General features: G+C 30.7%; 1 protein-coding gene across 1 annotated transcript; it reads right to left on the bottom strand.

Annotated features, from left to right (window-relative positions):
- Positions 1–51246: 51246 nt before the first annotated feature.
- Positions 51247–241895, bottom strand: Fili (Fish-lips). The gene is made up of 3 exons (XM_088224685.1): positions 241543–241895; positions 116591–116676; positions 51247–53332 (listed from the first exon to the last, which is right to left on the bottom strand). Exon 3 carries the CDS (start codon positions 53304–53306, stop codon positions 51576–51578), a length of 1731 nt encoding a protein of 576 aa, XP_088080811.1. The 5' UTR covers positions 53307–53332; positions 116591–116676; positions 241543–241895; the 3' UTR covers positions 51247–51575.
- Positions 241896–288358: the final 46463 nt, after the last annotated feature.

Below are 288358 nucleotides of genomic sequence, written 5' to 3'. Positions count from 1 at the left end.
TAAATAATTTATTGTAAAATAACAATCGAATTGTAGTAAAGTGGGGTTCGAGCCTCGGACCTTTAATCCATGAGGCCGCAACACTAGCCACGGGACCCCGACCCAATTTTTTTTGTGTCTAATAGAACTAAAAAACTTGAGTGGTGTTTTTGTCTCAATGGGTACCTTCAAATGCAAAAAACCCGAATTGAGTGAAGATAAGTCTCTATATGCCTAACGTACAGGCAATTCATTTCGGTAGGGTTGATGTTAAATATTCATTTACAATTTTGTTTTCCCTGCAATATTTTATCTTCCCTAACCTAGCAACTGAAGCGCAATACTAACCATCTTGCCTTCACGTGTATAACAAATGATAGCTGATGGGCTACAACAGGGAAATACCACTTTTTTTATTTTACATTTTAAAAGTAATAAAGGTCTACAATGAAAGCATCCACCCCTTTCCCGAAACTGTTCATAAAGACTTGAGTCTTTCTTCAGTTTCGCATATCAATATCAATTTTTTTTTTTTTAAACTAATTAAGCGAAAATTTAATATTTCTTTACAATCAAACCGCGAAAATAACAAAACAAATAAACTTTAAAAACTTTCATTGTACCCCTCACTGCAGTTTTGTCAGTTTGTGATCAATCAAATACACATGGTCAGCACAATCACCCTTTTCTAATTTCCCAGTATTACAGTGGAGGAATACAGTGTTAGTTCTAAATTGAGACCGCGGCCGTACGCTCCAGATCCCGCATCGGAAAGGAAGAAGAACGTAGTAATACAAACAAATCAATCAAACGACACGAAACCCAAATACATATAGGAAACATTAGAATAATTTGCCCTATACAACATGCACTCAATCAACAGATCTATAACAAATCACAGTGGAAAATCAAATCATCAAGACACTACCGGCAAAATCCTAAAGATCCTAACACGATCCCTATCGAACTCAGGCGAAATTACTTTTCTTCATAGTACTGAATTCCTCGCAAAAACCATTTTCCTAATACCAACAGTAGAAACAATCCTATGCAAAGACCTTAATCGTCCTAACAATCTCACAGATCTTAAAGCAGACGAAACGGGTCCTAGAGCATGGTCGGCGCGTGGTTCTCTTGAGTTAGTCTACTATTTAGATTTGTAATTTACCATTTCCCTTCTATGGGACAAAAACAACACAGACGGACAAGAGTTCAGTTCAGACAACCAATGCTAGTACCCAAGTATGCATCCTTTTATCTTAAACTGATTTAGTACTCATGGTAGGCCTTTACCCAGTTCCTCCCATTTTTCTACCCATTCGCTGACAAAATGAAAAAATGCTTTGACGTTAGTTGGATTAGCCAATAAGCTTGGATTCCACATCGGCCTCGTCACCTCTGTCAAGCCGTTTAGCATGTTTTCCCTTTCAGTATCTAAAATCGGGCAATGCCATAGGATATGTTCAGCCGTCTGACGGGGCTCCCCGCAAGTACATTCAGGATCTCTTACTAGTGCGAGGTCATAAAGTTTTGACCTAAACTCACCATGTCCAGACAACATCTGGACAACACAGTGATCCAAGTTAATTTTTTTAAGGCTTAGTCTGTTTCGTATGTCCGGAAAAAATGTATGCGTCCAGCGCCCCGTCAGAGATGCATCCCACCTAATTTGCCACTCGTCAATAGTTTTTTCTGTTATTCTTTTTGTCAATGGTTTTAATCTACTACCCTCTCGGTGTTGAACACTGATGTCAAAATATGTAACCAACTCACCTTTTTTTAGTAGTTTCACCGCAACAGATTCCATTACCTCTAAGTCTGCCGGAAGTTCCCCGGCCAGGACAGGTAAAGCGGCTGTGGACACAGTTCTATAAGCACCCGTGAGTGCAATAAGAGGGGCTCTTTGGCCACTCAGGAGGGTCCTGTAGACGCCACCAGAGGATGCACGATGAGCCCAAACTTTAGCAGCATATGTTAATTGTGCGACATAAGTTCCTCGGTATATTAGTCGGACCCCATTACTTTTTATTCCCCACGTTGCTCGGCTCACCCTTCGTACTTTCATAAAAAGCGAAGACGCCTTTGAGGATATCATTTTGGCATGAGCCAAAAACGATCCTTGGGTATCCAAAAGGACACCCAAGTACCTTACATCTTGGAAAAATCGTATTCCCCGCCCACCCATCCTGATTGTGGGTTTTCTTCCTCTGTCAGAGATACCCTTCACCATGAGTCCCATAGTCTTTTGCGGTGAGAATGTTAGTCTGTTCCTATTTCCCCATTCTAAAATTAGTTTAAGTGCCTCACACCCCCTAATTTCCAACTCCCTTCTACTGTCTCCTGACAAGAGAAGAAGAGCGTCGTCTGCGTAAGCCACCATATCGCTGCCTGCCGGAAAAGGTAAACGCAGCAAGTCATCAAATAGTATGTTCCATAGTGATGGCCCCAGGATAGAACCCTGTGGACAACCCATGGTCGTCGTTCTACACACGGTTATGGATCCGTGGACTACAGAGATGGATCTATCACTAAGGTAGCTCCGGATGATCCCAAAAAGTTCCTTCGGACAACCTCTGGATTTTAATTTTGTCAATACCATCGGCCACCAGGCGTTGTCAAATGCACCGGAGATATCGAGGAATATCCCACAGGCAAATCTCGCCCGGCAATCATCTCTCCATTTGCTGGCACGAAGTATGGCATCCTCCGTAGACCGGACTCTAGTAAAACCGTACTGCTTTGGAGAGGGAGCAGAGAGCCAGCCTTCCAACCTATTTCTAATGAGATTTTCAAGAATTTTACCGAGAGCTGGGAGGAGCGTTATTGGCCTGTAAGCCTTGGGATCAGATTCCTTTTTATCCGTACCCTTTGGGATGATCCGCAGCAATCCTACTTTCCAAACTTTTGGGAATATCCCTGCTTTAAGACATAAACTCATCAGAGTTGTGAATTCACGCCTGGCAAAGTACCATACGTTTCTCACAATTTCTCCGTTAACTCCGTTAATAAAGGTCTATGAAATACTGTCCAGTAAAAAAAATAATATTTTTGCTAACTATTAGTGGCATAAAGATATTTTTTAATTTGTAATTTGAATTCGGCCACGCTCCTAATACGACACGATTCGTGTTTATTTGTTCCTTGCGATTGAATTTTGATTCGAACATTGTCAAGAATCTTGACGTTGCAACAACCAAGGCCAAACACATCGCGTTTTTATACGAACGTATTTTTATTGTTTTTTTACATATATATATGAAAACATTTTTTTTTTGTTCAGCTAACAAAAATAAGTATACTATATTACTACTTTTAAAATGTGATTTTTCTCAAGCCTGGGTGCTCTGTGATGTAATTCACCACTGTAATTAGGCCTCCTGACCTGTTGTGGTGCAAAAAAAAAAAAAAATGTAAAAAAAAAAAAAAAAAATGTACTAAATATTTTTTTTATATTAATCAAATATTTATAATTCTCCACAATATCCATATTGAATTTGAAAATACAATTAATTATTCTAAATACATTTCATATATTTTTATCGGTATTTGTAGTATGTGATATTTCCCCATTGGAAATTAAACAATGTTCTATATAAGTGAGAATAAAGGCACAATTACAATAGAAAATTGAAGTCAATTTTTTTGGAAGTCAAACATACCCCGTTATGAATACCTTTGTTTATATTTTTTTTAATGACTTCGCAACATTTTTAACAAATTTAAAACAATGTCGATTGTGCTATTGTAAATAGTCATAAGTTAGGGAGGATGCAATATTTTTTTAATTGTTAATAAATATATTGCTCAAATAAGTATAAAAAACCTTAAACCAATCCATCTTAAGTAGGTACTTTATGTACCAAAATTAAAAAATATATTTTTTAAATCTCAATACTAAAGTAAAAATCATTAATAGGTACAAAATGTTCTAGAATTCTAATATAATTTTATTTAACCTAGGTGTAAATAAATTGCGGCTCAAAACTTTTTTCTTTTTCTCTAAAAGTAAAATTATGTTAAAATTCTGGAACATTCTTTACCTATTAATGATTTTTCTTGTAGAATTTGATTTTTTAACAAAAACGCTCTTTCAACGCTCTCACAGAAAATTTTAAGTCCTATAAAAATAGATCTTTTTAAAGGAAACCTGAAAATGCATATTATTTGACATTTTGAATCCTTTTTCGTTCAGATCAAATAATACGCAATTAATGTATGTAGGTTGGTATTTATTTTTACTTAGCCTATGTTTGAAAATGTGATAAAAGAAAATAAATGTGAATCCCACTCTTTGTTTAAATACGACCAGTTAGCTCACTTCAATAGGTAGTAATATGTAAAACCATGTAAGAACTTATCTGTTGTTATCTATAATTATATTTATTTTTCAATATAACTGGTAGAGAGCAGAATGATATCGGTTAAAATGCAACATATTTCCCATAAATGTATAACAGTGATACAAATGATGAAAAATTAGAGTGCATATCCGAGACAGGCACAATTGATTAAGAACGGGACGCTCAGATGGTTTGTCTATTATGCTTGAGATATTTATCTGATAGATCTATCTTTTACATATTAAATGCTTGAGATTCGAAGTACAAATGCAGTGCGCTGTGGACTACTGGGTGCCGATAGGAATATCATGTTGATGATGTTGATGGTACAACCCTTCAGAAACAAGAATATTAATAACCATTCAAAGACGTTATTGTAATTTCAATTTCCCGCTTGAATAATTTTATAAAATGAGATTTTATGCTTCATGTTGCATCGTGTCCAACGTTGCGTGCTTTTTGACGCCAAAACTCCCTTGCATAATTTAGTACCGGGGCCTGAGGGCGCGTGGAGGTACTATAGATTAGGGAGGCAAAACCCTTTATTGTTTTAACAGCCCTCACCAATTAACTATCTGTTTACTCAATGACGGAACGAAGAATTCCGATTACGTGCTGTGATTAATTTGAGGTGCATTGAAATAATCGGCATGGAACAAATTCTGTCCTGACCCTGATCAGCCTCTCTATAGTAATGGATAGAGAATTGAGAAAGTTGGCAGCTTTAAATACTTGAAAGTCCACATAAATGAGGATGAAAGTATGCAAAAAGAGCTCGCAACCCGCCTTAAAATTGCTGGAGCAACTTTTGCAACGAAATGCCAATTTTTCAATTTTTGTATAATGCCAGTACTTTTATATGTGTGCGAATTTTTACGATCCTTCGACTTTATTCGATAGAACTAAGGGGCGCTGAATTGACGCGGGAGAAGACGAAAATGCTGAAGGGCAATAGGGTCTCCAGGAGATAACTGGTGATGTCAACATACTCCACTTAAAAGTGGAAGTGGAAAAAAAGAAGAAGAAACAATCGGCACTTACAAGTGATATAATTTAGTAAAATTTTAACGGAACCAAAAATAGCTTAAAGTATCTGCTTTATAAATTTGGTGATTATTGATACAAATATTTAATACCTCAAAGCAGTTGTAATATACAGAGGACATCAATCATTTCTAGAGTAATAATATATATATATATATAATATGAACATTAGATATTTACATGTTTTTTTTATATTTCTTGTTCTTTATTTTTTTTCCTTCTCATATTTTTATTTTTGCTTTAAGTAAAAACTTTGAATTTTCAATGATTCCAAATTTTACTCATATAATTATTACTTTTTTATTTCTTTCACTTCACATTTTGTAATTTACGTTTTTGATTTATGTATGTAAAACATGTAAAAGCCTATAGGAGGTTTCAATAAATAAATAAAAATAGGTCTACAAAATATCATGACTCTTTTTTAGGGCTTTCATTTCACACGTCGCGTCTGTTCCTTAAAATTAAATGACTTAATTTAGCTTGCAATGTGTGGAAACCAACAATTTTTATTGACACTTAAAGCGTTATAAGGCACCTTATTTAAGTTGAACAGCTTTAAGTATTCTGACATATATATTTAATTTGGTTGCCCAACCGATAAGTACCAAAGAATTACTTTCTATGTGACTTTACGAGTCTTTTAATGATCTCTTCCGCAATTTCCAAATGACTGCATCTTCACAGAGTAATCAAATCAAGTGCTCATAAATGGGAAAATATATAAAACTCGTTATGTATCTACTCGTGTGTACTTAACATTTACTGATTTCTTTATTTTTTTTATTTAATGTTATTATTGTGAATGGAAATAATTTAACATTTGCACTGCTAACAACTTAATTAACTAAAAAATGTTATTTAATATGTATTTTAATTAATTTATTGACAACGTTGCAATAAAAATATTAAAATATGTTTATAATACCGTATTCAATCAAGATGTTTACAGCAAGTCTAGATATACAGATGCTGTAAATGTATTTTTGTGTATCCTATAGAACGTAATTTTCAATTAAGAGACCAATCAAGGAACCCCCAGAAAATTAAATATTGTGATTGTGAGCCACTCTTTTTATATAACGAGTCAACAAAGCAAACAACAATTTACATAAAGTCATAAAGTTGATTTACCGGCAGGACATAACGGGATTTAAAATATTTACTTTTGCACATTTGTTTTGCGTCATAGATTACTCTATTCGGAACAATCTCTTTAACGGAATACCTAAGCCGAATATCGTACATTTGACATTTTACGAACATATTTATTATCGCCGTTGAAAATTTTAATTGAGTACCTATCCAAAAGCATTGTCAAAAAAAGTTTTATAAAAACATTTTTTTTAAAATAAAAAAATCCAGAATATTTCCTACTCACGTATCATTAATTACCCAACTTGTTGTGTAGTGGTCAGCACGTTTGCCTACCATGCAAGAGGTCTCGAGTTTAATTTCCAACATGGTTGATATAAACTATTTATTTAAAAAGAGCATTTCGTAGTTCCTGGACGTAAAATTTATCATCTTACCCTACCTTACCAAAAATATCAAGATGCGCAGCGATTGGTGTATCAATTAAGTGCCCTATGCACCATTAGGTGCGGAAAGGGAATGACGATGAAGTATTAATAAAACCAAAATAGGGTTTATTTTTATTATTTTTCTTCTCTTAAAGAACGTCGTTTTTGCTCCTTACAGCATTATAAATTTTAAAACATATATAAAATTTTCAGATATTTTCACTTAGCAGAATGAATAGTCAAAAAGTAAAAAATCGTTTCCAGTCAAAATGTATCAAATACATGTATTTGATACATTTTGAACTAGTAACTTGCGAAATGGTTTTAGGTAAAGAATTTTCCAGCCACATCTCTAAAATTTTCACGGTAAATTAATTTTATAAACGCGAACAAAGTTATTCGTGTTATAATACGTATTATGTGGCAGGGACTAACGTTAAATTAGTATTGAGGCACTCAGGGAAACATGGGGACAAAAGGAACCCTCGAGTTGCGTGCAATGTCATCAAGAGTCATCGTTAAGCCTTTTAGTGTGACATTTAACACACATCCATCAGGTACCGTTGCATCATACCAACCCCTCGCATACAATTTTCCAGCACGAACAAAAAGAGACATCGTAAATAACTGCATAATTTCATTCCTACTACTACTACTACTACTACTACCATCACGCCATTTCCCCGTAGGGGTAGGCAGAGAGAATGGACCGCCACACACGTCTATCCTGGCATACACTCCTAGCCTCTTCCACATTCATACATCTTGTCATACATGCCTTTCGGTTCTGTCTGCTTTTGACATGACCAGACTTAAGATTTTGGTTTATCTGATCATGCCACGTCTTCCTTGGTCGTCCTCGTCTAACGTTGCCGTTCATTTTTGCCATATATACTTGTTTTACCATTCTCTCGTCGTCCATTCGTTCTACGTGACCAAACCATCTCAGAGACCCTTTCTTAATCTTATCAATTATACTTGTCTCAGATTTACACTCTCGCCTGATTTCATCATTCGTAACCCTGTCATACATTGATTTCCCACACATTCGTCTAAGAGATCGCATTTCAACCGCGTTCACTCGGCTTTTCATTCCTAATATTTAGAATGAAATTTTTTGTTTTCATAGTTTGGTTATTGGTACTGTAAATACATAAAGTACAAGTAGTTTAAGTGCCATTTTATATGGAACATAACATGTCAAAAGGATACTACATAATTCATTCATTAAATCATTCAATCAAATGCAATTTTCCACTCTTACTTTCCTTCAATCATCCTTTACCACTCCTTATCAATTTCCTTATTTTCCTTTCCACTATCTCCTTGTTTTGTTCATGTTTATCTTATTTTAATAAATGGGATATTTATTATTTATATCGCTTAAACTTTAAGCCGTCGTCGCTTTATTACAGTATTATTTGGTGAATACATATAATTGGATGGCAGGCCCTACTTTGTATACATTTTATATAGTTTTTTTTTAAATAAATTAATTAAACCTGTACATCTGTTTGTATTCGAAATAAATAAAATAAAATAAAATAAAAATAAAATAATATTCATGTTGAAATGCACTTGTGTTCTGTAGGTTGCCTGGAAATAAACAAACGAACAAACCATCATGCCGTTTCCTCGTAAGGGTAGGCAAAGAGGATACAACGCCACATCGCTATATCTGTGCATACAGACCTCTTTATTCATACATCTTCTCATGCACGCGCGCCAATTATTTCTACTTTTGAGATGTTAATCTTCAAATATTTGTTCGATTTGGTCAAGCCATGTCTTTCTCGGTCTTCCTTTGTTTCTGAATCCATCAACATTTGCATTATAAATATTTTTAGGCGTTCTTCAAATGTCTATTTGTTATTTATGCCTAAACCAACGCAGAGCTCTTTTCTTGATTTTGTCGATAGTACTTATCTCAGCCTTACGTAATTTCGGATCTCAACATCTGTGCATCTATAGTACATACTTTTGCCTCACATCCGCTTGAGAGATTTCGACAGCATTCGGCCTACTTTCATCCCTGTTTTTCCAAGTCCATACTTTGCTCCCATTCATAAGTCAGGACTAAGACTCCATTGCAGACTGCTAATTTTGCCCTCTGCGATCAACATGTATTTGCCAAGGTTGATTTAAGTGTACCGTTCACTCTGTTCCTGGCTATCACCCTCCTTTCAATATATTTATCAGTCATTTTATCCGTAGTAAACATACTTTCCAAATACACAAATTCTTTTACCTATTTTAGTATTCACAGTGATTTTACATTTAGTTATACAAGGTGGCGCCAAAGTCATCACCCTATCGGAAGATGGTGCCATGATTTTGGCGAATTGCGGCAAATGTCAGTCTGCTTTAATATTTGTGAAGTAAACAGATACAAAATATACTTCAATAAGACATAAAACGCCTTACTTCTCAAGAACGAGGAAAACTGGTTTCGATTTTTACATAAACTTCAAAAATGATTTCAGAAAAATCTTATATCAAACCGGAGGTTGTATTTTTAGTACAATCATTATCATGAAGCTCTAAATATTTCGGATAACACAGTATAACAAATATCCTTCCAGTAGATCAAGTACCTATAATATCCGCCAATAAAGTCCATATCACGTGCCGCTACACTTTAGCGGTAAATTGACCGCCTGGCCGTTAATTTCCGGCCCAAACAGGATTCTCAGTCTGCATTGCCACGAGGACACTTTAACTCCTATTTCCCCGTGTTCTTTTGTGTGCATACTCAATATACTCATTCACCCCCCATCCTGCCAACATTCCGCCACTCGATTTAGATCTCTCCATATCAATTTATTAGCGAGTGTATTGGGGGTAAATTACGTGGATTTAGTACAGTTATATTTTATGCCCAATTTGATCTACTTATTTCATCATTTTGCTTGCGCTGGGGAAAGAATTTTATTTATTTCATTATATTTACTTATTATTTGACAAAACACATTGTAGTATCTAACCAAACGTGGTTATTTATAAATTTGAATGCTATGAATGTGCCCTCACTTTTCCGAAAGTAGACTAGTGTATTTCTTCAATTTCAAACATTCCTTTACTTCTTACAAACTTTTTAATTTAGCGAATGGTTATATAAACAACGGTCAAAGATACTAAAAAGCTTTGATTGTACCACTCATGGCAATACTGTAAAGTTAACTTGTGATTTCGTACGACAAAAAAAATAGTGAAAGAAAATAATTTATTTAGTATATTAATTAACCTATTTCAGTGGTCAGCAAACTCATAAGTCAAAAGAGCCAAAGATCAGCATTACGACGATTAAGATTTCTTTTAAGAGGAATTTTTTTTTTTCTAAAACTTTTTCCTATTCAAAGCCAATGAACCTTATTATGCAGTGAGGATTTTCATTTTTAATCTCTGTTATTGAGTAAACATCCTTTAAATTAGCGATGTAAAGGAGATTTAACGACAACTTTGTTGACAATCTTGATCTCCAAATCCATAAAATTTGCCTCTTGATGAATAATGCAATGGTAAAAAAGGATCTCGTGTTTTAATTTTTTTTCGAAAATAGACAAAAAACCCTTTTTTTTCACTTCGGTTATAATTTTAGCTCCACATGTTGAAATTAAAAGAATTTCACCAAGTTTAATATGATGCGTCCTAGAAGTTCTTCTATAGAGCCCGTAGACTAAATAATTTGAACAAAATCGAGTGGCTAAAAAACCGCATGCTGCTAGTGAGCCACGGTTTGCCGACCACTGACCTGATTCATAAATGTGATCTCATTTGTGGTGCCGCTGATCGTGGCGTCAATCACTCCGGTTTTTATTGTCGTTCAAAAGTTTGGCTAGAGAATCTGAAAGAGATAGGCACTAACCTGTTCCTGGCTTCTTTCTTCTTCCTGCAGAATTTTCCTTTAGTTTGGATCCTGTCACTTCACACTTTATAAAGGCGCGGCAGTCACGATGGCTGCATAACACGGGTGGCCTTCGGCAGCGATCTTAAAGACACGACATTAGCGATTAGATGAACACGTATAGGTACGGTTTTGGTTTTACATTCACCGGTGGTTGTCAAATGGCTAGATTCAGCGGCGATTGTCAAAGGACTAATGTGGAATTAGAGGCAAGTAGGTGGGATATGTTTTTTTTGTAAATTTGTGACAATAATTATATTTATATATTCATGCATTTCATAATATATACAGTTTTTATTCACTTTTTCCAGCTGTATGAATCAGTACTAATGATTTTTTTGTTATATTACTTTTAAATATTTTATTTTTTAATTTTGTTTCTTACATTTATTCTTGAATTGCTAAAACTTTCTACTGAACATGCTGTAAGATTTTTATGTATTTTTTTTAATTATAAATCTTGTGTTATTTTAAGGTTTGATTATATTTTTTAATCTAGATATAAGGAAATTTATGTTTTTAAAAAAAATACATTAAGCCAAATATGTTGTATTATTAATTTTTGTAAAAGGCAGATTTGCCGTTTAGGTTAATAAAATTTTAAAAAAACCGACATCAAACGCGCGGCGATTATTTATATCATTATAATATGTACACGTAACAAGAAGTCACCTTTCTCTGTAATTTTATTTTATTTTACTAACATAAACGGCAAATCTGCCTTTAACAAACATTTATAATACGACATATTTGGCTTAATTTATTAAATATATATTTTTTTAAAACATAAATTTCTTTATACCCAAGATTTATAAAAAAACAAATTAAACCTAAAAATATAAAAGATTTTTTTTTTAAATTAATCTAAAAATTATACAGAATATTCAGTAGAAAAATCAAATTATAAAACATTCTACAGTAAAACAACAAGAAAATCATAAGTACTGTTTCATAAGTTGTTTTATAAAATCATAAGTGCTGGGCAAAGTGAACAAAAAACTGTGAATATTTTGAAATGCATGAATAAATAAATATAATTACCATTCACCATCTTTGGAAAAGTTCAAAAGGTTTGTTCTATAGGAACAAAACCCTACATTAAATATATTAGATACGTGGGAATAACTATTGCCGAGTTCATGAAGTCTATTTAATACGGAATTACAAGCATACACTGTCCGTGAATTGTTGCTACAAAACGGTGGCACCTGTCTAGTCATTCTTCTAAACACCCTGAAGTTGATGAGCGATAATAGTTCAGGGCAACCCCATATTGAATTTACAATTTTGAATAAATTTAAAAGGTCCAAAATGTTTCTTAACATATTACAACAGAGATGAAGAACATTGAAGAGAAGGTAATATGGAAGTCTAGGCATCTACAGGGCTTATGACCTGTCAATGGCTGGTTTAAGTGGCCACTTTACACACTGTGTAACATTCACCATTCTACCTATATTTTAACATCTCTATTCCTTCAATTCTTTCATCTGTTGATGTTTGTGAAGTTAAAGAGCTGTAACCTTTATTTATGCGGGTGGGATTCATCTAATTGAACTATTTCACCCACATACTAGGCAACGCCTGAAAATATTATTTTTTCAATTTCTATACTACTATTCTCGCATATATTACCTTCTCTTAAATTTTCTTCATCTCTGTTGTAATATGTTAATATAAACAGCTCCCCAGGGAGTTGAATCCAGTCCTTGTCTACAAAAATTTGGACAAACTCAAAATATTGTTTATAATTTTTCTTCCATTGTAATGTGCTCAATTTTGTATTGACATTGTCAATATATTTAATAATGTTATTGTGTGCGTGTTTTTTGTGTTTATTTAAATTAAATTGCGTTTCAAAACGCAAATCATTACACGGAGGCTTAATCTTTTTATGTTTTTATGGTAACGTTAATTCAATAATCTAATGCATGCATCCATTATACCGGAAACTTGAGTAAGTCGTGAACAAATACATACATAGTTATAACGAGATATCTGGGATATTCCTCTTAGTTGGATTGTATGTAAATATCGTCACTGCGTTAACTTCTCAGACGTAAGGGGAGAGCCTTTAACATCACGGTAAGGCAGGTTTTAAAAAACCTTAATCATTAAAATTGTAAATTCTGTTTCCAGGTGAATGAAAAATACAGTTTTGTATGTAAAACATGACCAGAACTCAGGACGAGTGTTTTTGACTCGACGGCAACTCTCTGGTATAAATCCTGAAAATAGAAATCGAGTTGAGAAATGTCCGCCAGTGTAGTGGTTGACGCGTTTGCTTATCGTACTTGAGGTCCCCGTTTTGATTCCTGGCAAGGTTGAAATAAAATATTTTTTATTGAACGTGGTTTTAAACTGAAGTGTTTCATTTTCCCAGGACTAGCACCTGAAACGTATGACTGATCACTTACCTTTCTGTAATTTCAGGATTCATAAAAAAAAAAGAGAAGTGAGCCTAAGTACGTGAACTGGTCAAATGCCTCAAGGGCCACAAAATATTTTTAAAAAAAGAGGAAAACATTTTTTTTATATTTTGATTACACATTTTTGCGATATATGATAATATTGTCATGTTGGTACTTTAAAGGAACGATTTATTTTATAAACGATTGTACTTTTCATTTATTTTATGCAAACATTTAAAACATTGCGGAAAGAAAACCCAATTCATTCCTAATACAATAATCGATCACAAATTATAGTAGATAGTTATGTTATTAAAAATATATAACAAAATGTAAAAAGAAAAATTAAAAGTTAGAAAGTGCTTTCCTAAGGGGAGGCCCACTGTCGTAAAATATGTCGACATCCGAGGTGATGCGATTAAGTAGCAAGATTGTTCTACCAACCTGCATAACCATTGGTGGGTTGGTTCTGCATCGCGGTAGGAAAAACAATCGATACTGTCTTTGTTGAAGATAGTTATCAGGTAGGAACAGACCTATATCCATCAAAAGTTATGTAGGCAACGTCAAATGAACGTCCATCTTCCTCCATAATGACTGATAGCCTAGCATCCCCAGTAAATTTTTGGTTGGGAAGAGCCAAGGATAATATCCACAATCTTTTAGGGGTACCTATCTGTAGATAGCGCAGAAATTTCTTTTGTACTCTCTCCACCGTCAAAGAGTATCAAGCCTCGTGTGGCGACCAAATAATGGAACTTAACTCCAAACGACTTCTTACTAAGGAATTACACAGTATTCTCATAATCTGAGAATTTTTAAGAACCACTTACGTATTTTGTCATGTTTCAAGTAAACTGAGATGCAAACCAATCATTAAATCTTCATAAAGGTATGGAATCAATTAAAGTAAGCTGTAAAATATAATTTTCCCATTCCATAATAATTTTATGCATGGACTCTTATCATTCGATCTGTGGCTTAGCTGTTATACCTAATTGTCGGGTTCACCGTGCAGAGATGTCGGAAGATAATGCTTATCTAGAAACGGGTCGGGAGTCGATCCCCCCAGCACTCTACAATATAATCACCACCCCCACAATCAATTATACAATATTGGATTTTAATTAATTGCTATGGGGATGGCCTCTTATCTTCCATTTCTGTTCCGTCTGCGGCGAAAGTAAGGTTTTGCCGCCACACTTAGCATGCCGGTGAAAATGAATATTTTATATACGTGTACGTAAACATTTGCTCACGCTAAAAGTTTCTAGACTTTAGCTGCATTATTCTTACAGTGTATTCAAAATGTTTAGTACATATTCAAATATCAAGTTTATCATCATAACAAAAAAGAATATTAATAATTGAATTAAAATTATATTAAAATCTGCTGTTTTTAAAAGTCTGCTTTAATTATGTTTGATTCTGAAAATTAAAAATCTTTCTGCTAGTCACCGGTTGCAAAAAAAAATATGAAAATACTAAAATCATATAATAGTATTCTTATATCCAGTTTCGACAAAAAGTTTAAATATTTATAAAATTAAATCTTATTTCGGTTAATGGCCGGTTGCGCCAAAAAAAATTGAAAATACTACCATTTTTATTTTATTTTATTTTATTTATTTTCAGTTCACAAACAGTAAGAGATATAACAATATCAATACAATTTATAAAATAAAAAATAATAACACTTAACATCTTTCACCAATTATATGTGAACACCAATAATCACAAAATAAAAATTAAAAATTATAAATAGCCCAAAATGTAGTTTTCATTATATGTTACTAAACCGTTATTAGAATTTATATTAGATTAATTTAAATAAAATTTAATTTAAAATAGGAGCAATTTACAGAATCGAATATAATTTTACTAGATTATTAATAAACTCTCGTAGTAGTAATAAGTTTTTTTAAATGTATGTCAATAAATTAAAGTAATAATAGTCACAATAAAATAACATCAATAAAAAACAATGCGTACTCTTATTTAGTGTATCCGTTTTATTATTGTTGTACATGTTAGTTAGGGTGAGTATATATATTTAGAGTGTGTGAGGGTGTGTGTATTTAATAAGCTTTTCTTCTAGGTGCCTGAAAATTTTTAAACTTATTTTGTAATTGAAAATATAATTTCTGTTCATGGCCGGTTGCACCAATAAAATTTAAGAAATTAAAAAAAATGAAACAAATTTTTTAATTGTCACTTACCCGAAAAAAAGGTTCTGAAATACTAAAATTAAATAATATTTCACTTAGTGTGCTTAAAAACATAAATAATATGAACTAATCTTTTTTCTAATAGCCAGATGCACCAAAAAGTTGAAATGATTGTCAAATGAAATTGGCCTTCTTTTAATGGCCAGTTGCATCATAAAAGTAAAAAAAATACTAAAATGAAAATATTTTTCTGTCCAAGTGAAAAAAAATAATTAAATACTGAAAGTAAATCATATTTCCATAGTACCAAATAATTTGGTAATGGCAAAATTAAACTGGTTTGAGAAATGCCTGAACGTTACAAATGCAAGTGTAACCAGTACTCATCTACAAATTTTTGGGGTAAAAAGTTTTTCGTATACTCCGCCATAAACCTTAAAAATGCATTTTAATCTTAGCATTCCCCAGAAGTAATATAAAGTGATGTATGGCTTACACTCGGTGCTTTTACTCCTAACTTCTAAAAGAAGATTCCCTACTACACGTAGCTGAATTTTACTCACCTAGACAATTTCTAGTTTTCATATCAACGAGTCTGTATTGAAAATTATTTTAATCAATCCCAACCTCAACACGCCTTCTGAAACGTTCAAATAAGCAAATTTTTAGTATGTTCAATGCTTGTAGACATAGCCAAATTAAATCATCGAAAGAATTATTAATATTGACCTTCATTTATTACAACAGAGAGGGAAAACTTTTTTGCGAAGGGAAAATGGAAGTCTATACAATTACGTAGTAATATTAATTGTAAATAATCAAACTGGGTGTTCAAGCATAAGAACATTGGAGTACGTTACACAGTCTGTAAAACGATTACAAACTAGCCAAAAGCAAGTCACAAGCCCCATTAATGCCAAGACTTTAATTTTTTCTCCTCAAAAATGTTTTCGTCCATGTGAAAAAAAACTTTTTTATAACATTTTTTGGTTCGTGTACCTGCACACAAATCTGGATTTTCTCCCAAGACGGGAGTAGGTAAATATTTTTATTTATTTTTTTGTAGTACCTACATAAAGTGGCCACTTAACCCAGCCAATGACAGGTCATAAGCCCTATAAACGCTCGAATATCCATAATCCTGAACCTTGAATTTGAAAAAAAATCTACCTCATCTCTGTAGGGATATAAATAAAAAAGAAAAAAAACTTAATGTCAAAAAAAAAAAATACAAAAAATAATATCGGGTACACCCCGTAGTGTAAAGGTGGGTACATGTTACTATGCTTGAGGCTTTGAGTTCGACTCCTGATAAGGTCAACACGAAATATTAGTTCAAAAGATTGGTTACACTTTTTCATATTTCATTTTTTTTCTTTATAAATACATATTTTGGTTTTTATAATTAACGCAATTATGTTCATTTTCAAGGGTATTTTCAACGATTTATGGATAACTTAATATTATAAAATTGGAATTTCGTTGTGGAAGAGCAGGCTTCGACCCTCGGACCTTTAGTACGTAAGTCCGCGACATTAGCCATGGGGCCATTACCAGATTCAAGTCTTATGAAGTGTGAAATTATCTTAGCAAAATGAGAAAGTTTTCCAACCGATGTAAAAAAACGGCGATTTTCCAACCGATGTAAAAAAACGGCGATTTTCCAACCGATGTAAAAAAACATTTTACGGCGATTTTTCTAGAAAATGTACGAAAAAGTTATTAAAAAAATGTTTCAATAAAAATTATTTACCTTCAACTTCGTCACAGGATCTTGTGAATAAACAAGTCAATTACTGCGTTGTTAGTACTCCAATTATCCGAATCCCGACTATCCGAATCACCGATTATCATTTCACCGGTTAATCAAGCAATGACTATTATTTATAGTACGGTACGTACATACTGTAATAATGTACAGCACTTGTAACCACGCTTAACATGTGGAAGTGTTGCCTTTTTATTTAATTATCGAAAGCTATTTTTCTTTAAAAATATATTTTTTCCCCATAATCAACATACAAGTACATACCGTAATTAAAAATAGACCATTTTTTCGGAGAATTTCAAAATTTCCGAACTTTTGGTTATGCGAATGGGGGCTGGTCCCAATTGATTAGGATAATTGGAGATCTACTGTAACAGGCAGTTAAGGCAATAAGTAAATTATATTTGTTTGGCGCCACGCTGTACTTTTGTCAGCAAGATGGCGATCGTCTTGGCATTAATGGCGATTCTTACTTCTCCTTTACAAGACACCCCGCCAAACCAATGAAGAAATGAATTCTAGTACTATCTTTGACTTGCAAATGAGAAGAAAAGTGAGTGTCTCCACGCGACTTTTCAGTCGTTAATAACGGAGTCGCTCCCAGAATTTATGAAGGGAGTGATTGTACCGAACGTAGAAAAACACTATGAAGCGAATTATAATGCGTAAAGAGAAAATTATAAATCTCTCTGAAATTCCAAATCGCGGTGGAGAGATTAATGACCGTTCTTATAACTTGCCGAAGAAAATAATGATCTTCCGAAATGATATATTCCCGCGGGATTGAAACAATAAGTCACGTGAAAAATAATTTGGCGGAATAACTTCCCGAACAGTAATTTAGAATAAGTTCAGAATACTTGACCTGGAAAGAACTGACCTTTCGAAATTTAATAATATTCTCGGGTTTCAAAGTTATATTAAAAATTCGGGAAACTGCGGCGGTAGTCAAATGTTAATTCACTTTTCCAGTAACTTTGTAGAATGAATTATCATTTGTTACTACATTGCTGTGGTGAAATATAATATCTGGTTATTTTAAATATATTACTTCGTTTTTGAACCAACTTGATGATGTGTGTTACGATGAAACCCAGTCACTGGTGAAAATTACAAATAACTATAGAGAATACTAAACATAGTATTTTTACAGTAAACTTAAGCTTTTTTATCAAGGTATAGTAGCTTTGAAACCGATCGGTAAAATATTTCATTTATAGAACACCCTTAATAGAAGGTTTGGAAGAATGTCTAGTCTTGAGTTTAGATGAAGATTCCAATTTAAACATAAAATATAAGTGGACAGGTAAATACAATTTTACTCTTTCCACTTTAATATAATGCATTGTTATTTTTAACACATATTTGAATTTTAGTGATATCATAATATTTTTTGTAAAGCTCAGAAAGTGTCTCAAATATTTTTAAATACAAAAACCTTTTTATCCCAGTTTTTGTTTTTTGTTACTAATTATGTTATACTTTTAACCCATTCAATCCAACCCGATAGTATTGATTAAAATAAATGCATTAATGAAACAACAAAAATGAATATAAGCTCTTATAATCATGGTCAATATTACAGTTCTTGTGTCTTATAAGATCACAATACAAATACCTAGTACTTATAAAGCCAAATCTATGGACCAATTTAAATGTAATATTACTAGCTATATATTGAGAGATGTTTGCAAATAATAAGAATGAAAGTTACCAAAATTTTGTGATAAAACTTGTGTACGTGTTTTATAAAATAGTGTTTTTAATTGTGTCAATAATTAAATAGAGTCAATGTATATAACAGAATGAAAAACTTTAACCCAAATCAGGACATGATTATAAAAATAAATAAATATACTCGTACATTGCGAATTTCATAATTAATGTCTTACATTCAGTATTATAAAAAATTTCATATACAACATGAACAAAATATTAAAATATATTACTTGTTAAATTGAGTATTTTTTTCATTTTTAATGTAATATTTAAATTCGTATTATAGAAATAGCACACACGTTCTGCAAAAAAATATTCAGTTAACGCTTCGCTCCAAACAAAAGTATTTTTCCCCTCACTACAAACTACTATAGAATGCTCCAATTACAAGGCATACTTGTAGATTGCGAATCCAGAATAATGTTCGTAGATATATTCAGTTGTCTTGTGATAGCTAAGTTCACAGTTCCTCTCTGTTTAATCGCGACCAACCCTCAATGGAGGGAGTTAGTTAGGAATAATTAGAATAAGACATGTAGATATTCCTCCATTATAAGGAGAATTTACTGCCGCTACTGTCGCTGTCGACTGTGTTAACCAATTAATTAAGAATGCAAATTATCGTCTGGTTACACAGTATTTTTCTCTTCTCTGTTATTTAGTCTGAAAGTAATGACAAGACCGCAAAAAATAATTAGGTGTCAGCGAAAACAGTGTTATTTTGTAATTCGGAAAAATTATCGGTTTGAATAGTCATCTAGTCCCTGCAATTTATTGAACTTTTATTAAGATACTAGTAAAAATTATTTTCAAAAATGTTTATGAGTAATTTATGCATTATACGAAATGCTATTTTTTTTAAATTTCGGTCATTTATTTTTAAAATATGTTATGTTTTTATTCTCTTTACTATCACAATTATTATCCTATTTGCACCCAATGGGCAATATCATAGATGGCCAAATGTTTAATTATTACGGGGGACTTGATTCTAAAATATTTGGTGGCGTGGCGTTCTATTTACACTGAATGTAATAATTTAAAATAAAAATAACCATTGATAATACTAATTGAGTATCACAATATTCCAATAACAGCAATTCATGATGACTTCACACAAACTTAAAAATAGTGTGTATATAAAATAAGGTGTAAAATTAATTTAGTCTTATAAATGCATGTTAAATATTTATTATTAGCTTAAGAATTCGTAAACATTACATTTGCTATGTCAGAGGGTGCGCTGAAATTATAATATTACATATTTTCAGCAAGTATAGGTATCATAATTTAGTTCACAGCTACTTATAGCTATTTGTAAGCATGCTGCACAAATGGTCGTCTGTTAAAGAAGAAACATGTTTTATTTTGATTGTATTAGTTAAAGAAAATGTAGATTCGCAAAGGAAAGTGGATAAAAAAAGTTGTCAAATATACCGAACGCGCGGGTCTCGCCAGAGGCTCGATAGCGATTTCGTATTTCAAGCAATCTCTTTATGGGGATGGACAAAACTGTTATGACGAATAAAAAAGAAACACTTTCGTAAAATGACGGTGGAAAAAAAATTACAGTGTCTTACAACTGTACAGCCAAACACATTGATTCTTGTTTCGACGCGCAGGAGATCAGACAGGCAGGCGACTAGGAATGGATACGCGGTCAACCGGTCGACTGCGGTCTACGCTTTGGCCACTCGTGGTCCATAGAAAACTGGATCGGTGTTCCAGTTATCTGAAATCATTTCTTATCTGGGTCTGCAACTCTTCCACCTGCTGTATTTCGCACAGTGTGTAAAGTGTTAAACCAGGCAATGACAGGTCATTAGCTCTGTAAATGTCTAGACTTCCATATTCCCTTCTCAAAAATGTTTGCCTCTCTGTTGCAACAAATTGAGATATTGACAATTCCCCAGGGAGAAAATTCGGCCAGTCTGCAAACATTTGGACATACTAAAAACACTGTCGAATGTTTTTTTTTAGCTTTGCATGAACAAGGATATAAAAAATTCCCTAGATTTATTTTTAAATATTTTCCATTAAATATCCCAGAAGAATGAAAATAAGCATTTCTTTAATGAAACTCCGTCAGGCGTATCAATCAGGTGCAGTGAATCGTAAAGAGGTTTTGACCAATTAAAAAATGAACATCATCAAAGTCCCGTAGAAACAATGAAACATTTCTAATTTGTCTTTTCATTAGGCAATATTTTGTGTGAAGTCGATTGAAAGCGTGGTTCAAATTGAATTTCTATTTTCAAATACAAATTTGCAATTAAAACAGAAAACATAATTGACTTTTGATTTGAATGGACTAATGAAGAAATTTGATTTGAATGTTTTTATTTTGTGGTATGTATGTATTAATTTATTACTATCTACTTGTAACCGGGATACTAGTTAGCAGAATCTTCACTCAAGTTTTGAGTTTCTTAGCATGTAGAATTGAAAAGTGATAAAATTATAGTTTATTTTAATAGAATGAACACAGCAACTGCTTCAAAATATGAAATAAACGATAAATTTGCAACAATGTTTTAAGTATGTCCAAATGCTTGCAGACTGACTGGATTTTCTCCCTAGGGACCAGTTCATATTTAAGTCTCTGTTGCAACAAAGATAAATTTGCAGTTTTTATAATGTTACGATGCATGCACATGGCGTGGCTTAGCATTAATTTAACTTTTTAGCTAATTTTTACGTTAAAAAATATTATTCCAACTCTGGAGCTTACTTTTTTTTATAATCACTGTAAAAATACAATAACAGGCAGAGCTTTTAAAACACGCATAAAAATGAACATGCATTATTCTCTAGTTCAATGAAAAGGCTAATTTAAATCAATTTAATAATTTAGTATCTATAACAAAAACATTCCTCTGATTTAAGAAATAAAGTAAAAATAATGCGTTTTGCTCTGTAAGGCCATAAATGAGTTTTTTTTTAAATAATTGAAATCAATAGATTATACTCGTACAATAGACTCAGTATAGAATTACCTAATGGATACCTAAAACGTTTTTTCCTCTTATTGTTGTTATGGTAAAACTATTTATTGTTTCTAATGTTTTCCTTTTCAGATGTATTAATTGTTGGGCACTTAATTCATCGGAATAAGATAGTCAAGAACTTGATAGAAATAGAGTCACATAATATAATAATAAGATTTATTTACATACATAAGGTTATTGTACATTATTTGAGACAATAAGTCCCAACTCCATGGGACTTATTGTCTCAAATAGTCCAAGTCCTGTGTTGAGATAAGACGAGCAATTATATGACACAGACACATGAGTATATCACCACAAATACAGTATCAGAAACATAAAAAATAATTATAAAAATATTTTTAAAAACATATATATGGCACATCAATATGGTAAACAGCATTTGGAAAATCATCAAGAAGTTTCCTGCTCAAACCCCTCCCACTAAAGAAAATCTAGTCCTTAACTCTTTTCTTAAAAATATTTTTCGTCCTTGAGAGCTTAATACGTTCTTTCAAAATATTGAACACTCTCGTTGCGATGAATGAGAGATATCTCTGAGTGAAACTTGTTCGGGTTTTGGTTATGACATAATTCACGCTTTGGGAAAACCTCGTACGGACATTCTGCTGAGAACTCTTCTTATTGTTTGACCAGAAGTGTGTAAGTGCTTCTTTTAGGTATAGTTGTCTCATATCCAGCACCTTCATGTATTGGAACAGTTGTTCTGACGGGTATGTTGGAGGGAGCCGGATATGTTTTTACCCGATAAAAAAACATTGCATAAACTCTTGTAATAACCCAATAATACTTTATAAAATGGTTCTTCAGACAAAAATATTTCAATTAAATTTGTATTATATAATGTGTTATTCTTATTTTGATTCCAATTGATTCTTATATTTTGAAATAAGTTGTCGTTTTTTAACACAAATGTATAGTCATCCATTCGTATACTCATATTATAAATTCGAATAAATTCACGTCTCAACAGAGCAACCGATTCAGATTGTTTTTTACATAGAGATATCTAAAGAGATGAGATTTATTTATTAATTTGTTAATTAAGTTATTTATTTATTCAAAATTACAAACGTTTAAATATTCATAAACTTATTAAGGCTTTCAAGGCTGTGTACGTGTCAAGCCATAATAATAAAATAAAAAAAATACAAAGTACAATTAATTACATTAAATGATAATGCCATGTGATGCAATAGAATAATAATCCAGAAAAACAAGGTAAAAATTAAAAATAATAAAATTTTAAAGAATTCAATGTAAAAAAGATAATCAGATATAAATAATAAAATACAAATTATTTGAATCTAGATTCATACATAATCAAATATATAAAATAAAAGTTTCATTGAAATCGACAAAGAAATAGTAAAATATAGTTGTTTTGAAAATGAAATGTACAGTAAGATACTTATTATTTATTGAACTAAATAAATATATATTAAAAAATATATAATACATCAATTATGAGCATAATTATGAGAACATGAAAAGGCGGGAAGGTGGGATGCCAAAAATAATCAATTTGAAATCAATTGTTTCAATTTGAAAAATTAACTTGATTTATATGTTGTCTGTATACTTTGTATACTTATATACTACATACATGCATAGTTACGAGTTGAATCTTAAATGAAAGCATTTAGAATTCAAAGAAGAGCGTATAACCATTATCTTTTCTGTTAGTTTTATATATTGTTGCAAACCTCTTGCAGTAATTATTTTCACAGTGCAAGCAACCTGATTTAATTTATTTTCGGTATGAAAGAGCAACCGAGGTACGTTTTGCAATGTCAAAGTTCTAAACTTCGTATGTGAAATTTCATTATACATCATCTGACGCGGGAGTGACGCCAACACGGGTATGAAAATGAATTATGTTTATGTTTTACTAGCTACATAGTTTCTAACTTAGGACCGACTTGTGAAGTTCAGAAGTTGCCCATGCCCATATGTCAGCTTAGCTTGCTAATAACTTAAAGCATATTCACTCGCGTATAATACCGATACATCTTATGTGAACCGACATTCAACGGAATGACCAATTTGGGACATTTATTTAAACTAATATAAACCATCAAAAACACAGTTTTTATTTTGTCTGTATCGACGATATTTAAATCGATAAAAATAAAGTATTATCCGTCGATTATTTTTATGAAAAAATGCCTAAGAAAAAAAAACAATTTAAAATGTATTTTTTTCTAATTTTTACTACCAGTGCTTCATAGTTCTATCTCTCAAATGTTCTTCATCTCTCTCGCAATAATATGTAAAATTTGATAACTTCTTGCAACATAAAATCAATTTCTTGCTGCAAACATCCGCAACTCTAAATATTTATTTATTTATTTTATTTCTTATTTTCTTTTATTTCGGAAACATACAGTACAGTTACGAAATTTAATATTTTACACAGTTAGTCTTAATTCTAATGGACCAGTGAAGTTTCCATATTAGAGAGCAATCATATGTTAGGTTATTAACGAAAATTAAAAAAAAAGAAGGAAAAAAAAACATAAATGGAAGTTGTTTAAAAATTAAAATTTAATTTAAAAAATATATATTTTGTTTGTAGTTTGTGGTGAGTATTTAAAATTGAAAATAATATTAAAAATGAAAAAAAATTGTAAGAGTAATTAAAAGTTAAGAATTAAAATAAAGAATGAAAAACATGATCAGATGTAAAAATAAAATGAAATAGTAATAACATTAAAAAAAAAAAAGAAAAACATAAGTATACACATATTTTTGATTATTCCAACTCGTCTAGAAACTTCATATATTTTTTTTGTTGTACTATGTTAATATTATTATACGTACGGGTCTCATCCGAAGACCAATGCTCACTGTTACTTGACCTACTGTCATCCTCAGAATAGTGCAGAAGATGTATCATGCATTGTATGTAAACAATAAAATATCAAAACATCCCAAACACTGATTACCTAGCACGGATGTCGAATGGCTTACGGTCAAAGAAATAACAGATAAATTCAATTCCCCACTCAAACGAAGAGAGAACAACAAATTCAGCAACTATAAAAGCCATGCAGCCTTTACTTCTATCAGTTAGTCAGTCAGTATCAGCGCTCTATGACTGATTTTGTATATTATTTAAATTGTAATAAATACGAATTGAAGTGTAACGTCGTTTTCATTATTTCATCTCCAACTAGGATAGAAGATTCCTGTTTTCATCAAGTATAAATTCTACTTGGTGACCCCGACGTGGCGGCCTCCGTAGTGTAGTGGTCAAGACGCTTGACTCACGCACGGAAGGTTCCGGGTTCGATTCCCGGTGAGAACACAAAAATTTAAAAATGTGATTTTTCTCAAGGCTGGTTGTTCTGTAATGTAATTTACCACTGTAATTGGGCCTCCTGGCCTGTTGTGGTGCAAAAAAATGAAATGTTAAAAAATTAAAAAAATGAAATGTCTTACCATCAAAAACACAAAATTACACATGCGTTTCCTAGTACGTGTCACCAAATCAATTCAAACAAACATTGATATGAATATAAGATAAGTATGTGTAAAGCACCCGTTTTTACAAGCTATATTTACTATATTATCAAAATTAAAAATAAATGCTTTAAAGCACGTTAAAAATATTATAAAAACGGTAAAATAATAAATTTAGGTAACAGCGTTTTTTAAAATGAAATATTCAGATAATCTCTTTGCATTAAATACAACCCTAAGAGACCTCTGCAGACTTTATATTCCAGAGAGTTGTGTTATTTATCACTTGTCCCGAGCGATGTCAGCACCGGAGTTGAATGGCGAAATAATTATTCAATTTTACGTTTATTTCCCCGACTTAGCGCGGGAAAAATAAGGCGAGCAAAAAAACACAACAATGTATATAGACGCATTAAACCGGCGCTCTATTCCGGAAAGTTAAGAGGAAAGATAAATTGAAAGCAATTACATGAAATAAATGGGACGCCCTTGGAATAGGGCGTAGTATGGGGGTTTCAGGATCATTTACATTCGGAATAAGATCACCCTGTAGATAGTGGATAGAACGCGTGCGGTGCCGGTGCGTTTGGCCGCATTTGTCTAACGTCGGCGTCGGTACAACTACAGTGCGGCGTCGCGACGTTGACGTGAAATACAAATATCTTGTTAAGGCTAGTAAACAGACCGAAAACTAATTAAGCCTGTAGAACAAAAATGCTCATTTAAGTAAGCTAGAGACTATTTTTCAGACGTGAATAATGTTCGTTTCACTGAAATTATGCTGTTTTAACATGTCCTTATAATATTTTGAAAATTCTTGTTTTTTCTGTGTATTTTCCATTCAAACTATGTATTTTTTTCAAAAAACTACAGTTTTAATAGTTGTAAATACGCTTCAAGCCATAATTAAAATAAATTTATATATTTCAATTGAAAGGGAGAACTTGAGAAACGAATATGTAAGCAAAGGGCTTGTGACCTTTCATTGAATGGTTTAAGTGGCTAACTTTTACACCACTTGATATTTTCCTTTATATAAACATCGATTTTTTAAAAATTCTTTGGTCCATTAATAAGCTAAAACCTCCGTTGATGTGAGTGAGATAAACTTAAGCAAACAAAAATATTTTTTAATTTTTACACATCTTGAACCAGTTGAATTTATCAATTTAAATTTGTCCAAATTTTTTTGTTGCAACTTCCTCATCGAGTCATCGAGTTAATTTGCTCCTCCTAAAAAAGAACCACATCCTAATGTGGTTCTTTTTTAAACACAGAACAGCATTCTTCATCCGCCTGGTCCTTTTTTACACACCGACCAAAACTGATTCTTTGTACGAACTTTGAGACTTCAGTAATAAATTCACCAATAATTAATCCTCATCACATCGGGCAAAAATAAAAAAAATAATAAAGTTCAGAAAAGGACAGTTTTAAACGTTAACTATGTCTAAGCTTATTTTGAGAATAATAACGTGGATACAATTTTTCTCGAGTCTTCGTGTTTTTTAGAAATTGAGTTATTTGGACTGTCGGTGAGTTTTGGTGTAACAACACAATAAAAAATACATTGGATTTAATTCTTTTTAGTTTACTTAGAACTATTTTTAAAACATTTTGGTTTAAAATTAATGTGATAAAGGAATTTACAGGTAGAGTTAAATTGTTAAAGATAATTATTTCCTTCATCATTGTTTAGCAAAAAAAAATACCTAATAACTTTTTAAGGGCTCCCGTAACGGTGCATCGGAACGGCTCCTGTCAGCAAAAGGAGTTCTTTGTTGCTCAAGGAAAATGGTCGTTAAAAGTTGTGCTGAGTGTGGAACATCGATCCAAAGGATGCGAAGTGGATTATCGCCATTAAACTGGAAAACTGAACAAATTTATAGAAAGTTTAATATTTGTTACTTTTCATACTTTGAAATATTTTGCCACTTCAATAAAGAAAACGTTGACACAAAAAAATTCACCAAACTGAGTATTTAAATTATTTTGCATTATTTGGATAATCAAATAAATTGTAATAATAGCTGTGTTTTTCTGTTATATTCTGATTAAAGATGTGATGTGAGATTAAAGACAGAAAAAAAATCTGCGTTATATAATGCCGGGCTACCAATCATTGTTGGGAGAAGGGATATTCATTTGGGTGTTCACGTTTTTCAACTCATTGCTGGTCGCATTCATAATTCCGATATTCTGAATGAATAAGGTCTATTTGTCGCTGATAATTATCTTCAACACAGGCAACACAGGTTGTTTTACATACCACGATGCAGAACCAACCTGCCAATAGTAATGTCGGTGGGTAGAGCAATCGAGTAATTCAATCGTATCGCCTCAAATGCCGATATATTTCATGACAGTGGGATTACTCTTACGAGGGCAATTTCCGAATTGTAATATGTAATATGTATGTCAATTTTACATAACTTTTTTTTCTCTTTTCTGCTTGATAAATCTGATATGTGTATTTTGTAATGTGTTGACAATTAATTGGATACTATGTATTATTCTCAATGTAACTAAAATTTAAAAAAAATAAATTGAAAATGAAATAAATGAAACTGCGCTGTTGAATAAAAGTAAAAAGCTAATATTATTCATCAACAAGGCTGGATATTCATCAATAATTTAATATGAGAGAGACGAGGTAGTCTCGTGGTATTGTAATGTACTCACAAATTAGAGGGTTGAGGTTCAAACCCCTATTGGTAGAGAAGTTTGAACCTAGAACAACAACCAATCCCCATATTCTCCAAGTAATGTATTTACATTTGTCTATATTTGCCGTGTTCAATCGGATGCAGAAAATAGTTATGTAAGTGAAATCGTACCAAAACCCTGGACTCAGATAAAAAACCGAAAAAGAAATTTGATCAGAGTCCAGTCCATCTCGTACTGAAGTGATTGGCGCGTTTGCCTATAATAAAATATTTCTGTGAATCATAAGAATGCAAAAAATGTTTTTAATTTAAAAAAAAACATTTTAATACAAATGTATTAAGCGTTTTTTTTAAATAAAAGGTGGTCAGTCACATGATTCAGAAACAATACAATATTACAGTGTAGGACCCCCTTTGAAACTAATATTTCACGTCCACCCTGCCACAAATTGATACCAAGACCTCAAGAATGATAGGCTCGTAAGTCATTTTATTAGAGGCTATTTATAACATGATGTTTATAAAGTAACGAAGTTTCTTCAGCAAGAACACACAACTTTGTGTTATATTTTTAAAAAAATCGTTATGAGCCTGACACACACTTGACGAGTGACATGAGAAGTAGCGAGGAAAGGAGGCAGATACGTAGGGTGGCAACATTACTCGTCATGCCGTACGTCATGCTCCTCGTCGTGCCCAACGCTCCCTATTTTGTCGGTTTTTGAGCGCAAGTCAAAGGACCGGCAATATGAGCGCGAGTGGCTGGCCACACAATCACGCGATCGCAGTACGCATCGAACGCTCACACAAGTCACACGCGTCATTTTTGAAAGATGTATATTTCTTTGTAGGACATTGATAATATAATAAGCTCTACTAAAAATGCATGACGCGCACGCTGCCACAGTTTCATCGTCCATTGTATAGAATGACAAATGACAAATGCGGAGCGTCGCGATTAATTGCGCGAGTAGAGCAGTGTGTGGGTTGAGAGGGCAACATCGGGCGAGAGGGTGTTAAGAGCAGCGCAAGAAGTATAGTGTGGCGAGGCTATTAAACATACTGGTTGTTTATTAAAGCGTAATATAACTTTTAATAAAAATTAAATAAGAAAACATATGTTCTCCTTGGTTTATTTTTATTGTAGAACAATTCTTCGATTTTAAGTCTAAATGTTTGCAGACGTGCTGGATTTCCTCTCTTGATGGGAAAAAATGTAATTATAACACAAATGTAAGGCAAAAAAAAAGTAATCTGTTAATTCCTCGAAAATTTTATTGTGCACGCGGAAATATTGATTGACACAACATAGTAGGTAAGTAAAGGGTCATTAAATAAGAGTAATTGAATTAATGAATTTTAAACTTAAAATAAAAAACAAAATTTTTTTCACATAAAACGGATATTTTTATATCATGTTACATAATATTTGATGTTTAAAAGATAATGTCGGTCTAATGTCTACGATAGAGTTGTTTAATCCGAGATCTAATTTTCATTAGTTCTCTCATTAGATGAGCAAAGTAGGGTAAAAAAAATTTACTACCCTGGCAACATTAACGATATATTCATTTTGTATCTTCGACAATCTGACAGATGGAAAAATAATGCAATTTTTAAGTAATGCATTTGTTACATACACATTCATTTACCAATTACACATGAAATGTGATTGCATTCTGTTTTTTTAATATCTTAGCAATAATTCTACATTTTAAAAGAACACAACACAGAATATTTGAATTTAAATCAGAAGTTGCATACTGAGCGACGTCTAGAAAGAAATTAATAGGTCAAAACGTAAACCTACTCATTTATGAGTAGCTTAGTCGCCTTTTCTTTGATGTGCGTATGCGGTTTCCTGACTATTCTTAATTCTATGGATTTCAGTATTGTTATAAAACACAATTATGTTAAAAATAGAATACTGTGATTATTAATTTGAAAAAAAAACAGAATTATCATCAGTCTATCTTTTACTATAAAAAATCACCCCTCATATAAATTAAGAGTTTTAAATATATTTTTTAGGGGGATGAAACGATAGTGTCAAGCTGACATTATGCAAGTTACAATCGCCCGACCGTCCAGACACTATAATAAAGCATGATTTGCGAGACTAAACCTAGTATTTATTCTGTCTAGCACCTGGTTCAAACCGATTACGGCACAATTTACGTAAGTTCATTTTCTAAACAGCAGAAGTGCACAAAGGGGCTAAAGGTCGCCGTAAATCTGGCGCTCAATTTTCCGTTTTTCCTTCCGTGACTCGGGCCAGTGCCCTTACTATGGGACAACCATCTAACAAACGAACGTTTTGCTGTCACGAACGATCGTTTTTGTTGCTTACATGCAATTATCATTTTCGTTTTCGCTTTTGCTTAATTTTCAATTTTTTTTCTATGCTTTAACAAATATTTGCCAGCAACTTATGATACAAAGCAGTAAAATGAAATATTCAACTAGAACTCACGCTTTTCTCGTACAAAAACCATAAGTATGAGATCAAATTGGTTGTAATTTTATTACCAACCAAAGGGCTGAAATATATTGTGTTAACATACGTTATGTCCGTTTTTTTTTAAATTTAAAAATGAGCACCAAAGGTAAAACAAAAAGTCTGAAAACGCCCATTAGAGGGTGAAAGCGCTAATTGGTCAAACAAATAAGTGAAAGTGTTTAAATTATTTTTAGTTAATAACTTATATTATGCAAATATAAGTTATTACATCATTAAAATTCTAAAGATTATCGATCGTTCAAAACAAAATAGTGTTCAACAAGATATTATTTTTGTTTTTCCAGAACATATATAATATTATTTGATTACAAGCCTTCAAAGTGGAATTTCCAGTGGACAAAATTAAGCATTTTCGATACCTCTTTCTGTTCATGTTCAATCTAGGAAATAAAAGTGAAAATAAATAATGAATCTGAAGTTAATGATACGTAGAATAAAATGATATTTTTTTGATTAATTTGTTGAAAAATTATAAAGGAGAATAAACGAATCGTCCGTATTAAATAAGATCGCCTTTCGCAAAAACCTCCGTAAAAGTTTCATCATAAAATTTTTACCTTAAGAATGGGTGTAAATACAAGTTTTGTCGGTTTTTTCTAAATGAAGAGAACAAGAGGAAAAATTAGAACAAATTAGTGAATAATGTATTGCCTATTCCCTCAATTGAACGCGAACAGATGAAAATGTCAAAAATGCTCACTTTCGTCTACTTGACATTCCGTTTTGAGGGCTTGTTATCAAATAAAATAATATGTGTAATGTTAAATCAAATTAGTTTTTTTGTAGAACAGAAAACATTCTTTCAAATGATATTTAATTTTTACGATTTTGTTTTACTTTTGGTGTTCAATTTCAAATTTAAAAAAAACGAACACAACTTATTAGAGGAGTTATAAGCTCCTAATTTATAAAAAACAACACCACATTCCACACTTTTCTATTCACTTATCACACTCTACACACCACACTCACAAAATAATAACAACACCTACATAAATAATAATTATGAGTACTTATTCTCCTTTCTCATTGTTAGGTTAGGTGTATTGTATATTACGGTGTACGTAATTGGTGCAATATTAGGTTAGTTTGTTATATTTTTTTATATTTTATACCAATATAGCACTGTGTGCAGAACAATAACTAAAAACAAATTTGTCTATTTACAATAATAACAGGATGCGGATGGCGTTTATAGAGAAGACAGCCTCATTTTAGTGCATACACTGTTTCAATAATATTACAACGTTTAACTAGTAGTTTGTTTAAAAACCGATAATTTATATTATTTTATTTTAACATTTAACTGAAAAACATGAGTATTAACTAATAAATATCCGAGTTATTAGAGTTTACTTCATCCATATGACAAACACAATAACGCTTCAGAAATAGTCTTAAATTATGTTATGCATTGATAGTGTATGAAGACATGATACAAATTTAACGTAAGTATTCGCGTTCGTCTTCGGTTCAATTCAAATTATTTTCGATTGAAAATTCGTATGTTAAGTCAGCTGTACTAGACGCATCGACGAGAAAATGTCCCGGTCGCTATATTACAAACATAGCTGGGTGGCCTGTGCTTGTAGCCCATGGTGGGGGTAGTTATTGGGGCTAAACACTCACTCGAGCGCCCTTATCGCTGGACTAACCGACCGATTAATCAAACAATACGAACATGGCCGGTCAGTTCGTTCCCAGCTCGATACACCACCGATATCGCCAGATTACTTCAAATACTTCAACCGTGTACTCGTATAAATTGAACAATATTAAATCATGTTGAACTTTTGTTTGATTACGACTCGTTATGAACACTAAAATACAAAAAGATTTTTATTTTTACCTTACCAAATTTTAAAAGGGATGAAACTACAGTAGACGGAGGTTAAGTACCAGTAAAAGGGTAAATTATGCTTTAAAATCAACCATGGAAAAGAAAAAAATATTGAGACTAAATTAGCAGTTCTCAGTGGAGCCTTGGTGCCAGCTCTTATGTTTGAATGTGAAGTATGTAACTGAAAAAACAAGCTAAATGCTATCAGGCATTTCGAGTCCTCCTTTGGTTTATTTTACCAATGTCCTGCACTAACTTGACCATGTAAGATACTAGCTTTCGTGTAAGTAACCAACATCTTAGCTAGAGGCTGACCAGATGGGCGGTTGCTAAAGGCGCAACCTTCAAGGTGACGAACTTTGGAGGCCCATAACCGAATTTCCTCTTTCTTTTTCTAGAAAATAGGTTTTTCGGGGCGCAAAATTCAAATTTTGGCAGGGGTGTTCATGACAGTTCTTAATTGTATTTTATTTATTATTTTTTTGTAAATCAATTCTGATTCCATTGAAGACTCAACAAAATAATTATGTAGCTGTTGAATCAATATGAGGTGTAGCTTTGGAATATTTTAATATTGAATCGCTGCATTTTGTACACCCAAATGGCCAATAAACTTTAATACCTTCGCGATAAAGGGGACATTATCGCCGCCATACCTCGATAAGAATTCTTTTCTATAGGAATAACGTAATACGGTGCAAGGAAAACGCATTATTATACTGGCTAACGACTGGGCTATTTTCTATAATACGTTACTTTCAGCTAATATACATTCTCTCACGGACAAGAAATTACTTTAATAAGTTAATAATTCGCCATCGTCATTTGTTTATCCGTACTTAATAATGTATAAAATACTGAATCGTAAAGTGAAATATAGCATATTTTGATCCGCCAACAAAAAGTAAGACAATTTAACGATGTAATGAGTTCGTTTAAATCTTTCTAGAAAAGTAGTGTTTTTCAATATAGTCAACAAGTTAACAAATTGATAAAATGTAGACGTACAAACATATGCAGGTTGCTGAAGTGTGTGTTAGTCCCGTAAATGTCAATTTACCAACATATCCTTCTCATTTTTTTATCTTTTTACTCTTCAAATTTTAAAATTGGAATATTTTACAGACCACGTAACTTAGTTAATTTTTTTCCTCTTTTCCTTTACCAAAATATGTTTGTACGTATTCAAACTAAGTTAGAATGATTAATAATACTCAATCTTAAAATATTATCAAAACGTTACATATTATTCAAACTCATTGATTCATAAAATTAAAGATAAAATTTATTTTGTCCTAAAATTGTTCCTTTATTGAATCGTAAATATCCTTATTCATTTTTTTAAACAAAATTTAATGTATTGTTATGAAAATAAAACTTTGTTATTAGCGTTACACAGTTTTTATTATTTTACAAGAACACTTTTACAAATTTTACATCACCCTTTGATGGGAGAAGTGCTCTCCCGAAACTGTATTGGTGTTCTTGTAAAATAATAAAAATTGTGTAACACTAATAACAAAGTTTTATTGTAATGATAATTTATAATGAAGTGTCACAAAGTGAATGTCGATTCAATTAAAAATATAATAGTATGTTTTGTTTTAAAATAAAGTATTGTAAAAACAGTTATTTCATTTATCTATTGATTACTTAAATTATTACCATATCTTAATTCTTTATGAAAAAATTGTATATGCCTCATTTACTGTTTATTTTATAGTGATGTTTTATATTTTATATGTATGTACGATTATGTTTGAAAAATTGAATAATTTTGATTTTGTATTTTTTTATTTTTCAAACAATTATTTAAATTTTATATAAATAGGCTCTTTTGTTTCTGGGTTACATATATAACGTTATTTCTATGGATTATTATTATCAACAATATTATTGTACGGCATATAAGGATTTATTTTAATTACATTGCTTTTAATTACAAGTTCGTGAGCATGTAAACTATTAAATAATTTAAAATAAATCAAAGTCTTACGTAATTAAACTAAGAAAAGATAAAAATACACCATAATCCAGGTAAAGGTCTAGAACTTCATATTATTTTTTCAAATGGGTTCTTAATTTTTGTTCAAATGCCAATCAATTTTACAACGTTTGAGTATGTCCAAATGCTTGCAGACTGGCTGGATTTCTTCACAAAAGTCAACAGATGGAAGAGCTTAGAAAATGTGGATGTTCAAACATGGGCAGAATGGTGAATGTTACACAGTGTGTAAATTGGCCACTTAAACCAGCCAACGACAGGTCATAAGCCCTGTAAATGCCTAGACTTTCGTATTCACTTCTCAATAATGTTTTTCCTCTCTGTTAAAATAAATTAAAATACCAATAGATTTTATTAAACCTTAGTAGGTTATTCTCTGTATTTGTCCATAGTTAGACAAGTTTATTTAAAATTATTATCACCATCATCATTCCCTTTCCGCACCTAATGATGCACAGGGCGCTGCATTAGTACACCAATCGCAGCGTATATTGATCATTTTTGTTACACGAAGGTAAGATAATCAGTCTTACGCTTCAGATACCAGTCCAGGGACTATGAAATATTAGTGTGAAAACACCCTTTTGAATAAATATTTCATACAAACCGAGTCGGGAATCGAACCTGAGACCTCTTGCATGGTAGGCAACCGCGCTGACCATTTTATCAGAAGGCCAATATTAAAAATATTTTAAAAAAAACCAATATTAATTGAACTATGTAAACTCTTCTTCGGGAAAGTTTACTGTAAGGATTTAAAAATCTTTAAATGCGTATCTTCGTGGGTGAAATTTTTAATTTTAATTTAATTCTTATAATCGCCCGGGGGGCTTTTACAAATATAGAACATAGATAAAATATATAAAGTATTTAATAAAATCCAGCATTTGGTTCATTCAAAGAGATATTCCTTCATATAAGTAGTAAAAATAACACATTTCAAAAGACAAACATATTTATTTAAAGATATGGTTATAATAATAATTTGATAAACATACATAAAAATAGATTTCACAAAATAAAAACCCTAGGTGTTGCTTTAATACACAGTTTTAAGCGGAAAGAAAAGAATATTATAAACATGATTTAAAATGCCTAAAAGTATACATCTATATCTATATCTGTATCTATTGTTAATATTTGAAATAATTAACAATTGATTTATAAATTCTAACATGAAACATTAACAAATAATAGCAAAAGATAAAACTATTGCATATAAACAAAAATGCGTATTACATAAATAAGAATCCGTTTCACGTAAAATAAGGTTGAAGCAAAGACTTGGTGGTTAATTAAATAGTATAAAGCATTTGTTGAGATGCACAAATGTTGAGATCCGTATATTATGTAAGGCTGAGACAAGCATTATCGACAAAATCAAGAAAGGAGCTCTGCGCTGGTTTGGACATGTAGAACGAATGGACAGCGAGAGAACGGTTAAGAATATTTACAATGCGAATGTTGATGGATGCAGAAATAGAGGAAGACCGAGAAAGACATGGCATGACCAAATCCAACAAATACTTAAAGATGGACATGTCAAAAGTCGGAATAATCGGCGCGCGTGCATGAGAAGATGTATGAATGTAGAGGAAGCGAGATCTGTATGCAAAGATAGAGTGTTGTGGCGTTCTATCCTCTCTGCCTACCCTTACGGGGAAACGGCGTGATGGTTTGTTTGTTGTTTGTTTGTTTAACTTTTGGAATTTAATAATACTGTCAACTATTTTCATCTAAATTTATTCAACAGAGACGGAAACATTTTTGGAGAAGGAAATATGGAAGTCTATACATTTACGTGACATTTACTTAGCATTGGATGGTTTAAGATAACTCTTCCATATATTGATTTTTGTGAGATTTAAAAAAAGTGCTGAAACCTTTATTGATTTCTGTGAGATTCCTACGGCTAAATCATTTCATTATTTGAGTTTTTTCGGTTAGCTAAAATCTTGTAAATGCCTAGACTTCCACATTCTCTTCTCAAAAGCATTTTTCCTCTCTGTTGCAATAAATTTAGACTTAAGTAACTTCCCAGCAAGTGAAATCTAGCCTGCCTACCAACATTCGGTTAACTCTTTATCAAATTCATCGCATGCTTCTGATACAAATGTGATTGCATGTCTATAGGAAAGGTGAAAAATCAATTGTTTAGTGGCGTAAGGTAATAAATATTTAACACTGCCTGTCATGAAATAATTTTTGTATGAAGTTATTATGCAGTATATGGGACTGGTTTTTCGCGCTATGCCATTATAATATGTTGCATATCACGCTATCAAATTGTGTTATAATAAATTAATTCGTGAATATTCGACGAATGAATTCTTAAATCAGATAATGCCAAACCAAACACTACATATTTTGTAATCTTTACGGTTTACCCGAAATGTTCTTAAGATATGTTTTGATTGAGTGTATTTATAAATATTTTTGAGTTTTTCAAATGCATAATTTAATTTTACAAAAGATTTTTAACCGCCCATATTTATTTCCATGAAAATATAATTTAAGAAGAAAATAAAAACACTTATAAACATCCTTAGAAAATATTTTGTTTTAAATAAATTACGAAAAAAAAACGTCATGGGCGGGTTTTTAATTTAATTCATGAAATCTTTTGGCTTCTATATTGTTTATTGTTCACGTTTTAAAGCAGTTCAATATCTCAGTTAAATCGTCTTAAAACTAGTTATCATTTTACACCAAGCCACTTTTTGTGGCCTATTTATGGAGATTTTAATTAATATTCACATAATAATAAAAATGTAACTTACATTTTAAAATTTTTTTTTTTTTTAATAAACTTCATAAAAGGTACATGCTTTTAAAAAATTCTATACATATCTACTTTTACTCTCCAAAAAAAAACTCACTCTTGTGCTTGGAGAGTGACATACACTGTTGTAATTGTTTATTTATAAGAGTTTATACAATTTTAAATGCGAGTACATCAGAAAAAAATAAAAACATATGATATTTAAAGAAAAAAACACAAAACAATAATACATTCATACTAATTAAAATTTAATGTAGTTTTTACACGTGTTTAGACAATTTCTTTAGATTTACTTTAAATTTATTTATTGATACATTCTTTTTAATAGATTTAGTTCCTTGGGAAGACTATTATAATTGTTTACACCTTTGAAGACAAAACTATTTTGACCATGACTTGTGTGGAATTTAGAGATTTTAATGTTATGTTGGTATCTGAGTGACTTATTCATCTCAAATTCTTTTGGTTTTTCTTCTTTATAATTGTGTGTAATAGATAATAAAATAAATAAAACAACTTTGTTTTTAATAACTAATTTTTATTTTTCATCGACCGGTTTCAAAGCAAACAAGCTTCTTTGTCAAGGTTTACGTAACTAATGAATTGATTCCTTTTTATTTTATTTCTATCATGTTCACTAAATACTACACGTGGACCCAATAAATCAAGTGTTTTTTTTTTCTCTTACACGGGTGGTAATCTGGTATCATTATTTTCGTAGTAAGACAGGAGAGGACTAAAAGAAATATTGTTTATTTGGTTATTAATTATTGTTTTCTTATTATGAATCGCTTTTTTAATTTCTAAGATTTCTAAGTTGTCTTATTTTAATATTTTATTTTCAACATAAAGTACTTTTAATCCAATGTCTTTATTGAAGTTATAATTATTTTATATCAGATGATTTGCAAATTTAGAAAAAATATTATTATTCAAGCATATTAAGTGTTCTTTTACTTATATATTAAAGTTTCTTTTAGTTTTTCCAATGTTTATTGAATCGCAATCATTACAATTTAATTGGTATATTCCAGATTTATTATAATTATGTACTTTGTCTTTGTGATTTTTTAACAATTTTCCCATATTATTAGTTGTGTAGAAAGCCGGTTTAATGTTTGATGGTAAGGAATTTGATAATTGTTTTGAAAAAATGTCATTTATAAAAAGAATCCGCCTCCATTGTTGACGTGGGTTTGCTTTATTTACTGTGGGAGTCGAATATAAATATTTGTTTATAATAATCTTAGAAATTAAAAAAGCTATTCATAATAAGAAAACAATAATTAATAACCAAATAAACAGTATTTTTTTTAGTCCTCGCCTGTCTTTCTTCGAAAATAATGATATCAGATTACCACCTGTGTAAGAGAAAAAAAAGAGAAAAAAAAACACTTGATTTATTGGATCCACGTGTAGTATTTAGTGAACAAGATAGAAATAAAATAAAAAGGAATCAATTCATTAGTTACTTAAACCTTGACAAAGAAGCTTGTTTGCTTTGAAACCGGTCGGTGAAAAATAAAAATCAGTGGTTAAAAACAAAGTTGTTTTATTGATTTTATTATAATGAATAACCACAAAGTTAGTGCTTCAAATATAAACTTGATATTGTGTAATAGAATTTATTTTATAAAAAGTGTCTACTGTATGAACCTTAAATATTTTATATAGACTTTCCGTATTGAATGTTGAGGGTTTCTTTACGATTACTTTAATAATTAATCTTTGTACTATTGAAAGAGGCTTTAATATATTGGCATATGCACCACCCCATCCTACAATACCATATTGTAACATAGATTGTACAATTGAGTAATACGCTATTTTTAAATTATTGATTTTTAAAATATTCCTTACTTGAACAACATGATGTATATTTGCTAACATAACGGTCGGATAAATTAGTCGTCTGTTGCACTGACCGACGCATTTGGAAAGTTTTTCAACTTTTGTGTTTTTCTCTTGTTATATGAAGTGCTAAGTTCAAGTTTTAAAAATAAAAATTTCGTTACATACGTCCAAAGGTTTCATTTTTAAAAAAATGATCATTTATCTAGATTCTCGATCTCAGCTAAAACTCTGAAAAAATATACCATGTGAATATTGGTTCACCCCGTGATCTGGTTAGCAAATTTGTCTACCATACTAAGCCATGCCAAGTCCCAGCATATATTTCTGGGTGATTTTCTACTACAATCTAAAAACTGATCATTATGCCTTCAGGTACATATCGAATTATTGAAAAATACTGCATTTGAAGTAGCAATCCAGTGCGTTTTACATCATAGGATGTGAAAGCGATATCAAAATTTGATTACCCAAAACGATAATAAATTTATAATTTTTAGCAAAAAATTTTGTGATTAATATTATGAAATGCTTGTGATTAGAATTTATAATGTAAAAGTTTATTTTATTTATTATATTATTTTGAAATACTTTAAATCACATGATTTTTTTTTTTAGTTTGGCTTTGAAATTGCTAAATTGTTTGTTTAGTACCGCACTTTCTAGTATATATACACTAGAAACAGCATTTTACATGCTGGTTATAAATTTTACGTCTCTACAATTTATTATTAAAAAAACGGAATGAAAATTTGAAGAATGTCAAAAAAAATAACTCTAAAAAAGCATCGTTGATCTAGAAATTGCATTTAGAGTGACACATGACATGTCCAAATTTTATGTTGCTAGAACTTACCGTTTCGGAGGTGTGATGGGTAAACAATGCTGCTAGAACTTACCATTTCGGAAGTATGATGGGTAAACAATGCTGCTAGAACTTACCATTTCGGAAGTATGATGGGTAAACAATGCTGCTAGAATTTACCGTTTCAGAGGTGTGATGGGTAAACAAACACCCACATTTATTTTCAGTTTTAAAATAAAGCTGTTGTATAAAGAATTATTAACAGTATTTTTTTTTATATCGTCATTTTTTTTTTTAAATAGAAATAAATTCTACGAAGGGGTTAAGAACTCGGTTTTTATCTTCATTTCTTAACTGAAATTCTGTTCGTCTATATAACTTCATTTTTGGCAAATATCCAAAACGACGTCATAAACATTGTACTGTATTCCGAAAATCACTTACCAAATTAGATGTTCTTCACTCAACCAAATACTGAAGTGTAGACTTTTTTAAGATAAATCCATATTGTGGCGGAACGTAAGCCGCCATAAAAGTAGGAAAGAAAATTTGAGTGTTCTAAAAGCATTTCGTAGAATAATTATTTGAATACAAGAAAACATACATTTTAAAACATTGAAATATAAAGTTGGAAAATCTAACATTTTTACCCATTTGCTTATTTCATGGACATTGATATTCTGAATTAAAAAACTTTTTTTTTGTTTTAACTTTTAAGGGTTGTTTTTTTAAATAAGTATTTTCGAAAATTTTATGCAACTCTAAAATTCTTTCATCATCAATATTCTGTTCCTATTTTTATTTAGTTGAAACTGTATTTTTATTTATAATCTAAAATTGAATAAGATATTTAAATTTAATTTACAATATTAGAAATAATGATAAAGAGTTTGAAGTTCATATTTTCAATGTGCAATTCAATAATTAAAATCAACCAAGTGTTTGATAAAATACCAATCATTTTTCAAATAATCTTTAAAAAATCTACATATGCTTTTCTTCAAGTAGAAACATCCATCAAAACGATAAAAAATACTTAATAAAAGTATTTTCAACGTACATTTGACTTTATAACACTTTTTTGTAATTCTTTCATTTTTTCTATGAGTAAACATTATCTTTATATATATAATTCTTCTGTACGTGTGATTTCACTGAACTCCTCTTAAACGGCTTAACCGATGTATGTGCGGTTTTCAGAGAAATGTAGATCTTTGCGCTGCGCGTGTTTATAGATTTTCTCGTCTTCAAAGAAGTCTTCAATCTAATATGTAAAAAAAAGTTGGGAGCACAAATGTTTTATTCATCGATCTACCAGGGTTGTGTTCGAGGAAAATGCATTTACAAAAAAATGGAAGCATTTTATTTTTTTGTGTATAAAAAAAGTTGGTTGTTGAATGTTTACAAACAACATTCGTTTTTTGAAGATCTCAATCAGATTCTAAATTGAAATTTCTTGTTATTACTACCCATTTTTTTTCTTTTTACTGAATTTTCAGTTATACCAAAATATTATTTAATGACATTCAATACATTTTTAAAAATCGTATTCCAACATAAGTGCACCCCTGTGAGAAGAGCGGAGTTTGACATTTACAAAAAGAATTCCAGAGTTAAAAAATATTTATTTTAAGTTTTTTTTAATTCAACCATACAAATTTTGCTTTGGGTAACAGAAAATTACTCAATGACGAAACGAAAAGATTTAAATTCTGAACTCAATGTCAAATATATGTACAGTTTTTTCGAAAATTCGAATATCAAAAATACGTTGGGTGAACCAGCTAATAGCAAGCAAGCAGGGCAGGACAATTTCTATCATGTCCGTTTGTATTATATAATTTACGGACTGTAGCAATACACAGTTTAAAGTCATAAATGTTCACCGTGTATACGTATACTCGTGTCTCACTTCGAGGAAAATATTTAAATATTATAGGTACTAAAACAATCTTCAGAAGAGATTTTCGTTAAAAACTAGTTTAATAAATTTAGTAGGTAATAATTAATATTGTTTATACAGAGCCTTACAAAATTTTAAAATATCAGAAGCAAGACATAAATTTATCGAACTCGTTCACATTGCCAATTTTCTGGAAAAATCTCGATTTTATTTCGTTCCATTAAACACAGAGTTGATTTGATTGAAAAAGTCTCGCTCGTTTGTACAGAGATTTGAATAGCGCTGATTTAATTTGCGAATAGAACATTTCCCCTCCCCTTAGGGCACAAGATGCCAGTCGAACTACAACAGCCTTCGCAATAAAAGTAAATCTGCTTATATCAATCTTTACTGGACCCCCCGCCCACTACAGTTCATTGCAGGGCTTGGGAAAGGCTGTCTTTAACAATTTAATTTATTAACCGCTTTTAGATAATTGACTGAATTGCTGAAACTTTTTGATAAAATGTCCCTTTTAAGTTAACTTTTCTATTTAAATGTTTCTCTCTTTTGCGTCTTTGATCTTATTTAGGAGAAACTCGTTTGAATCAACAATCAATCCATAATTAAAAATACATGGAAACTAATTACTTAGTATTTTCATAATGTTTTCTATTTTTCCAAATAATTTTAAAGATTTAGTTAAGCCAAATGCGGTGGTATAAATAAATCATTAGTATTTATAGTCAAATTAATGAAAATAATTTTTATTAAAACGGAAAATCATCACTTACCACTTTGGCGGTGAAATGTAAAATCACTTCTTGAGAGGCACTTATAGTGGTTTAACTACAATGAAATAAATTAAACTAACTATTTGGAAACACTCCATACATAATATACACATCTCTTTTAAAAGCGTGATTTAATTTCAGTTCAAAACTAACTTTAGATATAGGAATGATGACTATTGTCCATGCAATGATATTTCTTCACAGAGTATCGAACATCTGTCATTTCAGTGCCTATTTTTCAGTTTACAACGCCATAATCTTGAAGCAGAATGCAGGAAAGATGGAATATCCCTTACAAATATCCACACTGAAGTTAAAAGTAGTTATCACGCGCCATTGTTTTTGAACTTTGCAACAAAGGTGATTGGACTCATAAAGGCAATAAACCAAAATCAGTGATCAAACATTCCATTTCCAAGACAAACAAAAACGATTTTATTCCGAGTACCTTAGCCTTGTACATGACATGTAAGGCTACTAAATACAGGGGTCCAAATATATTTGGATATATATATATATATAAAAAATAAAAATAACTTTAGATGATTAGTAAGTAAAAAAGAATTTGGTCCTCGGCAGAAAAGCAAACACCTATCATACCACAAATTCAAGCATGATACGCATTGAATCCAGTCATCTATTATAGTATTTTTGTAGAATTCTATTTTGGTGGTAAGTTTGGTTTTTTAAACGATTTAGTACAAATCTTAGGCTTGTTTATTTTTTTCTATCTTTTTACTTTTTTTTAAAGTTGCTTTGTTGGCAAAATCGATATTACTTGTGATTTAATTTTTCTTTTGGTGAGTCTATGTTTTTTCGAGCGTGGTAAAAGCGACATGGTCTTAAAAAAAAAGAAGTTTGAGGTTAAGGCATCTGGTGTTTTTTGTAGTAATATAAGAAGTAATAATATATGCAAATATACCTACCCAAAGAAGTCACAAAGTTAATTCTTTTAAGTCAAAGGACAAAGGAAAGGAAAAGTCCAAAGGGAAAGATTTGTTTCAAGCATACTTAATTTAGTCGATAGACTTTTTTTTTCCTTTTGGTTGTTTATGGACTTTCTCCATGGTAACTGTGCTGCAGTTTATCAAATCACTTACTTTTTTTACTTCTGGCTATTCAAAAATATTATATTGAAATCAGAAAACAATTTTTAAACAAAAACATTTGCATACAACCCTATTTTATCAGAAATTATATAAGTATTGCTATTTGTTTTAAGATTGTAAAATATGCTTTCGAAAGCAGTCACATACTTTACATTGATATTTCAATAAATCAATCAAAAATAATTTAAATGGTGAATGTTACACTGTGTGTAAAGTGGCCACTTAAACCAGCCAATGACAGGTCATAAGCCCCGTAGATGCCTAGACTTCCATATTCCTTTATTTTAAATATTCTCCATCCCTGTTGTAATTTGTTAATTAAAACCGTAATTAAGTGAAATTCCAAGCTTTAAAAAATACAAAAAAAAATCATTACATTACATGCAAACATGTAATGTAAAATAACAAAAAAAATATATAAACATAACTTTGTAAGTAACTACAATGCACAAATAAACATACAAACGTATGTTCGGATCGGAAAATGTACCGCAATACATTATATTGTTTGCTGAACTCACCCTCAAATGAAAACGGGGTTATTTTAGTTCGTTCCTCTTCAGCCCTTACTTTTTTAAGAGAGACTGATTATATTACTGCGAAACACCATTTATTAGCCTGAATATAGCAAAAATTGGCAATGGTTAGAATTGGCAACAGAACCAGTCCGTTTTACGACTTATTTTTATTTCTTTGTTTTATTCTATATGATTTGTTTTATTTCTATCGGGTAGTAGCGATAGCGAGTAAATTTTCTTAAACCACCGATTTTCATATATTTAGTCAGGGCCCACTTTTCAATTGTTTTGTTTCCTTTGCATGGTTTTCTTGTATAACTAAAACATTTTAGTAAAATATGTTCATTTAACAAAAATCAACCGATTAAACAACTAAAAGTTTATTTCTTTAAATGTACAATACAGCACTCTTACTTGAATTTGTACTTAAATTTTATAACTGTCTAAGATTTCTGTCCAAATTAGATTGATCTTACCGCCAGTGTGCCACAAGGGGGGTACTTTCTGCATTTTTATTTTCCTTTTTTATCAATCCAACAACAAAAAACCTCCCCTGTTCGTACCATTTATATGCCGATGATTTGCAATTGTACATTCATTTCGAACCCGTCGACATTGTTGAAACACATAGAGTAATGTCACTTGCACTCGAGCATATCTCTTCATGGACAAAAAACATGGACTTCTCATAAATCCAACAAAAACCCAAATTTACTTGTTGATAGTAAACAAATATATTCAAAAGTGAATTTTTCCACACTTTCTCTTTTCAAAATAGATGGTACAGAAATTTCATTCATAACTTCAGCCAAAAACTTTGGTATCATCATTCATAAGCATTTAGGGTGGCACGATCAGGTTAACGAAGTTAGTCGTAAACTTTATAGCAGTTTGCACTCACTTAAAATATTACAGAATTTCTTGCCAATTAATGTTGAACAAACATTAATTCAGAACTTACTTCTTCCACTCCTTGATTATGTGGATGTATGTTCTCCAGATGCTAACTCTGAATTACTTGATAAATTAGAATGATTGCAGAATATTTGTATTCGTTATACCTTTGTTCTTTGCAAATTTGACGCAATTACACTGACTCAGTATCAGTCATAGAAGAATCATTCACATTATATCACTTCTTCACTATATTTTAAATAATCCCACTTCGCCTGTTTATCTGAGAGAGCTCATCCAACCTCTTTCACAACACGGACCATCTCTTCGTTCTAGTAACGGAGAACCCCTTTAATACCCTGTCATCACTCTAATTTTCTTGCCTCCTCTTTCATAGTATTAACCGCTCGATTGTGGAATAATCTACCCACCAACGTTAGAGATGCCCCTTCTTTATTTACATTTAAGTCAAGATTAAAATGTCACTATCTAAATATTTCAATTGTTCCTTTATCCTTCTTCTTTCCTTCCCATCCCCTTTCCTGTCTTCATAGTATGGTGTTAATTTTATTTTATTTTTTTTTATTTTGTTAATCTTTGTTTTTATTTTTTGTATAAAATTGTAAGATTCAATATGTCTATGTATTTATAATTTTCTCAAACTGAACGGTTTGAGTAGGTAGGAAGAAATTGCCTTAAGACAATATGCCCGCCCTTATATGTATATATATATATATTGTATTTGTATATAAAGTGTTAAATAAATAAACAAAACAATACTTTTTTTTAAAAAAAAACGTGAAAAAAAAGCACAATGGATTATTAAGGTCCATACAAACAATAGTAAACAAAGATGAAAAGTCATTAATACACATTATGAAATATGGGTAGTTAGAGAGGAAGAGTGTAAAACTGGTAATCCCAGCATTGAAAAGATCCACCTCTCTCGGTAGGCTGTTCAATAGACTAATCATTCTCCCCACAGGCATCAACAACAGCAAATTCGTCCTGCATTCTAGAAGAATAAATAGTATGTATTGCCCAGCTGTTAAAAAGTTGCTCGCTACATATAATTTTATGCGCTCCAAAATGTTGGGATTGTAAACTAACCCGTTCAGAAGTTCATAAACCTCTTACCTTTGCTGATTCAATTGAAATGTAAAATTGTGCAAAGGGATTATTTAAACCGCTTAATGACTGACAATAATTTGGATTTATAAAATTTTTTGGGGATTTAGATAAATTATGGGAGTATAAAAAATATTTTAAAAATTCAGGAGTTGCGTAGCATGTAGGTAATATATTTCCGTTTTATAAACCTCACCTGCAAGTTTCAACAAATAGAAGAATTTAAAAAATGTGGATGTTGAAACATAGGCAGAATGTGCAAAGTGGTCACTTGAACTTCAAGCTTATCTAGGTAAAATTTATGATATTCAAATTAAACTGTTGCAAGGATTGTGTTGAATTTTTTTGTGTTCTCACCGGGAATCGAACCCGAAACTTCCGTGTGTGAGTCAAGCATCTTGACCGCTACACTACGGAGGCCGCCACTAGCGTTATCCGCGAGGCGAAACATATGGGCAATATTATAAGTTGTTTATGATCAGTTATTTTAGGTTATGTATAATTTTTATGTGACAACATTTACAATAACAATATTATTATGTGGAAGCCTCTAATTGAACTTTACGGTATGTATTTAAAATATAATTGTGTCTAATAAATGTATAAATAACTGTTGGCTTTTCAATGAAATACAACTAAATGAATATACAAGCAACATTAAAAGAATAAAATAAATATATATATATATTGGATATACATATAAGCGCGGGCATATTGACTGATGCAATTTCTTCCTACCTACCCAAATTGTTCAGTTTGAGAAAACAAATAGCAGGTATATAAACACATCCCAGGTATATTAACATGCTAACACTTTTTTTTTAGAAACGAAAATTGACTAAAAATCTACACAATACCATGAAGAGGGAAATGGGAAGAAACAAAGAAGGAGAAAGAAGAAATTCAAAAGTCCAGATAGTGATATTTAAATCTTGATTAAAATGTGCGTATCTGACGCAAATATATATTTTAATATATTATATGTAGGTTTGTATTTTCAAATACGTTTTATGCATAAACTATTTACACATAAACATGTCAGTGAGCAAAGGGTAGCTACAAAAAGGAGTTATGATTGTCTAGCACAATAAAGATATATTAAAATTCTGTATTTCACTGTATACGAATTTCACTTCTATCAAATGTTGACCAACGTAGCGATAGTTTTATATTTATATTTTTTATTTTTTTGCACCACAACAGGCCAGGAGGCCCAATTACAGTGGTGAACTACATCACAGAACACCCAGGCTTGAGAAAAATCACATTGCTTTTTTTTGTTCTCACTAGAAATCGAACCCGGAACCTTCCGTGTGTGAGTCAAGCGCCTTGACCACTACACCACGGAGGCCGCCGTTGTCTTCTAGTGTGTGATACAAAGGCGGGTATATTGCCTTTTTTAACGTAATTATTGTTTAAATATCTGCCAAAAAACAAATGAATCTATGCTTTAGTAAATAATAACTTATGTTTATTTATTTATTATTTTGCAATTTTTGTATCAAATAAATATTATAATTGGTTGTTTTCGCGGCCCTAAACTATGCATTGTAATGTTCATGGCTTTGATCTATAAGGGCTAGTAGAAAAATTTCAGGTAACTAATTATTGAGCCATTCTGTAGTGTTATAATGAACTGTTTGACGTCTTTGATAACAATTATAAAGTGTGCACCTGCATTTGTGTATTAGATAGATTTATTTTTTTTTAAATTTACATTACCCTTTACAAATGGTGGCAAATAAAATATGAAATCCAACATTTTATTTTTTTTCTCATGTACTCGTATATTAAAAATTATATAAACTCTTATAAATAAACAACTACAACAGTTTAAGTCACTTTCCAAGCACAATAATTAGTCTCTTTTTTTGGAGAGTTACAGTGATACCGTTTACTAGATGTATAAAGTAGATCTGTTTAGAATTTTTATAACACATGTATCTTTTATGAAATTTATAATTTAATTTTTTTTTTTTTTTAAACAAAGTAATTGGGACACGCCCATGGTAAATAGTGAGTAAAAAAATCATGAAGAAAAGGCAGACTGCGTTTCCTTTTAAGAAAACATGACGAGTTTTTTTATTACCCAAAAATATAAGGCCATTCCACCAAATACACAATAGGTTTTAATTTTTTTTTCCATTTTTGAAATACTCGAAGTTTATTTTTGAAATTAACTGATACATATTCAAACTACACAATCGCTAAAAATTAGTCACATATCAATATGTTTTGCGTCCCCGATGTGATGATGTAAAACTCAATATTCCATATTTTGGAATATCCACTTTGAAAAAAAATCCTACAATGAGGAAGTTCAGGGCTACGAAAAATATAAAATAAAATATGTTTTTCTACACACGGTAAAAATAAGAGCATTTAATTGTATGGCGCAGTTTTCTCTAAAATATATGAAAAAAATAATAAAAATGAACTACTTTGAACGACATCATAAGTTCTCCTAAATCAACCAAGGATAGTTAAGTGATATATTTTCGGTTTTCGGGAAGTCAATTCACTTATCACTGAGGAAATATGTGAAGTTACGCGCGGAGTAATAAAAAAAATAGAAAACTTTAAATATACGTAGCGGTGATAATATATTTTTGAAAATATTTTTATTTTTACATAAAATATTTTTTAAATTTTAAATACCTTTTTTTGCTTAGTTTCATAGTTTATTGTCAAGTAAATAATTTCCAAAATAAGCCACTGAACTTTCTCATTATGACTACGATTATTGGGTATTAAATAAGATGCATGTAATTAATAATTGGTATTTATTTATTGGTGTGTAAATTCACAATTAATATTCAATGCATAAAATGTATTATATTATTTTCTGCCTCGCTTTCATGTTTTCATACATAATATTTATGCAATTTTCTAACAAAAATTCCAAACATAATTTTGTACGTCTCTTCGCGTATAATCAACTTTTATAAACTATCAGAAGAAAATTCATAACTTAATTATGTATATAATGCAAAAAATTGTTCATTTACAAAAATTATATAAATATTTTAAATTTAACATAAATGCAAACCAACTAGTTAATTAAATTTTACAAAATAAGTACGTACATCTAAGTATGTAGTTTTTTTTTCGTTCAACGTAAATAATATTTGGTGAAGAGCTTAGAATATAAACTTAAATTAAGATGTTTTGTATCAAAGATGGCCAGTTGATTTTAAAAATATGAATGATTTTCAAAGAAAATAATTTAAAACCTTGTTACGAATTCTTTAAGACATTTTTTTTTAAATTTGGCGTTCGTAATGTAGTAAACTTCGTTTAACTAAAAATACCGAAAAATTCATATAATTGCGTTGATGAGTACCGGAGATGAATTGGTATTTTTTTTATAAATTAAGATAATGTTTCCAATTTTAAACATGAATACTAAAAAATCATATGGATAACCATAATTTTTTAAATTTTGTTTGAAAGTCATAATTTATATTTTATTTCTGGACATTTTCTTACTGCGTCAGTTTTATCAAGGTAAAAAATATTTTTGCTTAACAAAAACGACACGTTTACCGTTTCCCCAATTCAATATAATGTTAACTAAGAAAGTTCTGTGGTCAAAAGTACCACGTTTTATGTAAAGCGTTTTATTGTAAATTTTGCAACGACTTACTTTTCACTAAAGTTTGAAAAACGAAGAATATGAGAATGTTTTATTTTTGTATATTTTATAATATTTATCATAGATTTATGAACAAATCAAAATGATCGTTTTTGAGTCCTCATTTTTTTATGAATCCATCGAATAATTGAAAAACCATTAATTAAAAGTAAAGATAATTTATCTTTACTCAATTTGAGTGGAGCAATAAAAAAAAGAAGGACATAGGTTAAATGTCTTTTTGGTGCTTTGTAAAGGGGTTTTCTTTTCAGTTGACTCATTATATGGACGTCAAAACTAAAATGAAATCATGTTTATTTTTTTTTCTTGATTACCACAAATATGATGAATAAAATAAACTTGCTTTAAAACAATATAAAAAACACAATAAAATTTATTGACATACAGGCTGTTTTTAATAAAAAAATATTTAAATGAACAAGAAGTGTTTGTTAATCAATGAAACAGAATTGTTATAATAATATAATTAAACATTCCGATAAACGTTTTAATGCATTTTATTTTCAGTTTATTACATTAATAAGTATTTAATAACAATACATTATTTGTAACATTATTTTGTATGTGGTTATTATATCTAATGAAAGTCAATATAATAAATGATCTAAGCTTATTTTATGTTATAATTAATATTGCATGAATGTAGCAAAATACAATGTTTGTATTTATTATGCTTGTAACATTTGGAGAACTTTTAATATACAAATGTTTTAAGGGTTTTTTGTGTATTACAAAAAAGAAAAAAAAATGGCTAGAAAAAATATTTGAAAAATCTGTGATACTTGATATTAACTTATATATAAGCATGTTAACTGCACTGTCACAATTTAAAGTTGGGTTAATTTAAATAACAATTCATGAAAAACGGAATATTCCATTAGTAAAATAAAATTGATTCATTTTTGCGTCAGTCAAATTGATTTTTCAAAATTTTATCCAATAAAGTAAATAATTAAGAGTACAGTATTTAGATATAAAATAAAACGAGGAAAATTAGGATATCTGTTTTAAATATAATATATAAATATCGATAGAAAATAATTTGTAAGTTTAACTTATTTTATCAAAATTCCTTTATATTCTTACAAGTGTAAAATGCCAGTTCGTGGATTATAACGAATTAACCATTTCGTTACATTGAGATCGGTTTTATAGTTTAATAACTATTTTGAAAGATTTGGACGTTGTTATACTTCATTAGACTATCTTTGCCAGTGTAAAATAATTTGAAATCATAACTTTATTGCTTTACAAAGAATTCTTAATTTATGCAGTATCATTCTTTAGTATAATGGTATATTCGAACCACCATTTATATTTTCACCACAGTTTACAATATTTTTTTAAAGGTTTTCTACACTGTCATATTTTTTTAGATAGAAAATAATACACAAATTATTTCTTTAATCCCTTAGGCAGCGGTGGGCCGAGTCAATCTAATTATTTCTAGGAAGACCTTATATTCTGTTTTTTTTATTCTAAAGACGACACAACTTTTTTATTCTTTATACATAATAATATTTTTACGCCTTCAAATGTAACATTTATGACATGGCGACAATTTTTATTCATTCTTAATCTACTTTAAAATATTTAATGTAGGTACCCGAAAAAAATGTACGCCTAATACTTTACACAAAATATAAAAATACTTCAAAGTTGATTTATATATAGAGATAATATACAAAAAGGGACTGAAGATTACAGCGAATACAATATCGCGCATTCATACAAAACTTTACATTTTTTATAATATTGTATACACATTTGATGTTGGCTACATTTTTATAGAATATTTACACGTAAACTATATGCGGTCTGTCCATAGTTTTATGGTGCGGGATAGACTCGTACCCAAACTGCTGATACATGTTCTCCAGAGAGTCTCCACTCATCGGCGTCTTATTCTTGGCGTGCCACGGTGGCGTACTGTGGTAGTTATCTGGAATAGGAGGCGCTATCATCAAGTAACGGTTTATCTCCATCTTGTCATCAGAAGGCCTTTGGTGGTTAGTACTGTACATTAGGCCATTTCCTAGTTTGGGCAAATCGCTGGTCAAATCCGTTCCGCCTAAGCCGTGTTTTGATTTTCTCTTTGAACATCGCTTGAGAGCTCCCAAGTAATATAGTATGCTCCCAACAACACTGATTAAAATACTCAATGTCAAAACGATCGTGAGTATTGTAATCCAGCCGATCGAGCATCGGATCGCAGACTCCGGAACGTCTAGAAGTAACGATTTGTGGAGATGTTCGGGAGTATCGCAATAAATATCTGGAAAATCTACTATCAGACTCGTAGATTCTGACGCGTTAGATACTGGGTACGTTTGTTTTAGCTGATCTTGTCCTAATTTCCATAACCACAATACGGAACAATTGCAATGCAATGGGTTACCAGACAGTTGGAGCGATGTCAACTGATCTAATGGGAAATGAGACGCGTGTAATGTAAATATATTGTTGTTTTTAATGGAAATTTGCGTAAGTCTCGGATTTCCGTGGAAAGTCTTCGTCGGAATAACTGTAACGAGAATGTTATCATTCATCCATATCCTCTCCAGATTGATGTTATCTACGAAAGCTCTCGCGTCTACTCTAAACAGTCTCGCTAGTCCGCTCAAGTGAAGGTGACGCAAATGGAAAAGACTCTGAAAAGACACGGGCGGAATCGTTTCGAAGAAATTTCCGTTCAGAGAGAGATGCGTCAAGTTAGATAACTTGGATAGAGCGGCGGTCGGTATTGCAGTCAAGTTGTTGTTGTCAAGGTCGAGGAACTGCAGGGCCACGAGCCCGTCCAGGGCGGCGGGGTGGATGACCGATATGATATTGCCGGCTAATTCTAGTCTCTTGGCGCGTCTGAGAGCTGGCGCCGAAGATTCAGAAATATTTTCTATTAAATTACCAGATAATGACAACAACTCCAAATTCACCGTGTACGCTAAGTTTTCAGTCGGAATATCGAGAAGTTGATTATTCTCTAATTGAAGAACCCTCAGGTTTACCAAAGGGCGAAACACTCCATCGTCAAAACTTATAATTTTATTGTTCGAAAGGTATAGTTCTTCTAGCAATTCGAGGTTTTTGAAAGCGTAAACACTGACCTCGGTGATTTTATTTTGGTTCAAGTTTAAAGACCTCAAGGCTTTAAGTCCCGTAAACGTGTATTTGTCCAAATGTTGTACACTGTTATCACTGATATCCAGGTGAACCAAGTTGAGGTTGAACTCGAAGTTTCTGGAGCCGAGGTCCGTAATGGCGTTGTGGGAGATGTCGAGGGTGACAACGTCTGTGTAGAAGGCGAAGGTGTAGTGCACGCTGTGGATGCGGTTGGCCGTGAGGTTGATGAGCTTGGCCTCGGGGTTGAGTTGGATGGGCACGACGTCCAGGCCGGCGGCCACGCAAGACGCTGCGCGCAGCCCGTCGTCGCACGTGCAGCGGGACGGGCACAGCCCCAGCGCCCCCGCGCGTCCCCACACCAGCGCCACTAGCCACGCCCCCAGCCACCAGCACCCCGCTCCACCCATACCATCTCACGAACACAGACACGACTCTAGAACAAAGAAAAACAGAAAATGTTAATAACCTTGTCTAATCAATAAATGAAGAATAAATGGAAAAATTACAAATTTATTCATTTTCCTAGATAAAATACGTATTTTAAAACCGTAAGGTAGACATGAACAGTCAATGAACTTGATTTTAGTAAAAATTCTAGATTCAGTATGAAAACATCTACGTTTTTACACTTTTGTGTAATGAGCTTTCTAGAATATGTATCGTAAGTATCCAGATAATGTATATATGTTGATGTTACCGATCAACATACAAACACCTTTTACATAAACAAATACAAACAAAATACACAATTTTCAGTTATAAAATATCTCAGGAACGACAATTATAGCAAAATAAAGTATGTTTAGTTATGAATTAACTCATTGATGATCGTAACAAAATAAATAATGTTTAGTGCTAAAAAATCTCATTAACGATGATTATAAACAGGTTATAATGGAACATCGCAAAAACGTGAAAAGGGTATTTTTATTTTATTTAACGTTTATCCTGTGTTTATAAATTCAAAACGTCTAAAAAATATTTTTTCACAAATTATATTTAACATTACATAGAAACGGACATAATTAACAAAACAAGAAAATTAAATGGACTCAGATTCATCCTAATAAAGGGAAATATCACGTACTACGAATACCGATAAAAATATATGAAACGGATTTAGGGTAATTATTTGTATTTTCAGAATCAATATGAATATTGTGGAGAAATATTTTCATAAATAACTTGAAAAAATAAAATATGAAAAATATGTCACTAGAAAAACGCTACATGTTTGGCATTGATAGTTGTGACGTCAAGATTCGTGACGATGTTCTAAAAAAATTTGAATGATTTGGAACAAAGTTGAAAATTAACATGAATCGCGATATGTCGGGGGCGTCTCAAATACAATGACCGTTTTTGCGGGAATCAAAAATTACAAATTTAAAAGAAAATATACTGCTACTAATAAGTAGCGAAATTTAATTTTTCCACTGGACTGTATTAAAAGACCCTTTTTACTTTAAAAATGAAAAAAAAAGTCATATTTTCTTATTCACTTATAACGCATCATTGTTTTACAAATTATTTTTAATCAATATTACGTATCAACCATGTCGAGAATCTAACTCGAGACGTCTTGAATGGTAGTCAAATGCGCTGAACATTAGAACACAAGTTAGATTAGAGAAGTTGCTTATAAAATAAGGCAATATACTATTTAAATATAAGTTTGAATCGGGTTGTGGCCCCGTGGTTAGTGTTGCGGACTCACGGATCAGAGGTTCGAACCTAACTTTATCTGAACCTGGTTTACATTTTCTTATAGTGAGTTATTACAACTCTTTGAAAATTGCCACCAAAATTAAAACGTTTTTCGTTAATTACAAAAACGACAATATTTATTTTCATTTTAAAAAATCGATATATTCATTTTAGTAGGTTTGAGTATTTGAGTAGGTTATATAAATAAAAAAATGAGTTGATCATTATGATTCCTTCTTCACACCCGATAGTACATATGACACGGAATTGGTACATTATATGCAGTTTAATTGATCAGTGTTACGCTTTAGGTAACAGTAAAATATTGCATTGTAAAACCATAAAAAGCAACATCAAAAATTGAAAAATACAACATAAAATATCCATATTATAGATGTAAAAAGAAATATTGGAATACATGCCTGGTTTCAAAGTTCGTTAAAGCTGTTTTAAAGTTCATTGGCAATTAAACATTGTCCTAAAGAATCTACCATAGAATTCAGAATAGTCTAGAAGGAACGTAGAATCATATTTGAATACATCGGACTGTATCCAATAATTCCCCTACTATGCCCTACTTTTGCCGCGCGCATTCATGGTGTCGCCGCGTAATGTTGCTTTAGGGGAAAAAAATAATCATAACACAGATGTAAGGTTAAAAAAAAAACAATTTGTTTATTTCTCTAAATTTTTTTTATGCACGCGGAAATATTGATTGACACAACAGAGTAGATAAGTAAAAGGTCATTTAATAAGAGTTATTGAATCAATGAACTTTTAACTTAATATTTAAAACAAATTTAATTTAACATAGGGTAAAAAAATTTACTACCCTTACAAAACTAACGAAATTTCCATTATGTTTCTTATCGAAGAGTTATCGAATCTGACAGATATACAAATAATTCAATTTTTAAGTAATGAATTTGCTACTTAAACATTCGTTTGCTAATTAAACATGAAATGTGATACCATCCTGTTCTTTTAAGATCCTAGCAGTATTTCTACACTTTAAAAGGACACAACACGGCATGGTTGAATTCAAATCAGGTGCTGCGTACTGAGCGACGTCTACAAATACATTAATGGGTCAAATCATAAACCTAATCATTTATGAGTAGTTAAGTCGCCTTCTGTTTGATGTGCGTATGCGGTTTCTGTACTCTTCTTAATTCTATGGAACCTACGTATTTGTAGTTTGAAACCGTTAAGTCCCTTGCTATACTAAGCTAATGAGCGAAAACGGTCCGCTTTGCAGACTTGAACTGTCTTGTGAGCAAAAGCGTAATGCAATTATAAAGAAAATCCTGAATGCATTTAGTACTAACTTGCATAACAATAAGCAAAAGTATTAAAGCTGGCTTAGTGAGGAATTAATGCAATAATGGGTTTCTGCAGTTATGAGGCGTGTTGAAATGTGCCTTTCTGAGAAAAAATGCAAATATACTCTAACATATTCTTATGTGGACAATAATACTTATTCTTTTTTCGCATTTAAATCAATACGAGAAAGGTAAATATTGTGATGTCAATTATATTTTTTCTGTGTCCAGAAACCTTGGATGCATTTTAGTCGAAATCCTTAAAAAGGGAAATCGTGTGGCAAATAAGTCCGCATTGTCCGTATAGTGGTTGGCGATTTGTCTACCATGCGTGAGATATTTATTCATGTGACAGGGTAGATTTTAAATTTGGTGATTGAAAAAAATTAAAGAGGATTTTACAATAAAATACTTTTTAATTTTTAATGTAAAAACAATAATATGTCCCAGTGTTAAACAATTTTTAAAATCCATGTTTAACGCAGTTATCTAAATTGATGTTGTTATATGTATAATAATCACTTTTATGGTCATGAAATTTTGTAACTAGACTATACAAGTAATTTTAACAGTTTCTGCCACTGTTCGTTTACTTGCAATTTAGTCATGAGGAAGAATGAAAATAATTGATTTCAGCCCTCCATATAATTTTCCAAACTCACAGTTAAAGGAGCATTGAAAATATTTTAGTAAAATTCAATTACAATCGTGGTTTATGAAATTGAGATAAAAAATATTCAAATCTGGATTTTTTTTTTTAAAATATTTTATATTTTTTTATGCAGTTTTTTCGATAGAAAGATCCTTGCTCTTTTAAACGATTTTCAGGTATGTGAAGGAAGAATTTTCTCTGCAATATTAAAAAAAAAAAAAAAGTTTTAATTTTAAGGATCAATTCTTATCAGATATTGAGATTTTAAGATAGTGGCAATGAGTAAACTATGGATACTAGAAAGTTCAGATAAAAAATAATTCCAAATTTTGTATAAGATAAAATCAAAGGGAACGTATTTAAAAAATAATAATTATAAAATAACATTAGCATAAAGTCCAAAAAGTAAAGTAAGTAGTTTTTAAGTTAATTTTGAATACATTTTGTAGCTCCGTGCATGTCGGCGTCGCGTCGGTTTAAACTGTATAACGAGATTTAATAAGGTCCTCGCTTTTTCAAATAGTAATTTAACAGTGTTCGTATTTCAGAACCAAATGCATGCAACACAAATGCTGTCGCAATTAACTGCTTTGCAAATACTGTATTATTAATAGAGAAATGTCTGTCTGGTATCTGCTTGCATTTATCACATGTTAGTCGCATCGAAAAACAAACAAGGCTAAATTCAGAATCCAGACAATGTAATAAACAAAAAGGGTTATCGTATCAGACACCACATGTTGTACTATTGTCAAGCTAATTAAACTATTTTTAACTCCTCAGGGGTTGAAATCCAGCCCTTGTCTGCAAAGAAACAAACTGGAAATATTGTTAATTAGAATGTTACATATAAAACCACAAAATCTTATTATATAAATATTTAATACATTTACTTTGTGATTAACGTTAAAAAGTATTTGTTTATAACCGCTTACTGATTTTTCTATGTTTACTGGTTTCAAAAATAAAACAATATTATTATTTCTATAATTTATCATCATCACCCTATCCCCTATCCACATATTGTGGTGCATAGAGTACTTCATCGACTCTCCAAAAATATATTAATTGTTTAATATACTATGACGGCAAGGTATAGTCTTGCACTTTAGTAATATAAAATATAATAAATGGAAGTAGACAATAATTTGCCTGAATTTAAAATGTTTCTCGTGATAATTTATTCGGACACAAAAATATCTCTTCCTTCGTTTATAAATTTATCAATATCAAAAAAACACTATTTTAAAAATATGGAAACATTTATATCTAACAGTAAATACACGTCTTAGCTATTAAAACCTTTTTCAGAATGTATCTTTTTACCAAGTAAAAAAACAATTTAAAAATAGACTTAAATTTTGTGAAATAACGAGTCTAGATTAAAAGAAAACGAAATGGCATAGTTAAATCATGCCTCGTAAAACAGTTCTTATCCTGTGCAATTATTTTTCCTTGAAGTCATCTTAACTCCCCTACGTATTTCACGATTCTCTTTTGGTAGGAATAAAAAATGAATGCTTTGGTTGGTTTTAAGTAAATTAATAAAACACGGCTTTGAATATCATATCAAAATCAAATCATAGAATGAACCTGTTAATAATTACATATATATATTTACAAAATTTAATTTTCTTTTCAAATTGCATATTAACTGAGAGTCTTGTGTTTTTCAAGCCTTTTTGTTGGTTTGTAGTAATATAATGGATTTTAAAATTATTTTTAAAGGTATATTAAAATGCTAAATTTGAAACGTAAAAAAAAATAAGACCTATGCGTGGGTTTACACATTCCGATGTTTTTTATTTTGTTCATAAATGATATTGTCAATATTTTTGAAAATGTCGAGATTCTTAGTATTATTATTTTTAAAAATAACTTATTAAGCGCCATTTTTGTAATATTATACCTCAAAGGCGCTTCACATAGTGATTTTATAGATAAATAATCTTAATTGAAGCTTTTAAATTTGTAATTTAATTAAAACAATTTGTTTTGTTATCACATGCTACGGATTTATTCGAATGTTTGTCAATGACCTTATTTTATTAATGAATCCATTATGTCGCAGATAGCGTTGTTTTTTTTTAAACATGGATTGTCTCTCCTTTGGTTTAAAGAAATCAACCTTTTTATAAATATTAGTAAGTGGAAAATAATTAGATTAAATCTTTCAAATAGGACACACACTTATTCTTATTTACTCGACAGTGTTACCTAAGCATCGGTAAAAGAAATTAAAGATCTCGGTCTCGCATTTGATGAAACATTTTCTTTTAAAAGTCATATTGATTAAATTTTTAAAAGAGGTATGCAAATGATTGGAGTTGTATTGAGAGCAAAAGATTACAAATCAATATTATGAATAAAAAAATATATTGTTCATCGGTTAGGAGTCTTTCACCTATGAAAAAAGTTAATGTTACATATGAAACAAATATAAATATTTTTCTACAAAAAAGAAAGGTAAATTAAAGAACATAATAAAAAAATTGAAAAAAAAGTGCTTTAAAAGAAAATTTTAAAAGTTTACTTCATGGTTTATATAAATTTTAAATCTAAACAATTATAAATTTTTAAAAATATCATTCACACAAGAGTAAAAAGTTTAAACAAACGTGAAGAACTAATCATTATTTGAATTTTTAATTGTTTATTCTTTTTCAAAATACCGGACTTGATCATCAGCGGCGCGGTACAAGATAAATGGAAATTATCACTTCATTGATTTGCAAGTCGCTGCATGCGAATAATTGGTGAATTCAATGAATAATTAGTACCATGATGATGACTGTAAAACAAAAAATTGAGTCTTGTTGGTCTATTCGGAATACGAAAGCTTATTGAAGTTTACGTTTTTGGGCAATCTATTTTATTATTTTATAATTAATAAATAAACAAGAGGTAATTTATTTTAACTTAACATGTTAAAAGTTGTATTTTTCATTGGTTGTATTCTTCGTAAGTTTTTTACTTTAATTTTATTCCAATATCAAAGATTCTTCTCCCACACATAAACTGTTTTGCAAAACTGGATTGATTATAAAAGGATGTCAATCTCTAAATAAAAATACTAAGCTGTTGTTCTTATCTCCCTAAAACATGTATGAAAATAGTGAATATATAAGTTTTAAGTTTTGTTAACAATTTATCAGTCCTAAAGATTATTACCTGGTCAAAAGCGTTTGTTTGTCAGTAAACAAAATTACAAAACTCAATCAAGGTATTTTATTGATATTTATAAAAAAATATATTTTAAAAATACAAAAATAAAAGATGAACACTAGAGTGGGCCGATGATGTATGAATTTATTTTTTACTTTTTTAGAAATCAAATTGAAAGGCATTTAAAAAGCTGCATTTTGGATCACAATCAACGTAAAAATTATTTGCAAAAATATTTTATACTACTTTTGCCCTCAACCAAAGTTTGAAGTTTATAACTGTTTGAATATTTTGATAATTATCTATATTCATAAAATTATTTTTTTAATTTTTAACTAAACAACAAATTTAAACACGTTTTAAAAGTACCAAAATGCAAAAAGTTTACACTCCGCGGAACGGATTCCGTTGAGCGCCTGGCTAATATTGGCGAAAACAATGGTTCATTAAAACAATGCTACCCATTTATTATAAAAAAAGTGCAACTTTTAATTAAATACAAAATGAAAGCCGGTTTAGCGCAAACAATTGACTTTTTCGAAAACTTCAAGCTCTGGTTGTGGGCCAAAAGTAGTATCAAATAATTTAAAAAATATTTTTTGCATTGTAAATAATCCAAAGAGCAAATTCTTAGACCCCTTTCATTTCAAAATTCGGAAAAAAAATATCGGCCCACCCTAATGAACACCGAGAGTTCTGAATTGGAGACTGACAAAAAAAAACAAAAAAACAAAAAAAATAGTTAGGTGAGTCCAGAAAAAATAAGTAGGTGATGTGATCTCAGCCATAGGAAGAAATTAATCGAGAAAAATACACGATAGAAAAGAATGGAAAATTCCAAAAGAGACCTATATCCAGCAGTGAAGATATGGCTAAGAAAAGTAAAGATATAAAAATCATGAGCTATGGAGTTTTATAAAGAAACATCTATAAAAACCTTTTTTTCGATTTTTATTATTCCTCTTTCATTTATTTTGTTAACTTGGTTATAAAATAAATAAAATTATTTTTTCGTGTTTTAGAGGTTACGGTTCAGAGTAGTTTGTTCAACTATTAAAATATTTCCCTCACCAATTAAATGTCAAGAAACCCGTAAAAGTTAGAGGTTTCACCATTATTTTAGAATCAAACAATTCCTTATAATTTTTGACCTGACTTTGATTATTCTATATTAATTTACGAAATTTGTCAAAACCGCAGCTGAAAGGAGCTTTTCTTTTATAAACTGTCTCAAATTTAGGGCGGCTCGTTATTCATTACTTCATTCTTTAACTCGGTTAGATCTTTTAATTTATTTAAAATCTCAGCCCTGAAAAAGAATATAGGGGAGGTTTAAAAAAACAAGTTTATGAAAAGGGAGATTGTTAACTGGGGGATGGTTAGGGGGGTCAAAGTTGAAATTATTCATTCAGGGGGACAACACCTGATAAGAATCGTAGACACGGAAAGAAGCACTCTACTATGAAAATTACCCCTGGCGTACTAAATCTCGTATGTAGATTCAAATGGTCAAAGTCTGTTATTAATGTCTTAATAAAGGTGAGTTATATAAATCGCCCAGATAGAAAGGCAATTTTCTTTTACATTGTTCATTTTAATTCTTATAGCTTGTTTTATAATTTGCGTTGACTTGATTCATGCATATTCAAGAACTCTTAATGGTTTCCTTTAGATTTTAAATGCGTATTGACTTGTGTTAACTAAAATCCACATTGCTTAAGTAGAAACATCAGCAAACCGTAGACAAACTTAAAGTACCTTTGTAGTTCCACTAAATATATTTGTAAATTCGCGTTTTTTGGAATAATTGAGTCTTTGTTTCTCCTTTAATAAATTAACCTAAAGATTACCTTCTAAAAGAGAAAACTCAAAGCAGATAAGTACTTAATTATGCAGTGGTTGGCGCGTTTGTCTACCTTTTTTGAGGGACTGTGTTCGATTTCTGGTAGGGTGGATATGAACTATTGGTTTTCAAGATGGTTCTAAAATATAATATTTTAATGTACCTAAACTGGAACTTAAAGCGTAATACTAATCTTCTCACCTTCCCATAGGTGCATGCATCACTCGATGCGGATAAGGAAATGATGATAATTATTACCTAGAATTTGGCAACTGATACAAAAACTTTAAAACAATAAACCTAAACATACAAGAAAATAGGTTAAAATTGTTTTTAAGGCAATTTGACAGATATTATTTATTGATCGGAGACTGAATTGATATTTTTGAGAATTAAATTGTAGCATCAAGACACTAGAAACAAACTTATAATACATAAAAAATACATGTCTTACAGGGGTTGGTTGAGCCAATAATTTGTTTCGATGTATTTTGGTCAGAAAAATCGCATGCAAGTAGGTACTGGCTAATTTTGGCAACACTTCTTATTCTCCCGCTCTCTCTTTGCTTTTTCAACGAGTTATGTTCGCACGGTTTTCGAATTGTTGAAAAATATAAGTATAATTTTCACTATTTTGCATTGAAAGTTAATATAACTAATCGCTTAAACTCGCACAATACCGCAACCATTTTATCATGCATCGCCATGCATCACCATCCGCAGCGCCACCTCCAGACAATTGTGTGCCTGCAGTTTTCCTGACCAGCAATTTCCTTGATAGCGTAAGCTGATCGCCGACAAGGAAGAAGACTCAACACCAGGTTAGTCAGTGTTAGTACATATTGATTTTCTTTGGTTCGAGTACTTCCGTATATATTGTTGCCTGCATAATCTCAATTTGCTCACATTGTCAGTTTTGGAGAAAACAATTTGATTATTCGCCATCACAAAGTTAGTTAAATCGCAAAGGGTGAATTCTATTTGCACGGATTCACCGAAGTTTTTCTTTTATTTCTCCCTATTTTATATAGTTCGACATTAAAACATAGTAAAATAAATAACGATCCAATTCTAACATATCACTAAGTACTCAAAGAGTTGGAATCATAAAATCTTATAGGAGAGGAATGATTATCCATCACCAAATGTTATCAAAACTAAGATTGGTGGTACTTTATGACTCGGGGTACGATGTAAAGTAAACACTACTTGACTCCTGACATAAGGAGAAGCTCTTGGTAAGTAAAATAGGGCGGAGAAAGTCTTAGTTGCCGCCTCATCAAATATTAATTAGCATTTAATGAAGCCTCCCCGCCTTGTGGTTTACAAGTCAGTGCGGACGGTTTCCTTACGAATTACGGCACAGAATAATCCTGATCGTGAAAATTTACATAAAAATATCTTTAGCAGCCGTTTTTATTTCAGTTCGGTGAAAATACTTTAGTATTCAGCAACTGAAAATTGATTAAGTATTTGAATCTGCATTTCAGAATTTTATTTTATGATCATTTTTGGTGAAATTGGGTATACTATTCCGTTTTCAAGGTTTTAAAAACACTCAATAAATATATTTAAAAAAATAAAATTATAGAGTACTTATTCAGTAAAATACACACAATATTAAAATGTAAATACATTTTAAAAAGAAAACAAAGTATTAATACATAAATTGTCCTGATAAACTATAAAATAATAGTTTGTCATCGGGTGCTCAGACATTAGTTTTAATTTAAAAATCAAACAAAGAGTAAAAACATCATACTCTGTACATATAAAATAATGAAAATATATTATTTCAATTTTTCAATGCTTAATGCATTGAAAATTTGAAAATATTATTAAGAAGATAAAAAAGAATAAACTTATAAAACAACCAGGAAAATAGAAAAAAATAATACAAAAGAATTGCCATTAACTTAAATATTATTTTAACATAGGAAAAAATATGTAAACATATGTAATAGTGTGTGCTTATAAATGTTATCAAAACAAGATAAAAAATAAATTGAAGTACATAAAAAAATGTCAATTAATATCTCCACAAAAAATAAAAATTAATAAAAAAAAAAGTATCTACTTAAATTAAGATAAAAAAATGTAAATAAAATAAAAAAGAAATAAGAGAAAAGGTCAACCTAAAAAAAGAACATAATGTATTCCATTGAATCTCTCATTAGAGATACAAATATTGAGTTAAAGAATGTTTTACAAAAATAATAAATCAGTATAGGAACGGTATCAACTAACTACTTTAGTAATATTTTTTTTTTTCCGTTTAAAAGTGTTTATTTTATTTTTGAAAAGTTCTTAAAACGTCATTTAGAAATTTCTTGAGCGAATTTGAAAGTTGGTAAAAGCATTTATTAGTTTTAGTTTATTATCACATTGCTTTAACTAAATAGTTGCATATGCATATGCAAAATGTATAAAAAGGTCATCTGAGATGGCGTACATAAATTTAATAAAATTGAAACAATTAATAATTGCTTTGTGAAATACTATAACAGAGCCAAAGAAAAAAAGTACTTTTAAACACTAAATTAACAAAAACCCTTTAACCCTTAAAAAACCATCTCACCCAACCCACGTAGATGGGACGGCGTACACATTTTATTTTGGTAAAGGAATGCAATTATAAGGAACATTATACCTGTTATGCAATTATTAAGATCTTTGGTGTACCAACTGTAGGTCGCTGTGGTCAACTTCGCAAACAACATGTTTTGATAATTTTAGTACGCCAATACTTTCTGCATGACACCAATGATACTAGAACTGGCTACAAAGCCATTTTTTCAAATATTAAATGACTTAAAAGCTCCAAACGATAAATGTATCTCACGATCTTCATTTTTGTGTCAATTTGACTATTTTCTTTGCTAGAGGTGATGACAATTCAATTAGTTTTTTGAATTGTTATGGAGTTTTTTTAAAGTGGCAGCTTCATTTTTGCTAACAATTAACTTAATTTTAATTTTTATTCAACTTTTCGTACATAATGTTATTTGTAAATTGGCGGGCTTATTGCCAAATGGCAATTTTTTCCAACCAACTTATAAAATAATAGTTTTATTTTTATAATTCAAGTAACAAAACATATTTAATTGAAAGTAAATATTAAATACCTTGAGATATATAAAAATATAAATAAATGTATTTGTTTTCAAATTACCTTAAATCAAAACTATTACTCAATGGGAAAAGGGAAAAAAGAGGAAAGAAGAAATAAGAGATTAAAGAAGAGAAAAGAGATGTTTCTTCAAATGTGATTTAGTTTGGCTATGTCGGGTAAAGTATTTCAAATTATCCCTTCTTACGGATCGACCGTTTTATAACCAAAGCATTAAACAACAGGAAAATTAATATCGGCTTTATTAGTTTGGCATGGTTTGGAGTTATTGGACGTTGAATGCCGCCTACGCGTAAATTATTTTAAACAACTTATATAATTTCTTTCATTTGTAAATATTAAATATTGAAAATACATTTTTAACAAAACTTATGTTCTAGGCTAGGTAAACAAAAAATAGAGTTTTTTTATATCTTACTATGATTGTCTACTAGAAGGATTAAAACTTTTAAGTTACACAATTTTGAAAGTACTAGTTTTAATCAAGTAGCCTTAGTTTTATTACCAAAAACGCCCTTGTTGTTTTACAATTGTGTAGTATTAAATTTCAATTATTAAATTATTCTTACAAAAATCACGTAATCAAAAAAAAAGTAAATATATAAGGATGAGTAATAGAACATTAATTTTGCTCTCCAATCTCTTTTAAAAGGAAGTAAACATTCAATATTCGCGCGCGAAAAATTTAAGTGGCTACGCGGTTGATTTGTCACTCGGTATTTCTCCTTCCCCCCGCCTTCCCCGCGCTTGACCTACGTACAAAGATGCTTAAAGATCTGCGACGTGTTTCCTTCTCGCTTACTCACCTTCCTTTTTTTTCAGTCATGCCAAAATTCCCGGAGTTGTTGGACGAACTTACCCTATAAGAATGCCATATCATCTTGTTTACAGTGTGACTCACCTACCCTGTTTTTTGTCGCGGAATTTCACTGATTATTATTAGGTTGTGACGTCGTTTATAAAGTGAGAATATAATAACTCTTAAAAATGTACGATTTCAAGTGCAAAGGACTAAATTTATTTTTCCTTACTTGCCTCGAAATCTAACTGCACAGTTCTGATAAACGGCAGTTACCATTGAATAAGTGAGTGCAAACTAAGTGCAAACTAAGTGCGCACTATCAGCAACGTGCATAATTTGAACCTAATTCTGTTCATTTCGACTGAGTATGTCGTTGACTCTACCTTACGTAATCGTATTTAGACATAAAAGTACATTTGTGGCGTTATTCCAACGGACTATATTGTTAGTCAGTAATGTTATTCTTCAAACTTTGTGGCTACAGACATATTGTATAATTAAGTGACTTTAAGATCTCTTGTGTGATAGCCCGTTATTGTAATACTGGTAGTCAGGCCCGATTATGGTGAAAAATATGTGTATTGACACTCTCCTGACAAATTCACCTTGCAATGGTTAAACGACAACCTTGTGTATCAATTCCGCTGTGAACATTTGAACTGCTATCGGAGTCGGTGGTAATACGAGCTTCTCCGTCTTTGATTTAGTTTGCCGTACAAATCTTTCCCGAAATATCTGTGAAGGCGTTGTTACTTTGAACACTTCAAACTACGAACGAGTCGGTAGTGTAACGTTTTTTACTATAAAATTGAGCCAATTCACCTAGTAACAATTCGTGCGAGCGGGAATATGTATACTAACATTGCATCCTTTTGTGACGTCACCGAGATATTCAAGTGACCGTTTTTCTGTTTTGTTGAGTTGAAATTACATATTTTTTATTTTTCTTGTTTGCTTAATTTGACAATAAACCCAGTTTTGTGGATTTCTCAAACAAAAGGTTAAGTGATTTTACTTTGTCATAAGAATGATTCATAGTATCCTTAAGTATTAAAAAATATTTAAAAAAACTTACTTAGATTATTTATCAAACCTTCCTTAGAATCATAAAATATATTTCCGAGTCAGAAGTTAGTCCAGAGTATCGATCTCAATTTTTTACTTATTATAAATATATGAATCTCTCCGGAGAATTTTCATAGAGTATAATTACCATTAATAATTATTGTCAGTATATCTAAATAAAGTATTAAAAATGCTTGTTAAATATGGTATCTCCTTATAAGAATTTTGCATACGAGTATCAAACCTCACTCCGATGATAGAACTTTCCAAGCTTACTATTGGTTATTTGTATATTAATAATAACGACTTTGGGTGTGTATCTTTATTGTTATTATCTGTGACTAAATTATCGGTTATCACCGTTTTCCATATACTTAGAATCTTAATTGTCTGTGTCACATATATTTATTGGTTATGACTGTGGCCTGCTATATTTTATCATAATTCTCTGTGACGTATATATTTATCTTAATTAAAAAGACTATTTGGCATTTTTTATTCGCTGACGAAAGAAGTCTGGTGATCTATAATAACCTTTTAAATTAAGTTTTATAAATTAACGGAGTTATAAAGAGTATTAGATATTAGATATTAGAGTCCACCCAACACACTGAGACTAAAAAACCCTTACTCGTCACGCTGAGCTAGCTGACAACATTGAGGTACTGTGCAGAAATAGAGATGGGTGTGGATTTACCTCCTCACCTATAAGTTAATTTAGTGGTCCCGCACTAGTGTTCTCACCTGGATGACCCAATGACTTTTAGGATAGAGGTTAGCGATGGCAACGTATATAGAAAAACCCCCTGATACAAAATTTTAATATTTTTAAAAAGAATATAACATTTTTCATCAAAGAATTTTTAAATTCAAATTATGTAATTTCCTTTTTTTTTTAACAGAATGTGATAATTCACAAAATATTCAAAACACAATTGTTGTTTCATTATAATTGTAGCAATTGAAAGGTACTTATGAAAAACGGGCTCATTAACAAATAACGAATTTTAGAGGAGACCAAAAAGAAACATGAAAACTTTATTCGGGTGACTTTGGATTCGTGTATTAAATAAATTTGTTTTAAATAAATGTGAAAATTTTTTTCACTTACAATAACAGAAAAGAACACACAAAAACGTCTTCATTTAAAAATATATTTTTTACAACTACTTTTTTGGATTGTCAAAAAAGAGCTTGTTTACCGGAATCTTCGCATTTTGACTGGCAGGGAGCCACGTTTTGTTAGTTTTTAATATTTAATTTTATTGAACTCATTCAGGTTAAAAAATGGTATTAATTTGTCAGAACTGTTTAAAATATAATGAGCCTGTTTTAACCGTGTACTTTTCGAATATTTTATTTGTTTTAGTTTTAATAAATAAAACATTTTAAAATTTGACTAGAATATTACTTGTCTACACATTTTTCAAAGATGCTGAATAGTAATTAAACCTTTGGGATAATTATTATATGAAACAGTGCTTTATGATTTTCTTGTCATGTAAATCCTTTAAAATCGTAAAATCGTAAAATCGTAAAATCGTAAAATCGTTTTTTTAAGCTTCTTCTGAATGTATAATTTTTAGGTTCAATTTTAAACTTAAATCTTGGGTAAAAAGTAATATATACATTTAAAAAAAAAATATTTTCACCAAATATGTTCACATTATTAGTTTTGTAAAAGGAAATTAGTCGCAAATTTTAGTTAGATAATAAATTATCGGCCTAGCTTAAAAACTGATTTACGAATATTTGAAATTATAGTTGAAAACGAACAGATTTTTTCCTGGAGGACGCTAACGCGACGTTGGAATGAGTAAAACTATTTCTGTTCATTATAACAGGACCCAGCGCAAATTTTCCCTCCGATTTTGTCGTGAGGGAGGCAACAGCAGAGTTATTCACGCCATTTTGCATACATTACATTGTTATGTCTGTATTTCCCGCAAATACATCTGAACGAGGCCATATAAGGTAATGTCAGTGTATTCAGAGGATACTGTTACTCCCGACTCGTAAATTTTGTGGTAATTCATACTACGAAGGTTGTACTTGAATAAATAAGCGGTGTATAAAGTTTACTTTTATTAATATCTGACACTGATTTTAATATTTATGTTTATAAAATGTAGAGCATATTGCAACGAAATGAAATCTTAGTACAGCCTATGTACTTTATGTAGGAGTAAAGAAAGTCATTTATAATTAAATAAACAAAACAACTTTGTTTTTAAAGACTAATTTTTTATTATTTTTTTTTCCATCGACCGGTTTCAAAGCAAACAAGCTTCTTCGTCAAGGTTTACGTAAGTAATCAATTTATTCCTGTTGTATTTTTATCATGATCACTAAATACTACACGTGGACCCAATAAATCAAATAATTTTTTTCTTACAAGGGTGGTAATTGGATATCAATATTTTCGAAGCTAGACAGGAGAGGACTAAAAGAAATATTGTTTATTTGGTTATTAATGATTTTTTTCTTAATCGCATTTTTAATTTTTAAGATTTCTAAGTTGTCTAATTTTAATATTTTATTTTCAACATGAAGTACTTTTAATCAAGTGTCTTTATTGAAGTTACGATTATTTTCGATTAGATGATTTGTGAATTCAGAAAAATTATTATTATGTAAGCATCTTAAGTGCTCTAATATTAAAGTTTCTTTTAGTTTTTCCAATGTAGATTGAATCGCAGTCATCACAATTTAAATGGTATATCTAAAATTTATTTTATTTATGGACTTTGTCCTTGTGATTTTTTAACAATGTTTCTATACTATAACTTGTGTAGAAATCCGGTTTAATGTTTGATGATAGGGAATAAGATAATTGTTTTGAAAAAATCTCATTTTTAAAAAGAATCCGCCTCCGTTGTTTTAGTGGATTTGCTTTATTTACTGTGGGAGTAAAATTTAAATATAAATTTATAAGTTTGCGTTTTTGATTTAATATTTTGTCAATTAGGTCGTTCATTATATCCATTATTATAAGCAATCTGTTTTATTGTATTTAGTTATTTTTAAAAATTAGTATCATCTTGTGGAACATTAATTAACCTTTGTATCATTAAATGGAATGCGGAATGAATTGGAAGAAGCTTGTTTGCTTTGAAACCGGTGAGTAAAAAAAAAATATTTTTTCAAAAATTAGTTGTTTAAAATAATATTGTTTTAATTAGTTTATTATAATCAATAACCAAAAAGTAAGTGCTTCAAATATAAACATTATATTGTAGTAGCATTTTATTTTTATCAAACAAAGAAAACATAGATAAACTAACTGTATTACAAAATAAAGCCTTTAGAATCATTTTGAAAAAAAACAGATATACGAGGGTAAAGTCGATGGTAAATGAAATGAAATTATTATCATTTAAACAAAGAATATTTTACAATACAATGATATTTGTTCATAAAATTATAAACTCTAATAAAAAACAGAATTTTGGAAAAAAATTGATCGGAACCAGCATGAACACGATCACAATACTAGAGAAAAGAACAAAATTAGACTTCCATTTAGGAAAAAGGCAATATCACAAAATTCAATTTTATTTAAAGCAATTAAAAAGTATTACGAAATGGAAAAAAATATTTATGAAGAAAAAAACATATCAAAATTTGAAATAATGGTCATGACATATATGATAAACAATTTATAAATTAAATATATTTGCAATGTTATTATTAGAACACACATAACAATATGTATGATATGTGTGCCCTACTTTAAGATTTAAAATAAAAAAATAAAAATATAAAGTAAAATATGTTTTTTCCAAATAAATTATTTGGATATAGTCAATTATATTTTCATATTGAAACGTTTTCTTGTTATTTGGTCTGCAGCTGAAGTATTTAATATTTGTTGTAGTTAAAGGTTTCGTTTTAAGATGTCTTGTATTAATATTTCAATAAGTAATTTTGAATGGTAAAAAATTGCGAGAAGACAATATTTTTAGAAGCTGGAAATATCAACATGATTTTCTGTTCACTGTCTAATTAAGGTCTAACCCTCAATCACAATGCGGTGGTTAAAAAATCCATGTTAAATGATTCAATTATTATATTCACTTAGACAACAACTTACATTTGATGATGCAATAACTTATATTTACAAATAAGTTATTAATTTAAAAATACTTGGTACACTTCCACCTATTTATTTGACCAATTAGCGCGTTTACCCTCTAATGGGCATCTTCAGACTGTCTGAATAATATTTAAGTGCAAAAAAAATCACAAGGTAAAGAATACATGTGTTGCAGAAATAAATAAAAGTGCACTTAGAATTTTTAATTTATAACCTTTTTTTAAATTTACGGTATTATATAATTATAATAGAATTCTATAAAAAAATATATAAAAAATAACGAAAATCGAATACTATTTATTCGTTCGTCGTTAATCCTGAATTGCAAAACTACGAGTACGTATGCATTTTTAAAAAAATAACATTTAAAATTAAAATGAATTGATAATAATGCCCATGTTATTTACTAAAGTCATTGTTGCAAAAATAAACGTAAAAAAAATAACAATGTTTGATTATGTCCAAATGCTTGCAGACTGGCTGAATTTCCTCCCTAGGGAGTTGTTCATAGTCAACAGATGGAAGATTTGAGGAAATGTGGATGTTTAAACATGGGCAGAATAGTGAATGTTACACAGTGTGTAAAGTGGTTACTAAACCAGTCAATGACAGGTCATAAGCCCTGCAAATGCCTAGACTTCCATATCCCCTTCTCAAAAATTTTCCCTCTCTGTTGAAATAAATTTAAAGTTAAAAAAATACTTTGAGTTAAAGGTTTTGGTAAAAAAAGTAATAAAAAAAATCTTCATTTAAAGTTTTACGAAGTACTATCTGATATTAAACGCAATAAAAGTAAATTATAATTTCAAATATTTAACTTTTCAAAACAGAAAATATTGAATTCGTAAGATAATTTACAAAAGTAACATTTGTCAAAATAATAAATTTGACTAGACTGGTGTAAGAACGCGGAGAGAATAAATTACTCTAAAAACTTTAAATCCAATCCGTCGCAAGCCGAACGTAAAACTCCGCATTTACTGGTCAACTTGCGTATCTATGTTAAGTGAAAAGTTGATTTACCAGAGGCCGCTTCTGAATCCAAACAGCTCCGAACAGGAAGAGATGAAGTGAAATGTTCACCCCTTTTGGAATTCTCTTGGGAACTGTGAGGAGATATTATAACTTATCGCTATAATGTTTCCTTGTTACGTGGGGTGAGTGCAAGTACGAGAAGGGCTGAGTTGTTATGCTTACTTTAGTTCTGTATGCATAAGGCCACTTTACGACCGAAGCCGCATTTATTTTTACCTGAGTTGTAATTTACAGTTAAGATACCCAGAGAATGATAAACAGAGTCGCTTTATCAGATTTCATGCTGTTCACTAGAGACACTTTATGCAAATGCATCGAAAACGAAGAAAAATTAGTTGACTTTATCCGATTCTTCGTCAGGGAACGGTTTTTATGCCTTCGCACAAACAAAAATGTATTTAATTTCTCTTGAAAATACAAACTGATTCTATCCCACAATTTGCGAGTTTTCACCTTTTCTCCCACTCGATAAAACGAAGATGATCAAGATACGCTTCAATTGGAGTAATGATAGGAAATTAAAGTATTTTTTTTAGATATTTAATATTTACTGACTTAATAGCTGCTATAAAAAAAATTGAGTTAAGGAATCAAGCGGTGAGCCCGCCTCATTTTGTAGTGGTTGACGCGTTCTCTTTTAATTTAATCATGTCCCGGGTTCGATTGCTTGTAGGGTAGATGTAAAATACAGATTTGAATGGTTTTTCTAACTGCAATATTTTATTGCTTCTTAAGCATAACACTGATAACCTTCTTGTAACAGATGATCAAACTATGCTGCATTTAGTTTATCAATACAGTACCCTATGCACTAGTGCGAAAAGAGGTGATGTTTGTGATAATGATATAATCCGTTGCAGTTAACTCTTAAATATATAATAATTGAATATTTTAATATGAAAACAACATTTTTTCTAAAGAAACATGAATTTATGTATACATTTAACGCCCCATAATGTTTAAGTATGCCTTTATAATAATACGTGTATACAAACAAACAACAAACAACAAGCTTTCTTAACGATTTTTTTAAGATGGCTGACGAGCTTTGGCAATTATTAAGGTCGGTTCTGTAGTACGAAACATAGGAGTACAGGAAGGCTTCTAGTTCCTTCTGAAAAGGCTACAGTAACACTTTTCACCCCTTGAAGCATCCCTCTCAAGTCCCTTTCATCTTTTAATTTCCTGTTCCGCCCTGCTTAGTGCACCATAGCATTAAACGTAGCGGCCTGTTTCAGATCTCAACCCCTAGATTAGGTTCTAAAACGTTGTATTTTATATTCAATATTATAATCTTAAAAAAAATTAACTGAGTATTAAAATCATTTAGTCATTTTTTAAAAAGATAGATATCATCTTGTTTTCAAACACAAAAGATCGAAGATACGCTTAGATTAAAGAACCAATGCTGTGTCCTGGCACATTGGGAGCAGAAAGAGTTTTGTCTATAAAATTTCTCAGTAGAAACCGAAAGTAAAACCGTCTCGTGCAAACGTAATTTTGAATATGTGTTGTATATACCATACCTGTTAAAACGATTTCATGTCAGAAATAACTGTAACCAGGTGTAACTCTCGATCTTGTTATTGGATTTGATAAATGCTTGAAAATAACTGAATCATTAGACAATCTTGTGTTAGTTGATAAACATCATCCCCCATTGATATTTATCTTAACTAAATTGCTGAAAACCATGATTCTACGATAGAATAACGTAATTTTAAGAAAAAATATTAAATTGTAAAAATGTATGAATGCTAGAAAACATTTGCTAATAAGGTTTGAAATTTAAACAAGTTTTATTGCATTCACTCATAAACTTCAAATAGATTTTTAATGAAGTCAATTATTATGGACATTCTGATGACATTAAAAAAAAAAATAGAAAAACAATAAAATTGTATTGTTTTCGAAGAGATTGCCTCATAATATACGAGACGTTAGCGCGTTTGCTTACCGTAATTGAGGTTTGATACCTGCCAAAGGGATTTGAGTTATGGATTTAACAGTTTTCGACTGAAATATTTTTTATTCCATGAGCTTGTTCCCAGACGTATCATCTTACTTTCATGTAAAGTATGAACAAAATGCGTCACATTAAATGTACAAATACAGTTTTTTTTGCACCATCAGGTGCGGAAAAAGAATCAACGATGATGACTAAGTTAATCCATCGAAACAAAGTCAAGTCAAATTTAAACGGAATCGTTTTTAATTTCATTTAAATTTTGGGAAACGTCGCTTCGTGAAAGAATTAATAGAATTGTCAGAAACCGTGCTTATATATTATTCACTAGCAATATTTGAAAGTAATGAATATATTTCTTGATATTATGTTGAATTTCGGTCTTTTCCCTAAATGCTTAAATCGGGAAGCCATGAAAATTATAAGCTGAAATAAGGGGAACTTATCTTTCTGCCGATTCATCCCTCGTTGCATATTTAATATGGTTTTTCATAATTTATTGCGAAAACGTCGCCAAAATTATATATAATCATTTTCATTATTCCATGTCCGCTTCCTAGTTGGAGCATATGATGTCCACAAAGATCCTTCACATTTCCCGGTCAGTCGCCTCCACCAAATTAATATCAGACGTTATTTCAATATACCTTTCTTTTATAAAAATATGTGTTTGATTTCTACAAACACAATTTAAAATTTAATGTACAACATAAAAAGTTCATTCCAAAAATAATATTTTCTTTCTGTGAAATGATTAAGTTGAACGTCTGTTTTCATCGATTCTATTTTTTAAAAATGATTTCCTAGTAAAATAAAAACGGCACATAGACTAATTAAATAAATTATTAAGTTTCATCTTGTTAATATACGAGTAAAAAGTTTTACTTGACTTTTTAAATAAATTTAATCATTCATGAAATTATTTTTGTAATGACTAAATTTAAGATATAACACAATTGTGTTATTCAAATTAATTGCCGAAAAATAAAGCAAATTACTCAAGTTTTATATTGTTAACTTGAATTGTAATCTTCAATAATAGTTTTTTTTAGTTTCTCTTCCACGATTGTCATAGGCAGTCTATTATATTTACATTCTACGTTGTTCTGAAAGCATTGTCCCTTTAGCGTTAGCTTAATATGAAAAGTTTCTAAATTCTTGACATAATTCTGTACTTGAGATATAACTTGTAAATAGTTCTTCACCCTTACTTGCCACATTAAAATCGTTAGTTTCTGGGTGCCTAATGTATTCAAATGTGCTTGGAAGTTAAAAGGTTTTGGCAGTTATAGAGATTTATTTATTTTTAAATATCTGATCAAATTGGTTTCTTAATGTTGTACAAATTAACTGATAATCTATTTCGATTCTAACGTATGTTATGAACAGACACATAGAAAGCAGATAAAAGCTTTCAGAAAAGTTGAAAACAAATAATATAATGTCTTTCTAACAGTTATGTGGGTATTAAATATGTTTGAATATTGACCATCTCATTAATATTTTATAATGGTCTAATTTTTTCAACAAATATATAAAATTAATGTATGTAAAAAATGATTTTTTAAATTTATTCCACAATATAAACAATTCACACCTTCAAAGTAATCACCATCCGAAATACAAAATAACCTTATGCCCGAGTTCTTTCTAATTCTCAAAACAATTCTGGAATGAACTTTTTGGTATGGCTTTCGGTTCCGTCAGTAATTTGGTCTCTATCTCCCATATGGTCGCACAACATCGTCTTTTTATATTCCTCTCCATAATTAGGAACAAGAAAAAGTCACAAGAAGCCAAGTTTAGTAAATACGGTGCCAGGACATCAATACCCTCTGATTTGAAACTGGCGAACAAGCTGCGAGGCGTGAACGAACGTCTGTCATTTGCAATTATTTTTTTTTTTTAAATATTACATTTGATTAAACATTGCATTTCATTCCATACGATATTGTAATGTTTATTATAGTTATTTTAAACATTAATTTGAATACTTGTAATTCAAGAAGACATTAATTTGTACTTGATTCAAGTTTCCAATGATTTAATCAACTTTACATATATTATATTATTTTTCAACATGGACGGAAAATACCTTTAAGATAGAAATTATACATTTTTATAACATTAAAAGTGTTATTAAATGAACATTCTAAATTATCTTCCATGTTTTACATTTTCACTGCAAAATTTCTATCGGTTTGTCAAAAACATTGGTTGCAGCGTACATAATTTTTTTACACTTAGTTCAATGGAACTCGCTAAAATTTTCACAATCATTTGAAATATTATGTTTAAAATCATGTTTTTTATATAATGCATAAATATTAAAGCCAAAATTTTTTTTGATTGCGTGAAGATTGATATTTTGTGCATATTTGTAGTTTACTTTCTGTGTGTTTGTTTGCTTAATCTTACGTTTCTTAAGTATCTGTTATGCTTATATTATAAATTTACACTCGCGTTTGAGTATAAAAACATTTAAAAAAATCCAAACGTCACCTTTTTAATATTAGAGGTGCTAAGTTTTTATACCTCTAGAGTTTTTTTTAAGCCAGAATATTTGGTTGAGTTTTACATATAATGTATAAATAATACAAACGATTATAAGTCATGCGCATTAAATGAGTTAATTATAAACTTAAACGATATGTGATAAACACTTGGCGCATACCCTGTTTATAGCAGTTTCTGTAGCCGAAAATGAATTTTGGCTCCGCGTTCAATTTGACTGTTTTTCATCGTAACTTTCTCCATACAAATTCATTTAATTTCTGAATTCGCGGCGAGGTGTTGACGGGGCGTAAGGTAATTAAAACGGTTATATGTAAAGTGATGTGAATTAGAAGTCTCTTTATTACCGAGTTTAGTATAAGTTGCGAGTTATTTACATAAGTATCCGAGTAAATCTACGTGCTTCAATATTCGTACGTTGAGAAAATTCATAAACGTGTTTGAAGCGGCTACCGGCTATTTTTTAGTCTGATAAAATTAGACTTAACTTAATAGAAATTGAATATAATAAAACAATATAAAAAGCAGGTGGTTAAAAAAATTATATTTACGAATTTCAAAATAAAAGAACAGGGGATGTCAAATATGTTTTGAGTGTGTCCAAATTTTTGCAGACCGGCTGAATTTCTTCCCGGTGGAGTGATCTAAATTGGTTGCAATAGAGAGAGAAAGCATTTAAAAAAATATAATATGGAAGTCTTAAGTCAACAGACGGAAGAATTGAAAAAATATGGGTGCTAAAACATAGGCAGAATGATAAATGTTACACAGTGAGTAAAGTGGTTAATCAAATAGGCCAATGACAGGTCATAAGCCCTGAAAATGTCTGGACTTCTATATTACCTTCTATTAAATATTTCTCATCTCTGTTGTAATATTTAAATAATCTGTAAAGGTTAATAAATTTCAAACAAAAAAAAAAATTGCCAACTACCATTTTTCCTAGAATGGAACCAGAAATAAATGCATAAATTGCCTTTATGTAACGTATGTATGAAGATCAAAATACGCTGCATTTGGTTTGCTAATGCAGTGCCCTAAGTGGCACTTGGTGCGGGAAAAATTAATAAAGATGGATTGGAAAATAATATAAATCCATTTTGAGAAATACAAACAATCAGTTTTATATTATATGATATTTCTGTGTTTTCTTGTAAAAAAAAAAATGTGTCAGTATATTAAGAAGCCGTCGTTCCTTGTGTTTCAAGAAAATATCGTAGAAAACGTTCATGATTTTAAAAATAAGTGTAAACAGCGATATTATACGTGAAGAAATGAACATAAATTCCCGAAGAAGATGGCATATTGCCTGATTTTTCTCAAAACAATGAAGTTTTCCATTAGCAGTTTCATTTTATGAACCCACCGTCGGTCCTAAGATTACGCAGAATATATAGAGGAAGCTAAAGGGTAAAGTTACGGTTAATATTAAATGTAAATGTATCATAATCGCAAGACAGCACAAGGGTAGAAATTTTACCTTCCTAGGGCTTCTTCTCGGGTAGAAACATAATGTAGGTAAAAAGTTCAGATTCCCTTACGTAAACCATAAAAAAACTTAAACGAATTGGATGATATGCAATAAGAATCAATCAACGATAAAAAAATTGAACCGAGATAAATTCCAAAAAATATGGCGTTTAAAATTGAAGATAATAAAAATATTAACTTTCCGTACATATTGAGACAAGTGATCATTTCATTTGCACTCATAAATAGCCTTTGTTTATGTTTGTGTAACAGAAAGTTTTCAAAGAAAATTCGTGTGATTGGTATTTACAAACAAACATTGTTTGTATACCTGGTTGACCGGCAGTCACGAAATAAAACTCGATAAAACACATTCAACCGCACTGTAAATACTTAGTTCACTATCATTATCCGTGGACAATTAAAATACCTATTTTACTATCATTATCCGTAAACGATGAAATTAATTAAAATCATCGGATTTGGTTTATTAATATCGAACGAAGAATATGCATCATAAAATTTGTAAACCGCAGGGTAAAATATACGGAAATTATAACACACTAAAGGTCAACTGTAATATTGAAGAGAAGTTCTCATTAATAAATAAAAGGAAGAACTTTGTATACTACAGAAGCATGTTGTGGTCAGGACCACAACACGGGTGTTTAGGATGCAGATTCACATCATCATCATTCCCTTTCCGCATCTAATGGTGCATAGGGCGATATGCATTAGTACACCAATTGCAGCGTGTCTTGATAATTTTTGTTAGATGAAGGTTACTTTTATAAAACTTTTTTTTACAATTTTCTTAATATGATTTGAAAACATAAATTATACGTACTTTTTTTTCGCTCCTTATATTTAAGTTAGTGGTAATTATTATTATTCAACTATGTAGTGTTATCATATGTTTTAATGTATAGGATCTTTACCGACAAGCCATATTAATTAGCTTGGTGAGTCCTGTAAAAAAAAATGTTTTCAAAAATAATAAAAATGTAATATTATATGTAAATAATATATTTATAAAAAAAATTAAAAAATGAGATGATCAGTCTTACACTTCAGGTACCAGTCTAGGGACTTCGAAATATTCTAGTGTGAAAACACCCTTTTAAATAAATACTTCATGTCAATAATGTCGGGAACTGAACCCGAGACCTCTTGCATGGCAAGCTAACGCCCTGACCATTTCACCACGAAACCGATAATTTAAAAAAATATATTTTCCATCGCATTCCCTGTTAACTATATCCACATCTCATTTTTTTTAAACTTTAATCCTGTTATCAAAAATACCGATTCTTGAAAAAGTTGAAATTGACTGACCAATACACCACGAGACCGACAAATGCAGACTCACAGATCTGTGCAATGTGGTCGGATGTCCAAACCCCACTCCATCATAACTTATTTCCAAATTTATAATTCCTGCATGACTGTTATTTACAACAAACTTAATAGTTTCGGTTCCATTTATATGGAACCGAATTTGAAATATGTTGGTAAAATATAAGGAAAGAAACACTCAAATGATTACACAGCCCGATGGACTTTTTGGTACCAGAGATTTTTTAACTGTTCAGCAGCTTTAGTTTTTGAGAAATAATGATAACTTCACTTACAAAAAAAAATCTATTGTGAACTAACTGGGTACCAAAGTAGACACAACTTCCTACGGACAGGGTGGCAGTTATGGTTGAGGTTTACGTAGAAATATACAAGTCAGGATTAACAGACAATGGCTAGTTAGTAAATTGAAATGGCAAATTACATTTCAATTTTAGGTTAAAAAAATATATTTTAGCTTTTAAAGATATCTAAGTTTTCTAATTTTCGCCTTTTATCAAAACCTTAACCAATTATGTCATAAAAACTAGAGCTGCTATAAACAACTTAGGTATTTTATGGAATCGGCACATTTAAAATAACCAAAATCAGTTCTAACTTTTATGGCACGATTATTTTTGAAAATTTGTCTGGCTGTGTTATAAATTTTAATTGACGGTAAACAATATTCTGATTTTGTCCAATTTTTTTGTAAAAGAGGACTGGATTTAACCTCACAAGGAGTAATTAATGTATAAGGATTAAAATTAAAGTTTTAGCTCCACAAAAATCAACATTTGGATTAATTAAAAAAATATAATGGTAGGCAAAATGGTAAATTTTTCACAATGTGTCAAGTGGCTACTTAAACTAGCCAACGAATGGTCATTAGCCCTGTAAATGCCTAAATGTCCTATTCTCATTTGTGAAATGTTCTTCATCTCTATTAAAATATGTCAAGTAAAACATTTTTCAATTTTAAGTAGCCTCGCATGAGCTAACACGCATGAATATTGAAAGTTTCCAACAAAATCCTCATTGCACGACGTTCATAAAATAAACATATTATATTATAAGAGAAATTTTTATGTCAACGTTATAATATGAAATATTATATACTTTACTTTTTCAAATTCGCGTTTAGATAAAGATAAAAATCTGTTTGGGGTATTTATCCTACATCGCTCTAAAAGTTATATTTAAACTTATTGCAACAGAGAGAAAACCTTTTTGTGAAGGGAATATGGAAGTCTAGACATTTACAGGGCTTATGACATGTCACTGGCTGGTTTAAGTGGCCACTTTACACACTGTGTAACATTCACCATTCTGCCCATATTTGAACATCCAAATTTCTTTAATTCTTTCATCTGTTGATGTTTGTGACGTAAAATAGCTGAAACCCTTATTTATGCGGGTGAGATTCATCTAACTGAATTATTTCAAATAGATTAATTTTCAGGCGTTGCCTAGTATGTAGGTGATTTAATTCAATCATATGAATCTCACCCGCATAAATAAAGGTTTCAGCTCTTTAATTTCACAAACATCAACAAATGAAAGAACTTAAGGAATATAGATGTTTAAATATAGGAAAAATGGTGAGTGTTACACAGTGTGTGAAGTGGCCACTTCAACCAGTCAATGACAGCTCATGAGCCCTGTAGACGCCTTTACTTTTGTATTACCTTATTTTAAATGTTCTTTATCTCTGTTGTAATATGTTAATGTTAACAGCTCCCCAGAGAGTTGAATCCAGTCTTTGTCTACAAAAATTTGAACAAACTCAAAATATTGTTGATTTATTTAATTTCCCATAGCACTGAACTTTCTCATTGAGTTGTTTGCGTAAGAGTGACAATATTTTTTTTTGTTGTGTCCTATCAAAAAAAGGCATAAACAATCATTGCTTTATTTCAAATGGAAATGTTTTGTAAGTTGTGGATTTGGAATCCCGGGAATGTGGGATTGGTAAAGTTGTTCTATAAACAAAATGGTTACAATTTGCTTAATGGAAAACTGCGTCTCGGGATCCACGTTGCATTCAGCCCTATCACACAGGCAGCCGAAGGGTTAACAATACCACTGCGGGGAAACCGCACTCTGATGTTTTTGAAACAATGTTGCCACGTTGTAGACAATAGAGAAAGTGTTGGTATTGAAACAAAAACAAAAACTTTGGTTTATTGATCACTAATGCATGTGTAGTTTTAATTTGTAGAAACGATTAGTTTACCGTGGCGCAGTTAGTTAGACGACCAACTCTGAAACTGGAGTCGCAGGTTCGGTTCGAGTTGCCACAAAAAATCAAAGAAAGATTTTAGGGAAATATCACATACTACGATTACCGATAAAAATATATAAAAAGGATAAGGAATAATTAATTGTATTTTCAAAATCAATATGGATATCGCAGAAAAAAGGTTTTCATACATAAATGTAAAAAAAAATCAGTATAAATATGTTGGCAGAAAAACGCGACGTGTTTGGCCTTGGTTGTTATAACGGCAAGATTGATGAAATTGTTCTAAACAAATTTCAATAGCAGGAACAAATAAAAATGAATCGTGACGTATTAGACCAATGGAACGACCTTTTTTGCGGAAATTCGAAATTACAAATTTAAAAGTATTTTTTATCCTACTAATAATTAGCAAATAATATATATAATAATAACAATAAATTATTTTATTACTGGACAGTATTTTATTGACCTTCATTACTTGTAGAATGTAAAAAAAAACGTGATATTTCCCTATTGGGGTGTTGTGATGTACTTTTTACAAATGCTTTCCATATCCCCTCTTTACCACCTGCTGACAAGCCTCAAATATAGAATTTTACCGGGTAGTTCCTTTTTTTTTAATGCACAAGTAAATTTTACCGAAAATAAGATTATGAAAAGCGGTATTGAGTATACAGTAAAACTCAGTTTATCCAAACAAACTTCAGTCATACAAATTGCCAAATATCCGAATCGTCATCAGGAAATAAAAAAAATAATTAGATGTTTTAATATCAAAAATGAAACTATTAACTTTGCTAGAGATGTTTAAGTAAGTTTTTAATGTGATTCCAATTCACTGTTTTCATAAAAATTCAAAATCAATCAAATAGTGATATTAGATCAAATATTGAGTTTTCTTTTAAGACATTGATCTTTCAAATATCCGGATTTTTTAATATCCGGATAACATCTGGCATTTTTTGATCCCAATAATTGGAATTTTACTGTATCATTATGTTGTAAATGTTTTTTCACATTGGGGTGAAAGTTTTTTAATATTAGTAAGTTGAATAATGAGTTTATAAGAAGACATGAGTCACAAATCATATTTTTAGAAAATAAAAAATAAATGAATTCATCATATTCAGTTTTTTTACTATTTGGATATCTTTTGTAAATTTGATTCTACACCAATTAGCCACCAACTTAGTAATTTATATTTAATACGTTATTAAATGTTATTAAATTGTTGTATTTAACAACTTACAGACTTTTCTATGTATACCCGTATAATACCGTCGGGTTTCAGGCACAAGTTAATAACTACATTTTAGTAGTAGCGAGATATTGTTATTTTAATGTTAAAAGTTCAACTCAAATCAACAATTGAACGTAGTTATGCAGAATGCAGCCAGTCCACAATTTTGAAGAAATGAAATATTGATATTATCGGGTACAGTAATATCAATTATATGTTATGCAAGAGGCTCGGTTGTTTTTAAACAACCAAGCCACTTGCATACAAAAAAAATAAAAATAATCACCTTCTGAAAATAGTGTTGATCACTTTAACGGCATTTCTCAATTTACAGAAAACATCCACAGCACTAGAAAAATTATACGGTATGGTGGGAAGATTATTGCCCCCAGAAATATAGATCTCTTAAATAAATCATTTTGGATAAATACCTACATAAGTATTTCAATTTGATGAAATCATTAATTTCAAAATATCTAAAATAAAAAAAATGTGTTTTAATACAGAATGTCACGTCATATATTTTAAGTTTGGATGAAGTATCGTTTAATATAAGATCGGGCTCTTTTCCGCAAAATGCATATTTGAGGTTGTGTAGATCAACCAGACATGAAAAAATCACCAAAATACCCGTAACTAATGATTTAAGTGTTCAAAAAATCATAATAACAAATTCAGTCATTATTTTTTTACAATTAAGTACTCTCATATAAATATAAAACAAAATCTTCAATACATAATGACACAACATACGTCAGAGTTTTACTAGGGCTGGCTGTTTTCTGCAAAATTCATATCTTGGGTTATGTTGTCAGCCGAACTTTAAAACACATTAAAACTGGTCAAATACATAGTAAAAAAAAAATTGTAGGATAAAAAAAATACTAAGTAAAAAACGTTCCGACTGTTGTGTAGATTTGATCTTTCACCCTTTTTACAGAGGTGCTATTATCATAGTTATATTTTTTAGTGGCTGGCTGCTTCCTGCATATTTACGTTCAATTGAAATAAAACTTCAAGGTAAATATTTAAAAAAAATGTTTTTATAGAAAACCGAATATTTTTATTTACTTTTTAAATAATAAATACTTGATCCAAATTATGAAGACGTCTCATTTTTCAAAAAATTTGTAGCCAAAAACTTGTGCCGGAAACCCGACTATACGTTGAAATAATTTCAACAATATATTATTAATAATAAAATAATAATATATTGTTGAAATTGTCGTAGTATGTATCTAAATAAATAAATGCATATAAAAAGTACTGGCTTTTGAAGATATTCTAAACATTTGCAAATATTTGTATTCTCTATATGGATAAAAAGAAATATATATTAAACGATAATTGTCCCCATGAAGAATGAACGAATATCTTGTCATCTTTATAAATGACTGAAGCAATCCGGGATTTTTTAGGAAATGACAAAACAATTATTTGCAAGTCCAGAATGTAGATACTTTTTCAGTAGGTAATATTATAAAATGTGAATATTTACTGTTTTGCCTACAAAAAAGTTAAGACTGAATTTAAGTTACATTGGAAATAACAAAATGTTTCTGATCCTAACTATAAACTTTTAATGAAATTTGTTCAGTCCTCGTACAATTACACGCTATATTAAAATTGTTGGACTTATTAAGTTATAAAGGTACATAGAGGGGGGTGTATTAGGCTTATCCGATTCATGACACAATTCAACGAAAAGTTCAGCTTCAAAGGCTCCAAAACTTTATTAAATTGGATTTATACTTTTTTCTTCACGGTAAACAATTGTGCAATACTCTGTAACTATACAACAGTTACAAGTGTCCTGACATGCATGGTAGTGTAATTAGTGTATTTAGTAGTGTAATTAGTGTATGTCAATTTATATTTATAATAATATATAAAATGAAATAACATACTACAAAAATATGATTCTGTGTAAATGTAATGTTTTTTTATAAATAATACACAAATCGGTTATTTACTCGAAAAAAAAATTTTTTTCAATTTATTCAAACAAAAAATACTTATTACTATGTAAACAACATTTTTAATCAATAAGACTACGGAAATATTTTGTATTTAAAATGACTGCTCGCTCCGAAAAAGGAATGTTTTAAAGTGTTCTTATGATTCACCCAAATATTTCAATTTAAGGGACTATTTTCAAGGAGTTGTATATAACGCACTACTATAACATGGGAATTAAGTTGTTGTAGAGCGGGGTTTGAACCTCCAACCTCTGATTTGTGAGTCCGCGACTTTAGCCACGAAACCCGGTTCGATTTAAAAAGTATGTTTAAATATATTTTTATATTTGTATAACAAATTCTTATTTAAATGTTGTACATTAAAATGCAACTAAAATAATCATGATGAAAATCAAAATCAAATTAAGGTGTGCATATGACGATGACATTTATATATTTTTATATTAATTCTGACCTTGGTCATTCATTTAAAGAAACCAAAGTAAAAGAAAAAATAAGCTTTTATATGTGGGTGAAAATTCCAACTTGATACTAAATATATTGTCCAGCACAAAGTATAATGTCCAAGATAGCCGCTAGTTGAGCTGACTAAACCATTTTCTCCGAACAGTTGAGGCTAGAACGGAGTGCCTCTGCGAAGCTTCCCCTGTAAGATGTTATCCTGATCACCAGATAAGCGAGCATTTAAGGAAAGAGTTAACCAACCAGACGAGCCTGAAAATTCTTTAGATTAAATCTCACACATTTAATGTGATTTTATCGACAGCCGATCGGGAAAATAAAAAAGAAAGGAATCTTATAAGACCTTATTTTTTTTATAAAAAATCCGTATTTTTTGTCATAATATCGACTGTTTTCAGAACAAAGGCTTAAAACCTCAATTATTATGGAAAAAGCGGTTTGATTATTTTTAATGTGTTTTTAACCAACGACATAGGTCTTAAATAATATATTCTAGCAAGAACAATTTAAACCGCAGACATCTATTGCAGAAATATTTGCCAGAATGTGTATAAGACCCACGTAATTAGTTAAAAAACACATTAAAACTAATCAAAGAACTTTGGCTCACATTGTGGTTTAAAACTTTGGTCTCAAACGCAGTCAAAATGCATTTTTTTCCCATTTTAAAAATTTGCAATTAAATTTACAAAATATTTTCATTTTTGTATAGTCGTAAACCCCTGAACTCTAAGCATATGACGGTATTTACTTTGGGTCATTTAATATCAGGTCGTTGTAACTATGCAAATAAACTGATAAATCATTATTGACATTTCAAACTCTTTTGTTTTATGTAGGTGTAAATAGTGTTGTTATATTATTTTTTTCATATTGTATTTTTTTAATGGAAAGCATGACTATGATGTCTTAGAAACAAATGCAAATGAAAATGCTAAACGGATACAAATCATTACATCATTTTGACTTTTACGTTGAAATGAACAAAACGGATTGCCTTTTACATGCTTACGATGCATTCTGCTAATTCTAAGAAAATTACTAAAATTACATTACTAACATTATTTTTGTTTGAACTCGTTTTCGAATTTTTTTACAAGCAAGCCTTAAACGAGTATTTTTTAATTTAAGTGTATTTCAATATTTTTCAGCCACAAAATTTTATAGTAACCGATATCGTAAAACTAGTTAAATATTTTTTTTTTGTATTTTTTCGTTTTTAAAATTCTGAACATCCAAATACGAATAAAGACACTTAACATATCATTTTTTAAAACTAAATCCCACCGATCTACTGGTAGTTTGTCGGTGGAAATTTTCATTGATAATAGGATAACAGCTTATTATTATGAGACCTTAATTGAAAAACTTTGAGTTTACAAATATTACAAACAGCCGAAATGACCAGTAACATACTTATGCTATTAAAAATTGGAATAACAACCCTAAAAACATTCATTTGTACATTTTACAGTACGTTCAAATGTTTGTCATATTAATTGGCTAGTGCCTGCCGGTGAACTAAAAATGCTTTTCTTCTTAGAAATGACGATAGATTAATTTAATTGATTCCTAAGAAAAGGTGACCATTAGAACAATCTATATATTACTAAACAAAGGAATAATGCCTTCTTAATATGTACAAAACAAATAACAAAACTCATCAATATATAAAGGTACAAAGTAATGTAAAAACCTAGGTCCCTAAATAATATTTTCCAACTAGGTAGTTGTTTTTACATGTACTAAAATACTGCATTATTTTACGCACGACACATCTAATAATGTACTTTTTAACATAAAAAACCTTTACCAAAAAACATAAAAGTTATTCAAAGGGGTAAAAAACACATTGCATACGTAATGCCGTCTTTATAAGAAATCTGATGTCCGAAGACATTTCTATAGCCTTTTCCCACAAGGGATGATGTATATACTACTCGTATACACACAGCCCTTTTTCATCACCAAGATGATGAAAAAAGGTGTTACATCAGCACATGTGATTATCTTTCCTTCTATACGGGGTAGTTTATCACTGAACATAGAGGGTACACGCCGGGGGTGAGGAAAAGGAATTTCTCCATTTAAGAAATGACAGGAGGACATTCAGAGGAAATCGAAGGCAATTATTGTGAACCCAATGGAAAACGAGATTTCAACCGATCACATTATTTATTGGGGATAATTTGAGATATTCAGCATTTTTTACGACTATTTTCAAAATAATTCGCAATTTACCAATCGATTAAATCGGCGTGAAATTGTTTTTTATTACCGGTTTTGGCTCTGTAACTAAATAACAAACTAAGCAACTAAACATATAGAGAAACTCAAAATATCGTTGATTTAACCAACTGGTCTAAGAGGACGACTAAAAATATTTTCAGACGTTGCTCATTATTTTGGTTAAATAATTGAGTCAGGTGATTCTCAACCGCATCAGTTGAGGTTTCAGATTATTTAGTTTACGAAAATTAACAGTTGGAAAAAAAGTTTAAATCTAAATTCATGGAATCATATTGTGAAGCGCCCTCGACAAAGAGGTTCATAATAATAATAATAGTACAAAATAAGTTACTTTATTATATATTTTATTCAAATAAACGGCACATGGAGCCTTTTATATATAAGTTTAAAAATACATTAATATACGTACAGGTTAGTAGAGTAAAGTCATAACGTAAAAGGTAAAATATAGCATTTAAAAATAAACGAATACTTATGGTTATAAATATTAAGAATATTAAAAAGTTCGAAAAGGTGAAAAATATATATATAAAAAATATGTAAAATGTTGAAGAACATAAATAATTTGAACCCATAAATACAACCGAGAAAAAAAATGTTATTAATGTAACTAAAACAATTTAGAATAATGCTAAACGATAAAATATATATTTTATCTGGCACTACTAAGCACAAGTCCCCCCCCCCTCTGATGAAATACCAGAGATGGACCGCCGATAATAATAAACTATTTGAAAATTTAAAAAAAACAGTGTTTTGTTTCTTTTTGTTATTTTTACAATTACAAAAAAGGGCAATAGTTTAAATAATACTCGAATTATCGAATTAAAATCGGTCTATGGGGGATCCGAATCCCCCCCTTCGGTCCGGCTAGGTTAATATTTCATATTGAATAAGGAATAAAAATTCGATAAAATATTGTCAAGTAGTTTAAACTACCCTTTTTCCTCTACATCGGCAGCAAAGAAAGTAATATCCCCCTTTTTTATCTTCCGTATCGGATCCTGGCGTCCTGGCGTATCAGTGCTGGTTCGTCCTTACAAAAGTTTTATCTGTACCCGTAATGAGTTTCGTCGCGGACGCTTTAAACTTGCGATGATAAATATTGTCTTTTAATTGAATTCTTTTTCCTTTCATAAAAGTTTGTTGCTCTACGCGACTAGCCTGTAAATCTTGATTCGTTGAAAGCCAAATCGAATTCACTGTAAAAATATTTGTTGAGACGAAATTAACTGTTTGCTTTCTTTCGTATCTATTTGAATACATAATTCTTCAAAGGGTTTGTACTTTATAATTCAAATATTAATTCACTAATTTTCTTTGATTAACCAGTAAAACAGTTATTGTAATTCGCAGAGAATTGGAACGTATATTTAGTTAACAATCTTTTTTCAAAGATAAATTTAATAAGGAATATTACTAAGCTTTTTTTCACACTGACTTTGCCATGGCATTTATGTTATTTTTGGCAAATACGTTCATTTTTTATGAGAAACACACACATTTAAATAAATTTTTAAAAAAACGCTTTGAATACAATAGTCATTTTTAACTTTAAGTTAATAAACATATATAATTATCACCGAGCACGGAAAGGTTTGTGTTTTAAATACCATTTGTTTAGTAAAAAGCTCGCTCAACAAACGTTCATAACTGAATCGTTTAAAATTGAGATAGATTATAATATATCGATAGATAAATGTCAAAATTTTGTACGATGGTGTCCATAATTCATGTTAATTTCAGATTTATTTAGTGCTCAAATAAACTACAAGATTCCTAAATAAATAACATATTTTTGACTAATTCAATTTATAAAAAAAAAAAAAAAACTGTAAATTATTATTTTATATTCTGTTGCCAAAAAAGTTATCGTAAAAATATATTTTAATTTCGATTTTCTCAGTTCGACACATTTAGACTCGTGACGCTCTTGAGCAGGTTCTACAAAAACGAATCCTCTAACTTTCTTTCAAATTTTATAATAAAAACGGTATACACCATGCTCCCCGATGTACATAATTACATTACTGTCGTTATTCAAGGTAAGAACGTTTTGAGGAAATTACAGCCCTTTATCCACCGCGCTACCTTTATTTCTCCTGTAGATACGTAATACATATTGTGTGAATGTGGAAAACTGTACGCGTGTGGGAAGTTGATAGATGAGGTGCCTGGGGACGGGAAGAGATGAGAGATCGCTCACTTAGAATGCTTTTGGTGCTTTATCAAGGATGGATTAAAATATTTATGCCAATATTTGTAACCAATAAAACTATGCGTATCATGGAATGGAGGTTTGAAAAAAGGATTTTCATGTTTATTTTATAAAACTCTTAAAAAACACCTTCATATAGGTAGTAGCTGGATGTACGTATCGTGTGGTTAAAATGATAAACTTTTTTTTTTTATTAAAAAAAAATATTTGCGTTCTTATAATTAACGCAAATATTTCATTTTGAGGGTCATTTTGGAGTTGTAAATAACTCACTATTAAAAAATGGGAATCAAGTTGGGGTGAAGTGGGATTCGAACCACGGACCTTTGATCCGTGAGTCCTAGACACTAGCCACGGGACCAAAACCCGACTTGAATATGTACACTACGTGATACATGTGTATGTTAAGGTTTGTGCACGTGAGTATGTAAACGGCTTAGTGTTATTATTTGATATTTTCACGGTGTATTCTTAATAATTTCATATATTATTTTCTCCCCTCTGTTAAAAATTTTGCCACATTTGATTTTTTTTTTCGTAAATTATAAAAAAAACAATAGTTTTTTTTTAACTCTAAAAATACTTTACTAAAGAATCCTTCTGTAAACGGTTCTTTAACTGAGTTACTTTTTGAAATTTATGAAAAAGTTTTTAGATTTATTATTATTGTAACTCTTTAAAGACGTTGATACAAAATCACTCTACAAACGGTTCTGTAACCTTGTGTTGTTACATTTTCGTTATTGTTGAAATATTTTTAGCTATTTTCTCATTTTTACTCTTAATATACAGTGCAAAAGAATTCTTCTTAATACTGTGCTGTAACGTTGCGTTACATTTTTAGCAAAATACGATTAATCGTCTCTTATGTTTTCATGATATGTAGTTAATTTTGATATAACTTAAAATCAAAATTATATTTGATTTTAACACGTATATCTTTTGATATATTTTAAGTATTTTTAGTAAAAAAAAATTGTCTGTTTTTGTTTGGCTGGAAGATGTTGCTTTTAGCAATAAGTCCACTACAGTACTTATTCTTTGTACAAGTAAAGTTTAAAATAAATTAAATAAACTGCCAGGTAGGCAATGCTTAATAGTAAAATCAACAATAATTTGAGTTTGTCAAGGTAAGGACTACACTTCTCGACATACGGAGATATACGGATATTACATACGCATATTTGAACATACACAGAATAGTGAATGTTGCACACCATGAAAAATGGAAACATAAACCAATTAATGGGTATTAGGCCTAAAAATACCTTCTCTACCATATTCCCCGCTCAATAATGCACTTCGTCAAACGATATTTTATTCGGATTACACTGAAATATACAATAAAACTTTCGGAAAAAGCAATGTCTATCTGAGAATATTTTTAATGTTCCTTTAACATAATAAGTATATTTAATAAAATTAAAATTTTCGGAACATATCGTTATACATGAAGTTTAACATCTTTATTTATATAACTCTTCTGTATGTGTGATGTCACTGAACTCCTCCTAAATGGCTTAACTGATTTAAGTGCGGTTTTTAGCAAAATGTAGATCTTTGCGCTGCGCGTGTTCGTAAATTTAAATCGAATCTGTAAAAAGTTAGATACATAAATCTTTTTTTCATCGACCTACCAGGGTTGCACTCGACGAAAATTTGTTCACAAAAAAATGGAAGGATGTAGTTTTTTTTTGTTTAAAAAAAGTTTTTTTTTTCATGTTTAAAAAGCAACATTCGCTTTTATGGATCCCAATCAAATTCTTTCCTTACATTCTTTATAATTTATTCCCATGTATTTCTTTTTGCTGGTTTTTTTGGCAATACTTAAATAATATCAACTGACATTCCATACATATTTAAAAATCGCATGCATGAATAAAGTTTACCCCTGTTGGTGAGAAGAGCCGAGTTTGACATTTGCAAAAATAATTTTAAATTTAAAAATAAATTGTTTTATGTTTTGGAATTCAACTATCAACCAGTACCTAAGTACCTACCTAAATTCAATATTTGAATATTTATATATTTTAGTTCTGAAATTCAATCATAATTACGTACTTAGTTACCTACTTATCCATGAAAAGTATTTTTAAAGCTAAAAGCAGGCAAGCCAACGTCCGAGCAGGACAACGTCGGTCAGGTCCGCTAGTTATACAATGAATTAACTATTTGTATACCAGTTCATAAAGGTCAACTCAATAAACCTTTTAATTGGTTTATCTTATTTTAAACAATGAAATAAAATGCTCACTATTTGGGAATATCAGTAAACATAATACCAAATATTTGAATTGAAGCCATAAATAGATAAAGGTGTTGTATGACAGAAACAAAAACCGAAAATATCTTGGGTTTAAGTTTTGAACACCAGTACAATTATTTATTATTTTTTTTATTTATATTTTACTCTTAAAAACTATAAACAATAATAAATATAATATGACGTCACTGGGGTTACCCGTGCCGATATATACTTTTTTGAAATGTTTTTACATTTGAGAATAAACAAAGAAGACTTACTTAATAAACAGATATAATTAACAAAATATTCAGACTGTTTTAAAAACTAAGTATATATGTACAATATTTATATTACAAAACGTACCATAAAAATAACAAAAACCTAACATAAGCCATACATTCTCTTGTGGAGCAGTTGATTCAATATCAATAAAACAACACCATCATTCACTTGCAAAATCGGTTTTCTGCTCATTTTTAAGTAAATTTGGCTTTATGTGAAATAGCTGGTCATGATATCTTCATTTATATTTTTAAAAAGTACATTTTTATAAAAAGAGTGACATAACACCTTTCAATTGTTTTTTTTTTTAAATTTCGTATTGCATATCTAAGAATCATAACTGAATACTGTGTAATATGGTGTTTTTTGTTTTTTTACAATATTAATGAGTCAGTTATTTTAATAATCATTAAAAATTAGGTATTTGACTTGTTCTGTGTAAACACACAACTCAGAAATTCTGCGTCTTTTCAAACATCAGGGCCATCTCTGATAAATATCCTCATTGTAAGCCATTAATACAAGTTCTCTTAAAGGGAGCGAACTGAGACGAGGGTGGACTAAGGGTATTAACAAAGTTAACTTAGAAACTCCGAGTAAGTGAATAGTGCAAGCGGCTGAACACTAAATACGGAGAAGGGGAAATATTTACACTGCGCTTAATTCTGCCACAATACGTTTCATATTGTAATACACTAACTATTATAAAATAATATGACTGACTTGTGTAAAAATCTGGCGACACAAATGTTTTATTGCTTCTCAAAATCAAATAACTCGATATAAAATTTTTACGTCTGGATTATTACTTCAAAGCACAAAGAGTGCCCTCCGGAATGAAATAAATGTGTCCAATAAAATGTCTACATTGTTATAGAGATAAACCTTTCTGATCGACGTTTTCCTTCATAAATATTTCTTACAAAAGCGGTTTAACAGCTTTCGGGGCGGCGTTTCCTTGATACCTTTCGAATTTACGCGATGCGAGCTTATTTTTATTGCCCTTACCCTCATTTGAACTTCATGAGGATTCCCTACCGAGTGGAGACAGAGGGACAGAATGTTACCCCTTCTGACCATGAATGAGATCCTCGCCCCGCTAATCCTAGATTCGGTCCGGGGAGATGATGATGGGCTTACGGGGTCTGAGGAAGATACTTCCGAGACTGGGGTCGGAGGACAAACACCTCGGACTGACTTAGTATCCGAATGTGAAATGTCCGCTCGTAATCCGAGCTTAGAATTTAAGGTATCTCGGTAGCCGCACCGAGACGCTGGGGACTGCGGGATTTCTCCTTTCATCTCAGTGATAAAGTGCATTGCATGAATGGATGGATTTCTATGATTTATATTAAACACTGAGAAAACTCACGTGTTGGACGCTATCGGAAAACACAGCTCTTCTCTAAAAGATTCTTTATAGAAAACGTGGATTAATAGCTCTTTACGGTATGCTGCACTCTTAAATTATAGATGGCCTAGCCACACACTTGTCAAAATGAAGGATTTACAAGTTTTCAGTTCACTAAAACAAATCTTAAACGAGCTTCCGCCTATTTTGGAAACAATATTCACAGTTATTCAATTTACTAGAATTCAATTGTGAATATTTGCAAAGACACCTCGCTACGCCGAAAATTAATAGGATTAAGTTATTTACGATTAAGTAATGCGCAAAATGTTAATTTATTGAAGCGTGTATGCAAATAATAATAATCTTAATAGTGACAAGCTCGCACCAGTAATAATCCTAGGGACACGATGATTATCATAGTGTAAATCTAACTATACCTTTACGCAGACTAAAAGTTGAGTAACAGAGCAAAATAATCAAATAAAACCATTGTTCCGACCCTTCTCGCTTAGCTAGCTAACTTAAAACAAAGGAAGCTTTCTAGAATTTTCACGGTTATAATATACTAACAGCTAATTGTAGAACTCCTTTAAACATTTTTCCTTAATTGTGAATATTTTAACCAGCTAATTATAATCAAAAACATTATTTTTATTTTAAGAAGTTTAATTAAGACATTTATGTAGACTAATTAATTGATAATAACTATAATAACTGTTGATTATTTTACCATATTTTCTTACTTAGTTCAGAAGTTGAACTATTGAATTGCAAAGAATAATGTGAAGTCAGTATTATTTCTCAAAACAATACTTAAAAACAGGATATTGAATAAATAAATGTACAATATATATATTTTTAATGTAAAAAACCAATTTAATTTTTATGTTTTGATTTTTTCTTAAAATTGGTATTTTTGAAAAATTGAAAATATTGTGTTTTTGACCACGTTGTTCATCATCTCCAAAATATTTTTAAAATAATTTATTTTACACTTTTGTTGTTCGCAGTTTACAGTTAGAACTTAACATACGTATTAAGTCCTTAATTTTTTTAATTAATTTTGTTATTCATCGTGCAAAATCAATGGAAATTTGAAATTAATTAGTTATGTTTACGATTCGTCATATTAATAAACTATCTTTTTCCAACTTTACCTTTTTGCGAAGCATTTACCAAAAGTTCGAATCATTATTTACCAACCACAAAGCTATAAAACAAAGTCCTCAAATTATAATGTGTCGCTAGAGTGGAATTAATACTTGTATCAAAAACCTTCTCCAAGTAATATTGCCACAAGCGTATATTATTTAATAAAGCCTGTATATTCGATTTCAGTATCGCCTTATTCCCTACGACCAAGTTTTGATTTACATCATATGGTCTATTTGCGGTATTTGCCCTAAACCAGGTAAGGGTTGTAGGTTTGGCCTTTCCACCCTTATATTATAAGGGACTTCACGCTATATAATGCCACTACTTTGATAAATGGTTGAACGAAAATGTTATTAATCAACAAATTATGAATCGTAATTCTCTGAGATACCGGTAAGTTGCAAGTTAATATTTTACGTTTTAATTATAATTGACCAAATTTTATACTCAGCGAAATAACGATTAAAAATCAGCTTAAAAGGGAAAATGGTTTTGGCATTTGAGTGAACGGTTGTTTTTGAAACTTTTTTTTTGCACCGCAACAGGCCAGTAGCCCCAATTACAATGGCGAGTTACAGAACAGAACACCCAGACTTAAGAAATGACACTTAAACTATTGTGTTCTCATCGGGAATCGAAACTCGAACCTTCCATGCGTGAGTCGAGCGTCTTAACCACTACAACACGGAGGTCGCCTTGTTTTAAATGTACAGTAGCTCAAAAGGTTACACAAATCTCCACAGGATGTAAAAATACATTGAGAGAATCCAATGAATATAGAACTTACAAAAAAAAAGGAAAGAAAACATAAACATCATATAAGTTATTGTGTCTATTGCTCACATTATTTACATTTAATACACTTTAATTGATTCAATTGCATTTTCCATATATTGATTTATACTATTGAAATACAAATTTGTTAAAAACCCTTTTAACACTACTGCAATTTTTTTTAATACAACTTATTTCCTTAATTTGATGTTTGTATAAATGATATCGTTAACGTCCACGTCGCGAACCCTGGGCAGTGAGATCACACTCATAACGGTGTGATTGCAGCAGATAACGAGAGAATGAAAAGTGAGGTTTTGGCACCTCAAAACCAAAACCAACCAGCTAAGGGAAAGTAACACCGACAGAAAATTTACCAGAGAAGGCAACGGGAAACCACTCTGGTCATCTTTTCCCAGGAATCACTACCGCAAGTACATCAATAAGCAATCGTCCTGGCTGCGAAAGGTAAAATTAGCGCAGGACAGATACATATGGTTTCGCTGTAGAGATCGCCAACGTCGGGGAGACTCGGCAAGGCACCACAAGAAAAAGATAAATGATTGTTTTGCCAATGGAATTTTATTTCGTGATACAATACATTTATTTCGTGATTCACAAATACAAATTCTGTTCATGAATTTAAACGTATTCTCACTCGTTGTTTTTTAGAAAAGTAGTGGATTTATTTTTAAATATATTATTTAATTTAGCTTTGTTTCCTGGAATACGTGATTTTTAATTTCTTTATTTTAACATGTTAGACATAATTTAAATTGTACATTGGTGGATTTTTTCGCTCGATGGCAACTTTTCCTAACCAACTGATGATGATGATTTTACCAAATAAAGGTATTATTTAGTTTATTTAAGTTTTTTTTCAAATTATTTTATTGCTCTAAAAAAATTATGATTTATCAAGTAGTAATGTTGTTTTAATTTTTTTAATTATTAATTTGTAGTTATTCTAAACTTTACTGTGCTATATTTATATTTAAAACATAAGATTTTCTCATGGTTATTATTATCTTTTATTCAGACATGTTATGTTTCTTTTTTACTTTTTTGTATTATATGTTCACTCAATTGTTTAGTTTTAATTATTCTATTATTTTATATTTTGTACTACATAATGATTGTGCACTGCTGTGATTATTTCTGTAAATTATTTTTTTGTAAAAAGTTTTTTGAACCGTTGATGTATAAATAAATAAATATAAAAATACACATCTCCTCACCGCGATAACTATTTTTTTAGAGACAAACTTAGTTCACAAAGCGGTTTGTGTTTCATCTTGTGTACAAATTTATGCATGCATATTTACTGTGCGCGCTAGTACAAACTTTTCATTCTCATCTGAAAAGTCCATAACTCTGTCACGCGTACATAGGTCCCATCGGCAGAGTATTTTGGACCACAACGTCAGTTCGGGGACCCCGGCCTTGGTGTTCTCAGCACCGCACTATCCCATTGGGCTTAGGAGCTTACGTAGGTCGACTAGAAGCTTTGTAGATAGCTTCGCCTTAACCGCAGCAGCGCATTTGGGACATGTAAAGTCACGCTTCGTATTGTTGCTTTAATTATTTATTCTCACTCCGCATAATAAAGTTTTATGGCAGCACAATGGCTTTTAAAATTAGTCGTAAACGTGAAATTGACATGCATAAATGTGACTAGCCACTCTTCGTTTAGAAAAAGTATCATCAGACGCAAAGGGATTAATGAAGTTACGAGACTTACTGTAAATTTGGAGTGTTTTTTTAGTTAAAAATAAAAGTTTTACGGAAATAAGATACAGAAAATGCATGAAGAGTTTTTTTATGTTTTAATCTCATTTTTAACTCTTGAGTAGCTGTGATGTCACACTAGTCTACATACAATCCAAGACCTGATATGTGTGTCTTTTTTTTGTGATGAAGTTGTAATTTTTTTATCTTCAAATATACATTTTTACACCGGATTTGGAAAGTTAAATTTGTAGAACTATTTTTCGGACCAATTCTCAACCTAATCTATACCTACCTACCAGTCTTTCCAATTTCTTAGCGCACTATATGTAACAATAATACTACGTGTGAGTGCCGGAAAAAACATTATATTATCAGTACTAATCTAACATCAAACAAGTGAAGTGCTCAACTAATCTTTCCTCGAGTGAGCTGTGCCTGCGTCTTTTTATACCGCCAGCTCCATACAAGCTGTGCCAGCATTTCACGACCGCCAGCTTTACCAGCTAGGTTCTAGCACTCATCACGCCTCATCATCAGTAGGTTAGTGGAGTTGCGCAAACTCCCTTTCTAACAACACAGTCCACTAACCAAATTTTTATCCTCCTAGGATGATGTATTTTTCACAACTAGTCCACTTCTCAACAACTATGCTGGATTGTAATACAAAGTGGTGCCAATACAGCAAAAATATATATTATAAGAGATAGCACGAAAATATAACAAGAAAAGCCGAGACGCTGTTCTTTGACCGGTATTTGCGAGAAAAGAGATTCATTTGGTTATTGGCAGTGATAGGGGTTGCACGCACGCACGCAAGATTACCGGCGTATTTCAAATGTTTTATTTTTTTTGCTACAACTGGGCTTAATTAAATAATTATTCTGATATGTAATGAAAAAAGCATTATTGAATAGTATATCTGAGTGTTTTTTTTTCAAATATAATATTCCGTCTTTTGATTGTAGTTACATCCCCGCGCGAAAAGAAATTATTTACCACGGCCTTTTAAGAGTTAAGAAAATCAGTAAATTGAAGTGTGAGGAGGAAACATAATCTTTGGGCATCGGAAAACGGGAAAGGCATCAGAAGACATGAAGAGGAGAGAATTTTCTAGATTTATGTAGCTTGTGTTACATATTTTATCTTATTTTAGTTAACTAGGTATTATAAAATAGCGGTAATACATTAAGGATACCAAGAGCCAACAATAATGTAGGAGAAAGTCTACATAATTAAGCATGCTTAATGCGTGTGTGTGTTTGTGTGTGAGTTTGTGTGCGAGAAGTAAATAAAATGTTTATATATTTATAGGAAAAGAGGTTTGGTAAGAAGTTTGATTATTAAAGCATACGGTTGTACATTATGTCTCGTTTTTAAATTTAAAAAATATGTATGATGTGGTTTGAAAGGTGATAAATATATTTCTGTTTTGAAGAATATTTTAAAGAATGTTTTGATATTTGACAATAAACAACTAAAAATAATTTTAGTGTTAAGATAACAAAATGATGCTTATTGATTCAGATTCATGTAAAATTATTTTTTTTATTAGGAAATTTTATGTTAATATAGAGACTAAATCCATTCACAACAATACCAGTATTTTTTTGAATGCATATTATCAAGGCCTATACTCAAAAGTTCTAGGTATTCGTTTTTTGGGGTTAATTATTAAAATCAAAGGACAAGTAAGAAAAATAACACGACTGTCGCGACGTAAGTGAAACTTGGCAGGTAATTTAATGTGAATAAATGACGACCGTTGGACGTAGAAAGTGCTCAAGAGAAAAGGAGAGATGTACAAGTGATATGAAAGGTGTTAAAACCCAAACGTAATGTTTTAAAGTTGATAAGTTGTAGGTACACTTGAAATGTATACATACATGCCTGTTCCATTTTGAAATTAAATATCATTCAAATAAATATAAAATTCTGCCTGACAGAAGTAACTAATTTAAATTGCAATGTTTCAATATTTCAAAATGTCTACCGATGTGGTTTGTGTAATTGCAACACATGGGCTGCTGAAACTGGAGAAGTTTGGGTTAGGGACTTCTTATTCCTGAATCTTGGAAGGAAATCGAGTGAAGATAAGGGTCTGTTTTGCTGTATAATGGGTTGGCGCGTTCTCCTACCGTTTTTAAGAGAAATATTGATGTTTTAGTTTTTTGAAACTCAATGTAATTTTTTTTCTTGACTGGCACCTGAAGATAGGACTGATCATCTTACTCTCATATTACATACTATTAAAATACGTTGCATTTGGTTGAACACTTCAGTGTCATGTGCACCTTTGTGAGGGAAAGCAAAAGATTATAGATTCTCAAAATTATTTAAATTAAATAATATCAATTGAATTTTACCTTTACCAAATAAATGTAACGTCAAAACCAGTGAAATCCCAATAGGTGGATGTTAATATTTCTTGTATCAAAAATACGCAAAAAAAACCACTACAAATTATGTGTACGAAAGACTTTTCCGACAGTGATAGGAAAACAATGTTCGAATACCAATTTTTCAAAATACTCTGTCTTTGTATTTCTTCACAATTAATGTAATCCGAAATATAAGTATGTAGTTAAATATCTAATTTACACTAAATTTACAATAATTGATATCAAACATTTGATTGTGTTCATTTAATCTATATACAAGTATATACTAAAATCTTGCAAAAACAAAACATTTCCGGATTCAGCTCGTATAAAATAATTAAAGGGGCTTTTATACTGATTAACCAATACGCGGTTTACTTTTCTAACATGTCAGTAATAAATAACAAGCTTCGTATTTAGTAAATGAGAAAACCAAAACCACCTTGTCTTTAATAAAAACATTCCAAAAATAATTTTGTAATTTGTCGTCTTGTTATTTCCCTAAACTCTAGCTAGGTAACTTGGATCTATTTAAGTTTAAGGTGGAGATAAACTTCGTAGAACAATCTATATTACTTAGATTCCTCTTCATGGGGTAGTGCCGATATTATTCATGACTCTATCAGGAGTTTCTCCAAGGTATTTGCATGGTTACAACAGTTTAAAGACCAGCAGGGATGTGCATCGAACTACGCATTTCTTTCGATTGTTGCGTGGTTTTAGTGACAACCTTGAAATTATGCGGAGCATTAGTTTTAATGTTCTTTAATGTTCAATTTACCTTAGACAACGTTAACGTAGACAATTGGACCGACCTGGTAATGGTTACGCCTGTTGGAAAAACTACCTTTATGTTGAACAATGGTACATTGGACATAGATGTTTTTCTCGTCTCCGAGAGATTTGTTAAGAGGATGCGCGATCTGACTTCACTTCATACCCATATTTTCTTGCTTTATTTGCATAACTTTTTTTTTGATAAATTATTTTTTGTAGGGGAGCTAGGACCATCTGAAAGCCCCGGGAAAGATCCCCGCGTTCAAAATTGACGTATTTTATTTTTTAGTTGAAAAACTTATTTTATATATAATATTTTTTTTATTGCTTAAAATACTTATTTTGTAAGTGACCAGGAATATATAAACTCTATGCTTGATGAATATTTTAACTACAAATTTTTTAGATAATAAATTACTCACATATGCTGTGAGCACCGCGCAGTAGTGCAACTGTTGGCGCTCACAGACGTATGTGAGCACTGAATACTTTCGGATAAAATCGTAATATTATTTAACCGTCGTGCCTTGAAGATTTCTAACAAACTAAACAAAAATTCATGGTAGATTTCTCTAGTTTTGTATGCTTTTTTTTCAACGTTAAATTGGTTGCGGTCCCTAGAGAGCATAAACGCCTAGCTTTATTTGCTGCCTTTGGACGCATAGTACAAAAATATGGTGTATATTTTTAGAAAAAGCGAAATATGCCAACACTAAAAAATTATTTTTGATACTTTTTCTTTTAAAAAAACAAAATTAATAAGTCTTTGAGTGCGGGAAACGTGAACACGAGACCTCTATTTGTCGATTTTAGTTAAACATAATCAGTTCAACGTGCAATTGTTTTTTTGCACAGTATTTGACGCACATTTAATAATTAATTTGTTTTCATGAACGTTTGTAAAAATCAAACTGAATGGCGTAAAATAGATATTAAATATAAATATGTATAATATTGATGTTTTTTGTTGATATTTCTTGATAAAACTCCATAGTTAATGATTATAATAATATTATAAATAAACTTTTCAATGAAACTTCTTTGTTAAGTTTTACTTTTTATTGTTTCGACCTTATCTTCAAAACTGATGAATTGTTTACACAATTCACCAGTCTTGAAGATACCTACTTAGGCGAAAGCGCTCGTTGGTCAAAATAATAAAAAGTAAAACTAAACAAATAAGTTTCGTTGATAAGTTTATTTATAATTTTATCATAATCATATATTTATATATATTTATATCTGTGACTTGGGTCTAGAAGGGCCAATGTCAAACATATTATTTTTTTGCCAGTATTTTGTAGAGGGTAGATATGAATTAATAAAAAATAATTACTCTCCTATGTTATTACGATTTATGACATAAGCCTTTATAGATCCAACCCACAGATATATATATATATATATGAATAATTCTTATTCTTATTTTTAGAGGTTTGGGTCAGTGCTATGCAAGCTACCCACTTCAGTGCGACCTATGAAGATCTATTGTGACGGGTCCCCGTGAATAGTTCTCGCCCTTGAATAGTTTATGTACATACTTGTTCATGTTTTTTTTTTTTTTTATTTAAAAAAAATCTTTGCATTTTACAAAAGGTACAAAAGTTACAAATACAAAAAAAATCCTATGACATAAATATGAAAAAAAAATCCCACAAAGGGGTGGCCTGTGTGTGGGCAAATACTTTATTTTAAATTTCAATAATGGATACTGGAAGAATTCGATAGATATCAAAAAATTTTAAAAAAGTTCTCCTATTATTTTTCAATAAAAATGTGAAATTAAATTAAAAATATATATTTTTTTAAGAAAAAAAAGGTTTTTATAATATCTTCCTTTTTTATTCATACCTTCAACAAAAATTGAAATCGAAACCGACAAATAATTATTTTTTTTATAATATCTATGATATAAAGTAAAAAGTAATAAATATATATATTAGCCAATTATCAAGGGGGGGTAAAATTGAATATGGGAAATAATGTTTTTATTGGGGGGGTTTTGGGTATTTGGAGAGTGGCGATGAGAGAAAAATTATAGACGAGATATAATACGATGTAAAGATTTGTAATGTAAAACACCTAGTACCAGATCTTCATCATTCCATGTCCGCTCCCTAGTTGGAGCATATGGTATCCACAAAGAGACTCCATGCATCTCTATTGGCTGCCAACTCTTTTGCGTCCTCCCAAGTCAGGTCCTCGTCCCGAAGTTCTGAGATAAACTGCCGACAAACATTCAACAATGGACGTCCAGGACGTCGAGAACCTGATACCTTGTAAATTAGGCATGCATGTTTAAGGCTCTCAGGAGGCATCCGCAGTATATGGCCTAGCCAAACGTATCGCCTCAGCTTGATGATAGTTGTCACCGGAGTTTTCTGCGACCGTTCTCTTATTACTAATTTCTCATAAAGTTAAACCAACGCACACCCAAAATTCTTCTAAGATACCTATTCTCAAAACTTACCATATAACGCCTGCATAACACCTATTCTCCTCTACGGATCCGAATCGTGGCACCTTACTAAGGCCCAAAACAGTAATGATAATAAAATCGGCGTTTATTAGACTGACAATATAAATAATATCTTATGCATACAAATCCTGATATACTGTAGGTAATTGATTTCCATTGTTGAATCAATTAATTGTCGGCAACCCTGTGTGTCATAATGTAGAGGTATATAATATTATACTTCATTTATATATTTTGTGCTTTGTACGTGAACCGAGTGGGTAAAGTTATGTACCAATATTCCGTACACCAATATCAATACTTGTGTACAGGGTTGGGTACTTTCATAAATGTATCACCCTACACACTAGGGATGTCTGTGCCAAATTCGATCACTTGCAATATGTTGCCATCTTTGTTCGATTTCTGATAAAGGATATCCCAGGACGTGTGCTGGTTATATAACGCTCGTTATGTGAAGAGATCCTTTCTTTTATTTCAAACAAGCTTTAGATTGTTTGCCGGCAAATGAGATAAATAATAATCATATTGGGATATCAAGGACTTTTCGATTATTTATTAATCACGTTTGCATACGAAATAAATTGAGCGCTCACTTTATGTTTACAAAAATACAAGACACGTTAGACAATTCTAATCAGAATGAAACTGGGTCACGGAGAAGCAAATGGATTTCACAGGAATAATAAAAATGCTGTCAATAGTGTTTTATGTACGTCCAAATGCCTGCAGACTGGCTGGATGTCCTCCCTGGGAAGCTATCTAGACCTTAATTTGTTGCAACAGAGAGGGAAAACATTTTTGAGAAGAGAAAATGGAAGGCATTTACAAGGCTTATGATCTGTCATTGGCTGGTTTTAGTTGCCACTTTACACACTGGGTAACATTCACCATTCTGCCCATGTTTAAACATCCACATTTCTTCAACTCTTCCATGTGTTGACTTTTGTGAAGTAAAATATGAGTTAAGAAACTGGTAAAAGAAGAAGTATAACAAATTAGAAAATTGTTTTCAGGCGTTGCCTAATAGGTGAATTGGTTCAGCCGGATAAACCTCACCCACATGGTAAAGGTTGCAGCCCTTTCACATCACAAAAGTCAACAGACGGAAGAGTTGAGGAAATGTGGATGTTTAAACATGGGGAGAATGGAGAATTTTACACAGTGGGTAAAGTGGCCACCTAAACCAGACAATGACAGGTCATAAACCCTGTGAATGCCTATATACATATTCCCTTCTCAAAAATGTTTTCACTCTCTGTTGCAACAAATTTAGGTTTAAAAAATGCTGTTGATTGTGTGACCCTTAAGCAAATAATTTAAATTATTTATTTATTTCCATCATGGTATGCGAACGCGCGAACCACTACACTACGAGGCGGACATATCTCTACTCAATTTTTTATTAAGAATTTTCGATCTTAAGACAATTTCTTCCTAAAGCTGTCAGTTTGAAAAAAATACATGGACATATTTTAGGTAATTATACAGAATCTCATAATTTTATACAGAATTTAAAACATTTTTTTAAAATATACTATGAAGAGAGAAGAGGGGATGGGAAAAATTATACAGAGAAAGGAACAACTCAAACATTTCGATAGTGACATTTCAATCTTGATTTAAATGTACCTAAATAGAGAAGGCGTCTCTAACATTGGTAGATGATTATTCCACAATCAAGCAGCTACTACTGTGAAAGAGGAGGCAAAAAAATAGATAGAAAATTAGATAGAAATTCTCGCGGGATAGAGAAGATTTCTACTGTATATAAAATGGGATTTTTCGCATGCGACTACACTTTGCTTTATTTGTGGCCTCACTGATGATACAATTTCAAATTACCAGAAATATACAGTTTTATAATTGACATTTCATAATTCAACTTCACGGAATTCATTGAAAAACGAATACGGTTTAATTAATTCCACATCATTAAGTGATTTAAGTAATGTTTTATGTCACAATAATGTTCTAAATCAAAATCGTCATGCTTAGTTTCATTTGTTCGTTAATTTTACGTAATTTTACGTTTAACAATCGGTGTGGCCATTTCTGAAGCAAAGTGTAGTCGAAGTCGAAAAATAAGAATCTCCACGTTATATACAGTAGAAATCTTCTCTCCTGCGAGAACTTTCAGAATAGTACAGAACTGTATTCTTAATCCACCTGGGCACATGGATTTTTAAGGACCCTGGTTCGATTCCAAGGAATGTTGAAATTTTTTTTTATTCAACTTTTTGTACATAATGTTATTTGTACATTGGCGGGCTTATTGCCAAATGGCAATATCTTCCAACCAACCAATAAAATAAAAGTTTTATTTTTATAATTCAAGTTACAGAACATATTCAATAGAAAAAAAAAGATTAAAAAGCTAAAAATATATAAAAAAAGAAATAAACGTATTTGTTTATAAATTACCTTAAATCAAAACTATTACTCACTGGGAAAAAGGAAAAAAGAGGAAAGAGGAAGAAGGAAAGGAGGAGAGATTAAGGATGAGAAAGAAGATGTTTCTTCAGACGTGATTTAAACAGAGATAATGTAGTAACATCTTTGATGGTGGGTGTCACAGTCATTGAAAATGTGATTCTACACAGTAATATGTAATATTACATATTTCTGGACTGGTACCTAAAGCGTCAGTATGATAAGTTTACTTGTAACCGACGATCCATATACGATCGAGTGCGGACAGTATGATGATAATGATTATTTATTTAACTTTTTGGATACCGATATTTGTACATTGGCGGGCTTATTCCCTATCAAGTATTACTTACAACCTTCCAATAAAATAAGTGTGTTTTTTATTTATTTAAATTTCAAAACAAGAGCGAAAAAAAAAATTGAACTAGCAATGTATTGTGTTTAATGACATTAATCTCAATGGGAAAAAGAAAACAATGAGAAAGGAAAAAAAACAAAGTCATGAATTAATAGAATTTTGTAATTTACATGCATAATGACCGTATTAGAGTCAATGCGGGCGACACATCTTCTATTCAACTTTAATAATGATAAATTCATTTGAAAAATCAGTAACAGCATGCAAGCATTATGTCCGTACGAGAAATGAATGGAAAATTACTGTAAAAAATATGTTTAAACATTATTTTTTCAATTCGATTAATGTATGACAGTAATTTTTAACATTTTAATACGCGACCCCCTTACAAATAGAAAAAACCTAAGAACCCTTTCCTTTCCCCCAGTACCAGTTTTGTCTTGTTTGGGAGTACAATCATGAGCAATGCATAAGTTAAAAGCCTGAGAGGGAAGCGTCAGATTTCTAAGGATCTGGCACTTTGTCTCTCGTAGGTCCACGATCCACAAGTTGAAAAACACTAATGTATAATATGGCATATTACGTATATTGTTAATAATATGTTTTAAATCATTTTAGTCTAGTATAAAGAATTTAGTCTGCGCGTTTGCCTACCATGCAAGAGGTCTCGGGTTCGATTCCCGACATGGTTGAAATGAAATGTTTATTAAAAATAGTGTTTTCAAACAAGAATATTTCATAGTCCCTGGACTGGTACCTAAAGAGTAAAACTGATCATCTTACCTTCATGCAACAAAAATGATCAAGATACTCTGCAATTGGATACCAATGCAGTGCCCTATACACAATTTGATGCGGAAAGGGATTAAATATTTAATATTTATTGTTAATAGTGGATGTGAGATAATTTGGAGAAAAGAAGTAGGAATTATAGTAAGCAATTAAGAGGGTGTTTTTAGAATAAGAACGAATATGTAAACCACAAACTGATAATTATTTGTAGTATTGTAATTTACTGACGAAGATTTAATTTGTTGTAGGTAATGAAAAACAAATTCAAATTAAAATACTTAATACAAAACTGAACATTTGTAAAGTTTGATAGATTTGTATATAATTACGTAGATTGTACCCATCAGCAAACAGAACTTACAATTAAAATATCATATTTTTGAAATGTTTGACCTTTAAGCATAACGTACGACGCATTTAATTCTGGATATGACAAGAATTATCGATAAAGATGTCACAATGTAACAGTTTAGACGCACTTAAAGTATATGAAGCGGTTTTCAAATCAAGCGACGCACATTTCCGCTTATACACAAATCGCCTGTTACAAGGAAATGCATTTATCACGTTTCCATAGTAAAACTGATCTTAAAACGTCTCCACGGTCTGGCCAACCTTTCAACAAGCAATATTAATGCGTGTAACGATGTATTATATTTAGACAGCACATAAGCACCGCCTGTTTTTAGGAAAAAAACAATACATTTTCTTCATGTTTTTTTATTTAATTTTTTTCATGGTTTCATTAATAAATGTAAAAAATTTTTTAATTGAAAACTAAATTGAAAGGTTTTGTGCTTTAGTACGGTAAAATGGACCCCAGCACCTGATAAATAATAAGAAAACTTTTGGGTTTATAAACAGAAAGAAAAAAAAAGAGAAATCTGAATGATGGCTTTTAGTCAATTAATTAATAAATTCAATGTACATTGTTTGAGTTGGTCCAAATTTTTGTGGGCAAAATACTGGATTTCGCCCCCTCGGGAGTCATTTTTTGTAATTGGTCAAATTACAACAAGAATGGAGAATACCTCAAAGAAAGGAATATATATGGTAATCTAGGCATTTACAGGGCTTATGATCTGTCATTGGCTGGTTTAAGTGGCCATCTTACACACTGTGTAATATTTACCATTTTGCCTATGTTTGAACATCGATATTTCTTCAATTCTTCAATTTGTTGATTTTAGTGAAGTCAAAGAGGTGAAACCTTTATTGTTGTGAATAGATTCATCTGACTGAATTATTTCACTTACTAAGCATTGCCTGAAAAGAATTTTCCCATTTTTAAACTTCTTGGACCAGTTGGTTTAGTTACAATATTCGAGTTTCTCCAAATGTTTATAGACAAAAGACTGGATTGTTTTCAGGCGTTGTCTATTATGTGAAATAATTCAGTCAGATAAATCTCTTTACAACAATAAAGTTGTCAGTTCTTTAACTTTACTAAAATTAACAAATGGAAGAATTGAAGAAACATGATTGTTTAAACATAAGCAAATTTGTGAATGTTACACAATGTGTAAAGTGGCCACTTAAACCAGCCAATGACATAAGTCCTGAAAATTCCTAGGCTTCCATATTCTCTTCTTTAAGATATTCTCCATCCCTCCTGTAATGTGTAGTATTCAATCTTCTAAATTTTACCATATAAAGCAACGATAAAAAAAAAGAAAAAGAAAATTACAATAAATGTAAGTAATATTCTTGATATAAAGTGAAAATAAAAGGAATACGACAAAACGAGGAAATAGTGGGAAGAGAAAGTAAAAAAAGTGACAATAAGTGGTAGAGGATGAATGAAGCAATGTGAGAGTGGAAAATTGCATTTTAGTAACGAAAATATATGAAAGAACAATTGAAAACAAAACTTTGCCCTCGTCCACTCTCTGTTATTATGTAATGTAACGTATTTATTTAGATAGTTGTACAAGTAAAATTTGAACACTTATTTATACCTTAACTATTAAACAATATTTATACAAAAATAATTTCAAAAACAAAATATTGTTTTAAAATACAGACGCTTTCCGATGACACTCCACCTTTATTGATGTTTGAATGAATGAAGTTTGTTAGTTATTTTATGTACCTACTAGAGTATCTGAATTTTGTTTTTAAATATTGTCCCATTCTGTCGTATTTTGTAGTCATACAATAACGCGTATTTTTTGAGCTTATAAATAGCGCCCAGTAAAGTAAATGGCCGGTGTAAGCCGGGCCTATGCGTGGAGTAAACGTCTAGTTTAGGCTGAGGTGACGCCGCGCCGTGCCTCGGTCGCCAGGATTGTCTGATCGTCTCATTCTTCCGACGCGGCGCGTCACGGCGCATCCCGTTGTGTTAGACTCGAGACAGATGTTTAGAACAGCCATTATGTTAACATGACAGTCGGACAGATATTTCCAGACAAACGATTTGGAATAACAAAACGATGCAAAAAACATCAGCTCGAGTGACGACGCTAAAAGTGTCGTTTGTTTTTATTCTAAAACGTTTGAGTGGATGAGTTATCTAATACATTTTTCGTTTCACGTTATTTCGAAATCTTACAACGCGCATTTTATTAAGATAATAAAAATTTGTAGCTGAAAGAATGTCTAAAAATACACGTTTTTTATACAATTTATGCACGCCGCTATAGTTTTGTGGTTTTCTTTAATGACTTTTTAAAAGCTTTTTAAATATTATTGTGAAAGAATTGCATCAATGCACCAATTAAATCAAATGGTCTGACATTTTTGAAATACGCCTGCTTAATCTAAAAATCTTAGCATTTAAAAAACTATTTTTCTCACTTATTATAATGATATGTAATTTTTTTTTTAATTAATTATGCTTTTAAAAAAATACATACGTATATTGTAACGTTTATTTGTGAGGAGTGAAAAAATTCTCCAACTTCCATAAAAAAAAATACAAAGTTAACCCCGAATATATCAACAAATTGCAAAGAAAACGGACATCACTTCTGTAAAAAACACTTAATTTCAAAGGCTTTACGCAGAAATTTATAAGTAACTTTGCTCACTGCATTGTATTTTAGATAATGCAAAAAAAAACTAAAATAAAGAAATACCAAAAAAATATATATCACAAAACATACATCACCACTAGTTTCGCTGAGCGGTCAAGCAATGAGAACTTCTCCAGAATGTAGACAATTATAATGTCGTATATTAAAACACATTATTTGATAAATCATTAAAAAGATAAGATTCAAAATTTAATTAAAATAGTAGCGTCATTATTTACTATGCATTGCCAATAAAGATATGAGAAACAGGTTATTAAAAAATAAGAAATGCGTCGTTTTTGGAATACAAATTTAATTTAATAAATAAACTTAACAAATACAGACAATTGAGGTCACGCTTCTACAAGTGTACTTAGCTGAACTTTTCACTTAGAATTTAAGATTTAAAAGTTATAGAAACTATATTAAAATATTACAAGTTACACAAACTATTTAACATGCTAAAATTCAACAATAATCCTTTGTACATATTTGATTTTATATTTGAACGAAACTTCGACGCATCGCGAGGAATTCCATTATGCAGTCTTGTTTAAACAAATATCGGATCACAGGTTCAAAAGCCTTTTTTTGTATTTATTAGACAATATCAAAAATAATTTCGCCCCTCGTATTATGTCATCAGACTTAAAAATAACTACGACGACATGATGTTGATGAGTTCCAGGTGAAATATTATTGTCGTATTCCGGCCATTTTGTAGTTAAAATAGCTCCCAAAGTACACGTCGCATCAAAGAAATAATGAATGTTACACAACGCATCAAGTTGTATATATATCAAATCGATATAGATTATTAAGATTTAAACTGATGTTATCGATAATCAATGGTTAAGATCGTTTTCATCCCATTAAAATGTATTAATAAAATTAAAATAAAAGAAGTAGGAAGCTTGTTTTGAAAAAAATGGAAGATTAAATTATTATTTTAAAGAGTGACGCGGGTTCTAAAGTTTTTGTTGCCAGATTCCGCGCCGATATTTGCCGAGAGAACAAAATTTTTTTTTTCGAAACGTAAGCATTTGCGCGGTGCTCAAAAACGGGGCAAGATGAAATACATACGTTACAGTATTCCGAAACAAAAAGTATTTGAAATGTAGAATATTTCAAAACTAACCTATTAAAGTATTTGAAACCCACAACATTCTAACTTTCAGGCTTAAGGCACCGATTTTTGTAAAAAAATCATAAATAAATAAATTACACGTTTATTTGAATATTTCAAAAATTGTTATTAATAGTATTATCAAAGTTTTTAAACGAATTCTCTCTCTAAACACGAGTATTTTCTTTGGAAAAGTAAAAACGTTTGAAAAAGTCCATTCAAATCGTTTTTTAAACTTTGCTTCTGAGTGGGTAGCAAAAAGTTTTTGTATGTCTAAATCATTAAAATTTTGTAATACAAATTGTATCTTTACTTAATTCACTACAGGCACTAGCGTATTAACATAGGCATATACGAGTATTGAAATTCAAACGAACTATTGAACAAGTATTATTTGATGTAAAAAAAAGTTTATATGTACCGACGTACATGACATTTGATTTTATATTTATAAATTGACTTGCTGTAAATAAAATGGGTATTATGTCGAGATTTTTCCTCCTAATTTTTTATTATTAAAGAATTACAATATGTTAAACAAAATTCAGATACTTATCTCGGTAGTGTATTTAAAAATTAACGTATTCATAATTATTGATAATATTTATTTATTAATCTATTCCCTTTGAAATAACATTCAATTAATGTTTATCTTTTAAAATGTTTTCTGGCTGTCCGTAAATTTTGTTATGTTTAGAACTAGCACAGTTTCTAATAAAACAAAACATCATTTAAATACATAAAACTTACAAAACGTGCTTTGTAGATTCTACGAAGAAAAAAATTTATTTAGTAAATTTATCAAAATAACTTTACATATTTCAGTGTACCTTCTTGAATTTCTTTAGACTCCATTTTGGCGTAAGACTAAATTACATAAATCACTTTATAATTAATGCAAGAGGTAATCTGTGAACTTAACATTTCTAATTTATACACCAACAAACACAAAAACTACATTTTGTTTATGGACCTTTTGTTCGGCTTGAATACTTAATTTAATTTAATTTTACTCTTAGAAGGCCGACCTTAATAAGATGTTTTTAAATGGGAGTCTTACTCGTTTATATATTATTACGTTTCATATTTTATTTATGCTATTAAGTACGATCCTGTATATTTTATGTAGGTTTTTAAATATTATATTTAAAAATTTATCGTAATCTTACATATTATTATAAAATTACATTTAATATCACACATTATCGGTAGGTAGAATAATTATTACATCTTAATTATTTTCAGCTTTATTAAAAATACCATGAAATTTTAATTTCATTCATAGTTGAACACTAACTACATTTATTTTTATTATCTTTCCGTAATATAACTAAAAGTGAATTGTGAACTGCATTAGTACACCGATCGCAGAATATCTTGATTAATTTTTGTTAGTGAAAGTAAGATGATCAGTATAACAGGGACTATGAAATATTATAATGTAAAAAAAAAAAATTAACCAAATATTTCATGTAATGATGGCGTGAATTGAACACGAGACTTCTTGCATCATAGGCAATGCGCTGACCATTTCACCACGGGAGAACTAATCACAAATCACATCCAATATTCATTTAAAAATCTATTTATTTATAATTAAAATAATCGACGTCACTGTTAAGATTAGTAACTGTGTGAGAAAGGAAGGTTGATTAGGTATTCTCTCCTCTCTAACTACCTGAACGGAAAAAACTGCGTGATGACCTATAATTATTTAACACAACAGTACATAATTTATTGATTTTTATTTAAAAAAACATTTAATGCACCGCAAAATCGTCGCAGGAGGCAAAACTGGCAATGAAGCTTTAGTGCCGACTTCTGTGTATGGAAGCGAAGTATGGTATTGAAAAAACAGTTATGAAAGTAACATATTACAACAGAGATGAAAAACATTTAAGAGAAGGTGATATAGATGTCTAGGCATCTAGAGGGCTTATGACCTGTCATTGGCTGGTTTAAGTGGCCACTTTACACACTAAGTAACATGAAGAAGTTTTCAAATTGAACAGCTCTCCAGGGAGTTGAATCCAGTCCTTGTCTACAAAAATTTGGACAAACTCAAAATATTGTTGTCGTAAAAGTAGGCTAAATGCTGTTTAAATTTAATATCTCAGGCAAATGTGTGATAAAACGATGTTCGATAGGTGCGGGTGTAAGGCTGAGACTGGCATTATCGACAAAATCAAGAAAGGAGTTTTGTGAGAACGGCTTAAAGAATTTGCGAAGTTAATGTTGATGCATTCATCATCTGCATTCAGAAAGCGAGCCAAGTCCAACAAATACTTGAAGATGGACATGTCGAAAAAGTTGGAATAATCGGCGTGCTTGCACGAAAAGATAAATGAATGTAAAAACGAAGTCTGTATGCAAAAACAGAAAACAATGGCGTACCATCTTCTCTGCCTACCCCTATGGAAAACAATGGGAAATCGACGTGATGGTTTGTTTGTAAAATTCACCATATGATTTTGCAAAACTGTTTTAAAAACATATCAATAAAATCTTAAATCCAACATGTTTAAATAAGCATTGTTGTATGATCACGATGAATGCAAACAAAGAATTTTGGATCCGTTCTGTAAGGCTATCATTACGTGAATATTAAATTATGTTTTCGTCGGATTACACAATATTTGGTCAGAGTATTATAACTTCATTTGTATTTATTAAATTGTAAGTTCATAATTTGATCTATCCACGCAGGCCTTTACTTCCTACAGAGCCTTTCGCTAGAGGCTGAATTACTCGGTATTCACGTGTGCAGTGATGCGTTTCTTGATTGTCCTCAAACGGTTCGTTAGCCTCACATACGTGCAGTACCTTTCTTATTGCAAAGGTACAGGATATTTATTTATCTAGCAGTTGAATTAGCAACGACCAATATCCAAGTTGAAATACTAAACGATGTTTCAAATTTAAATACGTAATCTAAACACTCTTTTTTTCTCTTAGATTGGTAAAAATGCAAATAATTAGTTTGTCAATTGTTGCCCATTTTAGACGCAATTTGGATGGTGTGTTTAATGGATTTTTGGAAAAATATTCCGTTGCAAAAATGACGGACGTCCGGTTACGCCTCGCGGCTTATTCGCGACAAAAACTAGACAACATTGATGGTTTAGCCACCGTATTAACAGGATTTGACTCCAAGCGACTTTTTTCTGTTCTCAAAGATGAAAAATACTACAAAAAGACGGCGTTTCGTATTCATAGACAAGATAAGAACCGCATATCTAATGGAACATAAGGCCATTCTAAAAAGTGGGATCCAGAAATGTTTCAGGGATTAGAAACATTTCTGACAAAACAGTATTTAAAAAATGTTATAATACAATTATATGCAAATGAAAAATAAATACATAAATGTCAACGGTGTTTGGATTTGCACCCAAGACCTCATGCATGAAAGTCAAAAACACTTTTCTTTTCACTAGACCACGAGGCGATGTTTTATTCACAAATATATTATAACAGTTTCCAGAGTAGCACGTAAAGCGCAAGAGTAGTCATCTAACCTTAATGATAAGTGCGCTGCGGCTGGTGGGTTTGTTTATCATAATATAAATTATAATCATTTTACTCAAATAAAGCCACCTGGTCCATGAGCTCTTTAATTTCACAAACATCAACAGATGAAAGAATTGAAGAAATATAAATGTTCAAATATGTGCAGAATGGTGAATGTTACCAGTGTGTAAAGTGGCCACTCAAACCAGCCAATGATAGATCATAAGCCTTGTAGATGCCTAGACTTCTATATTGCCTTTTTTAAAATGATCTTCATCTGTGTTGTAATATGTTAACAAATAAACTCATTTCAAATATCGTGTTTATTCAAATTAATATACTTCAAAAACACGTTATTACGATAGTTTGTAGGGTAACTCTGGTGCAATTATGAGCTTCGACCAATAGCAAAATTTAAACATGATCTATAATCCTTAAAATGTAATGTGATTAGAATGACAGCTGTCAGAAAAAGTGATGCCATAACTTTGTAGTAACGTCAAAGGAGTTATTTATATTGACACACGAAAAATCATTTGTATCTGGAGTATTAATTTATTTTTTTAATCCAATGCTTTACACATAAATCAACATTAATTTATAAAATCAGCATTAAAACTAAAAAAAAAAACTAAAATAAACCTAATTATTAACGACGTTCTTACAACGTTACATCATTTTGCAAAAACGTTAGAGATGGGACAAATTGATCAATGTAAATTGATCTAATAAAAAAATAATTCATTTGATGTTGTTATGTTAAACACACTATACCAGGCTTGTTTTTGCATTTTTAATATCAATTTTCGGAAACAGAGTTTCATGATTGCATGAAATAACTAAAAAAATCGAATTGATCGGCGATCAGTAATTTCCCATCACTAATGAAATTAGTTTGACAGCTGTCATTCTAATCAAGCTTTATTTTAAGGACTATAGACATTTCACTGAAAGCCATGAACATTTTCAATAAATTTAAGTACAATGTAACCATGTGGACTTCTGAACAGGACTAGAAAAAGGTCTATAACTAACTGCAGGTTTCAAAGTGAGCCAGATATTGCAATTTATTTTTATATATCTTTTAAGGTTAAATATTATTTCTCTTCTTTGTATACCTATACGTTCCATTAGTTTTGTAACTAGTAAATACATATTTCGTAAGTCTTAGAATAGGATCATGCCAAGTTGGGCGGTAAATTGTGAATTATTGTAAATATAACAAAATAATTTCTTCATATGTACACATTGTTTTTCAGAAATAAATAAAAATTTATTTTTTAATACAAAAACGAAATCTTTCGAGTTAATATCCACTAAATAATGATTCGCTTCAATGGCGTATTTGTGCAAAATTTTGTAACTTAACATCACTTTAAGTTCTAAATAATATATTTATGTACAAGTTAGTTCTTACTTGTTTTGAAACATTCAATCCAATCAGGAAACAAAGTATGTTTGCTTCAAATACCTGCTACCCGACAGGTTACCTTAACCCTGAAGGGACGTTGTTTTCCCCTGAGAGAGTTTATGCCCCGCGGGGTGAAGACAACCCCATCTGCTTGGAATGCATCAGAAGCGTCGTGAGCTAGGAACTACCCCATTGTGGAGGTAGAGGGATTAACGTGGTCAATATATGTATAATAACGGTTAAATTTATTTATTATAACTTGAGTAGATTTGTTGAACGGAAACACGTGCAGAACGTTAAGATACATAAAATATTGATAACCGCGATTCAAAGAAATATGTTCTTTTATTATTCTTTTTAAATTTTCGATTGCGTTCCGTTTTTATATAAAAAAAATATATTTAAAAAGTATACAAAACAAGCATTTTATGGGCAGGAACCGCAAATTTTCCAATTGGTAATGTTTTTTTTTTCCAATTTTATAAAACACAGTAGATATAAAGATTTCTCTTTAGACACTGGATCTGATATTATGCCTGCTGTTAAGCTTTTAGGCGTTTACATTGACGCTGAACTTTCGCTTAAAAAGTAAGACAGTCAGTGCTTGTTTTTACCAGCTAAGGCAAATTCAGTGTATCCAAAAACATTCATACGTCTTTTAATTTCATTTCTCATATCAAGAGTCGATTATTTCAATGAAATATTTGCTGGCTTACCTAAACATAAAATGAAGCGATTGCAGTCCATTCTGAATGCAACTGCCAGGTTAATATTTGGTGTATCAAAGTGCAATCACATTACACTGTTGCTTCGAAGTCTTCACTGGTTACGTTTTCCAGAAAAGGTCGACTACAAGCTGTGTTGGTTAATGTACAAAGCGATGCATACCACGGCTTCTCGATACCTTAAGGAACTATGCGTTCCGGACGAGCTGGCAGATAGGCGCCCCACTCTCCACTCCTGTTCTGCTTTAGGGAAGGTGATACAATCTCATTCACGCAACCAGAGTTCCAAATTAGGCGATATAGCTTTTGCGAAAGCCGGACTTTTGGCGTGGAATGCTCTACCTTCATAAATTTGAAATTGTGCAACAGGATCCCTTTTCAGAAAAAAATTCCAAACTTGTTTATTTGTGAAATCGTTTCCCGACTTGAATAATACCACTTTATAGAATTAATTTTTTGAAGTACCATCTTATGTGTAATACATGATTTGTAAAATTTGTCTGTTAGTAAATAATAATTAAGAGTAAGCCTGTAAATATATATATTTTTTTATTATTTAAGTATAATGTACAGCGCCCTTGAAGTGATTACTCGCAAAAACGGCGCTATAAAAATTGTCGAAATTTATTGTTTTTATGAATAAATATTTACCTAACAGCATTCCCTGTTGTTTTTTTCGTAGTATTTCCAGATTTTGTAGCGAGATTGATTCTGATGCTTTCGCGACAACAGCATTTCTGAAAAAATAAACGGAAGTATTACTAAAAAAAAATATTATCACGCTCCATTGAATTACATCAAAATAAATACAAAATTTTTGTCAATATATACAGAACAACAATTAATAATTGCAACTAATAATACTTTATTTATGTATAATAAATTAAATGTTTTACCAGCTAAGGGTATTTTATGGAGCAAAATTATTATCCAACAGATGTTCAGCTCGATATATAAAAATTAATAAGAACACAGCTATCTAACAAGATTTACATCTGTTGATGGCCTAGTTGTACCAAAATTTTAAAATAAATATGAATAACGTACGTTGGATTCTGTAGTTCCAAAAATATTTAACATGTTACCACTTGACATGAAAACATGTCATAGTAAACATAAAATTATGTTATTATTACGTAAGTGATTAGTAGACAGAACGTTCCCATATTGATTAATTATTTATGTAAAATATTTTTTTTATCTCTCATTGAATACATATATTTTATTTATTTCTTATTTTATTTACATTTTTTAAATCTTAATTTTAATAGGTACTTTTAATTTTCTTATTATTTTAATTTTTTCTGTAGATTTGAACTGAAATTTTCGATTTGCTTTGTTTTATTTTTTATCTTGTTTTGATTTCATTTATGAACACACACTATTTGTATATGTGTTTAAATTTTTTCTTATATTTAAAATATATTCTAGTAAATTGCTATTTTTTAATTTTTATTGTATTATTTTACTCTATTTTCTTACTTTAAAAAAAATAATTATTTCTTTAAACTATTTTTACCTGTTCATTATTTTATTTTATTTTATATTTATTATTTTATACGTATACAGTATTATATATGTACTCTTTTTATTCTATTATCAATTCAAACTAATGTCTTAGCACCCGATGACAAACTATTATTGAATAGTTTATGTATTTTAATACGTTTTCTTTATAATGTATTAATATTGTAATAATGTGTTTATTTTATTGATTAAAGACTTTATGAAAAAAAAAATGTTTAAGAAAAAAACAGACAGCAATAAACCGTCAGAACACTTGTTCTATACAAACCGCTGGATATGAGAGAACTGTACCTAAGAGAAGCACTTACAAACTTATGCACGAACAATAAGGAAAGATATCAGCAAAATGTTCGTACGAGGTTTTCCCAGAACACGAACACATCATACCCTAAACCCATATGACTTTTGCTCAGAGATATCTCTCCTTTATCGTACCAAGAGTACTCAATATTTTTCAAGAGTGTATTAAACTCTCAAAGACAAAAACTAATTTTAAGGGAGGAGTTAAGCACTGGGTTTTCCATAGTGGGAGATTTGAGTGAAACTCCTTGATGATTTCCCGAATGTTTGAGTTTATTATTTACGATATTAATGTGCCATATATTTGATTTTTGTTGGTTTAATTATTATTGCGTTTTTAGTCCAATATAATATTTGTAGTGATATTTATACTATTGTGCCTGTGTCAACTAATTGCTCGTCTTAACTGAACACAGGACTTTTAGTCCCTTGGGATTAGGATTTATGTCTCAAATAATGTATAATAAACTGCTTTCCAGTCAATCAATAAATAAATTAAAAACACAAGTTGTCAGAAAAAAATATAGTCTTCAAGTTTAAACTAATTTAAAAAATTAAACCGAGTCCGGTAACATTTTATTTTTAATGTTAAGTACTCATAAGCTTATTGAAAAACTCTTGACTGAATGCACTAATCTAATATTATAATAACTTTCAGTGCGTTATGCACTTTTTCTTTTCTTTTCTACGTCCAAGCGGATGACGAATGCAGTTCTGTGTGAAGTAAGACAAAAACCCTTAAGTGTATTCGACTCAATTACTGCTCTCAGGTAAAAGTCATAAATATGGAAATAAGTAAAGATAACACTGCCTGATTATGAACTGTGCATTCTTCTACCATTCTTAAGGTTTTGGGCTTGACACCTGTCAGAGTAGACGTGAAATATTGATTTTAAAGGTATTTTTTAACTGCAATTATGTCGTTGTTTCTGGACTAACACCTGAAGCGTAAAACAGTTCACATTACCGATGTTCGAATTACGCTGAATTTGATTTACGATTGAATGCCCTATGCACCACTAAATCCGATAAAATATGTGATGGTCATATGCATTATTTAGTATATAAGGGTAAAATGATGAAAATACTTAGATGGTATTTATTTATTGATTTCAAATTACATTTGTATACATATTCACCAACATATTGTGGATTTTTGGGCTGTGCCCGTGTTAAGCCATAATAATTTACAACAAGAAAATATAAATTAAATTGAAAAAAATCATAATTTTATAAAATACCACTTTATTCTTTTTCAAGTATAAATATTTATTTGACTGTCGCGGTTGATAACTGTAATAATCTACAAATATTTTTTTGCTCGTCCTTTCACCAAATTTGCGTCTTAGATTTGTTATTCTCCGTATCGTTTTAATTGACGCGTCATCTAATTAATTTCATTTGAATTATTTATATTTTTCAATTGAGCTTGGTAAACTACACACATTTATTTACTCCACCATTACAAATTTACGACGATAAATTCCAGAAGCAACGTAGTTTTACTGAAAGAAAACGAGAATAAGCGGTACAACACGTTTAAGAGTAAACTCTTACTAATTGGAAAATGGTGGCGTATTTAGACCACCTCGCACCGCGGAGAATTTCGGCTGACAGCGAATTTTTCACACTCCTCACATCTTTTCCTAAAGAAAGACTTCAAAGCAAATTGTTTCGGAACGTTGCAATTACAATTTATAGGAGTGCTTTGCTTTTCCCTTTCAACACTGTTTAAGAAACAAAGTTAATTATTTTTTAACCTGTTAAGAATTCAATTCTTTTATCTCGCGATAGAAAACTCTCGAGGTTCATTTTAAGAACACTAAATTGGACTGAACAATATTGCAATTTATTTTCTTAGTAAGATTTTATATAAAATATTAAATAACAACTCGTCCATTTTTTTCATGGTTTATATTATATATGCATCGCAACGGACTTAGATGTCCAATTTTTAAAATAAAGTATTATTTTTGTAGTATCTGCAGGAAATGAACAGGAATATCCGTACCCTTTTAAACAAATGTCAAAAGCTCGTATTACATGGTTCAAAAAATCATACAAGATCTTGCACAAGATTCGAACTAATGACTCAATATGTAACAAAAAAAATTCACTCATGGGAAGATAACGAAATGTAATATATATAAAGAGTAGTGTTCCTATCTATAAAACAAACATATGTCTGTAGATAAGTTACTGTTCTTCCACTCTTTTTTATGTAGTGAAGGGGAAATTAAAAATATACAAATTCTTTAAATTTAGGCGATGAGGATTTAACTCAAAAGAAGTATGTATTCTAAGGTAGATAGAACGCACAAAAAAATTAGCTTGCTTACAGTAAAGTAGCAAATAAAATATAATTTACCAATTTTTTTATGTTAAATAATTAAAGGGATAAGTAAAAATAATAAAAAACAAAAAATTTTACCAACAATGTCATACATATGGAACAAGGGATAAAAAAGATAAGATCAATTATCAATTTGGAGATAAACAGAATCTCAAAACTTATTGTACAGGGGATTGAGTGAATTACCTCAAGAGATAAAATAAATAGAAGGAATTGAATTGCTTATTTTATTTTTTTTAATGTCTTCTTAAGAAATTAAAAAAAATTAGTAACTTTACTAAAATTATATATCAGTTCTTAAAATGAATGAACTAAAATTAATAAAGCATAAAAAATTAAAGAAATAGGTAGTCAAATACAGAAAAATTTAAAAACGTCTTATTTTAATAATCTAATAATTGAACAAAGATAAAAATTTATGCACACACCCCCGTCTGTGATGCTGTTAACTGTCGATTTCAACTGTCAACGCATATTTGATGTTGTTTATTTCACCTCTGTCTTACTTGTTTTACAGCAATTTTTATTTTTGCAATCTTTTTTTTTAAAGAAATATTTGCGTTCTTAAAAACGTTGCGTTCGTATAACCCAAACATTTAATTTTGAAGACTACTATCAACGAGTTAGTAATAATAATTATGTATAACTTACGTAGCGCCATTTTCGTAATATAATACCTCAAGGGCGCTTTACAAAGTGATTATATAAAGATATAAATTTAATTTTAACTTTTTAATTTAAGAAAAATAATGTACTTTTTCATATTACTTTTCCACCACATGCTAAGAATTTATTCGTAAATAACTCTAAAAATTGTAAATAACTCAGTATCAGAAAATAGGAATCAAGTTTGGGCAGAGTGGAATTCGAACCACGGACCTTTAATCCGTTAGTCCGAGATAGTTTTAGATTGATTGATTGTTTATAGAAGAAAATAATAATTTTACTTGTCAGTAGTGTATCGTCACAAAAAATCGTTTTATCAACTGTGAAAATGCCCGTTTTATGAAATGGCGTCGAAAAACAACGTCTACGTACTGCGCATGCTTACTCGAAATTTTCATTTCCAGAAACACACTGTGTAAAATAGCAAATAAGGTGGCCCAAGATTTGACACAAGAATCACAGTACAAAAAACAGTGCCGTTATTTTTTTCAGATGGACACTATAACACTTTATGTAGAAATGTGTTAACCAGACTTAATTTATATATAAGTAAGTGACTACGTTACTTTATGGGATAGACAAAAAAAGACACCATGGATTCCTTCCACTTTTCATTATTTATGCCTGCTTTCTTATGTAGTATCTTGCGTCTACAAATTTATGTGTGTTTCAATAAATTCGAGGCAGATATCGAAATCTTCATTTACCGACTCACCGCTGTGAGCGCCTAGTGACATTATGTCTCGTGCTGTATCGGTCCACAATTAGAACAACTGTAAACTTGGTCGACTTAACGAGCAAAACATCCGAAAGCTTTCACGGTGTAAGCTGTCGATCCGTCCCTTTTCCTCGCGCCTTTCCAGGCGCGATGGAGTGGGATGACGAGTGGAGATATTCAGATATATCTGGTCGCTATTGTTGGCAGGAGAATCGGTGTCACATATAACCGAAACGAACGCGAATAATAGGATTTGAGATCGCCCGCCTACTGGTTGATTCAGTGTTTTACTTCGGACTTTATAGTCGCTCCCTTCCGTGTTTATGCGTTGATGATGATCAGAAAATTTAACACATGATTCAATAGTTAAGTGATAAAATAGATGAGAGAAGAAAATTTTACACACAAAATTCATTAATGTCGCATATTGTGAGTCCGAGACACTAGACGCAGGACCACAACCCGATTCAAATTGTATCACTTCTCGTTGCGGAACAGTTGGCATGTTCGTATGTTCCTCATTATCGTTGAGGTCCTGGGTTTGAATTCTGGCGGATGGACATAAGGTATTGATTTTAAAGGATGATCAAAATAAAATATTTCATTGTTCCTGGACTGGCCCTTGAAGCGTCAGACCGATCACCTTACCTTCACGTAACAAGTTATCGAAATACGCTGCATTTGGCTTACCAATGCTGTGCTTTGTGCACCGCCGGGTGCAGATAATGGGATGATAAAACCAGAGTAACTTAATAATTATGCTAACTGAAATATAATCAATATGATTTTTAATATATCCTATCAAAATAGGTATAAGTATCCGGGGTGGATTCGCACAAACACCGATTATTTACAGCTTTTTTGGCATCAAAAATAATGTTTTATGTTTCATTATGATTAAGAAAAAATACGTTAAAAGCCATCGTTTGCCTTTCTTGCGTTAGTAAATTTACATCATATTTAGTAAAAAACTTAAATCTAAACAGCGAACCAGTGGCTTCTATCGGCCAAAATTATTAATACTGGATTGCAGGAGTTTGCGCGGCCAAAGATAAAACATAAATGATGTTACGTCCTTCAATCCCAAATTTTAGATTTACGTTAGAAAAATTACACTTACGATTGCTGTTGAATCTTCAATATTTTCTAAATGCAACTTAGTATTTCAACACTTCTTCATTAGGGCTATTATTCTTTGAAATAAAACTGTGACTGAAGACCCTGCAAGGGAGGTAGAATAAGTAATATGATAACTTAAAATTACGCATTACAATGAAATGTAGAAACAAAAAAAAAGGAATATGCAAATCTAGGTATTAACAGGGCTTATGATCTATTATTTGTTGGTTTTATTAAGTGCTACTTTACCACCGTTTAACATTAACCATTTAACCACAAGGGTGTTTAAAAGCAAGTAAGTATACAAATGGTTATATAATAATATTAATCAATATTAGTATTTATCAACAACGTACTGAGTTTTGTACAAATGTTTGTAGAAAAATTCTGGATTCAACCCCCTGGGTAGTTATTCAGATTAATATATTACAACTCAGACAAAAAACATTTAAGAGAAGGGAACATGGAAGTTTAGGCATTAACATAGCTTGTGTCCTGTCATTGGCTGATTGTAAACTTCAGAATAGTCAACATATAGAAGAATTAAGAAAATTTAGGTGTTCAAACATTGACAGAATGGTGAATGTTACACAGTGTGTTCAGTGGCAGTGTGTTAAAACAGTCAATATCAGGTCATAAGCACTGCTAATACCTAGATTTTTATATTTCTTCTCCTAAAATGATCTTCATTTTTGTCGTAATATATTAACCGTCCTTCCCCTGCTCATGAATATGAATATATAAAAAGGGCAAGAAATAGTATCATTGATACATATATATAGTTGGATAATTTATATAGCGCCATTTCTGTGAAAATCCCCTCCCAGTAAATATCCCAGTACGTCTTGCAGCTACAGAGCGCATGGACGGTTGGGATTCTAGTTCCTCGTTTTCAATTAAGATCAATCAAAAATTATAACAGATAGAAGCTAGATAACAAAACATCTTTCAGCTACAGAGCGCATAGACAGTTAGAAATTTAGCCCTCATTTACACATTTTAAAAATTGACAAATAAATTTAGTGTATTAATGATACTCAAAAAAATTAAATAATATGAATAATAAAAAGGCATAAGATTACAACACGTCTTGCAGCTACTAAGCGCATAGACGATTGGAATTCTAGACCCCATTTACACAATTTAGGTATTTTAAAGTTGATATATGAAAGCTAGATAACCAATCATCGTGCAACTACAAAGCGCATGGACGAGTGGAATTCCAGCAAAGTTAGAATGATATCAATAAATTTACAAAAAATAGAGCATAGTAGTAAGTTTGTCAAGTGTTCATGCCAAGAAGTAAGCAAAAAAAACTAAACAAATAAAGCACTGTATCAACTCCATGGTTAACAAAGGGAGATAGATGTCCGAAGAGAATCTTTTGTAGACAGTAGGTAGATACCGTCATATAATATTCCTCCCTCTAACAAAATATTTGGACAAAGGACCAAAGATTTTTTTTTTTGACAAATTGTTCAATATGCTCGACATATAATTCAAATAACTAAAAATATACATTATTTCAAAAGAGAAATCAAAATCTGGCAATAGAAAATTAGGATAGGGGAAATAAAAAAAGATACTTGAATGACATTCCAAATAAACTTTATGAACACCGCACAGTCTTCCATTGAACAGGTTTCCCTAGTGAGAAGGACTCTTTAATTACTTTTGTATAAAAAATGTTTCATTTAGAATATACAAAATATTTTTTTCGGATGCATTAGTTTAAGGACGGGTATCTCTAGAAATCAAATAATTTATAACATAATACTTGACACTCTAAAATTCACTTAATACTACGAACGTAGAGTATCAACCGATCTTAACTTTATATAAAATAATAAAACCAACGTTTTATACTTCTGATTTATTAGAGTTGATTTTTTCTATGTATCACCTAGGTTGGGCAGAAAAACTACTTTATTTTAATGTCAAAATTCTCAAATGGTAGCTTTATATAATTATAGTTTTAATAGATTACGATAGCGACGTCATAAGAGTGAAATTGCGACGGAGACGTCATAAAAGCAACATTTAAAGTTACTATTTTTTTATCGTTTTACTTATTGGTGTTCATTATTTTATTATTAATTATATTTATGTACGGGTATGTTTGTGCATTAATGTATATGTTCGTGTGTGTATGTATGTGAATATATAAATATATATATGCATGTTCATGTGTGTATATGTATGTATGTATGTGTATGTATGTATGTGTATGTACGTCTATATATATGTATGTATACATACATTTTTATATTTCTTTTCATTGTTTTATATTTACTTACTATTTCTTCCTCTTCTCTTCCTTCTCTATTTTCCCATCCTAATTCTTTTCACCTCTAGCGAACTGTAAGTTTTGATTTTTTAAAGTATTTTTGTCCCTTTATGAAATCGATAATTGGTCTTGTTATTTTTTGTTATTATTGATGTGCTATTTAGTTCTATGACTGTGTTGGTTTCAAAAATAAATCAATTTAAAAATTAAAATTTAAAAAAAAGATTACAAAACACTACCAATGAATATGCCTCATACATTTTTATATTTTATTTATCTCTGACCAAACTTCAAAAACAAAGCAACACATATATTATTGGCAAAAGGGGGAAATTAGTTTCTATAGATCGGGTTAGAATAGATGTGTTTTATGTAGCAAGTTATTTTATTAATGATTATTTGGTATTAAACATGTAGGTTTCTGTCTATAAAATATGTGTAAACATATCTTGGTTATACAAATAAAAGCGACCATTTGCAAAAAGGACGAAATTGAGATTATTTACTTTTTGACATCGTTTTAGCATACTGCTTGACTGGTAAAAATGCCAAGTCGATCCGACAATCTTAAAAGAATTTAATTTGTAAAATATGTTATCGTTTGATAGAATCTCACGCAAGACAAATAAATTTACGAGTTCTCAAAAAAAACTAAAATTGACATATAATGAATTATTCTTGATATTTAATTAGTTTTTTTTATATTGTTTGACATATGTGATGACTACTCGTTATTTCAAGGTTAAAATAAAAAATCTTACTCATGAATTGTACTTAGAAATTGCCATTATATATCAGGTATCAGATTACCCGAACCTTAGAGACCCATAACGGTTCATTTATGGTCGAGTGTTTGTGATGGAATAATAAAAGACATGTTATTTTTTAATTCATATTTAAGAAGTAGGTTCTTATCGCTTTATTTTAAATTAAAGTATTTTACATTTAAACATATTTATAACATTAAAAAATATTTAGTACTTAGTGAATTCACCTTTATTTTTTATAACATGTAAAATTCTATTATTTAGAGAAGCGTAAAGCGAATCTAAAATTTCTGATGTTATTTCTTCTTCCCAAACTTGAATTAAGTTTTTTTTTAATTCCTCAATGTTTTTTGATTTTTTTTTCCCGACTTTTTTTTTCATAATCGCCCATAAATTTTCTATCGGGTTCAAATCAGGGCTATTCCCGGGCCACGTCAACGATTTTAAGCCAATTTTCTCCTTGAATTCATTGATCTATAAAAAAACAATAAATTATTTATCATGTGGTCACAAAATGCATTTAAAAATATATATATTTGTACTCACAGTGCGGGCTCTATGGCACGGCGCAGAATCGTCCTGAAAAATTGGGTCCGCGGTATACTGCGTAATGTCCTCGATTGTTGGAATAATATGTTTTTTTAACACTTTTTTGTACTGAATGGCATTCATCGTACCCTGTACAAAATTTAGAGGTCCTAAACCGTATGCTGTCATGCACCCCCAAATCATCACGTAGGGTGAATGTTTAACGGTTCGAGTGACGCACGACGGATGATATCTTTCCCCACGTTTTCGTCGAACTATCTTTCTGCCGTCTGGACCAAAAAGGTTGAATTTTGATTCATCAGAGAAAACAACATTTTGCCAATCTTCCAAGGTCCAATTCTGGTGCTCTTTCGCCCAATCCAGTCTAGCCTTCTTCATTTTGTCCGTGAGTAATGGTTTCTTTGCGGGACTCCGTGCTTGGAAACCATGCTCCAACAGCCGCCTGGACACTGTTTTTACTGAAAATGTTGATGTGCTGGTAGACTGCACCTCTGCGTGTATTTCAGGTGCCGTTAAAAATCGATCGCGCATAACAATTTTTTTTATTAAGCGATCATCTCGGGCAGATGTCACGCGCCCCCGTCCGCTTCCTTTTTTCCGTTCTATGGATCCAGTTTCTTGGATTTTTTTAAATAAAAACCTCACTGCACCTTCTGAATACCCAACTCGACGAGATATTTCACAATTAGATATGTTTTCTTGCGACAATGTGATTATTTTGGATTTTATCGCAATCGACATTTGCTTTGCACTTTCCATGATTGTTGTGTTATGTTCACTCAAACGCGGGTAAAACAAGACTGTTGAGACATTTTAAAATGTAAATATTGTAGAAAGGTGACACATAGTGTCCTTAATTTATTAAACAAAAGAAAGAGGTATCGATAAAGGATTTCTTAGAAAAAGGGTTCAGTAAAGTCAAGGGGCGCGGTAGCAGGTAAACTCGTAATTTTTTTTGTCTTGCGGTGTAGTTAAAGTTTGTGGTCAGTAGTTAGTAAGTTAGTATACGTTTTGTATTTGACAGATACGTTTTTTAAAAAGTTTATTTATAACATTTATTCTTTAGATTATTACGTAGCACTTTTTAATTATTTGTTCTTTTTCATTTATTTTGTATTTCTGTGTTTATTTAACCTTCATAAATATAAAAAAGTGGATTATTGAAATAAAAAATCAGAAAAACATATTTTTGTATTTAAAAAATAAAACACTACCTCCCTCAATGAACATATCAAAAATAATTATCTGCCAAATTTCATGACAAATTTTACGGGTAAAATTGACTAAGTTTTTCAATTTTATTTTAATAAATAATGTTTTACATGTGTTTATTCTTTACATTAAGGTTGAAAGTACCGTTCATATTATGTAAAATTACCAACCATCTACTAAAAATATCAAATTTTTGAGAAGCAATTGAACTCTAGAAAAACACTAAAATGGCTCCCCTGAACATTATTGTTTTTGCAACTTGGTCAAATTCTCTTGTATGCCCACGATATATAATTATTTCATATTTTAGTACTATTTTTAAACACTCTTTTAATAATATTATATATAAATGGCAGAAATGCCGCGTCTAAATAAATTAATACAGTAAATAAAATAATCAAAAAAATATATTTCATATAAAAATAAAAATGTATTTATTATTGTTAAAGGCGCTGTTCTTTTCTTTGACATAATTCATAACGTGTTAAGAAGATTCACGTTCTAGATCTAAATTCGTAATATTCACAATCATTTTGAAAATAAATGTTTGTATGCTTTTACTGAAAAACCAATTTGTTGTGAAAATACATACAGCTCCAAAACGAAAATTCTATTATCCCCTATTCCTGCCTTTACTGTGAGACTTTTGTTATACTCAACCGGTTTTTATAATTGAAAAGACGTTCTGACAATTGAATGGATAAGAAAGGTGTTATTCATAAATAATAATGCTGACATTATTCCTTCAGTACTTTTCAATATTGGAGAAACTGATTTTTAATTGAAATGTACAACATTATGTTGAAAGCATTTTATTGAACCAATAATTATTTAAAGTAGCTTTACAAAAATTACAATATTATGTAGATCAGCGTTTCTCAACTCCGCGCCGCCGATCGATACAGGATCATTAAGATTATTTGCCGGTCCGCAGAGATAATTATAGCCATTTTATAATTATTTATTTATAAAAAAAAAGTTAACCTTCAATAAATCTAATTTCCTCTGATTTTTTTTGCTTCCACTAACAACTTAACATGGTTCATTGGGTATTGATCTGTGTGATTAAACAAAAAAGGCACCGAAGAGCACTTGGTTCAACGGCCAATATTGAAACTGGCGTCGCGGATTTTTGCCACACGCGGATTCCCGCCAGTTGCGAGAAAAAACTAAACAAAGATTTTTTTCTCAATTGGTCCAGACATCCATATGTTGCGGTGTATTATTCATAATTTCTTTCAATATCCTATCTTTCGCACATGCTGACAAGCCTTTAGAAAATAATCTAAGCTAGTTATTTCTTTTAAAAAAGGCATTTATAAATGATTGTATCTTTATTTTCTTATCGTTAAACTTATTCCACTACAATTATTTTTTTATGAACTCTTTTTTGCCTTTTACTTACTTCTTTAGACGATTGACCATAATACTACCGTTTGAAAAACAGGTTGTAAGTGTATATTGTGCTACAATTTTCTTCTCATTAATTTATACAACTACTGTTGATTCTTCCAGTAATAAACAATTACATTTTATATGCCTACTTCAGCATTTTTTTGTTTTAGATACATTTTATTAAATTTATGAAAAAAAAAACATTGTTCTTGAAATTTCTAAATTCAAGCTTAACGTAATGCTTTGTAGCTTCCCTGATTTATGTCAAAGCTTCGCGTGCGATACAAAGACATTTTAAAGACATTTCCCGAATTCGGATGTCTGCTCTGAAATAATAGGCCTAATAAATAGTTCATTCCGTGTCGAATTATCCCATTTTATATGTATAGCGCTGCAATCAATATGAACAAAAGACAACATTCATATAAAGATCGCAAACTTCAAAGGAGACGCTTAGAATGGCATTTGAGTCACGCACGGTATAAAATAACAAGCTACTGAATTCTGTAGATAAATTTAAATATATTCATAATACTTTACCCGAGTGAAGGTTACAATATCATCATCATGAAACCCTTATTCATACTTGGTGGTGCATAGGGTACTGCATCGGATAAGTGCATACAGTGTATCGCGATCATGTGTTATTTATTTTACTTTTATCATTCACGATGTTAACAGCTATTACATTAAAAAAGTAAAAAGATATATACATACAATACTAAAACCAAATTAAAGAATCCACGGTTTATCTAATGATACTAAAGAAAAGAGTTTAAAAAATTGTGTCTGTGTAATGTTTGCGTGTGTGTGGGTGCGTTAGTAAAAATAATGAAAACGTGTATTTATATTGAAATAGGTATAAGAGAGAGCTTGGTAAAAGGTTTGGCTATTAAAAAAAAAATAGCTCATACCTACTTTCGAAACCTTTTAAAAAATACGTTTCGTAAGTAATGTTACGATACATTGATTGTATTTTTAAAAAGTATGGTAAATTTCAAAACCGTATTCTCAATAAAGCATTTTATTTGTGGTAACAGGAAAGTTAGGTAATTAAACTTACGCTGCAGATGCAAATCCAGGGACAGTTAAATATTTCAGTATAAAAACACCTTATAAAAAAATATTTCATCTTGACCCTCCCATAAATCGAACCGAGGACCTTGAGCATGGTAAGCGAAGATGACAACTACTACTCTACGAGGCGAAATTTTATCTACTTGATTTCTTTTTCCAGGATTGTTACCTGAGAGAAGCCATCGAGTCGAAAGCAGTTGTCCAGGATTCTGGTTATATTTTACACACAGAACTGTATTCTCTATCCATCCGGACATAGATACAACAGATTACTTTTTACAAATGTAATAAATATGTAAATAGTTTTTATTGTCCAGCCGCGGTCCCGTGGTTGTGTCAAATTCCGTAACAGCGCCATTTATTTCACGCGTAGAACTTAATTCTCTGTCCGTTCACGGAATGACTATTTAACTACGATTAAATGAATTTATGAAAAATAGTCCGTTGTTTAAGTACGCAGTTTTTGAATAACTCAACTGTTTTTATTATAATTGATTACAGTTATCAACTATTATAATTATTCGAGTCTAGGAAAAGCATTATTTACACAGTAGCTACGGCGTATTTAGTACTACAAACAGCAATATATCTACCAGCAGCCTCGCTTTGTACAGGGTCGTGAGAGTTTTCCATTTCCACACCCTCTGTATACAACACTCGGATATTGATCTTTCCGAGTTCAAGAAGTTGATTTATTTACATATTAACAGTTCAACGGAAATGAAAGCAAAATTATTTTGTATCATCAATCTCTTTGAATAAATGATATTGTTAGATAAATAAAAACACAAACATGACTTTATCAAGAGTTTTCGTCTTTATACTTAATATCGATTAATGTGTACGTTATTTCAATAGAATCACGGCAATATAGGAGAAAAGTTTTAACGAAATTATTAAACATATGTACGGTGTTTTATGCCAGTTTTTTGTAAAAAAATAAAGTGAAAGTGAGCAAATATATAATCAATAAAATGAAAATCTTGTTTGCTGTGTATAAATATTTATAAATATGTTTATGAAACTCAACACGTGTTCCTCTATCGATCTATTATTGTCGGGGGTCACTGAGAACCCGCCTTTTGTGCCTCTTCCGCCTATTTGTTAATATTGTATCGTCGTTATTCAGGCCAAAGTCAATAACCTTATTATATAAATAAAACACGAGTGATACTTTAATCCACAAATTTGGAATATCCAGTGACCGGTTTCATCGCTTTCGCGACATCTTCGAGACTGGTATATTTATTAAAAAGTTAAATGTATTTATACATAACAGAGGTAAGGATACATAATTCAAAGTTATATGTAAGTAAATTAAATAAAGTTATTTTTATCTTAAGGATCATTATCGACAAATTTTCTATGGGTTAACAAGTGAATGTTAACCCATAGAAAATTTGTCGATAATGATCCTTAAGATAAAAATAACTTTATTTAATTTACTTACATATAACTTTGAATTATGTATCCTTACCTCTGTTATGTATAAATACATTTAACTTTTTAATAAATATACCAGTCTCGAAGATGTCGCGAAAGCGATGAAACCGGTCACTGGATATTCCAAATTTGTGGATTAAAGTATCACTCGTGTTTTATTTATATAATAAATTACAATGAACTTCCATCAAGAATTTTCACTTACAAACTTAAATGTTTCAATAACCTTAATAACGCTGTTTTGGGTTAAATACAAAGTTTGGCATTTAAGGCGTAAAATTATGTTGCTTAACATTCAAATGAAACTTGGAAAGAAAGTTACATAGATCCGAACTGTTCGTTTTTTACTTTGTGACTTTCAATAAGCATAAATCACTAAAGACAGGTACAATTTATTGACAGTTTGGAGAGATTTTTTTTCATTTTTAAAGTAGTCATTGGCTGGTTTAAGTGGCCACTTTACACACTGTGTAACATTTACCATCCTGCCCATGTTTGAACATCCACGTTTCCTCAACTCTTCCATCTGTTGACTTTTGTGAAGTAAAAGAGCTGAAACCTTCATCACGTAGGTGAGATTCATCTGGCTTACCATAAAACTTCTAAACCACAAATAAATGATTTTTTGGGTTAATGACTTTTACCCGAATGACGAGGATATTTTTTAAATAAATTATAAATATATATTTACGTTATAAAATAAACCGTTAAAAAATCAATATATGAGTAGAAAAACATGCAATATATTTTTCATTAGACCTGATTATCGAGGTTAAAATTTTCAGTATTGCGAAATTAGTAGTCGGGTTCATTCTTAACATGTTTTAATAATTTAAACATTTATTCTTTCTGTCAGTACAGTACGACAAAGTTGAGAATATTTTGAAAGTTTAATTACAAACTTAAAAGTTATTATTACACCTCAAAGAAATACTTAAGATTAAATGTTATCGGTCAGAATGGGTTGGTAAGAAATTTATCTTTTTTTTCATGAGTCCAGGTGGAAATTTAATACAGTTCTGTGTGAAATAGAACAAAAATCCTGGACGAGTATTTTTGAATCGATGGCGATGGCTGTTCTTTGGTAAAAATTCTTAATAGGGGAATTGAGCGGAGATAAATCTGCCTCACCGAGAACTGGTTGGCGCATTTGCCTACTTTTTGAGGTCCCGGATTCGATTCCTGGCAAGATAAAGTAATATATTTATGTAAGACGTGGTTTAAACAGATACTTTCTATCGTTTCTGAATTACCACCTAAAGCTTTGGACTGATACTTTACCTTCATGTAACAGATATTCTAATTAATATGTACCACTGGATGAGAAAAGGGGAATGACGAATTATTTATTCATTGTAATTGGATGTGACGTTACAAAAAAATACAAAATTGTGCGAATTGATGGAATAAGAGTAATTTTTGTAATTTTTTACGTATAACAACACATATATGTCAAATTGACAGTTGTTTAGCACCAAAAATTATGACTTAAAGTGCATTTATCTTTTAGTAACTAATATTGGTGTTGGTTAGTGTACTATCTTTTGCTTTTTGTACATTTTCTAAATGAAGGACTAATTTTACATATTGCTTGCATATTAAACAGTGTTTTGAGTTAGTTTAAATCATGGGTATCACACTTACGAAAAAATTACAACCTAAACCTAAATATAACATACATAAATTTCTCAGAAAGATATTGCAAATGAATGTTTTATAAGTCAGGGAGCAGTCAGCAAGATTATAAGGCAGAAAAGAGAAACAGTCAGTTGAAGCAAAGAAAATTGGGAAATGTGGAAGAAACCGGAAAACTAGTGTCCGTTATGAAATATCTTCAATCAGAAATAGTAAGTTTAGCCCCAGAAAAACAAGTTACGGACTTTAACGGGATTTGGCAGTTTCTGAGGTAATGATAAATGACCAACAATACGAAGAAAATTCATTGAATCTGGAAGAAAAGCAATTCGACCACAGAAGAAACAACTCCTGACGTCACGCATGATGAAGCAAAGGCACATTTGGACTAGAAAATATACCAAATGGACTGTAAAAACTTGGAGGAAGGTCCCTTTTCAGATAGGACTCACTTTTTCGGGCAGGGATATCGCACAAAAATTTGTTAGAAAACTTAAGTATGGAAAACATACTGTGGCTCATATTAACCAAACGGTAAAATATCCTGAGAAAGAGATGTTTTGGTGCGGTTTTTTGTATATGGGGACCGGATCTTTGATACCAATAGAAGAAATGATGAATGACCTAACGTATAAAGGTTTATTGGAGCAGCACTTGAGTACATAACTGAATAAATGTCGTCCTTATGGTGGGGCTGAATTTAACAGGACTCAGCTACTAGTCACGTATCAAAATGTATGCTTAAGTATTTCAATGATAAAAAGATAACTCTTTTTGACTGGTTTAGAAATTCACTTGACATTAACCCTATAGTAAATTTGTGGGTGATTTGTAAATCTAGAATATAAAAATTGGACAGCACTACCAAGATAAAGATGATAGAATCAGATGTGGTTTTGAGATGACAGAATAAAAGAAAATTGCCGAAATTTAATTGATTCTCTGCCAAAACGTGTTCAAACTGTTATAAAAGCAAAAAAAGAACATATATCCTATTGAATAAAAAACATATTATGATTGTACGTCACCTGTAACTCAAAATATTAATTTAAAACATGTTTTATGATTACACACACGAAACTGTTGGCCTCCGTGCATGGGCACATGCTTTCATTATACTGTAACATACTGTGGAAAACAGAAGAGAAACATCGTTTCATTCGCAAATAATATCAAATTTAAGTGGGTAATTACTTATATTTAACAAGCACATTTTTCACGGTACATAAATAATAACATTTACAACCTGATTTGTAGCTAAGGTAACAAGCTACACATATATGTAAACTAAGATAATGTGTTTATCTCTTTCCCACACAAATAGTTGTATGTGTATTCGATTTTCTTTTTTTTTTCAAAAATTGTAAGTATGCAAAATGGTTTTCTAAATCTAAAATGAAATTTTTTATTAACTAGATATACCTACGTCAGTGGAAAATAATTACATTAAAAAACTTGAACATAAACGTATTATTTTAATTATTATGAAAATAAAGCTGTATTTTTTTTGTTACACTAATAACAAAGTATTATTTGAATAATAATTTATAATGAAGTAATTGAGTGAGAAGATAATTTATTTAAAAATATTTGTAGTTTTATTTCAATTTTGAATAGTAAATTTAAAACGAATCTGGGTATTAAACACATAAAAAAAATCATTTTAATCTTTTGGTATTTCTAGCGTCACTTTTTTAAAAAAATAACGCATTTTAAATATTTCAGAAGAATCTTGGGTGTGCAGTGATTTGACTTTAGGGGAATGAAGTCATAAGAGAACGGACGCAGCAAACTCCGGTGACAACTACCATCAAGCGAAGGCGATACCGTTGGCTGGGTCATATACTGCGGATGCCATAACCACGCTTGCCTATATTACAAGGCGTCAGGTTCTCAAAATCCTGGACGTCCACGGCTGACTGTTCTTTGGCAGTTTATGTCAGAACTTCTGGGCAAGGACCTGTCTTGGGAGGCCACACGGGAACTAGCAGCCGATAGATGCATGGAGGCTCTTTGTGGACACTATATGCTCCAAGTAGGAAGTGGACATGAAATGATGATGACTTACGCCGTATAAAGGCAGTTTACTATTAATTTAGTTTTTACTAATTATTACAAGTCCAATATTTGAAATATTAATAAATCATTCCTCTAAATGAACTGTACTGTTATGTGTTAAACATGTTTCATTCGACGCGACGTGCGTATTGTGTATATTAACGAATGTTTATATGAAGCAACTTCATTCATTTCTCCATTCCCAGAAAGGGCTAAACAAGTGACAGTTGAACTAATGAGCTCCATTAAATCTGTCTACGAGAGCGCAATCTTAATTCATTTGTGTATTTTTTGTTCGTTCGCTCAAGCCATTTACACATAAAAAGTCATCTATCATATTTCAAAGGGTTAATAAATCATGTACCATTATGGCGCGGAATAAAAACTACATTACATCATTAAACACGTGTTTCATTTTTATTTAACTTGTTTTGAAACACAAGCAATTCATTACAACAAATATTTCGTTCTCCATCTCTATTGTGATGACAGGCGCCTTGACGTAGTTAGTTAGACAGCCAACTGTGAAAATGGCGTCGGTATTCGATTCATCGAGATTGTATAACTACTACGCATGTGGTTCCCTTCAACTTTATGAGAGAAGTTTAAAAAAAAAAGACACTTCATGTCACAACTTGATAATTACAAAAGCATATCCTTTGATATTGGGGTAAGTTATAAATATTTTATTTCTTTCTAACCTGGAATACAAAGCCATTAAAGAACTTTTTCAAGATCAAATATAAAAGGACAGGAGATGAATAAGTCACTCAGATACCAACATAATATTAAAATTCCTAAATTCCACACAAGTCATGGTTAAAATTTTCCACTCTCACTTTCCTTCAATCATCCTTTACCACTCCTTATCAATTTCCTTCTTTTCCTTTCCACTATCTCCTTGTTTTGTCCATATTTATCTTATTTTAATATATAGTATATTTATTATTTATATAGTTTAAACTTCAAGCCGTCGTCGCTTTATTACAGTATTATTTAGTGAATACATATAATTGGATGGCAGGCCCTACTATGTTTACATTTTATATATATATATATTTTTTTTTTAAATATTCATTTAACCTGTACATCTGTTTGTATTCGAAATAAATAAAATAAAATAAAAATAAAATAGTTTAGTCTTCAAAGGTGTAAAAAATTATAATAATCTTCCCAATGAACTAAAAACAATTAAAAATAATATATCAATAAATTAAATTAAAGTAAATTTTTGAACATGTAAAAACTACATTTAATTTTAATTAGTATAAATGTACTATTGTTTTATGTTTTTTTTATATATCCTATGTTTCCATTTTTTTTATCATGTAATCGTTTTTAAAATTATTAAACTCTTATAAATAAACAACTACAACAGTGTAAGCCACTCGCCAAGCACAAGAGTTAGTCTCTTTTTTTAGTGAGTTACAGTGATAACATTTACTATATGTGTAAAAGTAGATATGTATAGAATTATTTAAAAACATGTACCATTTATGAAATTTATTAATAAAAATAATGAAACAAATTTTTAAAAATCGTCGTATTTTTCGTACATCCACCGTTGTTCTATTGTCATGACGCATTGGTCTGGGTGGCACCACAATTACAGCAGCGACTGACAGCACAGAACATCCAGGCTGAATAAAAATCACATTTTTTTGTTCTCACAGAAAATTGAAACTGAAACATTCCATGCTTGGGTCAAGTATCGTGGGCGAAGGTCGCTTCCATATCCTCACGTCATCACTCACTGACATGCCTCTAAAATAGAAGCTTAGCATTTGACGTCTTGACGTGTGCTTAGTGCGGTATCTAGTGTATATCAATAATTAGCATTTAATGTTAGTGGCAGACTGATCTACCGGTGCGCGTTATAACGATACTCTTGCGGTAATTTTTTTTCGTTCCTTTCCCCCACTTTATGATGCATAGGACACTGCATTGGTAAACCAATCCGAGTGTATCATGATCATTTTTGTTTTATAAAGATAAGATGATCAGTCTTACACTTAAGGTACCAGTCCAGGTACTTTGAAATATTCTGATGTGAAAACACCCTTTAAAATAAATATTTCGTATCAACCATGTTGGGAATCGAAACTGAGGCCTCTCGTATGGTAAGCGAGCGCGCTCACCATTTCACCACGAGGCCGACACTCGTAATATATTTCTTATAATTATTTCAAAATTTTAAAAAACATATACTTAAATTCTGAGGGGTATATGTATGTACCACATTGTTCTGGGGGTAATCAATAATTTAAAATAAATTTAGGCAGAATGGTCAATGTTACAGTGTGTAAAGTGACCGCTAAGACCAGCTAATGACAATTTGGGTTAAACTAGTCATTTAAACTATCCAATGACGGGCTATAAGACTTGTAGATTCCTAGACTTACATACATATATTTTTCTCTAAAATGTTTTTCGTTTCTGTTGCAATATGTTCGTCATAATACAGTTATGTATGTGAAATTGATCCAGAACCTGGAAGAGTACCTATTTACATCCTGAAAATGAATATGGCGGATTTATCTCTGCCCGGTTTGGATATTTCAAATGATCCTGGTTCGATTTTACACACAAAACTATATATTTTATCTGCCCAAATACGAAAGAATATAAAAAATATATCTTATCATTAAATTGCCACTCAGATGTTCGATATGCGTCCATCAACGCTTAATTTTCTTTTTTTTTTCAAATAGAATTGAATTCCCTCGCCAGCACAAAGCTGGATTTAAATGTGTCTAAAAAATAAGTGAGAATCCGCAAAGGACGTATTTTTGTCCAACAGAATATATGGGCCACACCCATTCAGTGTAAAGTTTGTTTCTCAGCGCGTAGCAATGGTATTTCAATAGTCTGTGATGTTAAAAACCACACCCTTTGTAAGTCAAACTCATTCTTTAGTATAATGTGCACTGAATTTGTATATACTGGAATCACGCGGTTTTCAAAACTGACTAAGCACCATAGCTAAAAAAAACTAAATTTTTATCGTTTTATATATATTTTATACACATTATAGGGAAATATCACATTCTACGATTATCGATAAAAATATAAGAAATAGATTTAAAATAATTAATTGTTTTTTTCAAAATCAATATGAATATTGTAGAGAAATGTTTTCATACATAAAAGTAAAAAAGAAATGCAATAAAAATATATTAGTAGAAAAACGCGACGTATTTGGCATTGGTTGTTGTGACGTCAAGATTCATGAAATTGTTTGTACACAAAATCTAATGGCAGGAACAAATAAACATGAATCGTGGCGTATTAGAGGCGTTGCCAATGGAATCAGCGTTTTTCGGGAATTCAAAATTACAAATTTAAAAGTATTTTTTATGCTACTAATAATTGTAAAAAAAAATATTTTTCATAAACAGTATTTAATAGACCTTTATAACTTTAAAAAAATATATTTTCCTATTATACAGGCGATTTAGTTCTGATTTTAATTAAACATCAATAATATTCCTTGGTTATGTTTTACGTCTGCCTCGTGGTGTAATGGTCAGCGCATTTGCCTACCATGCAAGAGGTCTCGGGTTCGATTCCTGACACGGTTGATATATTTTTTTCTTATTTAAAAGGATCCTTTTACACTAAAAATATTTCATCATCCCTGGACTAGTACCTGAAGCGTGAGACTGATCATCTTACCTTCATGTAACACAAATGATCAAGATACGCTTCGATTGGTGTGCCAATCCAGTGCCCTAGTCACCATTAGGTGCGGAAAGGGAATGATGATGATGATGTTTTACTTTGTTTAATTTGACGATAAGTTATTTTTAATTAATTGGGGTTTTTTATTCATTTTAACTTTTGTATGTATCTATATGTATATTCTTTTGTATATATATTCATAGTTTTTTTGTACAAAATTTTGACCAATCTCTTCTTTTGACCAGTCTGTTTTTTTGATAACTGGAAGATACTGTTTTTAGCAATAAGTCTGCCAAAGTATTTATTCATTGTACTTGGAAATTTAAATAAACAAATAAATAAATAAGTCCACCTCGTGTTTAGCGCGTTTGCGTACCATTTTTTAATGTCCTCGGTTCGATTCTTGGCAGGTTAGATGTAAAATATTGATTTTAAAGGTTGTTAAAACAAATAAGAAATAATACGTAGAGATGAAACTCCATAAAAATCCGAGCTAAAAAGTCGTTCCCAGAGGATAGGGTATGTCTAGCGGAGGTAACAAGTGTCGTCACGTCATATCACGTCGACTTTGGTAAGCAAAACACGTGGTACAGTAAAAAACACGGACTGTTTACATCGGTCTACTGTAAGTTCTATTCAGTATGTCGCTCTTTTCTACATTTGTGTCACCTTTGTTTGTCATTTCACTATAAGCCCGAATAACTGAGCAGGACAGAGACAAAAGATAACTCACGAATTGGTAACATATTAATAACACGTTTTTTTACATTAAAATGGCTATTTTAAACAAGTATTGATTAAGATAAGAACATTACTTACCGGTAAAAGGTTATACCATCGCTTTTCAAGATCGATTTGTGCAATATTTTAGTGTACATATAGGCATTTTAGTAATTGCGAGGAGACAAAAATTCAAAAGTAGCCGGAGACTGCTCAGTCCATAACAGACCAAAGTCCGCTCTATCAAATACATGCCAATTGACCGCAGGTTGATGGACCATATTTCGAACGCTCATGCTTACTCTAGCTACATACCTCAACGATTAAAACTGCAATATCTCATTATTTCTAGACTTGAACCTGAAGTGAAGGACTGATAGACTTACCTTTATGTAACAGATGATCGAAATACCTTGCATTTAGTTTTCAAAAAGAGTGCTTCATGTACCATCGGATTAAAATGTATGATGATGACGATGATTATATTTACATTAGTGGTTTGTGTCTAGTCCTTACAAGCTACGAGTTTTTTGTTTTAAGTCAACTAAATTTTGATAAAGCTAAATAAAGTTGTATGTTAATGCAGGTATTTGTTTGATTAAATGTTACAATAATAATAATATTACTTAAATCTTTTTGATAGTGATAGTCATTAATGCAATTTATACAGATGGTGTAAAGTACTTTGTTTTTTTATATTTTTATTTAATAAAAATAAATATTTGCGTTCTTATGATTTACCCAAATATTTAATTTTGAGGGCCATTTTCTACAAGTTGTAAATAACTTACTATTAGAAAACGGAATTAAGTTGGAGTAGTGTGGGATTCGAACCACGGCCCTTAAGTCCGTGAGTCCGAGACACTAGCCACGGGACCACAGCCCGATAATGGTTATGTTTCTTATATTTTGTTTTATTACTATTTCGGATGCATTACATTATGTACTGTGACAAAAATATATTATTTATATGTTTGGTCCCAAATGAGATTTTTTCAATAACTCCTGGGAGTATAATATGTACTATATGTATTAAATGTTTTATTAATAATAAAAAAATAAAAAAAATATGTAAAATAAAATAATCAAAAAAGTTATTATAACTATTATTAATTGGATACTCGTTTTGTGGCATTTTTGTAGTAGGGGCGCTTTACAAATGATAAGTACACTGCAAAAACGTGTTAAATTATTCTATTTAAATTTAATAAAATGTTGCTCTTTGCCCTATAAATTGTAGAAAAAATGGATTCCTGCTTGCAAATAAATTGTTCAAAATGCGATGATCGAAATCGATTTTTTTTTTTAGTTAAAAGTAGACGTTTTTGTAAATTATTTTCAGTGATTTTATGAAAAAATATATTTTATATTGAATGAAAATCTACTTGATAAAATGTTATATCCGAGTATTTTAGAAAAAAAGGCTCTTAATTTTCGTTTTTCTCTCCTGTAAAAATCATTATTTGTAAATTGGCCAGTTTTGTCCCATGCACTATTCAAATGTGAATAAGTCTTGACATTAATGTTGTAAGAATATGTTTGTTAATAAATGAGTTTTTTTCTCATAATATAAAATTGTGTACGTATATGTTTTGCTAACAAATAAAACATACAAATTGCATATTTCTTTTCTGACAGTATTGTAGTTAAGATGACATGCAAGGATTCGTTTTCGTTTATTTTACTAAAGATAAGGCTCGGTCCCATGTGACTTTTCCAACCGCGGCTCCGCATACAGTACGTGTGTTTACAGTATATATTCAGGTCGAACATTTTATAAACCTTATACCCTACCAAATGTTTAATATGTTAATAAGATACCCACAGAATGGTTTATATCATAAAATATGATATCTTTATTTCCAAGATGCTTCCTACGCCCGTTCGATTCGGATTCGGATACCTGAAAAAATCTTGAAAAGTAAGGAAACTCCAGATTCTTGAAAAACAAAAAAAACTTTCGTATTCATGATACTGAGTAAAATTGCGAACGAACGAATCTTGGACATTTTTTCCAAGAGTTTTTTCCCACTTTTCGGATCAAAACTTTTGAAAGTTGATCTTTGTTTATCTTATTAAATAAGGTTTTGATTCAACCGTATTATTTTCTTCACAAAAAGTTTAGGCCATTGCGTTTATTTTTTCTTTCTTATTTTTATCTTATACTTATGATTTATGTAACGGTATCGTGATTCCAAAATCCGTAGGGCTATTAAGTGTTATTAAAAGTTTAAATTAGTTCTTAAGATATTTTTTTGTTATGTTCTTTTTTGCACCACAACAGGCATTAAGGCCTAATAACAGTTTAAATTTCTTTAGTAATGTTTTTTTTTCGTTTCTTTTCTTGGTTTTATTTAAAAGTACAAAATATTTCTCCTATGATTTTTTTTTATCAGTATGTATTTATATGTATATTATATTAGTTACCTAAGTAGTAGTTTTAAATAATAATACATGTTATTTAAAAAAGAAAAATCTTCGTTTAGTGTTATTCAAAATTGTTTTTATCTTTTTATTAACATGTGTTGCTTTTTTACTTTTCACCAAATATTTAATTTTTTTAAATTTTTATTACTAGTATTATAATTTTCAAACTGTGTATCTTTTTTTTTTTGACTCCTTAATTTGTAAATAACTGTTTAGTAATAATTTGTAAAATACTATATTTTACTTATTCAACTTACATGTATGTATTTTCTTATATGCAACTTATATGTTAAAAGCACTTAGTGCCGTTTATTAAAATAAAATAAAATCAAATAACAGTGAGCAATATGCACAGTACACCCAGACTTGAAAATAATCACCATTAATTTTCGTGTTCTCATCGGGAATCGAACCCAGAACCTTCCGTGTGTGAGTCAAATGTCTTAACCACTATATTACGGAGGCCACCATGGTTATAAACTTACTTAATAAATCATTAAAAATTATTGTTTTGTTAAATATGAATTATTTTGAAAATTCAATTTTCTGTGATTATAATTTACAGCGTAACATTACCAGCTGTTTCACCTCAAATCATTCACACGTTCTGTTATTTTCATCTCCATGGGATGCATTAACAACAAAAGCTTCATTCTTACAGCGCTTTAAGCGTTCATATTAAATTCAAATTACTTGTTAATAATCACAACATGAAGCCATCAAACGAACGTAGAATTAAATATTTGAGACAATGAAATGGAATTTTGAAGGCTGGTTACATCAAAAATATTGTAATGGGTACCTATCATGTTGTTATTGTGTTATTAATATTCAAATTAAATGTTCGTAATGCAATTGCCAGGAACAATGAATTTATTACGATGTTTTAAGTATAAATTACTAAATAACTCTTGATTCTAATAAATAAAATTTATTTTTGATGTAATACAGATTGTAAAATGCATTTCATAATAAAATAAAAATTTTACAAAAGTATCACAATATAGATAGATAATATTTTCGAAAAGAGAATATGGATTTTCAAAGCTTATGACCTTTGCTTATCATTGGCTAGTTTACGTGTAGCATTCAACATTCTGCCTATGTCTGAGAGTACGCATTACTTCAATTTTTTCGTATGTTGAATAGTTGTGCAGTAGAGGAGCTGAAACTTGTATTGATATGGGGAAAATAACATGTTCGTAATAAACCTACATTATTTAAATTTATTTCAACACAGAGGGAAAACGTTTTTGGGAAGGGAATATGGAAGTCTAGGCATTGACAGGGCTTATGACCTGTCGTTGGCTGGTTTAAGTGACCACTTTACACACTGTGTAACATTCACCATTCTGCCCATGTTTGAACATCCACATTTCCTCAACTCTTCCATCTGTTGACTTTTGTGAAATAAAAGAGCTGAAACCTTTATCACGTGGGTGAGATTCATTCGGCTGAACCAAATCACCTACTAGGCAACGCCTGTGTTCATATATAAATTTATTTCAACAGATAAGGAAAACGTTTCTGAGAAGGGAATATGGAAGTCTAGGCATTTACAGGGCTTATGACCTGTCATTTGCTATTTTAAGTGGCCACGTTAAACACTGTAAATTTAAATATGAACAACTCCCTAGGGAGGAAATCCAGCCGGTCTGCAAACATTTGGACATACTCAAACATTGTTGTTTAAAAAGATTGCCCAGGACTGTTTACTATTATTGTCGGCCTCGTGGTGTAATGGTCAGCGCGTTTGCCTACCATACAAGAGGTCTCGGGTTCGATTCCCGACATGGTTGATACGAAATATTTATTTAAAAGGGTGTTTTTATACTAAAAATATTTTAAAGCCCCTGGACTGGTACCTGAAGCGTGAGACTGATCATCTTACCTTCATGTAAAAAAAAAAATGACAAAAATTTTTGTAGACAAGAACTTGATTCAACTCCCTGGAGCTGTTTATTGTTTTACAGTCATCATCATATTACTTATTATTCATTAAATTCACAAATCATTCGCATGCAGCGACTTGCAAATCAATACGGTGATTATTTATATTTATTTTATACCGCGCCGCTGATGATCAAGTCCCGTCTTTTAAAAAATAATTAATACATGAAAATTCAAAGAATGATTAGTTCTTTACTTTTGTTTTAACTCTTTACTCTTGTGTTTTTAATTATTTTTGATTAATAACTATTGTTTATTTTTAATATTTATATAAACCATGATGTTAACTTTTTAATTTTCCTCATGAAACAGTTTTTTTCTTCTTCTCTCCTCTTTTAAAAAAAAACTGTTATTTTGACAAATTACAACAGACATGGAAACAATTTTAGATGTGGGAATATTGAAGCCTAGGCATTTAAAGGCCTTACGACCTGTCGTTGGCTGATTTAAGTGGCGACTTTACACACTGTGTAACATTCGCCATTTCGCTTATTTTTGACCATCCATATTTCTTCAATTCTTTCATCTGTTGATTATCTACAAACATTTGAACAAACTCAAAATATTGTAACTGTTATTTTCTCTAATTTACCTTTTTTTATATGGGTAAATATTTATTTTTGTTACACATGTAATATTTCTTTTTTTTTCTTTTCGTAAATACTGTTTACTTTTGTATATCTTGCTTTATGTTTTTTTTTTTTTAATATTGCGATTTTTTTTGTTGTATTTTATTTCACTGGTTTTATTGTTATTATTTATAAGGTCCATAGAACCGTAAATAAATAAATAAATAATCAAGTAAATTGTTTTTTGTCGCTTGAAGGGTCTGAATAGAAGACACAGAGAGTCCTTATCACAATGCCTCCGAATTAACTTAACCCCAGTGGATATAATACGCTGGAAATGGGAAATAAGGATTCGGGAAGTTTTAATGTTAACTAAGCAGAGTGATTAATTTTAGGCGTAGCGACGATACGCCCCTCGGGATCGGAATACCGAGACTCGGATGCCAAGTGAAACACAGACAGCACGCACAAAGTTACCGAGCAACTTTTGGGTGAAGTACAAGGGTTACTTGATAAAGTAAACCTTTTGGTTAGGGAGCTTCCCAAACAATGTTCAAGTGTGATTGTTAATAGTGACAACGCCTAAAGTTTTCAAAAGTAAAACTATGCATGTTCTTCCTTATTATTTATTATTATTTTATTTATTACATACGCCTAGAAGGCATGTACATGACGAATACAAAATTACAATTCAAGTGTTTCAATACAAAAGTTAATTTACCCGTCTAATAAATAAGCATCATTTTTTTTTTTCAAGCAGTGAAGTACATCATGCCACCTTTGTACTTTTTTGAATAAATCTATTAAGCATAATGTAATTCGCTCCTTTAAAAAAATATGTTTTTATTGGATACTTATTTATTAGACTGGCAAATCGACTTTTGTAATGAAACACTTGAATTGTAATTTTGTATCCGTCATGTAAATGCTTTCTAGGCGTTTATAATAAATAAAATAATTATAAATGATATACATGCCCGTGCATAGTTTTACTTTTGAAAATTTTAGGCGTTGTCACTATCAACAATCACACTTAAGCATTTTTTGGGAAACTCCCATATCAAAAGGTTATTTTCAAGTGCCAGTCCATGGACAATGAAATATTGCAGTATAAACCAATTTTTAACCCAACCGGTCCGGTGCTGTTTCTGGCGCGGCGTTGAAAATTGCACTGAATTAATTTATATATTGCCAACTATGAATAATACCATATTTTTATTATTAATTATCAGGTGATCATTTTCTAACCTCAGTTACCACACAGTGACTCGAGTGAGTTTTTTTTACAGAATTTTAAAGGTTAAATCAATGCTTCATGTTGATTTTTCCAATAATCGAGTTCGGGTCTTTAAGCGTGGAAAATGAATGCGCCAACCATTATGCTACGAGGTGGACAAAGACGGCGCGGCGGTTTCTAATATTGCGACGTTTATCTTCTCCTTTTAGTTCTCAGTATTACGATTTATTTTTATGTTTTTAATTGCCTCTTATTTTTGTTTGAATTAAAATACGAATAATAATTGTTGTTTTGGCATTGAAGATATTTAGCTCTAGTAAAATGATCAGAATTAAATTCGACCTAGAAACAGGATTAAATCTTCCGCCAATTGTTTCATCACTCCTTCTGAGCTATTTGTAAAATCTCACAAAACATAACTAAAGTTAAGTTGACATTTACACAATGAATCCTCTCAGCCCCCGTACCAGAATTTCAACATTTCTCAGAAGTGTCTTCTTAATTTAAGAATTTCAATTCATAATAATATTCTCTTCTACAATATTGTCAGAAAATTATTGAGATAGAATATTTAAAAATCTCTGTAAAAATAATTGATATTATTACATTGAAATGAATACAAAACATATTTATTTTATTTTATATATTTATTTTATTTTTATTTAATAATTTTTTTATTTTTTTTATTTACGATTTCATGAACCTTTTACAAAATTAAAGCACCATGAATTTAAAAAAAAAAAAACAAAAAATACATATTTTATTAAAAACAAAAACGTGAGAAAAAAAAATAACAGGCAGCATGATGTAGCAACTTTACAGAAGAGCCAATGAAAGTGTTTTTTTTTTATTTAATGAAAAAATCTGATACTCCGTATTATTTTGGCGTGATTCCTACATAATTAAAATAAAAATTTGAAATGCGAGATTCCTAGTTATTAAAAAACAAACTTATGTTGGCTCTTCTGTAAAGTTTCTTATGTTTAACTCAATTTTATTCTTACCTTTCACTAAACTTAATCTTTATTATTACTTAAATTAATTTTACACTCTTATTTTATATAATTTATGAAAGATGGTGGAGTTCTATAATTGAGAATATATGTAAAGAACGTTAGTTATGCTTACTTAAAAAATGTATGTATTTTATGTATTCTTGTTGAACTTCCAAATATTTTATTTTACTTAAAGTTGCTATATGTCGCTTGGTATTTTTTTATCTTTCCAGCTTCGATATGTAACAAATTACATCAATGGTTAAAAGGTGCATGAATTACATTAAATAATAGTTACGAATAAAAATAAAAAAATGGTTTAAACGGAATGTTTGGGAGTTAACTTTTGTTACAAAACAACTGTGATGAAAAGTGAATGGTGAAAGATTTTTATTTGTATCCATCTCACATTACCATCCCTTCTAGACAAAAATACTTAAATAATTAGTTCCATACACAGCATAAAACTGATAAAATACAATAGGATAGAATTCATCAGTTAAGTATACCTTGATAAAGAAAAAAAAAATTGGCTTAAAACAAAGTCGTTCTTATTTATTTTATTCAATGAACTTTGTTTGGAAAGATATTTTGATTAAAAATAAACATAATATTAATATTTTTTGTTGATACTTCTTGATAAAACTCCATAGTTAATGAATTTCATAAAATTGAAAGTAAACTTCTTGGTTTAGTTTTACTTTTTATTATTTACAATTCTCCAGTTTTGAAGATGCCTACTTGTAAATAACTCACTATTAGAAAATGGGAACCAAGTTGTGGTAGAGTGGGGTGCTGATCTGTGAATCCGCGACACTAGCTACGAGACCACAACCCGGTACATTAATGTTGAGACCGGCATCAAATGCATAATAAAAAATTACAAGTTATATCAAAAAAAAATTACTAAAATTTAATTCATTTTATTTTATTTAATATTTTTATTTAATTCAATTTCATACTTAATTTTCCTTGTTACTTTTATAGAGCATAATATTAATTAATGTTTTTATAAAATAATATTAACAAATTATTTAGCGTCACTATTGAGTTTAGGCGTAATGTGGATTGTGTATTCTAAGCATGTATTAAAAAGTGTACACTGCCAGTTAACACACGTTTGTCAGTTGATCTTATACATTTCTACTTGGTTTTTTTATCAAGGTGTAGTTTTGGAAGTTCTAATTACTAGCCGCTTCTAAAGTCTTTGACGATTAACGGCAGCTCGTGAAGCTAACTCGCGTCTTGCACGTTGATAACACCTCAGTTACCTTTGCGAAATGTGATAAATTTTAGGTACAGACGGTGTACTCTTTCCTATTTTTATATGCGAGCCGCGCACTGAAAAATTTAACAGCTGAGATAACGCGGAACTGAGTGTTGCATCAATGAACTCCTTTCTCGCCTCGGCTCACTGCCCTAGCACCTTAACAGGGTACAGAGAGAAAACTAGAGCGCAGAATAAGAAAGAAATGTGATTTTTCAATTCCCCTTCCGCCCTGCTTGGACGAATCACATAATACCAAACGTCTTTTCAGATTAAAACAGATGACGGCTTTATTTATTAAATAGCTGGCAACGGAGACGCTTTTCTTTTGTTTTCTGGAAGAGTTGGATTCTTTATTTATCACGTCTGCGTTGATTTAAAAATGTTTTTGTATTTCGCAAAACCGTTGTGAAACATAAACATTTAAATATACGCTTTTAAACAAAAATACTTAAAATATCTAAATTTGCACACGATAATAGGTGCCAAAATGTTTTTTTTATTATATTATCTACACAAGTGTTATGATTTCTCTAAAGTAAAAAAACTTTCTGCGCCCGTAATACACCGGAAAGTTAATTCGAGTTACCCCAAATAACCAAAAAGTTAAATCAAAATTTCCATACACAAAATTCTATCCGTAATTTTTATACATTAAATTATAGAATACCTACGAATGTACCTCAAATGTTTAGACAAATATACACATTTTTGCACAGAAAAACCGATTTAATTTTATACGCAATTGAAGGTAGTTAACTGATAATCGAGGCCCGAGAGTACGTTCTATTGTGGAATTAAAACACAAATATATTTTTTTCGTTCTCGTATAAATTATGGTTCTAATGTTTCGTAGTCATTTTGACAATACTATCAAACTATCTAATTTATGTACTATAAACTATCAAACTATGCATCACATTCAAATTAATTAAAACATAATTTTGACAAATCAAAAAACATAAAAAATCTTACATGTAGGACATAAAGGTCAAAAGTAAGATGGATTGGAAATTTTAAAAATAAATAGGATAAAAAATAATAGCGATAGAACTTTTATAAATCAGCAGATAGAATTCAAAAACTCACCCTTATTAGCCCCTTTAGTTGGACCCTGTACATTTAAATCAAACAATAAATGTTTTTCAAATAATATAATCTTCTTTTAAAGTACACCGCCAACAAATATTTCAATAATTTGTCTCACTCTGTTCCCTTGAAATATTGCGTATTGTATATTTTTTAACTTATTTTTAAATGTACTTACACTTAAGATAATATTTATTTTATATAAATTATCCTTACATTGGATAATATTCACTAGTCTAAAGATGCCCATTAAAGGATGAAAGCGCTAACTGGTCAAATAAATAAGTGAAAGTGTACCAAGTATTTTTTCATTAATAACTTATAAGTAAGTTATTACATCATCACAAAAATACTCATTTAATATTATTTTATTTTATTTTATTTTATTTCATTGGAAAGCTAACAGACATTTATACATTTATAATAATCAATTATACCATAAATACATTTCATAAAGTCCAATTAGAGGCTTCCACATAATATTTTTATTGTAAATGTTGTCACATAAAAATTATACATTACATAAAATAACTAATCATACAAAACTTATAATATTACTAGAAATGTAAATGAATATTGGTCACACAGTTGCACATTACAATAAATAATACAACTATAGTTGACTATACAGTGTTCATTTATTATGTGCCTACATACAGAACTGCACATAACCTGCATAATATAGGCTGCGGATTCAAGGCGCAACATTATGTGTAGATGAGAGAAACAGAGATGAGAAACAATATTACTTACAATGCTGTAAAGATTTTAATTGTTTTCTGATAACGGTTTTTACAATAAATCCTTTTTTTTTTTCATGTGACATATAATGTTTATATTGGTCCATAAGGCCATCACAATATATCTACCAAGTCGCAGTGACGTCAAGACCTTGTTTTACAGTGGTAACAGTGGCCGTCCATTTGCAAGGATGAATAGTTAGTTCTTATAAACAAACAAACCTGGAAGAAGCCCTGATGTTAACCCAATGGAAACTGTATAGGCACTACATGAGACTAAAATTCAAAGATTAGACAGACCGCAAAATATTCGAAAGCACTAAAGCATACGTGGGATGAAGAAATTTTGGAATTTAATTTTATCCATCATGTCACGAGTTACTGCCAGATAGAGGGTCACAAAATATTAAAAATTACGTTTTTTGGTAGATTATGATGGTGTTATTCGAATTATTACAAAAAAATGCATAATCAAAGCTGATTGATTTTCAAAAAAATAATTACTGACTTTTTTATTTTTACCATATTTTTTAATTTTTCACATACGAAAAAAAGAAAACCAATGTTATGAAATCTTCCTAAAATATGTCTGGACTGATTATACTTTTAAAAAAATGTAAGAATAAAATAAAATTTACACTAGATGCCATTTATGAAAACCTTCAAAATATTGGATGATGATAAATAAAAATAATAACACACTGATTTGCTAAGAACGAAGACTCATCTTCATTATCTTCAAACCCCCATCCGAACCTTATATTGTATAGGACTTTACATTAGTGAAGGCAATAAGGTCTCACGTTTCAGGTGCCTAACCAGGAACAATAAATATTGTAGCGTAAAATCACATATTTAACATTTCGACCTTGTTAGAAATTGAACCCGGAACCTTAAGCATGGTATGCAAACGCGCCAACTACACTGCAAGGCTTACGTGATTTCTTACTTTAGAATTTTTATCTGAGAGTATTTGTCGAACTCTCGTCTAAGATTTTGGTTCAACTTCATAAACAGAACTGTATTCTTCAACCGCCCGTACATAAATGTAAAATAAATTAAACAAATAAATGTAAATTTTACAGAATTTGCATAGTTTTATAATTATAGTTTTACACTTATGTTATTTAAAAATACTTTTGTTTATTTTTATTTATTTAAATCTTAAAATAGGGCACACATATCATACATATTGTTATGTGTGTTCTAATAATAACATTGCAAATATATTTAATTTATAAATTGTTTTTCACATATGTCTTGACCATTATTTTAAATTTTGATATGTTTTTTTCTTCATAAATATTTTTTTCCATTTCGTAATACTTTTTAATTGCTTTAAATAAAATTGAATTTTGTGACTTTGCCTTTTTCCTAAATGGAAGTCTAATTTTGTTCTTTTCTCTAGTATTGTGATTGTGTTCATGCTGGTTCCGATCAATTTTTTTCCAAAATTCTGTTTTTTTATTAGAGTTTATAATTTTATGAACAAATATCATTGTATTGTAAAATATTCTTTGTTTATATGTTAATAATTTCATTTCATTTACCATCGACTTTACCCTCGTATATCTGTTTTTTTTTCAAAATGATTCTAAAGGCTTTATTTTGTAATACAGTTAGTTTATCTATGTTTTCTTTGTTTGATAAAAACAAAATGCTACTACAGTAGTTAACGTGTGGTTCAATAATTGCTTTGTAAATAGTTTTGCAGGAGTCCTTATCAATAAATCTTCTGATCCTTCCCAAAATTGATATTTTTTTTGCAATCTTATTTATTACCATCTTAGCGTTTTGGTGAAATGTAAGTTTTGAATCCAACATTACACCTAAATATTTAATTTCAGTGACTTCATTAAGTTTTTCATTTTCTATTACAATTGATGGTGTAATTTATATTCTTTTGTTTCCTATATTCATATATTTAGTTTTGTTAACATTTAATTTTAATTTATTAATTTTTAGCCACAGTGGTACACTATTAAGATCATGATTTAGTCTGTCCATAATTGTTTCACTATTACAATGCTTTTCTTCATATAAAAATATCCATAAACGTAAAAAAAACACAATTCTTATTTAAAAATACTATAATATGTAAGTTTATCATAAAATTTATAGTACTTCATGGTTTTTGCGTTCTTATGATTTACCCAAATATTTAATTTTGAGGGCCATTTTCAACTAGTTGTAAATATTTAAATTTATTTCAACAGAGAGGGAAAACATTGTTGAGAGGGGAATATGGAAATCTAGGCATTTACAAGGCTTATGACCTGTCATGACAGGTCATAAGCCTAGACTTCCATATTCCCTTCTCAAAAATGTTTTCCCTCTCTGTTGAAATAAATTAAAATATGATCAACTCCCTAGGGAGAAAATCCAGCCAGTCTGCAAGCATTTGGACATAATCAAACACTGTTGAGTTGTAAATAACACACTATTAGAAAATGGAATCAAGTTGGGGTAGAGTGGGATTCGAACCACGGACCTTTGATCTGTGAGTCCGATACACTAGCCACGGGATCACAACCCGTTTATGTTTTATTTTGTTTTGGTTAAAATAATATAAATGATTATGGTTAAAGTCTAAGAATTGACACGTATTCTATCTAGCATGTCAGGATATTAAAATAATGATTAATGCGTATCTTTTGTAATCGTGTTCATACCAATATATCAACAAAAAAAATATATAATTTGAGAATTCCATTTAACATAGTGATCTTTTTTACATTACACGTCAATAAACCTCGTATCAAGATGTCTAAAAATATAGTTTGTGAAACTCTAACAATAAAAAATACAACAAAGCTTTCAAATAGCCTCAAGTTAGTATAATGAGTTATTAAAAGCTCATAAGAGTAAAGCTCTTACAGGGCATAATACAACGGCAGTTTCAGGAATCAACACGGAAGTTTTTCCTTCTATAAAAACCCATCAGAAGTAGTTTGCATATGAAATGAAGAAACCTCCATTGAAGGGAAAATAGAACGGCAGAAAACCGGAGTTGGAAGATTTGTTCATATTAATAAGATCATAAATTAAACCAATTATATGTATCTTTACACTAGAATTTCTTTAATAAATACATTTATTTATTTAGGTATATGTTTTGTCTTGAAAATTAAATATTTAACCACTTAAAGACTTTTCTATGTCTACTGGTTTTGAGACGTGTCCGTCTCTTCGTCAGGATACTAATTACACTAACATGCAAATCCCACTATACACCTTCACGATAATAGTTTCACAAAAAATATACAATCAACGTGCTGATGGGATTTGCGTGCTAGCGTAATTAGTGCACTGATGAAAAACGGGTACACATTTAAACCGTTAGACATGTAAAATTCAGTAAGTATTTGCATACAATAATTTACACACATTCCATTTATGTCTGTAATCTATTATCTCGTAAGAAAAAATATGTTGTGAAATGTCTTCGGCAAGGGGAACCCCAGTGAAGACCCTATTTAAAAAAAAATAAAAAAAACCATCACCAGGAAACGGTAAGTCTTGAAATCGGTCGAAAAGTATAACTCGTAAATTTTTTTACGAAAAATGGTTTTAATGAATCACAAAGTTTATGCAATAAAAGAAGGTTGATTAATTTTCCTTTTTTTTTAAGTACAAAAAACGAAAAATTATATCTGGTTGCGTTAAATTCACGATAAACGGATAGTTTTAAATTTAAATGAAGAGACATCAATAAATTTATTTGTATTATGTTATAAATATAACAAATAAATATATGCATTTTCGTTAGTTACAGAAGCAATTGATTTTTTTCCTCATACAAGTTTTAGACATTAACGTTTATAATTTTTAGTCCATTTTCTAAAAGTCGTACAATTTCGCCAGAAAAAGTGTCATCGGGTTATGGTGAAGTGGGGTTTGAATATGAAATTCTTGGTCTGTGAGTCTGCAATACTACCAAGAGATCTCAACACGGTTCAAAATACTAAAACTACCACGTAGTAATAGTAGTTGTCATGAAAGGAATTCCTTAATAAACGACGATTCAAGGTAAAATAAAAAAGAAGTTTAAATGACAATATACAAAGTGGGTTCGAATACATACAATATGGTGATTCATATTTGATTGAAATAGTTTAAGATTTATAAATATTTTAAAAATATTATTAGAACCCTGCAGAATACACAGCACACCTTAATAAAGTTAACGCTTAAGCGACATTTACGAATTAAGGGAAAAAATAGAGATTTAAACTCGGAGCGCTTGCTTTCCTTAATAATTTCTAGCAATTAATCTTTCTAATTGCTGCTTTCCTTAAGTCGAACCAGACGGAGCAAAACAGCCAGGTGGCTAAATTCATTGAATAAACAAATTTTAAGGTACGGCTGCTCAAAGAACCGACAACCTTTTTAAAAATAAAATTCCCTTAATTAATGGTTAATATGTTTTTATTTCATAAAACATGGACTTTAAATTTTATTTGCATACTCAGGACAATGCATGTACTTACAAAATATAATTTCTAAGCTGTATATATTTATGTGACGAAGAAGTCTCATTAAATTCAAAGTATAAATGAAAATGAAATGATACGTTTGTGAAATAATCATAAAAATATTTTTTCTAAAAAACTTTAAAAATGCCATGTTAAGATTAAAAGCTATAAAAAAGAAAGCTTTGCACAAGTTTGTAAATTTTTAAACAAAATAGATTTTTTCTTTATTTATTTTACTTTTCCGCATATTCTTCTTTCATTCTTTATACATATATATTCACGTTTTGGAATATTTTCCTCTCGCACAAATGTACAGAAAACAAAGTTAATTTATGCAAAAAAACAAACAAAACAGTTTTAAAGGAAGATAGAAGACTTTGTTACTGCGTATGAATAATTAATAAATGATAATACTATTACGAAAAATTAGACTCTTAATAAATGTTGTTACTTTCATTAAATTTATGACCAATTAATGAGTTTTTTCGTAATTAATATTCATCGGATAAGTAGTTTTCCAAATAAAAGACACTAAAGTAATTAAAATAATGAATTATCACCTGGAATAACTTTTGCCTTCCATAGCAATTATCATGTGTCTGTTACGCTATTCAGAAATCTCTCGAGACGTGGTTAGAAATAAAAGGGCTTTAATTCAAAGGATTTCAGCACATAATACCCAGGATAAAACCTATATAGGAATGGAACATACGCCTACAATTGGGTTGTAGGGAAGAATGGAGCAGGTAAGCGTTAACTTGTTTGGTAGTCATAAAAAGACACCAAAACCTCACAATAAACCTTTTAAGCCCCCAAATTTGGGCAAAACAGTGCGTAAGCTTTCACGCGAGAGATATGGTTTGCTTTATGTTTTATGCGGAACTTTGTTCCTGTATCCAATTAATTATAAAATATCATACTTTCTATCATTAATTTTACTTCCAAAAAACTTAAAGTGATATTTTTATGTATCAGGATACTTAAAAGTTCTTTAGAAGCGTATTACAGTATGTAATATCAGAAATAATCGATTTAATATTTATAATTATATAATAGTAATTTTTAATAACTAGATTTACCAACATTATTAAGAAGTTAGTACATTTAAAAAAATATATAAATATAGGTATACTTCTAAGAATAAAATTTAAGCACAGAAAGCTGGTAGAACTGATATTAACTTATTGCTGTAATACTTTTCAAATTTCAATAAGGAATTTTATTTTTTTTGTATAATAACAGTTACATGTATAATATTATACCTTTCCTCGTACGTGCTGTACGTATTTTTTTTTTCTTCTTTTTATTTAACTTTTTTTTATTTAAATGTTATTTGTACATTGGCGGGCTTATTGCCAAATGGCAATTTCTTCCAACCAACGAATATAATATGAGTTTTATTTTTATAATTCAAGTTACAGAACTTATTCAATAGAAAAAAAAACGATTAAAAAGCTAAAGATATATAAAAATATAAGTAAACGTATTTGTTTATAAATTACCTTAAATCAAAACTATTACTCAATGGGAAAAGAGAAAAAAAGAGAAAAAAAGGGATGGGGGAGAGATTAAGAAAGAGAAGGGAGATGTTTCTTCAGACGTGATTTAAACAAATATAATGTAGTAACATCTTTGATGGTGGATGGGAGATGATTCCACAGTCGAGCCGCGTGGACACTATATGAGTTAGAGAAGAAAGAGGAACTGTGGATGGGTATTAAGAGAGTGCCTTGAGAATTAGAACGAAGAGTAATTTAATCGAATTTTTGTACAATGTTAACTTCATATAAAGTATCGCGTTAGAGGACTAAAATAAGTACGATATATTTATTTCGTTCTGTTTATAATTCTTATTAAAACATTATTATTATTTTTTTTAATATTGCAAAATTACAAATTTCAATTAAAAATATCTTTGACGCGACGTGTCAAGTATAATACTGAATTAATGAGTCAGTTGCTGGGAGGTAAAATATTGTCAATTTCCAATCCCCTTGTACATCGAAGGGTGGATTTCATAAGCAGTTTAGTAAAACAAACATGTACCGGGTTTTTGGTAATATATTTCCCTAAAGAATTCGCGTGTGTTCACATTGAAAAGTGTTTGTGGCTTTCTATGACTTTCCAAGAGAGAATTCGATAACAATACACCGGGGAGAAAATAGAAAATACAGACTTTAAAAGTGTTTAGGAGGAAAGAGAAAATACATTTGTATTCTTATAATCCTCTGAGATACAGATGCCTGTAAGCTTTTTACTTATTCAAACACACTTTTCGGGGTATTTTGTAATATGGATAGCGGTTTTTTGACCATTTATTTTCTGGGCTCTAAAGGCCACTTTATCTAGGGAACCGTCTCCGATATCCTTCTAATTCAATTGGAAATGTTTTTTATTTCATTTGAATTGGAAAACCCACAACTGGCCTCCATTGAAAGTTAGTCATTTCTAATAGAGAGGATTTTTCAAATGTAAAAATAACTTTTTGAATCCCCGTAATTGGTACATCTTCATTTTGTAAGTTGGTAAACATGAAACGGCTTTCAGAATGAGGGGAGTTGTATACGTATGTATATTATGTATGGTGGGAATGAAGTGTGCGTGCGAGCGGGTACTTAATACATGTGAAAGTATTAAAACTTCAGGTTATTTGAATATAAGGTATTATTAGGGCAGGTAATCTGAAGAGTTCTTAGAAATTTTATTTGACAGAAATTTATTTTTGTAATGCCGCTGCATTTTCTTTGTTTTTCTACTCAAAAATATCGGTTAAATACTGAATACATTGTGAAAAAAATGACAAAATTATGATTTCGTAGAACCTTTGTCGTGCTTTTTAAACATGTTTTTGACATTCAATTCAATCATGATTAATAAAATAATGATAGATCATTTGTTGTTAGAAAAAAAATTGCAAAAGTCAAACAATCCAAAAATGAGAAACTAGCAATATTGAAATGCATGTGTTAAGCAGTGTGACCTTTAAATTAAAATAAAAAAACAAATAACAGTAATAAAGTCCTTTTTTTATTTTTAACGAATAACCCGCTAAGCCTCTATTTCGAGGCTTGTCAGCAGGTGAAATAGATGGTATATGGAAGGAGGTAATGAAAAATACACCACAGTCACTAATTAATGATTAAAAGCAACATTGGCTTATTGTAAGATGATATGCGACAGCTTTTTCAATTCGGATATTAAATACATCTGAGAAAAAAAGATCACATTTACTTTAAAGAAGTGTTTGATGTACTTCAGATGCTCAATTCGAAACATATGGGGTGAAGTAGATCTTAAATTATTATATATGTGGGTTAGATTTAATCACGTTTTTTGGGTAACCTTACAAAAATCAGGTAATATTCTAAATGTCACGCACTACATAAAATAATCAAAATAAAAAAAAGTTTTAATCCCTTTGTCTAGACTTCCATCTTAATTTTGCGAAAATGTTCTACATCTCTGCTGTAATACATTAAGCTCGCAAGATGGTTGCATTTCTCAAAACTCTTGGTTTTATCAATTGAATAACGACAAACGTTTAACATGTGAATACTTTCAACACACGTTCATTAACCTTTAATACTAAGTACTCGTATTAAACCAAAATCAGTGATCAAAAATTCCATTTCAAAGACAAAAATAACGAATTTTCCGAGTACCTTAGCTGTGTATGAGTAAGGCACGTAAGGCTACTAAATACAGGGGTCCAAACATTTAAATATATGCATAAAAAAATTTAAAAAACACACGCTCATTAGTTCGTCCCTATCTCGAATCATATTTCGAATATTTCTCTGCACGATTTGGTCTCCATTCTACAGAACTCATTTTAACCGTAATAAGTCGGTACCGCACTGTTTTTCAAGAAAAGTGACATGGTTTGCTTGGTTGCTTCCTAAATTGAAATAAAGCAAATTTAATATTAGGAATCGGCCTTTACTAGACAAACGCAGAACGAAGACGGACCTTATATGCAATTTCAAAATACTTAATGAAGTGATGACCCATCTGTGTTGCAATTTCCTTATTTTTCTGCGACTAACCGTGTCACAAGACGAGATTTGCTATTTATCAAATCTTCAAAAAGTTACTTTAATTTTTATGCCCCGATATGCAGAATGTGTAAACTAGTTAATTCGTCAAGCAATGAGTTCATTGATGTTCATTGTGTAAGTATTTTATATAGATTATTAGCGCGTAAGAATGACTATTATTTCAATAAACAAACAAAAAAATGACTCTAGTAGTTGTTAAAACAATTTAAACGAATTTAAAATATTGTTCAACATGTCAAAAGTCGGAATAATCGGCGCGCGTGCATGAGAAGATGTATGAATGTAGAGGAAGCGAGATCTGTATGCAAATATAGAGTGTTATGGCGTTCTATCCTCTCTGCCTACCCTTACGGGGAAACGGCGTAATGGTTTGTTTTGTTTGTTCAGTAAAATTGTTAATAAGTAAAGTCAATTTAAATCTTTAAAACCCTCTGATTTATAAATCATTTTGGTTTGCATACTAACACAAACGAAGGTTGTATGTTTACTTGGTTTAACCACAGGTATTAACAGATTCAGCAGCAGCATTCCCTTTCCGTACCTTATGGTGCATGGGACACTACATTGGTACACTAATCGCTGTGTATCTTGAATATTTTTTAAAAATGATAAAAATGATGATCAGTTTTAGGCTTTAGGTACCAGTCCAGGGACAATGCAATATTCTAGTGTAAAAATACCTTTTAAAATAAATATATCATTTCAACCATGTCGGGAATCGAACCCGAGACCTCTTAACCACTACACTACGAGGCTAACATATTAACAGATTAATATGGGGTTATTGAACATTCAAACGCACTGTACTTACAAACTGATATATAATTAAGTATGTTGACGCATTTTAAAAGTAAAAAAAAGTGTATAACAATCTCCTACGTTAACAATACGATTTCTGTTTTTTAACTGTCGGAATAAACATAAATCTCACATTTCATTTATCACAAATAATGGAGCATTGGCGAGGTTGGCACCATGGGGGGTGTAGAATTATATTAATCTTCTGTAATTAATATGGATGTAAGGGAACCAGTAGTCATCCCTACATCCCATCTAACAATAAGTTCGGATGGCATTTTAAACGTCGGCATAATTCGGACTGGTTTTTGATTTAAGGGAAGCGTTAATTTGTGGAATATATGACGAACATATATTAAAACCTTAGTCAAACAACTCATAAAATGCATTAATAAATTAAATTAACAATTACGTAATCCAAAGATGACTCCAAAAAATAAATTAAATATATTAAGTGTGAAAGATTTTATGGTGTCATTTCGTAAAAAAAAAATCTAGGGACGATATCGTCAGAAAATTTTAGTTGAATATAATAGGAAAATCCACACATTTCTTGCAAAGATACATAGTATTCAAAGATGCCCTTCAAATTTGAATAAATATTCTTTTTGTTTCGGAAACCTTAGCTCGATTCGAGATTGACATACAATTATAAAATATTTTATATAGTTGGAAATACATAATGCAAACTTTGTTTAGTCCACAATCATTCATGTTAGGAAAAAGGGTGTTTATTTTTTTATTTTTATGAATTTATTTTCATAACAAACCATACCATAGCATTTTTAGTAAAAAAGTAAAGTCACTGAAAAATAAAATCATAAAAAATACTTTTTATATTACAAATTCGATTCCCTTTTCACCACCGGGGGCGGATAACAAAATGATGATGATGGTATTAATAAAACATAATCGCCGTCATGAATCATAATTTTTGGAAGAATGCACATGAAGGCTATTTATTTGTTTTTTTATTTTTTAAATATATTTAACCCTAACTAAAAATTTAGAGTAAATTGGTACAAACATATAATATTGTATATGTAAAGCAAACTTATTTCTTTACTTAGTATCGTTGCGTAATCTAAACAAAACAAGCTAGCTAACTTTTTAAGTACGTCTTTGATGCACAAATATATGCAAAAAATATTGATTTTAGCACTTGTACAATTTGAATTATTCAAGTTCACTTTTTAACATGATGCCTTAACACTAGCCAAATGGAATTTTTAGGGTTACTCTTTTTATAAAAAAAGAGTAGTTTTTGAAATAGTTTGTAGAAAAAATTAATTAAAAAAATTTTTTAGAGCTCTTAAGAATCGTTTGTAAAGATATTTTTTTTAAATTAAATCAAATAACGACTCAAAACTGTATTGTAGGATAAAAGACCTATTATTGAGCTACTCGGAAAAAAAACGATCGTAAATTTAATAGTTTGGCTACACTTGTGACATCCAGCCTAAAATCGGATTTTTACTAAAATTTCTTAAAAATCCGAATAACACACATGGAGGTTTAATTGATAGGCATTGAGGTCTTCCATTTCTCTACCACAGATGATTCACCCTCCCAGTTACAGGCTATATAATTCACCCAGCACAAAACATTAGAGAGCATATTTTTTCAATTAGGAAGTTCTGTTGTTTTTTTATTCGTTAATAGACTATTGAACTTAGCCGCAAATAAATATTTTATTTATCATAGTACAATCAAAAATATTTTTTATGTTTTTTCAATTTTAAAATTACACCACCCGCGATATGGTGAGTGAAAACTGGCAATCTACCACACTACATAATTTTTTGGCTATTTTAAACTCGTGTTTACGTGAATCTGTGACGTTTCAAAGTTATTTTTTTATGCGTTTACGAGAAACTTCGCCGAACAATTAAATGTTCAAAATTTAACCGCGGGTAAGAATTTTTTTTTTATATCCAATGTTCCGTAGCACTGAATTCCTTCATTACCAATGAGACGTAAAATCATAGATCTGCGAAAATATACGATATTATTTGTGGATGTGATAATCAATAATTATTATTACTTAAATTTTTTTTTTCAATTATTTGCGTCTGTAAAATACTACAAAGTGCCTCAATAATAACCAAATATCTAAATGCCCATGCAGTGACAAAGTAAGTACAATAAGGTTTTTTTGGGGAAATTATAATCGTATTATTTTTTAAATCATAAGACGTGACGTACTTGTAGACAATAGTTTTTACTACGGTAAAGTAAAGGTTCGTTGTGCTTGCGTTAAGGGAACATGGTTGACATTTGAGAGTTCCTCATTAATAAGGGTGATTTTCTAATTACTTTGTTCCGTTATCTTGCGACCACCCATTAGTTGCGTACACCGTAAAACACCACAAAGTAAGCACTCGTGGTTTTTGTTTACATTTTGTTCGTTTCTCACAGGGTGTCGACAAATTAATTTCGCGCTTTTCTTTGTTATGCTCGTCCCTTGGGGTGCTATTATTCAACCACGTGTGGTTTGCCTTCTGGTTCTAAAGGGACGGAGTTAGATTGATGGTCAGTGCAGCTAAAATAAATTAACTTTTTTCCCATTCAGCGAAAGAATTCGAGTTGGTTATTTTGTGCTGTTTTAACAGATATTGAATTCCGCGGAGGGAGTGAAAGATCGGTATAATATATTAACGGACTTATTAAAACAATAGGAAAAAGTTCCAAGGGAAGAATATACAATTTAAATATGTGTAAATATTTGTACATACCCACTTATCGACTTTTCTTTGTCTTTTGATTTCGAGACACAGTCGTCTTCGTCGGGACACTTTTTATACTAACATTAAATCCCACTATACACCTTCACCATAATTCATTGCAAAAACATATAAAACCATCGTGCTGAAAGGACACATAATATATGAAGCATACATTGACCTGCATCAGTAGCTTGTAATATCATGTGTCCTATCAGTACGTATATTTTGTATTTTTCTACATCTACTATGGTAAAGGTGTATGGTGGAATTTAATATTTTAGTATAATTAGTGTCCTGAGGGAATTTTCTCGAAACCCGTAGACGTAGAAAAGTCGGTAAGTTATAATATGCAAAATGTTTACTTACATTAATTGATTTTTTTTAATTACAAAGTATAAAAAAACACATTCTTTCATTTACATATTTAAAAATCCTAAGAACTGTAAGTATTCTTATCATATTACTTATTATCAACATTATAGCAATGACTCTTTTTAGTAATGAATATGTTCATTGCTTTTTTCTTTGTTAGATTATGTATAAATGTGCGCTTTGTATTAAATTTGCTTACGTGTTTGTTTACGATAATTTCGTGTTCGATTCTCGAAAATCAATTAAAATTATATATATTTACGAGTTCGAAAAGGTGTTTTTAAAACAAAGTTATTTATTATCTAGCGTTTAAAATTATAAACCATGTTTTGTGTTTAGTTAAACTTATGCAGCGCTCGGTATTAAATAAAGAAAATTTCTCATCTTACGTACCCAAAAAACTTCCAAAAAATAATTTAATTGTAATAAAGAGTTATTTGAATGAAGGTTCCGGTTTTATATTTAAAATACGTTAAATATTTTTTTTTTTGAATTTTTAAACAATAATAGGGTTTTTATATTTTGTAAATTAATAAATACACACGATCCATTATTTATGTTAAGTTTAGGTCTGAGCTCTTGGATAAAAAAACATTTCGTATTGTTTCCGAGGCGCAGTTTTTTTTGTACGATACTTAAAATACCTATTGTTTACTTATTTTTTTATTTTTTTTGCATAAAATGATATATATTTTTTTAATATTTAATTATGAACCTACCAACTTAAATGTAATATTTAATATTTATTTATGTGCATATCTATTCAGCATAATGTAGTTTGATACTAAGAAATACATATTTTGCGTTTCTATCGCCAAGAATGATAGAGGGCATGAATGAATATAAATTTGTAAGTGAGAGACTCATGTTTGTCAGATTTAAGGTCGGACTGACAAGATTGCTTGTTATCATAGGATACGCTCCTGTCAACTCCGACTGTGAATCTGAGAAGGACGAGTTTTGGACGAGTCTAATGAATGTGATGAATGGGAAAAAAGATAGCGAAAGGATAGTTTTGGCTGGAGATCTTAATGGTTGGGTGGGAACAAGGAGAGATGGGCTGGAGTCAGCTCTAGGTATGTTTGGGGATGCAAGAGTGAATGACAATGGGAAAAGACTGCTAGAGGTATGCCTGGAATGGAACCTTTTTGTATCGAATACATTTTTCGAGCATAAAGGAATCCACCAATACACATGGGAGAGAGGAAATGAAAGGTCGATTATCGATTATGTCATCATTGACTCTAGATTGAAGCCTGTAACTGTCGACACACGTGTGTACAGAGGGGCCGAGATGGAATCAGACCATTCTTTAGTGGTCTCAAGGGTGATTCTGTTTAAGGGATGGCGGTCCCAAACAAACAAAGTGCAGGCTCCTTCTAGAGTCAAAGTTGAAAAACTGCAAAATGCTGGCATAAAAGATAATTTTGAAAGATCTGTGAGTCACAGACTGAACGAAAAAGATGTAGAATGTATGGGTATAAATGATATGTGGGAGTGTTTGAAAATAAGTATGTGCGAGGCGGCGAAAGAAGTGTGCGGTGTGACAACGCTAGGGAGAAAGAAAGGTGATGCGTGGTGGGACGACGAAGTCAAAAAACTCGTTAAAGAAAAGAAGGATGCGTGGATAAATTTGCTTGCTGTAAAAAAGAATACAATTGAATATGAATCGGCTAAACGCGTGTATGGTGAAAGTAAGAAAAAGGTTAAGCAGGGTGTATGTGAACGGAAGAAAAAATTGAAGGATGAAGAAGGAATGAAAATGACACACAATTTCCATGAAAACATTAAAGTTTTCTGGAAAGCTGTGAAAAACTCCAGGAGTAGCAGTGAAAGCGGAGGCATGACAGTTGTTAAAGATAAGGATGGAAAAATGGTGACTAGTGAGAGTGGAATAAAAGAGAGATGGAAGGAATACTTTGAGGAAGTTTATGAATCGCACACTGGTAACTCGGGCGGTGCCGATGTATCGACATTATCCGAGGTGTGTTTGAACGCAAATGATGAGGTAAGTCAGATTAGTATGAAAGAAATTATCAGTGTTGTCAAATGTATGCGGAATGGTAAAGCGCAAGGGTATGACTGTATTGCAGCAGAGTTTATTAAGTCGGGTGGCAAATTAATTCTCACATGGCTACATAAACTTTTTAACTTGTGTCTCAAGGAGGAAAGGACTCCACCTGATTGGAGGAGGGCAGTTGTTATGCCGTTATACAAGGGAAAGGGTTCTAAGGTGGAGTGTGGGAATTACAGAGCTATCAGTCTTCTGAGCGCTGTCGGCAAAATATATGGAAGAATACTGATAGAAAGAGTAAGAAACGTGACCAAGGAGAAAGTATGGGATGTACAGAGTGGATTTATGAATGGTAGAGGATGTATGGATCAAATATTTGCATTACGCAATATGACAGAAAAGTTTTTGGCGAAAAACCAGAAGCTTTTTTGCGCTTTTGTTGATTTGCAAAAAGCATTTGATCGAGTTGATAGGAAAAAATTATGGATGGTTCTATCGGAGTATGGAGTGAGTGACAACCTTGTCCGCGCTATTGCTTCTTTGTACAAAGATAGTGTAGCGTGTGTAAGGATAAATGGGTCATTAACTTCCTGGTTTGACATCCCTAAAGGAGTCAAACAGGGATGTGTAATGTCACCGTGGTTATTCAACATATACATGGATAAATGTATGAAAGAATTGAAAAGTATGGATGTGGGAGCAAAAATGAGTAATCTAACTGTCAGTTGCCTTCTGTACGCCGATGACGCAGTCCTCCTAGCTGACAGCGAAGAGGAACTGCAATCCTTAGTTACAAAGGTTTACGAAGTGTGAAAGGAGAGTGATTTGCTAATGAATGTGCAAAAGTCGAACGTCATGGTCTTTGAAAGAAATGTAACTATGACTGAATGTAAGATTGTAGTAAATGGAGATAGTTTGAAACAGGTCGAAGAATTTGTATATCTGGGTAGTATGTTTACTAGAGATGGAAATATGGACAAGGATATTGAAAGGAGGGTTAGTGCCGGTAACAGAGTTAATGGTGCCTTAAAGTCTGTCGTAGCAAATAAGTGTCTATCGCAAGAGGCTAAATTAGCAGTTCATAATGGAGTTCTGGTACCAACCCTAATGTATGGAAGCGAAGCATGGAGTTGGAAAAAAAGGGACGAAAGTAGACTGAATGCTGTTGAAATGCGATCCCTCAGGCGAATGTGCGGAAAAACAATGTATGATAGGTGCCCTAATGTCGAAATTAGAGCAGAATGCAAGGCTGAGTTAAGCATTATCGACAAAATTAAGAAAGGTCTTTTGCGATGGTTCGGTCATGTGGAGCGAATGAATGATGAAAGAACGGCTAAAAAGATTTATGATGCGAATGTGTCTGGTTGTAGAAGTCGAGGAAGGCCGAGAAAGACATGGCATGATCAAGTACAACAAATTCTTGAAAGTGGTCATGTGAAAAGTCGGAATAATCGACGTGCGTGCATGAGAAGATGTATGAATGTGAAGGAAGCAAAGGAAGTGTGCCAGGACAGAGTGGTGTGGCGTTCTATCCTCTCTGCCTACCCCTCCGGGGAAATGGCGTGATGGTTAGTTAGTTAGTTAGTTAGTTATTTATATGATATTATATATTTATTAGATACATATTTATTAGACCTGCATATTAACTTTTGAAATGAAATGACTGAATTGTAATGTTCTACATGTCATGTAAAAGCTCTCTGGGCGTTTTTCAAATTTCAAAAAATTAAATGATTAAATCAAGGAAGAAAACGTTTATATTATTTTACATACATAGAAATCATATTTGGGGCAGTTACATTGGGTTTGTATGCATTCAAGGGGAAATTGTAAATTAAGAAAACATAAATACGATGATTCACCGTTACGTCTTAAGTATTCTCTGTCTCGATATTTTTGTTTAAGCTTGTTGGTTGCTTTGATTAATGGATTCTCGGAAACGAAAACACTGTTTAAAATAATAAATAATTATGCCTAGTAGTTTTGACGAAAGGCGACACACGACAATTTGTAAGGAGAAAACATCATCTGGACCGTACAAGTTATAATATAATACAAACACACGTATCCCGCGTCATTTTTCTCTTGGTTTCACAGAATGGTACTGGAAGACAACCGAAATAGCTCGCGGACGATAACGGCCGAGCGTGTTTCGTTCCCGGCCCCTTGTTACTGAGAAGTCACTGTTAATTAATGAATGTGCGATACGATCATTAATAATATGTGGGCATCGCATCACTCAAGCTGCGGGTTGGCTTTGGTTGTTCTAAGGAAGTCCATGAGGGATTCCGGCACAAATTAGAAAAGAACTTACCAAACCCGGAGAAAAAAATGTAACCTGAAATTTAAGAAACACTACATTTTACACAACATTTTGATGATTTCCACAGAAAAATAATCTGTTAAACTTTATTACTCTTAGGAGTGTGTGGTTTAAAGTAAAATTCGTATTTTTTTACATCCATTATTTAATGTTAAATTAATATAAAAAAGGACTTAAATACTATTTATGGCACTTTTCGTAACTTATAACACTTTTTTGTTAACATAATGTAACATAGACTTTTAAATCGTGAAAATTATAATCGGATGCATAAGACATTAAAAATATTGTACTAAAAATAAATTACTGAAAAATACAAAGTAGAATTTCAGCTCAAGTGAATCAAGACACACTGCAGTACTAATGCCCCATGCACCACTGGGTGCTATTAGGATAATTATGATGATGATACATAAGATCAAATGGATTATTACAACAATACGCTAACATTTATTGGGTATCAACCATTTGTATGAAACATCAAACATATAAAGCATTAACATATTACAACAGAGATGAAGAACATTTAAGAGAAGGTAATTTAGAAGTCTAGGCATCTACAGAGCTTATGATCTGTCAATGGCTGGTTTAAGTGGCCACTTTACACACTGTGTAACATTCACCGTTCTGCCTATATTTGAAAATCCATATTCCTTCAATTCTTTCATCTGTTGATGTTTGTGAAGTTAAAGAGCTGAAACCTTTATTTATGCGGGTGAGATTCATATAATTGAATTATTTCACCTACATACTAGGCAACGCCTGAAAATGTTATTTTTTCAATTTCTGTACTTCTTTACGGACCAATATAAACAGCTGCCCAGGGAGTTGAATCCAGTCCTTGTCTACAAAAATTTGGACAAACTTAAAATATTGTTGATATCAAACATTGCTCAGCAAGACGCTACCCTGGGCTGCTATTCCAAACGTTCTCGCGGCCGTTGAAAAAGCTTATATAGCGCGTATTTAGTATGTAAATACGCGTTATAAATGTGTTTTTTAAAGCCACGAGAGCGGTTGAAATAGCAACGCTGGTGATTAAACCGACTTTTGACTGCGGTTCTTGAACCGACCAAATATCCGACTGGTCAATATGGAGCTCTTAGTTTTATTTTACTTTTCTCATTTTCATATTTTTTTGTTTCCTGTCATACCCTAAATAAATTTTAGTTTGGTTAAAATTTAAATAGGTATTTAAAGTGTGGAAGCAATTGTTTTTTAGTGTTGGCCAGATATTTTGAATAATTCGATTAGAAGATGAAAAACGTATCTCTTTTATTCGGTATCCGATGAGCGAGAAAATAACCCGGGATTCGTAATTCAAATTAGAATAATGAATGACTGTAATTTTTCACCATTTTTAGTTTGATCAGAATTTATAGCTCTGAAAAATGGCACCCAACGTTCCAAACTCGAAATTGATTTACTGTTTATTAAAATACTTATAAATGAAATGCGCCTCGGGGAAAATGGCGATTCTGCGTTTTTGTAATCAGGTGATTTGATGATATGTATTTAATTAATGAGTATAGACCGCAATTCTCCCATTCAATTAAGATTTTCTTTTGTCATATCAGTTTATTTGAACTGTTTCACAAATTTATTTGAAAATGTTATGAAAACGAAGTTAATTCAGTATTTCGCAGATTTTTAATTACATGTATTGGCAGGGAAAATAAAAACTATGAGTAATTTAAAATTAATGATCTAGTAATTAGAACGTTTTCAAACGAAAGAAATTAAAATATCGATTCAAAATATGTTTTTATTTTGGAGTACAAATATTGGAATATTATGTTTTGACAAAGCAGCCCAATGTCTCTGGGTACGAACTAAATAAATATTTTGTTCTGTTCTTTAACACCAAAAAGATGCAGTGTTTCCTTTTCAACCTATGGTGTTGTTAGTTGTAACAATTCCGTTTCGTGACTTGATTAAATTGAAGTAGGTAGTTAATAACCTAAAAATAATTTGTTGTTTGTGAGATTACTTTGGTGACCTTTAGAAAAGGTGTCGAATTTCAATAATTCATCAAATAATGATTATATTAATCTGAATGTATATATGTATTTATTGGATTCAGGAGTATTTCAAATATCTATTTAAAAATAGCTTATTGCTCAATTGTACAATCTTTGTTACAATATGGTATTGTAGGGTGAAGTGGTTCACACGCCAATATATTAAACCCTCTTAAAATAGTACAAAGATTAATTATTAAAGTAATTTTAAAGAAACCTTCAACATTCAACACGGAAAGTCTATTTCAAATATTTAAGGTTCATACAGTAGACCCTCTTTATAAAATAAATTATATTTTACAAATATATAAAAAAAGAAAAAAGAAAATAATTTGAGATGAATAAGTCACTCAGATACCAACATAATATTGAAATTCCTAAATTCCACGCAAGTCATAGTCAAAATAGCTTTGTCGTCAAAGGTGTAAAAAATTGTAATAATCTTCCTAATGAACTAAAAACAATTAAAAATAATATATCAATAAATAAATTTAAATAAAAATTAAAGATTTTTTTTGAACACGTGTAAAAACTACATTAAATTCTTATTAGTACGAATGTATTATTGCTTTATGTTTTTTCTTTATAAATGCTATGTTTTTATTTTTTTCTCGTGTACTCTTATAATAAAAAATAAACAACTTCAACAGTGTAAGTCACTCTCCAAGCACAAGAGTTAGTCTCTTATTTGGAGAGTTACTGTGATAACATTTACTAGAAGTGTAAAAGTAGACATATATAGAATTTTTTTAAACATGTACTTTTTACGAAATTTATTAATAAAAATTTATTTGTTTTAAATAAAAAAAAATATATGTTATTCAATTTATATAAAATACCACAACGGATGCAAATTTGGTAACTGAATTTACAAGTTAATTAAATTATATTTGATGCTGTACGGGTATTTCAAATTTTATCTTGAGAAAAAATTACAATATCTGACTAATTTATTTATTTTTATTTATACATTTATATATTAAAAAATCACATAAATTAAATGACAAACAAATATTCTACTACTTAAACACCAAGGATAAATCAAGCAAGCGAAGGAGTGCGGTATAGCGGAATACTTGAGAGAATCTATTGGTTCCTATATAGGCTATGCCTGTTTTCAGGAACCGATATGTTGCGGCAAAAAATAAATAAATATATAAGGTTGTATTTGCAAAAGTGTACACGGATATAATAAGTATGAATGTAATATATAAGTATTTACCTAATAAAAAAAGTATGTATATAATATAATAAATATGTTGTATGCTTTCATATAATTTGCTAAACTCACAGTGAAAAAAGCAATGAGACCAGTAGAGTTAAATTCAATTTCAAACGTAGTTTATGAAATTTAAATTTTAAAAAAAGGTTACCCGATATTTTATTTTTGAAATCGGTTACGGTCTTGTGGGAAGTGTCGCGGTCTCTGAAACATTAAAAAGCAAATATTATTTTGAAAAATTAATATCTATCACAGGATACTTTTTAAAAACAACAGAAAGGATCGCTTTTTATTTAGTGATTTGAAACGGACTGATGGAAAATATCCAAATAATATTTGGCAAATCAAAACCTCAAATCAGGCCACATCAGAAAAGAACGAAAGTGTAATGTCCTGTACCATAGTAATATATATTATACTACCCTTGGAAAAACGTATTGAATATCAATAAACAAGTTCGTGGTTTTCGACCCTCTCTATACACTTCTAGAAGGAAATGGAGATGATGGTAGAATTAGTACTGAATTTTTCCACCATTTAAAAAGTAATTATATACTCAACTTATTTTAAACTGGATTTTAACCTTGCTGTTGCGAGTTCTATAGACAGGTGAATAATAGAAAACGATTACATTTGTACAGTATTTTAATTTAAATATCAAAATGTAATTGTTACTTATAACACGGTCACGCGAAAATCGCATTACGTTCATAAAATATAAGTAAAACATCTTTTTTCCTTTATTTTTTTGTTTAATCTACATATAACTTAAAGATATTATTCAAATTTGTGTGTAATTAGTACTCTGCGATATTATACAAAAAAAATAATTAAATGACTCTGTGAATACAAATGCATAATTCATATTGAAACTCATTATAAAGTCGGTCATTATATGAGTATTATCTTTTCAATAATCCTTTATTTTATGTTAAAAATGTATTGAATCACGAAAAACTAATTAGAGGCTATTCCATGTGAATAAATAGAAAATGGTTTTATTATTTTTTCCGGTATTTTATATTTTTTTCCTTCTAACGCATCTAACAGTTACCTAGAATTTTATATTACTTGTAAGTAACTAATAATTCAGATGTTTTTATTCTTACTAATTGGTTTATATAAAGTTTAATTCAAGTAGTAATAACTTGTTTTTAAGAAAAAAAATATTATACTCTAATTGAACAAGTGTAAATTTTTCAACTTGAACATAAAACAACAAGAATGGAGAATATTTCAGAGAAAGAAATATGGAAGATTAGGGAGTTACGGGGCTTAGGACCTTTCATTTGCTGGTCTTTGTGATTTATGGCATGGAAATATTTATATTTTATATTTAAAATATTTACTAACGAAAAATAGAAAACACATTGTTTTAAGACGTCACTCTCCTTTATATGCCCAATAATTTTGATTTTTATTTGACGTAATGGGAACGATAATATAAATATTACGTTTTAAATTCATATAAAATTGAGTTTTGTTTTTTTTTTTTTTTACATTTTTTTTTTTTGCACCACAACAGGCCAGGAGGCCTAATTACAGTGGTGAATTACATCACAGAGCACCCAAGCTTGAGGAAAATCACATTTTATTTTTTGTGTTCCCACCGGGAATCGAACCCGGAACCTTCCGTGCGCGAGTCAAGCGTCTTGACCACTACACCACGGAGGCCGCCGTGTTACAATATTGAAGGTTAAATTTTCTTTTCTGAATAAACTTTAAAAAAATACTAGCGGATCATTTTACAAACTATAGCATTTAATACTCTGCCTCTGCTTGAACATACACATTTTTAATTTATTTTTGCGAAGTTTTAGAGCCGAAACATTTATTGACGCGGGTGAGATTCATTTGACTAAATTAATGCACATACATACTAGGCAACGTCTGAAAATATTATCATATGTATATTTATCTTCTTGGAACAGTTGGCTCAATCAACAACATGTTGGGTTTGTCCAAATGTTTGTACACGAGGGCTGCATTTCACACCTTAGGGAACTATCAAGATTCACAAATCACAAATAGATTGAGAACATTTTATAGAAGGTAATATAAAAGTTGAGGCATTTGATAAACTTATGATCTGTCGTTGACTGGTCAACTTGTTAAGTACTGATATTTATTTTTATTGATATTGAATTTCTTTGTCTTTTGATTAGTAAGCATTATTTTTAAGATGCGTGGCTTTCAGTTTTAGAAAGAAAATTGTTGAATGATTTTAATTCATCAGATATTAGGGTAGGATTTCAAAACTCTGTACAATTGGTTTGAATCATTATGTGATAATGAACATCGTTTATAAAACCGTGACCAGGATTAATTAGAGCTAATTGGTCAGTATCACGCCATATCAAGGCGTCGGCGTCGGTAGAGTGTAATAAGGCTCAAAACTCAGGTGATTCTTTCAATTGTCCCAACACTCATTTTATTATTATTATCATTCCTAATTATACAGCTTTGTGGTTTTAATTTAGTAAACCGAATAGATTGGCGAGACTAAAAAAATCATTCATTATAATGTCTCTTGTTTTAACAAGTTTGGTGACTTATAATGACGACCACAACTTTGTCTGGAGAATAATAATGTTATTATGTAGTGACCAACCGTAACTAATTTTTTTATCAAAACCGAAATATTTTTTTTTCTCGTGATAATTCATGAAGCTTTGTTCTGTAATATGGTGTATTTCTTTAAAATATATTGTGGTTTGATAGGATAAGTGTGCCGCTGCGGTGGTTGACGTATGGTTCAATGATTGTGATGTAGGTGATTAAGCATACACCCCTATCAATAAATCATCTGGTTCTTTCCAAAATTGAACATGTTTTGTTTTCTGCAATATTTTTTCTTACCACCTTAGTGTTGTGTTGAAATGTATATGTTTAAGAAATATTGATAGTTAATTATAGGGTTTAGTTATTAATCGATTTATTTATACTAAGACATTTGTATACGCGTATTATAATATTTTCACTATTTTGAAACAAAATACAAATAATTCCATAAAAAAAACGTAACATATTAAAATAAATGAGAAAGTACTTCAAAGGCCCAAAATTAGAGATGTTTATTGTTGAACATTACGAGTTCATTAAAATAATTGTTCAATTAAATACACAATGAAATAAAAGGCATAAATTTAATGCGTTAATTGATTAATTTTTAGCGCTTTTTGGTTCCTTGTTATGTTAAATTACACATAACTTATTTAATGTACGCTTTGGAATTTAAACTTTTTAACTATGAAAGAATTACAAAAATGTAAGTATGAAAGACGTTAAAACTACTAACAGTAGTCAACAAATCACAAAAACAGTTCAGTTTTTATTTACCCGAGTACAGACGAACGAAATTCGATACATACTGACCACAGGTTTCAGCTGAGCAGAAGTTTTGACCATTTTTTTTACGAAACCGCAGCCAAAACTGGCCCAAACCGAAACCCAAACCGAAACTTCGGTCGGTCACTATTATTTTATTAGTTTTGTATCTCAATCAGAATAAAGATTTTTTTTACATAATCTATGCCTGCTTTTAGTTTTATTTTAAAAACCTTTTTATATCAGAAATAATAATTATAATTAGATCGCATCGTGTCTGGACGAATGAAGAACATAGTTTAAATCTAGAACCTTGGAAGAGTGTTTTCGACTCGATGACTACCCCAGGTAATAATCCTGAAAAAGAAAATCTAGTGGAGATATGTCCGCTTCGTAGTGAAGTGATTGACGTGTTCATCTACCATACTTGAGGTTCCAATTTCGATTCCTGGGGGGAAATTTCAATATTGATTTAAAAGGTGGTTCTACGCTGTAATAATTCATTGTCCCCTACAGAAGTTCTATATTTAAACCAATCTGTTTTAGTTTATGTACTCAAATTCTAAGCTGCTTCATTATGCTTAATTCTAGATTGCATCTGACGTAAGTCTGATTAACTACTTAATAATGTTTGTTGATAAATGCATGCAGCGTAAGCAGATGTGCCCTTATTCAAACATTTTTATTGTAATAAATTGCGTTTTAATTCTTCAACCGTTTATTTTTAAATTGGTTAACTTTTACGTTTTTATTTAACTCTTGTTGTAATAAAATACTAATTGTATCATTGGCCTCTGCCTTGGGTCGTCATGGGCTATCTGATAAAATAAAAATCAATACATATATCAGTACGTGATGAAACTTAATGCCGGTATTAAGAAATATATTTCAGTTATTTTTTAAGCAAAAAATAGGATCTAACAATTATTCTTTCATAGAAAAAGAAATTATATAAAATTTACATTTACTGAAAATTTGTTGTGCCAGTCACTAAAAAAATATTTTGAAAATGTAATTAGTTCTCCAAAATGAAAGCCATTTTTAAAAAGAATGTACAAGTCTGGATTTTGAGAGTGATCATTGTAGGAGACTGCTGCGAGATATTGCATAGATTTATATACCTTTAAGCGTGTTGTCCAGAGGTTTATTGAAATACATGTTTATTTATGTTATAATATTTAAGTTTTATTTTTGGAATTAGTTATAATTATTTTTTTTTATTTTGTTTTATTTTGCTTTATGTTTTTGAATGAATAAATAAATAAATATATAAAATACGTCACTAATTGTACATTTAGAAAATTCTAATCAAAATAAATAGTTTTCGCTGGGTGTTCAATAAAATGTAAATTAAATTAAATGTTTGTTATAAATTTTACATTTTAAACTTTGTGGTAATTCATTATAATAAAATAAATAAAACAAATTTGTTTAAAACCATGATTTTTTTTTCCACCTACCAAACATTTCAATGGAAAAAAAAGAAATTATAGGTTAAAATCAAAGTTGTTTTATTTTTTTTAACAGTTTATTATTTATTCATGTTCCTACCGAAATCAAAAACTGGAGAGGTGACTTTTTCATTAGGGACTACAGTAGGTACTGTACTCCCGATTATATCTCTATTTTTCTGCGTATGTTAGAAGTTGGCAATACAGGAAAAACTTAACTAGTTCGCAAACTAGCTAGTGTGTTTGTTTTGGAGGGAGATTTTGTCGTCTTTTTTCCCTTAAATAATATTTCGGGTAAGTTTATAATATACTTCACTGAAATAAAACGTATGTTGTAAATAACACATTTTATATGAATTTAAACACTTAGTTTTATTTAAAATTATTGTCAAATATTTTTTTTAAATATGAAAAAAAAACCTACTCAACTTACTCCTTTACTTTACTTAACAAGTTAAGCAACAAAATATTTTTTATTATTAAACTAAACCCAGCCTATTCTTCTTAACTCTTTTAATTCGATCTTTTCCCGTGGGCTAGCTTTCAACCAGATAACATATTGAGCATTGAACTATCTTAATTCTCAACCACTTAATTGAATGGAGGCATTTAATGAACAGCCTAGTCTCCCAATTGAGTGGCTGATTTAAACGTTTGTCTGTGATATATATACACGTTTATATATGTATATGAATAAGGGCATAAAAGTGTTTATATTCGTATTTTTATGGGTTCGCCAAGTGAGGCATTCTTTATTAAAAATACAATAATTATACATATATCATGAATATTTTTATTTTATTTCATTTTTATTAATGCGTATTACTCACACACTATGTTGTGAAAGTTTATTTAAATCATGTATGACATCCGTGGCGTTATTTTAATAAAATAACCACATATCATGTCCAGTGTTCTTCTAACACGAAAACAAAAGATTGAATTAAATTTGTAATTATCATCGAATTTTGTGACTACAAATTTATACTTAAAAACTTAGCTTTGTCTTACTTACTTACTTAATCTATGCCCGCTTACTAGGTGGAGTATATGGTATCCAAGCCTCCTGTCTGCGACCAACCCCTGCGTGTCCCCCCGAATTAGGTTTGCGTCCCGTAGTAGACGTAAACTGCCGACGAACTGTCAACCTTGGAAGTCCAGGGCCGCGAGAACCCGGCGTCTTGTAAATTAGGCAAGTGTGGTTAAGGCGCTTGAGAGGCATCCGTCATATATGACCCAGCTGGCCGTATCGCCTCCGTTTGATGACGGTGTAGCCGGAGGTTGCCCTTTTCTTGATTCCTTACAAAGTAATATAAAAAAAAAAACTAAAAAAAAGTCAACATATGGCATCGCAAAGGCGTTAAATCAACGAACTATTCTCGAATTGTTATTATTTGACACGAGATTAGAGCCGAGTGGTCAGGCGCCGGGTGACTGTAAGAGAATATACGGCAGAAAAGATTGATAATCCTTAAACTAAACAAGAAGCAACCGAGATCAACAACTCTGCAACAAATTTAAATATGAACAACTCCCTAGGGAGAAAATCCAGCCAGTCTGCAAGCATTTGGACACACTCAAAACATTGTTGAATTAACTACTTGGTAAAAGAAGAAGTATACAAAATCGGAAAATTGTTTTCAGGCTATGCCTAGTAGGTGAATTGGTTCAGCCGGATGAATCTCACCCACATGATAAAAGTTTCAGCTCTATTACTTCACAAAAGTCAACAGATGGAAGAGTTGATGAAATGTGAATGTTCAAACATGGGCAGAAACGTGAATGTTACACAGTGTGTAAAGAGGCAACTGAAACCAGCCAATGACAGGTCAGAAGCCCTGTAAATACCTAGACTTCCATATTCCCTTCTCAAAAATGTTTTCCCTCTCTGTCGAAATAAATTTAAATATGAATAACTCCCTAGGGAGGAAATCCAGCCGGTCTGCAAGCATTTGGACATACTCAAACATTGTAAAAGTAATATCACCTTAGATTTGGTATTCTTCTGAGGCATCTATCCTTAAAACTCAATAGTTTGTTCTTTTGCCAGTTATGCGCCATGATTTGCATTTGTAGATGAGATGAGAGAAGGCGCTAAACTGATATATCAGCACAGTCAGAATCAACTCACAATCTAGTCTAGTATCAATGATGAGAAATACACTTGAGTGAAGTAACTGGTCGTTTATGTCGTCTCTTTTGAAATGTTCATCTAACACGGAGAAAGTTTATAAATCATTACTCTGTTGTTTCGACTGACATAAACAATGTCGAAATTGTCCCATGACAGATCAGAATACATGAGAATAACTTTAAATTATTTAAACATTCAGCTTCTATAGAAATTCTTACTAGCACCTCCCACACGCATAACATTGTCGTTCACCTACGTTCTTCCACGAGAAACAATGGGTGGTCTTGTATGGGTAACCGAAGAAATAAAATATGTATGTGATTGAATATTATAATCTTGTTAATAAATTCGTCCGAGAATTTACATAGTTGGAATCATAAATAAGCAGGTTGACTTTTGTTTGTAAAGATTCGATTTGTATGACAAATAAATTGAAGGTCCCTCCGTTCTTGAATAGAAATCTGATTTTACAATATAAACATGTCAAATGGATTGAATTTGAAAGAATGAATAAATGAGTTTCTTAGAAAAATAATAAAAATGTATTTTGGAACGTACGCCCCGTGAAATATTTACGGAAAGTGGATGTCTTTCAAAATACCGCTATATTTTTAAAGGCTTTTGCTATCGCTAACTATAATAAAAAATATATACCTCCTGTTTTTTTTTAAACCCAAAGAACATTACATATTAAATAATATTGTTTTAGTTAATTTCCCCATAATTTGTATATTATAAGTACCTACCTTAAAATCAAGGAATCTTACTGAGATTGACAAATATTTCAACAAAGACTGAGAAAAAAAAAATGTCGATTTAACTCCTTAAACAGTAAAAATTGTAGATTTTTTCAAAGTTATTTATACATTTGAGAATGCAAAACATGTTGGTACATTTGAATTTTGAGAAAACGTACTAATTTTTGGTTCTTTTGCACTTTAAAAACCGGTGTTCTACAATACAAAGTTTCTCGATTTAGATAAAAAATTTTTTTTTTTCAAAAAACTGACTCAGGAATTAGTTCGTTTTGGAAAAATTTAAACATAAAAAAGTTTTTTTCAAATATTAATTTTTGTATTTGTTAGACCTTACTTTGTTTTCGAAATATTTAGTTTTGGATAAAAACCTTACAATTAATTTTCAATTTAATATTTGTAAAATATATTTTTTTAAATTCAAAGCATTAACTTTGTGCTTAAAACTTTAAGTTATATAAGTAAATGTTAGTATTTAACCACATACTGACTTTTTATGTCTTCCTGTTTCGAGACGTACCCGTCTCTTCAATACACTAACTACAGAAACATGCAACATAAACCATCACTTTTACCGTATTTACAAAAAAATATATAAATTACATGCAGAGTAAAAGGGGATGCAAACATCACCATGTCCGAACATGCACTAAAATTAGGTTAATAATATTGAGCGATGTGTTGCGGGATTTGTGGGGGAGGGCTAAGGAAGGGAAGGGCTAAGAGGTTGAATGTTACACGATTGGTTAGTTTTTAAATCAAAAAGCGGGCTATATTGAAAAGATATTTGATTATTTATCAGGAAAATATTGTTTTTTTAAAGCTTTTTTTTATGTTAAACACCTCATCCAATTACAATGCAATACATGTTCATCAATGTATATTGGAAAAACGTCACGTAGTTTTAACATTCGCATCAAAGAACACATATGAGATGTTAATATATTTTTCAAATACTTTTTTTTTAATTTGCCAATTGTCTCATAAATTCAAATCACGATTTGAATAAGAATACAGGAGTTTAATTTTTTCATTAAAATAATAAAAAAAAGGACCTTAATTTAACAACATGAAAGTGTTCCACATTAAAAAACGCTTTAAAAAATTGTATTTCCCTAATAAATAATAAAATATCGCTTCAAGCTTCCCACTTTTTGATTTAAAAATTAACAAATCGTGTAACGTTCAACCACTTAGACCCCCTCCTCCCTTACCCCTCCCTCTCAAATCCTGCGACATATCGCTTAATATTATTAACCTAATTTTAGTGCATGTTCGGCCATGGTGGTGTTTGCATCCCCTTTAACTCTGAATTTAATTTATGCATTTCATTGAAAAAAAATCTATACAACGGTGACGGTAAATGTGATAGTGTATTTTAGTATTTGCATGTTGGTGTAGTCAGTATCCTGACGAAGAAACGGGTATGTCTCGAAACCGGTAGAGATAAAAAGTCGGTAAGTGGTTAATTACTAATATTTTATTTTTTTTATATCTAAAACTAATGTTTGCTTTGTCGTATAGCGATTTGCGCATCTGGCGATCACGCTGGAAATATAAATCAACTATAAATAGTGTTTTTTACAACGATGTTTTTACATTCCCTGGACTCGACGTTTATTTTATTTTTTTATTTAACTACAGAAGTTAAGGAATGGAAAAAAATCACCCCACAAGGGATATATTTTTAATTACGTTATTCTCAAGAGACCTGACAGATCCGTTTAGCATCCACGCGTAGTTATAATTTATGTCCTTTTAGCTGAGAATTATTCCTTACGTGATGTTCCCAGCTGTAGGAGGGATTAGCAAAGGAAGCTTCACATACCTATCACTTACATGCATAATATAATACAAACGTTATATACAAAATACACAATTCCATCCCCCGCCGAAGGAGCAATCTCATTAAGGACTATTTTTGCCCCAAAGAATTTCTAAAAATCGCGAATAGGGGAATTCAAAGGATACGTCACAGTTTCGACAGTAGTACGTTTGAGAACAAAAAGAACAAAGGGTCTTAATAAATCTTTTTCCTAAGAGTAATGTGTTTTTTTATTGGGGAGTCTATTTAATCTTATAATTAGAATCAACTCCGAAATAAATGAAAATTGAGTTTTTCTTCTGTTTCAATAAATATCCAAAACATTTCAGTGATTGTATAAATGTTGATACACAATTTTCGTAAACTCCGTTTCATTAAATAAATAAATTTTAAAAAGGGTATTTAATACTAATACTTGAATCGTATGGTATATTCTTTTAATTTTCATTTCTATAATAAACGAGTTACCAAGACATATTTCAGTTTAAAACATTTAAACGAAACCCCACCCTATATATGTTGTATCGTTTTTTTAGTTATACTAACAACTGTTAAGAAGAATAAACTTTGTTATTTGGGTAGAAATTTGACTTATCTTAACTATTTTAACAAATTGATGACTTCCTTTAGGGTTGTCCCCCTTTCGAATCATTGAGCATTCCTAGCTAGAATAATATTGAGTGTTTTAATGATCGCTAAGATTCAACTAACCCTGTCGTTTCTCGACTCGACGGTACAAAAAAAGCTCCGAAAGCTCACACGTGGTCTCCGTGACAAATTCGTTACAAATAGTGCAGAACGAGATAAGAACATATGTTCCAGCTCATCTCGTGAATCAACCATTCAAACAAGACGTGAACATTTATTTTTACAGCTTACTTGGTATTATTTCAGAAATACGAGATTTTCGAGTACAAAATACTCGGGATTAAAATGTGAAATAGTTCACCCCACGAAATGTGTGTGCTGACTTACTACCGAAATATTTTTTTTTATGGGAGTTGCTTATTGTTTCCCTAGGTTATTATAAACAATAAATATATATATTCATTTCATCAAAATGTATTTTTATTATTAAAATTATATTTTTTACAATGGATAACTTTCACTAATAAAAATATGTCAATCGAAGCTGAACTGGCAGTGCACAACGGAGTTTTAGTCCCAACACTTATGTATGGAAGTGAAACATGGAACTGGCAGAGGAAGGATGAAAGCCGAGTGAACGCGGTTGAAATGCGATCTCTTAGACGAATGTGTGGGAAATCAATGTATGACAGGGTTACGAATGATGAAATCAGGCGAGAGTGTAAATCTGAGACAAGTATAATTGATAAGATTAAGAAAGGGTCTCTGAGATGGTTTGGTCACGTAGAACGAATGGACGACGAGAGAATGGTAAAACAAGTATATATGGCAAAAATGAACGGCAACGTTAGACGAGGACGACCAAGGAAGACGTGGCATGATCAGATAAACCAAAATCTTAAGTCTGGTCATGTCAAAAGCAGACAGAACCGAAGGGCATGTATGACAAGATGTATGAATGTGGAAGAGGCTTGGAGTGTATGCCAGGATAGACGTGTGTGGCGGTCCATTCTCTCTGCCTACCCCTACGGGGAAATGGCGTGATGGTAGTAGTAGTAGTAGCAGATAACTTTCACAGCGCCATATTCGTGGTATAACACTTCAAGGGCGCTTTACAAAGTGATTTTAAGAACATTCATTAAATTTTTACTTAAAATTTATAATTTAAGTAAAATAATTTATTTGTCATCACATGCTATAGATTTACTTGAACCTTAGTGTAAGAATCTGGTGGGATAATTGGCAGTTGCCTTATTATTATTATGGATAACGTATATTGAATTTTTTTGAATGCTTCTTTTAAATCGACTTAAAATTTACTTATTTTTTTTAGTAAATCATATTTTGTCATCACATGTTACAAATTTATTTCTCACTTGATTAAGAAAACATGTGGGTTTTAATTTTTTTCCAAAACCTCGCTTAATTTGAAACAATTTTACTCTTCTGCTAGGAGAACATTTCATGCCATAGGGCCTGTGACTACAAATACTTGTCCACAGAATTAAAGTCTCCGGTAGCTTACAGATACATTTGTTATTGTCGTAGATATAGCTGATTTAAGCGTTAGACGATTGTCAAATAGTCCACCTGAAATGCATAGTTCTTTCGGAGCAGACTAGTTATACAGTGGCTCATACATAAATCAACAGAGTTTGTATTCCACCCTCTGTATATAACGATGCCTCTATAAATTCAGAAATAGAAGGTAATATGACTGACTGCAGGCGAGTCATTTGATCCATTGGAAGATTTGTGCAGATCGATAAAACTACAATAATTGAAAATTGTCACTACAAAAGCATTTATCAATTGACGTTTTGTTAAAAAACGTTTATTATCCGTTTTTGTTGTTAAATTCCAAGCAATGTATTTAATTTAGAATCAAAAACAGATTAACTAATAATTTTAGTCTTAAAAAAATAAAATGTCGAAACAATAATTTTGAGAAAGGAACAAATATAATATTTTCTCACACGTCATTCTCAAACTGACGCTGATAGACCTACAACACGTGTTTGTGTATGAGTAATAATATGCATGTACGGTAAGCCTGTACTAGTACTCTATGGAAGCAGGAACATTGGATCCTTTCTACAAGTTTCAAATTACGCTGGCACTTCGTTGAAAGGGATTATTCCGAATTATTCCGGTACTGCTTTCCGCCATACGACAAAAAGATCATTTTTATTTTTTTTGGCTTCGAATACATTAGAAAAATAAGACTTTTCGATTACTAAATACTTAAAAAAATACATTTGCATTTCGAAATAGGAATGCATGCATTATGTATGCACACACAGAATACCAATTCGATCGCAGTTTTTAAAATCACCATTATTCTAAACATAGATTTAATTACATAGCGCCATTTTTGTGTAATATTTTACATTTAGAATGAATTTGATGCAAATTTTGATTTTTTTCAAACCAAAATGTGAGTAAAATTAAACGATTTATCCATCGAATTGAATGATCGCTTGAGTGTTTATTACATAATAATAAACTTATTAAAATTAATAATACTATTTTTTTATTATTTCAATCCCCCGTATCCCTCACCTTCACAAAAACAAAATAATACACAAATACTTAGATTTCAATACAATTAGCTTTGATATTAAGTAAACACTTTTAAAATCATTAAATATTAATTAAACAAAACTTGTGTAACATTGGAACTAGTCGTAAACAAAATATAAAATAAGTTTTTCCAAACAAAGTTCTTTGATTTAATTTTAATTGTAATTGTTTTATTAACAATAATACTTATTGTGTAATAAATATTAATACCCTGTTTTCCTTAATTTGTAAAACGATGAAGTTTAAATGTCTTGAGATATTTTATATTCAAGAATGTTCTTTATTTTTTTTCAAAACACATCAAAAGAAATATAAGTACCATATCACCGCCGAATCACTTACCGATATTTTTCTTTGAACTTTACTTCTACGAGTTTTAAGACAAATGTAGGTGATAGATAGACACGTACCTGTAAAAAAATAAACAAATTATTAAAAATTACAAAATCACAATAATCCTTTCAGTTACAAATAATAAAATAATGATATAAACATGAACGGTTTAGTGCATGTGCTTGGCTTAATAATTATTCTGTAAAAATATGTAATCAGTATGTAAAATATCTTTAGTGTTTTATTTATTGGATGCATACATTCGATTTATTCAGATGATACATCAAACAAAAGTAGTCTACCGAAACTACAGTTGTTTAATTTATAAAATAAGGTTGTTAATGTATAATACTTTTAAAAAAGTAAATAGTTAATTTTACAATAATAAGCCAAATTTAAGGGGCCCCAAAGCTTATTCGGATATGTCTTAAAACAAAAAGACAAATAACTGACCCAGATGAACAAACTCTATGTTGCTTTTGAATAATCTATGTACAAGTGTACTGCCTAAAGTCCGTTTTCTTCAAAAAAATTGCTTATTAGAATAAGTAGATACAGTTTTATCAATTAGATAGTGTACGTTGAACCTATTTTTTTTGCCGCATACGTGTATACGGCTTTGTGATTTTCACAATTAAAATATAAAACAAACGTAATAAATTTTGCCTATATTAAAAAAATAAATACACTTTAAACTCATAACACTTTACTTAAGTTTTAACCGTTTAAATTTTCAAAAACGTGCAAATATAATTTGGAACGTACATTTAAAAAAAAAAACTTTTCATATTTAAATTTATTTCAACAGTGAGGGAAAACATTTTTGAGCCACTTAAACCAGCCAATGACAGGTCGTAAGCCCTGTAAATGTCTAGACTTCCATATTCCCTTCTCAAAAATATTTGTCTTCACTTTTGAAATAAATTTAAATATGAATAACTCCCTAGAAAGGAAATCCAGCCAGTCTGCAAGTATTTGGACATACTCAAACATTGTTGATCTAATTTCTTCCTTATTTCAAAAAATACTCCATATTGATTTTATTGTTTATTTTAAAAGTTACACATATGTTTATGTATTTATTGTTAGAGGGGGTTCTTAAGGTTGCTAATAATATATTTGTAGGGCTCCAATAAAAAATATATTAAAATAATAATAAAGAATTGTAGTTGCATGCTGTATTCCTATATAGAATATTCAATTAATTATATTTAAGACCAAAAATCTTTATGTTTCTTATTTAATTGGTTAAGGTGGTGCATTTCTTAAACATTCTAGTGATTCAACCTGTTCATAAAAACAGTTAATTTAGAAAAAAAATAGTATTTAATTTAGATGTTTTTTTTATTTCTTTTTAAGTCTTGATGTATCGAATAAGACTTACTTTCTGTTTTTGTCTTCAATTATTTAAATAATGAACTTGAAATTTCGAAACGCGCATTAAGTGTTTAAAAAAAAAAACGTTTTTTTAAGTATTTCGATATGTTCTTTGGGAATGATATTTTTTTACCATATCGTATTTATTTTGGTTTGGTAAAAGGAACCCACACTACACATCGAGAACGGGTAATGCGCGCGGTAAGCCGGAAATGAACACGCCAGCTTTACAAATGGAACGGTGATCGTGTCATTATGCATGCTCTATGTGATTGATATATCCCGCATATTTGGAATAAAATATTAGAATAAGTAATAAATAATAATTAAAATGTCAAAAAAAAAATGCATTACGAACAAACACTAGATACCGAATATATATTTAATTTTATTTATGAGTAAAATCAAGAGTAATACATGTGAAAAAAATATAACAAATAAAATTTACAGAGAATAAAACCAATAACAGATATCCACAGAAATACATTAAATACTCGTACAATACATGCTAGTGTGTTTGTGTTAGTGTAAGTGTGTGAGAGGGTGGGTGAGTGGGTGTTATAATGGAATGAGGGTGGACATGTGTGTAAATATTATTGCACAAGTGTCAAAAATATAAAAAATATTAAGAGTTAGAAATAAAATAAGATTTTATTATAAAAACTAGGTATAAGAAAAAAAGTTGATTTTAAAACTCGCATTTTAAATGTTGATTTGTGACAATCAAACGGATCAATGAGGGGAAAGTTTAAATTATATTCACGAGCTAAACGTATTAGTGGAGAGTTCTGGGCATAGTTCGTACGAACTGCTGACACATGAAATAGAAAGCTCGACGTGGGACGGGTGCGGTAGCCAGGGACATTTAATGATAACTCCAACATAAGAGCCGGCATATCAAGGCGTCCACTAAGTATGTCATGTAGGACCCCCATGTCTAATAGTAGACGTTGATCTTCTAAACTAAGCAAGTGGTGCTTTTTGCAGGAAGACATATAATTGAGATCGGTATTTTTGCATCTTCAGTTAAGATGTCTAAGAAATGTCCATTTTTTTATGTGTGACATCCTGCGGAGACCAAACAGAAGAGGCATAAACTGCGAACATAAGCAAAGTAGACCATTTTAATACACGCGATATCTTTCAATACCTGACATGTACGAAGTACGAAACCAAGATTTATATGTGCGCGGGTCAGTATGTCATTAAAGTGATACTTAAATGTAAGTTTGTCATCAAGAATAACACCCAGATCGCGTTCGGTATCAACTCTCTAACAGGTTGGTTTTTTTTGTATATATTGATATGAGATGGGATGTCGACCGCGCGAAAAAGAAATAAGGAAAAACTTTGATATATTGACGCTTTTCAAATAGTATTCTGTCAAACGGTTGAGATCGTAAGTTTATGACATTCAAGGAGATTTTTAAACTTTAGGTAAATTTTTTAATCATCTGCGTACATTTAAAACTTTTCGTTCCAAAATACAACATAAATATCATAGAAAAACGCGTTGTAAAACAATGGTCCCAAGTGCGATCCCTGGGGTACTCTGGAGGAAATATCAGTAAACTCAGATTAAAACCCCCAAGAACAACAACTTGGCTTCTTTTGCTGAGATAAGATGAGATCCACCTGCGAACATCACCTTTTACACCCAAGTTTAAAAGTTTTCTCATAAGAATTATGTAGATACTCATAATATAGAAAAAGTTATTAGGGAATGCGAAAATCGAATAATTGATAAATTAAATTCTACATTTTAAAGCTCTTTGCCAAAGTATTCAACCAATGTGTCTTACTCGTCCTTGCATAAGGCGTGGAAACCACAACTTTGACCAAGCAGTCTTTATTTATAGCAATAATTTGTCTAAAATATTGCAATTCATATCAGTTTGATGACTAATAAAATGGATTTATAATAGACCGTTGAAGTTTCAAAAAACAACTCCCAGCTAAAAGACCAAAATTATTTCAAGAATAAATTTGAATAAAAGGGTCCAGAAATTTGATCGACGGAAAATACACAAAATTGCCTTTTAATAATGAAAATTGGGTTTATCGAGGAGCAAAACTTAATTTGTTTCGAATACCCCAATGGGCTATTTTATTGAATGCATTAGCTGCATCATCTTTCAGAGATCTATGACTATTGCCCTCAATCAAAATTTATGCATCATCGGCAAAAGCCTGAATCATACACGATGAAGGAATGGGAGTTAAGGACAATCATCGAAAAATACATTCCGCAAAAGTGGTCCCAAAACAGAGTCTTGAGGACAGCAACATGAAATTTCACATGATAAAAGTATACTACCACCGGGATACACAACGTTTCGATTTGAAAAATAGCTTATTATGACCTTTAAATAAGTTTGCAGGTATTTGTCGAAGTCGTAGCTTGGATGGAATCATCCGCCACCAAGCATAATCTTGTCATACATGCCAAACTTGAAAATTTTGGTAAACCTGATCATGCCACGTTTATTTTAGACATCCTCGTCGTTCGTTACCAATTATTACCGTCATTCATTCGTTGCACATGACCAAACTATCTAACAGATCCTTTAAATATATTATAACATTTGTTTTTTCTTATTTAAAGATGTTGTTCCTAGAAATATACATTTTTACGTACACAATAAACACGTTTTGACATCAATCTTTAATAAAACATGGTTTTCTCTGGGGGTTTTGTTTTCTACGAAGCAAAATAATATGTTATTGTACTCTGATATCAAGTTCCGTTATCCTTGATTTCAGATTATTTTCAATTAAATTCCTTCATACGATTCAATGTCACTGTCAGAAAGGAAATCGTCTAGACAACAAAATGTTTCCATGTAGTATGTATTTTCGTACCTACATATTATATTATGGAAGCTGAATATTTTAACTGTATGTAACAACGGGTAAGATACAAAATGCGTTAGACGATACCTTATGTTATGTTAGAAGCACAAACTGTTGAAAGCTTCGTGTTAATCATTAATACGGATAGCTTTTAGAAGCTTTATTGAATTCGAATTCAAAGTATGATATCAACACATGTGCAAGTTTGTATACGTAATCGATTAAGCTAAATAAGGAAACTCAGGGTTTTTAAATAAATTTGACTAACAAATTAAGCATAAAAAAGGATTTTTTTATATGATATTATCATTGCTATGATTTTTTGAGGTTTTGATTTTTTTTAATACTCCAAACGTGACGTCATTAGTTCTCTTCGGTGAGTTGCCCTGGTTGATGGGTTGGCTTCCTGGAAACCGGAAGTCTATCACCACACTTTCATTGATTGATTTAGGTGAACTTGTGACGTCACTTAAAATAGTTAATTTTTTCGTACATTTTAGAGAAACTTCGTAGTATAATAATTACATAATTTAATTTTTACGGCGTGTAAGAAAACACTTTTCCTACCCAATTTCCCGTAGCACTAAACTCCTCATTATACGAAATTCTCAGAAAAGCAAATATATGATATTAAAAAAATATGGTGGTGCTGCGGTAGCCGTACCGCAACTTGAATATAGGGAGTTATTTACATTTCGTTGAAAATCAAAAATCAAAATATTTCATTAAATTATAAAAGGGTAAATTTTCCATTCAAAAAACGTTCGCAAATTCCATAACGCACAATATTGGAAGTAAGCACATCCAAATTATTGTTAAACCCACTAAGATAGCGGTTCCTAACATGCCACTACACCTCTCTGAAAAAATAAATTATTCGCGCCTTCCTACCTTTAATTGTTTTAAAATACAAACTAAATTTTACACACATTTCATAATAATATATTTTTGTTTGGAATTAAATGTTCCTTTGTATCAAAATGTAAAAATATAAATAAATATTTATTTACTGAATTTTTACTGTTACGTTAAGATATGAAGTTTTATTTATTTGTAAATATTATGGTGTTATTTTTTTTTTTTTTTTAATTTTGACGCCTCCCAGGTTGAAAATTTAATGATTTTAGAAGTTACAAAAAAATAAAATGAGAGAAGAATATGGCATACACAGGGTTTATTACCTGTTGTGGACTGCTCTACATCACTTTAACAATGTGTAACCATTCTGCCTATTTAAAACTGTATATCGGGAATCGGAATACATAGACAGTTGGCATATATTAGGTTGGTTTTTGTCTCAAGCCGACCGTCGGCGTTAGTGCGTCGGCGCGTAGCTAGTCAGCGCCGACCTGTCAGCTCGAGTCGTTTAAGTATTGTGCTGAGACTGCCGTGGCCTTAATCTGTAACAAATTCGTTTCGTAAATTCATTCGTATCGAAAGAGAGAGAAAGAGAGCAAAATATGATTTTAAATGGGTTAGAGTGAGATATATATATATATGAACGAACAAACGAAACGAAATTGTGACAGAATAAGCCTGCTGATCACCGCTAAGTACAGGAAGACATGATCGTACTCGTCGGCGCGCCCGATCAACGCAAAACGAAAGTGCTCACTGGCTGTGGAGGCGCGTCGGCGCCGAATGCTCAGAAACTGGATAATACAAAATTTACAGAACTGTGCTTCGGAAATTTTATCATAAACATTAAGAAGATTATTTTTGTTTTTTATGTGCATTTCAAAGGTCCGATTAAATAGAGTTATAACTCAAAAAATCTTATTTTTAACTCAAAACAATATTTAAAGAAGAAAAAATACAGAGTAAATTATAAAAAAAAAGACTATCATTAGATAATTTATTTTCTCTATATCTTTATTTGCAGTTTATCCGCTTGATAGCTGCATAACACACCAATACTACTACTTATTTTCCCCTGAGCTTTTATCGGGAAACCGTTAATATTAGACCGAGGGCATTCAATATACATTGCAACAATCCCAACAAGTAAATGACCTATAATTTTTGCTTTTTCGAATATACTGCGTTATCTTTATTTTTATTGTTATATTTTTTAAATTTATTTTTTTACCTAAGTATGTCAAATATTCAAATCCCAAAGTTAGTATATAGAATATCTAGCGGACCCGACAGACGTTGTCCTGCCCAAACGTTGGCTTGCCTGCTATTTATGGCCTTGGAAAAATACATTTCATTAATAAGTAGGTACCTAGGTACTTGTTTGTATATTATGTAGAGTTCTTATATATTACATAACTTTATGGGTATTTTCTATTATATGTTTTACTATATTCTTTTCGTTTTTTTGTAAAGTAACATTATGTATTCCTAGCACATATTTACACCTTATATTTATAAAATAATGATTATTAAATACAAATATTCAGTTAGTTATGAATTTATAATTAAGAAGTTCTATTTTTTTTATTGTTATTTTAGTTTAGAACTACATGTACTTATACAAAAAAAAATCTCCATCTTAAAACAGGCTAAGCCGTGTTAGATGGAAATTATTCTAACCAGAGGACGCTCTGTCCTACGTTTCTAACTCACCAGTTTTCCCCTGGTATTTAATATGCATACTCATTTATAAAAAATAAAATGTTTCACATACCGCACTATAACAATTACGGAAAATCTAATTGAAATTACTTATTATTATATTTATGTGAGCAGCGGCAATGACTAATTAGTTTTTAATATTAGTACTTAACCGTCGTGTTATTTTAAGTTACTTTTTTGCTTGGTATTATTTCTGTGAATTTGATTATATTTTATTATTGATATTTTTAAGCTTTCGATGTTAAGTTTTACTGAATATTTTATTGGTTTATTCCTTTTGTATTTCATATGTATTTTTATATTTTTGTTCTTTTAAATTAAAAATCTTACCGGTTTAAATTGTAAAGGCTCTTTGGGCGCATCATACCTGCAGAATTTAGTGTAAATACGCAGCTCCTGTACTCTTTATAATTTACTCACAAATACATGTAAGGACGACTGTTGTTTTTCAGCAAAACGAAAATTTAATTACTTTCAAAATCAATCAATTTACTGTTCACGCGCTGAACGTTTGCCTTGTCATTATCAGTAATTAGTCATTAATAAACTGTTAGGCCACGCATTTGATAAATTTTACTGAGTATTAAATATCGCGCACTCAGTTAACCTGCGTAGGCAATTATTTAATCCTCTCAAATGCGAAACGAAATCTGTTATAAAAAAATACTCTATTAATATCACATAAATTAAAACCATATCATCATCATTTTCTCAACTACGCCATGTGATGAATATGGGACTGCATCAGCACTCCAATTGATATTGTTTGTAAATTGAAGAAAAGGTGATCAGGTTTACGCTTCAGGTGTCAGTCTATGAAAAATGAAATGAAGACAAAACAAAAATAAGGATCCATATTTAAAACCAATTTATTTCGTCTACCTTGCCAGGAATCAAACCCGAGACCTCAAGAATACGCAGGAAAAAGAATACGTAGGTAAACGCGCTAAACACTTTACAACGAGGTGGACCTATTTTCCCTCAATGTCTTATTTTACCCGAGAGAGACCACCGAGTCGGAAACATTCATTCTAGTTTTATTTTACACGTAGAACTGTATTTTTCATCCGCGCGTACGTGGAATAAATTTTACACTTTCACAATTATTTTACATTCATTTGTAAATTACCTTAATTTTATTTTATATCGGTTCATAACCAGTCAATGCCGATGATAGGTAAATGTCTAAATATCCATATTCACTTTTTTTATGTTTTAGATCTCTGTTGTATATTTTGATAAACTCCCAAGCCCAAGCGTAAATTCAGTACTGGTTTACAAAAACAATTTGTAACAACTCAAAATATGATGTATTTTTTAGATGCATTTTAAAAATTTGAGATAAGTTTGATTATTTTATTTTTACTTTAGATAATCCATTGTATATTTAGGTTTAATTTGATATGTTTCATTACACTGTGGACCACCCAAAAGTCACACACCGGAACCTCGCAATTTATTTTTAGCTCCATAAATGTTTATTATATATCTTGATCACGCTTTAAGATCGGTTAAATCAGTATAAATCTCCTGTCCTCGTGACATCATCTTCCTTTGCCTATCAATGGTTCTCCTCATTGTTTATTCTATGAAGAGCTGGAATATAAAAATATATAATTGGTGAGTTGGTAAACAAAACATGCACCGATGCAAATTGATGAATTCTGGGAATATGTCATTTTATCTCTAAATTCATAGAACTGAGGACCTTACTTATAAACTCGGCGTAAAGTTGCGGCTAAGTATAAAAGTATAATTCGGATGGTAATACCATCATTATTACACTAATATAATAAGGATGGTATTCCCATACAAATTATACCATTATATTTTAATGTAACTTTATGCCCAGTTTATGAGTAAGGTCCTGTATATTATATGTAGGTACTAAAAGCACAGCATTCAACCCTGTTTTGAGAATTAAATGGCAGTTACGCGTTCTTAGCGCGTTTAGTATCAAGAACTAAACAAATCTGCATATGTCCCACGTTTCTTGAAATATAGATTTGATGACACGTGCATACAATCGATGATAATTTATGGGCTAGAGTCGATAACCCTTGCAGTAAAGTATCCAAAAATTAAAATGCACACAACGGCTCATGGAACAGCCGATGCTTGGCGTGAGCCTCCGAGATAGAATAAGAAACGAAGATATTAGATGGAGAACCAAAATTGCTGATGTCACGAACCGTGTGGCCAAATAGTAGCATTGGGTAGGATATATGGCTAGACAAGGTGACACCAGATGACAAAAAAAAAGGAGTCTCGGAAGGCCACTAAAGGGATGAATTGACGATATTCTCCAAATAGCTGGTAGCGCCTTGATGCGGAAGGGTCAAGTCGGTGACTATTGAAAGGAGTTGGAAGAGGCCTATATGTATAAGAGAGTAAAGCTAGAGAAGAAAGAAAAAGATTTACCTCTTTGTTTTGTTCGCTCTTTTCCGTACAGCGTACGTAAAAGGATCACAATTTTTTTTAAGCATTCTTCATAAATGCTTAAAACTTAAATATGTGGATATAAAAAAAGTATCTTTCTTTTTTCACGTAATCCGTTTTGTCTGATTTGACGAAAACACAACAATTAATTAAAATATTGTTTTTTGGTGCTACTGGTCTGAATGAGGTCGTTGGTAAAAACTCTTTTGGAATATTATATGAATATGATGTGTTATAGTTATGATTATGATTTGTGTATTTTTACGTTACTGTGTTTTTAACTTGAAATGAGGAAGTTCAGTGATTTTTTAACTCTTTTCATTTGTTAAAAGACCATTAATCTCAGCCAAACTCTCAAACAAAAAATTGTATCCTATTTTTAGCGCTATGGTTTTTGAAAGTACAATATTTTTTTAATTACCTCGTGTGAGATGTCTCAAGTTTTCTTCCCCATCTTCTCGTTGGGATATGCTGATCGGTCATTTGACTTACCGTAAACCGTAAATTCATCACAACTTACTTATAATTGCTTGGTTCGGAAGTGACGCCGTTCAAAGTAGTTCATTTTTATTCAAATCCTTTTTATTATTTTTTTCATGTATCTTCCAGAAACTTTTAGTTCTTCGAGCTCTAATTTTTACCACGCTTAAGAATACATTTTTGATATCAAATTTCCCAAAGAACTAAATTTCCACATTGTGTTAATTTATTAATCACAAAATATGTATAGTTATATACCTTCTACTAATTTTGAATACGTTAGAAATCAACGCTTTTTTGTGATTTTGAATTTCGATATAGAATATGTACAAAGAAAGATTTATTGTATTTTGAATCCGGCCTGTTTTATAAGGCCACCGCGTATGTCTTTTATTTGTATTCAGGTCACAATAGGCTGTATTTAGTGTATTCCGTATATGCCACAGGGGTCTTTATGCAATTTGCCAAAGCTAGAATCCAATACCAATGATTCTTAAACTACGCAGAATAAAATAATACATACCGAAGTAAAACATTATTTTTTGATATTTACTGACAAGTATCCTGGAAAACTATCACATGTGTATGTTGTAAAGTTTGTTTATGCTTTTTGGTTAAAAGGCGCATAATGTGAGTAGATATTTCAATAAAATATACAACGTTAAATATATTAAAAGTATTTTCTTTCATTGTGGTGTTACATTATTTTTTTGTTGTTTATTAATTGTTTAAAACCACTTAAATTTAGATTTATACTTCAATCGGTTTCAAGGTGACTACCTCATCGTCAGGGTTTATTCTAAGAATTTTATGTATCACTAGCTATATTACAAAATACTGAAAGAAAATAATATTGAAAGAGAAAGGGAAGGACGATAATATGTATGATAACAATAATATTTTTTATTTAAAAAAATATTAAGGCGTAACTTAGAGATTCGGATAAATTTCTCCGACATTTTAAAGGTTTCAGCACTTTAATTTTACAAAAAAAAAAACAAATGGAAGAATTAAAAAAAATATGTATATAGCACAGCGAATAGTGGTAACATTACCAAGTAGGAATGAATGTCTTCATAATTGTACAAAGCCAGTTCTTATCTATTTACAGTAATGCCTAAGTAGCCAATGATAAACTGTAAATAAATAGGTTATCGTTATGAATATTGATAAATCAAAAGTAATGGTTTTTGAAAGGGATAAAAATATAATTTAATGTGAGATCAGTGTAAACGGAGATATTCTGAATCAGGTAGAAGAAGAAGTGTACCTGGGAAGTATGTTAACCAGGGACGGAAAGGCCGAGAAAGATATTGAAAGGAAATCTTTTTTGGCAAACATATGTTTATCGCACGAGGCTAAACTAGCAGTTCACAACGGAGTTCTAGTGCCAACTCTAATGTATGGGAGCGAAGTATGGAACTGGAAAAAGAATGATGAAAGTAGGTTGAATGATGTCAAAATGCGATCCCTCAGGCGAATGTGTGGTAAAACGATGTATGATAGGTGCACAAATGTCAAGATCCGTAAAGTGTGTAGGGCTGAGACATGCATTATCGACAGAATCAAGAAAGGGGTGCTGCGTTGGTTTAGACATGTAGAGCGAATGGATAGCGAAAGAACGGCTAAAAGGATCTACGATGCAAATGTTGATAGATGCAGAAAACGTGGAAGACCGAGAAAGACGTAGCACGATCAAGTCCATCAAATACTTGAAGATGGACATGTCAAAAGTAGGAATAATCGGCGTGCGTACATGAGAAGATGTATGAATGTAGAGGAAGCGAGGTCTGTATGCCAAGATAGAGTGTTATGGCGTTCTATCCTCTATGCCTACCCCTACGAGGAAACGGCGTGATAGTTTGTTTGATTGTTTTGTTTTTTATTTTAGATGCTTATTTTTATTTTTTATTTTACTTTTTTAAATACCATTGAAAACCAATACAAATATAATATTGTTTATGGTATAATATTGAAGTGTTTTGTCTATCTGTCTGTTACATTGAAATATTTATTTTTGGAATTCAACTAAAAAATCAGTATCATTTATTGAAAAAAATACATCAAAATATTTTATTCGAATCGTAAAAAAATATTGTAAAAAGCGTTTGATGATCTGCCCCAAAAACAAATAGTTTATTACAAAATAATAAAAATCCCGTAGTCTCTGATTGTTCAAAGAACTTGATAACAAAACGGCTAGACTTGGAGAAATCTTTTATTTAAAATGTTTTATTAGTTATTCAACCATTCCAAATCCCAAAGGAGCCATTTTAATGCGATAAGGACGGCATTTTATATTTCTTGAGCGATAGGAATGGTGGTCTATGTAACAGTCTAGTGATTTCGCTTGGATACTCATCAAAATTCAACTCTAGTAAGAAACTAATCGTTCTAGTCATTTTACCGTGAAAATTAATGCATAAAATACAGTTTTATTGAAAAAAAAATCCAAAAGAACGGTAAAACTTTACCATTAAATGCTTTTGAAAAAAATAAAATGTTAAGAAGATATTTTATCAGTATTTTATTGTATTTATTTGTTTGATCAAAAATTTGTAGAATTCCTTTTAACTTTAAATAAATGGATTTATTGTACTTTTTACCAATTATAATTAGTTTGAATCATGGTAAGAGACAAAAAGTCTCGACCAGATTTCTGGTTCTATTTCACGAACAGAAATGTATATTTATCCCTAAACATTGATTTACTTTGCACTTTTTTTCAAAATGATTTTATTTACAGCTTGAAAACAACTTAGTATTTTTCTTGATTTTCTTCATAAACTTCAACTTCATATACTCGTATTAAAAGAAATCGTGTTTGAAATTCGTACCGTCAGGAAATTGCGATGAATTTTCTTTTTTATTATTGCACTGCGATATTTATATTTACGAAAATAAAAGGTAAACAAACATTTTACAAAAATCAATATTTTATGTACAAAATGGGTTGATTCGTCTAGCGCCGTCTTTCTAGTAGGTTCATCCTGGACATATTGTATTTTTTCTAGATAAACAATTAATGATTACTCATAATAATTTGTTACTGATTATCCGCCCAGCTCGGAAAAAAAACTGTTTAAAAAAGTTCGGCATTAATGTGTTAAGTGCATCAACTTTAAACTATAGTATCTAAACGCGCAAATTCAGTAACTCAAAAATAATGACCTGAAAATATTATATATATATATATAGCAGAAAATATTCGGCTACTGCTGACTTATACATGCTAGAAAATTCGACCGTTTGGGCCTCTTGTAATCGGCCTTAAAGGCCAAAGTTAATCGGTCCATCGGATTTCGGCTGATAAGGTTCTTGGATTCCCAAAGTTATCGCCCCTTTGGGCATCACAATTATTTTTATTTTATTCGGAGTAATCGAAATGAAGTGAAATAAAGAAAGAACTGTCACTCAAAATCATGCTACCAAAACCGCACAAAAAAAAAATCTACGATCCGTTAGATTATGGCAACGAACGTCGGTATTCTTATTAAATAGTAATTAAAATCAATTTTAAATCATTTTTTTTTACTGAGGGAGTGTGATGTGTTTTCGGGATAAAAGCGGCATGCGACACTTGTCAGCTCTCCGGCTATCCCTATGCAAAGCACGTTGATCGGTACTCCATTGTGAAGTAAAAGAAACACAAACAAATAGACAATACACTTTCTCATTAAAAATATCAAGTTTGGATCTATCATATAAAAACTACTGGAATATAATCATTAATTCGTTATAAGATTAAAGTAATACAAAATTTAAGCTTTTGGTTTAAAACGTGAAATAATAACATTAAATTAACCGAAGGTATCTTCAATTAAATATTTTAGATATAAAACTTTTTGGCAAATATTCTTATATCAATCATAACCGAAAATGATGATAGTACAAATAATCGAGTATTTCCATAATTACATCAAAAGCTCTATTTCATTAGGTACCAATTAGAATATCCCTTAACTTTTATTAGACCAGTGGATAAACCTTCAGCGATGTGGAAGTAGGTAGAAGGGGTAGAGAATAAGGATGGGGAAAGGGTAGTCACCCTTCTTCGGTGTTTCCCATGGGGTGAGAGACAGGGGATCGAAGGTAGGAGAAACAAGGCAGGAAGAGGTAGAAAAACGTTACTCCCCACGCATGATGATGCCGAATAAAATGAAAATGTTCTTCTGATCGCTCTATTTTTTTTGTGAATCGACGCTTCATCCACCGCATGCTGAATATTTTATTGAAATCTGAAAATATCGTAAAAAATGTGGGTATACAATATCAAATAAAATATAAATCGATCAATTTGATTAAACATAGGCTCGGTTCAAATACGGTATTCTTAATTTATGATTTTATTTATTTATCCATGTCTGGGCTGGTTAACTCTCTGCTCCTTGGTGGTACAAGTTTTTGCTGGTGCAAAATAATTCATACATCTTTTATACAAGAATGAATTTGGTGCAAGATATTTTGTTACAACTAATTGGTACAAATTTTCATTTTTTTCGGGGATCAGTTTTGCGTCGAGCGCCCGTTTGGTAATGCAAAATAACACTTCTTTAGATACTGTTTGTATATAAAATATTTCATACTCCCTGGATTGACATTTGAAACGTAAAGCTGATCTTCATGTAATTATTAAAATGATTGAGGTACGTTCTGGATGGACTCCTAATGCAAAGCTCTTTGTACTATTTAGTGCAAAACGGGGACAATAAAATAGAACCAGAGTAAGTTTAACTTAGATGAACCCCGATGATTTTTTTTTCTTTTGGTAAAGGATTGTAAAAATAAATCGTTCAAGTGAAACATGAATTCGGAATCTCACTAAGCCTTTAGTTCTTTAACATAGAAAACTGTTGGTTATTGCTCTTTAAGATCACAGATTCGTTTTCATAACTTTCCCCTCTTCTAAGTCCATAATATTGGGTGGCAGCTTCAGGATGCCACCTGAATATGTTAAACCTCCACTCAACCAAACCAAAGAGTATTCATAGTCGTGGCATTTAACGTTTTTCCATCTAAAAAATGTTTTCGGGATTTTTTATTTTTTATCGGTAACGAATTACTCGTAAAGATGGCTAATAAAATAAAAGTAATCGGCAAATTAAAACAATTATGTGCGTGTAAAAGAATCCCGGACGAGTGTTTTTGACTGGATGGCTGCTCTCAGATAAAAGTCCTTAAAACGGAAATCGAGAAGAGAAAAAACCGCCTCGAAGTATCGCGGTTGGCGAATTTTTTTATTTTATTTTTTTAAGCGAAAAATAAATATTAGCGCTCTTATAATTTGCCCAAATATTTCAATTTTGGTTGCCATTTTCAACGAGCTGTTAATAACTCACTATTAGAAAATGGAAATCAAGTTGGGGTAGAGTTGGGCTCAAACCTCGGACCTCTGATCCGTGAGTCCGCAACGCTAGCCACGAGACCACAACTCGACTCAAATTTCATTTGCTTTTCATCTCATTTGCTTACAATGATACTCCTACTCCGACTCCTAGGTTCGATTTCTAAGAAGATTAGCATGAAATGTTCGTTTTTATAGGTGGTTTTCCACTGAAGTATTATTTATTTTTTTATTTGAAAATTTATTAAAAACCCTTGCGGATTATTATATTCATTTTACAAAAAATAATACAAACATTTTTCATTCATACTCTGTTGTTCAAAATAATATTTTTTACATCTTTTGAAAAGTTTCGTCTGGAGAGTCTTTTGTTTAGTTTTGTCTGGTAGTTTATTGTATAATTTCAGTCCCTGGTTCATTAGCCTTGATTGTCCTTGTCTTGTTTTAGAAAGTTGTATATGGTATTTGTCTGATATTCTCGTATTATGTCCATGTTGACTACAATTTTTTACAAGTTTTAGTTCTTCGTCTACGATTACATTAGTGGCCAATTTATGGATAAATTTAAATTATTCTAGTTGAAAGAGTTCAGTTATATTTAATTGTTTAGTTTGTTTAAAAAGTTCTCTAGTCGCAGTTAGATAGGGAAGGTCATGTACTAACTTTAATATTTTATTTTGTTGTCTTTGTAGTCTGTTTATGTCATTTTGATATTCTGCTCCCCATAGTAGTTGCTTATAAGATATTTTATTTTTTACATAGGCTTCATACATTAGAATTTTTTACGTTTTTGGAACAACGTTTTTGATTTTTGAAAAAAGACTCGATAATGTCGCCACTTTGCTAATCAAATCAAATTTATTATCCTAAAAGTGATCAGCTTACCTTCCTATACCAGATGATCGAAATACACCGCATTTTATTTAACAATGAATTGTCCTCTGCACAATCGTGTTCTGATAAAAGTTCGATAATATGTTTGCAATTTTTAGGCTTTAAGAAATAAATAATCATAAATGAAATGAGCATTATCTTTTTAAGGTGTTTTTGAATAATAATTATGCATCACTTTCTTGAAAACTGAAATGATCGCACAAAAAACTAACTTTTCTCGTCTGGGGGATGGTTTGATTCGCACTTCCAGGTGGTTCTTAGAATTTACGGGTAGCTTCCGCATCCTCTAAGGGATGAACCCACCATTGTTTCAGAATGCAGAATGAATTTGAAATCGATCACTTTTTCAGTGTTATTTACGGGCACTGGGTTCGTTGTATAAATTTTGTCGCTTCTCAAGACACTCGAACTCAGATCATCTGATAACCAAACCCTTGAATGAAATATTGAGAAATATATCAAATGGAATTTATTATACCTGCCCGTTTGAATAATATCGCTTTCAACTGGTGGCACATTTAGATTAGGCTGCTACGCTTTTAAAGGTAAAGAGAACAAACCCCCATTTTGCAAGGTCAAAAATATGTATATTTTCATTTTTGAAGGGGTGTTAAAGTCATTCTTGTGAATTTCCAATTTACAATGATAATCGGTCGAAAATCTGTATGTTTTTATAAATGGATGTAAATAATGTTAGATATTAAATACCTACATTATCCTATATTTCATTTCTATTTAAGTATTAAAAAAATAGCTGCATTAGGGCACGGTACCAACAACTAGGTTTTTATATTTTATAATGTCGTTTTAAAAATAATAGCATTCAGAGTGTTGAATATATCTTAAAAATACTTTGTAAATGTGTTTTTTTGCCAAAAACTTTTAAATAGTATTACTAATTTAGTTTAAGGTTATTTAAATTATTAAATAAAACTATCCGCAGCCAGTGGTGCATAGGTAACTGCACATGTACTCTAAATGAAATATACATTGATCATATTTTACATGAAGACAAATTGATGAAAGTCTTACACTTTAGATGGCCAGTCCAGGAAGAGTGAAAAGGTATTTTTGTATAGTTTAACTTTTTTTTAAATGCACATACATATTATAATATTATGAACAAATTTAATGAAGTCCAATTAGGGATTTTCTCATAATGCGGAAGTTCAGTATTTTTTTTACTCTACTTCTACTACTACCATCACGCCATTTCGCCGTAGGGGTAGGCAGAATGAATGGATCGCCACACACGACTATCCTGGCATACATTCCTAGCTTCTTCCACATTCATATCTGCTTTTGACATGACCAGAAATAAAATTTTGGTTTATCAGATCATACATCTTGTCATACATGCCCTTCGGTTCTGTCTGCTTTTGACATGACCAGACTTAAGATTTTGGTTTATCTGATCATGCCACGTCTTTCTGGTCATTATCGTCTCATGATGCCGTTTATTTTCGCCATATATACTTGTTTTACCATTCTTTCGTGTCCAGTCATTTTACATGACCAAACCATCTCAGAGACCCTTTCTCAACCGTATCAATTATACTTGACTCAGATCCACACTCTCGCCTGATTTCATCATTCGTAACCAAACTTCACTCTAGCCAAAAGAAGTATAAAAAAATAATATGTATCGTATTATTAGAACTTTGATTTTTTAAAGTTTTGTAATTTTAAAATTACTCCACTCGTGACGTGACAAGTTTTCTTATGGGAGTTCTGCTGATAGGTGAGTTGGTTTCCTTGAAAAGCTTCTTCGTTGGGAATCTATCACAATTTATTCGCATTATTTTTTATTCAAATTTATTGTAAAACAGAGGGGAAAAAACTTGAAAAGGGAACACGGAAGTCCATTTATCTCGGATTTACTAAATAAATAAAAATTTCCAATATTTTAAATAAAAATTTGCACGGCAAAACTCATACGTATTCATAGTAATTTATTAAGTATAATGTATCGCTTCTTTATCGTAGGTACAAATGAGATATACTCAACAACATTTAACAAAGAGAAAGGAAACAAAAAACTGACATATCTACGATCAGCCGTGGAACTTGTCAGCTTTTGTTTCAAACCCTTTCGTATATAATCACGTATCGTGTAAAAAAATTAAACAATGGACCGCTGTCACCTAAAACCGCCCATTTAAAAATGGGACAACAAAAGAACTCGTGCCGCGGATTGTTTAGAGGAGAAAAGATATTATAATTTGATTCAAATATGGTGATGTATAGGTAATCATATCGTGATTGGTCGTATCCTAGTCGTGTCCTATAACAGCAAGCTATGTACATATTTAGGAATCTAGGTATTAATTTTTTTTTTTTTTTTCATTTTATTCAAAAAACATAGTCATTCATAACAAGTATTAAAAACAACATTTTTTTTAATAAAAAGACCAATTAAGTTTTCATAAATTATGCAAAAGGTACATTACATGTGACAAAAAAAATAATAAATAAGAAATTCAAGTAGAAAAGAATAATTGCTAACATTTGCGTTTTCCATGGAGGTTATCGTTGGTAATTAATTAAAATAAATAAAAATACCGAATGCATACTCCGAGCCATCTACGCACACACACATGAATGCACATATGAAACATACACAAACATATACATTACATGAGGGTACTATTTGCAAACCTGGCAAAATCCATTTTTCTTTATTTTGAGCAAATCACAAAAAACTGATACAATACTTATCATCAGCTTTTTTTTATAAACTTATTTTTAAAATTATAATCAGAAAAATTTTTATACTTAAGAGTGATGACATAAGCATGATTATGTCAAGAAACAGTAGTAAAATAATAACTGTAATTTTATTCATTCCAACTTTACATTACTCAAGTAGAGGTTGCCATGTCTGCAACAAACCCGATAATTTAAAAGTAAAGGTCTTACAAACAAAGCCATATTTTTAACTGACAATATTAAAATTATTATAAAAAAATGTATTCTGAATGAGTTTCAATTAATATCTCACTTTTTTTAGATTTAGGATTTTGCCGGGTTTGCAAGTAGTACCCTCATATGCGGCACATATACATAGCATAAACCACTCAAGATGCACATTCAGCAACTATCCCAAATAATCGACACCATAAAGAAATTTTCTATATAAATGCAACGTGCAGTTAAAAATGTCTACATCCATTCTGAGTCCATTTTAATTTCTACAGGTACGTCTAATGAATGAACTCGAGGTTTAATTGTTTTCACAAGTTGGTATATAAAAAAGTGAATTTAATCTGGTAAAGTGTATGTTTATATATATATATAGTATAGTACACCTTTTAAATATTATTCCTACCTACTAGTGTTAATTACCCAGTTTTAAGGTATTAGATTGTAATGATTACCCAATTTATACTTATATTTACATGATATAATAAAAAAAATTCTGAATTGGAAGACGAAATAAATTATTGTTCAATATTTCAAAATGCTCAGTTACGTCTTTCACCAGGGCCCACAGAACGCTTTTCTTCCGCTATAGAATGAATGACCAGAATCTTATGCGGACTTCGAAGGTTGAAGATCTAGACATCACTTTTGTGAGTTCCCTGACATTTCATGATCAGATCGAAACAGTTTGTAGTAGTTCGTTAAAGATGCTAGGATTCGTCTTGTGTAATGCCTGGGTTTTTGGTAATACACGAGTACTAAAAATCCTTTATAACTTGTTGGTGCAAAGTAGACTCAAGAGTAGCTCGATGATTTGGGGACCGTGTGAGTTGAAGTCTCTCTTATGGTGGAGAGGGGTTAGAAGAAATTTCTTCGGTTTCTCTACATGGAGGAGTGCGGATATTATCCATGGCTCAACTCTACTGAGTTCTTCCAGGGTACACTTGATTACAGCAGTTTGAAGACCAGAAGGAATGTGTATTTAACTACGCACTTTATTCGATTGTTGCGCGGTATTTTTGACTACCCTGAAATTATGCGGGGCATTAGCTTTTATGTTCCGGGTAATTACCTTAGACAGCGTCAGCATAGACTGTTTCTCATTTCAATATACAGGACCAACCTGCCAATGGTTATGCCTGTTGGAAGAGTTATATCTATGTTGAACAAAATTACTTTGGACATTAACATTTCTCACGTCTCTGAGACTCTGAGAGAGTTTTTCGTTACTTACTTCTCGATTCTCTTACTTTTTTAACATATTATTCTTTGGATATTTTATTTTTATTTTATACAGGACCTCGACTCAAATGTTTTATACGAGTATGATTCATTTCATTCTTTGTAGTGCTTTATACTTATGTGCTATTTTTATATATATGTATCTCTATAATAATGTATAAACTTTAATGTATATGCATGTATGTATATGTGTATGTGTATGTGTATGTGTATGTATATTGTATATATATGTACATGCATGTATGTATATGTGTGTGTGTATGTATGCATGTTCATGTGTATGTATGTGTGTATGTTTTCATATGTAAATTTATTAAATATTTTTCTATGTACCCTATACCTATGTTGGTACATTTCTTTATTTTTACTTATTATTGTATATTTTAGTTTTTCTTGTATTATCTTTATTTTTAACTACATACTTTTAAAATATAGAGAAAATTTACATACTAATGTTTCACTGCTGCACTTGAATGTAATTTCTAATATATGTAAAAGCCCGTAGGGCGTGTAAATAAATAAATACATAAATAAATTTATACCTAATTTTACCTTATTATTTTAATTATCTCTACATGTATGAGATATTCCATTTTGTAATGTACATATAAAATTGAAAAGCTTTTCTATCAGAATCATCAATTGATGGGTGAGCTTTTATTACAATTTACTTATCTAGTGATCTAGATTGGCTGCAATAACTACATATAATAGATGGAATTCGGTAAACCTATTTAATCCGTTTGGCAAACGCGCAGGTAGAAACTGAACACATGCGATAGGACATTGCAGATAGTCTTAGCCTAAACTAAAATTTAAAAAATCTCGAAAATAAAGCATTATAATTTTCAATAACTGAAACAATCATGTGAAAATGTATAAATTTGCAAATAAAATATATAAAAACAGTGGTGGCAAAATGGTCTGCGGAATAAAAAATCAAAAGATTTTTGTTGATTCAAAGATCCGTCATTAGCTGCGCGTTAATTCTCTGTATTTTGAACGACATGTTCGTAAATTTTTTTTTTATATACGAGCATCATTGTTCTTCATGTTGTATGGAGAGCCCAGCATGATATTCTGATTATTTAACTAGCATGATATGGTTGTTGATGTCACAAAAAATTGTTTGGCGGGCACAACACAATAGGCATATGAATAATTTTGAGTAATGTTATGAGAAATGGTATTCGAATAACCCGCACACTCACTGTAATATTTATGGTTTCCGAGTGATCCCGCCCTATAGTAGTTCCACAGAACGTGATTCGGCTGTAGTAGTGAAGTCGTTAACATAACCATAATACGCTGTGAACAATAAACTGAGTGGGGCTAATTTATTAACGGCCCATTCGTTTTGATACTTGTTTTTATTCAGCCGTAGCTTCTGTGACGCACGAATCAAAATGCCTACCACGTACGATTCTCATAAAGTAAAAACCCTAAATCCCTTCGGCGCGTCGGTCGTCTGGAAAATTAGCAACTCCGACGTTTTTGATTGCATCGTATGAATGCACCTTTCTACCAAGTCAAATGCTTTCTTAACCTTTTTCTCGGTCGGAGTATACCATACAGCACGCGGTTCGTTGTTTGATGGCGTTCGATCACGCTTGTATCGAGAGCCATTTGTTTGTCGTTTGATGTCTTCTAAATCCGACAAGAGCAGTTCACTAATTTTGTTACCTGAACCCACCTGAGTGCTTGGTTAATATGTGATTCTGAAAAGCATCTCACACTCGATTAAATTCATGTTCTTGGCGATAACCGAATCTTCTATAGACGGATAATCGATAGAGCAAGGAGGGACGTTTAGGAGTTGAGTTTGGTATGATTTAAGCCAGATTTGGTGATTATACTTTGCAAAAATATTAATAGAGCAATCTTAATTTATTTATTTATACATCAACGGTTCAAAGAACCTTTTACAAAAAAAATATGTACGGAAATAATCACAGCAGTGCACAATAAACATTAATACATAGTATGAAATACTAGAATAATTAAAACTAAAAAAAATAGTGAACATATAATACAAAAAACAAAAAAAGTCAAACAAAAGACAAACTTTTCAAAAGATGTAAAAAATATTATTTTGAACAACAGAGTATGAATAAAAAATTAATGTAATAATCCATAAGGGTTTAAAAATAAATTTTCAAAAAAAAAAAAAATAACATCTCTAAATAAAAGATAACAATAACCATGAGAAAATCTTATGTTCTAAATATAAATATAACACAGCAAAGTTGAGAATAACTAGAATAATAACAATAAAAAAAATACAACATTTGCACTTTCAAAATTATAAGTTTTTTAAGCAATAAAATAAGAAAAAAAAAACTAACTAAATAATACCTAATAATACCTAATTTAGTGAAATCATCATCATCAGTTGGTTAGAAACTGCTTAGCTATAACTTTACGATCAGACAATTCAAGTAATCTCATTTAATTTCTAAGGAAATCATAATTTAATGGTTCTACGGGTATTATTAATTTATAATTTATAAAACAAAAATAATATTCTGTACCCTTTCTATTGTTAGATTAAATTATTAATTAATTAGTTTATTACAGTTTTTACCAATTAGTGAATTATTGTTAGATTAAATATAAATAGACGTTTATTTAGATTTAGATATGTTTATATGATTATTCACGTTTGAGACAAACTAATGTTTAGGACACAAAAACAACTATTTTTTTCTAAAATAAAATGCATTAATCTGAAGAGAATAACCCGCTTAGCGTATATTGTAGAAGCTTGTCAGCAGGTAGGAATGAGAGGATATGAAGTCACAAAAAATACACCACCACACCTAGACCAATTTGGAAAAAATATCAACTGGATTTTTTTCTTAAAACTGGCGGGAATCGAATCCGCGACACTAGTTTCATAATTAGCGGTCTAAGAAATTTACTTACATTTTCGAGATTAAACTATTATTCAAGACCTTATTGAAAAATAGCTGCCGAAGAAATTGATAAACATGATTTAACTTTAAAAATAAAAATACTATAGTTTTATTCCACTTTTGTAATTAATTTTTTTAAATAATTTTTTTGCCATTGACCAGGTTTCGTCGTGACCAATATCGTCAGACTGTTGTCAGTCACGACGATACCTGGTCACTGGTAAAAAATTAATTTAAAAAAACATGTAAATAAAAGTGGAATAAAACTATAAAATATTTTTTTTATTATAATTAAAATGCAGTTCCACCAAGAAATGTCAGTAGAAAAACTCAACATAATTTAACTAGCTTAACTATACTATAGTACACTACTAGTAATTCACGTTAAACGTCACAGATTCGCAACAAAAATTGTTAAATGAGTTTTTTTATGTTGAACCATATAATACTTTATTATTTATTCACATACCGCTTTCCGCTTTCATAAATGAATAATAAAAAGTTAAATAAATAAAAAAATTGACGCATTTCTCCGACACTGTGAATATGTAATGTGCACGAAAGACGTAATTATTAGTCGTCTTGAAAATCGTTAAACGTGAGTTACGACGGAATTAATAAAGACCATAAACATATTATTTACGATTTATATCCCCGATGAATTGAGCCCCATACGATATAAACATAACAAAAATCCCCGCGGAGAAGTGAAGATTCTCTTGCCTGTTATTTCAGACTTTTCAACATCATATTCTTCCCGTAAGTTCTTCATAACAAGTATATTTTCATAAGATTAAAATAAATACGGAAAGGATAGACAACATTAATCACTCAGTATTTATGGATAGGGTTTTTTTAATATCTCGCCCCCCTTATGAAGTAGATACCGGCATGAAAGAGGATACGTATTTGATTTGACATCTCTCGTAAAACTTTGTTTATTTAAAATCTAACGAGTCAGTTTTTTACGAGCAATGAAAACATGTTTTCGAATTACTGGAGCTATCATATTTATGTTAACAAACTTACAGACAAAGATAGTGGAATTAACCAAATATACAGATTATTTATTGAAAATGTAAGACTAGAAGTAAAAAATTCCTTTCTCGCTGCACTTGGATATTTAGGTGGCTATTATACATATTATGTTCATTTTTTATTAGATTAAGGAATCACGAAATATGGTGATTTACCCTACAGTATTTCGTGATTCAAAGGAGTTAGAATGACACGTCAATTAACTGACCACAGCATATTTAATTAACTTTTGATCAAGGCGTTTGTTTGACATTCGTTATAATAAGGTGCCTCTGCACAGTTGGTAAAACAACCAACTGTGAATCTGAGGTCGCAGGATCGATTCCCGTCCGTTGAAAGTTTTTTTTTTTTTCAGTTGTTCCGGGTGTATTTTTCATAACTTCCTTCCATATCTTCTCTTTCCACTTGCTGACAAGCCTCCATAGTAAAAGCTTAACGGGTTATTCTTTTTAAAAAAAATAATAAAATAATCATATGATTGGTGAATTGTGAGAGGTTTTTAAAGTACAATCTCGACGGTACACTTAATTGTAATTTTAAGATTTCATCAAATTTTGACTATGTACTTCAGACTGCAATCTACAATCTCCATGTTGATTCTGATTTATACAAAGTATCTTTATTAAGCATGTTTTGTTTAGTATTGTTATGTGCCGTGTAAGGTGTTGAGGGGCACTTTGTAATGAGTAATTGAATCGCCCTCCAGTCGTCAATAAAAGGCAGCTTCGAAGATGGTATTGTTTTATTTAGTTCACTTTTGAAGATAACAGTATGTCGCCAACTACGCTCGTTGGGTTTACTATACTTATAATTTAATAATATTTAAGTTTACATTTGATAATAAATTGTCGTAGTCACGACGTACGAAGTTAGGAATCTAATTTCAATGTTTCCTCCTGGAACCAATGTATTGGGTTATAAAGTGAATCTTTACATTAAATGGAGGGGATAATAATAGCTTTAGCTAAGAAAGAATTTGGAGAAATCGCAAGATAACCAATTTCTAACAATTGGAATTTAAGCTATTGTATTATTTGAATGCAAACTTCTTAGAGCTTAAAGATATGATCCTTTAACCAAGAGACACCTGTTCTTTAAGGCATAAAAGATAATTTTAGACAATATTACGTAAACGCATTAAGACAATAAATTATTAACGTGTACAAGTAAATGACCACCAGAGATGACCACCGGAAAAGATGTAATAAATAACTCTTGTGTGAAAGAAATTGGATTACAATACACATTGGTAAAAATGTGTTTTGTCAGGATACAAAAGATGGCCCTCATATTGAATATAACCAGGAATTGCGATAGTTTTCAATGAGACAAAGGGCAAAAAGGGTTTGTTACGAGGTTGGCACACAACAGTTTAATGGAAATTAATTACATAAAATATGAAATCGAATTGCTGATGTGTTTATTTAATATAATATGAAGATTGAACTTTAAAAAATATTGACTTTGTAAAACAATATCCACCATCCATTGATTTATTAAGTATCTAAAACAAAATTCTCTGTACTCGTAAATAGGCATTCCGTGAATTATAATTTAAATTTAATAAAATGACAAAAACAAAAAGGGGGGTTTTCTTTGTTTTTAATGACATTCATCAAAATGAAAATGTGCAAAAATTCAAAAAAATTCTCACAAAATAATCTTTTGTTCAGTCAACCATTTTTATTGACTGCCATCTGTCGCCCGCTGGTGATTCATTAACTTTTCACAAAAAGAAATCAAAGGAACATAACGAGAGGAAATAAACATACTAAACGGGATTTAATAAAAACGTAGCTTAACTGAACTTTCATTTCTCTCGTTCTAATGAAATCTGGCTGTATAAAGTTGTCTCCGTCTCTTTATTTAGTAGACGAAAAGGCCCGCCGCCATATTTCTTTCGGCTGTCAAACTGAATGTTTGTAATTAATAACTCAAAAGCGCCAGGGGTCACGGAGCGCTGTAAATATGGTTGCTTTAATTAAACATGGCCGAGTGTTAAACAACCACGAGCTACGTATACGGATGTATGCTGTTTGTGCATTTTATCAGGCCGCGGTCGCCTAAAAATGCTGTTGAATTAATCAATTTCCTAGGAACGCACGGAATACAACTTGACGATGAACCTATGAATCATGCACAAGTCGCTGTCATTTTGATTTTAAAAAGAATATACGTACGCGTGTTGTGAATATTATTAAATGCTACTAACAAAAATGTGTTCTCCAAGACTTGAGACAGAATCGTTTAGTAAATTTGGCAAAATTTTAGTAATACCGCATTTAACATTTTATGCTATGTTAGATTGACCTTGCTCTCAGGCGATGGTTTGTAGGCATATGCTATATTTGCCTGTCCTACCTAAACAAGATCATTAACCCTGAAGTCAACTTCTCAGTTCTCACTGGAGTGATTTTCATTCAGCGCGTCCACGTCGCGTGGGTGGGCACATTTCACTTCAGTAGACCGATATTTAGGTGACTAAGTTTGAATAAGGACCCAGTATTGGGAGGTATAACGCAATTTCTTGCTCAAAGCTATGAGTGAAGACCTCAACGCCTGTGACGGCGGAGATGAAGTGCATCAGCACTGCGGAACAGGTGGAAGGGGCACGAATCTTCTCTCAGGCCGTCCGGACGTACTTTGGACTATGGGCCGTTGGAAAGCAGCGGCGTCAAGAAGGAAGATGTGTTCAGGATGGCAGCGGAGGAATAATAGTCAACGGTGGCATATTAAGCTCCAGTTAGAAAGAGGGGTTACTGTCTCTACGTCAGGTGGTAACCCGCCGTAAAAAACAAACCAAACAACAAATCCCAAGTAATTAGGACATACAGCCAGGAGGAGATGTTGGAGTTATATATTCATTGCATTACATACATTGAATGCTTCTCGTTTCTCAACGTAGCAACGTTTTAAACCTTAATGCGCATACTCTAAGTTTTTTTTATAAAAGAAATATTTGCGTTTTTATGATTTACCCAAATTTGAGTTATAAATAACTCACTATTAAAAAATGGGAATCGAGTTAGGGTAAAGTGGGATTCGAACCACGGACCTATGATCCGTAAGTCCGAGACACTAGCAACAGGACCACAACCGACTTAAAATAAGTTCGAATTTTTGGATAAAACTGGACTTGAAAATGAGTATCTGGCGTATCCATTGAACATAATCAGGAATAGAAATACTTACAATATTGGCATTGAAAATATTCATACATATATAGTAAGAATATTGTTGAAAATTGGGAATCGCTAGAGATGGAAAGTTTTTTCCTGGAATTCTAGGAATATTTATTGATTTTTTATAAATACGTATTTTTTTTCATTACAAAATATTTATTTCTCAATTTTTTGAAGAATACGCCACGCAGTTTTCATAGTATGCATGGATGGAACGCAACTGACATACGTAGATATCTTCACATTCATATTTCAGTAACTTTTCCATTTATTTTTTCAATGAGCAAATTATTAATTTTTTTTAAATGTACTGTCAGTGACACGATATTTGAATATCTGTATTGTTCAAATCTATAAATATTTTATTCGTTAGAGCTTTTTTATGGTCCAAGCTGGTTTCTCAGCATGCGTCTCTATCTGAATATAGAAATAAATATAAAATCAAATGCACATGGGAATACATATTTTCTTTTTTTCCATAGTATTAAGAGTTGTTTATTTGCTATAGAATTTAAGAGATAATATTTTGTACCTATATGTATAAGAACTTAACTATAAGCACTTGCTGACGAACTGCATTTTGTGCAGTTCAGTAGAACTTGATGTTTTGTTTTTTAATTGTTGTATGCTTTTGAAAAATAAATTAAATAAAAGTAATTTTTAAAAAAATTTGCACCAGCCACATTTTTTTTATCAATTGCTTTATAAGCAAATTGATGAAAAAAACAATTTCTTCTATTATTTTATGTAAAAAATAAATAGTATGAGAGGTTGAATGAAATATTTCGTAAGAAAATCTTAAATTACTCTTAAATGTTTTTTTTTTCACTACCCATTTTTACATTATTTGTATTTTTTCTTATTATCCGAAGAAGTGCATTGATTTAACATATTCGAGGTCACGGGCTCAAAATTCGGTTTCTAAAAACACAAATTTAAATCGACTTTTTTAACATTATCTTTTATTCAATTATTTGACGTTAAACAACCACAATCTACGTACCAAAACTATTTTATGGATTTTATCTAAAGGTAATTAAGATATTAAAATTTTTAGGTAATATACTTTTTGTATATGTATGTATAATACGCGAAACGTTTCAACTGTAAATGTAAATTATTAACATCGGTGCTGCCCTATGCAGTTTTACTGTTTAATAATGCGGAGATACTCGTATTTATTTGAGCGCCCTTCCGAGATGCAGGGTTGTCTCTCCGCCCGTCGCGCCGGTCACCACTGCCGGTCGACCGTCACCGATCGCCGGCAGTTGGCCGCCCCTGTCCGTGCGTGTTTCGGTCGGGGTAATGGGGTAATGGGGTAATTCGACCCCGGGAATGTCTTTATTCCGCAGTATAAATAAAGGAGAACGAGTTTTTGTGACTGTGACTAAATTGGTTATTTGTTTTTAATGGCACGGGCAACCGAACATACGCCGTCACCGATGTTTGACTATTTGACAAACATCGGCCAATTGAAGTCCCGAGTGCCGTGGTTTATTGCACCTCCTTATTACAATTTTGTTTCTCATTGTCGTGCCAGACAATATAATAGCTGTATAACTTCAAAGGAACAATGATAAATTAAATATACGACATTCTTCTTATTTTTATATTTTAATTTAGCGGCTTTACAAACTCAACTTTATTTTAATTTCAAATATTTTTACTATTATTTTTTAACCGAAGGTTGCATAGCACACCTGACTTAAATATTTTAATTTAAATCCAACTAACTGGTCCGAGAAGCGTAAAAATTAAAAACAGTTTCCCAGTAGGTGACCCAACTCTAATGTATGGGAGCGAAGTATGGAATTGGAAAAATAATGATGAAAGTAGGTTGAATGCTGTCGAAATGCGATCCCTCAGGCAAATGTGTGGTAAAACGATGTATGATAGGTGCACAAATGTCGAGATCCGTGAAGTGTGTAAGTCTGAGACGTGCATTATTGACAGAATCAAGAAAGAGGTGCTGCGTTGGTTTGGACATGTAGAGCGAATGGACATCGAAAGAACGGCTAAAAGGATCTACGATGCAAATGTTGATGGATGCAGAAAACGAGGAAGACCGAGAAAGACATGGCACGATCAAGTCCATCAAATACTTGAAGATGGACATGTCAAAAGTAGGAATAATCGGCGTGCGTGCATGAGAAGATGTATGGATGTAGAGGAAGCGAGGTCTGTATGCCAAGATAGAGTTTTATGGCGTTCTATCCTCTCTGCCTACCCCTACGGGGAAACGACGTGATGGTTTGTTGTTGTTGTTATGTCTCCTGCATCAGAAAAGGTTTCAGCTTTTAAGCTTTACAAAAATTAAAAAATGGAGGAATCGAAGGAATATGGATGTTTAAATATAAGCAGAATGGTGAGTATTTTGAGTTTGTCCAAATTTTTGTAGACAAGGACTGGATTCAACTCCCTGGGGAGCTGTTTATATTAACATTTTACAACAGAGATGAAGAACATTTAAGAGAAGGTAATATAGAAGTCCAGGCATCTACAGGGCTTATGACCTGTCAATGGCTGGTTTTAGTAGCCACTTTATACACTGTGTAACATTCACCATTCTGCCTATATTTGAACATCTATATTCCTTCAATTCTTTCATCATCGTCAAAATATTGTTGATAAATTACCTAGTCCATGAAGAAGTATAGAAATTGAAAAAATAATATCTTCAGGCGTTGCCTAGTATGTAGGTGAAATAATTCAATTAGATGAATCTCACCCGCATAAATAAAGGTTTCAGCTCTTTTACTTCACAAACATCAACAGATGAAAGAATTGAAGGAATATAGATGTTCAAATATAGGCAGAATGGTGAATGTTACACAGTGTATAAAGTGGCCACTTAAACCAGCCATTGGCAGGTTATAAGCCCTGTAGATGCCTGGACTTCTATATTACCTTCTCTTAAATGTTCTTTATCTCTGTTGTAAAATTTTTAAGAATGGTGAATGTTACAGTGTGTTATGCAACAACTTAAACCAGCCAATGACAGGTCATAATCTTTATAAACGTCTAGACTTCCATATCCCCTTCTCTAAAATATTATATTCTTGTAATATGTATGTTGATAGAATGAAAGTGCTTAATTGATGTATCAGTGGTCTTTTACTTTCTATGATTAAATAATTTATCAATGATTTAGATAAAATTTAAGTAAAACTATCAATTAAACTTCTTGGTTTAGTTAAATTTTCATTTCATTTTGACCAACGAGCTCTTTTGCTTAAGAGGGCACTTTTAGGACCGACTTTCGGGACTTTTTATTGATAATTTTATTTATTGTTTTATCTTTATCACTAGCTATGGAGTTTTATCAAAAAATATGATATCTTCAAAAAACATCAATATAAATAATTTATTGCCTTGATGCTACGCGAAGGACCTTTTGCGCATCACAAAAATAGTACCAACTTTATGTTTTTGTCGTAGATATTATTTGTATGACATATTTACTATTGCTTATTTGAATGATGAGAAATCGATAAACTTACATTATTTAAATATGACGAATACCATAGAAATTGTAGAAAGCATATGGGATTTAGATGTTTGTATTGTAATTAAGGTAATTTTAAATAAATAAAATACAAGCAGACAGTCCATTACAAGAATCATCAATAATTCAAAAACCAAACAAATATTTAAGAGAAAAAAATGTATATATATATAAATATAAAAAAGTAATTTCCTTTTTGGATATTTAAATGTGTCGTGTTGAATTAATGTTCTGTTTTCATTCATTGTATTTTTTAACAAAATTCTTTACAATACGCCTATCATTAGTGATTAGACGTGTTTATTTTATCGTATAAAACGCCTACTTCCCACGTAGAGTTAAGTATTGACTTTGGGGTATAAAACGCATGTCCGACATTTCCACACCTACAAAACTCGTTAAAAATGGACAGTAGCATGTACAATGGTCTGAATAGTAAAATTAACGGACAATCAATAAAAACCGTCAGTTACTCTGAATATAGCCTTCAGGGCCACAAAGCTCAGCCTTCAGGACTATAAAATAGCTACGGATGCCGTGCAATAAAGGAAAAAACCCTCTTGGGTCCATTCCAAGCGCTTGGCTTAAGGCCCGCAGCTACCGGCGTTTACTTGGAATGCAACTCTGAATGAGGGGTAAAATACGGTAACATCGATATACGATTTATAAATAACATTTTTTTGAGATATCTATATGTTTGGCTTGCTTTAGTGAAATGGCTCAGAGCTTAGTGATCAAATTATTTAACTTTTGAATCAACAATTTTTTTTTCAAATTTAAAATCCAACAAAATCTTTTACTTTGAAGAAAAAAACATATTAAACCACAAAAAGTGCAAATTGCATATTGGACTGTTTAATTATGCACTGCTTTTTATTATTTTTATACTAATCCGATTAATGGTTTTATTTATATTAACACTTTGAGCACCAGCCGAATACATATAAAATTTACCATGTGCCCGGCCCATTTTTGTGAAATTGCATGCTTTGTGAGGGGTTTCTTAAAAGTGTCAAAATCATGGAAATACTCGGTTAAAATTATTGAAACTTCTCATATTTATTTAAAACAATTGAATAAGTATTTTTTTATGATAGTTTTGCCAACATTGGCCTTTATGGAGAGCCACATTGCGCATTGCAATGTTCGCACATATACAGGGTCTCACTCATTTTTTATGCTTTATAAATCCGTTATAAATAAGAATAAGTTAATACAATTATTTTTTTTGTTTTTTTTTTTCCTGCACGATCGTGAAAACAGGCATAAAGCCCACAAAATTTCAATACAGAAGACAAACTATTTATGGAAAATATAGCAATATAGTATATCAATATACAACACAGATATTTAGAAAGAAAGGTTGGTTTTTAATCACATATTTCACTTGCACATAAATGTCTTCTGCGTCGCTTTCCCAGGTTGACATCCTACGGGATTCAACTTTTTATTAGTAGCGTAAAGCACTCCTCTGTTATTTTATCCAGTCAATTCTTTATCTTTGTAGACCTCGTTTCTTTCATCAAAGAGTAGTTCTTCACTATTTATTAAATCGTTTAGCTTTCAATTAGTCCAATTATATCATGGTTGTTTGCTCTTATGTTTATTTATATTTCATAAGTTTTTTTTTCTGGTTCATCAAATATTTATGCAGTATGCAGTAAGATATATTTTATGAAGAAATGGAAACATTGGGTATATGAAGAAAAAAAAAGTTTCAACATTAATTTAGGTACCAGTTATTTATGGCGTCCTTGATTTACTGCAATCTTTTTTCAGAGTTAATTACATTAATAGGAGAGGAGATACAAATATAATATGTAAAACGAATCAGTTTATTGACAACTGTTTTTTCTAAAGGGTTAACACATTGCGACAAAATACATATTATAAAACGCATAAAAATATCATGAACTAGCGGAGTCGAAAAAAGGAAAGTACTCGGATGAAAAATGTTTTTTAATGTTGACGTTTTGGAGTTACTGTTTGTTACATCCCACTTACTGAACTGTAAAGACTCTTACCTACATGGTGAAATAAGAGCTTTGACTATTTCGTTTTACCGGGGTTACTCCTTCTACAACATTTGTGTCAGAAAATATATTTGTGGAATTCTGAGAAAATGTTTGGCATTGCACAGCTGAAATCATGCCATTTGGACATTCTTTGATCATTTCAATATTCCAAACAGTTCGTGAGTTGCCTTTATTAAGGTGTCAAAATCATACAAGGGTATGGGAGAATAAACACGACGGGGTTAGTACTTCTCTGGGGTTAGACCTCCATATCAAATGTGTTAGAGAATGTATACAAACATACTTATACTCGTAGATACAGGTTAAAGGGAAAAAAATGCAAGAAAAAATATTCATATTTTATGTAACTAATGTTAGAAAATATTAGTACATAACCACTCACCGACTTTTTATGTCTACCGGTATCAAGATGTACACGTCTCTTTATTAGGACACTCACGATACCAACATGCAAATACTAAAATACACTTTCACCTTTACCTTCATCAGTGTATATGGTATTTACAAAAAAATAAAAAATTACCACAATAATTTTTCAGATTTTAATAAAGATACGGGAGTTAAGATTTTTCATTCAAATACTAAAAAGGGGCTTAAATGAAATAACATGGAAGTATTTGACATTAACAAAGCTTTGAAAAATAAAACTCCCCTAATAAATAATCAAATATCCAAATAAAATAAAATAAATTAAACAATTTTGTTTTTAACAACTAATGTTTTATTTTTTTCCACCGACCGGTTTCAAAGTAAACAAGCTTTTTCGTCTAAGTTTAGATAACTTGTACGTTAACCTCGACGAAGAAGCTTGTTAGCTTTGAATCCGGTAGATGGAAAAAAATAAGAAATTAGTGGTTAAAAACAAAGCTGTTTTTATTTATTTTATTATAATAAATAACCACAAAGTTAGTGCTTCAAAGCTAAAATTTAAATCAAATATATTTTCAATATAGCCAACTTTTCTGTTTTAAAATGAATCAATCTTGATCAAATCAAACTTTCAACCCTCTGGTCCCTCCCTTTCCTAACCCTTACTCCCACATATTATGCAACATATCTCAAAATATTATTAACCTAATTTTAGTGCATGTTCAGATATGGTTGTGTTTGCATCCCCTTTATCTCTGCATATAATCTATGTATATTTTCGTAAAAACAATATATATACTATAGTGATGGTAAAAGTGGAAGTATATTTTAATATTTCCATGTTGGTGAATGAGTGCCCTGATGAAGAGGCATATACGTCTCGAAACCGGTAGACATAGAAAGTCGGTAAATAGTTTTATACTAATATTTACAAACATTAGTTGAAATGTTTGACCATAAAATAAATGCTTTGAAGATAAATAATATATTTATAATACAATAATACATAGACAATTTTTAGTACCACTTTTAAACATCCATAAAAATCGCTTTTATTTCGACGGTATACTGATAAAACCGTCTTAATGCATTATTGCTTAAATTGAAAAAAATCTATTTAAATGTTCGACTAAATAAAAGTATTTTCCTAACTTCCTCATTCATATAATGACCATGATATATAAATTTATTTATTTATATTAAAGAAACAAACAGTCGACAATGATATAGTAACATTAAAAAAAATTCAGTGTAAAGACAGACCAGAAAAGTTTCCAAATAAGAATCATAGATATTATTAAATTGTGTTACTACAAAAGGGTGTGTTTTTGTGTATTTGTATGAGAGTAAGTGTAGATGTGTGTTTGTGTGTATTAGTGAAGGAGTAAGTGTTCAGGTGTGTGTAAGTGTGAGCATCATTAAATAGCAAGTGGGATCGTATCACAGCCAGAAATAAGGAGTCTTAATTTATTTTTAAATAAATTAAGGGGCATGTAAAATATTAAAAAAAGCATTATAGTTAGCGCAAGAACGATAGAAGAAAGAGTGAAATATATATAAATATAATCATAAAAACAATTTAAATATTTTAAATTGTTTAAAAATATAAGATTTCTAAGAAAAATCTATTGTCAATGAAATGAAGGTCTAATCATCATTAAACCTGTAAAAAAAAAATCGAATCACCACATGCCAAATATTATCTTCAAGCTAAAAACTCTCATAACAATTTTTTTTTTTTTAATATTTCTTTGTCACTATACATGAAATATAAATAAATTTTTGAAAATTTACTACACGTAAAACGTTATGTAATACTTATTATTAATGAGCATAATGAGCATTTTTTTTTAAATTTGGATAAAAAAAAATTTGATTGTTAATTTTTTTCACTTTCTTTTAAAAAAATCTCATATTATTTATTCAATCTAAATCAAAACTAACATTAAATGTTATTACATATTTATACACAACCACTTACCGACTTTTCCATGTCTACCGGTTTCGAAACGTACCCGTCTCTTCGTCGGGACACCGATTAAACCACCATGCAAAACCCATTATACACCTTCACACAGGTACGTCTCGAAACCGGTAGACGTAGAAAAATCGGTAAGTGGTTATGTACAAATATTTAATAACATTTAATCAAATGTTTGACCACAAAGTAAATGATTCATTTAGATATTTAGTTATTCATACAAATCCAACAAAATAATTACGTACCTTTAACTCTACGAGGACCTGTGTTGAGTTGAGATACAACATAATGGAAAGTGAAAGCATGTACATCATTAAATAATTGCAAAAATAAACATTTAATATATATTTCAAAAAACATCTGGACATCACGCTTAGTAGTATATAAATCTATGGACAACACGCTAAGAAGTAGGTATATAAATCTCGCAGCAGTCTACTGCAATGGTCTGTTTTCTAAGACAAAATCCAAACTTGTACACCTCTCCTAGTAATAATAACAACGTAATAAAATAACGGGTCTTACTTATAAATCGGGCATAAAGTTAAGCTTGAGAACAGTAGTAGAATAATGATAGTATAGCAAAAAGTATTACTTACAAACCTCGCATAGAGTTAAACTCGGTTTAAATCTGGGATAGCGACAATAGAAACTTATACTTGCACATTAATAAGCACGCGATTTGTCAAAAGTCATATTTTTAGGTAATCAAAATAGTCAGTTTTTTTTTTCAATTTTAAACAATTTCGAAGTCCTGCGACCTTCTCATTACGATTCAAGTGATTTTTTATTATTTGTATAAATAATATCTGAAACTATATATGTTTGTATGTGTTTTAATTAATTGTGATAAAAAAAAAAAACCCGAATAAACTATAGAATTCGTTTTTAACTTCTCCTCTTCTTCCTTATTTTGATTTCTTTTTCTAACGATTTTCCCCATGTTCTCGATTACACTGACAGTAGTCTCGACTTGACTTTGACGTTTGTTTGTGTTGTTATAAAAGTTACTGCGCACGCGCACATATCAGTGTTGACTGTTTAAAAAAAATAAGCACAAAATAACCTGTGAATTGTTATTCTAATTAACAAATATTTTTATAAGTAAGATTTTTTTTATATCGGTTATAAATAGTTAAACCGGGTATGGTTATTTCTTAATATAAACCTGGTATGAGGAAATCTAATATGTAAGGCCCAATATGATTGGATATACTGGTCATTTTACCATCAAAATATGTATAAATAATATTTTTCTGCATTAAATAGTATGAATGTGAGACTTTCAGGGAAATTATTCATTTTTATGTATAAACGTTCATTCGTAATGATGGTTTCATTACGAAAACCACCGCACTCGCCAAAGATAAAGGTGAGTTAGAGAGTGAGGGCGGCTACTCTCATAACGGCTGCCAGAATTGCGGAGAGGGACATTAGTCCCCCCACCTCCACTCACCCGGGCTGTATTTTCCGACCACCTACTATATAACTTGCTACCCATAGCATCATTTTGCAGTTTGCGAGATTTATAAGAACCGAGTGCAGCGCGGTGCTGCGAATCGGTCATAAGAAAGGTATGGTGCCAAACGATGCCTTAAGATTAATTTTATTTTCTTATTTTTATTTAAAAATACAATGGAAATCAACGTTCGTTTCAAAGACCTAAGTAAAATCAATTAATTTAATGTATTTTTTTTAACAATTCAAAATTGAGGGTACTACTGGCAAACCCAGCAAAATCCAAAATTTTAAAAAAGTAAGATATTAGTTGAAATTTATTCAGAATACAATTTTGAACAAAAATTTTAACATTGTCAGTTTAAAATACGGATTAATTTTTAAGACTTGATTTCTAAATTATCGGCTTTGTTGCAAACATGGCTATCTCTACTTGAGTATTTCAAAGTTGGTAATAGTAAATTATTATTTCACTACTGTTTTTTGACATAACCATGCTTATGTCATCACTGCTAACGTATCAAATATTTACTGATTATAATAAAAAAATAAGTTTTTTTAAATAGTTGAAGTTTAGTATTGTATCAGTTTTTTGTGATTTGCTCAAAATAAAGAAAGATGGATTTTGGCGGATTTGCAAGCAGTACCCTCAATTATACTTTCGTACCAAAAAACCGTTTCTTTAGTTACAGAATGCCTTTCGTATTTTTTTATTTAGTTTTTTTAGTTTGCGGAATAACAAATTACATTGAGACTAGGAAACACGATTATTTGTTGTTTTAACCAAAAACACGGTTTAACCAAAACATTATTCACCTAAAAAAGGAATTTCAAAAGTTTCCGTAGCTGTTTTTAAGGTTTATTAATTAGTGAATGAATACATGTTTTTAAAAGTTAAGCATAAATATTGAATTCATAATAAAGGATAGTACTTAAAGTTCCTAGGTAGTTAATCGACATTTGAAATTGAAGACACTCGCTATAATATAAAAAAAAAGTGAATCTTCTTTTTTTTTTAAAAATAAAATGGATTTGGATTTCATCTTGAAAGATTTATACATACTACATATCTTTCAATATCAAAACCAATTTATCTACAAGGAATTTGGTTATCTCAAAATTGTGTTTATTTAGTTAATTTTCACAAATAGGAATTCAAAGCTGATTAGTTTTATTACCAAGTACAGAGTCCTTAAACAACGCGTAAGAACTTATAAATAAATCATTTCATCGTTTATATGCAAACTTCCCAAAATTTACTACTATAATGTTAAATTACTCTCCGTACACTTAATTAGGCTTTACAATCAAGCGCTCCTATTATTGTGGTAATGTAGGTTAAATATTATACTTAAGTTTATCTTACATTGACTTAGTTTCCCGTAAATAAAAATTCTCACGGTATTAGCTAGTGTATTCAATTAGCAAAACAAGTATTTGAGTCCTTAATAAATGAAGGTTACATGATATTAAGGATGGATGTTAATTTTTTGTGTTTTAAACTAATAATGACATTTGACGGCAGTTCAAAATATGATCTACCTTTCTGTTTAATTAAATTTGACATTCAGGCTCTACTTTCAAAGGTTATTGCACAAAAAAAAATGCATTCAGGGGACTATAAATATAGTAATTTGTAATTAAATAATTGCGTGAGTTTGTTGGTAAATGGCTTAAATATCATAATTTTTGTATATTTACTCACTTCGATTTATTGTATCTTATGTCACAAATACGAAAAAAAATAATCAACATATTTTAAAAGTGAGTACATAAGAGTTTTGTCAGTTAAAATAGGATTTTAAAAATATTGTTGTTTGAAATATTTTTTAAGAATTTTATCATTTAACTAAAAATAAGAACACTGTGTTTTTATTCACTTCTTATTTATTTAATTATAGACCAATTTCGAGGCTACACATGCTCCTTTATCAGTGTATAATTGAGAAATTGATATATCTTATTTTATTTTAATCAGTATTTAAAAAAAACAACACTACTACATAAGTTATATACATATAGACCAAACTTATGTAGGCTCAGATAAAACAAAATAAAATGATTTTACTTATTTCACAATTATATCTTGATCAAGGTGTACTTGTGGCTTGGAAACTGGTCTATAACTAAATAAATATATTTTTTCTCAATAAGTATTTTCATTTGAATTAAAACTATGAAAAAATATTTTTACACGTTCAATCACGGATTTAAAAAAAAGTTTGTAGGCATTTAGGCACTAATTTTTATTGATATTTTGTACAACAGATTCTCACCTACGTCAATTAAGGTTTTAACGTTGAGTTATTTGAAGTGTATGTACATAAAATAATTATAGGTATGAAACAAAACAGTTTTGAAAAATTATCTACGCTAAATTTTAAAACAAAGAACGTTTTATCTGAGATACATTTAGTTTCCTGAGTGAATCACTTGATTATCAAAGCGTCTAGATAGAATTTCAATTTCGAAACTTTTCTCCTTGATTCCTACCATTTTTCTCTGAAAGTGTCATTGTATATCTTATGGCTGGATGTCTCCCGATCCGTTACGGGACCATCTGGGACCCGAAGAGAGAAGGAGAGGGAATGGAGAAAAGGGAAGGAAACGAAAAACTAAGGGCCTTTAGTGCCCTGCGGACGTAACAGCTGTTACCCGTATAAATAAATACGCCCAATATATATTTTCACTCCAAGTTTATGAAAAATACAAGAGATCTTTCTTAAAAAGCACTTCGGGTCGTTTTTAAGCAATTTATGAACATAAGTATTTGATCTAACCCTTTTTTATAATTTCTTTATTGTTTTTATATTGACAAATGTATTTTGTATCAAAAAATTGCAATAATGTAACCTTTGTACCAAGGAAAATATGTTAGGAAATAGCCACCATGTCAAAGACACTTTTCCAGTGGTCAAGTTCTATTTTACATACAGAGCTGTATTATAATCTGCCAAGACTTGTGTATGGGACGATTTATAATTTTTTAATAAAAAGTATTTTAACCCTGTAGAAAACACATTTCATAGTTCCTGGACTAATATTTGAAGCGTACGACTGATCACCTTACCTTTATGTAACAAAAGTGATCAAGATACGCTGCGATTAGTGTACCAATCCAGTGCCCTGTGCACCATTAGGTTCGGATAGGAAATGATGATGATGAGAAAACACAGCACACGTTAATTTTATTTATATTTCCTTCTCAAAGATATAATTTTTTTATCATTTATTATTTGTATCCAAATTTTAGTTTGATCACAATAATTTACTCACTTTTAATTCGTAAAATTCCCTCAATTAAAACAAAAACACCCAATTTATGAAACTGTTCGATCTTCTACCAAAAAGTCAATAAAATAATCCAGCTTGTTATTTTTATTTCGTTATTAATTTTAATGGTTATTTGTTATCCCTCTGTTTAAATCGTTTATTAATCAACACAATAGGCATTTAATATTACCGAATTGTTATTATTTTGATTATAATTGTCTTTATATCATCTGACAATAGAACGTTGGCTCTTTACTAAAGTTGAGAGCTTGGTAATTTGGCTAAATGAAAGGGGATTATTTTATTTCTTGTAAATTTCTGACGCCGGATTAAATAAACGGGTTTACCCTACAGTCAATCAACCCACACGTTTAATTTAATTTTGTTTATTTATATGAAAAATAAACGATTAAAATACATTTATATTTAATCTCTGATAATGAAATGTAAGATAAACTTTAATTTTGATTCGAGAACAAAGACATTTGATAAACAGCTTGTAAATTAAATATATGCAAACATTGTTTTTATCAGAACAGACATACGAATGTGTTTATGTGTGCCCTATTTTAAGAATCAAAATAAAAAAATAAATTCAAAAAAACAATACCAGGAAATGTGACCATAAGGTCGATATATTTTCGTAATTTTTAAGTTACCAAATTTAAATTTTTATTAGAATAGTTAAGTTGATAGTAAAAAATATTGAGAATAAAATAAAAATTTTTTTTTTTAAAGGAAATATTTGCATTTTCATGATTAACTCAAACATTTAAATATTAATGTCATTTTTTTGAGTGGTAAATAGCCGTGTTGGAAAAAAAAACAATCTGTGGTAAAGCGTGATTCGAACCTCGGATCTTCAGATCTGAAGTCGGTGATACGGTATCAGAAGGCAGCTCAAATAATAACATTTTTGAATACAAAATTAACCAAAAAACATGTTTTCAAACAGTGTATTCGTTTTTCTCTAATTGAATTTTGCATGTCAAACCACCCCTAGAAATGATGTTTAATGTAATTAATCGTGTTTTTAATTAATGATTTGATGAGTGAACTCACATTTAATACTAGTTCGTGTCGTGTTATGGTCTCATCAACTAGTAAAAATATTATTATTTTTGCATTGTTTATAGATAACCTTTAAAGGAACTTTAGAAACGTGAGGTATTTTTTTTATGAAATAAGAATAATTCATTTGAATAAGATAGGTTATATTATAAAATAAAAAGTTTTGCAAAGATCTTTCGTACGTAATAAAATAAATTAGTAAACAACCTTTTAAAGTTAAAACCATTTGTTTATAATGCATATGTATTGCCAGTGTTGCTGCATGAAGTTGATGATTGGACAAAATTGAGGCCTTCGAACTTTCTTAGTGCCGAAGAACGATTCAAATTTCATGGACTGAACGTGTCTCCTATGAAGCGGTTTTGCGCATTATTAACAAAGAGAGGGAGTTACTGACCACCGTCAAAAGAAAAAAAGCGTCATATTTTGGTCACATATTCCGCAATGAGAAGTATGCCCTTCTCCAACTTATTATGGAAGGAAAGATAGAGGACAGACGGGGTACGGAACGGAAAAAGGATCATGGCTCAGAAATCTCAGTTAGTGGTTCTGTATGCTGGATGCTGCAGCGCTAATTAGACTGGTCTAGGATCGTGATGAATTCAGAATGACGGTCGCCAACCTCCGGCAGAAGCGGCAGAAGAAGAGGAAAAAGGTTATAATGCAAAACGTGTTCCAGAAATTTATTGAAAATATAATTTAGAAGCCATTATAATAAAAAAGACAGTACCGAGTACATTTATTAAAATATACATTGAAAACTGAAATTCATATCTCAAAAAAAAATACTTTTTTGCTTTACAAACAATGAAAATTAAAAATAAAAAAACAGAAATATTCAGATAAAAAAAGTTTACCTATTCTTTCCATCAATTACAACCAAACACTTATAAAATACACCATTTTATTTACAGTTTTTTTGTGGGAAAAAAACAATAAAATATGTATTTAATTAACATATTAATGTATAAAAATAAAGTAATGTAATAACGCATTTTTTAATTATTTGGGATAAAAACAATAGGTTTTTCGCATGATGCATATGTAAAATAAGAGTACACCGAAACAAAAATGGTAAAAACAAATTAATATCCATTTTCTACTATGATATGAAGTACGTGGGTAATAAAATAAAATCCATTTAAAAATGTAGAAATTAACCCATTTCTTATACTTTAACAATCTGCAGTTTAAAATTTTCAATCTCCAATGCACATCCATACATATAAAAGGCAATGTTTGTATGTGTCCTCGATGGACTGAAAAACTACTGGACCAATTATTTACGTCCGGTTTTAAGCAAAGTGTACATCTTTTCCACGAGCAGGTTTATAGCTTTTAAAATATCCAATTTATCAACCAAAAAAAAGTAAGGAGCTTAAGTGTTTTACTAATTACTCACCAGAGTTGCATTTGTTGATGTTAGTTAGGTAGTACCTAACTAAAGTGTACCCCTGAGCAGAGTTTGACATTTGCTAAAAGAATTTTATATTTGAAAATGAATAATTTTTTGTTTTGGAATTCAAACGTAAACAAGCATTTGAATGTCTACTATTTTTAGATTTGGAATTCAATAATAAACAAATATCTAGTTTCCTACATATCTGAGAAAAGTTTTATCATCTTTTTTCTTTTAATCCAAATAGTTTTTTGCACCGAACAGTGCACAATCAGGCATTTTAACGACTAAATATCAGGATTGAGCATTTAAGCACATGAGTCATAATTTTAGAGGGTTCCGGGTGCGTCTATGTGTATTAAAAGGTCGATGGTTTTATTTAAGAAAACAGAACCTATTTCTTTGGTTACATAAAAGCATTACGAAGTAAAGCTTCGTAAGTATACTAAATAAATTTCAATCTTAAGAGAAAACGCGGTCTGACTTTTCTTCGTAAAAACGTATTTCCGTATTTTCTCTCTGGGTTATGGCACTATTGGAGTATTTTTTCTACGCACTATAGACATTTACCATTGGCGTGTCCTTATTGTTTTGTTTCTCGAAAAATGGTTTATGATGGAAACAAGATCTATCCAAAAACCCGTAAAAAAGCACAGTTTTATCTGCTGTCTTCAGGTACACGGTATACAAATAAAACAATTGTAGAAAAACGTACCGTTAAAAAAATAAAATATTCCGATAATCTGTCAAAAAAAATAACAAAATCGGTCCAGTTTTGAGGTGTGGAAAACGGGAAAACGAAACTTCGATTTTGTCTCTTACAAAAGGTCTGACATGCAGTTGTTTTTTTCGCATAGTGTCGGGAGGCATCTGCAAGACAGAAAAATCATTTTCGAATATATATTTACTAAAAATTTCTGTCCTCACAATTTATGTTAAGCGAAACACAAAAATAATAATGTTAAGTAAATAACTTATTTGAACCAAATGCAATACAAACTTTCGATTGGGGTCATTAAATCTATATCCGAGTATATACTCAAATCTAGCAATAGCAAAGCATTGCCGTTCAGCCCGTTCCTAATAAACTCTAATACGTTTTGAGGTTCCCAAAGTTATGGCCATTAAGAATGCTTATTTCGATATCACTCAAACAGTTCGAGCTTCCGAATAGGGTACATTAATAATCTTAAATTAAAAAGGTGATTCAATTTTCTTTTGGTCTCCGATTTAAAATGAAAGTGCTGAAATCTTGAATGTTTTTAATCCCGAATTAGTTTTTTATCCTTATTTTTAAAAGCCTGGTCGTGTGAAACAAAGTATGTCCCTTAAAGCATTTGAAAATTGCGCAGATGATCATGTTAATTTTGATTAACTCCCTGGAGAGTCAAATACTGTTTCTGTCTACGAATTTTTAAAAATGCAATGAAATTTTTATTTCTCGTTAGAATTGTGTTTGCTTGTGCGAACTATGTTCAAAATTTATTAAGCTCCAACGATTTGATCGGTGCACAAAATATGTCTTTAATATATGTTGATCTGTTTGTGTTTGGTCGAGACTAATGAAATGGAAACATTGGCCAACATAGATAGGAAATATTGAGAACGAAGTACAGAATCACAAAATGAACTGGCGCTTGGCGTACTGCAATACAATGCAAGAACTGAATTGACGATAACATTTTATCAGTGCCACAATATTTTGGAATGTATATGATTTTATTTATATCAAAAATTTTATTATATAATTTTATTTCAACGACTAAGTAAAACGATATGACATACACAAAAGTAAATAGTAATCGTTTTAAGTAAAATAAGTTATAATATACACGGTGTTTCAGGACCAGATCACGAAACTTCAGAGGAACATTTCTCGAGGTAAAAAAGGTTTTGGCTTGACACGGGCATAGCCTAAAAAGCCTTGATAAGTTCATTAATATTTAAAGTAGTGTAATTTTGAATGAATAAATAAATAAATAAACATTTAATAAATTTTTTTTTTTCCAAAAACTGTTTTTTTTATATAAAATTTGAAATACGTATAAGTCCTTCATTTCTCAGACTAGCATCCCTTCCACAAACCCCACTCCTTTCCTACCCAGCCGCTTCTCTTATCTCCGTCCGGCGCGTATCGGTTCGTTGGTCAAATACGTTTTTTATCTCATTTTTTCTGTAGGGGAGGTGTAGGAGTTTATGGACGGGATGTTTATCTGGTAAATTAAACATTTACTCCATTTTTTCAAATAAAAAAATGTTTATATTTTTAAAAAAATAGTTTGCGGGAAAAAAGTTAGAATTAAAAAAAACGTTTATCATGAGGAATGTTGCTCTGAAGTTTCGCGGTCCGGCTCTGAAACACCGGATATATTTAAAGCTTAAACTTTTGTGTTGAATAATTTAATAAATTTCAGGAAATACTTGTATTTAAAACAAATGTATTTTTGAAAAATGTTTGCAATTGGTGGCTGCACATCGATAGGGATAAGGTTGTCATTTTTTTAAAGTTCGAGATAAGCAATTGGCAAAAATTGACAAATCTGCTTTTCTTCCGTACTTTTACATTTACATGCTTTTTATATATCTCGATATTTTTATGTTTTTTCATTACGTAATATTTAATTTAGTTCTCAATCTTTTTTGGCATATCATTTATTACTCCTATTGTACTACAGTGTAGAGTGAATTTCTAGAAACCATATCTCAATTATCATTTCAATTATGTTTTTATATAATATTCTCTTACTAATGATTTCATTGAAACTAAAATTTGTTTTTTTTTCAATACTGCTATATTTTACTCTAATAATTATTTTGTTGATTTCAATGATACGAATATTTTGTATATTTAATTATGTATGAATCTAAATTTGTATATTTTTATTTTAGTATTTATTTATTTTATTTAATATAATATATAGTTACAATATGTTAACAAAAAAAAATACATAACAAAGCAAAAGTACGGAAACAAAAAACGAAACGATGTTTGTTTATGTCTGATTATCTTTTTTAAATTGTATTCTTTATAATTTAATTATTTAAAACATATACCTTGTTTTTCTGGATTGTTATTTCATTGCATCGCATGTCATTGTATTTGAATCTAATTAACAAATTACAACAGGTATGGAGAATACCTTAAATAAGGGACTATGGAAGTCTAGGCATTTACAGGGCTTATGACCTGTCATTGGCTGGTTTTAGTGACCGCTTTACACACTGTGTAACATTCACCATTTTGCCTATGTTTGAACATGTAAATGCCTAGACTTCCATATTACCTTATTTAAGGTATTCTCCATCCCTGTTGTAATTTGTTAATCTTAATGACTACCGAGGGGGTGAAATCCAGTATTTTGTCTACGAACATTTGGACAAACTCAAATATTGTAATGAATCTAACTAACTTTACCATGTATTTTGTATTGTTGACTATTATGGCTTGACACTTGCACAGCCTAAAAAGCCTTAATAATTTAACTTATATTTAGATGAGTGTAATTTCAAATGAGTTAATAAATAAATAAATACAACCACCTACCGCTTTGTCTAAGTCTACCGGTTTTGAGACGTATTCGTTTTTTTTCCAGGATATAATAACACCAGCATGCAATTCCCATTGTACACCTTTACCAAGTTTTATGTTTCGATTTTCAAATAGTAAAAACGAAAAAATTCTTCAGTTTTCCCCATTTAAAATATTTTTCTAAAAAAACGTGTTTATAATAAATTTGTACGGTAAACGTTTTGTTTAATTGAAACCCCTATCCCTTTATTTATACTTGAAAATGGGTCGACTCGCGGAGTTTTAGAGTTCGAAGGAAGATGGAATAAAGGGTACTTTTACTTAACCAAACAGTGGGGGTAAACTTTGATAAAAATGAATCCCGTATTACGATTGCCTCAGGCTTTAGGCACAAGTAGAACAACCTCATGCAACCGTCAAAACATTACTTCATGCCTTTGGCCAAATTTTTTTATATCAAGCTATCTATAAAACAATTTTTAAAATACGTCCTATTTTATTTTACACGTCTTTTCGCTTTCTAAGTATAAGGAGACGATGGTTGCAATATTTATGGCTAATATATAATATGTTGTACACCCTTGCTTTGATATGTTAAGTATATGTGCGTGTGTGTATGTTTGCATGTATGTGTGTAAATATGTAAATATATGTTTATATTTGTGTATATGTATGAATTAATATATAAATGTATGTTAGTATATATGCATATATGTATAATATTTCTATTTTTTTTATATGCAACATTTTTATTTGATTTTTAGTACCTAGGTATTTTGAATTTTCTTTTAATTTTAAGATAGAATAAATAAAATAATTAATTTGAGACCCCTAAAACATTATATATTTAAGCAGTCATACTTGCTACCTAGGCTACCCATCTAGATGGGTTCATGCTCATTCGGTTGTACATAGGAAATAAGTACTACTGACTTTGCAACAATAACCGATGAACCGGAGATTCAGTCTGTTTGTATAATATACTTATGTAAATGTCTATTTATTTTTATTTTTGCTGAATTTTTGTGCCTAACCTAAAATGCATATCTTTTTTACTACTTTTCTTATATACTTCATTCTTTTACTGTAAATATTTTTATTTTTTTTTACTATACATTACTTTTACTGAGTTAATCTATAAAAATTAACTATGTTTTTATTTTATATTATACGATTTTGTATTTAACTTTGATTTTGTGCGAATTGGCTACAGCCGTTAGTAATAATAATAAATAAATAAACAAAAACACCAAAAATGTATTTTTTAATTAGATACGCTTTAAAAGATTTGTTTAAATACATAAATTAAGGTGTGAAGAAAAAGACATTGAAGAAAAATCATCAATCATCAAACTCCTGTCTACAATCGATGGTGCATAGGGCACTACATTGGTACACCAAATACAGCGTTTATCAATTATCTGTTACATGATAGTGAGGTGATCAGCCTTGCGCTTCAGATGCCAGCCAAGAAATATAAATTCAAGCAGTTTATTATCACCTTTAAATCGATATTTTAACTCAACCTTCCCAGGATCTCAAGCTAGTGATAAACGAACGCATCAACTACCATACTACGAGGCAAATTTATCTTTTCTTTATTTTCTTATTCAGAATTCTTACCAGAGAGCAGCCATTGAGTCAAAAGCACTCGTCTAGGATTCTGGTTATATTTCGCTAGAACTCTATATTACTAGCACTGTATTCGTAATCAGGGATTCATCATAATCATCATTCCCTTTCCGCACCTAATGGTGCCTAGAGCACTGCATTGGTGTACCAATCGCAGCGTATCTTGATCATTTTTGATACATGAAGGTAGGATGATCAGTCTTACGCTTTGTAGGTACCAGTCCAAGGTCTATAAAATATTTTAGTGTGAAAACACACTTTTAAATTAATATTTCATATCAACCAAATCGGGAACCAAACCTGAGACCTCTTGCATGGTAGGCGAACAAAATAAATCTGATTTCAAACAAAAAGACGTGACTAAACTAACATTTTATTGCACATTTAAATACCGTTTTTCATTTTTTCATAAAATAACTGTTTCTATAATATCGTTTCTATAACAATTATTAAATTAAGCAATTATAACGAAGAGATAGATCTTTGGGATATGTCTTCCCACTTTTCGTAGATCTCTTCATCACTAACACAGAGTCGGATACTGAAGGATTGGCATAGCTATTTATTGAAAGTCTTAATTTATGTAGATCGTGTTTTTTTATTAAACTGTATTCCATTATTTTATTGCTCTTGTTTGTCTTTGCTACATGTATGTATTTGAAATATGTTTGTTAAATTTATTGCACACGCGTTTCTTCATTTAAATATTATCATGGCATGAAAATAAGCATTTCTATATCGTTTTATACATTTAATAATCTTGTTATCAGTTTTGAAAAAATAACGAAAAAACCTGAGAAGTATGGAATGATGAATATTATAAAATAGCTGAATCGGACAAATAAGAAAAACCGAAAATTGGTTATTGATGCAAAAAAATAAACTGTACATAAGAACCAACCTACCTAAATAAAAGCGTAATTAAAAACCGTCTCTAAATCTTGCACAACAGATTTCAATTATACTACTTAACACCGAAAACTTAGCATTTTCCATTGAATTAGTAAAGCATAATTAGAAATCTCATAATTATTTTTCAAAGTTTTTTACAAATATCTCAATAACTCTTTAATGGAGATTTCTAAGTTTGCTTTCAATACCCTTAAGAAAACGTAAGGATATCAAAAAAAATATAGAAAAAACACTTTCGGGGCTATTTTAAATGTTCTTCTTCTTTTCCACGTCCGCTCCTAAGTGGAGCATGTGGACATCATCAGTTGCCTTCAGGATATTCTCTCGCCAGCCAGCATTTCTGCCTCCACCCAGGCCAATCCAGTGCCTCTTATTTCCGCCGAATAAAGTCGAAAGGTCGTCATCGACGGCTTTCCAGGACGGCGGGAGTCGGCAGGTTTAAAGAAATTCCCAAACCTGGTCCATCGCCGCATCCTCAAGATGCTCGATATATAAGGCTGTTGCGTCCGTTCTCGGACTTCAATGTTAGTTATAAAATCGAACCACATTATACCTAATTTTCTTCTAAAGAACTTACTCTCAAAACTCGGAAGTGTGGTGTTTTGAGATTCGGTAAGGTGCCAAGATTTGCACCCGTATAGGAGTAGTGGTATTATACAATAGTTGAATAATCGGCATTTTGTTTTGACCGCGTAGAGACTAGTTTCAGACAACACGCATCTCGTTAAAAGTTGCTCCAGCAATTCCTAGACGGGTTTATAGCTCTTTATGCATGCTTCCATCCTCAGTTTTGAATGTTACTCAAATGAAAACAAACAAATGAACCGCTTTTCCTTCTTTCGAGATAGCAAATGTCATCAAATTATTTCAATCTATTTACACATCCATAAACGAAGATGGTTGTGTAATAATTATAGTTACTTCAGCTAAGGATATTTTTTTGAAACATATTTGGTAATAAAGACGTGCAAATACCGGGTAATTTCTTTCCAAAGTGCTCCGATAAAAATAAGCATAACATTATCGGCTCCGGAGTAGTCTGTGGATCATCAAACTCCAATTCATATTCATCATATCTCGTTTCCAATCGAGTACCCAATAGAAAGTTTGTGGATATAAAAAGTTATCGAATACGCACATAAAGCCAACTAGGATATTTTCCGATTTAAAAGATTCTCTTACGATGGCAACGCGTTTAGCGTTTACCTCCGTAGAGGCAATACCGAGGCATAACTGCTGCCAAACGTAGCAGAAAAGTGCTTTTCAAGGAAATGGGAGTAATGTAAACCCAAATAAATCTCGAGATTTGCATACGGTACGCTAACAATATACCTCATAAAGGATCGGGACTATACTTTATACGAATATTAATACGGTTCGCTTCTCATCTTTCGTGAGTTTTGCTTAAACGTATTTTATACATCGCTTGTTAAGCCGGTGGTTAAAATTTCTACACGTTTTCCTGTAGCGTTTATTCGTTTTTTTTTCGTTCGGTACATTTCTGAAACACCATTCATCCAAATTTGTACCCAATAGGGTTCTGCATGAGAAATATTAACCTACATACATAGAATTAATAATAATCCAGATACCGCAAACGCGCATCAAACAGAAGGCGACTAAACTACTCTTAAATGAGTAGGTTTACGTTTTGTCCCATTAGTTTCTTTTTAGACATCGCTCAGTACGCAACTCTTGATTTGAATTCAACTATACCGTGCTGTGTCCTTTTAAAATGTAGAAATACTTCTAGGATATTAAAGAAACAGGATGCAATCACATTTCATGTGTAATTAGCATATGAATGTGTATGTAGCAAATGCATTACTCTAAAATTTAATTATTTTTCCATCTGTCAGATTTTCGAAGAAACAAAATGAACATTTCGTTAGTGTTGCCAGGGTAGTAAATTTTTTTCCCTACTTTGCTCATCTAATGAGAAAATTAATGAAAATTGGACCTTGGATTAAACAACTCTATTGTGGACATTTTACCGACATTATCTTTAAAACATCAAATATTATTTAACATGATATAAAATATCCGTTTTACGTCAAATAAAATTTGTTTTATATTTTAAGTTTAAAGTTTATTAATTCAATTACTCTTATTAAATTACCCTTTACTTATCTACTCTGTTGTCTCAATCAATATTTCCGCGTGTACAATAAAATTTTAGAGACATTACGCGGTGACATCACGAATGCGCGCGGCGAAAGTAAGACACAGTGGGGAAATTATTAGACACAGTCCGATGTATTCAAATATGATTCTACGCTCCTTCTGGACTATTCTTAATTCTATGCCTACATACAATGATTAAAAAAATATTGCTTGCAAGAAAATTAATGCCGTCATTAATTTTTTTAATGTCTATTTAGGATAAAATATTCGATGGCGGAAGAAAAACACAAACTAAACAATGTAACGAATATTATTAACATGTTAAAGTATTGCTTTAAAATATCAATAATTAATCTTAATTACATTAAAAACAGTATAAATGTCAGAAACATTAGTATTTAACACCTTACGAATATACTTTTTATCACCACCATGTCCGAAAATGCACTGACATGTATAATATGGTGATGTTTGCATCCCTTTTGATTCTGGGTGTAATTTATATATTTTTTCGTAAATACTATGTATACTACGGTGATGGTGAAGATAAAAGTTTATTTTAAAATTTGCATGTTGGTGTAGAGAGTGTCCTGACGAAGAGACGGGTACTCGAAATCGGTGAATAGTCGAACAGTGATTAAATACTTATATTTACTAACACTGCGTATTTTGCAGTATTTTTTTGTATGTTTTTCCACTGTATTTTACTATGTTTCTTACTATATCTACTACCTTTATTTATTTTATCTATGTACCAATAACTGTTTTTTGTATATTTTTTTACCCTATTTAGATAGTCGAAGCGGCTTTGTATAAATGTGCAATTTATGTAACTACTTTATGATAATAATAAAATTTAAACAATTAAATGTTTATCGAAAAAGTTAATGCTTTGAACATAAATAATATTAAAAATAGTACTTATGGTAAAACCCTTATTTAAGATGTTTAATTAATTTTGTGTCCTTAAATAAAGATTATTTACAAAGACTAGAATTAAAATTCGTTAGTAAAGGATAGTGTCATTATTTTTATAGTGTTATTGCAATCTTAGTGGTCTATAGGTCACCGGCTACTCCAAATTTGTGGATTATCACTCGTCTTTTATGACACTAAAAAAATACCTACAGTCCATGTTTTCTGCAAGTAGATATTTATACTTTTAATGACTTCAACAATCAAATTGTTTTGTAATCATTTCACAATCCCGGCATCTATTTAAACGCAAAAATCTGTATCTATCACACAAGACACAGATTATATTATATATGCTGAACAACAAGCCGCTTAGCGCTGTCACAATCTTTTTTAAAGGCCGATAACAATACAAGGTGAAATATAACAATAATAACTAAATATTAGGGCGGTATGCGACAGGCGGAGAGTAAGGACGCACAATATCAGCTGGCAGCGTTCGCTATAATCCCGTTTATCCATATCTCACTCTTTGTCAGTCTACCCTGTCATAATGTCGGTCTACTGATACAACCTGACGCTGCTTTGATCTAATTATGAGTGGCGGTTCTTTTGATATGACACGGAGATTACAGGGAGAATGAAACGCGGGCGTGACACAATTAGCGGAGGCTACTTATTATGGTACCGCCGTGCAGCGCTTTTAACTGTTTCCCATTATGGTACAACCGTATGAGAGGATTAGGAAGGAAATGCATGAATACATTTAGGTATCTTGTGCCTTGTGTGGACTCTGCGTTTCAGGGTGCGTGTGCTTTGGATATGCGTAGTGCATGTAAAAAATCGTATTTTCTTCCAACCATAGCCGACCCCTACGAGAAAACAGTGAAAATGTTGGTACTTAAAAATAATATTGTTTCAAGATTCAAGTTAAGGACAGGAATACATAGACACCTCAAAAGAAATTATTAAAATTTACAATTAAATACTGCAAATAAATCCTGTCGTTTGTTCTATCAGCATATGTTAATCCTGTTTGTTTTTTTTTCTTTCTTCGTGGTTATGTATTAAAATAATTTATAAAAAATACGTTTATTTCTATTTTTATATATTTTAATCATTTTAATCTTTTTTTTTATTGAATATGTTCTGTAACTTGAATTATAAAAATAAAACTTTTATTTTATTGGTTGGTTGGAAGAAATTGCCATTTGGCAATAAGCCCGCCAATGTACAAATAACATTAAGTACAAAAAGTTAAATAAATAAATTATGTCATACCACATTTATATATGCTATAAACTTTTAAATCATTAAAAAAGGAATGGCTCACAATCAGACGCTGAAGTATTTGTGTGCATTTTTTCTAAATTATGTTATAGCTTAATTTTAAGATGCATTTTTAAACTGTATTTTTGTTATTAAAGTTGTAGGTATGCGAAAATATAACAAACATATAAAAATAAATTTAAAAAAACATGTAATTTATACATATTTATACGTTTTTTTCACCTGATGGTTTACGTAGTGAGACTACACTTGATTTATGCACGCAAATTACAGGACCAATTCCTTATAATATCACAATAATTACTCTGTCTGCACTCACTGGTTCATTGGGCACTGCATTAGTACTCCAATTGAAGCGTATCTGGATCAGTATTTTTACATCAAATGCAAAGTTATCAGTCTTACGCTACAGTTACTAGTCTAGGGACAGTTAAGCTTTCAATGTTAAACCCCTTTAAAACAAATATTTCACGCCGACACGACGCGACTTTATCAGTTAGACCCGGGACATCAAGTTAATCAGTACCAGTTAGTTTAATCAACAATGTTTTAAATATGCCCAAATGATAGTAGACAGGCTAGATTTCTGGTAAAATAAGAAGTATAAAAATTGGGAAATTCGACAACAGATAATGACAGATCATAAGCTCTGTAAATGCCTAGACTTCCATATTCCCTTTTCAAATTTGTTTTCCCTCTCCGTTGCAACAAATTTAGATCTAAATTCAGTTGATTGCTTTTTCCTTCAGATGCATTGAAAAATATATGGAAATATCTGGAATGTTTTTAATGAGGCAAGGTAGCTAAAATTTGGTTAAGGACTTTTGCTTGTTTATAATCTGAACAATGCAAGCTAAAGGAGTTGATGAAAGGAAGGAGATATTAGAATTAATCATTAAAATGTTATTTTTTATTTAAAAAAACATTTTTAATGTGTTTTTTTAATATTTTAACGTATAATAATATAAAATCACACAGTTAAAAACAAATAATTTAGATTTACGCATTTTTTTCTAAGTTACCTTGGTGACTTTTGCCTCTTAAAGAATAAAAATTTACGCTTGAAATGGCATATTCAAATCAAAACTGTAAGTTTAGGGTTCGTCACTTTTGCCTGAACGGCAACGAATGTAATGAGGAATAAATAAGGTTTTTGAAACTTTATTGACAAAAAAACACATGTTACTGGTTTGGGTATAATTAATTATGAACATAATACATAGCGTGTTCAAAAAGTGAGTACCGAAAACTCGACTCAACATTATAAAATTCCGTGATTTTATATAACTGGAGCGATAATCAGCGGAAATCCAGTTTTCCAACTAAAATGGAAACATCCTAAATGGTGGAATTTTCCATTTTTCTCACATGCAAGCCATTATTTTTTTCCATGTCATTTCCCGCCGGCTATCTCGTCACGCGAACTTATCTACACAAAGTTACCATTCATTTTGCCATTGTACGCTGTATGGCGCTTTGGTACCCCGCTTTGTCGGGTCTAAGTCTGTATTTCCGATCCTGAGGCGAACATCACTAACCCACGGAAATTTAATCAATAATCCATTAATTCATTTGAAAAATCGTTTTATTTCAATTCATAACAAAATTAGCACGAACAACGATTTTAGCAATTTAAATAAAAATATATCCATTCATATGAATTAGTGGCATTTTTATCATTATTATCATTGTTCCACTATTTACAGTGAATTAGAAAAAATCCCTCAACCCCAATTAATAATTTAATTAAATAAATAAAAAGCTATTTTCTTTTTAAGAACTAATTTTATTTTTTTTTTATCAAAAACAAAGTTATTTTTGTTTTTTGTTTTACAATGGTCAGGTTTTTTGTTTTACAATTTTTTCTCTTTTTTTATAATTATTTTTATTTTTGGAAACATACTCGATAAACATACTATAAAGGTATTTTGCCGCTACAAATAAGTTCCTTAGAACAAGCGTCTGCCCATATAGGAACCGATTGCAACGTTAGGCATACCAATATTAATTTCTGATTGGCCAAACCCTTCGTACGCTGGACTTATCCTTAATGTGTGTTTTTTGCCATTTTTTCATGTTTAAATATATTTGTTTAAATAAATTCCATTTTAATAAATCAATGGCGATTTTAATAGAAATAGAATCATTTTTTTAAATTTTATTTAAAAAATATAACTACATACCCATACATTTTTATAATTTAAAAAAAAATTAAATGTTGTATTTTTTACTAAAACTGAAATCCCACTAAGCCACGTTTTGTAGCTTGTTGGTGGAGATTATATATATTTTTTTTTATTTATTTACTTAAAGTAGTTAATATTACATTGTATATTAACTAATATATTTACAATTATAACAAATACTTATTAAATATTTCTTACATAACTACATTATTACAATAAACGTAACATTTTTTTTTTAAATCCGTAAGTTTTCTTTCATTCTTCATACTTTCAGGCATCTCATCATACAGTTTTAACCCTTGATACATTAAGCTATTTTGTGATTTTGTTTTTTTCTTAAGTGGTAGTCTTATCCTATTTCTATTTCTTGTCCTATATTTATGTACATTTCTATTTAATATAATTTCACTTATAAAATACTTTGGCATGAGATTATTAAACACTTTATATATAAATACAAATACATTATACAATAGTCTTTTCTTTATTCCTATCCAGTTCAATTGTTTTCTCATTTTTTCAACACTATTATATTTGCTTTTTTTCAGTATAATTCTCATTGCTCTATTTTGTAGTATTTCAAACTTGTTTATGTCTCCCTCGTTAGCTAAATATAATATAGTAGAGCAATAGTCCCAATGAGGGGCAATTATTGTTTTGTATATAAGTTCTGCACTCTTTTTATTTATTTATTTTCGAATTCTTCCTAGGAAGAAAATCTTTTTTGAAATTTTCTTATGTATATATTCAAAGTATGATGTTAAATTTAATCTGGAGTCAAGAATCATTTCTAAGTATTCATACTAACTTATGTAACATTATTCACATTTATAAAAACAAATGTATGCTTGTATGACTTATACAAATACTTAAATTAAACGGCATTTTCCGTGACAATCATCTTTGTACTATTCTCACCCTGGGATGCATAGGGCACTCCATTAGTATACCAATCGTAGGGCATCTTAATCACCCATTAAATGAAAATAAGTTGATCAGTGTTACGGGCCAGGCGCCAGAGCAGGGACAATGAAATATTGCACTGTGAAAACACATTTTTAATAATATTTCGTGTCAACCTTATTAGAAATCAAACTCGAACCTCAAGTGTTGTAGACAAACGCGCTAAATAACGACTATGAGGCGGACTTTTCTCGATTCACAACTAGATTTTTTTTTATTCCTGAGGGTGTCGAAAACACATGTCAATGATTCTGTTACTATTAATTTCACTCACAGAATTATATTTTTTAGTTAATTGTAAATAATCTTATTAAAATTTCAATTTTACTAAAATATTATGAATACTGTATGCAAACTTCATTAAGTCATACTATAATAGATAATAGGCAAATAGTAAGAGAATATAAAAGTCTGGGCATTTACTGGGCTTGTGACCTATCATAAGCTGGTTTAGGTGGCCGCCTATCAAATTGTGTAACAGTCACTATTCCATTATTTCAATTGAAATATCTGAACTTCAAAACATGAAATATATCAAATTTACGGGCCAATAATGTTTTACAAATGTGTTTTATGCGTTAAAACGAGAGACAGTTTGATTAAATTCAGTCTCAAAAATTGGCACTCATTTTTTTATATTGTACGTAAATAGTAAATAAATATTTGTTTTAGTTATAAAATAATTGATCATTTTTAAAGATAAATTAACAACAAAGTTATTTATATTTCTTGAACCTTAACTATTTGAAGACCGAAAGCACAATGCGGAAATTCTGATGTAATTTCATATTTTTTGTTTGTTAATAGACTATCAAATTAACCCATTTATAAAAATATATATTTTGATTTATCGTGATATCAAAGCTATGATTTTTTTAAGTTTTGTGATTTTAAAGTTACTCCGCCTTTGCGGTGAGTTGTCCTCATTGGTGGGTTGGCTTTCTCCCGGTAGCCGAAAATGTTTTTTATATATTTATTTTATAGAAATATGTAGTCAACAGTGGTATAAAAGCATAATTGAGATAAGGTTGAAAGACAGACTAGCAAAGTTTCTAAATAATAGGCATAAATATTAAATTATGGTACATTCTTAAATGTGTGCGTGCGTATATACATATATATATATTTATGAAGATATTTGTGTATATTTGTATGGGAGTAAGTATTCTGGTGTGTGAGAGCGTATGCATCATTAAAAAATAAGTGGAAGCGTTTCGCAGCCAGATAAAATGTGTCGTTAGTTCGGAAAATTAGTGACGTCGTTTAAAATAGTTCATTTTTATCAAAATCATTTTACTAATTTTTTTATACATTTTCGCCGTACAATAAATGCTTCATTTTTACCACGCGTTAAAAACCTTATTTTTATTTCCGATTTCCCGTTGCATTGAACTTCTGCATTAGTACTTTAAATGAGGGGCTAAGAGTCGAAGGAACTTAAGCGACATTTAAACCGTTTTTGGCACAATCGGTTACAAGCATTTATATTTTTTGTTTTTTATATAAAACCACTTAGACTGCAGTTAATGTCATGCTTTTTTTCTCAATATAAATAAAAATAAATAAATTACGCAAATTGAGTGCTCATAATAATTTTATTTCTCTGGCTTGCTTTTGTGTAAAACTTTTATTTAGCCATACAGATTTATTTTGTGTATTTAGCTTTAAGCTTAATATTAGCGCTTGGGTAAGTTTAACCAAGAACATAGTATTTTTGAAAATTCTAACTTTATTATTTTTATGGTAAATTTTGCTTAAGTTCTTATAACTCTATGCCTCTTTTAGAAGCATTTACATAAGTATAATTTAAAGTCCGGAAACGAAACACATTTGTTTTGGTATTTATTGAAATAAAACAATCCAACTATTTAAAAAAATACATATTCTTAAACAGTACAAATTTTTTATAAATTATAAGATAAAATGTGTAATTCTCTTTTTGTGAAAACTATTTGGACATATCAAACCCACTCGTGAAAATTTGATGTGCTTTGGGTATGAAATCCACTTTGGAAGTTTCGCGTTGGAGCACGTGCGTCTATGTGTGTGTGTGTGGTACATTATTGATATTTGAAAACTTTACACGCCAAATTTTTCTCACAACCTGTTATACTCCCGAGTAATCAAAAATTCTCACGACGGCTCGTCAAATTTAGGCAAAAAACATTGCAACATTTGGAGAGTGAAAAATTACTTTGGACACAAAAAAATGCGAATAATTATTTCCATTTCTATGATTTTAAATCCATGATATACTCTTAATAGCCAATTTACTACAGTATTTTGCATATTTTTACTTATTATTGTATTTACAAACTTAAAATGTTATCCGTAATTTGCCTTTATCATTTTTTCAAATACTTCTGCATGTTTAAAAAAAATACGCTAGTTATATTTTGCTGGGTAGATGATAATTTATATATTTTATTTCATGAAACATTTTGAACACACTGAAATATTTACAAATGTTAAGATCGCTTTTTAAAACACAAAAAATCATTGTAAAATAGGTTTATTTTTCAATATGTAGAGAATATATTTGAACGAAGCTTTAAATATTATTCAAAAAGAAAAGTTGTAAGTATTTTAATTAATATTTTTTGCTGAATATCTGGATATCACAAAATGACATCCGGTATTATGTGCAAAGCTCCAGCCGTCATAATTGACGAAAAGTTAATTGGTTTGAAAGAGTTTTATAGAACGCCGATAAAATTCAATCGGTGCACTTTCAGTTCATCCGGATGCAAGCACGTTTGATTGACTCGTGTCAAAAGCTCTAAAGCTTTCTGTCATATATTTTTAAACGGGAATCAATCTGGACTCAGTAACGAACTTAATAAATAAAAAAACATTTATTCTGTCAAAAAGAATAGAAGTAAAATATGTAAGGCTTTGAATTCATTACCTTCTACGAAGCCGAAGAATGAAGAAGTCGGTCAGTCGGCTGAATAAGTCAAAAGGCAAGGTAGAAATCAGCCTGACAGAACTGAATTATTAATCCAAGCTCCAACAGTTTTTCCCGTATTTGCACAATCGATTTCAATTTCCCAACTAAACACAAATTCACGAAAAATGCATCGGTTAATTAATCTGCGGTCGACTCTTTCGAAATTCACTTGCGAGTCAAAAGTAAACAAAATAAGAGAAGTGTTTTTGATAGATTTGAGAGTACAGCGATCGTACGGAGCGCTATTCGTTGCAGAGGAGCGATATCACCCCGACCGTCTTCACAGCTCGGCGGGCGAGCGTGCACTGGCTGTCGTACCGCGCAAGCTTTTCTAAATATACCTACGACTTCTCCTGAATCGAGAGCATTCGTAGCCGTCTACGTTTCCAGCCGATCTACACAGTATAAGGGAGGATAATGACAAGCGCGTAGAGTTAACTTACTTTGCTCCGGTTTTGAAGTCTCTCTCTTCGTTAGTCTTCGTTTCCTTTTTAATGCCGGTTTGATTTATCATATCCTTGTAGACGGCAAAATTTAAGGTAGATGACAAGTGTAGGAAAACAATGTAGCGAGACCAGATGTTAAGTGAGCTTTTATTTCAGTCTTGAAAAACTTGCGCGGGATAGAATGTTATCTGCATTACGATCAGGATTTTTTTTTATATACGAAAAGCGCTTAAACTAATCATTTATTTGCTTATTCATGGGAGCAAAGAGGTAATAAAAGTTTTGGAATAGATATATATTGATTCTTTAGGCTATAATTTTTTACAATCTTTCGAATGAGTATAAGATGCTAGTAGGTACTGATCAAACCAAAAAAAAAGAAAAATAAGGTGGGTACCTTAATAAATTGTTTACATCCAAAATCATTCACTTTTGCCTTAAAATCATTAATTAAATAAATTGTATGTGAACTTTCATTATTTGTAATACTTTTATGTATTTTCTCCTTACAGTATCATCCGATATAATATTTTCCTGAAAATGTAGCTATAATAATTAATTCAAATAATTAAATATAAATATATTATTATAAAGATAAAGTTTAACACCTTACCCATGAGCTGAAAAGAATTATGATTGATGTATGATTATTATATTTTTGTGTAATATTATTATTATTACTATTAATTTAAGCGAGCAGCTTAAAGCACATACGCTTTAATCTATTTAAACGAAAGTTAGATGTTGGCGCATTTTAACTTTTTCGATACAAATCTAGTCCATTTTTGAACCCACTGAGACTACGCATTGAGATCAGCTCTTGTGGCAGCTTATTCCAACAACCAACAACCATATCGCTCAGGAAATGCTTCCGTGGATTTAGATTAAATCTCGTTTTCTCCAGCCTAAGATTATGGCCTCGAATACGAGCATCTTGTTTAAGCTCGAACATGGAATCCAAATTTGGCCAGCTGTGGTGAATATGATTTTTTTTTGTCTTTTGTATAAAAATTGACGTCAAAATGAAATGTAAAGAATTTTATAAATTGACGTAAGTGAATTATAGACTTTTTCGTATATAGATATTATATTTAAATATCAGGCCTGTTACCATAATTCAAAAAATGATAACGACTTCGTAAAAGTTAAAATTTTATTTTTAAATATCTTTAAACCCGCAGTTTATTAGATTATAAAGAATTACAATATGAGGGGTTGAAATCAGAGCCTCGGCAGTCCTAATCAAATTGACAACTTATTTTTTCTCTCCATTTTACAACAGAATATTTTATCGCACTAAGAATACTGATTGCTTACATTTGCATTTAAACTTGCATTTTTATTGCGAATTACTAAGAATACGGCTCACCGAAAATATATAAAAGTTGGCGCTTAAAGAATGTAACTAAATTACACGAAGTCTATGCGAATTTTTAGTGTCGGAACATTATTCCCTCGCGATAGTTTTGAGCGAGACATGTTTATGCAAATTCGTGAATGAAAGTTATAATCCAATTTATACCGCTTCTTCATACCGTGGGACGGTAGAACATCCTGCTTAAAAAATAATAAAAGTACAACCATGAAGCTGACTCTTTTTAACACAGCAATTTCACGTGGCTAAGTTTTCTTATGATTAATTATTACTAACTATTAAGCCCTCGCGACTATTTTGCCTTAAAAGTGCATCTTTGGGCCTATTCGAACCAATAATAATTATAGTATCAAAATAAGTACTTTTTTTCTCAGTTTTATCTCACACTTGTTTGAACTTGATTTCGCACATTTTATTTAAATAATACATGGCTGATAAAATGTTATGTATCATAGTATCTACATGGCATTTCAAAATATATTTATTATTTTTTTCATTATTATTTTAAAAGAAAAAAATTGTTAAATAGCTTCATTTGAAATTTTTATATATGACAATAAACGTAAATAAACTTTCAATAAGTTTATTTTAAGTTACGTGCTGGTGATATTTTAATATAAAGCAAAAAAAACTCTGCAAATTGAGTGTTTTATACCAAAAATTTAATTAATTTTATATTTTCATTTCGGGCACTTTTTAATGTTTAAACATTAATGATTAAAAACTGTGTGCTATTTAAAATATTTTTTATTAATCAGCAATATTTTTGACTGTCCAAATGTTTGTAGACAGGCTGAATTTTCTCCCTAGTGAGTTATTTACATCTAAATTTATTGCAACAGAGAAAAAAAACTGGTAATGTGGATGTTTAAACATAGTCAAAAAAGATAATGTTACACAGCATGTAAGGTGGCTACTTAAACCAGCCAATAACAACGTCTTTTAGGTGATTTTCATAAAAATAGCGCTTTATTAATTATTCAACTTTATATAATGACAGGTCATCAGCTTAATAAACAGCTAGAGTTCCATGAACATGGAACTCTGAAAATGGATTTGCAAAAAAAATAATCTTTTTGCAAATGTTTTTCCTCTCTGTTGCAACAAATTCAATTTTTTTATTAAGCTTATACTTCAATTCGAAAGCCAAAGTAACACATAATTTGATTGATTTATTATAAATATGTTTTTGTGCAATAAAACGTAACTCATATTTTATTCAAAAAGTGGATAAAGAACATAAATGGCGTCATAATAAATAAATGTATAAAATAATAAATTACAAATAACACCTAAGAGAGAAACAGATAACAAAAATCTTGACACTCCGCTAACAGCGCCGCTGAGTAACGAAATAAATGTTTATTTTGCTCTAGCCAAATGCGTATTCTGTATTTATATTTTGGGACTAGAAATTCTCCACTGGGATAAATTACATTTCAAACAAAAATGTATATAAGGTCAGAGTAATAAATCCAACGAGCGGGAACAGTTGAAACGAATAATTACTTCAGCCTGGTACCTTTTGGCCCTTGCTTACTTTGCCAGGACTTTAGGATCTCTTCCGTTTTTAATTAGTTACATCATTGCGAACTCTTCCTTCATGATTCGAGCAATTCTTTTTTGTTTAATTTTCCCTCTGGGCGGGAGGTGGGTCCCGAAACGGGGGGTTGAAATCTCAAACAGTCCTCCCTGGAATATGTTTTGCCCCTTGGAAAGTTTTCGTTCCAAATTTTCTTTGCAACGCCAAAATATATCGGAAAGTTAAATAATTAAATTAGGTTGGCATTCATGATTATTTATTCTCTCGTTCGATTGCTTATGGAACTCTCTGCCTTCGCTTTTCCACAAAAATACGTTCTTATTGTATTTCTACTTTTGTTTTTAAAAAATAATATGTTCGTTTTAGCTTTGAATTTTTAATAATATTTTTTTTTATTTTGCTTTAAAAAACCATTTGTGTATATTCATAGTAAAAAAACAAGTTTTATTTAAAAATCTAGATATATATTTCCAAACAATTATATTATATGTGTGCGATGCATTCTGCACTTGCAATTTTTTTTTTTTTAAAGTTTTTTTTCCTGAAGTTTTTATAGCAGTGTATATAAATACAAAATTAAATAAGAATCACAAAGGTTTTTGTTGTTTTTTTAATATTTTTTTTTGCTAATTCAAATCACATAAGTCCAAATGCTTTACTTTTCACAAGAGACAGCTTTTTGTGTCTCAAACATTACAGGAATCAAATATAACATTGAAAGAATATCCGTTTTTCTCCATACTTATAGGAGTTGGATTATTGCTAATAATCAGGAATACATAGTCATGAGAAAACTTTTCAGTGTAACTTCGTTTAAGGCATAAAGTTAGAAAAGGTTCTTCTTCAAGAAAACTCTTTTTTAGTCGATTATTATTAAATTCATTTAGTGCGATAAATTACATTTATAATACTATCCTTAATAACGTTATTTGACTTGCATGATTTATAACACGTATGAACATAGATGCATACTACAAGATAAGCAAATAAAAAAAAATCGAATAAGTTGATTTATGTGATATTATTTTGTGTGTTTTGAAAACCATTAAATTGTTAAAAATTGACGTTAAGAAATTATTCCTTCTTCCTATATGTGTTTGCCCCATTTGAAATAATTTTTACAATCTTGAATAAAATTTTAAATCCTAGAAAGTTAACAATTTACAAATTTAATTGAAATAATTTAAGCAGTTCGGTCTTTTCGCAATCCAAATCATGTCGATAATGCACGGCTTAGTCATGCATTCTGCACGGATCTCGAAGTTTGTGTATATTTCATAGATATTTTTACTGCACATTTGCCTGAGTTAGCCACATTTTGACAGGCTACTTTCTTATTCTTTTTCGAATTCTTTACTTCGCTACAATTCATAAGTAAACGATTTAAAATTAATTTTAAGTAATTTCGTATTTTCCTTTTTGGGCGATATTAAAGACAAGTATTTTTATTTTAGAATAAAACCGGTTTTCAATATAGCTTACAGAATGATCAATGTATTGTTTTGTATTTTTTGTTTTTATGAAGGTACGTTATTGGCTTGTCGGATATCCAATATGAAACATTCGCATCACTTTTAAATTGTATCCGAGGACCGTCATAAACAAACCTCGGGTGAAGTCACATTCTGATCTGTGGATATAAAGCGAGATGTGAATAGGACACGATAACACCTGCTTGCTAAGCTATAATTACTATAAGCCTTTTAAGACCCTCGCATTGTTCCACCGCACTAATGAGTTTTCGCTGTTGGTTTGGACCGGCGAAATTCCTGGGAATAATTCATGTCCGCCACACCCCAATGTGTTGCTTCCTTACTCCGAGGGAGAGATACGCCGACTGACACTCAGTTTTTCAAACCCAGACTTTTGTACTTTTTTTCAGCAATTTGTGCATGTCTTATATTAGGGTACTACTTGCAAACCCGCCTAATTCCATATTTCTTAATTTTGAGCAAATCACTCAAAACTGATACAATACTTAACTTAAACTTTTTTATAAACTTAATTTTTTTATTGAAATCAGTAAATATTTTATACGTAAGCAGTTATGACATAAGCATGATTTTGTCAAGAAACAGTAATGAAATAAAAATAATAATTTTAATTATTACGAACTTTGCAATACTCAAGTAGAGGTTGCAATGTTTGCAATAAAGCAGACAATTTAAAAGTCAAATTTTGCAAATTAAGCCGTATGTTTAACTGACAATGTTAAAATTCGTATAAAAAAATGTATTCTGAATAAGTTTTAATTTATATCTCACTTTTTTTAAATTGTGGATTTTGCCGGGTTTGCAAGTAGTACCCTCATATTTGGTCCGAAATACTTGCAATATTTGATTATTTTCAAGTAAAATATTTGCTAGGGAATTTGGTTACCATGCATAAATACTGTTAATGCACAAAAATAATTCGTGTATCAAAATATAATTGTTTAGGTATTATCATAGATTCCACTTTTAATTAAGAAGAACAGGTAAAAACATTTTGCAATAAGCTAAGAGTTTGCCTAATTAATATGTACCACTTAAAACCATACCTGCCATACCCAGTGCTGAGACTAGTTTACTTGGGGCTAGTTGATCCAATCATCCAATATGGATTAAGAATAAAGGGCCTTAGTTTCAAATCTTATACCGACAGTCTTGAACCTACAAATATAAATTTTAAAAACTACTCTACCTGTAAAAATAAAGATTGACGCAAAAGACAATAATAAAATATTATTTGATTATGTTAACGTTTTGCCTATTAACAAACAGTGTCAGCATAAAATAGTGACAGATCTTTTCCTCGACTGCAGTTTTACATCCAAAGTAACCCACTAGATCATGACTCGTGATCTGACAAGTATCGGCATAGCAGCTGACGGTGCCACGGCAGAAGAACTACTATGGAGATAGAACAATGGGGAGTGTAGTACCAAAACTGTTTAATTTAATACCTTTTCAAAATCGTGAGGAAAAAAACTTAAATACATTAAAAAATTTTTTTTTTTTTTTGAAACCACTAAACTTCCCCATTGGACGTGTTTAAATGCTGAAAGAATCATGTCTATTTCTGATATCCCGTCGAAAGTAAACACTGCATTTGGTGAGGCGATCACGGTGAAAAATATCAGGGCTGGTTTCGCTGCAACAGGAGCTAGACCTATCTCGCATTACATATTTTCGGAGAAAAAGATTTCTTGGATAGTCAAGTAACTGATAGTGTTTTGACCAATCCAGTGCCAAAAAAAAAATTGATATTTTTTCTTGTATCGCCTCGAGTCCATAGCAAAGCCAATAAGAAGTCGGTTCAGTGCATAGATGCAAAGAATGGTCACATGAAGAATGCACTGGAGGAGAGCTCCAATATATTTGCCATAATTGCTTGTCGGACTAGATTTTGTACGAAACGTGATTTATAACTATTGCTTTAATTTATTATTACTACAAGATAAAAGTTTACCAATTTATTTTTACTGATAAACATAATATACCAACAGTTGATTACGGCAGTTAAATTTATTAAAAGTAAAGTTTATTTTATTCAACTATAGTATAGTTTTTATTTATTTTCTATATTTATAATCCCTAAATATCAAACTGGTACAACTCTCCCTGACCTTTGTTTCAACTTACCTCGATACCAGGAAAGTTGTAACGTGGGAAGTTGTTTAAATTTTAGCCGATTTCTCAGTGATCCTGATTATTTTTACCTATTTTTTATAAAGATTACAAAGTGTATAAAATTGTCTATGTTGGAGTATAAAATTCATAGAGGTAGAGCTATTTTCGGCTGAGATGTACTTGGTAATGTAAAAACTGTTTCAACCCTCCCATTTATTGTTTTATTGACTTTATGACATCTTTCACATCGTAATTTTTTTTTAATATTCATTTCTCATGATACTTTTTACTAAAAAACATCTTTACGATTAAGGAAAAAAAAATAGAAAAGAAGAAACGCGGTCTTACCTTTCTTGTTACAAACTTATTCCTTTTTTTTCCCTGGATTATAGCACTAGAGCAATAATTTTTTTCACAAAATATAGATATTTTCTACCATTGAAGTGTTTTTTTTTTGATAAATAGATTATTACGGGAACAACAACCATCCAAAACCCTTAAAAGAGTTAAGTTTTATCTGGTAGCTTCGGACACGTACGGTATACAAATATGATAACAATTTTAAAAAAACGCAGAAGTAGCGTAACGGAAAATTTCATTCCCGTACTCTTTCTAACCCTCAAAATCAATTCAATTTTGTGGTACGGAAAACTAGACATCGTAACGTTGATTTTAGTTAGGAATAATCAGTCCGTCGTGCAGTTGTCATTTTTACGCAGTATCGGAGAAGCATTTGCGAGAGAGTATCAGAAAAATAATGTTCAATTTTCTGGCTCCGCATATCCATTAAACATGCGTGTAAGACTTTTGATTTTTCTTACAGCGCATATTCCAGCATTTTCGCCCATATTTAGGTATGATTTATTACCTGTGTTTAAGTATTACGGAGAGAAATAATAAATTGTGAATAGTAAAATTTGCTTCTTAGCGTAGGTACATTTTTTAAAGTGTGTTTTTACGTTACTTTATGCCAGTAGTGTCAAGCCCGCAGAATACCTTGTTTACATATTTCCTATTCTTAGCAAAAAAATGAATATTTTGATATACCTTTTACTGGTTTATCCGAAAATCCGAAAAATTTTAAAATACCATCTTAACTATCTTGAATTTTGAGCGCATAACTACCTTACAATCATGTTTTTTTTTAAATATTCAATTTGAAAACATTCGGCATGACACTACATAGCAAACCAACTTAATAACAACAGCTGCCAATTCACGGCTTGTGATGTTATTTATGGATGTTTTATATTTCATAAAATTTGAAAATGCTATTAAAAAATATAAATTTGATTCAGTTGGATTTAACTTTGATATTCTACATAAACAAACAAAATTAATTATAATTCAGCCATTAAAACCAGTAAAGTTTTTCTTTTTTTTTAAATCTTCAAAATTGCGTTTGTTGTACGCGGTAGTTTTCCTTCCTTCGCGGTAATTAAATACGATCGCAGATGAATACATTTTTGTTCAAAGCATTGTTCGAAGTCCCCAGAATATATGTTTATCAAGAATTTACCTTTGTTTTGTACTTTTTCGGTCAAGAAATTAATTAAATTGGTCAAAAAAAACATTGGTTTTAATAATGTTGGTACGCGTCGCGTCTTTTTTAAAGTTCTGCTACTAGATTGTCTATTATGACAAAAAACACCGAGACTTTAAATATTTCTCGACCCAATAAAGCAGAAAAACTATATTTTCTAGATTTATCTGGTGTAAGTTTCCTATTGTATGTTTTTTGTATCCTTTTTGTATTCCTTAAATAAAAATAGTTCTACCGCCTGGGAATTATATTTGTCAAAGTTTTCCTTTTCTTTAGAAATAATATTAATTAAGCTATCATGCATGTACACAAATGTCAATGTTAACAGATTGCAACTTTTTGTTGGTAGTGTTGACATATATTAAAAGGAAACCCGAAAAAAATTACATTAAAGCACTTTCTAATCGCTCCAATTTCAACTTTATGCCGTTAGCTTTACACGTAACAGTACTTTTTTTGCTGTGGATTGTTCTCAATTGATGTCAAAGCCTTTAAAATTTCTAAAAATGGGTCAGATAAGCTTTTGCAAGCATCTGCTTGAGCTGATCAGCTAGTAGCATATGAGTTTTTGACAGTAGATTTTCAGTTTTAATCATAACGAAGTTTTATTTGAGCCTGTGGAATTTCCCATCTTTCAGTTGAAACCTTAAAAAATGTGTGGATGTCAAGTAGAAGACCGAAGAACCAACAAGCTTCCTGGCAGCTTTCTGCGGCTAATTTACAAACCAAATTAAGTAAGTGTGCTGAACAAGAACTCTGCTAATGAGCACAATTATTTGATTTTAGCTTGTTACCCATTATATATGCCTGACATGTTGGCTGCGTTGTCATAAAACTGACCTTTGCAGTTTGACAAATCAATACTTAACATCTCCAATGTTTTTGCAGCGCAGATAAACTAATTTTCTTTTCCATTTTTCCCCGTTTGATAATTGCCGTTCAAACATTGTTTTCTTTAAAACACGCGAAAAATCGCGATATGTTGTTTTACTGGATGAAAAGTCCGTATCTTTGTATATGTTTTGATTAAAGCCATTTAAAGCAATAAATTCTAGTTTTGGCTGATTTCCCACTTCACTAGGTCACGATCAACTTTACAAAAAAATTGTTGCGGTTGCTCCACAACTTCCTCGATTGATGAATATACATAAACGTGTGTTGTGGTACTTGCGGTTAGGAATTTCATGGGAGTTTAAAAATTTCACAATGAATGGTACTAATATCAGCATCGGCTTGGCAAGTTACGCCAGAGCTAGATGATTCCGAATCTTCCGTTTTTTTTTTAAATTGGATTCCAGACAGCTTTCGTATACAATAAGTACGCGCCATTGTTCTTGAGCTTTGCAACAATGGTTATTGGACTCATAAAGGTAATAAACCAAAATCAGTGATCGTACATCCCATTTCCAAGACAAACAAAAACATTTTTTTTCCGACTTCCTTAGCCTTGTACATGACACGTAAGGCTATGTATATATAAAAATATATATAAAAAAAAAAAATAAGTAGGTGCAAAATTCACTACAATCTCAGAGAGGTGATTATACTTTATGCGGTCTGTCTAATAGTATGCGTGATTGAGGCCGATGAACTGAGGCCTGAAAGCCAAAAAACTGAGACGCAAAGGGTCAATATCTTAAGGACTGAATTTTCGGTCCAAATAAGTGTGTTTTAAATACTTGAAAAACACGTTGGTACATTAACAAGTGTGAAAGAACAGGCTGCCTCGAATATAAAATGTGGATAACTCACCCAAAAACTCGCTATGACAATGTCAAGAATGCCAACATGAATGTTGATATAATTTAGCCTTTTCACACACTTAGGGCCGCGTTGGCGACATTAAGGTACGCATACTCTCCAAGTAATCCCGCAACATGCCCCTAATGTTCTCGCATTTTCACATGATATACGTGGAAGTTCTCAGTGAGCGAAAACGTTTTTCCCATATCAAACATTACATAAACATAAAGGTCTCTTCGTGTTTCCAGTTTCCAGAGAGCAGGTGCTGTTTTTTACAAGTTAAGTATAACATTTTCGTAGGTGATTTAAATATCACAGTAACTTTCAGTGTCTTCAAGTACTTAACGTTACACATGCTAGGTTAGGTTTGAATAAAACTGAAGTTGGAATCCTCTTATCAAATATAATGAGAAAGTTTGGTGCTTTCTACCAGAAATAATTGTATTTAAAATATGTTATTTTGGACACTACAGCAAAATAAACTGTAAAATGCTTGTCGAAAATCCTCTTATAAATGGACGAAAAATATTTACACCTTGTTAACAGTTTTATTGATTTAGTCGAATTGTTTTGATTTATCTTTCGGGATTCATGATATTTATAAATTGTTAAAATTAGCTGATTTTCTGTTGAACATGTTATAAATACTTTTACATGCTTTTTCCTCGTAATAAGGAAATTCAATACATATTTTTTTTTCATTTGTTAATATACTACTAAACTAGAATAATTTAAAAAAAAAATATTTTTATTTTCTCGCGGGGCTGAATTTTCTCATTTACAAAAAATAAGCTTGCTAATAACGCCTGCATAACAATTAAAGAAATCTACATATTTTTTTGGAATTACGTGAATACTGTTTTAGTTTGATAAAAATGTTGGTTATAAAAAATATAACATTTTAGTTATTAAAATATGCTGTTTAAACAAATGCGCTGTGGTATTAATATGTTTTTATGTCCGGGTGGACGAACAGTGCTTTTCTGAGTGTAAAATAGAATCAGAACCTTTAACGAGTGTTTTCGACTCGGTGGCTGCTACTCGTATCAGGTAAAAATCTTGAAAATGTTCATCGAAATAAAACGGCGCCTCACCTACCATACTCGAGGTTCTAGATTCGATTCACGCAAAGGTGAACGTGAAATGTTGGTTCTAAGGTTTTTCTACACCGCAATATTTCTCTGATCTTAAACTGGCACCTAAAGTATAAGACTGATAACCTTACCGTCTAAGTATTAAAAATGATTACCTGAACTAAGGTATTTCTCATAACTCGGAATCAATTCAGATTTGTTTTTATTTCGTTAAATAATTTTGGTAAAATAGACTACTGTTTTTAACCAATCACCGTCGGTGTATAATTAGACATTTTTAAGTACTTTCGGCCATTTTGAAGTAATTAATTCCAAAATAAGATTCCCGGGGATTAGTTTTTCGAAGAGCTGTCACCCATTTGTCTGTGTAAAATTATTACTCCTTTACAAACCTCAGTATTTTAATTATGATAACAAGTAGGTCCTTTTAAAAAGATGTATTTTTGTGGTTTGATTAAAACGCGGGTTTTTAATTTATTTTTGTAAACTTTTCATACTGAAAAAAAAACTTTTTTATTGTAATTCTTTGACTTAAAATGAGTTACAATTTTTTTTTGCCGAAAGTTTTGTTGAAAAACAAAAAAAACGTGAAATTTTTCTCAAGCTTTAAATATAACAATTCAAAAAGAAAATGTTCAAAAACGCGAATTCAGATAATCAATAGTATGTTGGATCAATAAAATCAATTGTATGCATATTTACAAATGAAACGGTTTATTCGTTCTGTTTATTGCAGTTCCAGGAAAATTAAAACTTTTTCACTTAACACATCAGGACATTTTATGGCGTAGCGTCACTTCGCGTCGGATCACAATTCTAGTCGTACCTTGATTTTGGTTTGACACTTTTTCACGGCTGTTACGTATTAAGGCCCAATATACAATATAAGTGACCGCTGGCGCCTGCTATTTTATGTACTTACGCAATCTCACATTCCATTTTACTTTTTTTTAAATTTATAATTCAAACCTACAAAGATTTTTCATAACAACTATCTCCATTTTTATTTTATCTATTTCACTTTTACGTCATATATTTTATAATAGATTCTAGATTTAGTATACCAACGCGCAGGCCGCCTATGGGAGATTAAAAAAAATAAACATATAGATATATGTAATAAGAAATGTTTTCAAATGTGAACAAAAAAACGTAAAAAAATAAATAAATATGCTTGGAACATGTTTTGAAATTCGTACAATTATAATTAACATTGTGTACAAAAAGTCAAACAAATATAAAAAATAGCAAGAAATGAGTTAAATTTTTTTACAAGTTGTTAGGTAATTAATTTTATAATACATATTTATTATTTATTTTTCAAAAATATGCATGGCCTTCAATAGGCAATTAGCCAAAACGGGGACATATATATCCACTTACATTAAAGACGATATATAAATATATTTTTTTTATTAATATAAACGGCAAACCTGACTTTTACAAAAATTTATAATACTAAAATATTTGGCTTCATATTTTTTTTTTTTTTTTAAAACATAAATTTCCTGATACCCAAGATTTATAAATAAAAAATTAAACCTAAAAATTATGCAAGATTTATATTTAAAAAATTAACTTAAAAATTATACAGCATATTCAGTAGAAAGTTTAAACAATTCAAGAATAAATGTAAAAAACAAAATTAAATTATAAAACATTCTAAAGTAATACAACAAGAAAATCATAAGTACTGTTTCATACAGCTGGGCAAAGTGAACAAAAAACTGTAAATATTATGAAATGCATGAATAAATAAATATAATTACCATTCACGATCCCTAATATTGGCATAAATTTTTGGTCTTATAAGTATGAAGCTATAAAGTGTACTATAAAGCACAAATGATCTAAAAGACCTCCTGAAATTGACAGCGCATGTTAAATAAAACTATTTTGGTGAGTATTTAAAAAAAAAAATGAGTATTCTCGATGAAGGGTTACATTTTTGCAAATATATACGTGTTACATTACTATTTAAAAAAAAAAAAACCGTTCCTTAGAACAGGAAGGATACATCCGTACAAATATTTTGCCATTTCATACGCTTCCTATGATTGAATACTTATCCTTGGTGCATAAATCGAATATTGATTAAAAAATTTAGCATTTATGTTTTTTTTTTAAATATACATAAAGAAATTAAACAATATTTCAGTCGTTTATAGAACCGGATTGTGGTGTCATGGTTTGCATCGCGGAATCAATCGTGGATCAGAGGTTCAACGTTCGACCCTACTACCAGAACGATTACTTTTTTTTTTATTGAGTTTTTAACTGTTGGTTAAAAATGGCCCCCTAAATTAGAATGATTGTATCAATCATAAAAACTTTAGTATTTATATTCTCAACATTTTTTTTTAAAGTACTAAAAAGTAATTTTTCATGTCATTTTAATAGATTGGTTAATACTGAAATCGATTAATATTTTTATAAGGCACCATAAAATATGTTTTCAAATGAAATATAAAACAAAATCAAATGAGATTATCACCTTTTATCGTTTTCAAAATGTTTTCGGCAAAGGGTTTTAAGAAATAAAAACGAATAGAAACAAAGTAAAGCAAATACAAGATAAAAATACGATCAACGATTCCTTTCTTTTTTGCTTTTTATCTATTTGTCACTTCATTGCGATTCAGTTACGTGACACGCGTTATTAATTAGTTTTCAGGGAGAAGAAATGCAATCACTCTGCCAGATAACAAATAAAAAGTGATAGCTTACTGTTCCGAGAGAAACAGCTCCCTTAACGATTGTATTTTCTGACGAAATTTCTTGAATATCGCAAGCAAAGGAAAGCTTCGTTATGCCTAATCGTATTTAATTAAAAGAGAAGCATCGTCATTATTAAACCCTCATGGGCATCTTATAGCGCAGAGAGCACTGCGTGGTTAAATAAATGCAGCATGTTTCGATCATCTGTTATAGGGGGGAAAGGTTATCAGTCTAACGCTTCAAGTGCCAGTACGGAAACAATGAAATATTGCTATGTAAAACCATCTTATACACAAATATTTTATATCGATGCTCCCAGGAATCAAACCTAGGACTTCAAGCATGGTTGGCGAACGCGACAATTACTACACTACGAGGCGAACTTATAAACACTTGGTTTCCTATTTCAGGATTTTTACGCGACAGTAGCCATCGAGTTGAAATCGCTCTGTTTTCTTCATCCACACGGACAGGGGCAAAAATCGGACCAGAGATGAACAAAAAACCGAAATTACAACATCCAAATTTTTGCATACTTTCGATAATTTTGTTCTTTCTCTTTTATTCTTTATTGGTACATTGTCATCATCATTCCCTTTTCGTATATAATGGTGCATAGGGCACTGCATTGGTACACCAATCGCAGCGTATCTTAATCGTTTTCGTTATATCAGTATGATGATCAGTCCTACGATTTAGGTACCAGCCCAGGGACTATGAAAAATTCTGGTGTGCCGACCTGGAAACACCAAATGTTCCCCTCTAAAACGTACAATAAACAACAACAAAATATTCCAATCATGTTTGGTAGGAGAGACATATTAATATTAATATCCTTTTTTTAAATGAAATTTGTTGCAACAAAAAAAAACATTTTCGAGAAGAGAATATGGAAGTCCAGGCATTTACAGGACTTATGAACTGTCATTACACTGTGAATCATTCACCACTCTGCCTATGTTTAAACATTTACATTTCCTCAACTCTTCCATCTGTTGTCTTTTTAAAGGTGAAAGAGCCGAAATTTTTATCATGCGGGTGAGATTCATCCCGCTGAACCATTTCACCTACTAGACAACGTCTAAAAACAAGTTTTATCTATCTTTTTTTACTAGTTAGTAATTAATTATAAATACTGTTTTGTACTTCGATTCCACCTTTTTTTTTATTATGACGTGCAAGGTGTAATGGTTATTAGCGACATAAAATTTTGCGGCAATTTGTTGAAATTCGTATTTTAATATTGTTACAAATTTTGTGGTATGTTAATCAATTGACGCAGTTAAGTTACAATATTTTTTATCGTCAAATTGGTAATGTTTGCTCGTGTTTAAAATGATTTTTCAAAACAATTAATAATTTTCCTTTAACGAAATTTTACCACCGATGCTGCAGCTAATATTCAAGACAAAAGATATAGATATAATTTTTTTTTCTTTTTTTTTTAAAGGGAATAACCCGCTAAACCTCTATTTTGAGGCTTGTAAGCTGGTGGGATAGAGGATTTGGAAGAAGGTAAAGAAAAATACACCACAACTTTCAGACCGATTGAGAAAAAATCTTTCTTTGATTTTTTCTTGCAACTGGCTGGAATCGAGCCCGCGATGCCAGTTTCACAGTTGGCTGTCTAATAAGTATGCCACGGCGCCTGTCTGCCATTAAAACATGAAAAATAAGAGAATTGGGTATATTTTTACATTTTTCGATACAAAATGAACCTGCTTAAATCTTAAACAATCTTGAGTGCGGAGTATAGAGATTTCAACAGTTTTTTCTCATTTCAACAATTTTCTCAGACATTTTTATTTTACGAAATTACCAAAAACAAATGAAAACGGTCAAAATCCTTATTATTTGGCAACGGTCGTCCTTAGTAGCTTTCTCGGATTTCTTTAGCGGGGAATTTGCTGGTTTAGCGAATTTCGTCTCTTTTGTCGCCCATTCTGAGGAAAACAATCGTGTTCGCATATCTTTGTCCAATCTTATTTACCACTGATAGGGCGCAAAAGGGCCTTTGTTTTAAAGACAGCGGTAGGATAAGAAAAATAACTAAACTAGCAGAAGGTTTCCTTGCAGTTCTTTTCCTTTCCTCCCTTGCCCTTGCCCTGCAGTCTCATGCATTATGTAAAAAAGAGGGGGATAACGCTCACTTTTGTTTTATTTTAAGACGATTTCCACCATTATTCTTTATCTTATTCCTGCGGCTCATTTTGGCCCTGATTTAACATTCCGCAGTAAGCGAAAACGCACCATCTCAATGTAAATAAGAATTTATAGCTTCATTGGTATCATCACGTACTACCGTGCATTATTTATTTAAATCACGTGAACGCCGTGTTTACAACATCGAAATGTGCTTTTGGCTTATAAAGTACGACTAATTAATCTTATGTTCTTTCACTCTATATGATTCTCCGAGAACATTTAGATCCATTTTGCCCTTCTGAGCAAATTTGCAGTATATTACTACTACTACTACCATCAAGCCATTTCCACACGTCTATCCTGGCATACATTCCTAGCTTCTTCCACATTCATACATCTTGTCATACATGCCCTTCGGTTCTGTCTGCTTTTGACATGACCAGACTTAAGATTTTGGTTTATCTGATCATGCCACGTCTTCTTCGGTCGTCCTCGTCTCACGTTACCGTTCATTTTCACCATATATACTTGTTTTACCATTCTTTAGTCGTCCATTCGTTCTACGTGACCAAACCATCTCAGAGACCTTTTCTTAATCTTATCAATTATACTTGACTCAGATTTACACTCTCGCTTGATTTTATCAGTCGTAACCCTGTCATACATTGATTTCCCATACATTCGTCTAGGAGATCGCATTTCAACCGCGTTCACTCGGCTTTTATTCTTTCTCTGCCAGTTCCATGTTTCTCTTCCATAGATAAGCGTTGGGACCAAAACTCCGTTGTGCACTGCCAGTTTAGCTTCGATTGACATATTTTTAATAGCAATTACTGTGCTTAGTGCTCCGTTCATTTTGTTGCCCACATTCACTCTCCTTTCAGCATATTTTTCTAGTCTTTCATCTCTTGAAAACATGTTTCCCAGATACACAAATTGCAGTTTTTTTCCGTTTTCAAATTGTAAACTACTAATGACCAAAATACAACTAATTAAACGGGCAAGTTCTTGCTTATTGCTATCAAATTACTCACAGGTAATAATAACGAATTATATTATGCCAACAAACGGATTAAACATATTTGTTAACGTTAATCTTTGTACTATTAGATGATTAAATATTTTACACCTATATGTTTAAAAATTTGTATAAACCACTTTATTTTAGAGTTATACTTCGCGTTCAAGAGACAGAAAAATGAAAGAAAGAGAGAGAAAAAAGATAAAATGAATCTTAACGGGAATATTTTTAAAAGAAGACTCGAAGTTAAATTTAATTGATTATAATGGGTATTTTTATTGATCATAATTTTAAATGGGATCGTCATATATTTAAACTTTGTGATCGATTGCGGACTCTTGTGAGTACTTTCTATAAGTTATCTTTTATTTTACCTAAAATCACTCTTATAATTATTTATTTTTCTTAAGAAAAATCAATAATAAGATGTGGTATAAAGTCGTGGGGACATTCGACTAAAACTAATATTAAAATGATCCAGGGTCTACAGTATTCTATAGTTAAGCGAATTGTACCTGCAGAGATTTACGAACAAAGAAGTAATAATGATCTCCTGTACAAAACAATCAAAACTCTGCCTGTTCGAGGACTACTGTGGCTTTGCATCATTTTGGAACAATTTCATAGTAATACATTCAAGTTTCCTCTCAAACATAACCATAATACACGCTTCACGTCTAATGATGGCTTGGTAGTACCAAAAGTATGCAATAAATATGGAAATAGAACTCTCAAATATTTAGTACCTAGAATTTTTAATTTATTACCAAAAGAACTTAAATTTGACTCACATTGTAACAAGAGAAAAATAAGAGAGTGGCTACTCGATCAAGAGTTTATATATGAATAGTAGCTTAGGCTGTTAATTTTTATATGTTATTTATTGTTTTTATAAATGTAAATAATCTTATTAAGTCAGTATAAATATAATCTTCACCAACAAGCTACAAAAAGTGGCTTGGTGGGATTTTAGTTTTAGTAAAAATATAATAAGTGAAATTTTTTTTAAATTGTATAAATGTATAATTATGCTATTAAATCAAATTATTTGAAGTTTTTGATTAATGGCTCTACTAATTCCTAATCGTTCTAAATTGTCTAAACAAAAACCATTTTTTTTGACATAAAAAACTTCCACACCCGTTTCTTGATTAAAATCATGGTTTTCGGATATAAGATGATTTGCGAATTCTGAAAAATTATTAATTCTGAGACATCTTATATGTTCTTTGATTCTAACTTTAAACTTACGTGAAGTTTTTCCAATTAAGAAATTTGGGTAACTTAAACAATTTAATTAAGAAATTCCCGAATGATTTAATTTATCATCCTTATCTTTACAATTTGATTATATTTTGCCTTTATTGTTATTAGCATAAAAAGCTAGTCTAATATTGTTAGGTAAAATTTAAGCGATATTAAGAGAAAATGAATACGCAATTACAAAATTCTACGCAATTTCTCAAATTTATACAAATTTATAAACGTATAAGTGTGAAATATCATACCACTTAGTGAAATATGTTTTTTATACAATAATAGATTAAATATTTGTTTGCAAAATAATCTTACTTTTCTTTTTAACATTTTTTAGTGTTTTTTTTTACCTTTTCCGAACATGTTTTTATCTCAGCTTAAAAAATACAGAAATATTGAAATTCATTGGGTGCGTTTAGAGATCAGAAAATTCTTTTAAAGTAAAAATCGCGAGGAATCCAGTTCAGAAAACAGGAAAAATATTCCGGCTCATCGGTTGTTTGGCCTTTGTTAAAATTAATTTTCTAAATAAATTTGTGTATCGGAAGAATATGATCCGCTCGTGCTTTCAGCACAAAGGGAAAGTCGTTCAGGAATTCAGAAGTTCATTGAAGTTCTTTAATACCTGTATTAAGTTAAATTATTATTATAAGAACAAAGGCGCCGCGCCGTAAGAGTAGAAACATAACCCAATTATTCCGCGCTGAGAAAATCCGCGAGTTGCTCTACTGCTACTCCAAACTGCGACAATCGACTGTTTATCATCCGTAAAAACGTAAGTAGTAAGTAAGTGTAATGTACCTGTAAAAATATTTATTTATTTATTCATTCAAAATTACAAAATTGAATATTTATGAACTTATTAAGGCTTTTTAGGCTATGCCCGTGTCAAGCCACAATAAAAATACATAGAAAAATTAAATTAAATAAATCAAATTATTATGACATAGAATAACAATCTAGAAAAAAAAGGTAAATGTAATGAACAATCGAATTCCAAAAAATACAATTCAAAAAAGATAATCAGAAATAATTTTTAAAATATTAAATTATACAAATTAAGAATCACAGATAATCAAATATACAAAATAGTGGGATCAATAAAATCAACAAAATAATAGTAAAATATAGTAGTATTAAAAAAAATTAAAAAATAAGGGTATCATTTAAATCAACAGAAAAAATATATATATAAAAACGCATACTTGAAATGATAATTGAGAAATGTATTCTAGAAACTTACTCAATACTGTAGAAAGAAATATAAGAAATAGGAGCAATAAATCATATGCCAAATAATAGTGCGTATTAAATTAAATTAAACAAAAATGCATTATGAAAAAAAACATAAAAGTTATCAATATATATAAAAGCAAATAAAAGTAAAAAGTATGGAAGGAAAGCAGATTTGTAAATTTTTACTAATCTCGAACTTTAAAAAAATTGACAACCTCGTCACTATATATATATATTCATATTCAATCATAGGTTGTGATCTTACCCCTAGTATAAATGTTAAACTACTGGGTGTTTAAATTATTATGAAAATAAAACTTTGTCATTAGTGTAACACAATTTTATTATTTTACAAGAACACAACTATAGTTTCGGGGGAGCACTCCTCCCATCGACGAGTGATGTCTTCCCACACATTAAATCTTAGACTTAATAATTGCAACTTTCAATTATGTGCTAAATTTTAAGAAATAAATTCGACTAAATGTCCTGTCCCTCGTTGATCATGTTTTTATATCTGTACTTTAGATAACTATCCATTCATACGCTAACACCTTAGATAAGAGGGAAAAAAATCCCCTGCTCTAAGCTTCACTGATTAATTTGTTTATTTTTTGTTTAAATTCTATGACATTGTAAACAATATTCTGTGTTTACTATATTAGTTTTATATCACCCGTCGATGGGAGGAGTGCTCTCCCGAAACTAGAGTTGTGTTCTTGCAAAATAATAAAATTATCACTAATAACAAAGTTTTATTTTCATAATAATTTATAATGAAGTGTTACGAAGTGAATGCCGATTCAATCAATAAAATTACAGAGTGTTTATTTAGATTCAGACCGTTCTCTTCATTCTCAGGTCAATAAAACGGTAAGTGCTTGTTTTTTCCATCTCCGACAAATCAAATCCGTGCAGAGGAATATTCCTATAGATGCAACTAAAGCTCTTGTAAATGCTAATGTCGTTTTGCGGCTAGATTACTGTAATAGAATATACGCAAATCTCCTAAAATATCAAACTAATAAACTTCAATCTGTTTTCAATGCAGCAGCACGGCTTATTACGGGATAAAAAAAATATTCTCTCATCTCACAACATCTTTGAGATTTGCAGTGGTTAAAAAGCCCGGAGATAATAAAATACAAGCTTTGCTAGACAGTATTTAAATCCCTTCATGAAATGGCTCCAAAATACGTGTTAGACCTTTGTATTAGGGAAAATACATATCAAAGAAAATCTACTCTTAGGTCAGCATTTGATTCTGGAAGAGGAAAACTTGTCGAAATCCGGCGCTCCCCAAACACTATGGAGATCGTGTTTTTGCCGCTGCCGGCCCCTCTGCCTGGAACCAATTGTCTTCAAACTAACAAATCGTCGACAGTCCCAGTCAGTTCAGATCCCAACTAAAATTCCACTTCTTTAGACTATCAATTTTAAATGTAAAAATATAATATGTCACTTTAGTTTAGTTATAATGTTAGTTTAGGTATACAATTGTAAAACGCCCTTGAGGTGATTTTTCACGAAAATGGCGCTTTATAAATTAGCCAAATATTATTATTATCATTATTCATACATCAGAGTTTTCGTTGCATGTAGGATGCCTCGGGGGCTGATTTGAAATCGAAGGTGGTGAAACAAAAGTAAAATAAATTACTAAATGTTATTAAATATTTGTGCATAACCACTTACTGACTTTTTATGTCTACCGGTTTCGAGACGTACCCGTCTCTTTGTCAGGACACCAATTAAACCAACATGCAAAACCCGCTGTACACCTTCACCATATTTGTTGCACAAAAGTATAAAACCAACACGACATGCATTTAAATAAGCACATGCACTGATTACGACAAACATGCACTGATTAAATTTTAAAAATATTCTGTTGTTTGAGAATTAATGAAAAAAGTAGAGGGGGTTGGAGGGAGGGGGTAAGTTTTATAGGTTATATAGGGTGAATCACAGTGAAACATCGTATGAAGGACTATATTGAAAGTTTGTTTGATTATTGATCAAAGGAAGATTATTTTTTTAAAACTTTCCTAATGTGAAATATTTCCATATAATTCACTTTTAACCCTTTATTATTTTTATGTAAGATTTTAACTCCTGTATTTTTATTAAAGTCATGATTTAAATTGATTAGGTGATTTTCGAATTCAGAGAAATTGTGATTTTATACATAGGTAAACTACGTATGTAGATATATATTTTGCAAAGTGTTTTGTATTTGTAATATACTATATATCATTTGTACTTATCATGATAACTTATTAATGTGAAGATCCCAGGCGTTTGAAACAGACAATGATTTAGTGTATCTTTATTACTTAAGAAAAAACGCATATGATTTTATTTATTTATTTGTATAAATCCGTACTAATACAGATTTATTGTCATTTTGGTATAAATATGGGCTTAGTTTAACAAAAAATCCTTTAAAGCAAAAATCTCATACTAATTATCTGTCGAATGGTTTATTGGGTAAATTCAAATTCAAGTTTACAAATTTATTTTATTCGATTTTATTAATGATCCAAAATTAATTGATGTATTGTTATGTATTATTAAACTAATGGCTAGTAATTACTCAGCTTTCAAAGCTTTATGCTATTTCTAATCTATTCTATATTGTTTGTTAGTTAACGAGTTTTGTACAAACGAGAGAGAAAATTAGTTTAGACCAACTGACAGCTGGGTAAGTAATATACGAGGATTTCATACAATGTATCCATCACAACTTCCTGAGTCCAAGAACGTCCTGCTGTTTACTGCTGATGAGCGAAATGGCTTTCTTCGTCTGCTAAACCTTTCTCTCGGTTTTTGTACATATTCAAACCCTTCTACGGGTAATGCTGACCGATGAAAAAATTGAGGAAGATTAATTACGCTTAGAAATGCGAGTCCAGCTGAAATTTAGTCCCGGTTTTGAAGTTAGGCGCCTTAATGGAATTGTAAAAAGAATATAAGGGTTAAAAAACGTGACCCTTGTCTAAAATTACACTGAGAAAGAAATTAAGATAGAGTTGTAGTGAAGAAATTAAAAACATTAAACTTTTTGAATTAATAAAATAGAATCATTATGGTTAGGAAACAATAAATGAAAAAATTGAGATAAAAAAAGGGTTATCAAAATGGAAGGCGTTGTTGCAGTCAACCCATTGTAATATTATATTTTGTTTGTGTGTCATTTTAAATTTATGGGATAGGAAATAAAAATCTTGTAATAGAGAAGGATAAGAAAGTTTGATTTATTTCTTTAAATTGTGAATGTAGAGTTCTGTGAATAAATTTTATGATAACTGAATAAATAAATGATTTTTTTTTTGTATTTGTTAATAGACTATTAAACTAGGTTAATTTTTGTATATAACTCCGCGTGTAACGTCAGAGGTTCATTTCCGCTTATTTTCATTTGGTTCTTCCCATTGGTCCAGAAGCGACAAGCAGACCGGAAATCTTCCATAGCTCTCAGATCATACGTTGAGTCACATAAACCAGTGACGTCATTCAAAGTAGTGCGTTTTTATCAAAATATTTTTTATTCTTTTTTCCGTACATTTTCAAGAAACTTTGCAGCACAATTTAATGCTCTAATTTTTACCCCGCGTAAGAAAACATTTTTGTATCCAATTTCCCATACGGCTGAAGTTCCTCATTCTAAGCCAGAGTAATTATTTATGACTGCTTGAATAAATTTATTTATTTACCAAAATTTATTTTAAAATAATTTTTTTTTGGCGAAACGGATTATTCTTATTTCGAAAATATGGTTTGTGTATCTTTAAATATTGGTGTAAAAAACACACGTAAAAACTTACTGAAGTACAATTTGATATAATACTTTTCTTTTTTTAAAAAAACCGTCACGGGTGAAAGTGGTGACAGAACGGTGCGATTTAAAAAAAAGATACTTAGTTGAATCATACGAAAATAAATATGAAAAAATGATAACACAAAAAAAATATACCATTTTCTTTTTTAAAAAGTGGCATTATTTTTTTGACTATCGCCAAATACAATAAATTATATATAAATAAATTACAATAAATTCACATTTTCGAAGAGTTCTAATAAAATAAAAGAAAATGATCCATATTTTATTATTTACAATTTTGTTAATTTTGTTTTTTTAACAAAATGAATGACATAAAATAAAACAGATTTAGATTTCTCAAGCATATTGTTAGAAAGCACCAACCAAAACATTAAAAATACACTGAATATAAAAAAAATTCATCCACGGGGTAAACTTTTGTTCAGCTTTGTTCTTAGTTGATTACGGTTTTCCTTTTGTTATATACTGCTTTTAAAAATGATGGATGATTTAAAACTCGCAAAAATTTTCCCACGAAACTTTACAAAAACAATTACATGGCAAAAAAAGTTGTTGCAGCTTACTACGTCTGGGGTAGCTTCAATCTGTTAACGTCTTCTGCGGTGAAAAATTGCGTAAAATATTTGACATAATAGTGTCATTTACAGAGATGTGACCTTACTTAAAGGTAATCGTATATTGCTTTTAAGGCATTTTTTTTGTAGTAGGGCCAAATTTTGTCCACAAGAACTAGAATAACCTTCCAATGAGTTTACCAAGAATATCAGATATACCCGTTAAGCTTTTCCATATTGAAAAGGCTTCAGCAGGTGGAAAAGAGCAGATATGGAAGTAAGTTATGAGAAATACATCATAAAATACTGTCCAATTAATAAAAAATGATTTTTGGATTTTTTTATAGCAACTGGCAGGAATCGAACAAGCGACTCTAGTTTCAAAGTTTGCCTACTAACTGATTGCAACTTAGCGCCGTCGATTGAGATAGGAAATATTTTCTAGGTTCAGTATTTTATAATAAAATAAATATAACCATTTTGTTTTTAACCACTAATTTTTTTTTTGCTTTGAAACCTGTCGGTGGAAAAAAAACAAAAAATTAGTGGCTAAAAAAACAAAGTTGTTTTATTCATTTTATTATAATGAATAAGCACAAAGTGAGTGCTTCAAATATAAAAAATATATAAAAAAATACATCAGTATTTTATCTAGATAAGATATATTGAAAGATTTTTAAAAACCTCGTTGAAAATTATTCGCAAAAATAAACTATTTTGATTACTCTATTTAATCACTACTAACACTTCAGAATATTGAAAGTTTGTCTAAGTTTCCATCGTTTATTTATTTATTTATTAACGGACATTGTCCATGTATACAATTTATGAGGTTTGAATATTACAATAAAAGAATAGTTTAAAACATTTTTTTAAAAAAAGAAAGAAGCATTGACAAACATAAGGGACATCGAGACAAGATCTGGACTATTTATTTAGTGCTCGTTTAAATCGTTGTAAACTTAAACCAAAAAAGTCCAGATCTTGTCTTCAGTTAACAATACGACAAAGGTGGGTCATTGGAGAATTTAGGCCATAGTTTGTTCTATGCTGATCGATGAACAGTACTTCATTGTTACTCAATCTACGAGTCGGAATATTGAATTTTACTTATCCCAGTAATGATGGAACATCGATTTTACCATTTAGTATGCCGAACATATATATGGAGTCAATATTAGTTCTACGTTTTTGTAGACTAGAAATATTTAACATTGACTCTATTTCAGCATAAGAATAATTTTTTCTCTTTAGTCCAACCATCCACGCTATTTTTTGAAGCAAGCGATGTTGGATTGATTCAATGTGATTTATTCGATTGACATAGAATGGAGACCAGACCACTGAGGCATATTCAAGAAGAGGGCGAACAGTTGAGCAATAAAGAGTTTTGATTGTACGGAAATTAGTAAAATCAGAGAATATTCTGGTAATGAAGCCAAGTAATTTCAGTGATTTATTTACTGTATTATCTATATGCTCGTTGTATGTCAGTTTATAGTCCAAAACAACTCCTAAATCTCTGATGGACTTGACTACATCAATTTTGGAGTTTTCTAATAGGTACTCGAAGGAAATTGGTTGTTTTGTTCTATGAAATGACATTATTTTGCATTTTTTAATATTTAGTTCTAATTTATTGACTTAACACCATCGGTTAAAAGAGTAAATGTCTGATTGAAGAAGAAAGCAGTCTTGTAATGTTTGAATTATTTTGAGAATTTTGTTGTCGTCCGCGTTTATGTTATATTTCAATTATAAAATTAACCAAACTCGTATGCATGGATATAAATATTTAATACTTCTAATTACTATTATTATTATTATCATTATTATTATATTACATACACAAAATTATAATTTATGCAAAGTTGCTTTGACTGTCTAACTAGGGTTATTTACCCCGTTCTAAGAGAGTCAAAAAATATAAAAAAACAGTTTATTATTTTGTTTTCGGTTATGGTTCTTTTCAGATTTCTTTTTCTATGTAAGTATTTTTTAAACGTACATTTTTAAATATAACCATACAAAATTTGTTAAAAAATTGTTCGAAAATAAAATTATTAAATAAATAATATATTCTTACCTATCACCTCACGTATTTAATATCAATGTAATGTTTTAAACAATAAGAAAAAACCTTGGTATCTAAAATTAAAACATCCTGAGAGTTGTTTCTCACATCCAAGTCTCGTGATTTTTATTATGATGGAACAAACAAGCTTATACAAAGATGGAAAACTGTAAAAGCTAATAACAATAGTTGCATAATTAATTTTTTTCATAGTTTTTTTTAAATTTGCGTCAACTTATTTTGCCAATTAAGTAAGATAGTTAATTCTCAACCCATTTGCTTAGCAACCCAAAACTAGTATTTATATAATATATCTAAGCTAATTCTTTTGATGTTCTAGTTATTAAAAAAACTGTAATATTTCGCTTTTTTTTTGTTTGTCGACAACAACAACAACTACAACAAACCATCACACCATTTTCCCGTAGGGGTAGACAGAGAAGATAGAACATTATAACACTCTGTCTTTGCAAAAAGACCTCGCTTCCTCTACATTCATACATCCTCTCATGCACGCACGCCAATTATTCTTACTCTTGACATAATCGTCTTCAAGTATTTGTTGGACTTGATTGTGCCATGTCTTTCTCGGTCTTCCTCGATTTCTGCATCTATCAACATTTGCTTCGTAGACCCTTATAAGAAGTTCTTTCGCTGTCCATTTGCTCTACATGTCCAAACCAACGCAGCACCTTTTCTTGATTCTGTCAATAATACTTTTTATATTAAAAAATCTTTAATAATTTGCTTCTTTTTTTAGTTTGGTAGTCGAGGTGAACAGAAATACCGGGCCGAAAAAAATACATTTCATTACTGTTATCGCAATGGTGGTCGAACCTGAAATCTTCTTTGCGTTGGGTAAGCTACTAGGCCTCGCCATTACTTTTATTGAAATTATTTTCATTTTATCCCTAATAAAACCTGATTATTTTTCCATGCACAATTGACAAAACCGATCCTCAATTTCCTTATCTGCGCGAACTTAGTACATATTGGTATTCTCATTTCATTTTATTGGATATCTGAAATACTCTGACACCACCGCCACCGTCTCGCACAAGTCCGAGTAAAGTTTAATTAATCAGATGCAAGTATTTCTCGTTCTTGTCGACGTGTCACATACTTTGTCCAAAGTTCAAAGCCCTGGATCGAGAGCTAGTCAAAGTTCAAGACTCGGGAGTCTCTCGCTAGAGTTTTAGCTGCTACAACGTATAAAAATTAACGCCAATTTGTGTTAACGCGTTTTTGTGGATTCTTGTATATGTACCTCTGTCCATATCATTACAGTTATTTATTTATTTATGCTTTATTAAGTAAGTTCATAAAATCTTAAAAAATTTCAAATTTAAACTTTTAATAATATTACAATTTTTTTATCAATTACATATTTTTTCAAATTATTTTTTTATATTTCCTTTTTTTCTTCAGGTAACTCATTGTACAGCTTCAATCCCTTGTACAATGAGTTTTGAGATTCTGTTTTTTTCCTCATTGGTAATCTTATCTTTGTTTTACCTCTTGTTTGATATGTATGACATGGTTAAATTTGATTATTGTTTTTATGTTATTCATCCCCTTAATTATTTTCCGTGTAAAAATTGCCACATTATATTAAATTTATTGCTTACTTAAAAAAATGTATGTATTTTTGTTGAACTTCCAAATAAATCAAAAAAAAATAATAAATTATTCAATTTTTTTACTGAAAACTCAATTTTACTTGGTAGATAAAATTAAGATTTCTGTATGGAAAGCAGAATATACATACACATTTTTCTTCTAAACATGTTCATTTAAAATCTGTGCCACTTCACAGTCTATATTTTGATGTAATTTATTTATAACTGGGTACCAGGATGCTTTAAATTATATCTTATCATCTCTGTTAACATTGTCGAGATGTTTGTAAATCTCGTTAACATCTTTTACCAGTGACCATGAGTTTGGTGGCTCTTCGGTTTCCCTAAGATTATCGGTTCCAAGGAAAATTTATTCCACGTTTCTATGTGGTATTCGGCCAAAGCCGACTTTTGGTATAAAACATTGAATAATATAACATGGTACTCGTATAAAATCTTGTTTAAACTACTTTGTGAAAGAATCTTTCACTTATCATTTATTATTTCCATTATAAATTCCAATGAATTTCCAAAAAGAATTTTCACTAACAAACTTGAATATTTGAGAAACTTATATTTAAATATTTTTCAACAGAAAATAATGTTCTTGAACTTTACGAGTCTTAGCCGTAAATATTTTTTTCAACTTGTGATAATTGCAAATATTTACATTCTGTTGGCATTTTCACGATTTTTTTTATTTTTGTCAATGAAGACACCTCCATCACATTTTTATCAAATAAAATTAATAAATTAAAAAATTGATTCTCCTAACCTACTTAAAAGACTTTCATTCCGTGTGCCATCAGACCGACAAGACAAAATCTTCTGTTTTACACTGGAAACGCGTCAACAAACTATTTTAAACAATCTACAATACCTAGAATATGCGACCAATTTAACAATATATTTACCGAGGCTGATATTTTTTGTTACAATGTATGTAAATTTAGGTCAAAAATTATAGAAAATTTTGAGAGAAGCAGATATTTTACTTTATTATTACATTAATATTTTTTTCATTTCGTTTCTTTTACATTTATTATATTAAACATAATTTAAATTATTGTATTTGGTGTTAACAATTTTTTCGGTGTGTGCGTGAGTTTCTTACACTAATATACAAAGAAATTGGCAATATTTGTGTGCGTACTGTTTGTTTACCTAATAAAATAAATTAAATAAATAAATAAAATAAATAAATAAAAAAAAAAAAAAAGTACATATGTTCAATTGATATTAATACAAATAATAAATACCTGTTTATATTATTTTATAATTAATCATACTATTTCTAAGGAGTATTCCATTTTTTTCAAATCATTCAAAGTATCAAAGGCTGTCTAAACGTCGACCATTTTATATTTTTTAAGTAAGTAAAATAAGGGCAGCTATTGGGGTTTTTACTCTTTGAAAAATAATTCCAGAAATAAAAATCTTGACATTTTGTTTAAGTCAGTTTACATTTTGTTATCTACAAAATCGTTTCTCAGCGGGTCAAAGTTTTTACTTTGTAAAAATGGTTGCTTTAAAGATAATTTGCGGATTTATAACTGGCTGTTGTTCCCTTTATTCCGTCTTACAATTTTACTTCTACTGCAATTGCAGTGACGGTTCGCAAATGAACCCTTTTTCTATGTATTTTTTTTTTTTTGAAATTGTTTTTATCAGATGAATTTCAGTATAAAATTACAATTTCGATATGTAAGTAAAAAAACTGAATAAGAAAAAAAGACGTAGAAAGACTTGTAATAAAAAACGGATGAATTGATCAATCAATCAAATACCAACATTAATACTTGTGCTTGTTTACTTTCAATGCTGTAGAACAACGATTAATAATAATATTTGAAGTAATATGCTATGATTTTTATAACCCCGTCTAGAGACTTTTATGTACGATACATTTTTGTTAACTGGTTTGTTTTACAAACATATTTTAGTACACTAAAAAATAAACGTGTTCTTTGTTTTTTAAGTTTATTATGATATTATTATAATATTTGGCGGCCTCCGTGGTGCAGTGATCAAGACGCTTGACTCACACGGAAGGTTCCCGGTTCGATTCCCGGTGAGAACACAAAAATTAAATGTGATTTTTCTCAAGCTTGGGTGTTTTGTGATGTAATCCACCACTGTAATTGGGCCTCCTGGCCTGTTGTGGTGCTAAAATAAAAATAAACAATAAAATAAAATAAATAAACAATTAAGTAGTTATTTTTTCAGTTATTATTTTTCACAAGAAGTCTTCCGTGTTAGTAATGGTTTTCGGGAGATGATAGAACAATCTTGAAATCAACCAATTTAATGTTCGTTCTCCGAAGTGATTTGAAATTCGGGGAACGACCAGGGAACACTTACTTTTTGATATTATGCTGCAAAAAAAGTTTGTAGAAATACTAAATATAATTTTCTTCCAGAATGTATGGATGCACTACTGTTTGAATTATAAAGGATTAAGATTTTAAAATTTGAAATCTCTTTTATACGAGAACATTTGGAAATTCACCACGCTATGAATTACTTCAAAAACATACTAGAACTTCTATCTGATTTTAAGGCTTCCAATAAAAATGAAATGTATTATTTTTTCTCTAATACCGTTAAAATATTCATAAAATATCAAATGTCAAAATTAGTCAGCGTTAAAATACAAACTAAAATTGTATTTGTATTACAATGCGTTTACGACTGTTTTTTTTTTGTTTCAATGACTTATCTCAGTTCAAAATTATACATACTTCATACTGGAAATAATTTTTCCGTAATAAAGAATTAAAATTTTGGTATCACAAGAGTCGTAAAATATTTGCATGGTATGGTACCTTACTTTCTTTACAAAATATTTGATTTTACAAATAAGAACCATAATTGTTTTATGCAATAAATAAGAAATCGTTTTTTAATAAAATTTTCCGATTCATTTGAGTATTTTTAATTAAAGACGAGTCGTCATTGGCGGTTATCTTAAGGCATCTCTTGGGGCTTCCTCAAAAAACATTTTCACAGGCCGTTTCGGGAGGCACAACGGCCGGCCAATTTCGTTTCACCTTATCTTTCATTTTCATCCTCCCCATTTCTTACACTTGCCATTGTTGTTTTCCCACCTTATTTTGCGGAGAGACGCCGCATCGCGCCGCCTGCGGCCACCACTGGAATTAGCTTCATTCGATATCAAAGCACCGGCTATTTTCTTAACAACAGATTGTAGAATTAAAGACATATGGATGTTCGAACTTATTATTTAGAATGATACATACATAAATGTAAAATAGCCACTTAAACCAGCCAGTGACAGGTCACAAACTCTGTAAAAGCCTCGACGTCCATATTCCCTGCTCTTAAATGTTCTCCATTGCTGATTGATCTAATCTGTCGCCTTTGTGTATGTAAATGACATAATGACTACATTATCAGATGGAACATTACATAACTTGACCGTATATTATATTTATACTAGCGGACCCGACAGACGTTGTCCTGCCCGAACGTTGGCTCGCCTGCTATTTATTACCCTGGAAAAAGACTTTTCATTGATAAGTAGATACTAAGGTACTTGTTTGTGATTAAATTCCAAAACCAAAAATTGTTAATATTCAAATATTGAATTTAAGTAGGTATCTAGGTACTTGTTTTTGGTAGAATTCCAATACATAAAATAAATATTTTTCCAAATATGGCATTATTTTTGCAAACATCAAACTCCGGTCTTGTCACCAACAGAGGGGTTTACTTATATTATTTTAGTATTATCAAAAATCCAGTAAAAAGAAATTAATGTTTAGAAATTACAAGGATATTAAGGAAAGAATCTGATTGAGATTCACAAAAATCAAATGCTTACTTTTAAAAAAAAAAAAACAATATCTTTCAATTTTTTGTACAGGCATTTTCCTCGAACGCAATCCTGGTAGATCGATGAATAAAACATTTGTGCTTCTTATTTATTTTTTACATTTAAGATTGAAAATTTCAATATCTACGAACACGCACAGCACAAAGATCTATATTTCTAAATCGGGTAAACCGTTTAGGAGGAGTTCAGTGACATCACACGTACAAAGGAATTAAATATATAAAGATAACCTTGATGGAGTTTTAAAAAGAATAAATAAATCAAATAAAAAAAGGTGTTCGTAATATTAGCCTATACGCTACGATTTAAGTACTAATGCAGCACCCAATGTACCATTAGGTGCAAATAGGAGAAATATTATAGTATATAAAAAAGAAACTCTGTCTCCCTTTTTAAAAAAAACGTATTTACGTTTTTTTTTCTAGGAATATGATACCAGAACAGTGATTTTGAAGTTGATTGCTTCTACAATGATTTTTTGAAGGATTTTGATACTATTAATCACTATACCGCTACCCCAAATCAACAGTGAAATAAACCCGAAATTTTCGATTTTGAGACACACATGAAGATATGTTAATAAATTAAATAAATTGATGTTTTTAAATAATAAAATAATGCAGTTGGATAGTTAACCTATGTGAAAATATAGTATTTATAATTTAAATTAAGAAAACAGATTGACTTCTCATGCTTACGTCGAGAAAATATGAGACCTTGCACTGAAAATGCAAAAGAGTTTTATTCCCAGAACTAGCAGGGTTTTCGATAATCCCCGTTAAGAATCCTGTACAACTCGTTAGTTCGTAAAGGCTTGTTCAACCAGGTTTTTTTTATAATAATCAATGCACGTTAGTGCGACGAAGACGTCTTGACGAAGAGACAGATATGTCTCGAAACCGGTCGATGTAGAAAAGTCGGTAAGTAGCTATTTACAAATATTTCATCATCTCCGTTCTGAACACAGTGGTGCATAAAACACTTCATTGGTAAAGCTAATGTAGCTTTGTTTTATCATCCGTTACCTGAAGGTAAGGTGATCAGTCTTACGCTCACGGAACAATAAAATATTGCGGTTTAAAAAAACCCTTTAAAACAATGTTTTACGTTCACCCAGCCAGCAATCAAAACCAGGATCTCAAGAATAGTAAGCAAACGTGTATACTGTCTTGATCAATATACAATTATCAATTTTGTAAAAAAAGTTTGAGATGTAAGTGAACTTGTTTATTTTTACTGAAAGATAACATCCAGTACTTGGCGAAAAATTCTCAAAGTTGTAAAAAGTTTACTTGGCCAGCTTTTTTTATACAGGTGTTCATTAAACCCTATGAAGCGTACTTTTGTACTTTTCCACTCGAGTTATATTTTATAAGTTTTAACTCGAGAGAAGCCATCGAGGTCAACACGCGTCGAGGGTTGTGGTTCTATTTCACACTGAACTGTATTATTATTCATAAGCCTCGACACATACACAGAACACAGAAGACACAGCGATATATAATATACGTGGCATTTTCTTGCCTCCTCTTTCACAGTAGTAGCAACTTGATTGTGGAATAATTTACCCACAATGTTAGAGACTTTAGAATGTAAATGTTACAGAGTTTATTTACATTGAATTCAGAATTTATATTTCACTATCTACAGGGTGTTCATTAAACCCTGTCACATCCGAAACTACGATGATCAGTATGAGCAAAAAGACATATTGGCCCATTAAAATATTTTTTTAGAACGAATAAAATAAAAAAAAACAAATGGTTGCTTACTTCTGCAGGGAAAAACCAATGAGGGGGAGGGGGGAATCTGATACTGCACCACGCTCACCTCACTTCTCCCCTGCAGAAGTAAGCAACCATTTGTTTTTTTAAATTTTTTATTTTGAAAAATTTTCATTGTTTAAAATATATTCTTAAATATGCTAATATGTCTTCCTGCCCATACTGATCATTGTGGTTTCGGATGCGACAGGGTTTGAAGAATACCCTGTATGCTTAAAAAATATTTACCAACATTTTTTATTAAAATATTTGACCACACAGTAAATATTGATATTTTTTTTATTATTTTTCCTTACTAACCGATTAAATACTATCAAAGGTTTGCGAGTTTTATTAAAACAAATATTATTTCCCGTTGAAACCATTTAACCCATTTGAGTTCAGTGAATATCTATGCAAGTAATCAATATCTCTCGATGGCACACATTTCCTATTGGTCCGATAAACCATATGAAAGCAACCAAATAAATGATGTTTGGTTTAGATGAAGGAGTGAAAAGGGTTGAACTGTTCTATATTCATAGACATTTTATAGAAGATTTGGTGGTTAGAAAACATATGCGCCGCTGTAATAATTGGGGGCTTGTCTTACACACAGGGGTTCCAGGTTCGATACTCGATGAGTATTTTAATCAACAATATTTTGAGATGATTCAAATTTTCGTAGTCAAGGACTAGACTTCACCTCCATGGGGTTATAATGATTATCATATTGCAATAGAGATAGAGATCATTTTAGTGAAAGGAATATGGAAGTCTAGGGTGTTACAGGGCTTATGATCTTAATCCATGGTCGTGGTCTTATATTCAGGGTATATGTCAGGGTAGCTCAAAATAACTTCTGGTTTTCAATAAAAAATTGAACCTTACAAAATACGTTTACACGATGTGCAACGAACATTAACTTAATGGTGCCTCAAAGTAAAACTCCCTATTTTAAGAGGCCATTTACGGTATTGGGCCCTGAGTTTTTTAACATGTTAGACCCTTATAAAAATTCGTCTGTCAATTGCAATGCACACAAAAAATGGTTAGCCGGTAGATAAAATGAACGTTGTTCTGCATAAAGCAGCCGGCCATAAAAATGAAGCTGAGATAATAGCACATTTGTGAAAAGAGTGAATAAGTAAATCTACACAACGGTTGTAATTTTCGTTTACTTTGGCAAATGATAAATAATGCCGCCCTTTGAATTTTTATTTTTTGGTATTTTTATTATTACTTTATTTATTTATTCATATGAAGATACACATTACAAAAAAGTATGTATCCTTAACTCCATGAGGCCAAGAGCCTTGTGTTGAGTTAGGATACAACAAAACAGAAAGTGGAAGCATGCATATTATTAAAAACTGCTACAAATATAAATTATTACATACTCATAAATTTCAATAATTATCTGGACAACACGCTTAATAGTACTGTTTATAAATCTATGCGATGTCTCGCAGCAGTTTCCAGCAATTGTCTCTTCCCTTAGACAAAATCCAAACTTGTACACTTCTCCTGAAAATGGCTTTCGTTTTGTAGAACCTAATATGCTCACCCAGGACATTAAACACTCCTGAGGCCACAGAAGAGAAATTTATCTGAGTGAAAGTAGTACGTCTTTTTCGTATAATTAATTCGAATTACAGAAAAACCTCGTACGAAAACCTCGTTTTATATTTTGAAAAAAATAAAATTTTTGACCAGTTAAAATTATTGTTAAAGTCTGATTGACCACAGAACTTAAAATGTGCATTTTGAAAACTCTGAAGCATGTCGTGTCATTATGTATTGAACGTTTATATTTACGAGTATATTAGGGTACTTAATTGTAATAAATCGATAAATAATTATGTCAACAATGTTTGAGTATGTCGGCCGTAAGCCCTGTGAATGCCTAGACTTCCACATTCCCTTCTCAACAATGTTTCTCTCTCTGTTGAAATAATTTTTTATTTAATTATGTGTTAAAATAATGTTTGTGATTTATTAGATCTGGCTGACTACACACTATAACATATGCATTTTGCAAAAAACAGCCAGATCTTACATTGAATATTTCCTCACACAAAATCTGAATACATGAGGTGACATTTCGTATTAAATCGTGTTTTTTTACTACAGGTATTTTTAATTGATGAATTATTTAAAAAATTCTTCTTTTCTACGACAGATATACTGTTGAAAACAGGCAATAGTTGTGAATGTTTTTTGCCGATTGGCTTTGTGATAAAAAACCTTGATAATTTAAGCTTTCTTGTTGAATTTGAATTATACTGTTTTTTGTTGAATGCGTAAGATTTTAGTAGTGCTGCGGGCGTTTTCTGCAAATTGAGAAATGCCATTTTTGTGATCAACACTATTTTCAGAAGATGATTATTACAGTTTGTTGTATGAAAGCGGCCTGGCTGATTTTTGCAGTACATAGAATCAACCGTACTGCACCTGATAACAACCAATATCTAAACTTTTCAAAATTATGAACTGGCGCTTTCAGCATAACTGTATTCCATTAATAATAGGTAAATCGTTCTTTCAAAATACTATTTATTTTTTCTTTTAATGATTATATTTTTAATGTAATTTGTATTATTGATATTTAAAGCATTAAATTTTTGGTCAAACATTTGAATAAATGATATTAAATGTTTTTACATTACCACTTACCGACTTTCTATGTCTACCGGTTTCGAGACGTACCTGTATATGTGATGAAGGTAAATAGTGGGTTTTGCATGTTAATAATAATAATAATTATGGATCACTTATAAAGCGCCATTTTTGTAATATAATACCTCAAGGGCGCTTTACAAAGTTATAATATAAAGATATAAATTTAATTTTAACTTTTTAATTTAAGAAAAATAATGTACTTTTTCATATAACTTTTCCACCACATGCTAAGAATTTATTCGAATGTTAAATTGGTGTCCTGATGAAGAAACGGGTACACCTCGAAACCTGTAAACATAGAAAAGTTGGTTAGTGGTAATATAAAAAAATATATAACATTTTATTTAGAATTTAAACTGAAGTTAAAGTTTTCATTTTTTATTTATTTTACTTATTTATATTTTTTCTCTTACAAACTATAATCAATAATAAAAATAATTTGACCTCACTAGGGTCACCCGTGCCGAGGACACTTAACAATATACTTTTTTTTGTATTTTTACATTTGAGAATAAACAAAGAAGACTAACTTAATAAACAGAGATAATTAACGAAATATTCAGACAGTTTTTAACACTACATATTTATGTTTATAATTCATTTATGTACATCTTTATTATTAGTAAATATTGATAAGAATTGTTTAAGCACTATCCAATTAAAAACGGTCCAGCCTAAACACAGAAAATTCTTGGCTAGTCGGGACCTTAACAAAAAGCCTCTGCATAATGTAAAACAGTTAAATAATAAAATAAAAAAACAAAATTTGACAAAAAAATATCTGCCTTGAAAAATGCGTTTTTTTCAAGCATAGAAATTTTGAAACACAACATAACTATTTTTGATATGATAAGCCTAAAATCGGTTTTATTTTTTTTAAACCCGACCCTACTTGAGACCCCTATCGACCATGCATAAAGCGGTAGCTCATTAGGATTGCGGTAGTGGTCCGACTATAAACCTCCCCTTCCCACCCTCTCCGATCCCCCTAATCATCCCCTAGAACCAGCCCCTATTTCGGTATTCCCCATATCTAGAGAATGCACCAACTTTTGGCGGGATAAGTTTTCACTTTGATTTCCATTCATGAGACGGTGCATTAGGCGCAGACTGCTATGTATGGCATTTATATACATTATAATGCTATGTGTAACTTTGAGCGCACCCAAACAATCCTTAAACACTTAAAGGTAATAGGATAATGATTTAATCATTATACAATCGACACAACCTTAAACGAACTAAACAAAAATATCGTATTTGGTCTTTTATTTTAAATTTTCCTCCGAGTGACCATTATGCGATCATTTCAATCAAAATAAACAAGTAAAGAAATTCGAAGCTTGCGTTGAAAAAATATTCCATTTTTAACTGAAAACTTTCTAATAAGGTTTAAGTGGATGAAGATTACAATTGTATGTGCAAAATAGAACCTGGTCGTTGACGAGTGTTTTCAACACGATGGCAGGGTTATTTAAGGAAAACCTCCAGGAAAAGGAAATCAAATGGTGATAAGTTCACCTCGTAGAGAAGTGTTTGGTTAATTTGCTTACATATCTGTGGTTTTATCATTTTCATTTACAGATGACCTTAATTTTGTATAGTAAAAATGATCGAGATACACTGCATTTGATGTCTAAAAACACTTTTCAATACATTATATGTGATTTTTTTCAAACTTGGGTGTTCTGTGATGTAATTCACCACTGTAATTGGGCCTCCTGGCCTGTTGTGGTGCATAAAAATAAATAAAAGGTGTAAATAAATAACGCAACATTATCTCATATTTAACTCATTTCCCTTTTTTTTATTAAAAAAATTGCCTTTTTGCTTATGACGGCAGTGGTGCATTTATAATTTTGTGGATCTTGGACTGTGGTTTAATCATCATTCTACCAAGTACAGCTTTTCCTAAAACCATAATTACTACTTTGGCGGGCCCGTAGTGTAATGGGTAAAACGCTCGTATAAAGTACGGGGTTTCTAGGTTTTACTCTCGGAGATCTTTAAAACCTGTGTGTTTTTAGTTGAAATTTACCAGTAAAACTAGCCATCGTAGTATGTAGGGGTTTGAAATGTATATACAATAATATTCAAAGTAAATATATTTAAGTATAATATAAAAGTAAATATTTAAAAATCATGATTTACAACCCCTGCTTACACTTGTATGTAACATAGAAATTTGTTTAGTCTCCCACCAGTTTGACGATGTCGGTCACTACAAAACCCGGTCACTGGTAAAAATGTATTCATAAAGGTGAAAAAATACGTATTTTTATTATTATAAAGAATATATTGAAGAATATTTTCGCTTAATAAAATGTCGATTATAAAAACCTTAACCACGCTTTCCTATTTTACGAGAAATCAAGTTTTCAGCATCCTAGTAGTCTGCTGCTGACTGTTTGTTGACAGTGCGTGTCAGAACTACAGGACGTGAACGTGACTTGGGAAGACGCACAGAAGTTGGCGGCCGATAGAGGCCGGATGACTGTTTGTGGACAAAGTTGAACAAATGCTCTAACAAGGGGGCGGACATGGAATGATTCAAAGCGTCAGGGCTTCTGTTTTAAGTGAACATCTTTCATCAGCGATCAAGATTCAGTGCGTTTGAATGTCTAATAACCCCTATCAGTGAACCAAGCAAACACAAAAATTTATTTTGGGTTGAAAACATATTGTTACGCACACAAAAGCAGAGGGTATTAAAAATTTAAATGGACTGAAACTATTTTTAAAATCCTGCTTTTTGCGACTAATTACTATATTGAAAAGGGGAAAAAATGCTTGCGGATCATAAAAACATTTCTACAATTACTGCGTCACGTGAAAAACATGTTTTTGAATTTTATTTGAAGATACAACAACATGATACTTCCTAAGCCTTTGACAGTTAAAATACATTTAGTGAGCATCCATTTTATTTTCAGTGGCTTACTACAAAAATCATAAAAGCTGCATAATGTTGCCATTCCTGTGTATATTTACGTAAAGGATTTGCTACCGCGAACAGAGAGCATTTGGTTGAAACATTTCTCTTTACCATTTTTGAAATATGCATTTTGAAATGTACATCGTTAATGACCTGGGCGGCCATTAGGCAGTGCAGAGCACATGTTTTATGCACATATAATATACACCTTCCTTTTGTGATTACTACCAGTCGCACTACATCGTGGGAATCGACCCGAGTTCGCAACGTCTAAAGTAGATACTCAAACCGCCCTTTTCTCAAGTACGGTTGGTACTGGCTTTGCATCGATACACTGCGCCAAATGGATTTGCGATTTCCATACCTCTCTCCAACTCTACCTTACACGTTATGTAGAGATATATTTGTTCGTTTCCTTCTTTCGTTTGACTTCTCCACTTCCATATACTGATTATGACTACCTAACATCTAAAGTTCTTATCAGTTGAATTTCTAACACGTTTATTACGCAACATTAGTATAAAATTTTCAAATGAATATTGAATCATCAATCTAAAAAATATAGGAAAAAAAATAGTTTCGAGTAGAATTTGCCAATATCGAGTCTTTTTTTCAAAACCAAAAACTTTGTTCCGATAACGGACAAAATTATAATGTACGATGCCTATGTAAAAACTGAAATATGTTATATGCAACTAATAGGGGGAACGGGAAATCAAAATGACATAAACAGACTACAAAGACAGCAAAATAAATATTTAAGCTAGTATGTGACCTACCCTATCTAACAGCAACTAAATAACTTTTTAAACAAACTAAGCAATTAAATGTAAGTGAACTTTTTAAACTAGAATCCTTTAAATTTATTCATAAATTGGCCACTGATGTAATTGTAGACAAAGAACTAAAACTTGAAAAAAATTGTACTAAACATGGACACAATACGAGAGTATCAGAAAAATATCATAAACAACCGTCTAAAACGAGACAAGGACAGTTGAGACTAATAAACCAAGGACTGAATTATACAATAAACTACCAGACAAAACTATGCAAAAGACTCAGACAACCTTTACAAAAGACGTTAAAAATATTATCATTAACAGTAGAATGTGAATTTCAAAAGTAAAACATTTTGTTAAATGTATGTAACCCGTAAGGGTTTATCAATGAAATTAAAAAAAAAAAAAAATTAAAGGCAGATTTTTTAACTGTCTAATAATTCATTTTTTGATTTTCGAAAGTTTAGTGCTACGGGTAATTAGAGATAAAAAATATATTCTTACAAGCGGTAAAATTTAGAGTTTTTAATTATGCAGTGAATTAGCTCAAAAAAGTACGAAAATATTAATAAAAAGATTGATTGATTGAGCTACATCACAAATCCTCTAGAATGAACCGATGCGATGATGCGTTGTGATAGATTTCCGGTTTTCAGGAAGCCAACTCACCAATCAGCAGAATTCTCCGACTAGAACTTTTGATTCAGTCTTGCGCTTTAGGTACTAGTCCAGGGACAGGACTGCAATCGAACCCGGGACCACAAGCATTGTCATGGCATTAGCTAAACAGGTACCATACTTAACTTACTTGAAAACCTATTAAGTAAATTTACACCTGGCAATACTGCCGGGCAAAATCAAATCCGTCGACGCGTTGACATATGAAATTAAAGTATGGCGAAAGTACAAAAAAATATGTGCGGTTTCTTAAAACTTGAGGAAGACTCCTTTGAAATCCAAATCTTACCGAAATCGTAAGTAAAATTGTTTTTATATGACAAAACTAATTAAGATCTAGCAGGATAATTTATTGTTTAGTTAATTTTTAAACAGGGCTCCTTTTGTTGGCCAACCCACTTAGTTAAATAATGCCATAACCTTCTTTACCTTTTTTGGGCTTAAATAATGAATCATCATCTATGATCATGTTACATAATAGTACTCACCTTATGGGCAAGATTTTTTTTATCCTTTTTTAAGCTTCGGTACATTAATTTATAAAAGATCAAACAGCCCTGTTGGAGCCAATAAATTGCAAGCTACACTCAGTCCAAGTAAAATCTGCATATTTATAGATAAAATGAAATTTTCCACGTCGTATCAATCGACAGATTGCATAACATATCTAACAAGAAGATAAGAACATCTCAAAATTGTAAATTACAAATATAATTTAACCTCGTGGCAGCCATCTTCTTGATTTCATTCGATTAATCTATTTTGGTGTTGAATAATATAAATTCTAGTCTCATCAATTTTATAACGTAATATGTCATTAATTTCACTCATAAATCATGATTACTTATTTGGATGATTTAAAGTTTAATAAATAATATAAGAAATGCATTCAAAAATTTGCATTTAAATAAGTTCAAAGAGACTGACTAAGATTGTATTGTATTTGAATTGTAAAAATAAATTCTGTTAACAAAATTCGAGCGTTTGTAATTTTAACTTTCAAACTATTCTCCTGGGTGAATCTATGAGAGATCTCGTAAAGTGATAAACAGTATTTAATTTTAAGCAATATCTTTTTAGGTGACTACATTGATTGGAGGTTGCATTTTGAAATAGGGGCGTGAGAAAGTCCATATGTCAATTTTGATTTCTTAAACTTAACTCGAATCGTAGCATTCATGAAATGACTTATCTTGGATTCACACACTGCTATTTCACCGCTTCACAGCGTGCATGGCAAACGCGACAACTCAGACACTACAACGCTTCGAGGCTGATTTATCTCCAATCAATTTCCTTTTTCGGGATATTTACGAGAGTAGTCATCGAGGCTATATCGCCTCGAGCTATATCTCATTATGGGTTCTGGTTCTATTTCACACACAAAACTGTATTCTTTATATATTCGGACATGAATGCAATTATTGATTAATGTCGTCTAATTGTTTTTGCGTTAAAAACATGCAAGTAATGAAAATAAAGTTCATATTGTGTAAGGTTAAATTGTTGTTACGAGTATTTCAAATAGTCTTATTATGACATTTTCAGTTGAATTTCGAAATAATGGTTATTTTTTTGTCTTTAAAAAATTAGTTCCAACTTAAAAATCTTGCGCCAAGTCAAAAAAACATAATCTTTATTTGAGATCAAAAAATAGTCACAAATCGTTAAATTACTCATTTTATGCAGAAAGAAATTCGTCATAAAAATTTTGCTTTTATTTAAAATATTTTACGATATAATGACTTTTGAGCGCATTTCGACTAAAATACTCAATAATTGTTTTTCTAAAACACTTAAGTTTGCTAGTGATCCTTGGTAGTAATTTATTTTAATTGCAGTTTTTATAATGCCGTGCAGGCAATGAAACCAGTTACTGGTTATTCCAAATATGTAGATATACAATTAATTATACATGTTTATGTATTACTCGTCTTTAAATATAGATGTTTTTCATTTTCATGGTAATGAGTAATTAATATTAGATTGAATGAAAATTTCCTTTTGGAAAATCTCTCCGCAATTATCGCCGTAAACGAAGGGTTAACGAATTTCCTATTAAGGATTTCTGTACTCCTAGGAATAGAAGTAAGCTCCAGTCAGGATTGATTGTATTTTTTTATCTACTATCATTACACTTACTAATTGCGGTTCAGCGAGGCAGATATTTTCACCGGCTAAGCCCAACGGGGGTGCATTGAGAGAAATTTATAAGTAAGTATTCTCTTCTTTTCACTGATTTCTTTAAAAGACTTTGTATTACATACAGGTATCTAAATGACTTTGTATACAGTGAAGATATAATATATCCGATAAACTATAAGACATTATTTTGAAATTTCGAAGTTAAATCTCGCATTGAAAAAACTTGCCACAATTTATAAAAATCATTAGAGCTTTCTGTCGCTTGGGAATACACTTGAGAAATTAGCACAGTTTTTAACATAACGAACTTTTAATAGAATCTACTGTGATAAGTCATTATTTGTGTTACCATTAATATAATTTTGTATTTGTCATCAATTAAATGGTGTAGAAAGCACTTAATTCAAACCTCAATTCAAAATACAATATACCTTCCAAAAAAAAGGAAGTCAGTATAGTATATAAGAGCGTCAAATATTTAATTATGAACCTATTTAAGACACAATGCGAGAAAACTCTCTTGGCCTGTCAAACTATAAAATTGTAACAAATTTTAAGTGATACGTTCAAATCGCGTATGCATATTATTTTCGATAACTTAGCGATTTTTTTGAAATTATCTTGGTTATGTTTCAAACGATAGAACTCTGCGTTTTTGATAATATGGTAATGTGAACCGATATATTTCTTCGCTATAATGCCCCTAAAATAACTTAAGAGCAAGTTAAGATAAACATTAAATGGAAGCTTTCAAACATAAAATACAAGCGAGGAACCGTGTTTTTAATCTCGGGACATATTCAAATGAAGGCAGATGTACTTCAATTAAGGAAATATCCTGATGTTTTCGAGGTTGAATTAACTTCTTACATTTACATAAATTATGTCTGGTGGCAAAAAATCACAGCTTTTAGCTCTGAAACAATATACCCAGTGACAAAGGACTCAAGCCCCAAATTGGCGGGACAAAAACGACAATTTCTTTATATTAACATATCTCCGTGGAATAAAAAGGGATTGTCCTTTTTCCATTATAATACAGTAGTCCTACTTGCACTCTTTAAGACAGGCCTGACGGATGATTTACAATTCTGATTTGAGTTTAGATCATTTCGTCTCTTTTCAGGAAGTTTTAGGTTTTTTTACGCCTAAAGGCTTTTCTTTCTACGACTTTCAATCCTCGAAAGGGAAACTTTGATCTGACCTTTATTACAGGGCGGACAAACAAATGGATGAGCTCGATGCGAATCCTTCGGAAAACTTTATTTGCCTCGAATCTACAATTTCATATTGGCCATCCGAAGGTTGTAATATCTTTCTTTAATTCAAATAGCTTTTTATACCCAATAAGACCGTATGTACATAGGTATGATGTAAAGAAAACCCTTATTTTATCCCTAAAAAGAGCCTTTGTAATATGTTTTTCAGAAGTGTAAACATCTAGACTTTCTCACCGGCATTCAAAATATATTTGTGAGTACAACCTTTAAAAATACTTTCACAAACACTTTCCCACAAATTCATGCACGAAAAGCAATGTCAACAGGCAATTTAAGCTTAAAGTTGATCAAACTATTAGTATTCAAACCTTTTTATACAATATTCCAATAAACTCTTTGAAAAATCATCATCATCATTCCCTTTCCACACCGAATGGTACATATGGCACTGCATTGGTACACCAATCGCAGCGTATCTTGATCATTTTTGTCACATGGAGGTAAGGTGATCAGTCTTACAGGTCTAGGGACTATGAAATATTCTCGTGTAAAAACACCCTTATAAATAATATTTCATTCATAAATGATATACAACTATGTCGGGAATCAAACCTGAGATCTGTCGCATGGTAGACAAATGCGCTGACCATAACTGAACATGAAAGTCTAGGCATTTACAGGGCTAATTACCTGTGATTGGCTGGTTTAAGTGGCCACTTTACACACTGTGTAACATTCACCATTCCGCAAACAAAGGTTTGAACATCCACATTTTCTCAACTCTTTATAAGCCATGCCTAGACTTCCATATTCCCTTCTCAAAAATGTTTTTCCTCTCAAATTTTAATAGTGTGTAAATGTTTTGGACAAAAGGTGTAAAAAGAAAACTGTTTATTTTAAATCACTATGCAATTTATTATTATGGATGTTTTATTTAAAATTAAATACGCAAAAAATGTATTATTTAAACTTCACTTCATAACTGTGATGCTTTTATTCTAAAATCATATGAAAATTATGAATTTAAAATAGTTTAAAAATCTTTTTATTTGTGACTCCGAAGTGCCTAAATTTAACCATCTGGAGTACAATATCTCATTATTAATGTATATAACAGTGCTAATACATCGACAACGGTGTTACTTACAGTGGATATACTTACGTTTATTCATAAACACATAACATACACAATGATAAAAATATTAAACCTTGTACAATTATTCGAGAAAAATGTAAAAAATACAATTTATTTATTTATATTTTTACATTGTTGGTATTCTTTTTGGTCCCGTGCCGAGGAAAACATTTTACAAAATTTAAAACATGCCTAAGATTAGCTATTTAACAAAGTTAACATAATAATAACAATTAAAAAACGTTATTAATCCAATTAACCTAATTATAATTAACATAATAAACAATATTTTGAGTTTGTCCAAATTTTTGTAGACAAGGACTGGATGCAACTCCCTGGGGAGTTGTTTATATTAACATAGTACAACAGAGATGAAGAACATTTAAGAGAAGGTAATATGGAAGTCCAGGTATCTACAGGGCTTATGACCTGTCAATGGCTGGTTTAAGAGGCCACTTTACACACTGTGTAACATTCACCATTCTGCCTATATTTGAACATCTATATTCCTTCAATTCTTTCATCTGTTGATGTGTGTGAAGTTAAAAAGCTGAAACCTTTATTTATGCGGGTGAGATTCATATAATTGAATTATTTCACCTACATACTAGGCAACGCATGAAAATGTTATTTTTCAATTTCTATACTTCTTCATGGCCCAGGTAATTTATCAAAAATATTTCAATTTCTATACTTCTTCATGGACCAGGTAATTTATCAACAATATTTTGTCCTAAATTTGGACAAACTCAAAAAAAAAACTCAAAGACACCAAAATTAAATTTTTAAACTATGGAAATGGGAGCTGGGTTTCATATCGACCATGCGCTCTGTAGCTGCAAGACGTATTGTTTCTAGCTCCTATCTGTTATTTTTTGAAAAATCATGTTTTAACTGTAAACGAGGATCTAAAATCCCAACCGTCCATGTGCTTTGCAGCTGCAAGACGAAAAGAAAGAAGAAAAAAAAATCTTCGTTCTTTGTCGTTTAAGTGTAACATGGGCAGAATACTTCAATGTTATGAAGAGCGCTTGGAGTATTTTAAAATTGAAAAGTTAGAAACTAGGAGACAAATTATAGATATGATTTATTTGTTTGATATCATTCACAATAATGTTGACTCAGTGTTTTGTGTTCAAAATGTGTCATTGTACGTTCCCCGTAGGCGTCTGAGATCACCTGATACATTTTACCTTCCAATTTTTACAAACAATATGGCACATTTTAACCCTCTTGCAAGTATTTTAAGACTATAACAAAATAGAAAAAAAATTAACATTGACATTTATCATGACAGAACAAATGATTTAAAAAAAATATTACTATGTATCTTAAATCAAATGCCTAATCCTTATTTTTGTGTATGTAAATTAATTTTAGTCTATTTTATTACATCTTGTATGTTTTTAATTTCCCTTTTCTTTTATTTAAAAAAAACTGTAGTTTCTTATGTTTAATTTTATTTCTTTTACTCTATCTTTATTCTTATCTTTCACTAAACTTTATTTTTATTATTACTTAAATTGATTTTACACAATTATTTTATATAATTTATGAAAGATGGTGGAGTTCTATAATTGAGAATATATATAAAGAACGTTAGTAATGCTTACTTAAAAAATGTATGTATTTTATGTATTCTTGTTGAATTTCCAAATAAATAAAAAAAAAATAAAAAAAGACGTGTTAAAACATTAATTGTACAGCGCTCTTTAGGTGATTTTCACAAAGACCTTTAATCTTTGCAATGGTTTT

Source organism: Micrasema longulum, unplaced genomic scaffold (genome assembly GCF_059751315.1).
Source record: "Micrasema longulum isolate JH-2025_06_02 unplaced genomic scaffold, ASM5975131v1 h1tg000031l, whole genome shotgun sequence".
In the NCBI taxonomy this organism is placed as follows: Eukaryota; Metazoa; Arthropoda; class Insecta; order Trichoptera; family Brachycentridae; genus Micrasema; species Micrasema longulum.
The sequence above is the reverse complement of the archived record's forward strand: the minus strand, read 5'-3'. Positions and strand labels throughout refer to the sequence as shown.

Excerpts from the sequence above, each read along its gene's own strand:
- Fili (XM_088224685.1), bottom strand. The coding sequence starts at position 53,306 with ATGGGTGGAGCGGGGTGCTGGTGGCTGGGGGCGTGGCTAGTGGCGCTG.